This window comes from Festucalex cinctus, chromosome 11, assembly GCF_051991245.1.
Source record: "Festucalex cinctus isolate MCC-2025b chromosome 11, RoL_Fcin_1.0, whole genome shotgun sequence".
Lineage (NCBI taxonomy): Eukaryota > Metazoa > Chordata > Actinopteri > Syngnathiformes > Syngnathidae > Festucalex > Festucalex cinctus.
In genome coordinates, this window is record NC_135421.1 from 8121641 (window position 1) to 8384515 (window position 262875).

At 39.1% G+C, this 262875-nt stretch overlaps 2 protein-coding genes across 2 annotated transcripts; one reads left to right on the top strand and one right to left on the bottom strand.

The window, feature by feature from the left end:
* The first annotated feature begins 71679 nt into the window (after positions 1 to 71679).
* Positions 71680 to 227301, top strand: LOC144030520 (contactin-associated protein-like 5). The gene is made up of 24 exons (XM_077536901.1): positions 71680 to 72026; positions 110767 to 110877; positions 114209 to 114402; positions 135424 to 135571; positions 143638 to 143841; positions 151505 to 151689; positions 152609 to 152752; positions 163434 to 163707; positions 163871 to 164014; positions 166605 to 166758; positions 178055 to 178161; positions 181273 to 181392; positions 183071 to 183271; positions 189476 to 189632; positions 190150 to 190277; positions 191690 to 191860; positions 193798 to 194016; positions 196900 to 197139; positions 205447 to 205665; positions 209439 to 209572; positions 210494 to 210581; positions 213357 to 213557; positions 218709 to 218783; positions 226293 to 227301. Exons 1-24 carry the CDS (start codon positions 71951 to 71953, stop codon positions 226484 to 226486), a joined length of 3888 nt encoding a protein of 1295 aa, XP_077393027.1. The 5' UTR covers positions 71680 to 71950; the 3' UTR covers positions 226487 to 227301.
* A 22679-nt stretch (positions 227302 to 249980) lies between these two features.
* Positions 249981 to 260447, bottom strand: ndufa10 (NADH:ubiquinone oxidoreductase subunit A10). The gene is made up of 10 exons (XM_077537331.1): positions 260277 to 260447; positions 259571 to 259739; positions 258525 to 258740; positions 258366 to 258452; positions 258166 to 258287; positions 251116 to 251195; positions 250919 to 250973; positions 250727 to 250812; positions 250251 to 250359; positions 249981 to 250173 (listed from the first exon to the last, which is right to left on the bottom strand). Exons 1-10 carry the CDS (start codon positions 260349 to 260351, stop codon positions 250105 to 250107), a joined length of 1068 nt encoding a protein of 355 aa, XP_077393457.1. The 5' UTR covers positions 260352 to 260447; the 3' UTR covers positions 249981 to 250104.
* Positions 260448 to 262875: the final 2428 nt, after the last annotated feature.

Consider the following 262875-nt stretch of genomic DNA (forward strand, 5'->3'; position numbering starts at 1 on the left):
ACCCTCCTCTTTGTCGGACATAAGTCTGGCGAGCCTCCCTTGTTCGGGCCTGGAGGTGCATCGTCTGAAATTGCTCCCTTCTGAAATCGTGACAACTCCATTTTGCTGTTTGGGTGGAAAGGTCCCCAGATAGGGAACCGGGTGCCCTATCTGCAGCGCCCCCCGATGGTGGCCGGCGGTACTGCAACCCTGGTAACCCAGGCTATTGAAATGAATGGTGTGGGACTTTGAAAAAATTAAGCCCCTCTCCATGAGCCTTATTCACCAGTCGGACAGAATCCTCATACCTCCAAAATCATCACTTTTCAGGAGACCCCAAAAGCGGCATGTTTGTTCAACAGTGAGCATTGCGTCTTCAAGAGAGCAAACAATTTTTAACACTTTAAATTGGTCAATAATGTGTAAAAATAAATAAACAAAACCCAAACATATTTTTTTTCTGAAGAAAGGTTCTTAAGAATTTAAAATGCAATCTGCAGTAATAGGAAATAAAAACTGAAATATCACTTTGACATTTATAACCAAAATAATGATACACATTTGCTGAGATTTTTTTTTTTTAAATTTGATTTTAGAAAAGGTTTTTCAACAAATGGATTATAATGATGAAGACGGAAGAATCACAGAAAATCCAGTGACTGACACGACGTGAGAATGGAGAATTCAGGCGCAGGTGAACAGTTGGCCTCAAAAGACTGCAGTTTATTTACAGGAAACAGAAAACACCTCTTACAGAGGGACAAAACGCTGAACATAAAGAGCTCCAAACTGGAGAGGAGAAAAAGGGCACCCAAAAAAGGGACAACAAAACTAGGGAGGAAAAAGAGGGGCAAGGCAAGGCAAGGCAAGGCAAGGCAAGGCAAGGCAAGGCAAGGCAAGGCAAGGCAAGGCAAGGCAAGGCAAGGACTGTGATACAAGGGTTGTGAGCACGCTTCCATGCACGGGTTGTGACACTTCGGCAAACTGCAGGTGGTGGATGATGGCTTTTATTGACTGAGTAATTGGTGGCAGGTGGAAGCAATCATGGGCATGGACCAGTAATGAGCTGAGCAGAAGGAAGGGCAAGTGACCTGAGGTGAGAGGGTGGTTAGTAACTTCAACATAAAACAGGAAGGGACTTGACAAAATAAAAGTGAACACTGGCCCACCTTTGGCGGCGTGACAGTGACCAATTATTTATTGTTCATTCATTTTTTATTTTATTTTATTTTATTTTTTTTTATCATGAGGGCCTCAAGTAATGAATTTAGCATTTGGTTGCAAGAAAATGGAACAATCAAAGTGGGCCTGAATAATGTGTTAATTCACAGTCGTTACGCTTTTACTAACTGAAAGCCATCAAGGGAAAAAAAAACATGCTTCACATTTATTATTTCTTGTAACTGTAAATAAAATTATAAAACAGACTCCCCCCCAATCAAGGCTATTACAATGTTGTCATGCTCAGTCGGCCATTGTGCCTTACCGTTGTTTTGCATGCGTACGCAGGAGGCTCCCGAGGGAGTTTTTTCAGAGGAGTTTAATTAAAGCAAGAGACTTATCGCTGGCTGGGTGAAATGTTTTACGCGTATCAGTATCTGCAAATTACAGTGCTCTAAACACCTTCAGAATAATTAGAATTGTTCCTTAAAAAAGCTAGTGTCGGTTAAACCACATCGCAGCCATGTGAAACCTCGTTCCAATTAGAGGCAACTCATTAAGTATTCTCACGCATCACAGCAAAAAGAATCTCCTTTGTTAGCGGCTGAACACAGATGTTTACTTTCAGTCATACCAAAATTTAAATATTGTTCGACAGATGTCACAGCTGAATCACTAATAAGGTGTTTATTGAGGCGCAACAATTTTACTGTGTACTTTGAAGAGAAAGGCTAAAAGGTGTTACTGCAAGATTTGGTTTCAATCTGTTAATCACAATAATTATGAGCTTTTAGGACGGCACCGTGTCACACTGGTTAGCACGTCTTCCTCACACTTCTGAGGTGCAGGGTTTGATTTTGGCTCCGGCCTTCCTACATTCCTGGAGTTTTCATTCATGGAGTTTGCATGTTCTCCCCGTGCCTGCACAGGTTTATGCCAGGTACTCCAGTTTCCTCCCACATTCCAAAAAAGTTTTATGGTAGGCAGATTGAACACTCCAAATTGTCAGTAGGTCTGATTGTGGGTGTGAATGGTTGTTAGTCTGTGTGCCCTGTGATTGGTTGGTGACCAGTTCAGGGTCTACCCCGCCCATTGACAGCTGGGTTAGGCTCGAGCATGACCCTCGTGAGGATAAGCGGGTCGGAAAATGGATGGATGACTTTTTATGTCATCACATTTTTAATTTCATTTTATTGAGTACCGTATTTTCTGCACTATAAGGCGCACCTCCTTATAAGGCGCACCTTCAATGAATGACATATTTTGAAACTTTTTCCATATATAAGGCGCTACAGTAGAGGCTGGTGTTACGTTATGCGTCCATTAGATGGTGCTGTGCTAAAGGGAATATCAACAAAACAGTCAGATAGGTCAGTCAAACTTTATTAATAGATTACCGTACAAACCAGCTTTCTGACAACTCCATTCACTCCCAAAATGAATAAACAGCTGTTTTATTATTTTCTCTGAGGTAAAGTATTAGTATTAGCTAGCCATCCAAGATGGCGGGATCTTCTGCGCATGCGCGTCACCGATAGCGTCTTGACAGCGAGACTGTTGTGGCTCAATATTGATCCATATATAAGGCGCACTGATTATAAGGTGCATGGTCAGCTTTTGAAAAAATTGAAGGCTCTTAGGTGCGCCTTATAGTGCGGAAAATACAGTAATTATATTAATAATAAATAACATAATAATAAATAATATATAATAAAAGTGGTTGCATCATCAATTTGCTAAATATAAATGAACAAATTGTGAGTGTGTGTGTGTGTGTGGGTGTGTGTGTGTGTGGGTGTGTGGGGGTGTGTGTGTGTGGGTGTGTGTGTGTGGGTGTGTGTGTGTGTGTGTGTGTTGTGGGGGGGCTGTATTACTGAATTATTGCTCCCATACACAAGGACGTTATTATCAATATTTGGATTGGGCTGCCCACCATTAACAGCTGCAACAATCATTAGTTAAAATTGTTACATTTTTAAAATTCCACCTCACATTTTAAGAGTAAATCGCTTCCAATGCAAAGTAAAATCTAACAACTGAAGTACAGTAGATGGGCTAAGAACCATGATTTGACTGTTTGCACTGTTATGTTTGGAGCGATGCTATTTCACGAAGCCTCAGGCCGGCTGGCCAGCTACATCTGAAGCTTAGACTTAGACTTGACTATATTGATCCCTTTGGGATGGCTCCCTCTGGGAAATTTACATGTCCAGCAGCAATAAGAACAGAGAATAAAATAGAAAATAATTCAATCAATCAATAAATAAGCTACTGAGGTCCAAGAGGAAGCTCAGAAGGGATACAGCGTTTGGTCTCTCGTTTTTAGTATGAGACAAGTCCCCTCACTGTCCACTTTTAAAACTCATCTTAAAATCGATTTTTATTCTATAGCTTTTAACACGGCATGGGACTCAGCTCTTTTTGTGCTTATTTATTTGTTTTACTCTATTTCATGCTTCATGTTGTTTTTATTTCAATATCAAACGATTGTTTTATGTTCACGGTACAGCACTTTGTATTATTCATCTGCTGTTCTTTTTAAAGTGCTTTTTAATAAATAAAGTTGAGTTAAGTTAGGCCCTACATATTGTGGTATAGCGCATTTCAAACTATTGCAAACTGAAAAACTAATCAACTTTTCTGCCAACCTTGGACTCATAATTCAAATTCTAACGAGGCAACATGCTTCTTTTATCATCTGATTCTCACACCACCGGTTCAAGTGGCTAATCAATCCTCTTTTCCTCCTATACACTACACAACTTAAAAGGGTCAACCCAGGCATGTCTAGCACATTTTTGTATGTGAGGAAGCAGCTTTAAATGAATCCCAGCACCCCCCGAAGTTGTCGAGGTTTTACGATTTAATTTACTGTCTGTCACTTTTTTTCAACCAGCTGGAGAAGTGTTAACCATATAGTGCATGGTATAAATGCAATATAAACAAAAGTCTACACACAATTTTCTGTAAAATAAAATTGTTTGATCCATCCGATCCCTCCCACCTATTCTCCCCGAGGTGGGCTAAATATCATAACAAATGTTATCATTAATTGTGGATGGTTGTTCGTCTATGTGTGCCCTGCTGGCAACGAGTTCAGGGTGTACCCCGCCTACTGCTCGAAGCCAGCTGGGATGGGCTGCAGCACCCCCGCGAACCTTGTGAGGAATAAGCAGCTCTGAAAATGGATGGATGTTATTATTATTACCAGGGCTCGGTTCTACTACTTTTAACCATAAGCCACTTTTTATTTTGTTAGGTTGACCTTGGAGTTGGGTGACATTTTTTTTCCGAGCTATGAAAAGGAACAGGTGGTCGTCAGGGAGAAAGTCACTTTTGAATTGCAATGAAACACACTGTTGGCATGCTAATATGCCAATGGGAAAGCCAAGGTGCTACTAACTAGTAAACTTGTCATGTGCTGAAGGTTGGATCCCAAAGCGCAGACACAAATAAGGTTTTAACTATTTATTCACATCGAGAGGCGTAGAACAAACTTGACTAGACGAGAAACAAATAGAGTTGCAAAGAGGGACAGAAAGCAATAATCCGGCAAAAAAACACAATTCTCCGACTGCTACTACAGACAGTGAATCGATCTGATTGGTTGTGGCTAGGTAAAGGATTAAAGATTGACATCACATATGTCCAGACAGCGAACGTGTCAGCTGCGTGATGTCACTCCCGCGGCTATTTGAAAGCACGCATGGATTTTTTTTTTCTTCACTCACTCATTCACACACGTAAGCTTCTGTGAGTGAGTGAGTGAGTGACAGCTGGCAGCTGACACGTTCGCCCGGCCCAGTTTGCGACCCCCCCCCGCTTTGCGATTGGTTGGAGGGTTGTAAATACTGTCTACAGAAACGTCCCGCTGTTTACAAAACAAACACAAAATGGTAAAATACAGCAGGCTGGGGGGGTGCGGGTTTAGGACAAACTCACCAACAGAAATGAAGACTATGGAAGCCCAAAAGTGTCAAAATTCAATAAATAAAAAAGGCCTTTTTGAAATAACTATTCTTTTGATAAATAACAGGCAATTATGTAATATGGCCATTAAATTATAGAATGAGGTGTTAGTATTACTATGAAAAGGTTTATGCTATTCTTTAATATGTAACAAATATTTTATTTTGGTTAAATATTTCATAATGATTATTTTAACAACGTCATACTTTTTAAAAAATAATGACATTTAATTTATTTTCAAGGTTTTATAAGATAAGAAAACGTTGTTTTACAAAGTCAGTTTTTATTTCATAATGTCCTTTTCCACAATGGTCATCTTTTACATAATGGCGTTTTACAGCCGAATGTCTTGGTCTGTCAATCAAATGACATGAGGCGGAGCAGGTTACGTGATTGGCTGAGTCCCTTATACAGAAATGAGCAGCAGCACTTGCAGTATCGATTCACGCGTGTAGAGTTTAGCGCCTGATGAGGAACCACGGCGGTCACAGGCTTGCTAAAGCATGGATATGGAAGATAAGTCACCTTCAGAAGTACTCCAAGAAGTAGCATATCGTTTAGAATCGGATCATAACGTAAAAGCCTTGTTAAACTTCTGCGTCAGGCTATGGGGTAGGCGTCACGGCGATCTTGACTCACACAGGTGGTCCCACCCACTGACTTTGATTGACAGGCCAAATCATTCGGCTGTAAAACGCCATTATGTAAAAGAAGACCATTGTGGAAAAGGACATTATGAAATAAAAACTCACTTTGTAAAACAACGTTTTATTATCTTATAAAACCTTGAAAATAAATTAAATGTCATTATTTTTAAAAAGTATGACGTTGTTAAAATAATCATTATGAAATATTTAATCAAAATAAAATATTTGTTACATATTAAAGAATAGCATAACACTTTTCATAATAATACTAACACCTCATTTTAAAATTTGTCTGTTATTTATCAAAAGGATAGTTATTTCAAAAATGCCTTTTTATTTATTGAATTTTGACACTTTTGGGCTTCCATAGCAGACAAGCCCTGATCTGTAAATTGAGAAGTAGTTTGATTGTTTAAATCCTGTATTGAAAAAGTGCCTTTTTCCAGAGTGAAACTGGCAGACAGCGCCTTTAAAAAACATCTTTCGCTAAAGACGGCAGCAATTGAATAGAGTTAAAACCATCCAAGACTAAAAAAGAAACTGAAAAGTATCATTACTTTTCCTTTTAAGTTTTAATAAACCAAATGCCAACAATCTTCCCACATCAATTCAATGATTCCATCTGATGCAATCAGCAGCTGTTTAATATTTAATAGTTATAATTGTGTAATGTTTGAATCTACTAAGCCGCTTATTAATATGGAAAATGAGACATATTGTGCTGTGGTTCTTTTATTTAATTGCTGCCAAATGTATTAGACCAGCCTTCAATGCAAGGTTAAATGCCTCAGCTGCCCTAAATTAACATTAGTCATGACCAAAATAGGTTTATCGTTTCCACAGTAGTTAATACACCACAATCTAAATATCTAACTGAAATTATGTTTTAAACACTTTCATATGTTTTTTATTCGGCGTTTTTCCACCAACAAGCCCAGGAACTATGAGTTCTAGGTAAAGAGAGTTCTTGGTTGTAAAAGTTCAACAGGGAATTTAGAATTGTGTTTCCACAGCGTCTTAGAGTTCACGGTAATTAATTCAAATGAGTTTGATTGAGCCCAGCCGATCAAAAAACGCCCCCAAATTTGACCAATCAGCCGTGGTCATTGCAGCCCACCCACTCAAAGTTCCAGCCTGTCGCAGCAAGACCCTGCTGCTGAGATAGTACTTGGATGCCCCCTGGGGAATTGAATTACCCTGGTAATTGTTGTTGGTGGAAAAACGTGCAAACTGAATTTTACCAAGGTAAACTGCAAAGTTCTCCAAAAGTTCTGGCGGTGGAAAAATGCCTACTTTTTTCTTTTTTTTTTTAATTATTATTTTTATTTTTATTTTTATTTTTATTTTTATTTTTTATTTTTATTTTTATTTTTATTTTTATTTTTATTTTTATTTTTATTTTTATCATTATCATTTTAAACTTCCTTATGTTAAATTTTTTAAAGTTTGTTGAATAATGTTTTAAGATTGTTAGTTTGTAACCTATTTTTATTTATTTTTCTTCCTCTGAATGTTAACTACTGTTTCTTGATGCTTATGTGTTGTCTTTCCTCGTGTAAAGCACATTGAGTTGCCTTGTGTATGAAATGTGCTATACAAATAAACTTGCCTTGCCTTGCCTTGCCTATTGTTATCCATAAATGACCTCATTAAAGCATAATATTTTATAATGAGTGGTTAAATGCGATGCCTGATTAATTTCAGACTACTCAGAAAACCTCTGTGAACTAGCTTGAATTTAAAAAGCAAAATTCCGTTTGAAATTCCTCATTCGTGTTCAAAACCTAAAAGGCTTGTTGGAATGGAAAAGCTCTATTAAAGCCCATTGTGATGCTAGATGCCTTCCACCCCCATTATATTATGTAATTTTATTTTATCTCCTGGCCCATGGAAACAATGTTCATATAATTGGACTACACTAATACAAAAACTGATAACACAGATTGTACTGAGTGTGAATAAAAAGTATGGGCACATTCCCAATTATATGATTCTGGAAAGAGTCAACGAGTGCTTTCAATAATCAAGCAGTGTCTTTGTGTGGGAGGTAGGTCTTATTAGGAGATGCGATTGGGTAATCATGCGGATGCACGCACAATTTCATGTGGTTTGAAACCCCTGCTGTCGCTGGCTGAGTCCCCTGCGACACTGCATCAAGGATTTAATATTCTGTTGGCATAATAGCAAGAGAATATTTTTGTATTCACACAGAGATTGCCTCTCTTTTTAAATATATGTAAGATGTACTGGCCCTTGAGAGTGAAAAGACTGATTGACTGCTGCCGTTTCAGCTGGATAGCTTCAATCATTGTAAATGGATTTTCTTAATGCCCAAGTAGCTACTTCATAGATTTGGCTTCCGAGGAGGCGCAGCAAACCCATTTAGCCGAAATGTTGCTGACTGCCAAGACACCTCCATGCATTAACAGGCAATTTCCATCACACCCCACCCATGAGCTGGCAATCTTTGACATATTATTTCAGAGCCGTGTTGATGCAGCTCAATTACCGTCACTGTAAGCGTATGCTTATTTTTCGTGAATTTCAATGCGCCACCTTTCTCTTGAGGTGATTCTCGCAAAGAGAAGGCTAACTGTACATTAGCGTCACATGTTGCTCTTTGATTTCATCCAACTCACTAGTGGAGGAAGGGTAACACAGGAAAACATTTCATCGGTAAGAATTCCGTTATGTGTTTTCACTTATAAAGTATACTTCTGAGTGCAATTAACTCATTCACTCCCAGCCATTTTCACAGAAGCAGTCCCGTTCGCTCCCGGCTGTTTTACTGGGTTTTGACTGATTTTGCAAGGCCCACAGAATATTGTGTTCTATTGCTATAAAAGCATGGAACCTGTCAAAAGAAAGATTAAAGTCTCTTCTTTCATCAGGAAAAAAAAGTATGTTTCTATCTGTTTCCGTTTTGCAGCAATTAGCATTAGAAGACAGCTAGGTTTCATCAGTTTTCACAAATCTATTTAAAATTACAAGTAATTTAGCTTTTTTTCTTGATGGCCCTGGTTGATCTCCTTTGCTCTGCTGCCACCTACTGGCCGTTTGTGTAAGAACTACCATTTCTGCAACCGTTTTTTGCAGTTGAGAGGCTGCATCAAAGCCTTCTGTATGCTCTAGAGCATAAAAACAAAAAACGTATAAATACGTCTTTTGGGACACTTAGAACATTTAAAAAAATGTATTTATACATTATTGGGAGCAAATGAGTTAAACGGCCTTCATCATGTTGTCAGAACCATGACCAGTGAAATGAAAGCAAAGCCTATCTGGACAAAACTTGCTGTGAAACGTAACGCTCTGTTCATGATTCACGATACTGAGAATCAGTTCTGATGGACAACCGTTTTGTTGATGATTGACGAATGATGATTAATCAATCACGGACAGTTCATCCGTACTGATGGAATGCCCATCTCAGTCTGTTAGTCCTGAAATAGTGATAAAGTGATGACAGATGCGTAGTTAGAATAAAATGACGGACTGACGATTATAGTTCAGTCTGGCTTGAAAAAAATGACAGACTGACGATGATGGAAGAGTGCCCAAAGCGCTGATGAATGAGAGGCCAGCAAAATTCTGTAAATCGTCCATTTCTGATAGATACTCTGAATGGTTCTTCCTTTTATGTATTTGTAGCTGGTAAGATGTTCGTGCTCCCCCCCCCCCCCCCCCCCCCCCCTTGACGAGAACGAAGATGACATTTTCATCCATGGCCGTGATTAATCAAAACAGACCTGCAGAATGCTGCATCGTCCAATCAGCTCGAAGTATTGTACAGAATATCCTGCCTTTACCGAGCAAATCACCGTGGAGCAGTCCCAGACTGATATTTGTGGAGAACTCCCTTGAGTGAATCACAATATCAATCTGGCTATTGCCAGGTTAGGTGCGGGGGTGGGTCCGCACCTAATGACGTCACAAAGCACCCCCTCATTTTCTCAGCTTGGAAGGGGTTGGTGCTTGAAGAGCAGAATGACCTAGAATTTCTCATAGAGGGGCTAATGGAGGAAAACACCACTTTGGGTGATATTTTTGGTGAGGAATTAGCATTTAATCATGACTAAAAGCACCAAAAAGTTGCTTTTTCATGTTACTGTCACTTTAAAGGTGGCATGGCTTAATGAGTGACATCAGGGATACAGCCGGTTTATGCCTACTGTAGCTCCTAATAAGTGCTTTTCAAAAAGCAAAGAAAGAAAAGGACACTGTTGTGTAGTCAGTTGGTGCGTTTCCATTACCCTTTTTCGCAAAAATAAAAGTGATATTGTACCATTTCAATAAAGTACAATTTCGAATTGTCGGTGTTTCTATTGAAGAGAGTTTCGCTTCTGAGGCGCAATTCTCGGAATGTCCCGTCTCGCGAGACCTCGCTGTTCTGTAGGAGGTGCTCATGATGTTTACGGAAGACTGACGTCTGGTATAGTTATATTACTTTAAAAACACTCACCCCTCATCGTCATCGGCGGTTTCGGGCATTTAGTGTTGGTGTTGTTGTGTGTGTCCCTCGGCAGTCGGTAAGCAGTTCTGACACGAAAGCGAGTGGTTCAGCAAGCCGTGGTTTCGCAGCTGGAGGAGCTGTCAAGCCAGGTCCATGAACTGGTGAGCCACATGCAGCCTCTCGCCCCTGAACCTCGTCAGGCGCCGTCTCTCGCTCCTGAACCTCGCCTGCTGCGGCCTCTCGCCCCTGAACCTTGTCTGTTGCGGCCTCTCGCCCCTGAACCTCGTCTGCTGCCGCCTCTCGCCCCTGAACCTTGTCTGCTGCCGCCTCTCGCCCCTGAACCTTGTCTGCTGCCGCCTCTCGCCCCTGAACCTTGTCTGCTGCCGCCTCTTGCCCCTGAACCTCGCCAGCGCCTTAAAGACCCTGAGACTCACCAGGCGCCGCCCAAAGACCCCGAGCCTCGCCGGGCGCAGCTCGAAGACCCTGAGCCACGCCAAGTCTCTGCATCACGTCACGCCAAGTCTCTGCAGCACGTCACGCCAAGTCACTGCATCACGCCGTCCAAGCCAAAGTCGTCCAAGCCAAAGTCGTCCAAGCCAAAGCCGTCCTCGCCAAAGCCGTCCTCGCCAAAGCCGTCCTCGCCAAGGCCGTCCTCGCCAAGGCCGTCCTCGCCAAGGCCGTCCACACCAAGGCCGTCCACACCAAGGCCGTCCTCGCCAAGGCCGTCCACGCCAAGGCCGTCCACGCCAAGGCCGTCCTCGCCAAGGCCGTCCACGCCTGCCAAGCCTGCCACGCCAAGTCTGCCATGCCCGCCAAGCCAGCCACGCCTCGTCAAGTCTGCCAAGCCTGCCACGCCAAGTCTGCCACGCCTCGCCAAGTCTGCCAGGTCTCCCAAGTCAAAACTGTCCACGAGATTCCCTTGGTACCTTCCGAACCTGGTCCTGCGTTAAAGGTCTTCTGAACGGTCCCGACGGGACTCTAGTCTGGCGTCATGGACGCCCTCCCGAACTGCCTTTTTGTCGGGGACGGATGGGTGGGTCGTGTTCCCACCTCCGTGCCCCCTTCCTCCCGCCCTTGTTCTTGGACTCTTTGTTGAAAGGCCGTCAGGAGCCGGCCATTGAGGGGGGGGGTTCTGTCACGCCGCCACCGGCGTGACGGCCCATGCTTTTATTTTTCATAGTCATGTTTCCTGTTTTATTTTGATATTTTGATTCCCTTCTCACCCCAGGTCACTTGCCCTTCCTGCCGCTCCCTAATTACCGGTTCCCTCCCATGATTATCACCACCTGTCACCAATCAATCCAGACAATAAAAGCCACCTGCATTCTCCCCTCCGTTGCCGAAGTGTCACAGTCAGTGCATGGAAGCGTCCCACAGTCCTCGAGTCCTTGTTCCCGGTGCCTTGTTGTTTTGCCTTGTTTTTGTGCCTTTTCCTCCCCAGCGGAGCGCCCTTAGTTACCCCTTGTGCCTTGAACCTTTTTTCCTCCCTAGCGGAGCGCTTTTTGTTGTCCCCTGTCCCTTTTGCCTGTTTTTTCCTCCCCAGTGGAGCGTTTTTAGTTCTCCACTTTTTGATTCCCCTTTCTCCTCTCAACAGCTGTTGGCCGGAAATAAACCTGTTGCCTTTGTGGCCTACCTTTATCCTGCGTCTGAGTCCTACCTTTCCTCGTCGTGTCAGATACATTCTTATAGCATTTTAGGGTGTTATAGAGTGAGCACAAAAAGTACAAATTGGTGTTTTTCAGCAAAAAACTGATGCTAGGTTCCACAGAAAAAATACATTTGTGAATCCGAACGGCAAATTGGCAAGAGTTCACAGTAATCCGTTCATCAATCTTGACCTCTGTCAATCTGTCCATTCATTGTTCCACTCATTGATCCATTTGTTTGTTCATTGATGTGTCCACTCATCCACCATTCTACCCTGCATCCAATACGTGAGTCTGTCTGTCCATCAATGCAACCATTAAGCCAAGCCATGCTTTGATTGACAATCTGTCCATTTGTTCAGTCACACTTTCATCCTTGCATCAACTCATGTATGTTCCATTCTTCTGCCCATTGTTTCGTCCAGCCAACTGGCCAGCCATGCAGCATGACTGACTAAAAGATAGTCCAAGTTGTAACCCCATCTGCCACCCAAAGTTAGATTTGGTATATTAGCTTTATGCATGAGGACAAGTGGTTTAGAAATGTTTTGGATGGATGCATCCATTGATCCACCTGCACACCCACAAATTCATCCTACGCCACCAATCCAACAGTCATTGCTCCATCTAATCCTTACTTTTACTTTTTGTCTTTCCATCAGTCCACTTGTCTTTCAGTCCAACAATTTGACCTTTTGTCCACGTCCATTCTTCCATTTGTCATGAATCACTTCTTATCCTATGAAGGAGATTGTATATGAATTGTAAAATGAAATAGGGGGTGGAGAGGGATGGGAATAATGAGTCTTGAGTTATCGTGAAGAGTCTGTCTTCTTTTATGATGTACGCTTTGTCTATTTTGCATTCAAAACACTTAAATTGCAGCTTCAGAAGCTCCTAAGTGAAAATAATGCTTTTGTGAGGTGAGTAAATCTTCTTTATTGGGCACAAAAACATTTGCTGCAGACCACCCGCCACCTACTGTGATTTATTGTTGTGTATTGCAACCGGTACATTTTCCTTCTGATGATCTCTTTTATTTTTCGCATAATTAGTTTCATTGTTCAGAAAACAATCATGAAAGCCAACTGCATCACATTTTTTTCCCCCAGACAAAGGTCAAAGGCTAAGCAGGACACTGGAACATGAATGGAAAAAAGACTTGGATTCTCAAGCCGTTTTACTACATTCAATCTTGCCTTTTACCTTTCCAAACAATCATCTGACTTTGTTAGCGTCGTCCCCTTTATTGATTGAAATGTTATCGAGTGTCTTCCTTTCCCGCTCTCGGCAGATTGGTGACAAACTTGCTGCGCACATGAATTCATCGGCCCATCTTCTCCATCCATTAAGAATGTTGCCGGCATGTGTTTGCACAATATGTTTGAGCCCGAAACAACAAACCTGGTGCGACTCTCAGGAAGCACTCACACGCAGCCATTTCTCAAATGCAATTTCCTCTTAATAGCGTCAGCCTTTCTGATATCTGGGGAGAAGCAAACATCATTTTAGGGCAGCTCAGTTACACTTGATTAATTGTTATGGGAAGGGGTAGTGATATGACAATCTCCCAGTGCGGGAACAGGCGAGGTTTATTTTTAGAGCAGGCAGCTGCCAGGAGTCACATTTTACAGAGACTCTGCGACTAGGTGGCAGATGTTGCCAATGATATATTTTAATCCAGCACACCTCCAGAGTTGCACAAGCCTGTTGAGGAAGGGTCAGCGGATACAGTTGGTCCTCATTAATGCACAATTAGAAGTATTGCATTATAATGACAGTGTCCAGATAATTAGCTTCCAATATGGCAAGTGCCAATAAGAAGCAAGAGTTATCCTATTATGCAAATAAACCTGCAAGGTTGAAAGTCTTTAGCGGCCAACCTTTGCAAGTTGGCCTAAAATCCTGCATTAAATGAGTCCTGGGACAGAATTTTAGGTCGCAGTGAGCGCAAAAATTAGTACCTCAGCTGAGTATTATTTGTCTTGGCCCTTTTGACAGATGTTAAGTGTAGATTAAATAAAAGAGTGAATACATCACTGGATTACAAAAAAAACAAAAAAAAAACAGATTACATCACTGGACAGACACTGATGAGATAAAATAACTACAGTATCGTGTCTTACAAACAAAATGTAGATATGCCTCAGCACGATGTACAGGCACGATTTTCAGACAGGTCATTCACTTTAGATTGGTATCATCAGGCATTGTGTAGTCATCAAAACGAAGGAAACTAAACTTAAATTAACGCATCTGTTCCCACACAAGGACAAAATCCAGTGAAGCAATACAACTGTCTTTTTACAAACACAAGGGAAACTACAAAAACAATAGGGAGGCGCCATAACTAGAGCTGCGAGCAGCTATAAAGGGCCTTTGCAGCCCTGGCCACATTGGCGTACGGGCAAGTCGAGATACTGGCACATTTGGATACTAGTATTGTACACTGGAACTGTATATATATATATATATATATATATATATATATATATATATATATATATATATATATATATATATATATATATATATAAATCTATAATATATAGATTTTTTTTTTTTTTTGACAGGCCTGGTGTGTGTACAAAGTTTAATGAGTTTTCGCACATATTTATACCCTCAGATGTCCAAAAAATGTGATTTTGATTTTTTTTTTTTAGTCCTCAACTTACGAACGGGAGTTCCAAGACGTTGTTTGTCAGTTGAATTTGTTATATTATTATTATAATTATATTAAATTTTGTTTAATTAAAAATTAAATTCTATGAAATTATTTTTTTTAAATAAAATAAAAACAAATCATTTTTTAATGAAACAAATTTTATTATATACAGCATATACTTTCTATACAGTCCATAAATTATATTAAAAATACATTGAATTACATCATCCATCCACCATTATCTGAAACACTTTTCCCCACAGTAAATTTTACTTTTAAACAGTACAATGCAACAAAAACAAAATAAACACGCTTACTTTACATAGATGGTGAAGGAGTTTATTGAGTTGAGTTCATGTGAGGCTGCTGTAGTGGAAGGCATTGTTGGGTCTAGCGGTCTCAGGAAAATACGTATTCCGACTGTTCATGAAGTGCATATGAATGTGATTGGCGCTTATGATGAGTCAAGATGGCGACCGCCTAGTCAGATCAAGTGATTGCGAAGCTGAAGAGATATTGTATGTTTTTGCTACTACACCGAGTAGACGACTGAGAGCTACTTCACATGAATCCTCCAGGAGAGCCTCTGAAATGTACTCACAGTGCGGCGTCAATATTCGGTGCAAGAGTGCGTGGGCCGTAACTCCTGTGTGTCCCGTGCATCACAGGACAGAGAGGTAGTTGAAATGTGCAAATGCTGCGGTGGGGTTGCGGCAGAGAGGGGAACTATAGTACAGCACTGTACTGTAATGTGTGATGTGGTACACACTTAAAAATATTAACTTGCGAGCAAAATATGGCATTTATGGACATTTATTTATCAGTCAGCCCTTGTTCGTATCTGCGAATGTTTGTAACTATAGGACTAGGTTTTTGGATCATGGGATGTCGCCAATCTTTGCCAACATTGGGCCTATAAATGTTAAATGGTACTTCATTTATATCAGGGGTGGCGAGATCCAGTCCTCGAGGGCCGCAGTCCTGCTGGTTTTGGATATTTCCCTTCTTCAACACAGCTGATTCATGATCAGCTCATCAGCAAGCTCTGCAGAAACCTGATAACGAGCCTGTTAATTGGAATCAGCTGCACTTCGAGTAGGGAAATCTGCAAAACCTGCAGGACACCGGCCCTCGAGGACCGCAGTTTGCCACCCCTGATTTATATAGTGCATTCCCATCTTAAAGGCCCTCAAAGGGCTTTACATTTTGACTACCCTGTCAACTAGAGCTGGGTATTGCCGCCAACCTCACGATACGATACGTATCGCGATACAGGCGTCACAATACGACATGTATCGGCATACATATGTATCCCAATACTTGATCTTCAAGGCAACACGTATCCCGATATATTACATTAATTTTATTGCATTTCATAATCAGTCATATGTATACCTAAAGGATATGTTTGTTATGCTGACTGACAAAAATATTTTTGTTAGCAGTTCTTCTGGTTTACCACCAAGCGGCATGCCTGGTGTAAATGTGTACGCACTGTAGAACAAGGAGCAGCTTTCACAGACACACAAGGAAAATTTATTAATAGGCATGAGCAAAAATATCAAAGTATTAAAATTACAGCTCTAAAATGTGCTTATTTGAAATATTTGGGGAAATAAAAACAGAATTTTTTTCATGTAACACATTCTATTTCGTTTTTAAACAAAATATACGAAAATTGGTCCATTAAGACACGTGTCATGTTAAGTTTATAAGTAAATAAATGTTGATATTCTTCCTCTACTTTCATTTTTCTTAGCAACACACCGTGTCCAATCACTGATGAGCTATTTTTGCATTAAATGAAGGCAATTAACTTCAAAGATGCTGCTGGTTTTTATTTTTAGGCACAATGCAAACTGCAAAGGCAAACGTTAACTGCCTATTTAAATTTAACGAGCAATATCAATTCTGACGCCTGCGTATCGATACATTATTGTAATGAGGCCCGCAACGATATATTGCCGTATCGATTTTTTGAGCACACCGCTACTGTCAACTACAGATGACACAGCATCAGGAGCAACTGGGTTTCCGTATCTTGCTCAAGCATACTTGGACGTGGTCACAATGGCATGGGATCGAACCCACAACCTCTGGGTTGGGAGAAGACCACCATACCACTGAGCCACGCCTCCCCATGTAAAACCTTTTGAAACGCTTTTGTGAGTAAGGGCAATACAAATAAGATTTACTATAGAGATCAAATCCCAAGTTGCTTTGTCTCTGCATGAGCATATCTTAAAAACAAAATGACATCCCCGCATTTTTATGCCTTGAAAAACAACTTTCTTTACTTGGCACAGTGTATTGCAAAGGCAGCAGCATTTGATGAAATAAAAAAGCTTTAGATAGCTTAATATTCAATATATTTAGCCATAACACCCAAATGTTTGAAGATTAGATGAAGTCATTTGGAGGAGTTCCATAAATGTGGCCTCTTTAAAAGGTGGGAAATGAAACAAAATTTGAAAGGAAATTAAAAATAGAGAACTTCCCGTTGGATTTAGGATGACTCCAAGAGAATTTTTTGTAAGTTTTGGACTGCTATATATGCCTCCCTATTTTTGTAGACCTTGGTGAAGCATAGATAGTAAATTTTTCAGGGTACAGACATACAATATTTCATTGTTACAGACCAACTGCAAATGGTACTTACAGCAATTTTTTACCTTATAAGACCCTCAAAGCACTTTACACTTTGCCTACTCATTCACCTACTGAATCAAGAGCAACTGGGGGTTCAGTATCTTGCTCAAGGATATTTCGACATGGTCACAATGGCCTGTAATCAAACCCACAACCTCAGGGTTGCGAGACAACCACTGTAACAGTCTGAGCCGCACTGCCCCGACATCACTGTTAAGAATGCCTTTTGTATTTGTAGTTCTCCTGTTCATCATCCGTTTCCTAATAAATTGCTTTGAAAGCCATTTTCAACCAGAGTAGCCGAAATAGATTAAATACACACATTAAAAAAATTATAATTTTGAATGGCTCTTCACGTCTATTAAAATGGGTCGTGACAAGAGGAAAATGCAGGTCCCCTTTGTGACAACAGTTAAGACGTAATGATCTACAGTGTAGCAATGAATTATGGACCCTCTCTCACATGGACACATCACCATTGCGATAAAACCGCCCCTCAAGGGCATACATTCATGGTGACAGATGAAAGCTCGTAGTGATTAGGCGTGTGTTGTTTCGAGGCCTTCGGAGCAGCCAGCAGGTCGTCAAGACGAGAACTGCCTTTCGCCTGGTGCCAGCCACATGCAGCCCGTCGGCCATCAGGCCCGTCTTTTTATGAGGGCTCCTCCTTTTCCTCTCCTTTTATTCCTCCTCAGGCTCATGAAGGAGGAGTACATTCACGCTGCACTCACTATTGTTGGCTCATTCTAATGGAGAGGCTTATACTCGTTAGCTCCCAGGCTTGACACATTATTTTTCACAGGAAAAACATCTAGTTTAAGCAATGTCTGACACAAGATGGCTAAATTCAAAAATCAAATAAACGTTATGAAGTTTCTTGTCAGTGCTGTCCTCTGTGCATCTTTAAACTCCATGGTCGGTTTCATCCCACCAACACCACCACAGGGTTTATTTAATTCCTAATATTGAATTAATCAGTTATCAATATTAGTCACTATGAATAAAATCCAAGTGATCCAATCGTTGCAAAATATGCTCTGCCTGTCTGAATTATGTTTTTATATTTCATTTTAAACTGCTGGCAAGTATGCTTCTCAGACGCCGGATTGCATCTAAATGAAAATCAACTGTAATTCAATGCAACAACCTGTATGTTGTGATTTAATGTGTGAGTTTTAGTGCATTCAAATTTCCACATTCAGTCATGCATCATTTTGCTCCTACGCTCCACTGCAAAGTTTGTGTTTTTTGTTTAGTCACTATACACCTGCAATTACAAAAAGGTAACTCAGTAACTTGACATTTTGCTCTCTTTTGAAATAGTGAGTCAACAGCTCCATTGATGTCTTTTTGCTGTGGTCAAGAAATAGATTTACTCTTATATGAAAAGGCTACACCACAGAGTGCAGGAGTGGGTTGCGGAGGGGGGTGTGGTATGTAGGGCGGGTGGCAGTCACGGCACCAGTATTGTATTTTTCTCTCCTAGAGGGTTGACTAATACAGATGGGGCTGAGAAGACATATATTTTAGAATATCAAATAAAATGCTGGAGGGGCTAAACTGGGGCTACACAGATTTTTGATGGGGCTTTAGCACCCTCTCACCCTGATGTAGTGCCATCCCTGGTGAGCTGTAGAGGAACTCATTTGGGAACATACTACTACTTGATTCAACTTGTTCATTGATGGTCGACGTTGTGTGATTATGAGATAATAGTAGTGGCATATAGAGGTGGATTAGGTCAGATGGATCCTCACTTAAATCCCAGGTACGAAATACATGGCCTGCCAAAGCATAGGAACATACACGGTAAATACTATAATTATGTAAGAGCGGCATAGAATAAAATAATGTCTGATAAATGGAGTTGTAAAAGAGCATGACATAACCACCAGGGATGTAACGATATCCAAACATCACGATACGATATTATCACGATATGAAGATACACGATTCGATAATTATCACGATATTGTGGGGGGTTGTCAATATTTAAAAAAAGTCACTATGTAAAAAAATGACCTCATACTAAAAAAAAGTACAATGTTGTGCTTTTGTTATAATGTTTTATTATTATGTTATTATGTTATTATTATGTTATTATTATGTTACCAGAGGGTGCTAGAACTGCACGTGGTAGTCAAACTGACTTTCTTCACAAATGTGTGGCATTTAAATATCGTGAACATGACAACGACGATATTGTGGCAGTTTTAATATCACGATATCCCGCTTATCGGTACATCGATAATAACCACACTCATCAAAGTGCTCCGAGAGGATTCCAATACAAACGTAATTGTATGTAATGTACTGTTGCCATGCACTGTGCAACGTTCTTAAAACATGATCATGGATGCGAAGAACATCATTGTATACAACAGCTTTAAATAATTTAACTTAAACGGTTTCAGAACATCATCTAAATTGCCTGACCAGAGAATTGCCTTTTGATGTATAAAGTGCTCACATCAATCTCTCTATATCCTCATCATCTGATCAGCAGACACATCACCAAGATACTCAGCGACACAACTGAGAATGCATTTCATAGTGTGCCTAAAGGTTTTTGCCATCATTACCATACATACAGTTTTCGTAATATTTTACTGAATAGCACACTCATGGCCATATTTAATTCATTCACATTCAACAAGGCACTGCAGACATTTGCTCAATGGAGAAAAGACGACATGATCGCAAGTCATTGCATTCTATTTGAAAACGAGAGTAAAAAGTACATTAAAAACAAGGAAATTGCATTTTAGTGTTACAGTATTTTCACATTGACTTCTTTTTGCAAAGCACTGAATGTTTATGTTTGTTTTTGTTTTTTTATTTATTTATTTTTATTTTATTTTTGTATTTATTCCCTTTCCCAATGGCAAAATATTATATCCTGACACAAATGTGTTTTTGCAGTGTTGAAAAAGAATCTGAATCCACTCATTCAACTCAGCATTGCATTTGTGCGATTGAAAAAAGTCGTTAAAGCCTCAAATGAGACGTGGATGCATATTGTGACTTTTAGCTGCCACAATAAAGGCCAACACACATCCTTCATTAGCCTCTCTGCATGTATTGGCCCATCCATCTATGAAGTCTGTGGTAATGCAGCCATACATAAAGTATAAAAAGCATTCCATGATAAAATTATGTTTCATTTTTTTAGGCCGCGGGGTGGGGTGAAATGCCATCTTTGCATTTTGTAGCCTCATTGTCTATTTGTCTGTAAAGCACATTTTGCATTGTGTGGACTTTATTACTAGAGATAAGGCATTTATATTTTCACTAAAGCTCAAGTGCAAAGAGAATGACTAATTCTTTGTGGCTGCACAATAAACGCCCTCTGACCAAACCGACAAGGACTTCATAATAACAACACTCAGCAGCTTTTTGTTTTTGCCACCAGGCTTAAAACAAAACTAACAAACCAAAAAAGCATCTACTTGTTGAAGTGAACTTCCCAGTATACACACGAGCAAGTTTTAATTCAATTGTTTGGGGTTTCATTTGAGAAAAATAACTTAAATTGTTGGTTATTATTCTTGTGCTGCTTAAAATATTGTGTTTTGGTGGAAAAATATTGTTATCAATGCCAAAATACAGTCGTTTTCTTTATCAATATAGGATTTTTCATTTTGAACGATACAGTTTCATGACTAAATATAGTATATCTTATTTTTATACAAATTATGTGGCTTAACAAAGCATTGCTATAGCAACAAGCAGGTATTGCTTGTCCATGCAAAAATACGACTGATATATAGACAATGTGTGTCTGTGGCCAAATGTACGATATCATTTTTTTTTTTTTTTTTTTTTTTTTTAATCTCCTCATGGCACATTTTGTTCTGTCTTTCTTTTCTGCTGGCATATAGGATTTTCCTGCTGGCTTTAAGTCACTGGCGATGTAGTGGTTCAATCGCCTGACTTCATGCAAGCAGCATGGTTTCTGTACCCACGCAGTGACGGTGTGAGTTGTTGTCTGTTTCTACACTGTATGTGCCCCGTGATTGACAGTCAGCCAGTCGTGGGTGCAGTCTGCCTTTTGCCCGAAGTCAAGTATGATAAGTGGTATAGAAAATGGATGGATGGATGCAGGGGTTTTTTTTCATGCAAAAATGTTGACTTTTCATTCCATGATAAAAGTAGGTTTTAAAAGCCAGATGGTGTGTTTTATGAAACATTCCCATAAGTTCCTGTTATCACATAAATTGTAATCTACTGAGTCACCACATAAAAATGTACAGCAATGCAAGTTTTCAGTTAGTTATTTAGTTAGCAAGGGTGTCATTATTCAATATTTTTAGATGGGGTAGATGCCACGGACTTCCGACTTCCACACATCATCAGTGTTTCCGGCCAATGCCGCGTTCCAACACTCGCACCCCTCGCCCCCTGCTGTGCGTGCAGGGCGTCTCAGCTCTCTGAACTGAAATGCTTTGGACAACTGAGACAGACACTACACAATCGCACTCGTCGACGGGAACGCTCACATGAGCAAAGTCAAAGTACTGGGACGCTGCACGCACGGAACCGGAATCAAAGCTGATGTGTGAAAACTCGGAAGTCCCGCCTCCTCCGTGGCATATACTAGGGATGTCACGATAAGGGCAATATCGTGATATCGCAATATTAAAACTGCCACAATATCATCATCGTCATGTTCACAATATTTATAAGGACCACATTTGTTAAAAAAGTCAGGTTTATTTCCATTTGTGCAGTTCTAGCACCCTCTAGTGGCTAGTTTATTGGTGCAATTTAATTTTAATTAGGGATGTTTTGGCCTTCTATGTTTAAAATCTATGCTAATTGTCAGATGAAGGGGAACCTAATTTGCTTGTGAAGTGATCAATGTGTGCTTGCATTAGCAAGTAAGAGCCTCACTGTTGTTATTAAAGATTGTAGGTGGTTTATATGCATTGCTGTTATGTACAAACGCACAATATTGTGCTTTTTTTTTGTATGAGCTCTTTTTTTTTTTTTTTTAACAATATTGTGATCTTTTTTTTTTTTTTTTGCATGTCCGCCTCCCAGTTCTGAGGACTCCGGTTTGAGTCCAGGCTCCGGCCTTCCTGGGTGGAGTTTGCATGTTCTCCCCGTGCCCGCGTGGGTCTTCTCCGGGTACTCCGGTCTCCTCCCACATTCCAATGACATGCATGGCAGGTTAATTGGGCGCTCCGAATTGTCCGTAGGTGTGCTTGTGAGTGTGGATGGTTGTTCGTCTCTGTGTGCCCTGCGATTGGCTGGCAACCAGTCCAGGGTGTCCCCCGCCTACTGCCCAGAGCCAGCTGAGATAGGCGCCAGCACCCCCCGTGACCCTTGTGAGGAATAAGCGGTCAAGAAAATGGATGGATGGATGATCTTTTTTAAATATCGCCAACGCCCCCACAATATCGTGATAATATTGTATTGTGATGTTTGGATAACGTTACATCCCTAGCATATACCTCATCATTCTATCGATTGAATAATCGGATACATTTTGTTCTGCATTAACATGTACTGCGAAACCATTTTCCTAAATTGTTATTGTTTATTATTAAAAACAATGTACCAACCTTGTACTCGCCAACCTTTTAACATGGTTTGCCAAAGTAAAAGCAAATGATTGCAAATGTCTTATTTTGATGAAACACAAAAGATAATCACACTGTTTGTATAAAGAACAATAATTAGAAAATAATTGCTAATAATTACTAAGCTACACAATGTCTAAGCTTTTACTCGTTTCTTAAAATAATTTTGAATTAATTTGATAATCAATTACTAATAAATTAATTAATTTTGACACCTCAATTAGTTACTTTAAAAAACAAAAATGAGAAAAGAGAGAGAACATACAAATTCCACACATGAATGCCAGACAAAATCTGAACTTGAATATGCTAAGCAGAAATGCAAACCACTCACCATTGAGCTGCCCTAGTTTAGTTAGTCATTTGAAGTTAATTGGTGCGCTCTTACAAGCATGAAAATTCATTTTGGTTGTTGCTGTTTATAATTATCTGTTAATGATCTACAAAGTTTGCAAGTATGCTACATAGAGCAAGGTTGCTGATTTTACATTCTGTCATGAAAAATTTAAACAATGTAATTGAATTTGAAAAAATGAAAATTTGTTGCTTGCTCTCCCTGCTTGCTCCTGATTTGTTTGTGTGTGCTTTTATATTCAGTTCACCAATAATGTGATTGAACCAATAACTGTGATACGTTTATAATGGTGGCGTTCTATCTCTAGTTGTAAGCCCCTCCCTTTCATGTACATTGGCTCTATTGAGTCCCTTCTATTCTGCTGTTTTTAGGCCGAGAAAAGAGAGGACTCCAATGCAATTCCATGTCAGCCAGAGGCCGCAGCTTTTTTCTTTTTTTATTATTATTATTATTTCAGCATAGAAAAGAATTTTAAATTAAACTCTTAATACACTCGAATCCAGCAGAGCCCGGCAGAATATGTGATGTGTCACTGTCTTTTCTTTTCTCGTGTTGCCGCGGCCGACGTCTCAAAGGGTGTTTCATCAAGAGCGAGCATGAATAATGTATTCATTCTGTACAATTGACACTGCTGATTGGAGTGAAGGCATGAAACACTTTTTGCATTCTTCCCGGTCACTGAAGGTCAAAGCGCATTAAAGCCAAGCGTGTTGTTTCGTCATCTGGCTGATGAGCTCGGCAAAGTCAAATGAACTCAAAGATTATGTCGCTTTTCACGGCAAACAAAAGCATTTTTTGTGCGCTCGTCTTCCTGCTGCAAATTGCTTTCCCGATAATAATGAAATATGAACGCCAGCCCCAAACATCAATAAGGCGATGGAAAGTGGTGAATTTGAGTTGACTTATCGGGACTGATAATTGCTCACTTTGAGTTTTATTGCTCTCGGACCCAATTCATTTGTAATTGTCACAATATTTGCTAGCCCAATGCAAAAGTTCTTATTTGGTACAAAGTGAGAATAAGAATGAGGACAGAAAGAGTGGATCCACTTGGCATATAATGTGTTTCCATGGAAACTAGTCATCCAATTATCTGCAAATTTCCATGATACTTTCTGTATTGTATACATGACTTGCTCCTTTTGCCTTTGTTAGGTATTTTTGTCTTTGTACTGTGCACAAGTGTAAGTGGATCCATAATCAAGTAAACAATAGGAATACATGCAGTTCATAGCGAAAAATTGGTTTAAAAATAACGCTCTCCAAGTTCAACATATAATTTCAACAACTTATTTTCACTATTTCTTTTGCCTGATGACGGATGATACTGTCAGTCACCTTTCTCGACACGGTGTGGTTTGGCACTCACACAGAGACATACGAGTGGAATGGCTTAAAAAAAAAAAAAATTAAAGGTATAGTTTACTACTTTTACGGCTCAACTTGTAAACATTAAATAAGTCTTGATTGGTTGTTACCTGAGCCCTCAATTGGTGGTGTCATTTTCAGTCGACATACAAGTGGCAAAATGCCTTTTTAACTCATTCACTTCCAGCCATTTTCACAGAAGCAATCCCGTTCGCTCCCGGCTGTTTTACTGGATTTTGACTGATTTTGCAAGGCCCACAGATTATTGTGTTCTATTGCTATAAAAGCATGGAACCTATCAAAAGAAAGATTAAAGTCTCTTCTTTCATCAGTAAAAAAAAAAAGTATGTTTCTGTCTGTTTCCGTTTTGCAGCAATTAGCATTAGAAGAGAGCTAAGTTTAATCAGTTTTCACAAATCTATTTAAAATTGTAAGTAATTGAGCTTTTTTTCGAGATGGCCTTGGTTGATCTCCTTTGCTCTGCTGTCACCTGCTGGCCGTTTGTGTAATAACTACCATTTCTGCAACCGTTCTTTCCTGTTGAGAGGCTGCATCAAAGATTATACTCTTGCATTAAAAAACAAAACAAAAAAAAACGTATAAATACATCTTTGGGACACTTAGAACATTAAAAAAAAAAGCAAATTGGGAGCAAATGAGTTAAAGAGATACTTGACTTATTTAGTCCATTATAGCAATAGAAAAGTTCACATTTTGTCTATAATTAATTTGATACTTTCATTATTTTTCACGTACAATTAGTACCTTAAAAAACACATTTTGCAATTTGGTGTTGACTGAAAATGACATTATAAGGTAACCAATCACAGCTCACCTGTTTTCTAGGTCTGGTCATGTGAAATTCAGAAGCTGAGCTGTGATTGGTTACCTGAGCCCTTGCGATGTCATTTTCAGTCGACAGCAAGTTGCAAAATGTGTTTTTAAAGGTATTTAATTGTACATGAAATATAAAGAAAATATCACATTTATTATAGGCAAAATATTAATGTTTGACTGCCAAAAATGGCTAAATAGTAAATAAGTAAAGTATGCCTTTAAAGATGTTAATTGTACATGAAAATATTGATGTTATAAAATTCATAATAGGCAAAATTAATTTTTACTGCTGAAAACTGTAAAATTGTATCCCTTTAAATCACAGGTCTCAAACTCCAGTCCTCGAGAACCGCAGTCCTGCATGTTTTAGAGGTTTCTCTCCTCAAACACAGCTGAATCATATAATGAGGATCATTAACAGGTTCCTGCAGAGCTTGCTGATGAATCAGGTGTGTTTGAGGAGAGAAACCTCTAAAACATGCAGGACTACGGCCCTCGAGGACTGGAGTTTGAGACAAGTCAAGTCAAGTTTATTTATATAGCCCTTAATCACACAAAAGTCTCAAAGGGCTTCACATGCCCACAGTTGACAAATAGCAATGGCATCCCCTTATCAAACCACAAAAGGGAAAGGAAAAGCTAAAAAAATAAAAAAAATAAAAAAATAAAATAAAGAAAAACATCAGAGGAAAAAAAAAAAAAAGAAACCTTGAGAAGGGGCCGCAGATGTGGTAATCCCCCTTTCCAGGATGACCAGGCTAAAATGGATGCCGAATGGGCAACAATTTACATGATATATGATACTAAACATTAGTACTAGAATAGTGTAAAAGTCCATTGAGGAAGTTGAAGCACTGCAAGTCAGGGTCATGACTTGAGTCATGCAGGAGGAAATGTTTGGGTCTTGTCTCATGTCTGTGGTCACTCTTGGGGTTGAGTTTGAGTTCATGACCTGTTAATCTAGTTTCAACTAGTTTTAGGCTGTGTGATGGTATATGATGTTTGGAACTCTCTGTAAGAACTATGTTATGTCAGGAATCTTTAATCGCGTTACTGAAGAATCTTTTGTGCTATATGATGTTTGTTGATGTCAGGAACTATCTGTAATTACTTAGTTAACAGCCAATCAGATAATTCCATGTCAGTACTGGTACTCACATGTCTAGCCACAACCAATGAGATTGATTGACTGTCTATATAAGGGTCTGAGAAATGTGTGTGGTCGCCGGATTATTGCTCGCTGTTCTCTGTGCTTCTCCGCAGCCCAAGGGGGCTTGGCGTGTCGTGATCCTCGATGCATTGTTGTTGTTTTTAGTTTAGTCAAGTTATGTGAATAAATAGTTAAAACCTTATTTGTGTCTGCGCTTTGGGAGCCAACCAGTCAGCACACAACAGCAAGAAGACGTCGTCAGGGAAGTGGGTCATCATCCAAATCCAGCCCAGACGATCGGGGCAGTTATCTGTGCTTTAAATGGTTCGGTTTGACTGTTTCAGTTCGGTTCGCACGAGCCTTGTCGGTTCATACTCACATGCAACTCATTAATATATTTATTAATGAGGTGCAAAGGATGAATATATTACTATTACACCACAAGAGTTTTTTTTTGTTTTTTGTTTTTTTAAGTTACAACTTAGTTGAAGTTTTTGTTTCTTTAGTTTTGGTTTTAAAGACAAATTCAGAATGTACCCCAGTATATTTTGAGTATATAAACAAACATAAATAACTTAAAAATAATTACTTCAATAAACATAAATAGCAATTTTAAAAACAAAATGGAGGGAAACTGTCCACAATCAGTAAATATAAACTTTGATACAGAATACAATACAAAATATAAAACACACACCCAAACCAACACAAGCATTGGACCACAAACAATTGCAAAGAACTTTTACACTCCTCAAGACTCTGTCCAAATGTAGGAAAGTACGACTTGCCCCACAGCTGTGAGTGTCCAATTATTTTTATTTTTTGGCTTCCCACACAGCTTGCACTCAACATAGTGAGTCTCATTTCTCAGCCGCTTCTTTTGTGGCTCACCTCATCCCTCTCGCTCTTGGTCCTCAAAAGTTGCTCTCTGTAGCCTCCATTCACGGAAATGAGTGAGGAGATCCAGTGCTCCTGGGTCTGCTTGGTGAGGAAGCACACTCTGTGGTGAGAAGACTAAAGGTTGTCCTTTAGGATTTTTGTGCTGATGGTGTCTGTTGAGTGGATGACCAACCCTGGAATTGCAGTGAGGGTGCCTGGTGGGTGGCAAATCAGCCCTGGGAAGGTGTTTGGGGTCCCTGAAGGCTGGTGGAGAACTAGGGCTGGGATGATTTCGGAGGCTTTGGACCTTGGAGGAGGACCAGGTCTGGGGTGGTGCTGGGGTTCCGTGAGGGCTGAAGGAGGACAAGGTCTTGGGAGGGTGCTGGTGGTCCCTGATGGGTGGAAGATGACCAGGTCTGGGAAGGTGCTTGGGGTCACTGCAGGCTGGACAAGAACCAGGTCTGGGATGGTACTAGGGGTCCCTGAGGACTTGACTGGAGGAGGACAAGGTCTGGGAGGGTGCTGTTGGTCCTTGAGGACTGGAGGAAGATCAGGTCTGAGAGTGTGCAGGCGCTCCCTTAGAGCTCGAGGAGGACCAGGCCTGGTAGGGTCCAAGGGGTCCCCGAGGGCTGGAGGAGGACCAGGTCTGGGAGGGTGCTAGGTATCCCTGAGGGCTGGGGGAGGTCCAGGTATGGGATGGTTTTGGGGGTCCCTGAGGACTGGAGGAGGTCCAGGTCAGGGAGGGTGCTGGGATCACTGAGGACTGGAAGAGGACCAGGTGTGGGAGGGTGCTGCAGCTCCTTTTCTCACAGAACAGGGGACTTTTTTTTTGTGGTGACCCGTGTTTTGATTTGATACAATGGGGTATATGCCACGGAAGAGACGGGACGTGATTTTGCACATCAATTTGGTTCCGGTCTGGGTTGCGAACGCGCAACCGAGGGGTACAAAGTTGGAAGCACAAGTATTTTGACGCAACCCACACGTCGCAAACCAAACCGGAACCAAACTGATGTGCAAAAACAGTCCCGCCTCTTCCGTGGCATATACCCCATATATGTGTATTTTGAGGATGGGTCTGAAACCCGGCTTCACTTCATCCTGAGCCCCACTCCTGAGACAATTGCAGCTATTTTGCAGCATAAATTTTGTTGTGTTGGAGTTGTTAATATTGGTTAATATTATAGTAGTGCTGAGGTACGTTATTTATTTATTTATTTATTTTTTACCGAGCCTGAGTCATTTTTATTCACATATTTTTTAAAGATATTTTATTGTTATATTTTTGACAATTGCAAGATAATTGCTTTTAAAAATTTGGCTCCAATATCACAATATCAGCGGCAAAAAAACAAAACAAAAAAAAAACAATAATTTATCGTGATTGTCTTTCGGAAAATATATCGTTCTGAAAAATGCGTTGTGACAGACCTAGTAAAGTCTAATATGCCACTTTAGTAAGGGAATTGTATTTTCTCATATTCGCAAGCTTTTGGTCTTGTTAACACCCACTCATCCACTCTCTGATCTCAAGTTTGACTTTCTCTGCCAGATTGAGGCTTGGCAGCTCATTCGAACAGCCCTGCAAATTAATGGACTATTTTACAGCTGTCTATCGTCCACCGAAATATCATACACACTTTTTTTTTATATGAATTGTCTGGCTTTTTTTACTCTTTTAACCTCAATTTGATTGTACTTGGTGATGTCAAAATTGAAATGGATGGCACCCAAAATCCACTCACCAGAGTCTTTAAATCCTGTCTCAACATTTTTGTCAGACAATGTCAGACCCCAAGCTGATATCATTTAACTTCATAATCCTCTATGCAACCAAATCTGACTATTATACCGACCTCATTAGATGCAGGGATGGAACGACCAAAACTGTGTTATCTGCTATCAACACCAAATTCAGCTAGCCTTTGTTGTGTGCTGAGAGGTTTGGAACCCAAAGGCGCAGACACAAATAAGATTTTATCTATTTATTCACATCAACGGGCACTCAGAGGCGTTGTACACAGGAACAGGTGGACAATAACCCGACAAAGAACACTCACTCCTCAGACAGCTTATATAGAGAATCTCTCAATCTCATCATAGAGCGTGGCAAGATATCGTATGACATGAAGTTCTCCTATTGGCTGTCGACCCATACATCACACAGTACCAAAGATTCCCGACACCACATACATCATCTAAAGGATTAAGGATGGACATCACACAGCCTAAAACTAGTTGAAACTAGATAATGGTTATATCACGGTTACATCAGTACATCAGGTCCATCATCACCAATTTATTCTGCAGTTTTCTCACCAATGTCCTTGTTTCATCAACTCTTAAAACAGCTGCAATAACCGATTCCATCACCCTTGACAACTTCTGCCCAATCGGCAATGAATTCATGTTCTAAAGCTTTGGAAAAAATGGTTGCCGAGCTTTTTCACCAACAATCTCTCTTGAAGAAACCCCATTCTGGATTCTACTCCACAGTCCTGCTGAAAATCAAAAATGATGTGTAGAGGGAAGTGGATTCTGGATTCTTAACGATTCTCGTCCTACTTGACCTCTGCATAGGTCTGAACACTATCTATAACCAAGGATGTGGCACAAAGGTATTCTTGTGCACTATAAGTATTAAAAGCAATATACTAATATAATTAGTATGGGAGTACAGAACAATGACAGCTATTAAGATCCTTGAGCACTTAGTCCAGTGGTTGGTTATCGTGATCAACAACAGTTCTATTAGTACTGTATGTAGAGAGTCAAAGCAGCAATCATGAATAATATGGTAAAACTTGACTATGTTACCAAGACTCACAGGATTTTTCACAAAAGCTGAGCCAAATGGCTGTTTATTGTGAGACAAACAACTTCATTCCTGACAATTAGTACAGTAATCCGAATGTGCATCAGAGTGCAAAACTACTTCAAACAGCTAGTTTATTTATTGAATTTCTTTTTAATCCTATTCCTTGGTAGGTGAATGTGGTGGTGCAATCTTGCAAGAAAAACAAAGGAAATTTTTCTTCTCCCCTTTTTGACATTCTTTAGTGGGCAAAACTGACAAAAGATAAATATTGTATTTTACCCATTTTTTTCTCATATTGCCAGTAGGTAGGAATGAAGTTGCTAAACAAAGGGGTGGGGGATCTCAATTTGCTCTTTTTCTCTGTTCATAAGCATACAAGCCTGATGGCGCAAAACCTGATAAAAAAAAACTTTTTTTTTTTTTTTCATAAATAATATATTTTCCCATCTTCTTCTATTGTTTAGGGGCGAGCAAGGAGGTGCAAAACTGTGAAAAAGACAAATTACTTGTATTGAATATATTTTTTTTCTCCTATTGTTCAGTAGTCAGGTGTTTGCAAATCATTGTCAATTTAAACCTCACATCTGTAAAATTAACTAGAAATGAAAGAAAGCATGAAGTAGCATGAAGAAAAATTGGCATGACTTTAATTCCCATTTAAATACTGCTAAATTCATAGCATTAAATGATTGGCCAAGCAATTGTCAGGTTGCCAGTTTTTGAACAATATTATTATTTAAAAAAAAAATACTTTGAGGTCACTATACTGATGGACTGTCTGCTTTCCCTGTTTTTCCTGATTAATGACGAATGATGAGAACCTTTAATTTAAAAAATGACGGACTAAGCACTGATGCAAGTGTTTTTTCTTCTGTTGGTGTAATCATCAGTCCGTCATTGATGGACGCCCGTTCTGCAGGTGAATAATGAAGGACGGACTGACAGGTTGACGGACAGTACTGATGAAATGCCCACCTCTGTCTGTTGGTCCGAAAATAGTGGTGACGAAGTAATGACAGAAGCCTTGGTTTAAAAAAAACAAAACAAAACAAAAAACAGACTGACAATTACAGTTTGGTTTGGCTTAAAAAACTGACAGACTGTCGATGAAGGGTGCCCTGGGCGCTGACGAATGATGGAGCAGCAACATTTTGTAAAATGCCCACCTCTGCTAGTGATGACGCCTGTGCTTTAACGATATACAACTGTATATCTCTTTTTATTACCCTCTAATAATTTATACCGTTATATTTTAAATTTATTCACTGTTACTGATGATTATTTTCCTCCACTTAGTATTATAATTACACCAAGTGGGGAGGGTCACCAGTCTGGTCACCGCTCGCCTCGGATTGAATAGAGAGAGACACGCTGCTAAAAGCGATGGGCTGCCTGAGCTACGAGCAATGAAGCCAGGGCCGCAAGGTTTATTTGAAGTGCGGATGATCAATGTGCCCTGCAATTCATATTATTTCTCGGAGTCAGCGTCGTTCCTCATCGACCCACGAGCCGAGTGATCCACTGCTCGGAGTTTAGTTGGGTCAGGCTGGCTGTTGTTGCCACCTGTTCCAGAGTGTAGAATTTGCCTGGTGTGGGATTCTCAGTGTTGTCTCAGTGTATTCTCTGGTCAGTCTTGTCATTTCATTTTTTTTTTTTTTTGTAATTCACTTTATTTACAGCTCAGCAAACATAGCTAACATGCCATCCATATATCTACTTCTACAGCCAGTAACCACATCATATTTCTTATTTCTTCACCTCTTATCTACATACTGTAATTCTTTTACATGATGCCCAAGTGTTCAGACTGAGACACGACAGTTGGATAAAACAACTTTCAAAATAAGGTGACAAACTTATGTTTCCTCAAACTTGTCAACTGTTCATTCATTAGTATGTACATGTCCATCCATCCATTTTCTTGACCGCTTATTCCTCATAAGGGTCGCGGGGGGTGATGGAGCCTATCCCAGCTGGCTATGGGCAGCAGGCGGGAAATGGTTGCCAGCCAATCGCAGAGTATGTACATGTACACATATTAAATGATAGAAATACTTGATTGTTACTTGAAACACTGTTATTCAATTTATTACTGTACGTGATTCTTTGCACTTTATCGCATTCCTTGGAAACTGGTTGCATAACCAGATCATTTGAATGGTAGTCTTTGTATTTGAATAGTGAATGTTTGTGTTTTTCATCTTAATTTAATGTGTTTTCTGTAGAAAATGGGCTTAATAATTAAAATGAGAAACATGAGAAAATGTCACCGATTTCAATGTCATGCAATTTTAAAGAAAACATACTATAATGAAATATACTAGCCTATTTTGAGATTGAGAATCTTCTCCAAAACATTGCAAATAATTTCAGACAGAAGAAACCGGATCAGCTCCTCAAAGTAGACACCATTAAGATTTTAAAATCTTAGATATACACAAGATTTCTGGATGTTTTTCCACCCTCTTTTTGTTTTACATATTTAATTGACTTTTTTTGTGTGTTTTGTGTTTCGGAGTGATTCTGTGTTTGTTTCAAATTATATTAGTTTAGTAGAAAAAAATTAAAAGTTATTAAAAGGCACGATGGCTGACTGGGTAGCACTTTCGCCTCCCAGTACTCAGGACGCAAGATCGAGTCCAGGCTTCAGCCTTCCTGGGTGGAGTTTGCATGTTCTCCCCGTGCCTGCGTGGGTCTTCTCCGGTCTCCTCTCACATTCTAAAGCCATGCATGACAGGGTGCTCTGAATTGTTCCTACATATTCTCGTGTGTGGGAAGGCTGCTCATCTCTATGTTCCGTGTGATTGGCTGGCAACCAGTTCAGGGTGTACCCCGCCAGCTGAGATAGGCTCCAGCACCCCCCAGACCCTTGTGAGGAACAAGCGGTTCAGAAAATGGGTGGATGGATGGATGGAGACATTGCCTTCCTGTTCATCCATGGCTACATGGTGAGCAAATAGTTTCAGCATTATTAAAGGGATCGTTCGGATTTTTTTAACATGAATCTCAATTTCATCCTCACCATCAGTGTGTGTGATCATCACTGACTTACCCCAGACAGCGTTCTGTGACACGAGTTCTGGTCCAGTGTTGGACGAGAGGAAAATAGTCCAGCAAGCTGGCTGGGGTCACGGAAATAATTTTTTTTTTTTCTAAAAACAATTTGTGTTCAAAAGAGTGATACATTCGCATCACAATACTCCTTTTCTGAAAAAAGTCAGACGCCATTACTGCCAGCCACTACTTTTCTGTTCGTTCGTATCACTGCGCGGCGCATCGCATGCAGCTGATAGACGCGCACTAATCTAGAAGTTGTCTTTTCGAAGGCGGAAGGATCAGCTGGCTGCAGTGCGTCAATTACCCCTCTACAGGGAGATTCATGTCAAAAAATCCAAATGATCCCTTTAAGTACATGCCCTCCAAAGTCTTAAAATCAGCATGTGGTTTTAAGGACTGTCACTACCAAACACCTAATTTTTGCAATTAAATGAACGTTTTTTATTTTAATGTTTAATGTTATGTTTTCTATATCTGTACATATGTTCAAAACTGTGTCTGGTACATATAGAAAGGTTTCGGTTGTGACACAATGGTTTCAGTAGGGACAATATGATGTTCATTTTTAAATAAAGTAAGTCTTGTATAATATAATGCATATATATTAGATACATATGTCATGCATATTCTTTCTGATTTTAATTACCGTATTTTCCGCACTATAAGGTGCACCGCATTATAAGACGCACCTTCAATGAATTACATATTGTAAAACTTTTTCTATATATAAGGCGCTACAGTAGAGGCTGGGGTTACGTTATGCATCCATTAGATGGTGCTGCGCTAAAGGGAATGTCAACAAAACAGTCAGATAGGTCAGTCAAACTGTATTAATAGATTACAAACCAGCTTTCTGACAACCATTCACTCCCAAAATGAATAAACAGCTGTTTTATTATTTACTCTGATGTAAAGTATTAGTATTAGCTAGTGATCCAAGATGGCGGGATCTTCTGCGCATGCACGTCACCGATCATGCAGGTTCATGGATAGCGTCTTGACAGCGAGACCTGTTGCGGCTCAAAATTGATCCATATATAAGGCGCACTGGATTATAAGGCGCATGGTCAGCTGTTGAAAAAATTTAAGGCTCTTAGGTGTGCCTTCTAGTGCGGAAAATATGGTATATTCTATTTCATATTTACCTGAATTTAAAGAGAGAAACAATAAAACTGATGGAGCCTCTGAAATGAAGAGGTTGAAGCAATGGTAGTTATTTCGAAAACGGCCAGTAGGTGACAGCAGAATATAAGAGATCAGCCAGGGCCATGCAACAAGCTCTTTTTGACAGTTTTTTCACCAGGAATGTAAATAATGCTTCAGTGAAAATGCCTGCCAGTGAATGAGTTAAAAAGAAGATGCAGAAAATGTTTTCTGACACAATGCTAAATTTGCATAAGAAACTTTTGCTAGAAGGTGCCTCATCTGTAGTTGTCCTATTCACTTTTCTGCAGGGTAAATAAAATCTTTTAGGATTGTTTCCCCAAACATTGAGACACGTCTGCAAAGTGTACAACAATGCTAAAATAAAAACAAAGAGGCTAAAACATTGGCATTATTATCTCAGAGAGCATGAGCAAAGTTTCAGAAGAACTATGCTGACACTGAGGCTGAAGCTTCATGTACAGAGAATGCCCCTCATGGAGGAATGTCACTCCCACACAGAGCTATAGAGACAGTGCCTATATGGTGGTACCAATGGCTCGCAAAGAAATAAGACTATGAAAAAGGAGTGAATGGTCAACCAGAGAAGTGCACCGTTAAATAAAACAGAAATAGAGGTATGAGGGCCACCTAGATGACCTTTTGAAAGAGTTTGAAACAGACATGAAAGCCAAAGTTTATTAAGCACTTCTTCAAAGAGTCTTAGTCAAACTTAAATTGTTAAATGTATATTACAAAAAAATGTTTGTCATTCTAATTAAAATTTCATGGAAGATGAAAGCACTGTTATTAAAATAAATAAATACTCCCCATGATAGACTGATGTCCTGTCCAGCATGGACCCTGCTTCTGCCCTAAGTTGGCTGTGATCAGCTCCACCCGCGCTCTCTCACCCCTAACCCTGAGTACAGAATGATTTTGATGCCAAAACCATATATATTACTTTATATAAATATTCTGTACAGTGGGAAACAGAAAAAAATATGAGTCAGCTAATAGAAATCTTTTTAGTGTACTGTAATGCTGTGTTTTGGTAGTGACACATTTTAGGACAGGCAAGTTATTTGGGAAAAGCTAGAAAATATCATTTGGAAATTGACTGTACTTTTACTATATATGTGCCCTTTAGATATAATGCAACATGAATATAGTCAATGTTTTTCACACATTTGGAACGATTTGGTAGAATGGTCCATATACGTATAGTCTTAGAGCCGTTTTGAGAACATAATCGAAGGACAGATTACTTTTTCTTTTTTCTTTTTTTTTAACGATTGCTTAAGCACGATTTTGAAAACAGAACTCGGATTTTGAAAACAGTTGCAGAACATCTCACATTGTGTGCAAAATGAATGAATCACTCTTGCATAAAAAAAAAAAAAAAAAAAAAATAGAAACACATTTACAGAGTGATTATTGATCATGAACTATGTTGGAAGCCACAGCTAGAACACAGTCAATGTAAAATCAGTGACTGTTCTTTATACAGTAAATTATTTCCTAAATATGACATCATATATTGTACTGAAGTTTGGGGAAATGTATATCAAACATATATAATGTATATCAAACATATATAAACCCAATTATTGAATTGCAGGAAAAGAGTGATTTGAATAATAAATAAGGTTGGCTACAGAGAATCAACTAATCAATTATTTATAGGATTTATAGGATAGGGTATTTTCAATTTTATAGATATATTGTGTATTTATTAAAGTAGTGAACAATAGCCTACCTGATAGTATTCAGAATTTCTTTGAACTAAGAGAAGGGAACTATAATTTAAGGAGTTTATTTATGTTTCAAACATGTAAAGTGAGTACCAACATAATATACAGATGATTTCAGCTTTGGGTATAAATTTGTGGACTGGACTTGATTATATGTTGGAGCTGTGTACTTTTCTGTTGAGTTTTAAGAAAAAAATAAAAAAATAAAAAAAATAACTCAATTTGCTTGCTTTATAGTGCCATTGATAAAATATAAAACATTTAGAATTATAATGTGATTGTAGTATTTATTTATTTTGCACTGTTGTAATTCTAAGTGATTCATGGGGTAGGCAATAATAAGCATGGTGCTTCAGCCTATTCCTTTTTTTTTGTTGATTAATTGATTTTTTTTCAAACAGATGTTTGTTTTCTTTTCTGAGTTATGCATGGAACCAAAATAACCATCCATTCAATTAGCTTAGCCATCAGAGCTGGATCTTTGAAAGGAGCCCTAATTTTCAATTTGTCGTTTGAATTATATTTTTCCAAATGTTTACACACAATTATGAAAAGAGAGCTCCTTTTTTTTTTTAAATCTCACAATTATCCAAAAACCCACACTTAATTTGCATAACTCCTAGATTGTCTGAAAAATGAGTGCTGTTTTGTTTTCAGCTCACTAACAAATAATCAGACACTTGTAGGCCATCTGGCATACAGGGCAGATGCCCGGTGGGCACGCTGATTGTTTTCTAGTTCACTCGCATTGACGCGCTGCCCGCCAACCGCAAGGGGCGCACTTCAACGTGACGTCACACTAGAAGGGTCTATAGACAGCAAACTGAATCAATTAGACTTAGACTTAGACTAAGACTTGACTATTGATCCCTTTGGGATGGCTCCCTTTGGGAAATTTACATGTCCAGCAGCAATGAGAACAGATAATAAAATAGAAAATAACTCAATCAATCAATAAATAAGGTTATTACACCAGAGATTGAATTAATAATGATAATAAAAATAAAATAAAAAATAAAAATTCAATCAATCAATAAATAAGGTTATTACACCAGAGATTGAATTAATAATAATAATAAAAATAAAATAAAAAAATAAAAATTCAATCAATCAATAAATAAGGTTAAGTGCCATATTTATGAAGTGAAGTGCACGCTACACCCTCTTCCCCCCCAGTGAGGAGTTGTAGAGTACAATGGCACGGTGAATAAAAGAGTTCTTTAGTCCAGTGGCAAAGCCACATGGTAGCCAGCAGAGCTAGATACTTCCGTCTCCCGTCACTTCCTGTCATTGACGACGCCCACCTTTCGGCACAATGATGCGAAGCTCGAATAAATACATGGACTGAGCACCCACTGAAGCCTGTTTATGTCCATCGATTGGCATGAGTACAGACGGTCTCTCTCATTCCAGGTATTTTTGCGAGAGTTCGTTCGTGTAATAAATCATTTGTCGAATATGGTAAAAGCTTGGCGTCGTCAATGATGAGAAGCGACAGGAGATGGGAGTGCCCAACTCTGGCAGCCAGGGGTGGTCAGGAGTGAGGCCGGGCAGGCGGGCCTAAGTCAAAATGCCAGGACTATTTTAGGAAATGGCATGTGCTAGACTTTTCTGACACGCATTTTTATACAAGAGATAATTTAGATGACAAAAAGTTAATGACAATCCCACGACATTCTTCATTCTTTGAAGTAGGGGTGGGCGATATGACGATATTAGATCGTTAAGGACTTTAATGTGTTGACGCTCTCATAAAGCTGAAAGATCGTCAAGATCGTCTGTAGGGCGCATTCTATGGACCCCTTCGTGGCCTACGTCACGATGACGTCACGGTTTTTACCGGAGGCAAAAACAACTTACCGCTGCAGGCAGCGGAAGTGCAGCTAGATGTAAACAACGCTAGTTTTCTGTCGAAAATGTCGTCTTGTTGTGTTTTTGGTTGCCAGTACCGTAAAAGCACTAACAACAACTTGAACTTCTATCGCATCCCAGCCTCTGCCAGTCAAGTAATCGCAGATGGCTGTGGTTAAACGCGATTAGGCGAAAGGACTGGACTGAGGCTATCATCAACAATGTTCGTCTTTGCAGCGCACACTTCATATCAGGTAAGATTAAACTATCAGATTCAGCCTGGACAATGATATGGGGTAGACTTAGTTGTGATTGAAATTACTTAAGTTAGTCATTATTTATGGGACTATTTTTACATGCTTGGACTTACAAAAAGTCAGTGTTTACATGCTACATGCGCGAATGCTAACCGCTAGCTAACCAAACGTTACCTGTATGTTTCAGTTTTGTTGAGGCGAAAGCCCGTTCAATGGTTCCGATAACGTCTTGTAAAATTTTTGTAGGAGAGGTACATGCCTCGTATATCCTCGTCTTCTGTCCCTGTCGTTGACTTGGCAGCACTTGCGACCGCACGACACAAAAGTCCTCGCTCAAGTTGTTATATTCTAAATTTTCAACATGTCCATTCAAGACATAGTTGTAGACATGTAATGATTTATAGGCCTTCAGTTTATCTTTAGTATAAACACTCAGTTTTTCTATAAGGTAGATTTAAATGTCCGGCCATTGCACGGTGGGTAGTCCCGTTAAATCATCTATCCAGTGCGTGAGTGCGTAGGGGTCAGTAAATATCGTCCCATCAGTCAGAGTTAACTTTTTAAAGTAACATTCACGGTCGTGGGGAGTCAGTTTACTCACATATTAACTCGATTGGCCGTTTTCCGCGTCCTTTCCGACGTGAACTTTCTGTGAAAATATGACCAGTATTAGAACCACACACCACTGATGTGTTTTTGCCTCCAGCTAAGCCCCGCCCTTTAAATTGCATCACTTTGTTTACAAACTTTGAAGGGGTCTTTCCAGTTCAACTTTATGCGGGCTCAAGCTTGGTTTATGCTTGACGCATCCATGGGGTCCTTTTTTTTCCCTCCAAACTCACTCACTCACTCACTCACTCACTCACTCACTCACTCACACAAAACTTACACGGTCTCCCAGGCAGGGGAACCCATGCCAACTGGCACCGAAGGCAAGTGATGGTTCCACTCCTCCACCTGGAGCCCGATGCATCCGTGAGGTCCACATGACTCCACAATGCGAAATGACACAATTTCAGCATCCCCGTCCCTCCGCGACACGTCCACATTGCCCACACGCGCACCTATGAGAATTTGCAAACTACGCGGACGTGCAAACGCTCTCATTTTTTCTACTTCCCAATTCTGTATTTTATTTACTGTGCTAACTCATCTCAAACTGTTTTTATCGATAGTTTATTGAAGGGTAAAAAACATTTTCAAATACTATTGGGGTGTTAAGCGCTGTTCATACATTGTTGGCACTCTTTACTGCCGCCTGTAGTCTGGGAGAATATCGACCACAATATTGACGTGTACCCGACCAACTAATCACAGCATTGCACTATTTCAATTGAAACCTGTTCAGAAAGCTTAGTTGGCTTAAGATGTCTGTTTTTTTTTTTCTTTTAGGGTTTTATGTAAATTTTAAACATGTTTTAAATTTTTCAAAAATGTTCAGAAATGTGAAGATTAATCTAAAAAATATATGTACAAAAAAGAATCGTGATAAAATCGAGATCATGATTTTATTTTTAAAGAATCGCGATATGAAATTTTTTACCATATCGCCCACCCTTACTTTGAAGTATGTAGAGAAATTACTCAAATACAAAACACTGCACTACAGTGATGCTCCAGACTGTAATGAGAAGGAAATAACCTCACAATCTGTATCTGTGTCTAAGGTGTTAAAATGGATGTCGAGTTTTGCTATTTACGGTAGCGTGTGCAATGTTTTGCAAAAAGTGTGAAGCTAAGTCTGTGCTTATTGCTATACAACTCAGGTGTTTTGGTCCTTGACTGTAAAGATCTGTTAATTGTGTGAACATTTTAATTTTCGTGTGTAAACGACTAAAGAAAAAAAAGAGTCACATCTTCTATCACCTCTTGTTAAAAGTAGCCTGCACAGTAATAGACAACCGAAGCAGAATATGCTGATCCCTGATATTTTTTTTCTTCTTCTCTCTTTCCCTCCTAGCTCACCCTTGCTGCAGGTGCCTATTCTAGTTATGTGATTACTTCAGTCTTCATGCATTTTTCCGCTGGCTGTGACTCTGTAGATTACCATCCATTTTCTTGCATGATCTTACTGTACTGGATGGCTTTTTGGTCATTTTTCACACAGTCTTGTTCGCAGTGTCTGTCACAATAGCACCACTTCTGATTGGCCATGAGCGCACTCAGTGTGTGTGTGTTCATTCTAACCACTCAGCATCCAGTAGCCTACCTCAGTCACTTATATAAGAGACACTACAAATCCACCAGGACCTGACTCTGAGGTGCAGTGGCCATCTGCCTCCATCAGGAAACTCTCGTGTTCAGCCAGGAAGCGACCTTCACGAATGACGATGTGTGAAGCTCTCCTGCACTTGAAGCCGGTGGTGGCTGCTGGATGACAGCCAGAGAAGTCCCGTCAGCCTCCAGCGGATCCATCATGGCCGATGGGCGGGTTAGTCTGTCACGTCCCCCATGGAGGCATGTCTGCCCGCCTCAGAGGGAGGGGTCAGTTGCTTCTCTAACCCCTGCACACCTCATGGGAGGAAATGACAGAGAATATGGTGGAAAACCTGCACACTCTACATGCTTCATTGTGGATGACATTTCACTCAAATGGTGGCTTCTGCTCTTTCTAAGAGTTTTTGTTCATTGTGTGCCATCCACGTAGCCCTCCTGTTGTGCTGGTTTCTTAACAATGGTTATGGGTCAATGTGACCCGATTTAATGTTTAATCATCAAAAATATCGCAAGTGCAATTCAATGTTTTTAATTAAAAAGAAAAGTAAACAAAGGGAAAGCTGACAAAGTTGAACGTAACACTTTTTTCACCCTTGATTTTCCAAACGGGTCAAATTGACCAGCAACATAGCACAAGGGTTTAGAAATAAAGATCTCACCTCATCTCACATGTTTTTTTGTTGTTGTTGTTGTTTTTTTAAACATTCATAACTGTCAATTCAGTTAAGCTCTATTTAATGAAATTAAAGTAAAACTTTGTGTGTTCATACTTTGTGTCGGTGCAGTTATAAGCCATCAAATACAGGGAGTGAACATGTGACATGTTGCCCCACCAATGGGTAAGTTGTCACACTCTATAGGGCAGGGCTTCTCAATTATTTTCTGTCATGCCCCCACTAGGAAGAAGAAAATAGAACCCCCTCCCCCAACACACACACCCCATACGCTTTGTCAAATTTCCTCGTCTTAGCTTTTAGGCGACTTTCGTTTGTCTCTTTATCTCCGTCTCTCTTCGCCTGTCTTCTCATCCCTGTTAAATATTTTTTCATTTCATGGTGTCACTTGAGGGTCTGCTACACTTAGTGCGTACACTTCAGACTCATACTCTGTGCTGTGTGCAAAGCACGCATGCTCAGTGCAAACAAAACCCCTACACCACCGAGCGAATGCTCCCTGCGCACACTCTGCCAATGAGAGTGCCACTGCCCCCTAATGTAGTGGAGGTGAAATTGCACTTTATTCTAAGACAGTAAAATAAATAAATAAAAATAAAAAAGCATGTTCCCCGAGGTCAAATGCGCCCCCCCTTGACGAAGCCTCGCGCCCCCCTGGGGGGCCCCGCCCCACTATTTGAGAAGCGCTGATATAGGATAAGATGTCACGTTGGATTTTGCAACTAATAGAACAAGGACAAAATTCTCCTTGTTCTCCTATTTTGTTGTGTTTGTTTGCTTTTACAGCCATAGAAATAATTTATCATTGATCTTGACAATTTACTATAGTCATTGAGCAAACTTTAACATAAATATGAAATAAATTAAGGTCCTTGGGAACTGCTGGCATGTAGGTCATAGCGCTCAGTCTCAAATGTCTGTTTTGCTTCCCTTAAACCGGAAATTTGAGATTAAATTTAATTTAAAAAACAAAAAAATTAAAGCAGTTCAGTTAATGGATGGATGGTTCATTATGAAACTTAAACCAGTCCTGACATGTGGGCATCCTGTAGTTCCAACAACTGGAAAATAAATTTTTATCAATAAAAAAAAACCTATCAAACTAAATTCCTCATTCTTCAGACTCATCATCTGAAGAACAATTCTGGCATACCTAAACAGAATTGCCAGAGGTGCATTTTTCATTTGCCCATTCTTTACATATGTGACAACAAACCCCAAAATAACTGAGACGAGTTGCCCCAACCAACCTAAAACTTGCTCTAGTTCAAAGTTAGCTTAAAACCAACCAGTGACTGAGGAATGACAAGATGCCTGAATCTCTCCTCTAACAAGTCTACATGATTTGCTTCTAGAATTTGTCTACGTACGACGCCTGTTTCAAAATATATGAAGGTGAAAAAATGTACTTTGAGTTGTGCAAAACCGATAACTGGCATTCATCTCACCTCACAATGTGCTATTCTCTTCTCAGAAAGCACACAACCCCTTGACCACTTATACGAAGAAAACTAGTATTCCACTTTTTCGTTGTACCCTCTGGTGGAGAAGAAAAATTGCAATGTGACAACTTACCCGTGATACAACTAGCCCTCCCTACAATACTTAATTAAAAAAAAACACTTACTCTACGCTGTCTCATCACATACACAACTTCACATGTGTACAGTAACCCTCACACAACTACACCACATATATAACAGTCGTGCCACAAAAAGATTATCTTAGACAGCCCATATCCTCAGCACACATTTTTCAAACTTCTCCCATCTGGCAGACGCTGCAGGAGTGTCACAGCCAGAACTAGAAGACTCAAAACAACAAGTGGCATCAAAATGTGTCAACCACATTGTGTAATATGTTTCTTTATTTAATCCTGTTCACTTGAATTTTTTCAATGTGCAATATTTATGCAACCTGCCTGCATCTTTACACATTATATACATAATGTTCTTTTTGCACTAAATATAAACTATTACCACTGCCGAACTCGAATAGTCATTTTGTGTGTGCGTTTTGTTTTCAGACGGCATTGTGCTTTGACTCTTTTTGTATTTTTGTGTAAGTGGAGGGAGATTAGCAAAGTAAGAATTTCATTGCTCAGTGCTACAATTGTGTTTTTACTGTGCATGTGGAAAATAAAAATTGAATCTTGAACAAAAAAAATGCTTTGTTACGTGAGACAGTCTAATGGATTAATGTCATTTCAATCCATTTTAATGGGGAACATTGATTTGATATAAAATTAAATTAAGCTGTGAACTGAGTCACAGAACAAATTCAAGTTGCAAGATATCACTGAATTACTCATATTGAACTGAGAAGTTGTAACCTTTGCTTGTTCGGTTATTATAATCACACTTTTCCTCTTACACCAGGGGTGTCCAAACTTTTTCATTTGAGGGCCACATACAGAAAATCAGAAGGACGCAAGGGCCACATAATGTTATGAAGAGAAATTGTGTTTAGTCCTAAAAATTGTACAAACAATTTATTTGTGATTTTGTATATTAATAAAAATGCTACAGTATATAAACCAATTTATTTGTAATATGGCAGTAGGGTTATTATAGTTTTGGAATTTTTCATTTTAGTTAGTTTTTAATAGTTTTCAGGGTGGTTCTGTTAGTTTTTATTAGTTTAGTTATTTAAAAAATGCTTAGTGTTAGTTTAGTGTGTTAGTTGCAGTATTAGTATTAGTTTTGTTTTTTTAAATGTGTATTACTTGTGCACAATATTTAAAAAATACCATGAGAGCAACGTCATCTGAAGGTGCTTTTCTATTGGCTGATGCTAGATGACGTCACTCCTGTGTGACATACTTTTAAACGTCAAACGGTTTATATCAAAATATATCTACTAAAAATCACATTTAAAATCATCCCCAAAGGCTCATGCATTAAATTAATTACCAAGTACTACAACGAAGGACATGTATAGTTAGTTTTAGTTAGTTTTGTAAACATAAAATGTAGTTTGTTAGTTTTCATTTTTTTAAAAAGGATTTTCGTTTTTATTTTATTTTGGTAACAATATTGTTTTTTGAATATTAGTTTTTTCATTAGTTTTAGTTAACTAAAATAACCTTTAATGGCACCAGTTTTTTGATACCCTCCCTTCTTACTTTGACCATCTCCAAACAATTTTGTTTTGTTTATTTTATTTGAACTGAGTCAAATGCCATTTTTAGCACATGTCGTGGGCCACTGAAAAATGGATGGTGGGCCGCAAATGGCCCCCGGACCGTAGTTTAGACACCCCTGCTCTACACCATCACGAGATGGTGAAAAAGTCCATTTTGGAGTTCATCCTATTGAGACCTAATTTTCAATAAAACACTGGTCAAAAATTCTAATACTTTGTGGCTTTAATTCAAATCAACTAGGACCCTCTGCATTTGAAACAAATGACTCTAACCACCATTAGAGGAAATATGTAAAAGAAGGTATGCAAAATACAATCTATGATTAAAAGTTAAGCATAATTTAACTGTGAAATCAGCACAAATATCGCCCATCTCAGAGTTTTTTTGTTGTTTTTTTTAAGTCATTTGCAGGGACACAAGCCTGCAGTTAAAAGAGCATTAATCATAACCATCGCTTCAAGTACAATCAGCCTCAACCAAAGCGTCAGCGCACGACTATATGATACAATTACATATTTAATTTCATTTCAGCTCCAAATGAGGTCCGCACAACAGATTGCATGAAAACCACAGTTTGATTCGATCCTCGTCAATATTAAAGCTAATTAGCATTGCATGTGTTCCCGACGCCCCCTGCCCTGCGCGCACAAACACAAAGAAAGAGAACATGGAGATCTCATAATAATGGAGTCTGATTTAAGATCACAGAACTCCTTGAAAAGTCCGACATGGCTCGACTGGTGTGAGCAACAAGGGTGGTGGGAGCAGGCTTGAAGTTGCCAAAAGCCCTGCAGGTTGTGTTGCCATTCACAGGGATATGCTCCGCTAGTCCCTGGTGCTAAATCAGCTTCTGCCCAATTACAGTGATTTCTAAAAGGGGAAACGTCTTAGTTACGTTACTGCAATATGCGTTAAAGAAATTATGTCGTGGTATGTTGAGCCCTGTGTGAAACTTGATAGATGAAATATTTATATTTACTTGTATGGAGAAGAAACAACATGGGAGTCTTCTTCAAAGCTTTGGGGATAACATCAGTGAATAAATCTATACATATATTATATGTTGAGTGATTATCTCATGCATGCAATGTCACATACTGCTGTACATGAGTGCCATAGTTGTGTCAAAAGCATGTCAAACGCTTATGAAGGAAGTATGCAATATGCATATTTTCTTTTTAACAGCCCTTGTTTAAGGCTGCTCCTTTTTCAAAGAAAATAACAGAACACACGAAATCCTTCTTTGATGCTCACTGAACTGAGCTCTCATGAGTGAAACCGGTGCCATCTGATGTCATGCCTGATGCTTTTTTTGAATTAGACTTTTTGAGAAGTTCATGGCTTGTCAGGCACTGGCATTTGAATCAGTTTTACAAATTTATGAGTCAATTAAATTAACAGGCTGACATTAAAAACTTGTAATCTTCTGACGTGATGCTCGAAGCAGATCTTTAAACTGTGGCGTTGGTCTTCCTTTATCGATTAGATTCCGTTTTGATAAATAGTTTGTTAGATCATTCATATTTGGCTGTATTTTTGGAACAAAATATTAAAATTCAAGGACTCCTGCTGGTAGTGCACCAACTGCACCAACAAGTTTGTATCGACTTTCTGAATCAAGTCTACACTTGCACAGCAAGACTGAATATTCCACTGCATGAAGTAGGACAGGGAAGCATTTTGATGCATTTTAAGTAGATGACCACACAAAAATAATGGCTTGAAATCAAAGAAACAATTCATTCATTATATTTTTCGGTTTTTATCCTATAAGTTTTTGGAGTTCCTGGTAAACTCAGGGCCCCAGGAAATTGGCTGTGTTTGCTAATAGTGAGTTCTCCTTTGTGAGGCAGAGTACTGACTGCCTCACCTCATGTTGTGTCTGCTGTTTTTATTTATCACATTTTAAATTGTAAAACACTTAGATGTTGACTTTTGATATGCAACAATAAATAACACTCTCAATCATGCAGTAATGTTTTTTTTTTTTAGGCGGGTTTAAATGGCAATGATTGAAATTAAATGCCTGCAGCCAATTTGAAAAAGCTGGGACCGAGTCATGTTTATCACTGTGTACTGTGTTACATCACATTATCTTGTTAATATTTTATTAAACAAGAAATAAACAGAACTGAGACATTAATTGTTGAAGTTTTGTAGGTGGAATTGTTGCATGATGCACAACTTCAGTTGCTGAACAGTCCACAGGATCCATTGCCCAGTTTTTACGCTTCGTAATGTGCAACACATTTTCATTAAGAGACAGGTGTGGAATGCTGGCAGGCCAATCTAATACTTGCACTCTTTTATGATAAAGCCACGCTGTTGTAATACATCCAGAATGTGGCTTGGCATTGTCTTGTTGAAATAAGCAGGGATAAAAAAAAAAAAGTTACTTGGATGGCAGCTGTTGCTCCAAAATCGGCATATACATTTCAGCATTAATGGTACCTTCACAAATATAAAAAAAAAAAAAAATTGATAATCATCTTTTCCCTCTTTGACCTGCCATATGTATTGCCCTTGTTTTACAAAAACAATTCAATTGGTGGTCTCGTCAGACCACAGCACACTTTCCAGTAGTTGCAAATCACTGTATTCTGTATTCATTTGTATTTACATTTTATACAACATCCTATCTTAATTGGAATAGCTGGCTTGTACCAATAAGGAGACCCATTAATGGTTGACGGCAACTATACTGTAATATGCAGGTGACAAAATAATTATTCAGACAAAGCCTTTAGGTGGGAGATGCATAATATTTGTGGTCAGGCATAGCATTTTCCAACATATACCAAGTCAAGCTGGGATTCCAATCTCATTCCTGTCATGTAGTCAAACAACACATGCAGGGGTCCTTTCAGATGTTTGTTCACAGTTCTGGAAGTGAAACGTAGCAACGCAACGATGCAGCCAACATACAGAAAGGTGTCTGTAGACGCGAGGCAGGACTTCTTTTTGGTGTTACATGACCACTGGGCTTTCTTGTAATTGGAACAAAGCTCAATCAAATTGGAATTGGCCAAACACAAGTGTTGGCCCAATGTCGTAATTCTCACATTAGTTAAGCTTTTTCCTGGCACTCTTACTCATCTCCTTCTCTTGGCGTCCACTTTGCTTGGCTGCCTGGGGAAAGTGAGCGAGGAGAAGTTGAAGTGAATTATAATATCTTTTAGCGAGACAGAGGCAACGCGCACTAGGAGCAAACCTGGCAACCCGGACAAAGCAGACTGCAGCCGCCCTGCCAAGTGCGAGGACACAGCACAGAGTTGCGTCTTTTAAGGTTTAAAGGACAATAGCCAATGAGCTTGCCAAAGTCGACTGAAGATTTTCTCCCGGAAAGACAAATTCCATTTCTACTTGGAGGGAGGGTGAGACATTGCCATAGAAACAAAGTGTTGGCTGCAAGGAATAGAGTGGCATAATTCACATCTAAAAAAAAGACTTCATTGACAATTAACGCTGCCACAGGAAGTCAACAAAAAGAGAGAAAAAGAAGCTCATGTGGTGCTAATATATTCAGAACAATCTAAACAGACCCAGAGAGGTGACATTTGTGTGGACTGACAACCAGATAGAACTTTTGCTTTGGAACGAAAGCCCAGATTACAGCCAAGTAAAGAACACGTGACACAGTGATGGTGATTGTTTTGGTGAGGTTAGCACACACTGCCGCGAGAACTGGGACTATCACATCATCATCATCATCATCATCATCATCATCATCATCATCTCAGAAAAGCTTTTCACATGTATTCAATCTGGGACCCACTTTCACGATACAATTCATTTCCATGTGGACTGTGTCTTCTAATCAGTCCAGTACTAGGACTTTAAACCTTTTTGAAACTTACAGTAGTGAATTTCGTGACCAAGTGCTACTTGCAATATTGCTGGGGCTAGCTAGCAACCTATTGTGAGTGGTTATGTACAGGGGCTCCCCTTGTTGAACAGATGTTTAGTGAGGGTACACCTGGAGTTTGGTTGGTTTGTGTACCCTAGATGGTTGTTTTCACTGATGATGTGCTGCTAATCTGAAGAGGCTGGAGGGGCTAGCAGCTGGAGGGGCTAACAGCTGGAGGGGCTAGCAGCTCGGGAGCTAGCGGCGATTCTGTAAAAACAGTCACAATCCAAGATTGGGAAAATTTAGGTCTGTTATGCTTTAAAGTAAGTCAACTAGAAACATTGTCACAGTGGGAGGTAAACGGTAAATTATCATCAATATACAGTATGAATAAAAGTAAAGTATACAATAGTATATAAATAAAATTGCCTAGTTTAGTTCATGGGTCACCAACCTTTTTGAAGCTGAGAGCTACTTCTTGATCACTGATTAATGTGAAGGGCTACCAGTTTGATATGCAATTCTGAAGAAAAAAAGAAACGTGTTCACATGACCTTTATCAATGGTATTATTAGGGCCTGATCTACTGTGTTTAATCGGTCGATATAAGATCTTTTAAAATTGTCAAAAACCATTAAATAGATCAGTTAAAATGTTTGATTATTTTTATTTATCTATCTCATTTGGGGAAAATTGGACAACCCGAAACCCCCCCCCCCCCCCCCCCCGATGTTGTTCTCTGTTAAACAAATACGAAAGGACAAAGTATTGTAAAACTGTCATGTTCTCCCTGTTCTTCATAACTTTATTGCTGCAAGCAAGCCTTAAGAGAGCAAAAAAATAATAATTAAAAAATTATTGGTTCCATTTTTCTTAATTAAGCATCCAATTAATTGGTTGTCAGAATTTTATCTGCCAAATATAAGAATTGGCATCAAGTTAAACAACAACAACAACAAAAAACTGTCAGTCGGGCTATAGTTATATTACAGTATTTAGCAATTAATTCTCAAAATATTTAGGATAAATAAATATGTATATATTTATATATATAACATTTTATTTCTATAAATATGCTAATACTCACATTTTCAAATGATCACTATCACAACATTCCTGGGAAATCACAATTGTCCCATGATCGGTAACACATTTTTAAAAATAACTTAAAGGCGGGTTCAAGGATATTTTTGTGGCTGTGTCTTCCGGGTGGATCATCTTAACGATTGCTTCTCGGTCCTGTCAATCAACCTGCGTAACGATGTCATGCGTGCTCGTTCCTAGCTGCGTATGCGCACTTCGAGTGTTTGTAGCATGTCGCTAGCTTCGTGTAGTGAGCTTCGGATTCGGCCATTCATCGTTATAACTTCACCGAGCTGACCGCATACTTTGAAAATAGCTGAGAGCCGCAAGATGACATCCGTATGAAGCGAGGCCGGCTGCAGAGACTGATGAAGATGATGATGATAATGAAGATGAGCTCGGATGTTAGCGACATTTGAGAGGTGTTTCCCCCGGAGGAGCAGGAGAGCTGCTAGGATGGTTTCCCACATGCACAGTTTTTTAAATATGACAAACAGATATTTGGCTTCCACTTTTCAAGAACATCACTGAATCCACCTTTAAAATATAAAAAATAAATTTGAAATGGGGTGGAATGAATTAATGGCACTTCAATTATTTTCAAAATGGAAACAAATTTTACATAGTACCTACATTGAGTTTTATTCAATACTTGTTGTTTAGTGTCATCATATATGTTCCTGTAATTATAGACTAAAATGTCAAAACCACTCCAAAAAAAAAAAAAAAGCCATTTTGATCCCACATATTCAGCACTCATTCAAAATTTCAAGCTAAATTATATGCGGGGCAAAAACGTGCCAAAAATTACATAAATAATACATACAAAATTACCAAAATATGTATATGTTTCATGAATGATTTAAAGGGATTGTTCGGATTTTTTGACATGAATCTCAATTTCATCCTCACCTCCAGTGTGTGTGATCATCACTGACTTATCCCTGACAGCGTTCTGTGACACGAGTTCTGGTTCGGTGTTGGACGAGAGGAAAATAGTCCAGCAAGCTGGCTGGGGTCAATAAATATGGGGTTTTTCTTCTGATACATTTGCATCATTAAACTACTTTTCTGAAAAAATTCAGACGCCATTACCGCCAGGCACTACGTTTCTGTTCGTTCGTATCAGCCGCCCTGTAGACAGTTAATCGACGCGCTGCAACCAGCTGATCCTTCCGCCTTCGAAAAGACAAACGACTTGTAGATTAGTGCGCGTCTATCAGCTGTCTACAGGGCGCCGCGCAGTGATACGAACGAACAGAAAAGTAGTGCCTGGTGGTAATGCCGTCTGACTTTTTTCAGAAAAGGAGTTTAATGATGCAAATGTATCACTCTTTTGAACACAAATTGTTTTTAGAAGAAAAACGCCTTATTTCAGTGACCCCAGCCAGCTTGCTGGACTATTTTCCTCTCGACCAACACCGTACCAGAACTCGTGTCACAGAACGCTGTCAGGGGTAAGCAGTGTTGCCACAGTTACCATGAAAAAGTAACTTAGTTACTTTACTGATTCCTTGGTTTTAAAAGTAACTAAATTGCGTTACTGATTACTTGATTTTAAAAGTAACTACGTTAGATTAAAAGTGACTTTTTTAGTTACTTTCAGCAGCTGCCGATAAAACCATCTCAACATAAAAATAATGCGGTAGAAACGGAGTTCCAAATACTTTATTGAAAGTGCATTTTTAACATGAAAATAAAGTTTTTTTTAATGAAAAACAAAATAGGCAGTCTCTCTTGACTTCTTGTAACGTAAATACTTTTTCTAAAACAAAAAATAAAAATCTATCCAAAATGAAAATCCCCTTAATTCCTCTATTGTTTGTTCCGCTATTCCAGTGTGTACACTTGAGTCGACTCGTGCATGCTGAACGTGACTTGTCTGACGTTATTCTGTCCTCAATGTGTGTCCAACACAAATTGACAGATAGCGAACAGTCAAAGTGGAAAAATGAAGAGGCTGGAGTAAAGTTTTCGTTTTTACTGTTGTCTTCAATCTTTCTACTTTATCTTCTGTAAAACTGAAACAATATGAACATACAATACAATGTTATGTCACTCAAATATACATGCACAAACAATAATGATAATACAAATAGCTGTGCATAAACTGCAACATAACTGGTATTAGTTATGCAAACAAACAATCAAATGCCTTTTATAAATGAAAGTAACATCAAAGGAAAAGGAAACTCACAAGCGATGCTTTTCTGCGGCACAAAGCAACATAGGAAGTCGTGAGAAATGTCGCCAGTATGCAAGCTAGCGAGTGATTTGCACACGGCCCACTATTAACTAAAGATGTCATGTGATCACCTACCGGAACGCGGCTGAAATCAACTGAAAAACAATTACGCGAAAACGCCTGTAGAGGGCGCCAAAGCAACACAAACTAGGCAGGTCCAACAGGTCATGACAGACGTCACTCCCCCTGGCGAGAGGGCGGAGACGACCTCATCCCATAATGCTTCACGGACCAGTTGAGGATGGAAATAATTTTTTTTTTTACCACTTTTATGGTCCATAATGTACACTTTTTTTGTTGCGTTGTGTGCCTGTTGGTTAATAAAACTAGTAGTAAAAGTATCATCACTTTTGTTTTGAATGTGCAAACCATTCACGACCAGACCATGGCTGAATTCAGTGTGGTGATCTATGACTTCCGCCTCATCGTCGTAGACAGTAACTAATGTGTAAGACTACTAGTTACTTTGAAAAGAAAATTACTAGTTACTTTGAAAAGCAAATTTTTTTGGAGTAAAGTAACGCGTTACCGGCAACACTGGGGGTACCTAACGCAACGGCAACACTGGGGTTACCTTACCGGCAACACTGGAGGAACCTAACGCAACCGCGAACCTAACGCAACGGCAACACTGGGGGGCAACACTGGGGGTACCGGCAACACTGGGGGTAAGTGATGATCGCACACACTGGAGGTGAGGATGAAATTGAGATTCATGTCAAAAAAGCCGAACTATCTCTTTAACTCATTCACTCCCAGCCATTTTCACAGAAGCAATCCGTTCGCTCCCGGCTGTTTTACTGGATTTTGACTGATTTTGCAAGGCCCACAAAATATTGTGTTCTATTGCTATAAAAACATGGAATCTATCAAAAGAAAGAAAAAGTCTCTTCTTTCATCAGAAAAAAAAAAGTATGTTTCTATCTGATTCCGTTTTGCAGAAATTAGCATTAGAAGAGAGCTAAGTTTCATCAGTTTTCACAAATCTAAAATTTAAAATTGTAAGTAATTGAGCTTTTTTTCTACATGGCCCTGGTTGATCTCCTTTGCTCTGCTGCCACCTGCTGGCCGTTTGTGTAATAACTACCATTTCTGCTACCGTCCTTTGCAGTTGAGAGGCTGCATCAAAGCCTTCTGCAGGGCCGGCCCAGGCTACAGGCGAGCTAGGCGGTCGCCTAGGGCGCCATCTTGTGGAGTGGGCGCCAAATTGCAGAAAGGAAAAAAAATAAAATTTAAAAAACACAAACACAAAAAGCCCCCCCCCCCCCCCCTCTCGTGTTTTCTAGCATAAAATGTTATATAGCAAATATATTTTATTGAGTTCCTTTTTTTTTTTTTTTTTTACTTCTATTTCAAATAAATGACTGTGAGTTCACGACCTGCTGTCCTGGCGCCCTGAACCTGACCCCGCTCCTGCCGCTTACAATGAATGAAAGGTAGGGGGAGGGGTCATATATCATCAGAGTTTAGTGGCAGCACTTTAGAAAGATAGATAGATGGTTGGCACACTTGTGTTGTTTATACATTGACATCGACAACAATGAAAAGGTCCAAGCCTTCAAGTGCTGCATTAAGAAAGCGGCGGAAGGAGGAGGAGGAAAAACGGGCCCAGGGTAGAGGTATGTATGTCAGTCAATCATCATTGTTTATGAAATAAACACGAAAATAGCGTTAGCTTCTTAGCTTGCTTGTAACTTGTTTACTGCACCATTACATCCATGCTAGTAGCTACTTTGCACACAAGAGTGGGGCAACGCTTGCTGAGTTTAAACTAAAACAGCCAGTAAGTCCAGATACCTGCAAATTGATTTGCACAAGTCATTGTTTCACATAACCACATTAATTTATTAATTTATTGAAAATAAGAATTATGTGCTGGTTTAATGTAAACATCGATATAGTAAATGCATTTTTTTTTTTTAAACCAGATGCGCTGAGAAAATATTTGCAGCCACAACAAGCACCTGCAGAAGCTGTGGTAAACAATCCTTCAGTGTCATCTTCACCAAAGGCTACTGAATGTAAGTGCATGGATGGTGCATTTAATACAAACAGCCATAATTTCTGACATTGTATTCTATCATAATGCAAATGGATTTGTTTTACCTGCTTTAGCACCAAAATAATTTGAAGTGATGTATTTTGTTTAATGTACAGCTGAAGCAACAGCCAGTCAAGCACCAATCAGCAGTACTTTGAGTGACACAAAGCTCGATCTTCTAGATCCAGGTGACTATTTCAGTTATATCAGCTATTGCTGCATCATGTACAGTGCTCAGCATATATGAGTATACCACCTTTGAAAAATGTAAAGATTTTGTTCAATATCTCCCCGCGACCCTTGTGAGGAATAAGCGGTCAAGAAAATGGATGGATGGATGGATGGATGGATGGTCAATATCTCGATAAACATAAGAACAATTTCCAAAATATTGACAAAATGTTTTCTGTAGAATACGCACTTGACTCACAACATGAAAGTAAGGTTGTAATAGGATGCATAGATTACAAAATCTTCAATTTAATCAAATTAACTAATGCAAAAAAAAAAAAAAAAAAAAAAAAAAAGCAACCCACAACAAAAACGACTACATCTAGTATTTTCTATGAGCTCCATGACTGTTATGGGTAGCAACATGTCTGCTAGGCCTGGAATTAACAAGCCTTTTTCTCGGGGTCTACTTATTTGTGCAATATGTACTCTAATAAATAAAAAAAATAAAAATAAAAACTCTTAGCAGAGATGCAGTCATTTCTTACCTGGCCAAAATCCAATATGTCAAGCATGGAACTTTTAGTTTTTCTAGAGGAGAAAAAACTTAGAGAAATCTATCCCAACATGTGGGTAGCACTCAGAGTGGCCGCTACCATACCAGTGACTGTAGCGTCAGCTGAGAGATGCTTTTCCAAGCTTAAACTAATAAAAAACTATTTAAGGTCTACCATGTCACAAGAACGGCTAACTAGACTGGCACTTATCAGCATCAATCAAGAAGTATCCAGGCAGCTATCCTTTGACGCACCAATTGATGCCTTTGCTGCAAGGAGGTCCCGGCGTGCACTATTTTAAGTATTTGCCGTTATGTTCCTAAGTTATTTAGTGAAGTTTTTTTGCACACTATTCACATTATCTGTGAATCACCTTATTGCCAAAGTTTTACGATATATCAAAGTTTGTATATTGATACATTTACTATTTTTTGTATCTTACACAATTATTAATGTACATAGTGAAAACATTTTGAGGTTTTAAATACTGTCATTTTGCAAAAATTGCAATAAAAAGTTGCATTGCATTGTACTTCTGTTATTTTTATTATTTTTATTTGTTTGTGGAATTTGGTATTTATTGTGTGGTGTGCTATTAAATATAATATATCTATAATTTTTTTTTGTGTGTTTTTTTTTTATGGGATTGGGGGGGTCTACCATGTACATTTTCGCCTAGGGTACCAAATCATGTAGGCCCTGGCCTTCTGTATGCTCTAGCATAAAAAAAAAACAAAAACAAAAACAAAAAACGTATACATACGTCTTTGGGACACTTAGAACATTAAAAAAAAGTATTTACACGTTATTGGGAGCAAATGAGTTCAATATTTCTGAATTTATCTAAGTGCAGTACTTAACTTGCTTTGTGAAATGGACCCCAGGTGGGAAGGTACTCATGGAATTTTCTCACAACGTTCCATAAAGAGCAATAAAATTAAACACAAGCAGTTCAATAAAATATATATATATATATATATATATATATATATATATATATATATATATATATATATATATATATATATATATATATATATATATATATATATGATAGCAATACTGAAATAATTAAATTGATGCTTTATAGAAACAAACTAGTTAAGTGAAAAGCATGAGTCCGTCAACCGTGAAATGTTGGAAACTGCATTTTTTTACTTCAGAAAGGGAGGTAACTGCAACCAGAGAAGAAGAGGTAACTCTAGCCTGTTTCTTGGGCTCCAGGTGGAGGAGTGGAACTGTCACTTGCCTTTGGTGCCGGTTGGCATGGGTTCGCTCCCCCGCCTGGGAGACCCATGTGGCTTACATGAAGTGAGCCTGTGTATGTATGAATGAGTGATTTAAAAAAAAATCTAAATAAATAAAAAAAAAAAAAAAAAAAAAGGTAACTTAAACTCTCGGTCAGTTGCCGTAGAACGTAACCTGGTCAGTAGCTGGTTTATCACAATGGACCTCGAGGTTCTCTCTGTCTCTGTCCCCTTTCAGCCACACACAACATTTGATTTCCTCATTCAGCCAGTCAGCTGGCGAGTTATGGCGGAACATAGTTCTGCCCGCTGTAGCAAAAACAAACAAACAAAAAAAAAAAACAACAGTCAATAGGCCTATATTAAGCCTTTTCACAAACATGTCATGTCCTTTTGATCCATTTATGAAGGTGCACTCTAAAAAGAGTATTGTCGAACCAAATTATGATTACAAGTTGAATTGTTGACCAATTTAATAAAATTGCTTCAGTTGGTAACACATGATTGAATGAAATTAATTTAAGTGAATACATTAAATTTGGATTAATTCTGGATGAACAAATTAAATTGTTGACCGATTGAATTAAATTAATCCAAAGTGAATATATTAAGTTGAATTACTTTTTGATTAATTTCTGATTAATTTAATTCAAGTGAATATAAAGTTTATAATGAGCTAATAAGTAATTAATATTCACTTTGGATTAATTTAGTTCAATGTTACCAATCGAAGCAATTTTATTAAGTGGGTCAACAATTCAATTTGTAATCTTATATTGTTTCAACAATACCCTTTTTAGTGTGCAGGCAGCATTACTGTGCAGGGATTAAATATTCATCGTAAGATGGTTATCAGGCCGCGCATAGATGTTCTGGCATTTCCAGACAGTTATCTTTTTGAACGGTGCCGTTTCACATTACAGTCCATCATTTACATACACAACTTAATCCGTCCTAGTTATATTTGCAACATTACCAGCCGTATTCATGCACTCACATCGCAGCATACTGTATATTGTGTGTTGCAGTCCATTTTTTTTTTTCTGATACCCATTTGAATAATGTTTTTATATTTCATCTTACGTTTTTTATATTTCGTTGGCAGAGTGTGTGCGGGGAGCATTCGCTCGGTGGTGTAGGGGTTTTGTTTGCACTGAGCATGCACGCATTGCACACAGCAAAAAAAATCAGCACAAATTATTTTATATATTTTTCTTTTGCAGGTTAGAGGTTTGTTTTTTTGTTTGTTTTTTCAATATTGTGCTCCTGAGTTAATGTTGGTGATCAGTTAGAATGCATTATTATTTATTGTTTTTATGTAATTTTATTTTTCCGTATCATATGGTCAGTCAAAAAATGTTTATAGTTTAATTAAGGATTTAATTTTATTTTTGAATTTGAGATGCACTTTAAATTTTTTCTGTTACAGTTAATGAAGCTATTCTTTGTTGTAAGTTGGTCCATCTTTCTTTCTTTTTTTATTCTCTTATACGTTACTACAGATACAGTGTTATGCAGAGGTGTGCTTATAACAATTTTATAGAAATGATACTATTTACTATTGACTGAAAATAATTGAGAAGCACTGCTCTATAGCAAGCTGCTGCGGTGTTGCACTTTTTTTTTTTTCTCTCTAAAGACCTGTTCAAATTCGCCATACGATCGCATTAAGATTTCCAGTTGAGAGGGGTTTAAAAACAAACAAAAGAAAAAACAAAACAAAAACAGAGGGCGGCGCCATTGATCCATTGATGCGGTCTTTTTAGTGTGGTGGTAACTCCAAGTGAAACTACTTTAGGTTAATCAAACTGACGAAAATCAGCTGTCCTGGAACCAAAAACGCAGTTTCCTATCTCGGGTATGTCAACTCGCTGTTCAGGGTTAGTCTCATGGTTTGTGAAATGGAGCCCTGGTGTTAACAGACATGTGGAACATTATTACCATCCCCATTGTAGCAAATGTTACTTGAACTTATTCGAGGTGAAGGGTGTCACACAGTTACTCCCGACTAGTCCTGAGTGAACAGTAACTTACCTTAAGGTGCAATAAAATGATTCAAAACAAGTAAGCAGGATGTGTATACAACTAATATGAGACAACAAGCAACAGCAAACATTAATGACAACACACGTAATTAGCTACAACTGCTGTGTTTACACATGCCATTTGGCATCACCTTTCCCACGATCCACCCTCCAGTATGCCTAGCAGCATTTTGTAGAATAGTGTTTATTGATCATGTTAGTTGTGGTTTATCATTCCCCTTTGGTAGTAGTAGTCATCGTATGTTTTACCTACCTATAACATGTTATGCTGTTGTTGTTTTTTTTCATTTTTACCCTGTGGCAGTGACGGCAACAGCACATCAGCATGTTCTCTCGGATCATGTTCACAAGCTGAGATGATGTGTCACCGGGCCTCTGTCCAAGAACAGAAGCAGACTAGTGGGGGGACACAAGCTCCCAATGCAAAACACTAGAAAACCACATCAGGTAGCGCATTAAAAAAAAAGAATAAAACAGAAAAGCAGCGGGGGGGGGGAAAGCAATGCCGCCCAATGCGGCTACAGTTTTCGCGCATGCCAAAATCCTCAACTGGGTGTGAGTTGCTAGCGAATGAAATTGCTGAGTGGTTTCATGTTTCAAAGAGGACAATACTGACCTTTTTCACAGCTAAACCCATGACTTTTCTTAAAATATCTGTTGGCTAGTGAACGAATCGAGTCTTTTGAACGGCTCTTCAAAGTGAACGATGAGAACCGAGTCTTTATTGAGAGCCGTTCATCCCTCCAACACCGCCCACTACCCAAACACCCCGCCCGCACCACCAACCGCGCGCGCCGGCCGTTCGCTTTTGGAGGGAGCGTCAACTTTGCACATTAGCGTCAATCAAAGAATTAACTTGTAATTGAGTCGTTAAACTCTGAAACAAACAACAAAAAGAGAGAGAGGACACCGCTCACTGCGCATGCCTGCTTTAGCGCCATCGCAGACGTTAAAACGTCACGGAGAGAGGAATGAAGAGGAGAGGAGGCCTACAACATCAGTGCGGGAGAAAAACTGGGCAGGGGGAGAGGAGTAGCTACCGAAGGACTCACGACCTAGTAGAAGTGAGTGGCTAAAAGGTAGATTTGATAGATGTGACAGCCAGACAGTAGACACTCTACTGTCTAGTTGTCACTAGACTAGACAGTCAAAACATCGCTGGTGCATTGTTCACATGCACGTGCTGGTCAATGTATGTAAAGTGTTGTACACTACACATTTATATTTTCTTATGTTCTAAGAGAATAAAACTTCATTGAATGTAATTTTTTGAAAATGTGGGGAAAAAAAGAAAAACAAAACATAAAAGAGCCAGTCTTTTGAACGGCTCTTTTATGTGCACGGCTCCCAAATGAACGGCTCTCCTGAAAGAGCCAAAAGTCCCAGGACTACTACTCACATGGGCTGGATCAGCGCTCGTCCTGTCCAGTGCCCACCCACTGAGTTCAATGAAAGAGAGTTAGAGATACAATTATTTGATGATAGGGAACAGCAGTGACAAAATCATCATGACATAATTACATATTTACCTCAGATAAATAGTGTAAGTAAATATATATTGAAATAACTGAACAAATATTGGAATCATTGAATGGAACATTTTATTACAATTTTGGGTACGCCATAAATATCACACTTTTTATTTTTGTGTGTCTGTGTTCAATCCAGACACTGCATTACAAACACATTCACTAATAAAAGATCAGTTTTAAAAGAATGACTAAAAAAAAAAAAGAATATGAATATCGATTTAATGAAAATGTCGACTGCATTCACAAATCATATTTCACCAAGCAAAGACCAATCTAAACAACATGAAAATGACGGTAAAAACTTGCCAACAAACAAGCATGTTTTCAACTGCTGAAAACGTGTTTTTCTTTTATTTCACAGCCAACCGTGTTGTGTATCAATTATTAAAACAGTACATGCCGACGAAGCAACCACAAAGATGATGTGTTCTTATGCTGCAGACAGACACACAAAGACACCCCTACGTACACACACGTACACACACTGATTGATTTGATTCCAGCCATACCCGTGATACAGCACTAGGTAACTAAAAAATACATGAGCACCACAGTAAACATGTTATGAAATTAATACATTTACTGTACTGTACCTATTAAAAACGATGTTCGATACCACTTTTTTCAGACCAATACCAGTATGAATAGTCAGATATTCTTGTTTTGAGCTCTGCAAAAGTTTTTTCAAAGATAGATAAATAAGTTTTAACATATCAGTGTTATAATATTTTGAATTTTCATTTTAAATGTGCAGGTTTTTTGTGCATGGTTTTCATCCAATACATTGGTTACTGTGGTCATCTAATGATCCATGACATCCATGGTATCAATCTATCTATGACATTTGTGGTATCTATTGCACCACAATGTTATCTCTTACTTAACAGTATCTATAAATCAGTATCAATTAGTGGTGCAAAAGATCATAAAAGTCACCTTTCGGATCGGATCACGGATTTAAGTCGCAGATCGGATCATTTTTCGAATCAGCAAAAAACAAAAAAAGAGAAATAGTAGGCTACTTAATCCTCATTTATTTTGTAAAATGTTTTTCTCATTAAATAACAAAAAATCAATTCAATATGTTGTATATAGCCATTTAGGATTTAGGAACACAACTTTAAGTGCAATATGAATTTATTTATTTATTTATTTATTTATATTTACAAAAAATAATAATAAGGATGATGAAAAGACCTTAAAGTAATTTAAGGCACATACCCTTCCTTTAAACATGGAGAGTGAATTACAAAGCAGCCGTGGTCCAGAATATTGAAAAAGAATTAAAGTAAGCCTGATTACCAGCTGCCAAATTCATTTACAAATAAGAGTGGGACTCTCGTTGGTAATGCTAACAGCTAGCTGCTAGCCACTTACGTCTGAGACTTCTGCCATATCACACAATGACGGCGTAATTAATTAGCGGTCTCTTAGCATCCAAAATTAGCGATTGAATATGAGTTCGGGATAGCGTTGTTTTGTTGGTCACAACTACAATGTCAATCAAAACTACGATAAAGGAATCTTAAACGTCTAAAAGGGAAGTCAAGCTAGCCATCATGCAACCACGTGGGTCAACTTCAATGTAAAAGTCTTCTAAAGCTAGTTGATTTGCCGTCAATGTATTATTTGGTAAACTTTATTTTGGAGTTATGCTTAGCATAGTATTTTTCAGCCTCCTTGACATGTCTAAATGGTGTCAACTCTGAGTGTGCACTTCGTTTTTTGTTGTTTTTCCCCACCAACCAATCCACGGATCGTGCGTGATCCGAACCGTGGGACCTGATCCGAACCGACCACGGATCACTGATGATTCGTTGCACCACTACAATCAATATGTACATTTTTTTGGGGGGGTGGCACTATCAGCAATCCTGCCTAGATTGCCAAGTTGCTTAGGAACGCCACTGACTGCCAGCTGTAAACATGGCAAAATCTTTCAAGCTAGGTACAGTATCTGAAATTCAAAGTTTCAAGTTGGTCTATGTTTTTGGTTGGAACTTCTTCCTAGGTAAACGCCCCGCTCCCAGCCTTTGTCTGGCTTATCCAAGGACAAATCTCACAGCATCATTGCCAGAGTTAGCAGGAGTGGATAGATAAGATGGTGCACCCATGTCTGCTGCGGCTGCTTTGCCTCGCAATAATTATGCTTAGGGTTAGGTACCTTTCACATTTGAACCGGTACTGTTCCAATACTCGGTATCTGGGAAAAGATATCGGTGCTCAACGGTACCAGATTTTGGTATTTTTGCACTCTCTCTCTCTCTCTCTCTCTCTCTCTCTCTCTCTCTCTCTCTCTCTCTCTCTCTCTCTCTCTCTCTCTCTCTCTCTCTCTCTCTCTCTCTCTTTACTTTTTTATTTGTTAAACGTTGTTTATTAATTTATTATTTTTTTATTTGGGTGGTAGTAAATGTTCATCATTGTTTATTTAATAGTAACAACTTGTTAAAAATCTATTTAACAATTAACTTTCAATATATAAAACTTGACAAATAAAAAATAAAATAAAATTTAATTCAAGTGAGCCAGAGAGGAATAGTATTTTTTTCTCTTGCTTTACAAATTTTACAATTACTGAAGTTATCATTCCTGCCATTTTTGCCGAAAACGCCTAAAAAAAGGTGCATCAAAAGTAAATTTGTAGCTGTTCTTGAACCATTTGGAGTCTCAGCATAGTTTTGGTCTCTTTTTGAAGCTAACACTTTGAATTTTTCTCCCAAATAGTCTGAATCTGTTTAAGTGCTACTGGCACTGAGTAATGGAAATTTGAATAAAAAAATAATAATAATCTAATTATTTTTCACAAAATCTGCCTTGAAAATGAATTTAGAATAGTGACTAGGACAATAATATGACAGAAAATGAGCATTGTACACTATATTTTCCAAAACAGGGGTTTATCCGAACAAAAAAGTGTGTCATTTGGGTGACCCTTGAAAGCTCAGGTCAAGTCTGATAAAAATTCATTTTGACACTATTCTATTCTAGCCATAGTCGAGAGACTATATCCACATTTAGACATCACTTTGACATGATATCAAAGCAAGCGCATCTAGCTTTTTAAAATAAATAAATAAATACATAAAAAAAACAAGACCTCAACCTATTCAGAATCTCATTGGCTGTTCAATATGTCAATCACCATGACATCGCTGTGACTGGTTCCTGCATCGTAAGAGAGACTAGGGGATTGGATCACATAAGGTGTCAGTCACTCCTCAGTGATTCCTTTGTGTCTTTTTCCTTCTAGTTTGATTGCAGAGCGGTAGCCATGAATGCTAACTCAAAAGAGCATAAGAATGGGTGGATCGTGTGCGTATTTGGCAGGTTGCAGCAACATAAAACATGGCTTTATGACATTGGAGGGTATGTGCGTAAGGTGTTTGACTTCAAAAAACGAGTTACCCTGGCAACCAGCACGACGATGTTTTGAGGATCTGATTGGCTTTTCAACACGTCCATCGCCGAGAGGCATTGCTGTTACTGGCTCGTGACCACGGAGGTTTGGGAAAAACTTTTGACGCTCAAAGACGGCCATTGGGCTGTGTGGATCTTGTAACCGATAAAACATTCTATTGGACTTGACTTGAGTTGACAAACAAGGTATCATTTAGAAACCAAAGGCTCATGTGTTTGTTACCGAGTGTGGCGAGGCGAATTTGTGCAGGCAATGTGGAGCTGCAAGTCAACCTGGCTCGATGATTGTGCGCATTTTGGAACTTGGACGTACCTTGCAGCAGCCAATGATGTAGCTTTATGGTTTAAAGGGCCAATGGGGAAGAAAAATCAGCACCATCACTGGTGTGCAAGCCGGCCTGTCCAAGGCCTGTATTGACATGTCCCTGGTGAGAAATGACCTAGCAGCATCCAGCGTTGCCACGACCAGACTGAGGAGGGACATGGCTACAAAGCTGCTCGATCTGGAGAGAAAAGCACGACGTGGAACAGCGGTGAACAGGGATCAAGACGAAGACGGATCTGACTGAAGGGTGGCTGGATGCGGGCTGCCATTTATCCGCAACTATCCAATGCTATTGGACTGAATCAATCAACATGGAACTCAATCAACATGTGATCAATAAATACTACTTGTGAAGATGAACTGATCTAAATATCAAAAATTAATATTATTGGACTTAATCAAACAGCATGAAACTCAATCAACATTGATCAAGTAACACCACCGGGGAGATGAACTGATGGAAACAATCAACAACTTAAAATCATCTACAGCTGACATTTAATGAACTAATTGTTTGATAATCTGCGTACTAGTGTATTATGGGGACGGGAATTAATAAGCTTCGGCTTTATCCCGTTAGCCCTTTTTCGTATTGGGTACTCTACACGCTGTTAACTGTCAAGTCAAGTCATCTTTCAGCTACTATTACAAAAAACAACGTGTGAACCAAAGTTCTTTGCACTGAATTGTTAACTTCGTTTCTTGTGCAGTTGTTTTTCAAGATCACAGAGCCTGCCGCGCAATGAGCTCGAAGTTTGAACCCATGTTAGACTCAAATATATCCATCCATCCATTTTCTTGACCGCTTATTCCTCACAAGGGTCGCGGGGGGTGCTGGCGCCCATCTCAGCTGGCTCTGGGCAGTAGGCGGGGGACACCCTGGACTGGTTGCCAGCCAATCGCAGGGCACACAGAGACGAACAACCATCCACACTCACACGCACACCTAGGGACAATTCGGAGCGCCCAATTAACCTGCCATGCATGTCTTTGGAATGTGGGAGGAGACCGGAGTACCCGGAGAAGACCCACGCGGGCACGGGGAGAACATGCAAACTCCACCCAGGAGGGTCCGAGCCTGGACTCGAACCGGAGACCTCAGAACTGGGAAGCGGACGTGCTAACCACTCGACTACCGTGCCGCCCGACTCAAATATATATATATATATATATTTATTTATTTATATATATATATATATATATATATATATATATATATATATATATATATATATATATATATATATATATATATATATATATATATATACACACACACACAAAATCAAAAAAAAAAAAAAAAGTGTTGTAAGAGGATGTACATGACAGAGCATAATTGGGTTCAAATCAATCATTTGAATGTACCCGACATGTGATGCTGTCTACATTTTGGCCACAATCTTTTGCTATTTTAAATATGGTCACCAATAGCATATCCAAATTACAATGTCTATATTATACCTTAACGATGGTGAAGTCGTGTGCCTTCGAGCATGATTCTATTCGGAAGGGGGGGGAGACGTGCGCGGGCTCCTCATACAGTGAGGACGCCGCCGACACCTCCCTCTCAGGTGTGCACTGCTTGCAAGGAACCGGGGACATTGCCAGCCTGCACCCGGCGCGGAGGCTGTCATACTTCTGATAATTTATTTCTTTGGCTTGGTACCGGAAAAATCTCGCTCGTTTCCAAAACTCGGAAATGTATTTTAGCGTGTGAAGTCCTGCGCGAGTCAGCTGGTATAATGTTGAGTTCAAGTGCGCCATGGAAACTCATCAACTCTTCCACTCCCTCACAGTCACAACTTTGAAAGACGCTTCAGAACCGAAACATGGCACCGTTTGATTTTACATGAGTTGTTGCTCGGAAGTACCGAGCCAAATCGGTCCATACCACAAAAAGTACCCTCTTCGGTACTCATGCTTAATTATGCCAAACTATGACTAAAGACTTCAAAAACAGTGGAATCTGCTACAACAGCTCACCAGACCATCAGTAAACCAACAGTATCTATGCCGTCAATTTGCGTTGTCACTGCATGTATCCCGGGTTCAGTAAACACCAAAGAGCTAACCACTGTACCCAGCAGCTTACGAAGCAGCAGAGTATCTGACCAGCACAGGCCCCAGAGAGTCGGCCCAATCAATATAACTTCCGCACTTGTGCACCTGTGCAGTCAAATGTTAAATCGTTTTACACCGGACTGCACCACGACAGTAATTTTTCATCGTTATCGGAATAGTTGACGTACGCACAGGAAGTTTTCTGGTTGGGAGAAAGACCCAAGTGCAGATTTGAGAGAGCACAGAAGTTTATGATGCGAAGATATTTGTTGCTTGTGGAAGATATGGCTGAAGGGAAAGCCACCCGGATGAAAAGGTTTGGGGAAATCCAAGTTCTGGGTCCAGGCCATGGAATGGTTTCCAAAAAGGAAGGCATGTTGGGAAGAGAAGTCAGGCATCTCAGAACAGAAGTTAGGTGAAAATGTGAATTTCCCAAGTGGATGGTTGCAAAAAGCGTTGTTGATGTGGCAATATGGTGGAGTCCAAGACCAGCAGCTGCAAAAGGATAATGTGCAGCTTCTGGTTGAATCCAACCCAAGTGTGTCCAAATCTGCAGTCACACAAAAACACACAGGCATGCACACCCACACACAGGGGGATCTTGGCGCAGACAGCAGACCTAACTGTACATACTGCATTGTGTATGTCCGTGCTTAGCTGAAAGTTGTTGACGGAATATTTAGGGTACTTTAATGTTTGCATTGTTTGTGCAATCAGTTGGCTTCAGAAGATGCCATGCTTTTGCTTACTTGCCACTATTGCCTTTTCCAGCGTTTGATCGTTTACTTTTCATTTGCGTCCATGTTCTAGCTCTTCTTCCTCTTTCTTTCCTCATGTTCTTTCTGTGGTACCTGTGTTTGTTTTCATAAATTACATTAGGATTGTGTTCCTTTGTCAATTAATTGTTTTGTCCTTCTATAGTGGCTCCACCCTTCTCGTTCAGTTGGCTTTTAACTGTTTATTTTTCTTGTTCAACACCAGGGACTCATTTGCAGCGCTGGAGTTTCATGGCTCAGACCAGCACAATTTAATTCACACCGGTTTAATAAAAATGTAGAATTTTACCCTGGGCGGCACAGTGGACGAGTGGTTAACACGTCCGCCTCCCAATTCTGAGGACTCGGGTTCGAGTCCATGGCTCCGGCCTTCCTGGGTGGAGTTTGCATGTTCTCCCCGTGCCTGCGTGGGTCTTATTCTGGGTACTCCGGTCTGCTCCCACATTCCAAAAATATGCATGGCAGGTTAATTGGGTGCTCCAAATTGTCCCTTTGTGTGAGTGTGTGTGTGGAGGCGTGTTCATCTCTGTGTGCCCTCTGACTGGCTGGCAACCAGTCCAGGGTGTACCCCGCCTACTACCCAAAGCCAGCTGAGATCGGCTCCAGCACCCCCCGCGACCCTTGTGAGGAATAAGCGGTCAAGAAAATGGATGGAAATGGAATTTTACCCTTATTAGTGTATACAAAATAGCTTACCATTCACTCCGAAATTGATTATGTTGTATTCATATTGCGTTTAATCAAAAATCAAAATTACAATGGAATATACTGACAAGATCACAATCAGTGCTTTATATACTTTGTCGTTTTCTTTATGTAGTTTTTGTGTCATCGGCACTTCACATTCCCAACATGCTTTGTTGTAGTTACAACACTTGTGACTGTGTTTATTGTGTTATTTTGTACAGACAGTGTGTAATATAGTGTTGTTCGAATCTTGGTGAGACATTTGGATGCCTTTATTTGGTAGTTTTATATGGATATGCATTATGACGCTTTAATGCTACTGAGCCAGAAATGACAATGATGTGTTCCAAAAGCTATCTTCTGGAGTTGCTGAATAAAATACACCTCACGTCTAAAAATCAAGGGACTTGAAGTCACTCCAAGTGACAAGACGGGTATGCAATCGGCTCTTGGCTCTGATAGGGATCTGAGAGTGAGTGCCCATGCAGACCTCTTTGGGAGCTGTAGCAGCAACCTAGCTTGGTGCTAACTTCTAACTGGCCTTCACTTTTCGAAGCAGGGAAGCAGTAGTAGTTCTTCACAGAACAAATGGCTCATCCACTCGAACTTTTTGCTCTTAATAAGCATTGTGTACATCGCTGCAGTGATTTACAATGCATTTCTAGGGGGTCATTTAAACATGCCTCTCCATGAGCGGGCACCTTAAAGTGGTGGTGGGGTTTGTGTGTCCCAATGATAGGAGCTATGTTGTCTGGGGCTTTATGCCCCTGGTAGGGTCACCCATGGCAAACAGGTCCTTGGTGAGGGACCAGACTAAGTACGGCTCATATAATTATCCGCTTATGATGAACACAATAAATGGAAACACATTTCCCTTGCCCAGGCGCGGGTCACCGGGGCCCCCCTCTAGAGCCAGGCCTGGAGGTGGGGCTCGTTGGTGAGCGCCTGGTGGCCGGGCCTGCACCCATGGGGCCCGGCCGGGCATAATCAAAAGAGGCAACGTCGGTCCCCCTTCCCAGAAGGGGCCAAAGGGGTCGGGTGCAGAGTGGGCTGGGCGGCAGCCAAAGGCAGGTACCTTCGACAGACCGATCCCCGGCTACAGAAGCTGGCACTTGGGACATGGAATGTCCCCTCTCTGGCGGGGAAGGAGCCCGATCTGGGGTGTGAGGCCGAGAAGTTTCGACTAGATATAGTCTGACTCGCCTCCACACACAACTTGGGCTCTGGTACCAGTCCCCTCGAGAGGGGTTGGACTCTCTTCCACTCTGGAGTTACCCACGGTGAGAGGCACAGAGCAGGTGTGGGCATACTTATGGCACCAGTGGATTGGGGTTCACCCCGGTTGACGAGAAGGTAGCCTCCCTCTGCCTTCAAGTGGGGTGACGGGCCTGCCGGTTGTTTGTGCATATGTACCGAGCAACAGTTCAGAGTGATTGGGACGTGTTTGGGAAAGTGAGTACACATTAAGAGGAACAGATATTTTTTCCAAACCTAAATACAGAACAAAACAAAAAGAACGATGGATTTCAACTAGGGGTGGGACAATACGGGTAAACCACGATTCGATACTGTGATGATATTTGACTCAAGATATCGATAATATCACGATACACGATATCTACAATTTTTGATATATCGTTAAAAAATTTTTAGCAATATATCACGATATGTGACTGAAAAAGCAAAACAAATGCCCATACAAAGGAAAATGTCTAATTATGCATTTATTTAATGCCAAAACTTGTACAATGTACAAAGTTCTGCATTGTGCCTCACTGCCTCTGAGCCTTGTAACTGTAAACATTGTAAAGTGAGACAAATTAAAGTACATAAACATTTATAACATAACACTGCACAACTGGACACATGAGATCGATATCTACTGTCAGTGTATCGATAATTTATTGCAACAGAGAGCGCAACAATATATTACGATATCGATTTTTTTTCCCCACCCCTAATTTCAACTCAAGGTGTCAGTTTGTGAAACAATCTGGGTCATATAACTAAATCATCTCAGTCCGTTCATATTTTTTATTTTTTTTAAATTAAAAACTCAATCATTGGAAAAATATAGCACTATATATAGCAAAAGGCAATGCTCTTGCATCATTTTGTTTGTTACCGAAACAGCAACTTGACTGCTTAATGTCATTTATTTTGTGTAGATTATTATTATTATTATTATTAGTAGTAGTAGTAGTAGTAGTAGTAGTAGTAGTAGTAGTAGTATCATTATTATTATTATTATTATTATTATTATTGTTATTATTATTTTAATTTTTATTTTATTTTATTTTCAGGGGCAGATACCACAAGTTTCACTTCTTTCTGTCCAGTGTCTTTTTTTTTTTTTTAAAGAATGAAATAACATTTTTTTAATTGAAGTGAAAAATAAAAATGAACGTAGTAAGTTAAAAGAGGAAATGTTGTTATTCACGTAATTACGTTGTTCGTGCATCGTGGTCCGAATGGGATATTCCAACCGAGTACAATTGACCATGTAAACGAGAGTAACTCGGTCCGCCACGCATGTAAATGTGTTACCTTGCTTATTTCACAAACCGAAATTCTGACCTTAACCCGGATATTGACTGCATGTAAATGTGGTCTATGACTCCTGGCTGGCTGGCTGGAAAACTAGGGCTGCGTATCGATTGTAATTTCGTCTTGATTCGATTTCGATTCACAAGAGTTCAGTTTGATTCGATTTAGATTTTGCCTGATTCGAGTGACTTCGATTAAATCCGATAATAATGATGGAACATCAATTTGTCTTTTCAAGAACATGATAAAAACTCCACAAATATTAAATTTCAAAGTCAATTTTGCCGGGGCAGTAACTGGTTAAATGATTTACCATAGTTTATTAATGAAAGTAACACATTATAACCACTTAAGTGTGACACATTGACAACAGCAAGGATGAAATGAAAATATTTTTATAATCCAAATTCAATAATTGTGAATATAAATTAAAAGAGAATCTGAATTGTCTTAAAGGGCAATAAGTCAGGTCTTTCATAATTGTAAAAAATACTTTTAAATTCATGTGAACAGTAAATTTCAAGAAAACAGTGTAAAAAAAAAATAACCTTTGAAATTCAATTTTAATATTAATTTATGAAAAAGAGAGATTAAAAGAATCAATTCATGGTTTCATGAATCAATATCAGGCTTGCAAAGAAAAAATGAATCCATATCAATTATTCAATTTGCTTCGGGATCCCCCCGGAGGAGCTGGACAAAGTGGCGAGGGTGAGGAAAGTCTGTGCTGCCTTGCTTAAGCTGCTGCCCCCTGCAACACAACAAGCGGATAAGTGGAAGAGATTAACTTAAAAATTAGATCATTATTATTATATCATCACATGTCATCATAATATATATAATATATATTATTTTTCGTACTTCACTGTGTCATTTTAGATCGTTCCAAATTTGTTGTACTGGGGAGTAAAAACTATTTTAATTTTCTCTGTTCGTCTTTTTCATTTTGTCTTAAAAATTGACTTAATATGTATGTTGAAGTACTCATTATTTGCCATAGCTTTCAGTACAGATGCTTTAAAACAGACAAATTAAAAACAATGTGAAGTGATAATATGGTCACGTTTTGTTTTTTTTGGTTGCCGGTCCGCGAAGAGCGTGACTGTGGTACAAAAAAGATTGGGGATCACTGTATTAAATTATTGCCACTATGTCTATATTCTCTGCAAATAGTATTTCACTACTGGTGGTTATCCAGGCAAATTAAGCATGTGACAAATAAAAACGTGAAACCTAATCTTGCCACCGAGTTTGGTTTGAACTGTTAGGGGAGCAGCCGTCCCGCCACCATGCTCAGTGGCTTAATGCAGCAAGCTCACGAGAACAGAGGCAATAAAGGCTTCATTTATTAATATAAAAACAGGATAAACAATGCTGCTGGAACCTTGGAACAAATTCAGTTTTTCCTTTTCTATTTGTCTGTCTGTCCACTCACCTGTAAATCTATTTTGTCTGTCTATCATTCATATTAGCTGTGTTGCTTCAGTATTAAATGTCAAAACATTCAGTATGATTCTAATGTTTTTGTTATCTGATTTCACGCTTGTGTATATGCTGTCTAAACTATGAATCCATGAACCCATTGATGCTATTTAGTAGGGTTTGGCGAGTGCCAATACCAGGTATCAGTAACGGGCCAATACTCAGCCTTATTTCAAGGTTTCAGTACTAGAGACAGCGGCTGATACCAGTATCGCCCACCCTCTTGTGGCCATTGACCAATTAGAAACTAGAAATTGGAAGAATAGAAAATTGCCATTCATTTTATCACGATTGAGGTGTGGTGGTAGACCCAAATGCAGGGCAAGGAGGTAGAGGTGAGGCCAAAAAGAGATTTAATTGAACAAAACAAGGAGGTAAACGAGGTACTAGTCAGAAACAACAAACAAACTCAGGAAAGGCAAACAAGGCAAACTTGGGAGGAACTATGGGGCAAAAATCCGGCAGCATGTCAGGAGGAAATAACAATGAATCGACAACGGACAGCAGGGAGACAAGAAACTAAATACACACACCTTAATTGACACAATTAGACACAGCTGGGCAAGACACAAGAGCAGAGGATGCTGATTGGTTGACACATGAGGAAGGGCGGGCAAACAGGTGGACAAGACAAGTCTTGACAAGACAAGGGGGGCACACAAGGACAACAACGCAAAACACAGATCATGACTGAACTTAAAGAAACATGGGGATAATGGCAAAATCCAAACTAAACCTGAACCATAACAATAGTAAAACAAAACAAAAAAACTAACCAAAACCCAACCCAAACCATGACAAATTTCATGCAATATACAGGAAAAATGCTATATTGGGACAAGCATATATACTCTCTTTCTTTAAAATGATTTGTTTTTGTTTTGTTTTTTTCTGGGGAAATTTTATAAATCAGAAGTACGAGTGGTAGTGGTATTTGGTATCGGTGATTACTCAAAAGTTGAGTACTTGCACTGGTATCGGTCTGAAAAAAGTGGTAGCAAACATACATGTGGTATGAGTAATCAATCACATATCACGTTATTATCTGTAGGCTATTTGTGGCTGTATTGTATTGCTGTATTTGATATCAATGATAGTGATTATATAGGAATATTATACAGTATATCTATAAATGTTATTGTAAGTAGATGATTGATCTGATATTTGTGGTGGTATTATGCTAACTATCTACAGTATCCATCTATTAAATTGAGGGTCTAACAAAAAAGATAAGTATGTGCTGCAGGCAGGCGTTGCCCCCTCCTCCTGGTGGGTGGGTGTTTTTTTATGGTGGGAGGAGGCAGGATGAGGATGGAGGTGGGAGAAGAGAGGGATGCAGGGATGCTGCTGACTGAGTGAGTGAGTGAGTGAGTGAGTGAGTGAGTGAGTGAGAGCGGATGTTGGCTGCCTCACATCGCCGCCGTTGTTGTGGAGGAAGAGGAGGAGGAGGGCGCAGCCTGCCGTCGTCGTGGGAGCGGTTTGCTCTCCAACGTAACACTCCTTCTTTCCGCGGACAGAGGAAGATGAGGAGCCTGTCTGCTCCTCCTCGCCAATCGCTCGCCAACTCGCAGAGGATAAAATAACATTTCAAAAAAAGGCGAGCGAAGACAACAGAAGAACAAGGAAAGATGACCGGGCTGGCGCACATGCTTGCCTTCTGCGTGACTTTCTGCGCCTTACGCGGAGCGTCTGCTGCCAACAACTGTGAGTAATTGACTGCCTTTGAGGAGAGGGAGGGAAGAGTTCACCTGTGAGTTATAGCTCATTGCCAAGTCAAAAAAAAAGGGGGGGGGGGGGGGGATCTTTGATGTGGGATATAGTGTCACTGTGGTGATGTGATGTGGTGGTGCAGCAGCAGGAGTGCAACTTTAGAAAGCCTCAAAAACGGAGCACATGAATAAGTTATTTTAATCTTGCTGGGCGAGCTGGTGATGAAGCTGATGATGATGATGATGATGATGACGATGATAAGGAAACAGGTGGAAGTCAAAATACGGCTTGTGCAATGCATGCATGTTGCTGTGCAATACATGTGTCAAGGTGGCCTGCGTGTGTGTGCGCGTGTGGAAGGGTGGGGTGGGGGGTGGGGGGGTCATTAAGGCTGCATGCGAGAGTCAATGTGTGCAGGCTCATGTTGAGGAACTGCTGAGTGGCCACAAACGCTGCAGAAGGTTACTGTTATTGGTCGGCCTAATGATGCTCCCGCGGCAATGCCCCATTGTTTCCCGCTTTTATTTATCCCGCCTGCATGACTATGTCCTTTTTTTCTTCTTCCCCGAAACTAAGCTCAATTTCATTTGGTCGCCACTTTTTTTCTCATTTCAGCCATTTACTATAGATCCTGGTGAAAATAATGAATCCCACCGAGCCAGGTGAACATTTCCTTGCCATTAATACAAACAGTCCTCAGATGCATCATCCGAAACTGTGCCAAATTTGCTTCTTCTTTTTTTTAATCAAGCATAACCTTGGTGTGAGAAATTGGATCAATAAATACACGGCACAGTAAAGTACAGGCCCTAAAACACACTATAAAAATGAACTCGCTCTTCCATACAATGGCTGCAAAAACCAATATAAGCTTTATTACTTCTGTCAAAAATTTTCTGTTCATAGTGAGCGCGTGTAGCTGTCAGACTTGCAGCAAAAATAAATATATAAAATAACAAAAATCATCATGCAATGTTAGTTTAAGTGTCTGACATTTTTCTTGTACAGGGAAATCTTTAATTGTTTTTTTTTTTATATATATGAAAATACATTTCTCTTGGTCAAACATTAACTCAAAACCTTTGTTAACATACTGACACAATCAGTTAAGCGACGAGTGCAAAAATGACTTAATTGATGTTATTAACAAATTACAAATTACAAATTCTTAATTGTGGAAAAAATAAATTAACCGTTAAAGGTGAAAACAACAAATGAGTTTATGCATTTTGATAATGAATGGTGTTGATTCTTTTGGTGCGAACAGTATGCTGAAATCTTACCGAATTTGAATGTGAATCTGTTAACTTTCTAATGTAATCCGGTGGTGTCATTTTCTGATGTAACTTTAAATTATGTTTACTAACTTAAATAGTAAATACACTGAGATGATATAGCACTTTCTTTAATAATGAAAATAGTTATTTATGATTATAAGAAAGTGGGCGCAGTATATAAATTTTACTTTTTCCTACTCCTTGTAAAATATTTATACAGCAATTCAACTTGAAAAAAAAAATACATATATATATATATATATATATATATATATATATATATATATATATATATATATATATATATATATATATATATATATATAGTGTCATTTTCACATATGTTCAAAATAAAGAATTCATTCCTTCACACCGTAATGCCACTTTTTAGCGTCCCATTGTAGCTTCACCTTCTCGAGCTGTAGCACCACTTTACGTACATATTATTCTTCAATAAGCCTCTTTAAAAAAACAAAAAAACAATAACAAACAAAGACAGACAAACCACCGTCAGACAACTGCTGTAATGTTTGCTTGATCTGACATAATGTAAATGAGGCAGTTTTGTGTGACTTTATTAGCCAATTTTTCTGTAAAGTCTTGGCTGAATAATTAAGTACGACTACTAGATGTTCTGTATAGTACTTGTTGGAAGCCAAGGACAAGTTGTCTGAAATTTATATGTCATACATATTACTGTCAGTAGGGGCACTGTTGTTGAGGGAAAACCACTGAAACTACAGTGGACCTTTTGTTATGATTCAAGTCCACATGCAAATAAATGCATAATTCACATGAAACCAATAAGGCAACTAAAGCAAATTCCTCTGACGTGAGATTTCAGGTGACCAATTTCTGACATAGGATGTAATCCATCATCCATATACACACACAGCGCAGGCATGTCAGACCATCCATCCATTTTCTATTCTGATTATCCTTTTTCGTGTCATGGGTGAGCTGGAGCCTATTTAAGTTGTCTTTAGGCGAGGCACCCTGGACTGGTCGCATTTGGCAATAGGCAAACAACCCCCAGGCAGAGCCCAGCACACCCGCGATCTAATGAGGATAAGCGGTGTAGATACTGGTGGATGAATATTAAAAAGAATTAAGGTTTTTCAGCAAACAAATATCATTTCACGATGATGCAAACGTGTGGGTGTTTAAATGTAAGTCGGAAGAGTGCAATCACAAGTCAGCACAGTTATATAAGTGTCGTCTTTCATCAAAGGCTGCATCTTTGACCATGAAAAGTTAGCTTAGTGATAGTTACATGAAATTGTACAACCTTGTGCCAATCACTACGTTAAAACAGTGAGTAGAGTCAATCGGACTGAAAATGGACTTTAACAATATAAGCCCTACATTTTTGTGCCAACCTTAAGGCTAACGGAAGTCTTTTGTTATTTCCAAAACTGCATTTGCGCCGTTGTGGGAGTGAACACATCCGACATGCTTCCTGGCCAATTGAGGCGGCTGCTCTCATTCCTCTTACATTCAGTGCAGGAGAGGCGCATGGTCTATATGGCGGAAACACAAATTGACTCGCCGAGTGCATGCAGGAGATCAATGCGCACAAAGTACGTTTATCAGGAGCTGCAAGAAAATCTTCACTTGATGTTAAATTGGCCAGGGCGATCACAGATCACCACTGTCAAGTAGGCATTGGAGGTCACTTTCCATATCGATCGTTCATGTTAGGATGTTTGAACTCAGTTGCTTAGACAGCAGCCTCTCCCAGGTTACGTAAAGTCTCTCTTACAGTGGAGATTACTGTATATGTACTGCATGTTGTAAACTACATCCCTACATCCTGTAGAATAGAAGACAATGCAGACTTAATGACATGAACAATTATCATTACAGTATTAATAAGTTCTGCCCAGCCAGCCCCATTTCTTGTCATTGTTTTCTGCATTTTTACATAACACCATCCATCCATCCATCCATCCATCCATCCATCCATCCATCCATCCATCCATCCATCCGCCCAATTAACCTTAACCTGCCATGCATGCCTTTGGAATGTGGGAGGAGACCGAAGCACCCGGAGAAGATCTTTACAGGCTTTACATGGCTTGGGTGGCGACCAGTTCAGGGTGTACCCCGCCTACTGCCCTTAGGCAGCTGAGATAGGCTCCAGCACCCCCCGTGACCCTTGTGAGGAGTAAGCGGTTCAGAAAATAGATGGATGGACTTTCACATGCACCATTTTGTTCTATTATTTTCACCAACATGTATGTATGAATTGCAACATTGTGATGAAACAGACCCTTTGCAAACAAAAAAAATCTTTGCGGGATAAAATATGCAGTTATGTGAAGATGCCTTCTACTGTATTAGTCACATTTAACATCATGGTCACTGCGTAATTATATGTGTGCATCAATGTTTATATTACAGGAAGGCTACGTGACTTACTAGTTCGACCCAGTCTGCCTTCACCAGACAAGACTGGAACAATCTGATGATTTGCACTTGTTTGTTTGCTGAAAACAATCCCTTGTTTCCCACAATTCCCTGGTGTCATTAGTTTCCCTACCTGGAAGCATCCTGTTGGGGGGAACAATGGCCCTCCAGACAACACATGGCATGGCCACATGTTGCATTTATAGAGGATATTTTAATTTAAATTCTGCAAAGATATGATGGATGGCTTGCCAATTTTCCTGAGGTCACTTTCTCTGAGGAGAATCACGCTTCACACCATTCCTAACAAGCTCTGCGTTTGTGAAAAATACCAACATAACACCCACGATGTAATCTAATTTGAAATTGTAATCTTGTTCATTGGCAGCTTCTTGCATGCTACCCGGGGCAGAGATTCTCGAACTGTAGTGCACGAGTGCCCTCCAGGGGGATGTGCGAGATTAAAAGAGTAATGGTAGTGTGGTATAATAATTATTATGTATTATTTCTCTTTTTTTTGCTACTTTTTTTTTCTCATTTCAGCCGTTTACATACAGGCAGGAAGTTATGTTGTGCAGTAACAGATTTACGTTACGGATTTAATTGCACACTTATGTTAGCAAATTTAATTTATGACTTCACATGACGACTTTGCATTCCCAAGTTCTTATAAAACATTGCTTTACAACCGTACATAACTTTGGTTTATGAAGTTACATCGACGTGACTTTACAAAGTTGCAAAATTGTGATCTTTGACGCATTCATCCAGTATAGGTTACCTCATATAGTGCAGACAGAGAGTGACTTTTCCAGTGGGATGTCTGTAATTGTACTTATACTAACTTTGTGGCGAATGGCGAAAATCACGTGTTTAATTGAAGCCCACCGGTATGCACTGTGGGCAAAAAAATACATTTTGAACCTGGCAAAAAAATAAAATAAAAAAAATCTTTAAAAAAAAAAAAAAATAAAAAAATACAAAAACATCAAACACATGGGATGACTTGCCCCGCTAAAAAAAAAATAAAAATAAAAAAATGGAAAATCGGTGAAGAAAATAGGTGACTACTGCAAGTATACAGAGGTCCACTGTAATCCATCTAGCCATCCACCCATTTGCTTTTCATTATGCAGGGGCATCATCTTATGCATGGAAGTTTAGACTTCCCTCATCCGTACCACTCTGTCCAGGTCTTCCGCGGAAATACCAATTCCAGTTACACACATATGGAATTTTTGGCAGACCCCACAAATAAAGATAAAAAAAATCAGGCATTTAACAGTTTGGGTCGTTTTGTTTGTGGTGTGTTCTGATAATCCCAACGCAGCACTCCACACACAAAAAGATTCAGTTCCACCACCGGACTCAAATCCAGTCTTCATGATCACCCGTGAATTTACAAATGCATAGACGGGATGGCATATACTGATGGCATATACCAATGCTTGCCAAGTGTTCAGAGATCAGAGATGAGAAAGTTGTAAGGTGACAACTCAAGAAAAAAGCTTGTGTCGAAAAATACTTACCGCCGTCTGGGGCACCCATGTTTATACAAAAAAGGAGAATGGGTATTCCACCTATCGCCTGAAGACGGCTGGAAGAGGCTCCAGCATGCCCATGACTCTAGTGGGGATAAGTGGTTTAGAAAATTGATGAAAGGACATTGGGTAGGACATACATTGTTGCTTCCTTGTTCGTCAGTCAGAAAGCTCCTTTGAGTGGCTACATTCGATTCATATCAAAGTCAATGGAATCAAATAGTTCAAGAGGAGTCTGCTTTCTCCACACACATGAAGATTGTTGGTCGCAAACATTGAACATGTGAAATATTTAAGATTGCTGGTCCAACTCGTATTGGATACTGAAAAAAATTCTTGGACGTTTGACGTCCTTGGTCAGGATGAAGCAAAGACAGGACAAAAATGACCTTGATTGTCTTTATGTATCTACCAGGCCTAAGGCAGTCCCAAGCCAGCCAGGAAACATATTTCGCCAGCATGTCTTGGGTCTTCTCTGGTGCCTCCTCCCACTGGAACGTGCCAGATACATCTCCCTGGAGGCATCCTAATCAGATGCTTGAGCTACTCATATGGCTGAGCTCCTTCTTTACCTTGACAGACTCATGCACAGTTCGCATCACCCACGCTTCATTCTTCCCTCACTCTTGAAAAATAAATAAATAGTTGAGCTCTTCAACTTCGGGTAGGATTTCATTCCCGATCTCGAGAGGGCACTCTACCATTCTCCAGCTGAGCACAATGGCCTCAGATTTGGAGATGGATTTACCACTTTACTCAACTGTGGACCCCTTTCCAGCAAGTAATGAAGATCGCAGCTTGATGAAATCAACCGAACCACATCATTTGTAAAAAGCAATACCAAGGCCTCCAAATTCAATCAACTCCATGTCTCAGCTGCACAAATAAATTCCTTCCATAAAGTTCAAGAACAAAAACCATCACATAAGACAGCTTTTGTGAAGTCCAACCCTCACTGGGAACAAATCCATCTTATTTCCAGAAATGCGTACTAAACTCTGACACCAATTGGAACTGGGACAAAATAGTCAGTATCAGCAGGTCCAGTACCCCATAATATCGGTGCACAGCCCACAGGAAGGACATTTTAAAACCTTCCCCAAGTTCACAAAGCATATCTAGGCTGGTTGAGCAAACACCATGCACCCTTCAGGACCATGTTGATGATGTAGAGCAGGTCCATTCTGAAGGCCAGAACAAAAACCATAACACTGCTGCTGAATCTGAGATTGTACTTCCTGATGGACCCTCCACTCCAATATCCCGGAAGAGACCTTATCTGAGATGTTCAGAATTGTGTTACCTCTTCTTCTTGAAAAGCGAGTCTACCATCTTGGTCTGCCAATCCGGAGGCACTGCCCCCAGTGTCCACACATGTTGCAGAGGCATGTCAACCAAGGAAGTACCACAACACCCGGAGCCTTTAGCTTTAAATCTGGGTGAATCTCATCTACACCTGAGTCCTGCAACAGAGCAGGCATGTGATTTTAACTACCTTGACAACCTCAACCCCATAGATATGAGAGAGCACCCCAACACCCAAATTCCACACAGAAGGTGTGTTGGCAGAATTGAGAAGGCCATCTACCAACCAACTCACAATGTCTCAAGTCAAGGTTTGTGTTGATAGTGCACTGCTTCCTCTCCTAATATTATGGTGGACCAGCATTTCCTAGAAACTGTACAGATCTTATTCACTGAACTTACCATGCCCAAATTTTTGCCTCAGTAACAACCAAATTCTTTCTTGACTTGCTGGTATCCATCAGCTCCCTGCATGGTATCACAGGCTTGACAAAATCCCTCATCACCGGTGTACCTACAGGTTCTAAGGCCCCACACAAAAGACACCAACCACTTTACGACCACAGCTCGGTTTGGCCGTTTCATCAGTGGAGGCACAGAACATGGCCCATTGAGACAGAGATCAAAGTTATGTCAGAGGTGGGACTGAAAGTCCTGACAGGGTATCCTGTTAGACGTTCCCAGCAGACCCACATAACAAGTGCCATTCCCCACGTTGCCATTAAGATCCCCTAGTAGAACAAAGTTGTTAGAAAGAGCTCTCTCCAGCACCCCCTCCATTCACGATGGATGGATGGATGGATGGATGGAAGGATGGATGGATGGATGGATGGATGGATGGGCTGTTTTTTTATATGTGAATCTGTTAGAGAAGCAAGACTGAAGGATTGGTATGAGAGCAACGAGGGCATCGCTATCTATGCTACGACACAGGAGGGCACGGAAAAACTAAAAACAAAAACCACCCCGTCTGGGACTTAATTAGTCTGGGACTTAATTCCTTGGAAATTCTTTTGTACTCCTCTCCTGACTGATACCTCTGAAAAATGAAATCCCGAACAGCTGAAATTTCTTTCAGGTTAGCTTCCATCCATCCATCCATTTTCTTGACCGCTTATCTTCACAAGGGCCGCGGGGGGTGCTGGCACCTATCTCAGCTGGCTCTGGGCAGTAGGCGGGGGACACCCTGGACTGGTTGCCAGCCAATCGCAGGGTACACAGAGACGAACAACCATCCACGCTCACAAGCACACCTAGGGACAATTCGGAGCGCCCAATTAACCTGCCATGCATGTTTTTGGAATGTGGGAGGAGACCGGAGTACCAGGAGAAGACCCACGCGGGCACGGGGAGAACATGCAAACTCCACCCAGGAAGGCCGGAGCCTGGACTCGAACCGGAGTCCTCAGAACTGGGAGGCGGACGTGCTATCAGGTTAACTTAAGAGGCACTTTAAATGGTAGTAGGTGTGTTCTCATTTCCATTTAAAATGATTTTGAATGTGGCTGGTTCATTCTGAACATGGAAACATCACCACTTATAAGAGGCACACTTGTGCCACCATATTATCATAGTTCTTCGATTTTACTTCCCCTCTGTAAAGGACTACACAAGTTTAAGGTCACATTAATGGTGTAAAAAAGTTTTGAAAGGATTTACCTTGGTCACCTCTTTTATATCACAGCCCTTTCAATTGAACAGACGTGCGCAGCCTTTTTATATTCACTGTCCATGCATCCGCCCACTATTTGACAAGTGTAATTCAGCAGCTTGGTGCTACATTGCCGAGTTTACTTGCGACTCTATGGGGGTTGTGCACTTCATAGTTCACATGTGCTTTTTTAGACTCTTGGCTATTCACAATGGTGATGTAAACCATACTCAGCATTGCCACCAATATGTATGGGTATGTAGGGTTGAGGTGATCCTAAAAAAATGGCTACTTTCTGTAAGGCGAAAAAAAGTGTTTTGTAATTCTTGAACCCTGTGATGTTTTGACAAAAACATGTCATAGAAATGTGCTTTAATTCAACTTGGAGCTTGTTCAAATTGTGAGGGGGAAAAAAAAGGCAAATTATGGCTTCTTAAATTCATCTGGTGGACATTTTACATGCTTTCATGTCTGTATGTGTGTCTCTAAAAAGAGATAATTACACTTATTACAATTATTCCTCCTGAAAGGAAAATGAGGAGGCTCCGGGGAGAGGTGAAAAAATGTGAAATTCAGCTTTAGGAGCTAAAAGCAAACAAAAAATAAGGTTGCTTTGGGCTTTTTTGCGACCTTTCTTGTCACTGGTAAATCCCCAAGGTCCATCTATGAATACTCCCAATGTGGCATCACATGTTACGTGATATGACATCAGTGATATGTTGGCCCATCGCTGATGTGTGGACAGGAACATGACTCCTGCTAAGGAGAGCGAATTTGGCATGGAAGTGACCGCTACTCGCTCATTCATGACAGCCGGCTGCTTCTCAAATGTGAGTCGTGATGGCGTCTGACACGTCTCGGCCGTGATGAATCGCCACAATGCTCCAAAGAGCTGCCCTCGGAGTTGCTGGGCGCAAAACAAAACAGGAAGGAGCGGTGAGGGGCGGGAGGTGGTTTGGAGGATTGAACATGCGTCACGTCCTCTTTATGCCATTTCTCCAATTTTGGTAGGCTTTACAAAAATGCAGTGGGAAGAGAGCAGCAGTGCATACATCAGCGTCTGACAGAGCAGCAGATCATTAACACCCTATTGGACTGACCTTTACTGTAATTGACGAGGAGCCAGAGAGTTATTAGACTATGTAGTCAATCAATAATTTCTCCCGTTACTGTCCACTGAAGTGGAAATTGATTTCTGCTAGTGGGGCGGAACGTCGTGAAGACATGATGTTTTAAGTTAACACTTTGAGCAAACACTTTAGTCTTAGTCTGCAATACAAATTCTGCTGGATTGTTTTCCAGATATTGGGAAAAGTATCTTTATACTGCAAATATTGTTACAATTAGGGATTGTTTGGAGTATGGAATAAAGGGTTGAGACAAACAAATCATCACTCGAGAAATGATTGAGACCACCACAATGTGAGGTTTTAGTCCAAAGCTCGAAATTATTATTATTATTATTTGATGAGCATATTTGCTAATCAATGGCGTCATTTGAGGAGCAATGTTGTAATATTGAGGAGCAGTTTTCTTGCAGGTTAAGCCCAGTAACCTTGAACAAAATATGACAATATCACAGGAGTTGTGGGGATGTAGCTATTGAATATTTTAGCATTTGAGTATCCTACTGAAAATTCTTTCAAATAATCAAATATTTGGATAAATGGTCAATGGACTGAGTTTAGAGCGCTTTCTACACTATAGTGCTCAAAGCGCTTTGCAATGTGTCACATAAAATATATTTTTACTTGATTAAGGAGCAATTATAAATATAAAAAAGAAAATAAAACATTTTACTTAATAATTAACGACCAGTTGGTTACCTTAAAAAAAATTAAAATCTACAGTTGCTATTTTTTAAATTCACATTGTTCATAGCAGCAAACTAGTATTTCCTTATGTAAAAACGTTTTCTTTGGAGTAATTTTAAACACAAATATACATTTCAGTTTAAACTTAGCATCTCTTATATCCAAAACATCCTCCATTTTAAAAAAAAGGAATTAACAGCCTTACATTACATCAGTAGTGAGCATCTTAGCAAGTGACATTTTAAAGTAGGTTAAACTGCTTCTTACATCTTTCTGCAAAATATCGCACAATGATATTCTACAGCAATATTTAACAAAGAAATTTAAATGATGTCCAGGCTTCATAGCATGTTTTCATTGATTTTTGTGAGTATTTATTCATGGCACATAAATATCTCGCCTTACTCAATGTTTATTGACAGATATCAACACCTTTTAAGCTGGAGTATTGCTCTCACATTCAGAACGAAAGGCAGCCCTTAACACAGACAGTAGAGCAGTCTATTGCATGGCTCATCAAGTTTTAATTGGCGGCTCCAGTGACAACTTAGAACCATATGAAAACACAGTCAACATTTTTTTTATATTCTAAATATATAATAAATGAACATTCCACGACAAACATTCAAATATCCACGTTAAAAGTCTCCTTTCATCTCAATTAGTGTTGTTTTCAAAAAGGGGGTAACTGACAAACATGGCATGCTCCCATCCGCACTGCAGCTTCTTGTTGAGGTTGATACATTGTCATTCTTGTACATTATGAAGCGGCTCCCCCTTTGACTTTGCTCTGTTCATGTTGCTTGTGTAAAAAATTGTGAGGATCACAAATACAGCTGTTAGTGTCGTTACATTCGGAGTGACAACATGCAGCTGTGATCTTTTGACGGATAGTTTGAGAAATTTTTGAGTGTGTAAACTGAATATTGAATGAATATCAGACATACAACCAACGTTTACTTGCTTTGCCAGTGTGTTTAAGCTTTACTTATCTTTCGAATGGTTATTGGTGGAAAAAACGCATCCTCTACTTTGTGGAAATTCACCTAAAAAGTGAGGGAACCATATATACCATAAACTCTCATCCTTTTGGAACCCAACTTAAAACCAGTGTGTGGACTTGCTGCTAGCTAGCGCTAAGTTAACACAGGTCTTTGCTCCAGCATGCAAGTGGCCGTACTCCACCCGTATGCCGTTGTGACAGCGTGAGGCCAGCAATAAAGTAATGAAGACAAAGGTGTTGGGAAACTGGCTGGTCTTCATTGACTGTTTAACAGTTAAATGTAATACTCGATAGCTGGCTAAATATTACCATAAACACCCCAAAACTTCTGTGTGTTGTGCACAAATCTAGCAGGGGCTTCACACGACACATGCGTGAGACGTGTGTCCATTCAACATTTCCCTGTGACAATAAACAGAACAATACGATGACACATTGTGACTTCCTGGCGTTCATTTTTAACAGTCAATTCGCTATTCAATTCATGTCACAACTTATTTGTGCACAGCCTTAATAATCACAATGAAAAGCAGAGGCAATTGTCTATCCAAAATAGTATCTTTATCTTATTTCAGTCATAAAGGCCCTCTCAGGGAAACCACAAATTTAACGTGACCCATGCTAAGAAGAAGAAAAAAAAATTCTCTTTGTAGTGCTAAGTTACATTGGAACTATACATGAGTTTTGACAACTTTTACGAACAAGAAAATATACTAAAGCAATTTCTTCTTGTCAGAGATATCACCATATAGTTTTTTTAAATGAACATTTATTTGATTAATTTATTGATTAAATAGAGGATATAAATCCTCATTTCTGTCCAAAATTGTAAACGTGGAGACCTAACGTTCAAGTTCCGTCTGTGGTCTTACTGTTTCTCTGTTACTTCAGAACAGTTCTTTTGTTTTCAACTCCAACTTCACTTGAAATGAGCTGCAGTTATCAGACTTTAAATTGGTTATTCTTCACATACAGACACAAAAGCAAAAACCCATGTTTGCTAAGCTCGTTTGAACTTGGTTGCTAATCAAATCATCATTCAGTATCTCAAATGAATTAAGGTGAGCAGCCTTATCACATGCTTCCTTGCATACAAGATGATCTTACATGTGGAGAAAAGGATTGGTCTAACAGCAGTCCGACGTGGTTGCTCTACAATGTCGGCTATTTCAATTTTTTAATGCACTCTTAATCATTTGTTAAATTATAGTTATGATGTGAAATTTAACCAAAATAGACATGTGTTTCTTTTCCTTTTTTTTAAAGAAAAATAATGTTGGTTTTCGTGTCTGTTTAGATCTAATATAAATCTCAGACAGGTTAGATAATTATTTTCCCATGTGAGCCTAATTAAAGCAAAATCACTTGAGCTAATTAGGTAAAATGGGGGAAAAGAATAATCTTTGTGTTGATAAATAGTGTGGAAAAATACAATGCCTTTCAAAAGGAAGAAAAACCCTGGACATTTCAAAGAAAATCATCCAACTGTTAAATAATTTATGGGTGGCTCAGAGCAATCGTTCTGGAAAAAAATGCACTAACAAAATTTTGTGTTAGGAAAATGCATGGTAGTGAAAGAGCAGCTGTTTAAAGCCACAGTTGAGTAGCAAGTCTCTATTTGAAGCTGCCGGTGTCTTTAGAGAACCTCTCATTGCAGAATCCTGCAAAGGCAGGCAGTCATGCGTCAAGCTGTTTCGGACACCCTGAACCAATGTCATAATGAAAAACATATGCATGACTCCCCCCCCCCCCAAAAAAAAGTTTTAAACACTGATGAATGCAATGCTAATTTGGATGGTACAGTGAGATTTAGTTCTAGATGGTTAGTGGATGACCACTGACCACTAAGTCCTAACAAGTTACTGATGAGGTGATACATTGGGCTGTAATTGTCATGTGATGGAGGTTGGGTCCCAAAGCGCAGACACAACTAAGGTTTTAACTATTTATTCACATCGAGAGGCGTAGAACAAACTTGACTAGACGAGAAACAAAGAGAGTTGCACAGAGGGACAGAAAGCAATAATCCGGCAAACACACACAATTCTCAGACTGCTACTACAGACAGTGAATCGATCTGATTGGTTGTGGCTAAGTAAAGGATTAAAGATTGACATCACGAAGCTCTTGACATCACATAGCATACAACCAGTTGAAACATCACATAACGTTCTTCCAGTTGAAACCAGATGATGGTTACATCAGTTCAAAACAGACACTTGTTACATCAGTACATAACAGACACTTGACCTCTCAGTCATGAACCCAACTTAACAGGTCATGAACTCAAACTTAACCCAGGCGTGATCCCAGACATGACAGTAATAATTAGAAGTAAAATAGTAGGGTGATAAATTACACTTGATATTTGACCATTTACTGCCATTATATAAAAAAGAAGAGCCAACAAGAGCGAACATTGTTTTATATTATACATACATATTCTTACCCGGAAGACACCTACCGCTATCTGCAGTTGAGGATTAACTATAAACCCATCCCCATCCATTATTTGTGGAAATATGACAGATTAAATGCATTTTTAATCTTACTTTCCAGAAGTGAAGATGTAGCAGTGATGACACATGGACAAAGTAGCAAACATCTGTGCCTTTTCCTCTTCTGCATAACAATAAAACCGTTAGGACAGAAGGCGTAATCGAATGTGAACAAGATTAATTCAAGTCATACAAATTTCGGAGACTGCCCGAGGATCTTATTGATTACGTACCTCGAAAGGTTAAATGCGACTTTTACAAGGCCGGTTACGGCAGATCTACTGCCATCCATAATTCAAATTTAATTTAATGCATCCCTGATTTAATTTTCACTGGGTGCATCCCTAATTTAATATCCACACCAAAGTCATTGTTGTGAAAATCTCATGCTGCCGCGTCATTTACACATGATTAGACTTTTTGTGGGCTCCCTCTTTTGATCGCACATTATCATTCGCTGCACAAATTAGCAAGTTATTTTTACTTGAAAAGAAACTTTCAGGTCAAGATTATGGTTATAGCTTCGGCACGCCAGAAATGTGTGACATATTTACACACTCCAAGTGCTGTTTTTCATAATTGCATTAATTTTTGATGAGTGTGATTTGTTTGGAAGAATAATTGGTCCAACAATCAGCCCACACGAGGAGGATGTGACAACTAGAAGCAACATCAATTGTTAAAAAATGAATAGATATTTGCATATTGAGTTTACTTGTCGTGTTTAATGAGGAGAAGACGGCAGGTTACATCTGAGCTATTTTCCCCCAACAATGTATTGATTTTACACTTCTATCTGTAAGTGTTTGAATACATGCTACTGCCCCTTTGTGAACATATACACATACCCAATACAAGAGCTGACGTTTTATATTTTGGGATTAAACATACAAACGTTACAAACTTTATATCAATTGAAGGCAAAAGAAACTAATGTGCTGTATAGCATTGTATTATAAATGACTGGAGGAGCCTGTATGTACTGTATCTCAAAGAAGTTCAATCACTTTCAAATCAATGGAAACTGTTGCCAGGTAACTTAAATGAACCCGCTGTGCATGCATTTTGCTCATCTACTAAGGGTGAGAAAACTGATAATCATACAGAAACTTGTGATCTGATATCACTGCAAAGTTTTGCAGACGAGAACAACAGTATCAAATACGATTATGGAATAATCAATATATTGAATGACTACAATCAAAATGTGTTTGATGCATGAAGATGCACCACAGTATTGATATTAAATGATGCTTAATCAGTATTTTTACTGAAAACAATAAGTCACATTGACAGTCAGTTAATCAACTCAACTCAACTTTATTTATAAAGCGCTTTAAGAACAGGCGTTGCTGTATACAAAGTGCTGTACATAAACATCAGTTTTGCAGTAAACAAGAACAAAGCAAACATTTTGCGAGTGTGAATACAGGTTTTTTTGTTTGTTTGTTTGTTTGTTTGTTTTTTTACAAGTAGATACATTTTACATCAGTAAATAAATAAGAAGTAGTGAATAAAGAGATAAATAAAATAAATACATAAATAAGTAGACTAAACATCAAACTCATCCACACCACAAAACACCAAGAACAAGTCTCATGGTGCGCCGAAAGCCAAAGAATACAGATGCGTTTTAAGACGTCTTTTAAAAGAGGATAACGAGGGGGATTACCTAATATTTATTGGAAGGTCGTTCCAAAGGGAGGGACCGGCAACAGCAAAGGCTCGATCTCCTCTAAGCCTCCGCTTAACCCTCGGTACCTCCAATTGTGTCTGGTCTGCTGACCTGAGGCACCGGGCAGGTGTGTAGGGGTGCAAGAGCTCGGCGAGATAAGGTGGGACAAGACCATTGAGAGATTTGAAAACAAATAGAAGAATCTTAAAATGGATTCTAAATTTCATGGGCAGCCAGTGAAGAGAGGCCAGGATAGGGGTTATGTGTTCCCTCTTACGGGCACCAGTAAGGAGACGAGCAGCAGCATTTTGGACAAGCTGGAGACGCTGTAGGGAGGACTGGCTAATCCCAAAATAAAGCGCATCACAATAGAGTATCTTTAAAGAATATAGTATACCGGTATGCATTCGAATATGGATGTTGGTATTTTGTGAAATTGACTTTGCCCCATCCCTATCGTTGACTGAGACTGAGACTGACTGAGAATTCCTCTGGTTGGAATCCCATTAGTCAGTCCAGGGACTATTCAATTATTTATTTATTTATTTATTTATTTATTTAGACTTTGTTACGATCGTGAAAACAGAATATTGAACCCAGAAAAGCAGAGCCAACGCAAGTGGATATTTTGCTTAACCCAGATAGCATGTACAACATGAGTAATAAAAAACACAAAGAATGAAAAACTAGATCAGCAAAAGGTTGATGAGGATAACTAAGGACAGGGAGTAAAAAAGGGAACAAAAGGTTGATGGGTGAATCATGAGAAGAGCTAGACGCCGACAAGGGCAAAAAAGAGAAACCTACTACAAAAAAAAATGAAAAAAGAGGAAACTAAGCAAAATAATGATAATGAAATCACTCAATGAATAAATGAGTACAAAATAGTGCAAGAGGAGATAATCCTACACAGTACAATAATAATGACAAGAAAACAAACAGAAATGGATTCTAAACTACACAAGTTTAGAAACAGACCAGATGAACCAAAAAGGAGATAGATACTGACTTGCAAGGATAAATAGCGAAAATAGAAAGAGAAATACCAGAAATACTTATGTGAGGTGCCGAGACTCAAGAATTACACCAATATGGCAGAGGGATAAAACATGCAATCTAAAAAACTGGAAAATGTAAAAGAGAACCTAACTAATGCTAATGATGATGGTGTGCAGGTGTGCCCTGGTATGGAGGACCAAAACTGCCAAAATTCGAAATAAATGACTAAATAAATAAATACATGTCTAAAAGTGAAAATAAAAATGAATATAAAAAATATATTTCCAAAATTATATCTAAAAAAATAAATGTAAATGGAAATAAATCAGTTTTTATTTTCACTTTTCGTCATTTATTTATTTATTTATTTATTTATACATTTATTTAATTATTTAGTCATTTATTTATCTATTTATTTAGTCATTTATTTATCTATTTATTTAGTCACTATCTATTTATTTAGTCATTTATTTATTTATTTCGTAATTTATTTATTTATTTATTTATTTTGAATTTTGGCAGTTTTGGGCCATACAGCCAAGTGGAAATGTTATTCAAATGAGGGGGCGGTCCTAAGCGTGTCTTGGGTTGGACTCCCCGTTGTAAACTGCCTGTCATTGGCCGAGTGAGCAGCTCGGCGAACAAGGAAGTCTCGCCGGCTTACAATGGAGAGCTCCAGCAATGGACGATGATCTTGTCCACTGTCTGCTCTCACTTGTCTAACAACTCAAGTCGCAAGTTGAGGTGGCAGTTTTGGTCCTCCATACACTGGAGGCTCCGCCCAATGTCTTGAAATTTAACGGAAACAGTTCATCACACAGGATCATGACATACTACGTACATTTAAGCACAGTGTTAGCGGTCAAACTGTGGAAAATGGGTATGTTCACACTGCAGGGCACAATTCGTATTTTGCATAATCAAATATTTTTATGGAGATGTTCACATTGCAAGAACAAATGTGAATTGTGAACGTGTGAACGCAATGCGTCCATGAAGTGATACTCATGTGCAAAACAAGCACAATGTAAAGTGGCTGTCAGGTTCGGTGTGGTGGTGGACCCAGGTGCAGGAGGCCAAGGTGCTCAAAAAAGAAGTAATTTAATTAAACCCAAACTAACTCCAAAACATGAGGGAAACATGGCAAACAAAGTGGCAGCAAGGCGTGACGAAAACAACAGCAACAACGAACCAACAAGAACTGAATGGAAAACAGGTGACTAAATACACACAGACTAATTGACAATGACTAGACAAAGCTGGGCAAGACACAAGTGGCAAGGGAAGCTGATTGGTAGATACACTGGGAAGGGAAGACACACGCAGGTGGACAAGGTTAACAATAACGAGACTACAGAAACAAACATGACAAACTCAAAAACCCAACAAAAGTAGCAAAAACCAAACCCCAAACCATAACAGTGGCGCAGTTTTTACAAGAGTGTCAGACTCAATTGTTACGCATTTGTGGTTTATTTTAAGGAACCATCACCCATATTTTTATCATTTGTAAAGGTCTTCTTATCTCCACTGACTCGTTTTCTGTTTTTCACACCTAGGTGTATTCAACTTTTAAATACATTTGCATTAAATCTTTATGAACTATAATTGCCAGAAACATTTATTTTGCTACATTTTTTTTTTTAACTTTTATGTACAATAATTTTTTAAGTTTGTAGCACAGTGTTTGTTATGTTCTGGGGTTGGATCCCAAAATGCAGACACAAATAAGAGTTTTGACACTTTATTCGCATAACATCAAGAGGCGTGGAACTAACTTGACTTGACCAGAAACAACCGGAAGGCATCATTGATCCAGAGGCATAGAACAAGGCGAGCAGATGAGCAGGTGGCCACCTGGACAGATGAATAAATCGGCACCAAGACCCTTCTCTGTCAGACTTATATAGACAGTGAATGGCTCTGATTGGCTGTGGCCAGACATGTGGCAAACAGGACTGACATGGAATTATTTGATTGGCTGTTGACCAGATAAAGTGATTAAATATTCCTGACATCACATAGCTTCTGACTTCACATAGCTTCTTACCAGTTGAAACTAGTTGCTGTTACATGCTGATTGCATCAGATCCTTAAACAAAGCACAGTCATGACCCAAACATAATCCTTGCATGACCTAAACATAACCCTTGCCCCAAACAGAACACAGTCATGACAGTGTTAAAGTTGAAAGCAAGCATATTGTTACAATGACTTACATTTTTAGAGTAAAGCTGAACACCGACGCCTATCTACAACTATATTTTTAATGTTATGTGTAAAAAGTTTGCGAACCACTGTGACACCAACTTATCGTGTTAACGCAGATGCCAGTGTACCTAATGAATTGACCTGTGCATCTTTTCCTCATTAGCAGCTTCATTAAAATGTGCGTACCTTGAGATAATATGCCTCAACGAGTGCTACATCTGCTTTTATTGCTGCTAATCGTCAGCCTGGCATCCCTCAGAGGACACCCCCTTTCCTCGCTGCAATTTGTCAAAAATATCACAAGATGTGCGGAACATCCTGGAACTCTTTTGGCAGACGCACTCAGTCGCTTATAAGCTGTTTGGTACTTCAGTCAAATATCCCACAGGCCTCCCTGAACGCGCCATCCTGTCAGAAGAGGGATCGGCTGTGGGAGAAATGAATCGCGACAGTTGAACGGGCGCCGTTTCTCAAATACGTTGTATCGACGTGGGAGTGCTTCCTTGAATTCTGCCGCTAATTGTCAGCCAATACCTCAGCTGGCTCGCTCGAGCAGAGGTCACCCGACAACGAAGCCTGATAGTTCACGCAAAGTATCAAGTAGGCCTTTATCGATAGCGCGCGAGGGTCCGGGGGCTGCCGCGTTATGTGATACTGTTGCCGTGCCCTTTGATATTATCGACGCTGCGGTCGGGCGCCTACTGAGCGCGCGCAGGGCAATGCTTGCTTGTTGTAGTTTAGATGAGGCTGGCACGACGTTCTTGGCGTTATCTTGATTAGCACAAGTGAGGTCAGATAATCAGAGTTGTTCACAGAGCAGAATTTTTAAAATAATGCGGATCCTGCGGGGGTATACATTAGAATTGTTTGGCTGTTGTAGAGGTCTGCACCCCACTGTGTCATTCAAGATTACTTTGTACACTTCTTTAAGGAGCAGCTTGAAGGTGTTCAGATAGTTGTTGGTAATGGATTAAGTGACACAAAGGTCTGATGTGGACTGAATGCAGACAAAAGGTTGAGAAAAACATGGTCCATTTAATCTAGTTGCTACACAAAAGGCCGCTCAGCAAGGCGAGTTTAAACTAAGAAGCCAAAGAAAAGAACCCAAAGAAACATGACGGGAAGTACAGGTACACAACAAAAACAGGACAGCTTTAGAGCTTTAAAAGCTTTTCATTTTCTCCTTGATACCTTAATTTCACTCCTACTCCCAAATTTTTGCTAATATAAATAAATGAATATATTTATCAATTTTGTTTGGTCCAAAAGGAACTTCTAATAAAAGTGTTTCAAAGAATTGTATTTATTTATGTTTTTTATGTTTTCACATTTTCTTTTCATTTCCAAAATATAATCATTTCAATTATTACCCAAATAATAGTGATTATTTTTTTCATAATCAAGTAGCCCTAGATAATAATATCCATCCAGCCATTATCCTAACCGCTTACTCCTCACAAGGGTCGCGGGGGTGCTGGAGCCTATCCCAGCCGGCTTCGGGCAGTACACCCGGAACTGGTTGCCAGCCAATTACAGTAATAATAATAATAATAATAATTAATATTATTATTATTATTATTATTATTGTTATTATTATTGTTATTATTATTATTGCCAGTGTTTGGAATTTAAACGGCTTTAGGTAACTCTGTTCTTTTTTCATAAACGGACTAACCTAAGTAATTATTCTCCCCATATTTGAAACAATGTGAAATGCGTTGCGTTACAATTTATTTATTAGTTTCAAGTAAGCTTACAAGACTTGCAGTCGTGTGTCAACATTTCCGGAAAACAAGCTCTGAAAATGTCATTTTGTGCACAGTTAGAGGCACTGTTGTTAACCCTAACCCTAACCCTTGTGGACCTTTCCAGGCTTAGCAATAGGCGCTTTTCCACCGCATGAACTTTTTGGAGACTTTTCAGTTTACCTTTGTAAAATTCAGTTTGCGTGTTTTTCCACCAACAGCAATTTCCAGGGTAATTAAATTCCCATGGGACCATCCAAGTACTATGTCAGGAGCAGGGTCTTGCTGAGCCAGGCAGGAACTTTTAGGGGGCGGGCTGTACTGGCCAAGGCTGTTTGGTTGGTCATAATTGGGGTGGGGGGGTGGTTGTTACACCAGCTGGAGCTGGGCTCATGAAACTCAGAGTTCATCAAACTAATTTGAATTAATTACCAAGAACTAAAAGACGCCGTGAAAACACAAATTCTAAATTCCCTGCTGAACTTTTACAATCAAGAACTTCCTTTACCCAGAACTCAAAGATTCTGGGCTTGTTGGTTGAAAAGCAGCTATTCTAGCAGAGGCCACATCCCTCGCCTGCAAGTTGGAACTAATTTGCGTTTGACAACTTTTGACAAGAGTGACATTAATCAAAATAACAGTAGAGATTTGCCGAAAAACGCCCCCCATGAGGATCGATTTGTTGACAATTCTAATCCACCATTAACATTGCGACTCCACAAGCACCATATGACAACCATAAAGAAAAGATACGTAAGTCATAGCAACACACTCATCTAGTGTAATTAATAGCGCCAACAATTGTATTTATGGTATTTCACGAGTGCCAAACACGTGAAAAATGTTGAAAGAAATATGCAGTCACGGCAAATTACACTCATAGAGGCGATGGAGTCAAGGTCTGTTGGGGGCACCGAATGAATTATAGTGAGAAACCGTGTGCAGTTATATAACATTTGTATGTGAATGATGTAAGTCTACAGTTGGGCAGTTTTTCTGATGCAACTCAATCATTAAACATTTCTTTAAATGTGTAGAAATTGAACATAATAACATAATAAATTGAACAACATCACCATACCCTCTTAATTTGAAAGTGTACAAAAGTATGTTTTTCAGAGAGATCAAGTGGAAGCTGATAATTTTGAGGAGGGAATGGAGTAGTAGTTTTGGTAATGATTTTCGCCATGATAGTATTAAGCACTGCATATTTCATAGCATTGGCGATTTCTTTTTTATTTTAGTGATTATTTTAGCCCACAACAATGATAAAAAATGCCCGCGAAATCCTGGAGGGACTAGCTAGCTCTGTCTACAAATTACTTGTAGATGACATGTGTGCCCCAAAGTACACATGTATACAGTACTTATTTTATTATTTTTATTTTTATTCTGATTGCTGTAATAATTGACAGTGGTAGAACATACATCACCACTCCAAATGTAATTTAATTTATTATTATTATTATTATTATTATTATTATTTGATATGTCATTATCGAGTGAGGCATTTGTGTGACATAAATATTCACAAAAATAAATGAAAACACCCTATATAGCCTGTACATAATTAATAATAATAATAATAATAATAATAATAATAATAATAATAATAACAATATAAAAATGTATAATCCAAGTATTTGATATATTTTTTTTAAAGGCGCTGTCTGCCAGTTTCACTCTGGAAAAGGCACTTTTTAAATACAGGATTTAAACAATCAAACTACTTCTCAATTTACAGATCAGGGCTTGTCTTCATTTCTGTTGGTGAGTTTGTCCTTACAGAAGCTTACGTGTGTGAATCAGTGAGCGAAGAAAAAAAAAATCCGTGCGTGCTTTCAAATTGCCGCGGGAGTGACGTCACGCGGTTGACACGTTCGCCCGGCCCCGTTTGCGACACGCCACCCCCCTGCTCTGCGATTGGTTGGAGGGTTGTAAATAGTGTCTTCCCACAGAAACGTCCCGCTGTTTACAAAACAAACACAAAATGGTAAAATACAGCAGGCTGGGGGGGGTGCGGGTTTAGGACAAACTCACCAACAGAAATGAAGACAAGCCCTGATCTGTAAATTGAGAAGTAGTTTGATTGTTTAAATCCTGTGTTTAAAAAGTGCCTTTTCCAGAGTGAAACTGGCAGACAGTGCCTTTAAGTAGTGAAAATAGTTACTTTTCCTGGTAACAAGTTACTTTTATTATGACATAATTCAATTACTAATGCAGTTACTTTTTTAAGCAAGTAATGAGTAACTATAACTAATTACTTTTTAAAAGTAACATTTCCAAAACACATTATTATGATGATGATGATTATTGTTATTATTATTATTATTATTATTATTATGTATTCATATTCTATGAAGGGGTGAATGAAGCAAGACAAAGGAGATGAAACACCAGAAGTCACAGGATAACTAACAATGCAAAAAAAAAGAAAAGTCAATGGCCATTACACTTTACTCCTGCATAAATTGAGTGACATTTTTTAGCAGCAGCAATCTGCCACACAGTAAAGTAAGCTGTCACTAATTCATTCAGGTTTACAATATGCACACATGTTGCTCAGTGTATATGCAGGAAAAGGAGACTTTAAGGGGCGGTAATTATGAGAAACGATCATTTTCATAGGCTTTAGAGAAAAGTATGCCCGATAAAACCTTGACTGAAACCATTATGAGAACATGCAAAACGTCTGCAATTCAAGCGGTGTTTGTTTCACTCACATTGCACTGCTGTATGTCTCCTGGGTTGTGTAATTTGATGCAAAAAGAAGTGGGGGAGAAAAAGGGAAAAGGAAAAAGCATATCTTTGGGTCACTTGGAGGTTATTGTTATTTTCTTGGTTCAATAAAGGACTGTGGTGAAAAATGCCTTGAAGCTAAGTTTATGGGCGCACCTGTGCATTTAAGACACAGAATTGATCCGCAGGATTAGTCCGCTCCTCGCTCGTAGCCTGTCTCTATTTTTAGTTTTCTTCTCTTTTTTTTCTTCCTTTTTTTCATATACAGTGAAAGTACCTTTCCGGAGACTCAATATCTATGTGGAAACGGACGCTTCCTTCAATCTGGTGAAGAGGCATGCTTATCTTATTGTTAGCTTTAAATATTCATTCTATGTGGGCAAGAAGAAGCGTGCACTCGGGGCAACGCGGTGGCGAGAGCGCTCAAGATGAATATCCACGCTCTGTGACTGACTGCTCACAAACACTTCATGGCCGCCACAATTAAGGGAAATGAGTGGGTCGACGCTTAAAATGCAAAGCCTACATAAAGCCCGAGAGTGTTGCTGCTTTGCTTTGCTTTGCTTTGCTGTGCACACAGCCGCTGTCACGTTAAAACAACAAAATAGTTGAATGCAAACACAGAGAGTGAACAACTACTTGCCGACACAAGATTCATGGCTGTAAGGTTAAGGGTTAGGGTTTAAAATAAACAAACGAGAGAAAAAAAAAAAACAATTGTGTGGAATTGGAATTGAATGTTGATGAATTATGTCTTGAAGGAAGGTACTGTTGACTTGTTTCAACTACACTGTACTCCAAAGTATCATGTGTATGGGAATTTATAGTGGGAGTTTATGGGAGTTTTTGCATGCTGTTACAACCGTCGATTTAGATCACTAAAATCAACCTCAGACAGGTTTGATTATTACTGTACAATCCTGTGAATAACATTTTTTGTGCAAAAACAAAAAAAAAAAAGATCCCAAATAGAGTGGTATTATACAGTGGGCTAAATAAGAAATTGGACTTTTTCACATAGATGTTTACCAGAACCTAGAGGTTTGATTAATAAATAAATAAACAAATAAATAAATAAATGATTCATAGCATATTTCATACTAGGAGTGTGACGATAAATCGATATTGCGATAAATCGTGATACTTTGTCTCCCGATTATCGATACGTCTACGCCAGTATCGCGATATTTGTAGTTAATAACTAGCCACTCTAATGGCTCCATTGTTCATGACTTATTGAGCAATTACTTGGTGGGCCACTAGGGGGAGCGCCTCATAAGACTGGCGGGGAAATGGACGCAAGTCTTCAGGTGAAGAAGACTCATGGGCGTAATTTTTTTAAATTATATTATTTATTTATATTTTATTATTATTTTATTTTTTATTCATTTATATTGTATATAATAGATATTCATGTTATATTATGTATTTATATTATATATATAATAATTTTTTAATTGTTGATATTAATTTATTGTAGTTATTTTATTTTTATTAATTATGTATTTATATTAATTTATTTATTCATATTATTACTATTATTATTATTATTATTAGTAGTAGTAGTAGTAGTAGTAGTAATAGTAGTAGTTGTTTTAGCATAGATTATCGTGGATTTATTACCTGAGCAATATATTGATAATCGTGGTATCATCATATCGTGAGATAATCGTTATCGTGAGCCTTGTATTGCATATTGTATCGTTAGGTAGCCAGAGGTTCCCACCCCTATTTCATACACAATGTAACTCATGTTTCATACTGCTACAAAATAGCTACCTAAAATTAGTAAAGAGATTTTCGAAAGAATAGTTTAAAAATACTGTCAAGACCTTAATCATAGGTATGAGAAAATAATAATTTTAAACTTGGATTTAAAAAAAAATAAATAAAAAAATAAAATAAAAACATTTTATGAATTCCTATTATTCAGTCTGATGGTAAAGGATACCAGCAAACCAGTTGATTATACACAAAGAAAAACATGTTTTAAAGTCTTTTTTTTCGGGGGGTTGGGTGATATACATGGCTGCGTATTATACATGGAATTTTAGGATTACTTTTCCAGACGATAATTGAAATAAAGCTACTTTAGTAGGCTGTTCTGCGTTATCAAGCAAGTCACAAATTTGATATACATTGGGGAAAAGGTTCTTGATTCTGTTGAAAAGAGTGCAGGAATCCCCATGCTGTGTGACATGATTGAAATTACTGGTCATTTCTAGAAAACCATAATGTTAAATGTGATTCATAGAAGAACCTGGATATGAATGGTGCTCTAGTCGGTGGCTGAGCATCAGATTGCTGGACGCTGAGTAATGTTTTGGACTAGAATAATGAAGAGGCCTGAAGGTGACCTCTGCAAAACAGGTGGGGTTTTAACTGGTGCTTCCCTGTCATAGAACCAGAACTCGAAGCTTCAGTAGTAAAATAATTCTCATTCAAGACAATTCACCACTGCGATACAAGATACAATTTCTGCTTTGGCTATGAAAGAAGAAAAATTTATGGCGTGGCCTCAATCATCCCTTGACCTCAATCCGATTGAGAATCGGTGGTCCATCCTTAAAAGAAAGATAAATAACGATACAGCAATTCTCTGGGAGGCAATTCTTCCATCCTCAAATGAGATACAGGGAAAACTATCCATGGACTTGCAAGTAGAATAGATGAGAGCTGCTAAGGTGATATCGAAGAGATGCAATGTTTTTATGGTTCAAATAGCCTTGTTTTTATTTTAATCTCAAGGTACTGGCAGAAATACTAGAGATGTTTTTATTTTTTTTCTGAGTTCTTTGCAATCTATCTGTTGTGCAATTGGAACACTATATTTGAAGTTTGCACACAAAAATATTGTCATTAGGGGTATTTTGTTTTGAACAATCTATACTATAGTAGAAGTAAAAATAAGTGTAAAATACCTCACTATTCACATTGACTGCTTAGAAAAGTAAGCACAGAATGTGACTGTCATAATCAGTGCTGGAACTGACCAATAGGCGTCACATACATTAAAATGATAGTTATACATATAAGACATCATCAAACTGTTTGCACCCCACATTGGATGAATGAATAATTCATGAGCAAGGAAAGAGGGAATGCTGCTATTTGTTCTCTCATCTGTGATTTTGCAACCAGAATAGTTTGGTGCTGCAATGCAGGAATGTGAGAAATAACAATTTCAAACAACTTCAAACAGAAGGCATAAAAGAGTCTCCGCCGATCTGACGATTGTTCTTTTCTTTTTGTCTGCCACACCTTCGACTTTGAGCATTTTTTAGTGTTGAATGGTGCAATGATTCACACAATTAACACAATGGCAGTGGCAGCAGGTGGAGTTTTTTTTTTTTTTTTTTTTTTTTTTTTAATAATTGAGTGTTTAAAATAATTAGACAAACCACAGCGCTATTTTAGTGCAAACAAGATGGCAAAATTTGACAAAGGAGAGACAAAAGTCTTCCAACTGAGTTTTGAGCAGACACCATTGTCCTCACAGCCTTTAAACTTAGCCATTGAGCTCGACATCCATTTGAAGCAGCAACCTCAAAAGAAGGTTTTGGGGCTTGTGAGCAAGCGTTCAACCTGAAAATGTGCAACTTAATCATGTTCATTCCAAGTCTTTACTCTTCCTGTCACCTCATGATGAGCTATCAACAGTGTTTCATATCCGTCACATTTATTCTTAGCCAATCAAGGTCACATGTTGACGTTAGAGAAAGGAGGCACGCAAAACAAAACTAAACATTTTCCTTGCTAAATGCATTTAGCCAAGCCTTGTTGGTAAACAAGCTCCTGGAAAATGACCTTGGGTTGATTCAACTTAACCTTTGCAGCACTAAACCTGTAAAATCAAAGCAAACAAATAGTATCTAATAGTGATGTAACAATATCCAAACATCACGATACGATATCACAATATGAAGGTCACGATGCGATAATTATCACTATAATGTGGGGGCGTTGGTGATATTTAAAAAAGATCACAATATCATAAAAAAAAGAGAGCTCATACTAAAAAAAAGCACAATATTGTGCTTTTGTACATAACAGCAATGCATATAAACCACCTATAATTTATAATAACAATATTGAGGCACTTACTTGCTAATGCAAGCACGCATTGATCGCTTCACAAACAAATTAGGTTCCCCCTCATCTGACAATTAGCATAGATTTTAAACATAAAAGGCTAAAACATCCCCAATGAAAATGAAATTGCACTAATAAACTAGCCACTAGATGGTGCTAGAACTGCACAAATGGAAATCAACCTGACTTTTTTTAACATATGTGTTCCTTTTAAATATTGTGAACATGACGACGACGATATTGTGGCAGTTTTAATATCACGATATCACGATATTGCCCTTATAGTGACAAACCTAGTATCCAATTCACACAGATGAGGAAATGTGTTACTAACCAATATGCCAAGCACAATACTAATATTTTGTGCATAATATGTATATATTTGGTGGAGAAATTTCCCACCTCTATGGTAATGAGTGTCATTGATCAACAATGTCTAATTCATTTAACACCAGTGGCTAATTGCCGCACGCAGTTTGTGTGACTCAAATAACGTCTATCAAAATCTAGTCTAAAGGTGGCTATCTGTGGAAGCGCGCTCATGGCCGCAGTAGCACGGATAAGGCATCATTATGCCAGGCAGATCTGCCACTCCCTACACACCGTGCGTCGAATTCCATTTTGTGCTGCGGCCTGTGACATCCGACCGATGTGCGTGTACGCGCCGACATGTACAAGACGACGTCCTAAATTAGTCAGCTGTCAAACTTTGTGAGCATGAATGTCATTAGTGCAATATCCTTTTTGAATAGGACGTTAAAATGGAGCAAATTGCAGGCACGGACCCTATAAAGCCTGAACTATGAAATATGAGATAAAATTCTGATTCTTTGCAAACATGAGTATTTATTGGTCCTTTTGAACAAACTTTTTTTTTTTTTCGAAAACCAACATAAGACTTTAGACTTGTATCATATTTGATACATCTGGTCACAATGCTTGAAATTCGTATATTTATAACTGTCAAAAATATAATAATAAACAGACAAATCAAACATATTAGCATTTTCAAAAATCAGACATTTCACACTATTAATAAGTATAAGTGCCTCTCCCTTCTCAATTGGGGCGATCTTGCAAGGTTGCTGGAAAAGCCATCAGCTGGGTGATACTGCCCTCTAATGGATTATCCATGCAATGCATGTGTCTGATCATATACATCAGGGTTTTAATGAGGAAAAAAATATTTTACTCATGAAATAGACGGCTCAAAATGTCATATTTAATATGATACATTTGACATTATGGGGATAAATATTATTAAAATTAATGGTTCAAGGCAGCACGGTGATGAGTGGTCTGCCTCCCAGTACTGAGGATTCAGGTTCGAGTCCCGGCTCCGGCCTTCCTGGGTGGAGTTGGCATGTTCTCCCCGTGCCCCCCTGGGTCTTCTCTGGGTACTCCGGTCTCCTCCCACATTCCAAAGACGTGCATGGCAGGTTAATTGGGCGCCCCGAATTGTCCCTAGGTGTGCTTGTGCGTGTGGATGGTTGCTCGTCTCTGTGTGCCCTGCCATTGGCTGGCAACCAGTCCAGGGTGTACCCCGTCTACTGCCCAAAGCCGGCTGAGATAGGCTCCAGCACCCCCCGTGACCCTTGTGAGGAATAAGTGGTCAGGAAAATGGATGGATGGATGGATGGATGGATGGATGGAATTAATGGTTCATTCTTGGTGACGGATGTCAAGAAATGCAAAGCAACTTACGACTTACCGATGTGTGACTATGCAGTTGGTAGGGATTTCACGATAAGGTCAATATCGTGATATTGTGATATTAAAACTGCCACAATATCGTCGTCGTCATGTTCACAATATTTAAAGGAAACATCTGTTAAAAAGTCAGGTTGATTTCCATTTGTGCAGATCTAGGACCCTCTAGTGGCTAGTTTATTAGTGCAATTACATTTTTTAGTAGGGTTGTTTTGGCCTATGTTCAAAATCTATGCTAATTGTCAGATGAAGGGGAACCTAATTTGCTTGTGAAGCGATCAATGTGTGCTTGCATTAGCAAGTAAGTGCCTCAATATTGTTATTTGATATTGTAGGTGGTTTATATGTATAGATGTTATGTACAAAAGCACAATATTGTGCTTTTTTTAGTATGAGCTCTTTTTTTTTTTCTACAATATTGTGACTTTGTTTAAATATCGCCAACCACCCCACAATATCGTGATAATTATCGTACCGTGGCCTTCATATCGTGATATTGTATCGTGATGTTTGGATATCGTTACATCCCTAGCAGTTGGTTCATCGACTCTTGCGATGAAAGATGTATGAAATTAGCGTATCATGATAATAGTGATCAAAAATATATATATATTTTTTTGCAAACGCTGACACGTACAATCGAAATGGAAGGCAGTCTCAAAATGCTCACTTCATTGATCTATGCTCTCTCTAGACAACTTCACCCACTCGTGGAGGTGTTATTGCAGTTTCTTTAAAACATACTTTGTACTTTTGGTACTATACTTTGTAGTGTTCACACCCACAATGCCGAAAAGTCCTCATTTTAACTCAAACTTTAACTCAAATCCACCAACCAACCACTACTCCATCCATCTGGAGTATCAAGGTTTGCACAGCACTCATCAGTGAATATTCTCATGCTGTATGCCTCTGCATCATGGTGTGGCCCCCATCCTCCCTTGACCTCAAACCTGTTGAGAACCTTTGGAACATCCTCAAGCAAGAGATCAAAGAGTTTACATCAAAACAGCTGCTCTGGGGGGCTATTCAGTCAAGACATTCAAAAAATTCAAACTCACAAGTTAGCTGGATGCAAGAATTGTGAATCTGCTATCAAGTGATCCTGTGTTAAAATGTTACTTGACACCTGAAGATGTTTTTGATTGAAAGACTTTTTGATTTGAGTAAACACTGCTGCAAAATTCAAGAAATAAATATTTTCAGTTCTTTAAACCTATAAAAATGTTTTTGAAAGTCTGCTGTGTGTAATATTTTGAAACAGTAAATGTATTATCTAAAAGAATAATCAGTGCAGTCTTATAAAAACCGAATACCTATTTGAAATATTTTGTATTTTCATTCTCTATTATTTGTTGTAGCCCAAAAAGAAAAAACTTCTCTCAGAGATTCTAAATTCTATGTTCTGTTTTAATGAAGCCCATGTGTATGCTTTCTTTTGGCCAGCTCTTGAATGCATTAATCAAGCTAATGTAGAAATATTTTTTCCAACATAACTGCAGATGTGAACGCATCGCAAGTCTTTTACTTGCAACGTAACTCATTTAAAGAGAATTTTGTCATTAGGCGTTTGGAGTTGTGCTTGCGTTGTAGGTTTCATTTGTTTACCAGATTTGAAGAAAATATGGGGGTCAGCCTCAGAGGATTTTCCGTTATCCCCGAGGCTGAAGAGCAGCTTTGCAGGCAAATCGCCTTCATGAGCCATATTTGGCAGATGACCCTGTCTGCAGATTGGAAGGGTGCAGCTGAAAAGGTCTTTGATCCACACAAATGCATCCACTCAGTGATTTCACAATATTCTACAGCAGTGGTGTCCAAACTACGGCCCGGGGGCCATTTGCGGCCTGTCATCCATTTTTCAGTGGCAAGCAACATATGCTAAAAATGGCATTTGACTCAGTTCAAATAAAATAAACAAAACAAAAATGTTTGGAGATGGTCAAAGTAAGAAGGGAGGGTATCGAAAAACAGGTGCCATTAAAGGTTATTTTAGTTAACTAAAACTAATGAAAAAAATATAATTCAAAAAACAATAGTTACCAAAATAAAATAAAAAAGGAAATGCCTTTTAAAAAATGAAAACTAACTGAAACTACATTTTATGAACTAAAACTAACTATAATTAACGCAAACATGTCCTTCGTTTTAGTCTTTGGTAATTAATTGAATGCATGAGCCTTTGGGGATGATTTTAAACGTGATTTTTCGTAGATTTATTTTGATATAAACTGAAATAATGACGTTTGAATGTATGTCACACAGAAGTGACGTCATCTAGCAGCAGCCAATAGAAAAGCAGCATCAGATAATGGCGCACCCATGCTGTTTTTTTAATATTGTGCACAAGTAAAATGAAAAATTTCAAAACTTTAATAACCCTACTGCTATATTACAAATAAATTGTTTTTTTGTTTTTTTTAGTATTTTTCTAAATATGCAAAAGCACAAATAAATTATTTGTACAATTTTTAGGACTAAACACTATTTCTCTTCATAACATTATGTGGCCCCTGCGTCCTTCTGTTTTTCTGTATTTGGCCCTCAAATGAAAATGTTTGGACACCCATGTTGTACAGTAATACCTTGACGTTTGAGCATATTCCATTTCTTGAAGTTGGGTGACCTTTAGTTCGGATGTGTTTTAAAAGATTTCCCATTAAGATCAATTATATTTGGAATTTGTTCTCAACTCTAAACTGTCTCTACCATAGCGTTGTCCTGACTGTCCCACTTGCACTTTTCATGCTTGCTTGCATCAGCTGGATCACACTTTAAAAAAACAAACAAAAAAAACAAACAAACAAAAACAAAACATTCTGCTAAGTTAGATTTTTATGCTGATTAATACTAAAATTGGCATGCTGATTCCAAAATTGCTGTCATTTTTTTTTTTTTTAGATAAACAAATCTCCACCAATTCGTTTTCGTAAGACTGTAGTAAAACGCGCTTACACCAACTGGACTGATCTACAGCTATGTGGCAACTTGTTTGTGTTGTGACAAGGTGTGTGCATCTCCCCATAGGTCAGTACTATCAATATCTGTCAACAGAAAGCTAGCATAGTGGGAATTAAGAGGATTAGTGCTGGATTTTCTCTTAAACTTGTAACCATAGGCATAACGCTGTACGTTCTATTTCGGTTTATGCTGTTTTGTTTTGTTTTTTTAAGTTTTCAAAGCCTTTAACAATTCCATCTTTGTGTTTTATTTACATAAACATACAGTTAATTCATATTTTTTTAAGAAAGTGGGGACCCTATACCTCACAAACTCCAAAAAGGGAGTGAAAGGAGAGAGTTTACTGCCTTGGTCTGATCAGATTGATCATATTGCTTCAAAGATGGGACATCGCAATTTCAAGTCCCATTTTTGATTATGCATGATGTTGTTTGATCACTTATTTGTCACATTTGTAGTACAAGTATTGCCTTGTTATTTGGTTAAGTGTTCCTGATCTTGTAAAAACTCCAAACAATAGAGCGGTCCAATTAATCCTCAACTCTTCACTCGGTGATATTGTAATCAATATGCACAAAACAATTATCATGGATAACAGTAGAAGATAAATTAAATTAGTGTCTATTGATGTTGATGTTATGTGAAAAATGTAATATCGAATGGTACACTCAATTTCTTTTTTCATGAACAAATAGAATTTTTAGGGTTTTGTTCAAATCAATAAAATACAAATTAATCAGTTCTATATTAGATGGTTGGATGTAATGTTGTATTTACTAATATGTGTCTCTGTAATTGTATCCTTTTGTGATGTTGTTTTCCCCCCATATTTTTTCCTTATTTTTTTGGTATGGTTGCTTGCTTGAGTCTACTTAAAGTATCTGTTGATTATTGTTTGGTTTGGATTGTGTTTTCATATTTTATTACATAGAATAATTTTAACCTTTGTGTGCCGTTGTTGTGTTAATTTTAAAGACCCCAGAAAAACTAGTGACCACTTTGTGGAAGCTAATGGGATCCTAATATAGAATAAAAAAGGTTTTCAGATCTAACTACACTCTAATTGTGTTCTCTAGTGTTATATGTCAGTCCCAGTTGAAGTTAAAGTTAACGAAAGACAATTATCCATCCATCCATTTTCTGTACTGCAGCTGAAATGCTCGAACCAAACTACAATTTCTTCTTATGAAAGTCTGCTATTTTAAAGCTGCTCAATGCAGAAAATTGAACTTCAAATCGCTACTGCTACGTCACATGTGGCAGAAAAATGAAACTGCACACTCCCTTCTTCATGTACACAATGCGCACATGACGTCACATACACAGACACAGGGCGGGAAATTCAAACCTAAATCCAGTCTAAAAACGATTGGCCAGAGGCTTCCAGGAGTAGTAGCCATTATGAACTGCAAAGGTGTTAATCAGCTAATTAGAAGAGGTTTGAGTCATAAATGGTCAAATAAAAAGGCTATTGTAAATTGTTTTTTAGAATATTCCTTCATAAGACAGCTTTAATGTTAACATATAATGTTAAACGCCATGTAAGGGTTACTTTGATGCACACAGAGCAGCATTAACAAAAACAACCAGAACAGCAATACTCACAACTATATCTTCTGTCTGTAGGACAAACAAATATGAAAATGTCCTCTTCCTTTTGTGCTTTCTTAAGCTGCATCATGATCTCTCCCAATAGAGTTAATTGCTGTGTGGATTTGGTGCGGCACAGTGTAATACTAAAAAGTAGGCACACTATTCTAAACTCTGACTTCTTGGTACCCTGTTAAAAAAAACAACAACAAAACATCAATTGTTGAGGGCACAAATGATATACTGTGATATGATGGGCAGCACATGGGAGCTAGCAAGCTATCGAGGAGGAACTACATTCCAAAGCAGTCTACAGTTTTACTCAGACTACTACAGCTAAGCCTTTTATGCAGTCTGAAATACTATAATGGAGTATGCTGACATCTTTCATGATATGATGATGTCACATATGAGAATGTTTCAAAAAAAATGTTTTTTGGGGGGGAATTTAAGATACCACTATATCATTGCAAGTAGGAACTGCTATAGTCATTAAGTGCATGGAACAAAGAGAAGTCATCAAGTTGTGTACTCCACTTTTTAAGTTTAGTCACTGACTTTCAGTTAGTTAAACAATACATCTTAAAGTGCTAATACGAGTCCACCAATCACTAAACGGTTTAGGCCCAGGAGATCTCACTAGTATGTGTAAAGAATATAAACAAAGAAAGATCTATTGACTAGGCTGGCTAAGAGAGCCCCAAGTGCAAACTAAACACGTTCAAGCAGCATTTATTAGACCTGATACAGCACACGACTTGAGAATCAACTGCCAATGAATGCTGCAATTCAGGCTACTTGCAAGTCTGGAGCCTATAAGGGGATGATTTCAAAGCCTTCCAAGCGTAAACAACAAAACATGGCTGCCGACTGTGATAAGCTAAGCTACTATTTGTTTTGTTAGTGACCTTTTTTTTGGAATTGATCATTTTTTGAGGTTTTCATTGCCGGCATTGTACACGTTTGTTTTAATCAATCACAGCCACAAATAAAAATGTAGTCTTCGTTCTTGTCGAAGGCAGTGGGCGGGGAGAACAACGAACATCTTACCAGCTAGAAATGCACGAAGCGCCCCTCGTTGTTCAACATTCATCAAGGAAACCGTGAGTAATTCTGCAAGAGCAGAATTAATTGCAGCGTCCATTCGTCCATGTTAGGTTTGTTTTACCCGGGACTCACCGGTTGCGGCAGCGGTGCATTCCGGCGACGCAACCAATTAGATTCCATTCATTCGAATGGTGCGAATTACACCGCTTGCATGTGCGTTGCGTATCGACTGCGTGCCGCAACCCTTCCGCAAGGATAGGTTTTCTATTTTTGCCGGTTGCCGCATCGGTCGGCCTCCGGCAAATGGCAAGGTAGCACAAAACACATCGAGCTGGACAGGAAGACCGACGCAGTTTCAAAATAAATTTCCAGTTACCCTTCAAATTAATTAAGTAATTAATTAATTGCTCATTATTTCGCAAGCATGTCAGCAAAACGTGATGTGGGAGTAGCCGGGCCTGGCGTAACGTGCGAGGTGCTCATTCACGGTTTAGACACCAGCGAACATGGACGAGGAGAGATTTATATTGGAGGTGGAAAGTCACAAAATAATAAAAGTCCACCTCTTTCTGCTTGTCTGTTGAGCACAAACTTTCTGTGTGTTTGTCGTTGTTTTGATTGCCGCATGATCGTGCGGTCACGCGAGACATTGGGGGGGTGCAAATTTTGGGATGCGGCTGTGTGTTGCAGTAGTAGTGATGCTAATATGTTTTATATGTCTATTATTATGGGCGGCATGGTGGATTACTAGTTAGCACGTCCGCCTCCCAGTTCTGAGGTCTCCGGTTCGAGTCCAGGCTCGGACCTTCCTGGGTGGAGTTTGCATGTTCTCCCCGTGCCTGCGTGGGTCTTCTCCGGGTACTCCGGTCTCCTCCCACATTCCAAAGACGTGCATGGCAGGTTAATTGGGCGCTCCGAATTGTCCCTAGGTGCTTGTGAGTGTGGATGGTTGTTCGTCTCTGTGTACCCTGCGATTGGCTGGCAACCAGTTCAGGGTGTCCCCCGCCTACTGTCCATAGCCAGCTGAGATAGGCGCCAGCACCCCCCCCCCCCACCCCCCCCCCCCCCACCCCCGCGACCCTTGTGAGGAATAAGCGGTCAAGAAAATGGATGGATGGATGTCTATTATTACCTTTTTGACAGTTATAAATGTACAAATTGAAAGCATAATTGTGACTGGCTGTATTAAACATGGTACAAATTAAAAGTCAGATGTGGAAGTTGATTTTCAAAAAAATGTTTGTTCAAAGGACCAATAAATACTACATTTACAAATAATCAGAATTTTCTCTCAAATTTCATGGTTCAGGCTTTATAGGGTTCATGTATCACTATGAACATGTGTGACTTACATTTATGAAATCCGATTTTTAGCAGCAATCCAATTTCAGTTTTCTGGAATGCAAGACAAGCTTTGGTGAATCAAAACATGTAGATTATTGTCCTTTCATGATGGAACTTTATTCCTACTTGACTAAAAGTTTATTCAGACTTTATAACAAAAGACTTTATTGAATTTTCCCCCATTCTATTCTATTTTTAAATTATTTTATGTGCTGTGTACTTCAGTTAATTAAGTAGTTATTTTAAATATTCAATTTTACTTTTCTTATTTTGTTCTTTTATTTAATTTGTGTAAAGCACACTGAGTTGCCTTTGAAATTGAAATGTGTTATGCAAATAATCTTGCCTATGGCATTTAATGCCCGTACCATATGTGGACAAAAGTATTGGAACTCATCCAGGTTGTAGAAAGTGAAAAATATGCAGTCGTTCTCCTTTTTGATCTGGTCCTGTCAAGGATGAAGAAGCAATCAAGTTTGGTTTATGTGGACCAAAAACATTTCCTTGAGGAACTCCACTCTAAATTACCTGATTGTTATTTTGGATGCATGTTGGAGCTTTGTCGAGTAAAATTATCTACTTGAAGTTGTACACAATTTGATCACCATTCAAGTGTGTTTTTGCTACACTCTATCCCTCACTCCTATATTTCCAATGGCTGACGTACAAAAACATTCATTTACCATCCGATACTATATAAATAAAGACAGCACACAACAGTTAACATTAATGTTTCAATATAGGAAGGAACCAACCTCAAGAAATATATATATAAAAAAAAAAAAATGCAGGAACTCATAAAAAAAAATGATTACAACAAGGCTATAAAAGAGGGTGAACAATGTGCTGTAATTCTTGATCCTTGGGTTATTTTAATCAAAGCATGTCACACAGAGCAGCAGCTCATTTTCCTGGACTGCCGCAGCTTTCAAGAGGGCTGTAAAAACAGGGCAAAAAAAAGTTTGCATTACACAGGACTGACCTCCCAATACCATCTGTTTTGGAAACTGTAAAGCTGTAAAAAGAGGCTGAACGATGTAAGGCGATTCTTAATCCTTGGGATATTTTAATTCAGGCACGACACACAGATAAGTCATTTGCATGAGACAGGACTGCCCCCCCCCCCCCCCAAAAAAAAAGGGGGGGGGTGATATTAAACACCAGCTGTATCAATCTTAGGTTAGCTTAGCATTTAGCATGGCTTCTCAGTCATTTCTCATCAATACATAATAAGTAGCGGTAGGTATTTGGTTTTTCTTCTACTTTCTTTTTACAGTTGTCTGTCACGAGCCTTGTGATGCATATTTTTGAAAAAAAACAAAAAAAGGTTCATTTTAACGTTGCAAGAGCACCATGATCTTGAAATTTGGAATTGCATTTGAAAACAAAAGAGCTATTTGAAATTAAAATTAAAATTCATTATTTATTTTCCAAACAAAGAAAGAGCCACAGCAGAAAGATAAAAGAGCCACATGCGGCTCTGCCGCCACGGTTTGCAAATCGCTGTTCTAGATCCTCGGGTTAGTTTGACTAAAGCACTACACAAATATTTTACAAAGACAACTGGGAACTGTTTTAACTTGACATACTCTGTCCCTTTTTAAGGGACAAGCCATAGCAGCACAAACATGCAACCCAGCCAAGTCTTTACGGTGAAGAGTTGTGCTTGAAAACAAACGGAAAGCGAGATAAGACGAGTGAGGCTCATCCAGCAGGGGGATCAAAAGTGGGACCCAGGATACTTTTGACAGATTACCGGCCCAGTGCTTGCATAATAACCCCGGCTGTGCTGTGTCAAGATGCCACGCCAGCGCTCTCATTTCTCCCCCCTCTCCAATGAACATCTGCGAGTGCGGTTGCCGCCCCGCCAACAATTTGAGTCTCGGGATAAGACTGCTTGATCCACTTTAGTCACACTTGGAAATCGGGATTAGCGGAGAAATCTCTCGGCGAGCGAGCGCAATCAAACCGGGTCAGTCGGAATGCGGCGGGACGCTCCGAAAATTCAAGGGAGCGCGCGCCGTCGACATTGTTCATCAGATGGACGGCCTGTTGCTGGGAGGGAAATAAATAAATAAAATGAACTTGACCAAGACTAATACGGCTTTTTGTAGCCTGGAGGCAAAGGCCTCTCAGGCGCACGGTGATGGAGCGATGATTGTAATCAAACTGGCGCCAGTTTTCATTACGCTCTGCCATTCTGGGCCCGAATGCAACAACTCAGTTAATCCGAGCTGGGAAGTGGCTGCTGTTGTTCGACTGGCTGCGATCATTGAGGCGGGGTGGGGGATGGAGGAACCATCAGGAGTGCGGAAGGGAGGAAAGTAAAAGGAGGTGGGATTGACAGGTTTGGATGGCGAGAGTGAACCAGCGTTGCAACATGGGACGCCGATGTGCACACTCACACACACACGTACTCCGAGGGAGCGTTTTGTGTCTCGTTTGAAGGGTCACTGCATGGGTTAATAGACTGTTTGAAGCATCTGAGAGCTGGATAAGTGAGGCAGCCTTGTTATTTTCTCTAATCCTCGCTTTCAAAGCTGCAACGCCGACAGGTAAAGACACACTTTGCACCGACGTGTTCCAACGCTCACCACTTCCTGCATTTTCTACCCTCAAACTGCAAAGTGCACGAATCCCAGAAGTCAGGGCAGTCCTGCTCAACACGGAAGACTGATGCATGGATGCAAAAATCAATAAGAGTGGGAGCTGCAAATTTGAACACGGTTTATTGCGGAATGCTGGTTTAGAAACTCCAAGCAATAATTCTCTATATGAACTCATGTAAATAATTGCCTTTCTAAAACCTTGTATTTTACGAGCGTTTTAAAGCAACAAGTCAAGGTATAACTGAGATGTTGACTAAAACCAAAATAAAGATGGTCGCCTATAAAAATGAGGGCATCATTGTCATCATCATGAGCATGAAGAAATCTCAGTGTGGTGCAGTGTATGTATGTAAATGTGCCAGTAAAAAAAAAAAAATTCAAAGGTTTATTCTAATACAGCCAAATTAGGATGGCTTTTTTTGCATCTCATTAATTCCATCCCAGCTCATTTGCATTGTTTACATGCGACTAAAAATAAAAGTCACTGTTGTCACTCTCTCGTTGTTGTTCCCGGCAGATAATTGCAACGGCCCTTTGGTGTCCGCACTGCCGCGCTCGTCCTTTCAGAGCTCGTCGCAGTCGTCAGTCAGCTACGCCGCCCACCACGCCAAGTTGCACAGGAGAGACGGTGAGTGTCTGTGCTGCCACCAGCTGTTACTTCAAGCTGTTGATGTTTAAAAAAAAAAACATTTTATCAGCTGTTTAAACATTAAATTGTCACTTTATCTCCCACCCTCCTCCCTCCACGGTGAAAATGTTTTCTTGAAATCATGTGCTGACTTGAACCTTGCTCCATCTACAAGATCATGCCATCCATTACATTATAGTTAGTTAGTTAGTTAGTTAGTTAGTATTTTAAAATATTTTATTATATTTATTTCTATTGTAGTTTATTCTTAATACGTTGGTGTTTGTGGGCAGTACAGTGTCATAGTGGTTTGTACATCTTGAGCAGTTCCTGATTCAAATTTTGACTCAGGCCTTCCTCTTATTCTTCCTGTGGTTGCAGACGTTTCTAGTCCTCACACGTTCCAAAAACTAAGGATGCACGATAATGCTATTATCAACCGATACCGATAAACCAATAATTTACTGGTGCCGATGTCGATAACCGGAAATAAGCCGAAAATTGTTTGCAAAATTAACTTGAATACAAATATACTTTCGAGCCCTACTATGTCTAACAAATACATTGAAACATTGTATAAACTTTGCACAATGTTTCAATGTATGTAAAGCACCATGAAGCTGAATTTTATTGATATGAGACACAACCACAACAGATGGACCAATGTGGCATGTCTATAATTATTGCTGGATTTCTCTATAATCTGGTTTATCTGTTTGATGTCAATATCAATCAATATCGGCCACTGATATTATCGTGCACCTCTACCAAAAACATGCATGCTTGGTACACACTGAAGGGTCTACAAGGTGTAAATGGTGAGTGGTTGTTTTTCTTCTATAAAACTATGAATGACTAGGAACTAGTCAAAACTGTACTCTGCCACAAGCCAAGTTAGCTGGGATAGACTTCTGCTCCTGAGTATTAAAACAAATGGATTGAAATACAGTACCTTGTGAAAGCATTAGCCCCCTTGAACTTGTTGACTTTTGGCCACAATTTAGGCTTAAACAGAAAGATATAAAATTAAATTTCTTTGCAAAGAATCAACATCAAGTGGGGCACTAAACTTTTCCACTTTTTTTTTTTAAACAAATAACTGAAAATTAGGGCACGCAAAATTATTCACCCCATTTTCTCTCAGTGCAACTGACTCCAGATGATGAATGTTGATCTAAAGAGTCCACTGAATATCTGCTCTGTGATGGTCTCGGTCTCAGAGGTCTGTTAAACGAATATGGGGAGCAAACAGCATCATGAAGACCAAGGAAGACTCCAGGCAGTTCAAGATAAAGTTATGGAGAAGTTTAAAGCAGGATGACGATATAAAAATATTTCACACGCTTTAAACATCTCGCGGTGCACTGTTCAATCAATCATATTGAAATGGTGAGAGTATCAGACCGTCTCTCTAAATTTTCTGCCCAAAGAGGCTATGATCACTCTGGATGAACTATAGAGATCCATAGCTAGGTCTAGGTCTAGATCTGTCCATAGGATTGTCATTATAGACACAAGCACAAATTGGGCCTTTATGGAAGAGTGGCAATAAATTCATTTCTCAAAGAAAACCATTAAAAAAAAAAAAAGAAGTCACATTTTAAGTTTGTCACAAGCCACCTGGGAGACACAACAAACACGTGGAAGAAGGTGCTCTGGTCAGATGAAACAAAAATCGAACTGTTTGGGCTAAATGCAAAACGCTATGTTTGGTGTTGAAGTAACACTACACATCACCCAAACAGCACCCCCTGGTGGTGGCAGCACTATAGTCTGGGGCCCGGCCCAGCGAGACTAATGGGAAGTTTTCTGGTTGGCCGCTAGGGGGCGCGGTTTATTTCGGCCCGTAAGTTTGTTTCAAAAGCAATTACATTTTTGATCATATACAACATGACTATTGACGTTGGTTGGATTGGTAAGTAATTTTAGATTGATATGTTAATACATTATACAAAAATATAAACACAACACGTTTGTTATTGCTCCAATTTTTTACGAGATGAATTCAAAGATTTAAAACTTCTTCTACATACAAAATATCACCATTTCTCTCAAATATTGTTCACAAACCAGTCTAAATCTGTGATAGTGAGCACTTCTCCTTTGCCGAGATTAATTCATCCATATCCAGATGCTGATTAGGCACTGAATGTTTTTTTTTTTTTTTTTTTTTTGAGTTAGTACTGACTGATTTTTTTTCCCCACTTGTTTGGTCCGGACAAAAAGTGGAATTTTTTTTTTTTTTTTATGGTTTAGTGCGGTTCATTTTCACACTGTGCTTTTTGCAAGTTGACTAGATTGCGTAATCACGATCTATGCCCCCATTGGACAAAAATGACGAGGGTTTGAACGCATACAGAAACCCGGAAATAGAGTAAAACATGAAATTCCGACGCGCTCCATTACTGTTCTGCATATATGCCGTTATTAGATGCAAGATATTTGCGAGCGTCAAGAGCAGCTCATTCAACAGAGGTTCGTAACGCCATTTCTAATTTTGGAACAGCATCGTCGATTGTATGCATTAATCTGAAGGAGCCGTTGCGCTCCGCGTGCCAAGCCCCCGACCACAGCATGCTGACAGCAGCGTGGCTAAACGGAATACGAAGGATTATGAATGAATCTAGCTCAATATTCACTACCGGGATATATCCCCCCCGCGATGCTTGGCTACTGTGGCTTGTTAAGCCCAAAAAGGCGCATATGTCCTGCAGTTGGAGCGGATCAGCCATCGTTTGCATTCAGACTGCCAAGCGAATCACACTGAGCGCCTTGGAAAGCGGACCAAGACCACCTCAAAAAGTGGGTCTCGGTCCACTTGTTTGGTCCGCATCAGGATTCGTTTGTGTGTATTCAGATCTGCGCAAAGGTCCGGATCAGCATTGGAAACGACTCTGGTCCGTTTAAAGCGGACCAAAGAGTGCAGGTCTGACTACACAGATTTTTAATTGTATAAAACAGGTCAAAAAGTTCAAGAGGAGCTAGTACTTTTTCAAGGCACGATATAAAGCCTTTGAAGTGGCTAGTGTATAAGGTTCTTCAATATATAATATCATTTTGAATGATACAAAAAGTATTCTGAATTTCCTTGTCATTTCCAAATAATCCTGACTGTGTAAGGACATCTGACCCGAGATGTTTGAGATACCTGAGTTCAACGTTTGCCATGTCCTTTTTAACGGCTCACTGATTTGTTATCAAACCATTCAAAAGTTCCATCCGATTTCCCACACGTGCGAAGTAACATAACTGCAACATGATGCTAGCAGTGACTCAGCTTAAAACCACAAGAGTTGACCAAATCAATGTTCCCATCGATTTTTACCGTCAGGGGCCGGCGGCTGGTCTCCGATGGCGAGCGACAAGGAGCCGTGGCTCCAGCTGGACCTCAGGGAGCAGATGGAGGTGACAGCGGTGGCCACGCAGGGATGCTACGACAGCTGGGATTGGGTCAGCACTTACGTGCTCCTCTACAGTGACACGGGACGAGCGTGGCGGCGCTATCGCCATGACGATGGCACCGAGGTCAGTGATGGGAACATTATCTCAAGTATCGTTATCGGTTCTCATAAAGTATCGATAAACTAGCTTCAAATATCAATATTAGCTCTGTTTGATGCCACACTTGCATATATCAAATCTATGATATCTTCATTTCACATCTTTGGTATCTAGTTACATCTTGTCATGGATGACAGTGAATTTCCCACAGCTCAACCAGGACAAAAGAGAGGTTTTAGTTGTTGGTTTTGAAGGCAAATAAAAGAAACTGAAAGATTTTCAATGATCACAATTTTGTCAAAGAAAGAAAGGAGTTTAATTTTATTCCACATGTCAGGAATGGGGCGGCACCGTGTATGAGTGGTTAGCACATCCGCCTCCCAGTTCTGAGGGCTCGGGTTCGAGTCCAGGCTCCGGCCTTCCTGGGTGGAGTTTGCATGTTCTCCCTGTGCCCGCGTGGGTCTTCTTCAGGCACTCCAGTCTCTTCCCACAATCCAAAGACATGCTTGGCAGGTTAATTGGGCGCTCTGAATTGTCCCTAGGTGTGCTTGTGTGTAGGATGGTTGTTCGTCTCTGTGAGCCCTGTGATTGGCTGGCAACCAGTCCAGGGTGTCCCCTGCATACTGCCCAAAGCCAGCTAAGATAGGCTCCAGCACCCCCCACGACCCTTGTGAGGAATAAGCGGTCAAGAAGATGGATGTCAAGAATGTAAATAAGATACTGTATGTATTGACCATCCTTAAAGGGATCGTTCGGCTTTTTTAACATGAATCTCAATTTGATCCTCACCTCCCGTGTGTGCGATCAGCACTGACTTACCCCTGACAGCGTTCGGTGACACCAGTTCTGGTTCGGCGTTGGACGAGAGGAAAATAGTCCAGCAAGCTGGCTGGGGTGTCGGAAATAAAGCGTTTTTCTTCTAAAAACTATTTGTTTTCAAAAGTGTGATACATTTCCATCACAATACTCCTTTCCTGAAAAAAGTCAGACGCCATTACCGCCAGCCACTGCTTTTCTGTTCGTTCGTATCATTGCGCGGCGCCCTGTAGACAGCGAATTGACGCACTGCTGCCAGCTGATCCTTCCGCCTGAAGTTGTTTGCCTTTTCGAAGGCGGAAGTATCAGCTAGCTGGCTGCAGTGCGTCGGTTAGTGCTCTACAGGGCGCCGCACAGTGATACGAACGAACAGAAAAGTAGTGGCTGGCGGTAATGGCGTCTGACTTTATTCAGGAAAGAGTATTGTGATGGAAATGTATCACGCGTTTGAAAACAAATAGTTTTTAGAAGAAAAAAGCTTTATTTCCGAGATCCCAGCCAGCTTGCTGGACTATTTTCCTCTCGTCCAACGCCGGACCAGAACTGGTGTCACCGAACGCTGTCAGGGGTAATAGTGCTGATCGCACACACTGGAGGTGAGGATCAAATTGAGATTCATGTTAAAAAATCCGAACGATCCCTTTAAGAATTTAGTTAGACTCCGCCCATTTCTCTCTCAGGCTAACAAGGAGGTGCTGTTGCACACTTTTATCTACAGTACAGTCTTTTCGACTATTCCAATGTCCATTTTTTTCTAGTCTGCCAGAAAAACATCTCAATACAAGAAATATTTCACAATTCAGCTGCTCGTGTGCTGATAAAGACCAGAAGGTGTGAGCACATTACACTGCTTTTAAGATCACTTGCAATGGCTCCCTGTGTGTTTCAGTATCGACTTTAAGGTTCCTTTACTAGTTTTTAAAATTCTTAAAGGCCTTAGGCCATCATATCTACAGTCAGTGTCTAACATGCTTTTATAATATGAACCCTCGTGGGTCCTGCGGTCCTCTGGCACCAGCCTTTTAATTGTTATAGAGCTAGAACAAAAACCTCGCATCTGGAACAACCTGCCAGAGGGCATCAGGAACACACAGACTGCTGACGCTTTTAAAGGGAGGCTCAAAAATCACCTGTTTGCTTTAGCTTTTAAGTGCTTTTAAGCTTTTAATCTACCACCATAAAAAATACTTATTTGTTTATTTGCTCTGAACTATATTATTTACTTAGACATTTATGCATCTACTCATTTATTTCTTAATTTGTAGATCTATTTTTTTATCGTATTATATTTTATTTCCTATTATACCCCAGTTTTATCCTGTTTTATTGTCTTTTAGTCTTTCTAAGTTAAACTTTACTCTCAGTGTCTCCTCCTGGGAGCCTCATGGGAGGTGTGTTCAGGCAGGGAACTGGGGCCTCTGTACAATGTGGAGTCTGGTCCACCCTGATGGTGGTAGTCTCTGTGGCAGCATCTCTCGGTGTGTGGATGGCTCCCGCAGGTTGTCATTTCTCACTTTGATCCTTAGAGCCTTGGCATGTCTCTACACTATTTGTCAATATGTGTTCTGTGTGTGTACATGTGGGGGGTTGTATGGGTTTGTATGTGGGGATGATTTTTTTTTTTTTTTTTTTTTTTTTGCTATTTTAATTGTTTGTGTTTATCTCTGTTAAGCATTTTGTGTTTCATTTTTAACATGAGAAGTGTTATATAATACATATTGATTTAATTCCATTTAGTTTTATATGTACTCTATCTGCAGCTGTCTATCAATGTTTCTATCTTTCTTATATCATATATGTTACAGTATTTTTATCACTTACACATTAAATATTCATACTAGCACTATACAGTGTCACACATCATGTATGGTCAGCCCCGATTCATCATTTCGCTTTCCCCCCTTTTTTAAATCAACATGAAAACATTTGCACACAATTTCTGTAGTGCTGCAGTTTGAATTATTTGAAACACATTTTGAATGGTTATTAATGGAATATAATTATATATGGTTATTAATGTAACTTTTTATCATGAAAAAAAATCATTTAAATGTGACTGTATTTTTTGTGAAACAAAATCAATCATTCTTTGCAGGTTTTGATGAAAAAATAAAAATGATGTTACGATAGCTAGCCTACAAAATGACAAAATAGCTAACCACAAATATAAAATAAAAGCACACATGCTTCTCATGAAACACATTTCTAAGAAAAGATTTAAGCCATTAGATTTATTCTGTAGTATTTTGAAGCGGCACACTTGTCTAAATGTTACTTTATGCTAACAACGCTGTGTAGCACAGCTAATTGCAGGTTCCAGCTGTGAGAGGTGTTAAAATCAATCAATCCAAGTCAGTTCCACAAAAAATACTGGCAACATAGAAAAATCAAAACAAAACCTGATCTGTCTGACAAAGGAGAGAGGGCTTGGCTAATTTCGCTATGGCGCCATTGGGCAATTACACACTCTGCTAATTGGATTGACAGGTAGAAAAAAAGCCACTGGAGAACAATTTACCAGCTTGTTAACAGCTTTTGACATAACTGGGACGAATACAATGAAGACTGGATGACATATGCCAACATTGGGGCTATTTTCTTCACCGTGAACTGAGGCCATTTACACGCTTCAGAATGGCACGACGAAACGTGCGAAAAAGACAGGAGAAGATGCGTGAACTGACTGAATACATAGACAGATAACCACATATCCAGTTGCATCATGAGACAACAATTAGCCCTTTCAATCAACTGGGTTCATTGATTTGAAGGGTTTTTACCACTTTAATACAACTTATCAGGTTTTAGCAGTGACAATGTTTCCATGCTGTCAATACATGCTTGCCAACTTCGGGTTGTGAGACATGGAGACGTTTCTTTTCATCTGCATATCGGCCCAATGTTTTTCTGAGCGGAGGGTGGTGGGGCAATGACATTGCCAGTGGCTTCACTTCTCGCAACGGTGATTAAGCATCATTGTTAGTCCATTCATAGATATATCTATGACCAGACACCGCAAATACAATTACAGTACTTACTGTACTCAAACGACTAAGATTCTTTGTGGTCATGTGAACAAGCCGATGTATTTATAATCAAAAATGTTGGGTTATTGGGATTGTGTGTTTAAAAACAGCAGATCGGATGGTGGGAGTCGGATCGCTGCCATTAAAGTGGACATTTCTGACATGTATACCAATGGAACAATCGACCAATATCCAACATAACATGAGCAGCATTTAAGTATCAGTCACAGTAACTGTGCTGATTCATAACTGCCACAATGGCCATGTTTTCCTTCACAAATATTCAGTCTCTCAACTTGGTTCAAACTTGGCACCAGTGAATGGTAGTGTTACTCCCAGCTCTATTGTTGAAGCCAAACACCGCACAGTAATTGACCAGTTCTTGACTTTGGCTGTCAATCAAATTTCTCTTTTAAAATGCCCTGTCAGTCGCGGAACAGAACTCCAGCCTCCAATATGACAATGTTTTACGTCACGTAAAAAGTATCTCTATGTTACATCACAGCACAATTATACACACTCACCACAATGCAATAAGTACAGCAACCTTCCTCCATTGCTCCACTATGAGAGGTGATAGCGGGTTAGGATGGCCGTAACCATGCAACACGTCAGGCTTCTTTTGCCGTCAGCGCCACTAATGATATGAGATGTGACAATGTGGCCAAGAAACTGTGACTGCTCGTGCCGATTTCGCAGCGTGTCGCTCATCGGGCCACAAAGAGCTTCGCCGGCTACAGATATTCATGAATTGGACACATACGCTTCTTTCCGTCACATTATCACTTTGTGGAGAAAGACTGAATAGTGGTTTAGCGGATTATGTGTTTTTGTGTGCATTTGAGAGCTCTCTGATAAAATCACTTTCGAGAACAAAATATGACTTGAATGAACTTGTGAATTTGTGTATCATTTGTTTTTCCATATTCAATTGGTAATCAAAAAATGCCAATGTAACTGATACTTTATTGTTTTTAATAAAACACAAAACATTTTTTTTTTTTTCATGTATAACTATAGACTGCTGCAATTGGCTGGCAACCAGTTCAGGGTGTACCCCGCCTACTGATCAAATCCAGCTGAGATAGGCTCCAGCACCCCCCGTGACCCTTGTGAGGAATAAGAAGGTCAAGAAAATGGATGGATGAACTTTAGACTGATCAATAAATTAAAATATTTCTCTAAATGCGGATCACAACAAATCATGATCAACTTGTGACAAATTAAAATGCCAAACAATGAACAAAAAATAAACAAATAAAATATATTGATTAACCAATTAGAGAAGATAAATTACTTAACACATCAAATCATGATAAATGGAAATAAGCAATCATAAATATGTAAGATATAAAAATATATGCAATAATTTGTAATATATTTGTTGAAAGTATACAAGTAGTTTTATACTATAAACAGCCATAAAACTTGAAGAGACAAATTGAATATAGACATCAAAATATTTATATTTCATCATCAAACACTCTTCACAGCAGTATGTGCTGCTTATCAGAAGCAAACACTGTTAGCTAACACTAATCTGTGCCTGTAATAAGGGGTCAATGCAGCTGTACTCTTTGCTTTGATGTAGGGTGAATTTAGAAATTCAACCTGACAACCCTAACTCTACTCTGAGCGTGTGAGTGTTCCAAGAGGCCCTTACTTTGAATACCGAACCTTCCATGCTCGTCCTGATGCTCTGATGTTCTGTGTCCCGAGTCACAGCGGCCAAAGTGCACTCCGGCATTCTGAATAACCAAGCAGCGCATTTTAAAACACTTTTGAGTTTCCGAGTGTAGCAGGGAGTACCCGGAGTATTTCCCAACGCACCTGTAGTGTTCCAGACAGCTTAGTCTGCAGTGACATGCGGTGCATTTCAGACGTGGGCCTTCAGTGGATTCTTAAATGGGTCCTCAACAACCAGTTCACTGCCTTGTGCCATTTGGGTACACAGAGTTAGACAACACACTTCCTAACGAGATGTATGACCCAAAAAAATGCCATTTTAAATATGGACAAAATACCTGCTGCCAGCCCAGGAATAGCAAAATTCACATATAATTGAGGTCAATTGAAATACATTTGGAAAATTGGTAGGCGAGGGGCTCCAATGTGCAATGTCCACAAAAATGGTAACTTTTCCCTCCCACAAAAACAACTCAAAAATGATAAACAAATCTGTAAACAGGTGAATCAGTGGGGCCCAACCGCAAGTATGTGGTCATTCACTGTAGCAAATTAGGACACATATTGATCGTTTCCCCCACCATTTTTTTCTGAGCAAAAATGATTGTTGTTGTTGTTGTTGTCCGTAGTAGTAGTAGTAGTAGTAGTAGTAGTAGTAGTAGTAGTAGTAGTAGTAGTAATCAGTGTTGCCACAGTTACCTTGAAAAAGTAACTTAGTTACTTTACTGATTACTTGGTTTTAAAAGTAACTAAATTGCGTTACTGATTACTTGATTTTAAAAGTAACTAAATTGGATTAAAAGTTACTTTTTTAGTTACTTTCAGCAGCTGCCGATAACACCATCTCAACATAAAAATAATGCGGTAGAAACGGAGTTCCAAATACTTTATTGAAAGAGCATTTTTAACATGAAAATAAAGTTGGTTTTTTTATGAAAAACAAAATAGGCAGTCTCTCTTGACTTCTTGTAAATACTTCTTATAAAACAAAAAATAAAAATCTATCCAGGTGGAAAATGAAAATCCCCTTAATTCCTCTGTTTGTTCCGCTATTCCAGTGTGTACACTTGAGTCGACTCGTGCATGCTGAAAACTAGGGGTGGGAATCTCTGAAATGAGGCCGATTCGATATGTCTCTCGATACACAGGTTGCGATTCGATTGAAAAACGATTATCTTTCAGAACAGAACGGTTTGATACGGTTCGATTAAGTTTGGGAACGATACAATTTTCGATTCGATACGATTCATTTCAATATTCACAACTTATAGTGACATTTGTTGCTTGTAAACATTAATCTTAAAACACCACAAATTTTTACAGTATCTACAAATGTGAACAACAACAAATATGTCTTCTATATTTTTATATTTTTAATCAATTATTTAAATATACTGCAACAAAGGGCTGGGCGATATGACTGAAAAATGTATCAGTTTAAATATTTATTAGTAGTTATTGACAGTTGTAATTGTTTTTTTTGGTGTGTTTTTTTTCTCTTCAAAATAGGGATCAGGAAAACAAAAGGTTGATAATTTAATGTTAAATATAAATATTTAACCTTTAGACAGACACCAACACAATTAAACAGAATATGTGCACATTGTGAAGTATTTCAGAAACATAAATTTAAAACATGAAATAATCCTACCGTCCAGCCAAAAGAAATATGAAGCCACCTTATGGAACAATATCAAACACATTTTAACCACTTAATATATGCACAAATATTTCCAAAAGTTCATTTCCCTTCAACAATTTTTGTTTTTAACAATTTTTGTTTTTCTTTTGCCATGACATTCATTTTTGGTTAATGTATGACATCTTTTTTGTTTTTTTTTAATCTGAGACACGATGACCACAGAATCACTACTGTTTATATTTTGTTTTTTGGGGCTGTCGTTCATTTTGAGTTTGATGACGTAATCGCGGGCACGTCTCAGTACTCCTAAATGCTGCTCATGCTAGTTGTAGACATTGACAGGGAGCCACAAACTGAGAAATGGGGATACTTGCAGTGTGCTTTTAGCATAGCTGGCGTGTTGGCTATGGGACATACCTGTGTCGTTTGAATCCATGCATTGGATCGTCACGGTAGTTATTCTTTTTGGCTCGCGCGCAGTACCAACGCCGGCCCGGGACATACAAGTGCACCGAGAGGACTCGATAGCCATGGGAAATACCGAGATGTACGGCACCGGCTTCTGCTAACTGTCTCCACCGTTGCATGTTGTCACTCGTTGTGCGCGCGCGCGCCGTGTCGCGAGCACGGCGTTGAGGGTAGGCTCCCCCCCAAGGTGCGTAACGTCGTTGCATTATGTTTACAACATCCGGGGAATGAAGCTTCTCTGAGCGTTACTTTGCTAGCTCTCTGTAAACACGGAAGTAGCTTGAATAGTGATGCTACTGAAATGTAAACAAAACAAGTAGAGCACGGCGCAGAACTCTTGCTATATTGTTATGAAAACCTTAAAGCCTCACTCGCAACCGATTCACAGCCACGCGATATCCGGTCCACTACTGAAAACTTGACTTGTCTGACGTCACTTCCCCTGGCGAGAGGGCGGAGACGACCTCATCCCATAATGCTTCACGGACCAGGATGGAAATAAATTATTATTTTTTTTACCACTTTTATGGTCCATAATGTACACTTTTTTTGTTGCGTTGTGTGCCTGTTGGTTAATAAAACTAGTAGTAAAAGTATCATCACTTTTGTTTTGAATGTGCAAACCATTCACGACCAGACCATGGCTGAATTCAGTGTGGTGATCAATGACCTCCGCCTCATCTTCATAGTTAGCGGCAGTTGTTTGTGACTGTTACAACAGTGAGATAGTTTGCCTTCTTCATGAAAATGTGGAGTAACACATTGAATCTCTGGACAGTAACTTTAATCAGACTACTTTGTAGAATACAGTAATTTTAATCAGACTACTTTGTAGAATAAAGTAGCGCGTTAGACTAATAGTTACTTATAGTTACTTTGGAAAGCAAATTTTTTGAGTAACGTACCGGCAACACTGGTAGTAATTGAGGCAGTCAGAGTGTTATTTGAAGGAATATCACTCCCAATAAGCTGGTAATTTTCCACTAGCCTGTCAATGGGATTTTACATTGACTGCTAGCATCAGCACTATGATGTTTCTAAAACAAAGTTTGTATTGCATTTAAATATACAAAGTGTTTAATTGTTTTTTATTGTTTGTTTAGTTTCATAGTCAACTCCAACTGGGGTGCCATTAAACAGCTGAAATCAAAATCACATACACGTCACACGCTTGCCGCGCAAGCAACATGGCACATTCAGGGCGCTTTTCACAATGTAGGAAATTCCCAATTTGACCTCTGTGCCCAATTAACTGTAACTGTACCATACCATGAAGAATGCTAGTGTTTTTTTGTTTTTTTTTTGACAGTTATTATCAATTCAGATTGATCATATATAGTATGTAATGGATCCAATACAACTGTAAAAGCACCTTACTATTTAGCACAATATACACAGTACAGGTACAGTATAGTTTTAGCTACATGTTTAAAAAATTAGGGATATTATGCAGCGTTTGTAGTTGCTTCGGAACCCGGGCCTAGTGTGTGTGTGTGTGAATCTCATTGAATATGCGTTTGAAGTGCGTGAAAAATGAATGACAGGTCATCGTTTGCGATCTGCAATCCGGTCAACACCCACGTTGACTTGCGTAGCGCTTCTCAGAGACCTTTTTGGCCAACGCCAACTCGTGTCTGTCCGTCTGGCATTTTAAGCAAGGCGCTCAAAGGTAAAGAGGCTGCCAGTCAGAAAGTGAACGGCGGGGCACTAATGAGAGCGCCCGAGCTTATCACTTATTCCGCGCTAATGCTGAGCCAAATTATCTCTGTGGAAAATTAGCTCCATAAAAAGGCTAAAGGTCGGGCCTTCTGCCTGCGTCCCCGCCACACTTTAAAAAATGAAAAGAAGGACATGGAAAATTTGCTATTTCACTGCTTGATTGATTGGTTAAGTTTGTCCTGAGGGGAGCACCAGAGAGGAAAAGGCAGGGGTCTTATTATGATCCGTCCTCCTGAGTGCATAAACGTGCTGTAAGTTGATGAATAATCTATTTTACTTCACATAAAAAAAAATGAATCATGTTTTAGGTGACACATTCAGGGCAGATTTTACAGGGGGTGTATTAGTTTATGAAAAAATACATTATTAGGCCAAAAGTATGAAGAAGAGCGACTTAATCAATGAATTAATCAATCGTAGGTTGGACCAGATTTATGCATTCCTATTTGGTCCTCTCGATACAACATCTAATTTGAGTAAGGCTGTTTTTTGTTCCCAATACACAAAGCAAGGTACATAAAGGCATGATTTAATGAATTGAGAGCAAGCACTTCAAAAACCTTTGCGAAACATCTGCAAAACTACTTCAACAGTCATTCTTTCATTCAAAATAAGTATTTTCTACTTTCAGACGGTTCTGTGAGCCTTTTGTCCTTTAGTGTAGGTCACATACTCTACATAAGTCACAATCAGTCAGGCACAATCGATCCTCAATCATGAGCTTTTCAATGTTACACACTATTATGTTATTATTGTATGTAGCTTTTCCGTACAACATTCTAAATGTGAATTCAAAAAGTCTGAATGCTGTCTTTCTTAGCAATTTGTAAAAAGGCTTTATATAAAAAAGACTCAAGCAGTAACCTTGTTTTTATGTAAGACACACAGAGGGAAGAGCATGTTTTCATAAATAGCAAAACATTTAAAAGCAGCAATTCCATTTGGGGGCAAAAAAAAAAACCAAGACAAAACATAAAAGCAATTAAAGAGAATAAGCATGATGTCGGGCAGGTAGGCTGAATGTTTCCCTCCTCCTCTGTGTCTTCTTATTATTGGAGTAATTATTAAGCCTGTCTTTTCCACTCTTCTCCCTGATGGGAAATGTGAAAAACCTAATGAACCACTCTGTTAGAATAACTGCAATGCAGGCACCAAACTATTGCGCTTAACAACAATGAGTCATTAGCATTTTACTGCAACATAAGCACACCCAGGACGAATCCGTCCTGGCGTACGATGTCTGTTTTTTTTTTTTGTTTTTTTTTTTTTCTTCTTTTCTTTTTTTTCCATTTTGGGCCATTTTCTGTCAGCACTAGATGGTGCTGCGACTAATGATAGACATGGCACAGAGATGTCCGTGAGGCAAACTATTCATAAAAATCCTTTCTGGTCAAGATCAGATATTGTGGAGGTTTCATGACAAATCATCCAACTTTGCCAATCTCCGCCCACTCTCTATGGTAAAAACTCACAATTTTCGCCCATCAGTCAAGCATACACTGTTTCGATGATCAGAACAAAACTTGGCAAAGACTTAAAGGTTGCTCATTTTATATGTCTGGTTTAATTAAAGAAAAAGTGCTCTATTTTTGTTACAGGGCCAAGTCTGGCATGAGGCATGGTCCAAATCTGCGCAGGGGTGGGCTAGACTTTGTTTTGGTATTTTCACAGGCACAATTTGCATGTTGACTTAATTTACCACCAATGCAAGTGTATCCTCTCATTCCGCACAGTCCTTGACATGGTGGAAGAACAAACTGATTTACTGGGGTCCAGATCCACGAAGCGTACAAAGTTTGGAACTGCAAGCAGACCTCCACGGGTGGCTGGTGAAGTTGGCCAGGGAGATCACAGATCTGTGAAGTGGGCACTTGGACACTGCCTTTCACTGCAATCAGGAATGTCTGTGTTGGGGTGGATTAAAAAAAAATGTCCCTGTCATGAGTGGAGAATTTGCCCTCACGTATAAAATGGTAGAGTCAATCCACCCAGAGCAGGTGGACTGCCAAGCGTTATTTCTTTTGGATATAGAAATTACAAGTATAATGACAAAATGTGGAATGAAAAATTCATTCAAGTTAAGGGAAAGTTGTATTACAATATTGAACATTGGATTTTACAGATATATTCGTAGATTTCTGTAAATTTTGTAAGCTTGTTCTTAAACACAGTAGTTCATGTTGGCATGATTTAACTAAGCTTATGGTTGCTGACAGTTTGGCATTAAAAAGGAGTATGTGGAATAAATATGCTTTGAAGTTAAAACCTTTGGAATATATTTGTTTTTGAAATTTTTGGTTTTGAAATCAAGTCATTTTGTAGATAACGTATGGATGTGTTTGTAAAAATGAATGAATGAATATGAAGTAAGTTGACTAATAAAAACGAATATGCCTCCATCGATGCTTTCTCAAAACGCGCTTAGGCCTGTATTTTAAAAGATAAGACGGCGGGGGAGGTTACGGACGCGTTTGAATCCGTCTTAAGAGAGGGCGGAACTCCTACAAAAGTACAAATGGATAAGGGGAAATAATTTTATAAAAAAAAATTGGGAAATTAATGAAGACTAATAACATTACCCATTTTGCTACACCTCGCGATAAGAAAGCACAGAGAGTGGAGAGGTTTAATTGAATTTTAAGAACTAGAGATATTTTACAGGGGGAAAAAAAATTTAAAAAAAATTCTCGTCATAAGGTCTTTTACAAGACCTTATATATTTTACAGGGGAAAAAAATACACTTTTTTTCCCCTTCATAAGGTCTTGTAAAAGACTATAATGCAAGTTTTCACAGCAGTTTCAAAATGAGGCTAATAGACGTAAATTCCAACACGGCCCAACAAGTTTTCTATAATTTAGATGGGAAAATAGATTTAGACGGAAGCAAGGTTAAAATGAATTTTAAAATCGGAGATGTGGTGAGGATTTCTAAATTGAGAGGAGTGATTGATAAGAAATATGAACAGAGCAGAGTTATTCACAATATCTGAATGCATCCCTCTAGTGCCTCCTGTCTACAAGCTACGATGGGGACGTCATAGAAGGTTCATTTTATGAGGAGGAATTACAAAAGGTGAACGTATCAAAAGATCGTATATTCCACGTTAGGGGGGGTCAGAGAAAATAATTCATTCAATGAAAAGGTTGGCCCTCGAAATTCGATAACTGGGTACACGCTTCTCAGGTGGTAGACGTTTACAATAGAGTTTCGAATACAACTTGTATCAGACATCATCATGGACCCCTTAGGATCTGGAGGATTCTACGTTACGCTGCCTTCTAACACGAGCATGGACGTGTTTATAGATAATACAATCACACAGTTTAGAGTAAATATGGCGCAACATATTGATTTAGAGGAGAGATGGGAGGTCGCCCTGACTGAGATTTCGTACCCGCATACTTGGATAAATGTCCCCGAAAACCAAACTACTTTTCATATAATGGACATGTTAACCTTCAATGATGCAAAGAATTTCTAACCCATGCCTTGGACATCAAATCTGGTGATTATGCTGATTTTAAAAAAAAATAAGCTAGGAGGTACTGGCTGCTATTAAAAAAAATATATTGTGACTGTCCTGGGTAAAATATATGCATTTTTCCAAGATACATGTTAAAATGGGCAATTTGATTCGAAGGCGCATAGCTATTTGAAACCTACACTAGCCTCCGTGCATGCAGCCTTTTTTTGTTGCAGCGAAGTGTTAAAAAAAAAAAAAAAAAAAGCCTGAAGGGGGCCAAAGATTTTTCCACAGGGTTGGGGTGCATAAACAGGCGTAACCCCGCAGTGACTTCATTATTTCTATTTGTGCGTGTGTCATTGTGGGACAGCTTCCATCCTCATTAACAGCTCCCTCTCTCTCTCCGGGGATGAGCTCTCATGTGTCCCGTTTTCCAGTTTTTATTTATTTGGACAAATTCTTCCGGGAGCGAACCCCGTCTGCTGGCCGTGATTGACGCCAGGCTGTGTTCCAACACGTCACTGGCCACTTAAAAGAGCCTGAGGGAGGCTGAGAGCTGGGATTTCACGACCTTGCCGAGAGTCAAATCACTGCGCGCACGCATTTCCCTCGAGGATTTCTATACAGTAGCTAACACTAAACCACCATTAGAGGGAAAACTTCAAATAAGGTTTTGAAATATACTGTGGGGTTCGAATGCACTGCTGGAGGGGAATAAGCCACGGTGGAGTATCTAAGGTCAAACACGATCCATTTCATTTTTGTGGTTTATTTCCCATTGGAATTCATAAAGAATAGAAATAATCAATTTCAAGGTCAAACTGTTGTCTTTATTAACTGTAGAAGCAATGGACACAAATATCACATAAATGTAAAATGTCAACCATTTTAATAGTAATAAGTAAAAGCAACAGAAACAATAAATCAGCCTGTCGTAACTTTAGTGACCAATGATGTGTAATGCGTCACATCGGTACGACGATGTGACCTAAATGAGAAAAAGAAGGGAGTACAAAATCAAATTCAGGAAGAGGAAAAAATAACATTACTCATAACACAAGTCGTAATTGGGTTATCAGCAGCGCTACGGGGGTGTCGTCGTCTGGTTTCACATGTTCTTTGTGTTCTTAATAGCAAACCATGGAAAAGACACCCACACGCAAGACCGCTCGCAGGAACAGATGGTGGTATCACTGTGAAATGACAAATACAACACATTCAAGTGAATCGTTAACATTGGGTAAATGAGGATTGAATGTGTTCAACTTTGTTGAGAAAAGATGAAGAAGGAAATAGTTACAATCATCTTCTGGGAAGGTTTTCCACACGCATACTGTATGTGCTTGTTGAATTCATGCATTACCAAACTTTTTCTCCCCATTGAACTCTTCTTCAACTGCCTTTTATCATTCTCATTGTTCCACACCTGCACCAGAGATACAATAAACAGTTCAATATGGACCCAACACACTCTGGCTCCCCTCGGAACAAAAAAAAGGTTATGAGGTTGTTTATTGCCTTGCTGTCGTCCGACATATGACTTTGGACCCTGAGGACGGATGCTAACTGCTGCAACAATGATTTTTCCACTCTAGCGTGTGCTTTTTCTTCAGCAGTTTTCAGCATGGCTTGGGTCATAGATTGGTTGGCCAGTGGTGAGAATTCCTCCTGATTTTCCAGGGGGCTGGGACCCAGATTGTTTCTACAACAGCTTCCTTTCTACAACTTAGTTAGACTCCAGATTGTTTGTTTAGTAGCAAGATGGGAACTAGTAGTGATCGACCAATATGGCTTTTTACAGGGCGGATGCCGATTATTAGTCATCAAGGAGGCCGATAACCGATATTTCAAGCCGATATTCATTTGCAATAAAAGAGAAAATAATCGCGTAAAAAAAAAAAAAAAAAAAAAAAACTTTTCTTGTAATTTTAAACATATTAAGAATGATAGTTTTGTTGAATGAAAAATTAACAGAAATTGTAGGGAACTTCCAGGGTCAGTAGTTTTCTATTGTAAATAAAGTTTTCTAAAATGTCAACATAATTTCTAAATTTATTTTATTTTTATTATTATTATTATTATTATTATTATTATTTTTATAAATTAAAAAGTGTTGGGACTTCACTGTTTGCAGCAAATAAATAAATAAATAAATAGTTTTCTAAAAAATTTCTACTGTAAATAGTTTTCCAAAATTTCAAACGTAATTTCACATTTTTTTTAATTATTGTTTTTTTTTTTTTTTTTTTTTATAAATTATATAATTAATTATAAATTTTATAAATTAAAAAGTGTTGGGACTTCCCAGTGGCAGCAGTGACAAATGTATACAAAATTAAATATATCTAATTTGGGGTTTTCGTCAGGGTTCAAAAGATCTTCGCAGACAGTGAAAATTTGTCTGAATATGTTTGAAATGTCTTTGCAACAAGTAAAAAGTGTCTATAAATATCTTACAAATCCTGATGAAAGCACAAAATTTGCTATGTTCGCAAGTATTCGCTGCTCGGTGAGATTCCAGCTTCGGCCTTCAGATACGTAAAAAGGCCGATGCCGATATTTGTCAACATGTCAAATATCAGCACCGATAATCTGCCCGGCCGATAATCGGTCTATCCCTAGTAACTCGTTCTGAGTGTGAGGTAGTGTTGTAGTCTAGGCCACACTAAGCGAGACCAAGACATTCGAGACTTGAGAGTATCAAGAAACAAGACAAACAGAAGAAAACAAAAAACAGAAGAAAATGACCAAAAACAAACAAACAAACAAAAACAAAACATAACAAAATGTTGCAACGATGTTTGTTATTCTGTTACCTTGCCTTTGACAATGCACAACTTGGCTGTAATATTAAGTTGTCATTAGCTCTGAACATTAGCACACAGACATAAAAAAGCAATCAAGGGAAGAAAATAACTTATTTTCGCTCCGGGACTTAGAATGGGGTGTTCTGATTTAACTTTACCAGTGTAGTTAATTTAACGGTTACTTTACCTGTCTTTATACTTTCCTCTCAATGCTCAATGTGCAGATAAAAGTTGAATGTTTTGCAAATGGTTTCTGTAAGTAAGTTTTAGCTAAGATTTAACTCCTTATAGTTTTAGAAACAAACTTAATTACTGATAAATTTTCCAAAAATTTTTCAAATTTTTGTTGGGGCACTGTACTGTATCTCCGGTCATCTTCATTCACTATCTGTGTGCAGGGGGTGTGACACTCCAGGCCACACTGGGGAGGCATTCTGCCTCTCTCACTGGTCACAGTAGTGAATAGTACTTCATTTATATAGCGCGTTTCCACCTTACAAGGCCCTCAAAGCGCTTTACATTTGACTACTCTTTCACCGACTGATGACGCAGCATCAGGAGCAGCTGGGGATTCCAGTATCTATCAGTAATTATCCATCCATCCATTTTCTGAACCGCTTGCTCCTCACAAGGGTCACAGGGGGTGCCGGAGCCTATCCCAGCTGGCTATGGGCAGTAGGCAGGGTACACCCTTGACTGGTTGCCAGCCAATCGCAGTCAGTAATTATTTTTATTTATTAGTTATTATTATTATATTATTATTCTTACACTGCGATTGGTTGGCAACCAGTCCAGGGTGTCCCCCGCCTACTGCCCAGAGCCAGCTGAGATAGGCGCCAGCAGCCCCCGCGACCCTTGTGAGGAATAAGCGGTCAAGAAAATGGATGGATGGATATTATTCTTACAATGACAGTCAAAAAGTGGTGTCCCGGGCTTTTTAAATTGGATCCTAGTTTATCGTTGCTCCCATCAGACCATGATAGAGATGCAATGCAACATCACTTTCCTTCTACGTGACCAAAATCTTCCATCAGATCAGGGTGGAATTTTGTCTGCTTTAATTTTTAATGTGTACACTAGGGGTGTGAATTGCCTAGTACCCGGCGATTCAATCTGTATTACGATTCATAGTTCACGATTCGATTCGATACCGATTAATCCCGATATATTTTTTTACTCAAATTTAGAAAATACCATTCAGTAAACTTGTACATGTACATGTATTTGTATGAACATTTATTATTTATTGATCTGAAACTTCTGTGAGCCACTGTATTTAACAAACAGGTCGTAACCTTTTTCATGTTAGAACAACATTGAAATAAAGTATTAAGGATTAATGTTCCATTAATATAACATTCTTCCATGCTTAAGGTGTGAGAGTTAGACGTTTTGTTGAATATTTTTCCATAAAAAATGGATGTTAAAAAATCAAATCTGCTGCTTATTGAATAGATTCGAGAATTGTATGCTGTAGTATCGTGATATATTGCCAAATCGATTGGTTTTTTTTAACACCCCTAGTGTACACTATATGAATTGTTTGTCTTTAATATTAAATGTAGGTGGTAACGGATATAGGATTAATGATGTACTAATTAAACCACACAATGTACACAGATGATCAAGTCAGCTGAATCTACTGATTTTGATAAAAAATACGCTAAAACAAAGTAAAATCGTGATTGTCAGAAGTAAAGACAGAAAAATCAACACTTCTGACTTCCATTTGGATGGCAATGCACTCAGTGTATGCAATGACAAGCATTTATATATGCAGTGTCTGAAATTGTACGCTCAGCAGTGAATACGTGTTTAGTATGTGCTCTGTATCCGTCAAGATCCCATTCTTTAGATCATATTTCACGTCTTTTTATACTTGCCCACCTGTGGTACCATTTTAAGCAAGAAAGCATTAGAAGACTCCCAGTGGCTTAAAATGACAGCCTGAGGCTGATGAGGTTGCCGCTAAAAGCCTCGAGAATCTCTAATGCCAGTCAGATGTTTGTTGTCGACATACTTACCTGCTCCACTGCTCTTCGTAATCTGATGTTTAGATTTATGTGTGGGACATTTTTGGGGGGTTGGTTAATCCTGTGTGCAGTTCTGTCACATTGTATTTCATACAGTGGAACAACTCGGGTGTTTGATGTACGTTGCATGGATTATTTTTAGTTTTTTTTTTTTTTCGTATTTGGTCTCACGACCTAAGCAGAATTATGACGTGAATGTGCTAACCAGTCATCCAGAATTATCCCATTATTATTAGTAGGGATGGGCAAGTACCGATACCAAGTATCGGTATCGGGCCTTTTTTCAAGTACTCGAGTACTCGTGACACAGACGAGTACAAGAGACCGATGGCAGAGGGGGGAGACGTTAAGTGAGTCCTCCTTGCCTGTAACTGGCGCTAGCTTGCAGCAGTTTTTCACCAAAACTTCACCGGTTTGGAAATACTTCAAAATTGTGAATCTTAAACCAAAAGAGCATTTTTGTGTTTTATTTTGAGCGTTAAGACTATTGAAGAGTAACTGTGCTGTTTTTTTGTTTTTTTTTTGGTCAAAATTAGAGGAAATATATTTGTTTATAAACATCTTTTAGTGACTTTTTTTTATTTGTCAAAATGTACTACTGGTATCGGCAGTTGGTATCGGTATCGGTGAGTACTGAGGGTCTGGGTATCGGTATCGGTGGTATCGAACATCACTAATTATTAGTATTATTGTCACCATCATCATCCGCATCATTATTATTATTATTATTATTATTATTATTATTACAGCACCATACCATACTACCTTATCAAAATGCTGTACAATACATATTGTGTATTTTGCTGTCATTTGAAAGCTTTACTGTACTGAACCAGGCTTTACTGTTGGGGTTGATATGCTCTCACCTGCTTCCAAGCAGACATATTATACGTTGGCTTATTCTCTGTCATAAATGTAATGGTGGCAGGGCTGGAGGAAAAAAGATAAGCGCTATGAAAGTGTTTATGTTTTGACAGAGGATGAAATGAGCAGCCAGGCTTTCGGAGCCGTTTGCCAAATTAAACGAGAGGATAGCGGTACAAATCAACACATTAGGTCTCCGTTTTTTTTGTTTTTTTGTTTTTTAAAAAGACTCATTCCTCTTTGGCAAAAGTGTCAGTCTCGCCCTTAACGGCTGCACGCGGGCCCTCGATTATCTTGCGAGGAGCAGCCGCCGTATTTAATGATGCCGCGGCTCTGCAGCGTCCCGCAGGCGGTGTGCGTCTACCAGACAGCAAACCACGCCAACATTTCTGTCCATGTCTTGACTGTGAACTTGTTACAAATGACACAAGTAAAGATCTATCCTTTGCGGCTCTTTGCTTTGCAGCATGATTCCTTTTTGATTGAATATGTCACCTGGCTAGAATCAGTTAGAAGCGTCATTAGTCTTTGGAGAGACTCCATTGTCTCTCTTCCTCAGCCGCTCTGTGTTTGCCAGTCTACAGTATATCCCTTTGGCTTTGTTGGGAGCAGAAAATGAAAAAGACAAATGATGCTTCACAAATGCACTCCGACGTGTTTTGTTACTGGATGTGAGAATGCTTTTTTTTTATTTTTTTTTTTACGGTGGACACATATGAAAGGATATTTCCCGACCACGTGATGATTCTTATCTTTCAATTGTAAATAGAATAGTGGTGTGTAGTTCAAAGGCAGGAGGAAAGATGTCTTACTCCGGTTATAGGTGTTGATATTCTGGCTCTATTTTACATATTCATCCTCTGCTACCTCATCTTAGGCTGCAGCACATGATGTGCTTCAAGTGACACATTAATTAAAGGTGAACATAACATTAACTATAGTGCAAATATGCTACAGGAGTATTGACCATAAATACATGGAATATTAGAGGTGTATAAAACATTAAATATGCTGTAAAATATAACATTAGAAGTGAATAGAACATTAAATATTTAAGTACAATACTTTTGACTACTATTTTGGAAATATTTTATATTAGAGTTGGGTAGAACATTAAATATAATGTATGGTGCATTGGTGCTTTATAAGATGATTAAATGTGCAGCACTAGTTCTGTATAGAACAGGCTTCCTCACTACTGGTCCTCGAAAGCCGGAGTTCTGCGGGTTTTAGATGTTTCCGTCCTCCAACACAGCTGATTCTAAAGATCAGGATTAGGCTTCTGCAGAGCTTACTGAAGAGCCGATTATATGAATCAACTGTGTTGGAGGACGGATATATCTAAAACCTGCAGGACTTTCTTGAGGACCAGGAGTGAGTAAGACTGGTATAGAACATTAAATGCATAGATATTTAACATGAGATGTTTATTGAATAATTAATATTATGTAGGCTAACTGATACATTAGAAATTTATTGATCACTGATTAGGACGTAATTGTGGTATATTGGTGGTGTCTAGCATTCTAGAAATGCTGAAAATATGGTACATTACAGGTTTATGAATCATTACCAGTAAGTGTTATCGGTATATAAATAAGGATGTAACGTTATCCCAACATCACAATACAATATTATCATGATATGAAGGTCACAATACGATAATTATCACGATATTGTGGGGGTGTTGGCGATATTTAAAAAAGATCACGCTTTTGTACATAAAGCAATGCATATATTACTTGTTTATGCACACATTGATCGCTTCACAACCAAATTAGGTTCTCCTTCATCTGACAATTAGTGTAGATTGTAAACATAGAAGGCCAAAACATCCCTAATGAAAATTAAATTGCACTAATAAACTAGCCACTAGAGGGTGCTAGAACTACACAAATGGAAATCAACCTGGCTTTTTAACAGATGTGTGCCTTTTAAATATTGTGAACCTGACGATGACTATATTGTGGCAGTTTTAATATCACAATATCATGATATTGCCCTTATCGTGACATCCCTATATATAAATATAGTACATTAGGGCCGGGGTCCCCAACCACTTGCGTTGCGGACCGGGGCTATTTGAGTGATAGATGGGGGCTAATCAAACAGTGAACTATATATGTCCCGATCGGGAATGTACATCGACATCCCCCCCCCCCCCCCCCCCCCCCCCCCAAAATATCAGTACTACCCTGAACTAGCGGAAAAAAAGGTTGGGGGCCAGAGGAATAACATCCATAAACCTTTGGGGTTTGTCAAGGTGACAAAAGCTGTACTCGGTATTGGTTTCACAGTACAGCGTGACTCATTTTCAAGAGACCAGGCTATCAAAATAGTAAGTTCCAGGTGGCTTAAAACAAACGCGGTGTATTGGTGTTGGGATGATGGGTTAGTTATTAATAGACATAATGGGAACCGTTTTAAATTGTGAAACACATTCGTACATGCTCCTTTAACTGGGAAAACAGTTGCCAGTCTTCATATTGATGAGTTTGTATTGTCTCTGTCTGTCACAGACATTTGTGGGGAATATCAATTCGGAGGGTGTCGTCCAGAACAAGCTCTCCCACTCCGTAAGAGCCCGTTTCCTTCGATTCGTCCCTCTCGACTGGAATCCAAGTGGCTGGATGGGCCTCAGAGTGGAAGTCTACGGTTGTTCCTATAGTAAGTACCATATACCGTTAATCTGTTTGCATACCTTGCCCTCTTCTATATTTAGGGCCCAAACACAGACAGATACTTTTGGAATGTTAATTCTCCAAGTTGGACATAATAGTCGATGAACTGATAAAGAATTATTGTAAATAAAAAACCTGATTTTATTCACAAGATATGCCATGTATTTATTTTTGTTTACACTGCCGTAATACTCATTTATGCCACTTCAGAGCAAAAACAAAAATGGAATCCTGTCACTTGAATCATGCAGTGACACAGAGACTGCCTACATGGAAGTCAAGCAGGAAGTTATTGACTTGAATCGAAGATGTTTTGTTTTATATTGGCCATCGAAACAACATGGCAAACATTTTTTTTGTAGTAAGCAGCCAACATTCCAAATGCTTTTCGACGTGAGTAGACTTGAGTAAATTCTCCAGTGTGGGTTTATTGTTTATTGTTTAAAATGGGATCCCCATTAGTTTTCAGTCACTGTGGTGAAAAATATTCTTCCTGGTTCCCTCACAAAACTATAAATAAAATATCATTCTTTACAAAATCAAAATCACCATAATCAACATAATTAACTTAAACATTCAGACAAACAAAGAGCATAAAATAAAATAAACAGAAACAAACACAAAAGGAACCTACAGCTAACAGCCTTGAATCACACTGTACTACCAATTTTCACATTTCACATATCACTTAGTTCATTTTAATGCGGGTGTCACGGGGGGCAAGCACCCACCCACCCCAGTGAGTTAGTTACTGTGCAACCTCAGCCCTTTCAGTGTAACCTTAGATTTTTTTCATCTATGTGATTTGCAGCCAATCAAAGTGGCTACTCCCATTCCCTTTAAAATCGCCACACAGTCCTGACATGGCATAGTAGGAAGTCAAAGTGTGAAAAGTGTGTTTATAAGGAACTGTAAGCAGGCCTTCATGAGCAGTTGAAGTAAAGTGTGATCACTGAGGTGAAGTCATTGAGGTGAAGTGGGCACTTGGATAATGCCTTCCAACCCAATATGTTTAGAATTGTATTTTATTTTTAAATAATAGTAATAATAATAATAATAATAATAACAATAGTAACAACAACACTGTGTTCAATGAATGGATTTGTGTCATTTTCACACGTATTCTAACATAATTCATTCTGCAATGATTCTGAGAACGCAATGCACACTGTTTATGTCTATGAATGAAATACAATGACATCGGCCACACACGCATCTCAATCAAAATCATCAAAATCGTGTTACACTACATGTGCTAATAATTAGACGTGATTCCAGCAGGCGTAAAATTGCGTCTACGTTTAAGCTATCAAATTGTTACGTGCGCCAGGGGCGTATAAAAGAGGGCACGGATGAAGATCAAGATGCGCCAGTTTTCATGCTGAAGTGAACATGCACTGTCTATGAAAATAGTAGAGCCATAAGAGAAATGCTTTCAGATCACAGACCACAGGCACACAATGCCGCTTAAAATAAAAGGCCTAGTTGGTTCGGCTGGCGTTTGAGAACCGCAATTGAAACATGCAGAAACGACTGAAAGGACACCTTCGCATAATAGAATCATGCCCACACTCACTGCCTACAACTCTTGTAAAGCAAAGCCATGTATTTAATTTACCTTATAATGTGTGTGCGTGTGAGACAGAGAGAGCGCTCGTGTTCACATTTTCTACTGCTGTCAGGCCAGCCTGTACTCGGAAGATGAAGTCAAGCCAGCCTCCACTTAGATTGTCAATATCTGTTTACCGCAGTCATTTTCTAGCCATGCAAGTGCATGTTTTGGTACAAGAGATGGATTAGTGTATTAGTTGTTGACAGAAAACGAATATTATCAGCATTTATTGAGTGGCAAAATGTGCCTATGCCCCTCGGTGAGATGTTCTCTGATGAAACCAACCGGCGCTGAAACCCACTGCTAAACCTGCAATCTTCATATGCTAATGTTTGACTTTTAATTCTGGATTTTAAAACTCTCATCTTATCTTTGCTCGGGGTCACAAGATAGCAAGGGAATGGGAGCTAAAATCATGTAGAGAGTTCTTTCACTCTGCATTGCGTCAAGCGGGACATGGTATTGACATACCTGACACGCTTTTAAAGAGAAGGCGTCTGGTCTGTGACAGGAGATTGATAATCTCCTAAAGGGAGGGCAATGTGCATGTTAACGTGATGCCGCTGTGCTAGGCAGCTGATTTTTTTTAGGCAGCTGATTTTTTTTTATTTTCCCCATGAATATGTGCAAACATCCTTAGTTCAAACTTCAAATTAGAGTTTTCTTTCTTTTATTTATATATATATATATATATATATATATATATATATATATATATATATATATATATATATATATATATATATATATATATATATATATATATATATATATATATATATATGAGAAGAACTAAGAAGCTCCAAATATAATTTCGGTCCAAAAATAGATATGTATGCATATTGTATAACAAGATGCACTCACTGCTACCGTAGTAGGTAAGCTATCAAATGAGATATGGCCACAAGCTGGATCTAATGAAGATATACATTCTCAAATTGATTTATTATGATAGTGTATAAGGACCACGTAGTGCAAAAAAACATGATTTAAACATGATTTCAACGAGACTTGTTGCCTTTCATGCTGCCATAGACATCGTACCAAAGGATTCTCATGACTGACTCATCGAGACATGACTCATCATGCTGTCATCTCATTCTTTCTATGATGACTTTAATTCTCATCACCATGACTTTAAATCTGATGACTTTAAATTTCACCCTGAAGGCTTTAAATCAGGGGTGTCCAAATCTTTTTATTTGAGGACCACATACAGAAACTCAGAAGGACGCAAGGGCCACATAATGTTATGAAGAGAAATTGTGTTTAGTCCTAAAATGTGTACAAATAATTTGATTGTGCTTTTGCATATTTAGAAAAATGCTACAGTTTATTATTTTTTTACAGTTTTTATTCGCTTTCAGGGTGGTTCTGTTAGTTTTTATTAGTTTAGTTCTTTAAAAAAAAAAATGCTTAGTTTTAGCGTAGTTTGTTAGTTTCAGTATTATTATTATTATTTTTATTATTTTATTTTATTTTTTAATGTGTATTACTTGTGCGCAATATTCAAAAAATTTTATTAGTTTTTATTAGTTTAGTTCTTTAAAAAATGCTTAGTTTTAGTTTAGTTTGTTAGTTTCAGTATTAGTATTATTGTTTTTTTTTTTAAATGTGTATTACTTGTGCGCAATATTTTAAAAACACCATGGACACCATGGTCTGCTGCTAGATGACATCACTTCTGTGTGATATACTTTCAAACATCATTATTCCGGTTTATATAAAAATAAATCTACTAAAAATTACATTTAAAATAATCCCCAAAGGCTCATGCATTAAATTAATTACCAAAGACTAAAACGAAGGACATGTTTGCGATAATTATAGTTACTTTTAGTTAGTATTGAAAACATAAAATGTAGTTTCAGTTAGTTTTCGTTTTTTAAAAAGCATTTTCGTTTTTATTTTATTTCGGTAACATTGTTTTTTGAATTTTAGTTTTAATTTTTTCATTAGTTTTAGTGAACTAAAATAACCTTTAATGGCACCTGTTTTTTGATACCCTCCCTTCTTACTTTGACCATCTCCGAACATTTTTGTTTTGTTTATTTTATTTGAACTGAGTCAAATGCCATTTTTAGCATATGCCGCGGGCCACTGAAAAATGGACGGTGGGCCGCAAATGGCCCCCGGGTCGTAGTTTGGACACCACTGCTTTAAATCTTATCACACGACTATAAATCTCGCCACAACGACTTTAAAACTCGTCACGATGACTAAATATTGTGAAGTTGAAGGGTTTCAGATTTCAGGTGAATTAAAGAGCACACGCATGCATGCGCAAGAGAGAGAGAGAGAGAGAGAGAGAGAGAGAGAGAGAGAGAGAGAGAGAGAGAGAGAGAGAGAGAGAGAGAGAGAGAGAGAGAGAGAGAGAGGATAATGACATGTTTACTTGGTAAGGCTGCCGAATGAATAATACTGAACTCTCGAAGAAAAAACAAGAAAAATATATATTGTTGTGATGACTTTAAATCTCATGATGACTTTATATCTTGTCTTGACAACTTTAAATCTCACCCTGAAGGTTTTAAATTTCATCAGTACAACTTTAAATCTCATTACAACGAATTTAAAACTCGTCACAACTCAACGACGCTAAATATTGTCCGACTTTAAATCTCACCATGATGACTTTAAATATCACTAGACTAAGTGCAATTTCTGAAGATATTGCGTGGGAATGCTGAAAGCTGAATGCTAAAGTTTGAATGCATGTGGAAAGTTTATGAAGTAAACTGAGAGACAAAATATGAAATTATGACCTCCTGGTTACTGGATAATGCACTTTACAAACTGTGCCATCGAGCAGTGTAAGAAACCTGGTTATGATGATAAGTTATATGTATGGAAGTGGGCGTGGAAAGTGATACTTGGAAAAAGTTCAACGTCTGTCCCATTGAAAATGAATGGAGAAAAATTTATATTGATATAAGTTGATATTGATATAAGTTAAATTGTGTAAATACTGTAAGTAATGTGGAATCAGACAATATATACCCCGGAAGGGGTGAATTTTTTAAGCTAGTTGAAATTTGAACAGTGTAAATTTGAAGTTATTATGTGTGAGTACACGGCAAAAAAGTGTGGAGAATAAAAATCACAATAACATATTCTCCTGACAATTTAAAATCTCATTGACGACTTTAACTCGAGTCCTAACGACTTTAAATCTTGTCACGATGACTTTAAATCTTGTCGTAATGACTTTAAATCTCATCACAACGACTATAATATTGGTGGGATGACAAAATCTCGTCATGATGACTAAATCTCGGTTTGCTCTTATATATTTTTTTTCTTGCTAGGTGACTTAATATGCCATATAGGTTCTTAATTTAAGAACAGATTTATAATTGTGGTTGCAGTATGTAGTGGTGTCATTTTTGGATCTGGTTCTAATATTTTGGTTCCTTTATTTAGGTACAAAGAACAGCTCTAACTAGGATGCAGCATAGCTGTAAACCCCAAACAATGATGTTAAATTAGTATCTCAAACAGCACATTAGAATCCCAGTGAAGGCATTTTTGGCTGTTATAAATGCAGGTGTACTTCATGAAGTATCCCATGAGTTTGCATGATAACAGTTTTCCACAGTTGTTAAAAAAAAAAAAAAAAAACTTCCAAGGGATTCAGTTGAAAATGAGGCAATTAAAAGCAGTGAGCGTGGCGGACAATGTCACAATGAGCAGTTTTATGGCGTCCGGCTGCCTCACACACACACTTCAGCGTCGGTGTTAGACAAACATAAACGCTGTCTCGCCATTGCCGCCGCTGTCGTATTCTTCAGATGATCAGCTTCAGCCTTCAAAGGAAAATGAAACCGGCCACTTTAGCGGAGCTCATCTGCAGTCACATTGTCATGCGCGGCTCGCGTTGCCATGTTGGAGCGTGGCGTCTCTCACAAGAAGGATTATGTAGATCGAGGTGACGGCCAAAATGCTGCCTCGCCGCCAATCGATTGTACACTCTATGAACGATGAGGCGCGCAAATGATGAGGGAGGATGAGGTGTTCTCAGCCACTACGGCATCAGGGAAGACATTTGTAAATTGGAATGTCATTTTTATTGTGAGCGTAACACTTTACTTTTCTCGTCAAGATCACAGTTATTGTTATTATTATTGAATACACCGCAGTTCAGATCAACTGCAAAGGCGGTTCTCAAACAAAGACCAACAGCACAACAGGGGTTGGCATCAGAGAGTCGTGATGGGCGATAACACGTAACATGTTATTGCCTATAAAGGGGACCAAAAAAGACCCCTTAATTGCCTGTATACAAATAGTCGGGTCTCTGGAGTGCCTGAAAACACATCAAGTGCGATATTAAACAATCAAGTAAATCTGTTGTTATTGACCTAGTTCTGAAACGGTTTCAATGAATGAACGGTAATTACTTCCACAAGGAAAAATACAATCTATGTTATCTTGGCAGAGCGTGTATTCTTTGCAGCTTGGAGTCACTTTTTATTTTTATTTATTTATTTATTTTTTAAAAATTTATATACCAGGGCTCTGCATACATACAGCCACCTCTAGCACCGCCCCTAGTCATCATGGTAACCAAATCTGCACTCGTCATTGGCCCAGCAGTCTGTGAAATGGTGTCACAAACATGTTAGAAAGACACAAATTTACATCACGTACAACTGTAGAATCGTTGATAAGGATTTTGGGTTTCAGTAAAATTGTGATCTTCATTATAGCTTGTAAATGTATTTACTCAAACACTTTGAAGTTGGCCACAAAATATTTTAGAAATACTTTCAAATACAGTCAACCCCTGTCACGGTTCAGCATCCTCGGAATCACATGCTTACAGATTTTTTTTTTCACTTTTTTTTTTTTTAATATTTAAAAATATGTACCGGTATCTAATATTTTTTTTAGGGGGGGATGATCACACCCTCCTCTATTTTTCATGAAAAATGTATATTGACTGTCTTTTTGAAAACTGCTTTTTTTTTAAATATAATAATAATAATAATAATAATAATAATAATAATAATAATAATAATAATAATAATAATAATTTCATAATATATCTCTCAATTTACTTCATAAGCATTCCACATGCATTCAAATCTGATCATTCAGCTATTAGCATTCAGCTTTCAGCATTCCCACGAAATTTCTCCAGAAAGTCTAGTTATTATGAAGTAATTCAATTACTAACTATAAAATAATTGATAACTATAACTAATTACTTTTATAAAGTAACGTTCCCAACACTACTAGCATTAAGCCAGCTCCCAATCTTTTTTGGTGATCAATTCAGGTGTTGACTACCCATAATCATGCTGTAGCTTCTGTCCGACGCAACTCTAAACACAGGACAAATTGTCGTGAATTTAAGTGTGTATTGCAGTATTAATAATTGGTCCATGCGCCTGTGCAGTCATGTCAGCCTTTTGCCCTGGCGATCAATCCAGGATGTAGTCTGCCCACAGTCATCTGGGACAGACTCCAGTTTCCCTGCAACACTAAACAAGATAAACCGTAGAAACTTGATGTCTGCATCAAGAAATTGATGTTTTGGTCGCGCCCCAACTATATAAGCGCAGCACCTGTGCAGTCATGCGGTCCTCCTTTTCACTTGATTCATCGTAATTGTTGTAATTAGGACTCCCCGGGTAGCAGGATTAACTTTATTCTAGCCCGTTACTTTGATTAGTCTGTTTCGGTTTGTGAAGAAACAGCTTGTTAAAAAATATTATGTTTGTAGCGTTTTTTTGTGTGTGTTTTTATTCTCCCTCCTCTGCGGAGAGAGCCGACTGTGGAGAGCCACAGGCGCAGTCGCTTGCATAGCATTACTTCGTATTTATGGAGCACACCGTAGCGCTCCAGGCTACACAAAGTGCTTCACAGATCACAAAACAAACAGGAGTGGTATAAAACAAACAAGAGGCCTGCAGAGTTAAAGCACACGGTTGAGGAACAAGTTGCCCCCTCTGAAGAGTGTTTTTTCGCTATGTGTGTCATGTTAGTTTCCGAGCCATTGTGCCCCTTCAGGAGATAAGCGGCAGGTCCTGCAACCGCATGCCCCCCGCCTCAGGGGAGACATGAACATTAACACAGATAATGACCGATTCTTTTGCCCCACAGCCACTGCATATTGGAACCATTTTTCACATGCCGCACTGTAGTAGACCATGTGGGCATTCTGACACCAAAATAGCCTTTTTGTCTGGGAGAAAAGTTTTGTTTTGGTCTGCCACAAATACTAAAAAAAAAAAAAAAGCCATAAAAAGGGGCCACATTAAATTCTCGTGGAATGCTGCAGATTGCTAATGAGCTTTACATAGATCGAGCAAATTTCAAAATGAGATCATAAAGATTATTTTGACTGCAGGCGCACTCCACATCTCATCTCATTGCCATGTTTTTTCCGCACTGTCACACTGATACAAGCATTGCTCTGTTTTCCTCCATTCCAGAGTCCTACGTGGCAGACTTTGATGGCAGAAGCTCCTTGCTGTATCGATTTAACCAAAAGTCCATGTCCACCGTGAAAGATGTCATCTCGCTGCTGTTTAAGACTCAGCAGGCCAATGGGGTTTTGCTGCACGGCGAGGGCCAGAGAGGCGACTACATCACTCTGGAGCTCCACCGGGGGAAGCTGGACTTCTACCTCAACTTAGGTGATGTATATTTTGTACTATTAACACTTTAAACTAAGAGGTTATAGAGCCACATGCTGTATAGAGACGCATTCTGTCACTTATTAGCATTGTGGCATTTTTTTGTGTTTTGTTTTATAAAACACTAGAAGAAAAGAGTATTTGGACAGACAAAATCAATTTACAAAAACAAGGAAAGCATCCAGAATCATGAAGAACTTTGAGGCTTCTCTGAGAAGTCAAATTAATGAAGCATAACTGTCAATCACAACAGTCCACAAATGTGTGTTTGCGAGTGTAGGTCAATAACTGTAATTTGAAGACTGAATTAGGAATAATCATGCACTTCACCATTTTCCCCCATTTTTTTTTCTGTGGAACAGCATGTTAAAATTCATGGATTACAAAAATTCAATTTCAGTTGAAGAGCTTATTTAAAATAGTGTATCGTTAAGCCTTACAGAAACATTCCAATCAAATCCAGTGAGTAATTTCACTATTTATTTATTTTTGGCCCCAAAAATGTGGAGGTGTAGAAATGAAACATTTTCACAATGTTTAGGCAAGGCAAGTTTATTTGTATAGCACATTTCATACACAAGGCAACTCAATGTGTTTTACACAAGGAAAGGCAACACATAAGCATCAAGAAACAGTAGTTAACATTCAGAGGAAGAAAAATAAATGAAAATAGGTTACAAAATTTACTAAAAAGAACATACAATAACAATCTTAAAAGATTATTCAACAAACTTTAAAACATTTAACATAAGGAAGTTTAAAATAATAAAAAAACACTTAATTGAAGCTGTTTAAAAGTCCCTAATCAAAGGAATAAGAAAAGAGCAAAGTTTTTAACCTGGATTTAAAAGCATTTACACTCGGGGCTGACTTCACTTCTGTTGGTAGCCTATTCCATCTGTGTGCAGCATAATAGCTAAATGCAGCTTCACCATGTTTGCTTCGAACTCTGGATTCCACTAGTTGGCCCGAGTCTGTAGATCTCAGAGCCCTGCTGGGTTTGTACTCAATCATCATTTCTTGGATATATTCAGGACCCAAATCATTTAGTGATTTATAGACGAGTAGCAGAACTTTCAAATCGATTCTACAGCTGACTGGGAGCCAGTGTAAATCCTTAAGTACTGGAGTAATATGTTCTGATCTCTTTGTTTTGGTCAGAACTCGAGCTGCAGCGTTCTGAATGAGCTGCAATTGTCTCATGTTCTTTTGAGAGAGTCCAGTCAGAAGACCGTTACAGTAATCGAGTCTGCTGGAGATAAAAGCATGGATAAGCTTCTCTTGGTCTGCTTGAAGCATGCAGTCCTTCAGTCTGGATATGTTTTTCAGCTGGTAAAAGGCTGTTTTAGTGATGAATTTAATATGATTGCTGAAGGTCAGATCTGAGTCTATTAGTACCCCAAGATTTCAAACTTGGTCTTTAGTTTCTAAAGACAGTGACTCAAGCAGTTTTATAACTGCAATCCTCTTTTCTTTATTGCCGAAAACAATGAGGTCAGTTTTGTTTTCGTTTAGCTGAAGGAAATTTTGGTTCATCCAGTTGTTAATTTGCTCTAGAGAATGACACAATACGTTAATAGAACTGCTGTCATTTGGGGACATTGATAAATACAGTTGTGTCATCTGCATAACTATGATAGTCAACATTGGCGTTCTGAAGCATTTGACCCAAAGGTAACATATACAGACTGAACAACAGGGGTCCAAGGACTGACCCTTGAGGAACCCCACATGTCATGGCCTTTCGATCAGATTCAAAATTTCCAATAGTCACAAAGTAACTCCTTTCCTCCAAATAGGACCTGAACCATTTAAGGACTGTTCCATTTAACCCCACCCAAGTTTCCAGCCTGTCTAACAGTATATTATGATCAATCGTGTCAAATGCTGCACTGAGGTCCAACAAGACGAGCACTGATACCTTCCCTGCATCAGTGCTCAATCTTTTTCGTTCAGTACTTTAATCAGAGCTGTTTCTGTACTGTGATGAGGGCGGAAACCTGACTGGAATTTATCCAAAAGTCCGTTTAAGCTCAAGAAATTGCTGAGTTGATTAAAAACCACTTTTTAAACTATTTAGACTGTTTAGACCAGCGATGTACAAACTACGGCCCGGGGGCCATTTGCGGACCGCCGTCCATTTTTCAGTGGCCCGCGACATATGCTAAAAATGGCATTTGACTCAGTTCAAATAAATAAACAAAACAAAAATGTTTGGAGATGGTCAAAGTAAGAAGGGAGGGTTTCGAAAAACAGGTGCCATTAAAGGTTATTTTAGTTAACTAAAACTAATGAAAAAACTAAAATAAAAAAAAATATTGTTACCGAAATAAAATAAAAACAAAAATGCTTTTTAAAAAACAAAAACTGACTGAAACTACATTTTATGTTTACAAAACTAACTAAAACGAACTATAATTACAGCAAACATGTCCTTCGTTTTAGTCTTTGGTAATTAATTTAATGCATGACCCTTTGGGGATGATTTTAAATGTGATTTTTAGTAGATTTATTTTGATATAAACCGGAATAATGACGTTTGAAAGTATGTCACAGTGACGTGACGTCATCTAGCAGCAGCCAATAGAAAAGCACCTTCAGATGACATCGCTTCCATGGTGTTTTTTTTTTTAATATTGCGCACAAGTAATAGACATTCAAAAAAACTAATACTAATACTGAAACTAACAAACAAAATTAAAACTAAGCATTTTTTAAAGAACTAAACTAATAAAACCACCCACAGATCCACCCTGAAAATGAATAAAAACTAACTAAAATAAAAAATTCAAAAACTATAATAACCCTACTGCCATATTACAAATAAATTGGTTTATATACTGGAGCATTTTTCTAAATATGCAAAAGCACAATTGCACAATTTTTAGGACGAAACACAATTTCTCTTCATAAGATTATGTGGCCCTTGCGTCCTTCTGATTTTCTGTATGTGGCCCTCAAATGAAAAAGTTTGGACACCCCTGGTTTAGACCTTTACCAGTACATACCTAGGGTTTGAAAAAAATAAATAGATTCACAGATTTCATTTACAATGTATCTTAATATGCCGCACATACTGTAATTAAAAGTGCATTTAACAGCAGTTACAGAGTTGATGAGTTTAAAATAAACAGGTGTGTGTTATTCATGGGATTTTATAGTAATTACCGTGCATTTGGTTCTTGCCAATGCTGTTGACTTGGGCACAGCTTTACATTGTCTGCTGGTTCAATTTGTTAAGGAGTGTATATATTTTTCTGCCTTTTTTTTTTTTTTTTTTTTAATATAAAGCCCAAAGAAAAAGTGGCATTTTTTATTTTAGGGATGGGAATTGCAGGGTAACTCTCCATTTAATATTATCTTGAAGTTTTACCAGTGGGGACAGAACTATCCTATCTCATCTGGAAGGATTTGCGCTTTTTTACCGTACGGTTTAGGTAGAGTCCTGCTGCGGCAAACAATATTGCAACTAGATGTTGGAGTGATGAAAGTGTGCTTCCTATCTACGCTCAAGCTGCCCTTGAGCAAGGCACCGACCCCTCGCCCTATCTTAAGAGATGCATATCTCCCCTTGCATGCCTGCAGGTCTCTGATTTGGGTCTCTGGGTGGTGTGTATCACAAAATATATAGCAGAGTATAAATTGAATTTCCCATTGAGGGATTTTAATCAGTAGAATAAATTGTAATATATAGACATATTTTCCAAATGAATCGATAAATACTGCAGTTGGCTGGAAAGCGGTTTCGCCCCAAGTCAACTGGGATCGGTTCCAACTCACACAAGCAGTGTCAAAATTGGATGGATGAATAATCGAGAATGGTTTTACAGTTCATTGAAAAGACAATTTGTCAAGTTAACATTTTTTAGGACAGAGAGGAAAAACACACAACATGACATTGATAGATGGAATTACCGTAAAATAAATATGTATATACGATGTTTTCCTTCACCTCGATATATCACTCACCATTGATATATCAACTTTTTGATATTTTGTCACACTTCCAACTGTATATAGTGTGACCTCTTCTTACACTACTACACGTTTATTTTTAGTCAGGAAGCAGACTGTGTCATCTCTCCAACATCTCGGTGCCATTGTGCTTAATTGTTCCAAAGCCCAAGTGCTTACAGATGAGCTCACCCACCCACTTGAGGAATGGATCTCTAAAACAATAATAATAATAATAATAATAATAATAATAATAATGCCATTTGAGTTTGAATTGAATAATTTATTTTTATTTTATCATAGTATCTATTTCTGTTTTATGAATTAATGTTGAGTTGTTTATCACGAAGGTGAATGTAAAGAAAGAATGGTGTGATTTTGTCTGCCTTTATGGCCATTCTCATTTACAACAGGCTTACAGAAAATAATGTTGCGTGCACACTGCACAAGCCTAGATGCAACGAATATGTTAATGTTGGCATGCAAAAGACGCACAGATTTTTCAAAGTGAATCTGCAAGTTGTTTTTTTTTTTTTTACATGACAATAATGTGGCATGGCATGTGTGTAAAATACTGCACAGGGAGTCCTAATTTCATCATTTTGACTTTACAGCGCCAGTGCCCCATCCGTAGCACCTTCTTTTTTGTTACTTTCCCAAAATAATCACGCCATTTTAGTAATTTTAAGTTGTGTTGTTGTTACCTCCAATAACGGACGTCCTCAAGCAGGTCTGCTCACCATGAGCGTGTCACATTTCCATGTTTAAGTTTCCATTAGCTCCGCTTTGCCATCCGTCAGCAATGAATGTCTGTGCGGAAACACGAAATATTGATTCCGGCTTTTCCGGGTCGCACAAGTATCTTTTGTTTTTTTGTTTTCGTTTTTAATTACTGTACAAAGTATTTTGATGTAAATATCAACTTGAACAGTGAAATCCGACTTAAGTAGAAATTTGGGTTACATCGCCAGCGTAGGCACAGAACTCAGCTGTAACTTGAGGACTCCCTGTATATACATAGTAACTAGAGCCGAGCACATCTTTGCAGGCCTGCACATGGGACAGAGTAAAACTCAACATAAGCGTTGAAAAAACAACAACAACAACAACCTTATGTCGTTTAAAACTGCAATCACCAATTGTATGTGGACAGCTCTACTTGTGACCACATCACCCCTAAAAATGTCATCACGATTTCTCCAGTATTTGTATTTTTCACAGTACGGCAAGTGAGAAGGGACATATTACAATGCGGTTGGCAGAGGCATTTGAAGCCAATACATTAAAGAAACAATGGGAGCCACAAACCTTTTGGATATCTAAAATGAAGAATTTCATCTCTGCTCCAGACAACTGTTGAACTGGGTAGCCAGGGATAGTGCTATGCCGAGGATAGGTGGTGCTATAGCCCCGTCAAAAGATTTGTGTAGCCTTACTTAAGCCTATCCAGCATTTTATTGATATTCTAAAATATATTTTAAAATTACTTTATCAGCTCCTATTAATTGGTCGAGCCCCCCTTTAGCCGCAGGAGGAAGTCGTACCTGCTAGTAGATATGTCAGCCTTATTGGACGTGGCCATCGTATTAGCGCCCCCCCCCCCCAAAAAAGGCAAATAATATTTGAAAAATTGAGTTTGAATGACTTAAAACAATGAAAATCAAAGGTTCAGTATTAACCCAATGTGTTCTGGCTTGATGATACATCTCCAAAGAGGCATCTATACAAATCGCTTCACTTCACCACATCCAATACAGCTGCGGTGTCAATGTACTCAACATGACATCTTTGCAGGGCCGGATTGACCATCTGGCAGACAGGGCAGATGCCCGTTGGGCCCAGACACGGTGCTCCGCATACGCTGATCACGCACTGCGCGTAGGGCACCAACTGCCTAAGGGGGCACCAAAAAACAAATCAAGCCCGTAAAAATAATCATATTAGTAATTATAATATTGGTGTCTAATATTTAAAATAAAAGCTTGTAAACATGTTAATAAATACAAAAAATAACGTAGCATTATTTACTGGACGAGCGGTATCGCTGGTCTACGTTGGTGCCCCCCCTCCCCTAGTAGTTTGTTCCTATTAGGGAAAGGGGGAGGGCTGCGGGGTGCACTTTTGCTCCAACGAAGCAAACTACTAGGGAAAGGGGGAGGGGGGTGGCGTGCAATTTATGCTTCAATCGCAAATTTGGCAGAAGTTTATTCTTGGATATCTGGATATGTCATCAAAAAGGCATCAAGAATTGGGGGCAGAAAAGAGGAAAAGAAAAAACGAGATGATGCTCGCGCGTCACTTGCAAGTATGACAATGACAATTTGTTTATTTTGTAGCAGCTACGTTTACATGACCACGGTTAGCAAAAACAAACAAACAAAACAAAAACACTCCAAACCGCCGCAGTGGAATGGTTGTGACCAGCACGTTCATTATACGGTATGTTAAATGTAATATGACGAGACAATATTGTTTCATATGGAACGGCCAAGAGCGGCATGTACTGGTGAAAGTGTAATTTGAAAATAATAATAATAATCATCTTAAGGCTAAGTAGATTTCCTCATTTCATATTCATAGTTTTAACATTATGTCCAGAATTTTTACATAGTGCCCTATCAGTCCACAAAACATTTATGCTTAGGGCACCAAAATAGCTAGCGCCGTCCCTGGTTGGGCCTGCCTCTTTTGGGGCTGTTGCAGTGCTTTTTAATTGTTATTTTCTTACATTTTACCCCTAGAGAATAGGGATGTAACGATAAGGGCAATATCGTGATATCTTGATATTAAAACTGCCACAATATCGTCGTCGTCATGTTCACAATATTTAAAAGGAACACATCTGTTAAAAAAAATGTCACGTTAATTTCTAGTTGTGCATTTCTAGCACCCTCTAGTGGCTAGTTTATTAGTGCAATTTAACTTTCATTAGGGATGTTTTGGCCTTCTATATTTAAGATCTATGCTAATTTGCTTGTGAAGCAATATTGTGATCTTTTTTAATTAAATACCCCCCCCCCCACACACACACACACACAATAACGTGATAATTATCGTATCGTGACCTTCATATCGTGATAATATTGTATCGTGATGTTTGGATATCGTTACATCCCTACTAGATAGAGACTTGCGCACAATTTAGAGGTACCAGTCTGTTAATCCAGTCTGAATATAGATAGCAAACTGAAATAACATCAATAAACATCTGTGGCAAAACTACGTTAGACGGGAGTCAGGCTGCCAGGGCCGATTTTTTTGTGCCAGTCCAGCCCTGTAGCGGTTGTTGCAAAGGACACAATTCAAGAATATCATCAAATATATAGATCAAAGTATGTACTGTGCAATGCATTTCCAGATTCAAGCTACTGTACTCTTTCCAAACAGTATTGTGTAACATGGAGTGAGCACACAATTCTGTTAAAACAAAAGAAATAAAATCAAGGCCAAAAAAAACAACTGTACAAAAGTGTAGCACTGCAGGGAACTCTCTGTGAAAACAAAAATGAATTGTAACCCTAATTAATGCTAACACTAATGTCTTAGTATTTACTGCTGTGATAAAGGTCATGAAAACAACAAATATCTTTTTTACACAATCTAATGGGCAACATAGAGTTCATGGGTTGGTGTCGTGGACGCGACTGACCTCACTTGCACACTTTCAAATCACCTAACAGCACACCCCCACCCCCTGCTGTTTTTCCAGACGACAGCCGTCCGAGGTTGAGCGCCCCCCGCATTGCCGTCACGGTGGGCAGCCTTTTGGACGACCAGCATTGGCACGCTGTGCACGTGGAGCGCTTCAACAAGCACGTCAACCTCACTGTGGACGCCCACACGCACCACTTCCAAACCCAAGGGGAGGCCTACTCGCTGGAGGTGGACTACGAGGTTAGCAAAATTAGCAACAAGTGCTCCGAATCGGTTTGTAAAATGGAGTGCACTTGATGCATTTATCCCGTAAGCAGAGAATTGGTAACACCACGCATGTGAGAAGTGGTTGAAGGCTTCCCTCTCTAGCACCGCAGAGAAGAAAAAAAAAAAAAAGCCGAAGATTTAATAGTGGAGGAAATGTATAAAGTATGGATTGAACACCTCCATGGTCCTTCTGCATTATGCATGCGGCCGAGTGCATATTCAGGATCCCTTTAAAGCCTCCTCCTTTTAAAAGTAGTCAGCCGGACATAATGCTTTCAACTCATGCAGCTAGCATTAATTAGCGGGCCAAAGCTGATAAAATCTCAACTGTTAAAAAGACGTTTCAACCGTGCACGCCGCTCAAGAACTGGCGGGCATAAGTAATGGCTCAATTCCTGAAAATCTTACCTTTTAATGACCGCATACTCCATCCCATTAATAATCAGACGCTGGAACAGGCTCGGCCTTCCCGGAAAACGTTCGCCAAACGGCTGGGGGATTTGTTTTGCAGGGAGTCGCATCATCTAAGTGAGCTTGGCTTGCGTTCCATACGTTCAGTGATATGAGATGGGATGAGCTCTCCTCTCAGTTCAAGTCCTTTCATGGAAACTTACTTTTAATAACTAGAATAAAAGCAGCTTAAAATGGAGAGTGTGGCATGTTTTTAAACATGCATGGGATCAGTCTGAGCATCCTCCGCCTCTTCCGTTGAACCCTGGCATGTCAGTGGTCGAGTTACTAGCACCGCTTTAACCACTCAGAAAGCCCAACCTTAAGTTTGCATGTTCTCGTCATGCATGTGTTTTCACCGGTTTGCCCCACAAACCAAAAATCTTACTACTCCTCACGCATAAACTTAAATTCAGCATATTTACCCATATTTTTGTCCTAGCTGAGCTTTGGTGGAATCCCACTTCCTGGGAAGCCTGGGACGTTCCTCAGGAAGAACTTTCATGGATGCATGGAGAACCTTTACTACAATGGCATCAATATCATAGACCTGGCCAAACGACGAAAGCCGCAGATACACAGTGTGGTAAGTTTGTCTGTTGTGCTTTTTGATTCATCAAAATATGCTGCTGGCTACTATTTAACTCTAAAGAATGAATCTCATCCTTTTTAACTTGAAAAAGCAACCCTGCATTTAGGGCCAATCACAGTACTAGAATTAGAAGATATCGGGAGTAGGCTACCCCAGATTTCGATCCTCAGACTATTCTTGTTATTTTTGCAGATTCTCTCTGGTTGAGAAAGAATACTACACATTACTCCTACAATACTGTATTGCAATATTAAAGGTGCATTGCAGAGTTTAAAATGTTCAAGATTTTTCGAAATTGTGCATGGTCCACCACTGCCCAGAGTACAAAGAGCCCTGATTTTTTAAATGCAACTGTGCCTATAAGCTTGTATCTTCCCTTTGGTGTGAAGTCTTCGCTTGTGGTGGTGGGTGACGTCATGTTCGTCCCTGTGGGCATTTAGTAGACCTGGGACGATCCACTTCTGTCACAATACAAACCAGATCCCGATACCTTGGTGGAGATCAATAAGTATTGTGATACCTTTGTTCGTTTGTTTGTTTTGTTTTATTTTTGGCCATTTGTGTGTGGGGTGTGTGTGTGTGTGGGGGGTTACTTGAATATTCAAGTTAAAAAAGGGATCACCCTGCCAGGATGGCCGATTTTTTAATCATAAACTCATTGTTTGTCTTTTAATCAGGAAAGTGATAGCAATCATTTTCAATTTCATCCATCTGTTTTGGAAATTCAGGGGAAAAAAACAAATGTGAATTGCATGACACGTTCGTCACAGTGATCATCGACACTTGGAAGTTGTAACGCACCTGTCTTGTTCTGAGCGTCGCTTCCCCATCAGCCACTCCGCTGTTGGGTACCTCCCCCCGCAGCTGGGGTTGTCGTAGTTCGCTTCGACCTCCATTCCTCCAAGCGTAGAATGAGTGCTGGCCCGCGTGGGCCGCCTCGCGGATGCCGGTGGAGCACGGTATATTACCACCTGCACAGCCCGCAGCCCAAGTCGCGGCCCCCGGGCTCGGCCGACGGGGCCACCTTGAAACCTGTCATGGTTTGAGTTGATTTTGTTATGGCATAGGTTTAATTTTGGGTTTAGTTTGATTTTGTCATCATGTTTCTTTAAGTTCAATCTTGATCTGTTTTGTTTTGTTTTGTTTTTCTGAGTCTCCCCTAGTCTTGTTAAGGCTTGTCATGTCCACCTGTGTTTGCCCGCCCTTTCTCATGTGTCAACCAATCAGCACCCTCTGCCACTTGTGTCTTGCCCAGCTGTGTCTCATTGTCAATCAGTGTGTATGTGTTTTTAGTCTCTGTTATTCTGTCAGTCTGCGTCGGTTCATTGTTGTTGTTTTCGTGCCGTCTTGCTGCCAGTTTGTTTGCCATGTTTCCCCAGTGTCATGTTTTGGTTAAGTTTTGGAGTTTTTCTTTTTTAGTTTTGGTTTAATTAAATTATGCTTCTTTTTTGAGCACCTCTGCTTCGTTCGCCTCCTGCGCTTGGGTCCTCCACACCTAATAGTCGTGACAAAACCTGAACGAGGTGGCGAATGAATGTTGAATTTAAGCACATTACAAAGAGGAGAGGAAAAGAAACTAACCAGTAGTGGGAGGGGCAAGGGAAGATGGAAAGCGCCATTTGTCTTTGGTTTTTCTTGGTCCAAGGGGAAAATATTAGCTAATAGCTAGTAGGCTACGCTCTTGTTCATCTTTTTTTTGTTTTGTTTTGTTGTCTCTAAACTTTGGTGGTGCAATGCTGCTCCCCCTATGATATTAGCAAATTCAAATATAGCTAGCTACTTGTAATGCAGCCACACTGCCAGCAGATGTGCTGCATTGCAATGTATGGTATCAATTAAGTATCGTGATACCACTTAATGGATCGATACTGTGGATCGTGTGAACAAGTATCATGATATATTGCCAAACGATATTTTGTCCCAGACATTTAGTGTTAGAGTATGACACAGTTGGGATGCAAACTGGGGGGAAAAAACAAAACAAAACAAGGGACCGGCTTTGAGCACAGCCCAAACTCCGGCTCAGACTACAAAATAACTGAAAAAGAAAGAAGAGTTTAGGTGAACGTATTTGCACACTCACAATGCACGAGCTAGATACTGCAGTTACACATTAGGCCAGAGGTGGCAGTGTCTGCAGATAGGAAATACATGGCGGGCCAATCAAGTGATCTGTAACTCCTCCCACTAAAAATCTTATTCCGAGAGAGAGCAGAGTGGAGTTGTGAGTGGATCAAATGGTTTGAGGCAGGATTGTTCAGACTACACTATAGCAATTTAAAATGTTCACACTTCAAACCTATCCTTTATTTTCTAAAATCTCTGTTTCATTTTCAGGCACTTTAGTATGCCTTGTACAAAAGCATGGAACGTTTTGTCATTTTATTTGGAATAGTTTTATTATCCCTTCTAGTTTTGTGTGGAAAAATCAACAAATATTGCTGGAATTGAAATGTTTTTGCACCAGAACTCTAGAACTTGTTAAAATTGAGGCGCCATTGTTGTAGCCTTAGGTTGCTAGTTGCTAAAAAAAAAAAAGAAAAAAAAAAAGATGATTATTGACAGAATAGTTGTCCAAATTAAATTTTCAAAACCTTTCATCAGAACGTGTACATGTACTGTATCTGCAAAAACATCTTCTCAGTTCTTACTCCTCCCCATTATTCAACCTTGACTTTTTTTTAATTAATTCATTAAATGATTTTTATTTGATGGTTGGCTTTCAGAGATGAAAGATTTATGAACAAAGCACTTACTTGTTTGTTGCCTGAGGTACTTGAAAACACATTTGTTTATCGATCCACCCAGATGCTTTCACATAAACTCATTATCAAAACATAGATTTGTGATGTCACGGTGAAAGTTTTGCATTTCGAGAATTCTGTGAAGAAAATTGATAGGAGGAATCTGTAAAGCGGCCATCATTTCCAACGCGATGAAGAGATGTGGAGGGTCCGATAATCAGACAGTAACCCCTGCAAACCTTCGCACAGCATCTCGCCTGAGCCAACCCTCGCCCTTTAAAGTGTGATTGGGGCATTAAAAGTCCTTTACTGACAACAAAAGCAGGGAGGCGGAGAGAGAGCAGCTGCCATGATGGGAGCTGTAATGGAATTTCAATGGGACAATCTCCCTGAGGTTGATGGAGGGGAATCTCATTGCGAGTCAAGGAGCTGTGATTGCTCTGCACTGCCCTGCGGGCGCCGATAAGGCCTCGGCCCACTCCACTGCCGCCGGTCGCCCATCCCGGACATGATGCCTGTACTGTGCAGGATTGAACCCCAGTTTAAATTTAACTCATTTGGCTCCGTGGACGATAAATGAAGTCGTTTTTGTCAGTTCTGGAGGGATTTTAGAGTCACTTCGGTCAGGTTTTTCATGTAATTGTCTGGGGTTTTACTGATGTCATTCAGATGACTTTTGTTGGAAGCACTAGTCAGAATATAACCTTGATGCCATTTGTCAAGGAAGTGCATTTTTATAACCTTATGTTGGTTTTTAACACCAAATATTGTTGATAAAATGGGGATAAACTGCCAACAAGCGGCTCTTCACCCGCCACAAAATAAATGAATAAATTAGAGGCGTTAAAATTGTGCATTCATTTTGAGTTAATTTAAAGTTCCTTTAATGCCACTAATTTTTTTAACACCTGATTATTGATTATTGATTATCTGTAAAGCCTGTACTGGGAGAATCTCAGTTGCAACGTAGCAGACACGTCCATGTCAAAATTTAGCAGTAAGAAAGTTATATTTGTGCATATAGTTGTATATTACAATTTTTAAAATGTGCAGAATTTTACAAGTTACTTCATTTTAAAGATTAGATAGCGCTTAATATTAAAAGAAAAATGCACTGAGCTGTCACCGTCTTACAAATGTAATTATGCCATCTAGTGTCAGAAAATGACCTCAACACAAATAAATATCACCTTTTTAATATTAACTCAATTTTATGAATTATTATGAAGTTATTATATCAATGACTAACAGATGCAGCCATATTTCTATTAGTTTAACATTTTTTTCCACTTTTATGTTAAGAGTATGAAATCTTACGGGAAAAAATGTTTGTTGTACATTTTACAGTACATTTAGAACAGGTATCAAATTTGTGATTAATTGTGAGTTAACTATTGAAGTCATGAGATTTTAATCGCCTGAGGCCACTAGCATAAATACAGTAAATGAAAAATCTAAAAAATAAAATAAATAAAAAATATATATATAATGAAAAAATATTAATAGGGTGTCGAACCGATGCTCTTTGTCACCAATTATGTTCATAACCTTAATGGACAGCATGTCTAGGCACAGCCGAGGTGTTAAGGGGGTCGAGTTTGGTGATCTCAGTAATGCAGATGATGTGATTCTGTTGGCTTCAAGATACGATCTCCAACTGTGCGCGAGTGTGAGGCGGTTGGGATGAGAATTAGTAGCCTACCTCCAAATCTGAGGTCATAGTTTTAATTCAGAAAAGTTTGGAGGGCCCTTTCCAGATTGGGGATGAGCTCCTGCAACCAAGTCGAGGAGTTTGAGTATCTTGGGATTTTTTTTTTTTTTTTTTTTTACCATGAGTGAGGGAAGAAGGAGTGGCCGATTGGTGCAGCATCTTTTGTGCTGTGCTCTGTATCAATCTAAAAGGTGAAGCTCTCAATTTGCCAGTAGATCTTTGTTCTCACCTGAGGTGTTGGCCGTGACCGGAAGAACAACATCACCGATACAAGCTGCTTAAATGAGTTTCCACTGTTTCTGCCTGAGACACAGAGTGAGAAGTTTGTGTGGCCTACATGATGATATTTTTTGCCCCCCTATTTGACTTCAAAGTTTTTATGTTCGTACGGCCCCCACTTTTTTTTAGCCGTGTTGTTACCATAGGTCAGGCTCATGACAGCTTTCAGCGAAATGTAATTCTGAAGTGACAGCATGTAGAACAGCAGAAGAAAAACATACCCTGTCACACAATCATGACTTTTTCCAAACCTGCAGTGAGGCGAAAGGTTGGCGACAACAGACAGTTTCAAGAAAAACAGGAGGCAGAATGTTTATTTGTTGAGCACAAGGGCACCCGACATATCTTGAAAGCACAGACAAAGTTGCGGAGCTCAAGAAATCAGACATCATTACTCAACTAGACATGCTGAAGAGTATGCAAAGTAACCTGGAGATGAGAGAGGGGACCAGGTCACCAATCTTATTTACGTTCTGAAGAACCATTAATGTTCTGAACTTTGTGCGAGATAGAGAAGATTGGATTAATTGTTCTATTTTTTGGAACACTTGAACCTTGAACCCCCCTTTTTTTTTTTTTTTTTTTTTTTTTAACAGAATGCTTGATGCAGCCCAGACACACCCTGAAAAGCTGCACAAAGATGCTTGGGAGAGGGAAATCTGGGCTAAACAATTGCCCTTGCAACCCAAGAGGGAGAGGATGGATGGATGGATGGATGGATGGATGGATGGATGGATGGATGGATGGATGGATGGGTGGATGTCAAACTCAATCCCACAAGGGGGCCTAAACTCAAAAGTCCACCTTAGGTCGCGGGCAAAACAAAACATTTATTGAACATACTAAAACTATAAATATGAAACAGCAAACAGTGAAGCGGTTGGGATGAAGATCAGCACCTCCAAATCCGAGACCATGGTCCTCAGTCGGAAAAGGGTGGCGTGTCCTCTCCGGGTCGGGGATGAGATCCTGCCCCAAGTGGAGGAGTTCAAGTATCTTGGTGTCTTGTTCACGAGTGAGGGCAGGATGGAGCGAGAGATCGACAGGCGGATCGGTGCAGCGTCTGCAGTGATGCGGACTCTGTATCGGTCCGTCGTGCTGAAGAAGGAGCTGAGCCAAAAGGCAAAACTCTCGATTTACCAGTGGATCTACGTTCCAACCCTCACCTGTGGTCACGAACTGTGGGTCGTAACTGAAAGAACAAGATCCCGGATACAAACGGCCGAAATGAGTTTCCTCCACAGGGTATCCAGGCTCTCCCTTAGAGATAAGGTGAGAAGCTCGGTCATCCGGGAGGGACTCAGAGTCGACCCGCTGCTCTTCCGCGTTGAGAGGAGCCAGCTGAGGTGGCTCGGGCATCTGGTTCGGATGCCTCCTGGACGCCTCCCTGGGGAGGTGTTCCGGGCATGTCCCACCGGCGGGAGGCCCCGGGGACGACCCAGCACACGCTGGAGAGACTATGTCTCTCGGCTGGCTTGGGAACGCCTTGGGATCCCGCCGGAGGAGCTGGTTGAAGTGGCTGGGGAGAGGGAAGTCTGGGTTTCCCTCCTAAAGCTGCTGCCCCCGCGACCCGACCTCGGATAAGCGGAAGAAGATGGATGGATGGATGGATGGATGGATGGATGAAACAGCATACTAAACATTATTCAAAAGAATTGCCCTGTATACAATTACCTCACAATTATACAAATTCAAAATATGAACATGTTGCAGAAAAAAAGTAAATGCAGAGGAAATGAAAATAGTGCTTTTCAATCAAAGGTTAAATAATTATAAATCAAAACGTTTCTGTGCTCTTCTGCCATTCTATCAGCACTGGACATTTGGCATCTTTACTTTGATTCTCAAGCTGGACTGCAGGTGTTCATTAATGAGGCAACTCCTATGTGATGTTTTATTAATATTCATGACAAAAACAGCTGCTAACAGATAATATGCACCATTGGTAAATGTTTAGATGCTACATCACCAACAAGTCTTAGTGCGAGAGACCAGAATGAGAAGTGCGGGAGCTGGTGTTGGTCGCAAATTGGTGTATGGGAGTTAAAGGATAATAAAAAGTTGAGATGTCACCACAATGCATGCTGCTGTTCCTGGTTTGCTTGCGGAAGAAACAAACCTAAAATGTGCCACAAAATATACCTGTACTGCATTATAGAATGTGTTGTCTGTGTGCCATTGTCTTCACATCGCACAATTTAGAAATATATTTTTGGTTTGTTAATGGACACCCAGCATGCATTGCTGTAGTTGTAATTATCACCTTCTGGCTGTTATCAGTGCCTGTTGATAATTAAAAAGTATGTGTTACAGAAAACTGCAAATTGAAGATCCTGACTTTATTTGTTTAAGCATGCTGGGTGGTCTTATTCCAAACTATTTATTGCATTTTTACGCGGGCATTATTGCCCACAAACCGGAAGTTTGACATGTTATGAATCCTATTTTGACAAAGATGTGTGGGAACTGTTTAAATTTGGGATTCCAAAAGTATAACATGGCTCATTAAGAATTATATTATTGTTGAGGATCATTTGAACTCTGTTGCTAGTGAAAAACAGCAGCACCTACAGAGATACCTAAATGTTCCTCTCAGATTAAGTATTTTATATTACTCCAAAAATGCGTTATACAAATCCCTCCCCAAATTGACACATCCATATTTTCCTTTCCAAAAAAAACAGAAGTGTAATTTTCTCTCTTCAATGACGCTATTGTTCATACACGGTCATTAAAGTGTGTTGTGATGAGTCCATTAACCACAACAGCACCAGGCAAAGGAAAAGTCTCTCAGATGAATTAAAGTGTGGAGACTTACCTCGTGCTGCAAACGACTTCCTTGCACAGTATTACAGACGATCTAACATTATGTGGAGACGGCTTCGTTAATGACAATTACCGTTTCAGCACACTGACGTTGTTGGTCCACAGTGTTGTGTGTGTCTATGTTTATGCTCCGGGGAACTACGCAACTTTTATGTCTCTCCCAGTTGACTCGTTTCTCTGCACAATATCAAAAAATGTGTTGTGTTTTACAAATAAAGGCTTTTCCCTACTAGACGCCTCACCCAATGTGCAGTTAAAGAAAGGCAATTCCCCAGCCATGATTTAATGATAACTAGAATATCATGCTCAACAAAAAAATCACGGTGCGTCATATTTGTGGTTTGTTTGTCAATTTGTTTATTAATTAGTAGACAACTTTCTGGTTCATTAACACCGAGCGCTGTTATGATTCAGATAGGAGGTTGGCTGCACCCTCCAATGCCATTGTGATGATAAACACAAATTCTTCCATCTGCATCTTTATCCAAAGCCTCACCAAAATATAAATATTATAACGTGTTGTGGAAATTGTTTTCTTATTTTTGGGTACAGTGTTCCCTCGTTTTCCGCTGGGGTTAGGTTCCAAAAAATACCCGCAATAAATGAAATCCGCGAAGTAGTTAGCTTTATGTTTTACAACTCTTATAAATGTTTTAAGGCTCTAAAATCCCCCACTGCACAATTTATACACTTTTCTCATTGAGGCATTTACATGTTCTCACATTTCTCTCTTGTTCAAACATTGACAATGTTCAAACCTTCATAAATTTTATAAAATGGGTATATTACTGTAAAAAAATATGCAAAATTGCACTTTAAAAAAATCCGCGATACAGCGAGACCGCGAAAAGTCAACCGCGTTATAGCGAGGGAAGACTGTAATCCGAACTAAAAGTGCCCAACTATGATATAATTTCAGAGTTCAAAGCAAACATGGTGCATCGGCATTAGCTGTTGTGCTGTAGGCAAATGGATAAGCTACCAACAGAACTGAAGTTAGTCCTAAGTATAAATGCTTTTAAATCCAGATTTAAAACTATGCTTTTCCGCCATACCCATGATTAGGTTTTTTTGAGCAGTTCTATAATCATTTTTTTCAAAATCATGTTATTATGCTGTGTGTTCATCTATGAAAGTTAGTAAACTGTTTTTATTTAAACTGCTTTTTTTTATTTCTTTGTTCTACTATATCAACACAGCCGTTTATTTAAACATAGCTAATGGTTGCAGAAGACTCAACCTTTGCTGTTTTCAGACTCTTAAGTTTATTTGTTTTGTTTATGTTCTGTTCTGTTAGCCCCATAAGGTTTTCAGTTTCACGTCGGTCAAGGCCCCTCCTCACGCTGACATTATTTGTTAGATATTTTTCCACCCCACCTTGGAGGATATTGATTTTTATCTCCAATTAGCACCTCCTGGGAATGGCGGAGGTGTTGTAGATGTGAGAGGCTGGCCTGGACAGACCCTCTTCTCAAACCAGCTGGAGGTGTGAAAGCTTTAAAAAGATGGTGTTACAAAGACGAGATCAGAGTTGAATTAGCAATACCAATTAACTCAGCCTGAGCGAAAAGATTAGAGAACAAGAGCTGTGTCAAATGTCTGCCTTTAGAAAGATAATAAGGCTAAGTCTTGATGGACAATTAAAACGAATTGTTCATAGACTTCTTTAATTTGATTTTACTGTATTATCTAACACTGCAGAACCTTGGGAAATGAGTTAGTAGGTGTAGATCGGACCCTTTCATCTATGTTTGGTAGCTATTAAACAATATGTATTGGCACATTTCCTGGAGGGAAAAACACCACTTTAAGAAGCTAACTAAAATTGAAATTAACAGTTTTTGCCTTGTTTTATTAAAAACAAACAGACATTTCAAGCTAATTTCTAAACTTTAATTATATTGCGGACTAAAACATAAAGGAGCATTGTGGAGTTTAAAAATGTTAAAGTTAAAGATTTTTCCACATCATACATGCTCTACCCAATGCCCAGATGAGTTCAAAGAGCCATGACTCTTTAACTGTAACTGTCAGCTTGTATCTTCCCTTGGCTGCAGTTGCTTTCTGCAAATAGAGGGCAGTCACGAGTAAAAAACTGACATGTTCCACAATGCACTTTTAACTAAAAAAAATGTTATATACAATGATTTTACATGACTTTTTAATCGGTTTCCATGATGTTCATTTCTGTTTCAGGTTAAATAGTAACATCCTTTTTGGGTACATTATTTTGAAACAAGTCGGTGGCTCATTTTACGAAGAAAAAAAAATGCAAATGTTACATTTTCTTGAACAAATCATGTTAACTTTCTTTTTGTGTTGACCTTGCCCAACATTTATTTAATTTGAATGTTCAACAAATCAAACCGTATATATCAGCTACAGCAGAAGGGAACTAAAAAAAATGTAATTATTAAAATGATGTATATAATCTGAATGGTCTGTCATTTTGTAAAGAGATTTGTTCCGATACGATATGGATGATGAGCCTGACTGACTGGCTGCTGCTTCTATCCCTATTCACATAGCAGTGAACAGAATGAAAATAGGAATATTCCACACACACAAAAAAAAGCCTTAGATTTATGATATTTTAAAGGTGTCATGATTTTGCATCAACTTCATGCGATGAAATGACTGGAATTGAATTATTTCAATCCGGGTGAGAGTGTATCCAACTGAATTCACAAAAGGGAATAATAATATTCGACCAAATGTCTTAGATTTATGATGTTTTAAAGGTGTCATGATTTTGCATCAAAGGCGTACAACTCTCTGCTGATGCACTCCAACGGTTGGAGTTTAATTATTTGGTGAGTGAGAGAAATCCAACTGACTTCCCAAATGGGAATAAGACTATTCCACAAAAAGTCTCAGATTTATGATGTTTTAAATATGTCAGGCGTTGTATCAAAGCCTTACGAGCTGATTCATTGAAACAGTTGGAGTTTAATTATTTTGGTCTGGGTGAGAGAAAGGTTTCACGGGCGGTTCTTTAGCCATATGTTCCGTGCCCGAGCATGTCAACTTGATTTCCATACAAATAGAATTCAATCTCACATGAGACACGCTGTCCTAAAAAGAGGTGTAAATTGGAGCCTGTGTCACACTGTAGGGCAACGTGACCTTCTCGTGCTCGCAGCCCCAGCTGGCGGCTTGTACCTTCCTGAGCGCCAACAGCAGCTTCCTGACACTTCCGTCAGCAGCGGCGGGGGCGTCTGCCACCGGGGGCTTCTCCGCCCGCTTCCACTTCCGCACGTGGAACGCCGAGGGGCTGTTGCTGTCTGCGCCACTTGGCCCAAGGCCCCAGAGAGCACAGCTACACATCCACAACGGCCGGCTGCAGCTGACCCTGCACGCCTCCGGGCGCAAGTCGGAGGTCTCTCCAGGTGAGCTGAAAGGTGACACGCAAACAGAATTTAATCAGCTTGTAAAAGAGTGCCGTGAAAACAACATCAATTGCCGTATACTCGTTCCCGCCTTGAGCGGCGCGGAGAGCGGAAAGACAGAACAAATAACTCTTTGGCTGCCATCTCATTGGTTCTCTTGCAGATTACACAGTCAATGATGGATTGTGGCATTCCGTGAGTCTGGAGACGAGCAATTTCCTCATCCGTCTGACGGTGGATAGCGAGCCTTCGTCTGAGATCGAACTGTCGGCGGCGCTGGAATCGAGAGGCAACTTTTACTTTGGAGGTTGGTGTGTATGAGTCTCTTCAAAATGTGTGTAAACAATAGGCTACAAGGTTATGGTGACTACATTTTCAAAATTTAAAAAATGGGACACTACAATTTAAAAATTAAATATACAATCATGTCACCAAATTTAATCCTCAATCATCGTCAACAGGTTAGAGGGTGGGGGGGTATCATGATATCGTGATGGCGTGATATTAAAACTGCCACAATATCGTCGTCGTCATGTTCATATATTTAAATGCAACACATATGTTAAAAAAGTCAGGTTGATTTCCATTTGTGCAATTCTAGCGCCTTCTCGTGGCTATTTTATTAGTGCAATTTAATTTTCATAAGGGATGTTTTGGCCCATCTATATTTAAAATCTACACTAATTGTCAGATGAACCATAATATGCCTGTGAAGCAAGTCAATTTGTGGAGGAACTCAATGTGTGCATGCATTCACAACATAACGTAATAATAATAATAATAATAATAATAACAATAATAATAACAACATAACATTGTCGTTATGTACATAAGCACAATATTGTGCTTTCTTTTAGTATGAGCTCATTTTTCTACAATATTGTGACTTTTTTTAAATATCACCAACCTCCCCATAATATCGTGATAATGATCGTATCGTGAGCTTCATATCGTGATATCGTATCATGACGTTTGGCTATCGTTACATCCCTAGTTGACAGTTCACCAGTGCTAAACAAGTCAATGTGACTCACCATCATCCAACTTTTTTTCGCGACGGCTATTGGAAGCTGGCTGTGCCGTTTACCTTGCGCCGGCCAGTCAGCCATGTATTGTAATATTAGAAATATAGCCTACCGCAAGAAAGTGCAACTTGTGTTGTCTGACCGAGGAGTGGCGACCGTAGTGTATCATATTTTTAGATACGAAAGCAGGAAGTGTTTATGTAATGTTACTATGCTACCGTTTAGATGCGGATGTGAATGACAACATAAACGTGAATTTGGAAATAAATAGGAAGAAATTTAACAATGAAATTCTCTTTTAATGGGTTTATGGTATGAATCGCTATGACAACTGTGTGACTGATATACACATGACAAAAAAAAAAAAAAATGACGCCGGGTTGTGACCTGCCAAGTATTGGGACAAAACAATGAGGTTGGCGACCAGGGCTGGACTGGCCATCTGGCATACAGGGCAGATGCCCGGTGGGCCGGCCTCTTTGGGGGCCGATTATTTCATGGTTATTTTCCTACATTTACCACAGCAGACTGGCCCACAATTTAAAAGGGCCAATCCATTAATCCATTTCGAATATAGATAGAAAAGTGAAACATCATCAATAAACATCAGTGGCAAAACTACATATTAGGCAAGAGTGGCTGGGCCGGGCCGGTGGGCCGAAGTCAAAATGCCAGGGCTGATTTTTTTGTGCCAGTCCAGCCCTGTTGGCGATCTGTCGATCTCCTGCTCCATCCTGCCTTCACTCGTGAACAAGACCCCAAGGTACTTGAACTCCTCCACTTGAGGCAGGATTTCATCCCCGACCCGGAGAGGGCACGCCACCCTTTTCCGACTGAGGACCATGGTCTCGGATTTGAGGTGCTGATCCTCATCCCAACCGCTTCACACTTGGCTGCAAACCGAGACCGCTGGACCCGTCCGCCTAGGCGGGCAATGGGAGGCCGTGCCCGCCCTAGAGGCCTTGCTAAACATCTATTCTTCCTACCAGTCACGTAAACTTGTGCCTTCTGTCTCGAGTGAAGAGCAGCAAGCCAGCCTAACTACATACCTCCTTTCAAGTTTGGCTTTGATTGACAGCTAATGCTAGTCAATGACAATCGGGATCGGGAAGGGTGGGGAAGAGGCACGCTCTGGAGATGCATATCAGACAAATCTATCATATAGACTGGTTGAGCAAACTCCCATACACCGTCGAGGATCCTGACGAGGGTCTAGAGCTGGTCCACTGTTCCACGCCGGGACGGAAACCACAGAGCTCCTCTTGAATCCGAGATTCGATCTCCAGACGGACCCTCTTCTCCAGCAGCCCTGAATAAAACTTACCAGGGAGGCTGAGAAGTGTGATCCCTCTTTTGTTGGAACACACCCTCCGAGGAAACCATCTTGATCACACAAAAATAGTGCCATGAATATGCATTTACAAAGCATTGTCACCTACTGATCTAATGGTTTTATAATGAAAAGAGTGTTTGCACCATTAATCCCAGGTACGGAAAAATGAATTGTCCAGTCCCTCAATGATCATCTTAATTAAAGTGTTTCAATTTCCACCACATCTATTTTCTAATCAACTTACCTGTTAAAATGTAAATTATAGCTTCCCTTCCAAGCAATTTACCTTGTATAATATATTATTTTCATCTGACGTGTAATACATTCAAACTAACATGGTAGAGGCAAATACCATTCAAGCCAATTACCGTGTTCCTCAATCACTTTGTCAAATGGCGTGGAGTTTTTTTTGTTTTTGTTTTTTTTTTACTTCTAGTAAGACTACATCTTCTGCCACCCAGAAGTACATGTGACCTCCTGGTCACATGATGAAAATGAAACTAAAACTGAAAAACATACATGGTGTCATTAACTTCCAGGCTGTCCAGCTGCTGACTGTCCGTCGCCGGCCTTCCAGGGCTGCATGCAGCTCATCTCCATCAACAGCCAGCCGGTGAACCTCAGCCTCGTGCAGCAAGGCATGCTGGGAAACTTTAACCAGCTTCACTTTGACACGTGCGCCATCACTGACAGGTAGACGCTAGTTTTGTGTTGTTGTTGTTGTTGTTTTTTTTCTTTTTTTTTTAAATAATGGCCTACACTCTCATTTGTGCCAAGTATATTGTTCACTTAACTTATGTCCACTGAGCAAATTAACACCTCATCACCTTCTTTTCCACACTGGAAAGTGAAAACAGGTCTTTAGTGTAATTACTGATTGTTCACACATGGCTAAGCCCATTTCCACTCGGATCAAAACAGCTGCACCGACTGAGGCACCTATACTGTCCTTCAGATGAACAACATGTTACCACATGTTGCAGATAAATCTAATGCACAGTATTACGGATCATCTGACTTTATGTAAAGGCGGCCTTTTAAACGATAATTACCAGAGCATTAGACTCTGATGTGTGGTTTTGCGACAATGTTATGTGCATCCGTGTTCATATCCTGGGGAGTACTGTTTCTATGCTTACAACCCATTAATTTTGTTTTTTTAACTCTGGTTATACTGTATAGATATTCCAAGTCAGAGTCTTATCTGTTGAATATAATGAAAACGGGAGTGTTTTTCTCTGTGGATGAGCTCATTTGATGTTTGTGCCTATCTTTCCTTCATTTTATGGCTTTCTTCAGGCCTGTAATTGTCTAAAATATTGTTACTGCTAGGGGTTATGATGCTAAATGTTGCTTTGGCATGCACCTGACAACCTGTGAATATCAGTGGCTTGCTGTACATTTGGTACTTGATCCTTCTGTGAGGATTTTCCTGACTTAATCCATCTGCACTATCACGTCGCAATTATAAAAAAAACATCAATACCATACAGAAACGCAATATAGCTGCATGCAACCATGTCCCACACGTTATCAAGAGCAGTTCAGAATCAACATTTTTTTCTAATACTATAACATTAATAAAAATAAATAAATAAAATACATCATAGTCAACAGGAATACTGATTATTGTGTGCAGATGGCTGCAGAGGTATTCTTTAAGTTAAAGTTAGACAGCCACTTTTGCAATGACCAACCAATCGGAGTACAGAAAAATGGCCCTGTGAGGATGAATTTGAAATGTCATTGGTTAAAGCAACCGTCCCGTGGTGAATACAGTTTAAATTACATCAGTCAGCACTACAGTTTCTAAGAGGGCCTGGCCTGATAAGACTGCCATGACAGCACATGCTGTAGAAGCCGAAATCGGATTAGACCAAAAATCTAACATCCACATACAAGTTCTGGAAAGCAGTGCAACCAAGAGAAACGCTCGGAATAGACTGTTGGGAATAATGATGACAGTTGTATGGAAGAAATCATCGCTTTTTGGCGGAATCCTCACATCTCCAGGACCACTTTTCAGGAAATCAAAAAGCGACGTTTCTTGAGTTTCCCAACACCACATTACAAACTATTGTGCACCAACATCAACACAACACCCCCCCAAAATCATGTTCAGCCGGTAATTTAATTCAATGGAAACGTGCACATTTAATTTCACTGTCATTGATTAGACGGTATAGACATATGTGTCACTGCTGCTAGCAGTGCCCATCAAACACGAAGCGGTGTCGGCATCATGGGGGCATGCTGCACCCACCCTACTGGCCCCAATCACTGACTGCAGTGCAGCCTTTTCGTGCCAAACATCTTTTTTTTTCTTTTTTTTAAATCCATGAGTAAATCTTTAAGTCACTAAAAGTAAAAAGATAAAAGTAATAAGAAATACATATACCAGTAGTCACATCAATTCTTGTTAAAATACTCTAATGTATACTAGGGATGTAACGATATCCAAACATCACAATACGATATTATCACGATATGAAGGTTGCGATACGATAATTATCACGATGTTTCGGGGAGGTTGGCGACACAAATAAGGTCACAATATTGTAAAAAAAAAAAGAAAGAAAAAGAAAAAAAAAGAAAAAAGAAAAAGCTCATTCAAAAAATAACAATACTGTGTTTTTGTACATTACAGCAATTAAAAATATAAATGTTATATTGTACAAAACATATATATAAATATATATATATTGTGGCACTTACTTGCTAATGCAAGCACACATTAAGTTCCTCCACATATTGACTCTGTTCACAAGCATATTACGTTCCCATTCATCTGACCATGAGAGAGGATTTTAAAACATAGAAGGGTCAAAAGATGCCTTGTGAAAATTAAACTGCACTAGAAAACTAGCCACCAGAGGGTGCTAGAACTGCACAAATAGAAATCAACCCGACCTTTTTTTTTTTTTTACAGATGTGCTGCTTTTAATAACGTGACATGACGGCAACGATATATTGTGGCAGTTTTAATATCGCGATATCACGATATTGCCATTATCGTTACATCCCTAATGTATAGGACACCATGTATACGACAACTTGGCTTAAAATTTGGTGCTTCCACTGCAATGTCCACTTTTTATATATATAATATAATTAATATTTATATTAAGTGCTTTCAGACCACAAGCTCACAGCTCTCTACAAAATAAAAGTGCATGGTTTGGTACAAAGAGCCAGCTGAATTGTATCTTTCTCGATATGCGTACTGTGACTTTCAATCTTGAGGGGACAAAATGCTGCAAGGCTACTGGAGATTGAGGAATAATGCGGAGTTTGTCCAATAGAATTGCCTTTTTTTTTTCTTTTTTTTTTTTGCTTCCAAGATATTCTCAAACTTTATATTGTTATTATTATTAACATGTAAAAATAACAGACCAAGTAAGGACTGACCAGTATGATTAAATTGATCAAACTTGGACAGTGAAGAAATATTAGAATTACGGTTGTACTGTAAATGTGGGTCAGTGCTTGTCATAGTGGTGAGTACAGACAAATGCTCATGGTGTGAAAATAACTGTGGATTTAAACAAATGGCAAACACGATGCAAGATGGCAGCAAAAGTGTACAGAGTGCAGTGTGGAAGTCGACTGGCGAAACACTCCCCGATGGCGGCGGCAAACGCACTGACAGGAACATCCAATTAAGTGGCAACAAAAAAGTGGGTGACAGTCTTCCCTGGCAGAGGTCTATGCTAACGAGCTTGCTACTCGCCGCCCGGCGTGCGGTGCGCCATCCCTCATTAGCTCGCTCAGCTGCAGGGCTGCTGAAACAGGTGCGACGATCAGACCACCTTTGCGAAGGTCCGGATGTGGCTGGAAATATTCGTAAAGCTGCTGTTTTTTTCTCCTCGTTAACTCCCCGGGGAATGCCGCCGCTTTCTAGCTTCTTCCCTTTGGACACGGTGACTACCGATAGATATAAATGTACACATACTTTTTTTTTTTTTTTTTTTTTTTACATCCTTTTTTTCTCTCGGCAGTACCTTTTGATTTACTGAGAAATTTGAATACAAGGTTTCAAGATAATGACCCCATTAAAACTGAATAATGTTATTGTTTTATATATAGTTGGGTTCAGAATGATTTCAGTGTGCTTGGATGAACAGAAAATAATTTATTAATCGCCAAGAAAGACACAAGAAAAGGTATTTACGCAAGGATTGCTGACATTTTAACAGCCATTGCACACCATATGGATCAAAACTATAATTACTCTGGATGAGGAGGTGTGTTGATTTTCACATTCTAACTTAATGTCAAGTGCTAACTTTTACCAGTATTACACTTAATCAACTGTTTAATCCGGATATGACATTTTATTCTATTGTTAGCACCACTGTTTCATTCGTTACTTCAATTTTACTTGAAAAGATTTCTTGAGGCCGGCTGGAATCTTCATAGAATATTTGAGTACATTAATGTGTCTTCTTAACTGTACATCTTAACCTAGCGCTTCAAAAAGATAATGGCTTTAAATCCAATTGATTTGTAGCTTTTACTTCCATACACGTAATTGCATTGGGAATACTGCGCTTGATAGTCCAAATCAAAACATCGAGAAAGATCAGACGATCAACAAACTTGTAATTGAAGCCACAGTCCACTGTGAAGACAGTAAAGGTCGTGCAAACATGGTGGGATGGTATTGTAATATTTCTCATGTTGGTCGTGTTTGAAAGTACCATATAAATAAAGATGACTGAACTGACTATTTATGGCACACTCAGGTTCAGTTTGAATACATTGGAATACTTGACAAGGTTACCTTATGCTGAAGAGGAAAAATTCCCCCTGAAACGGGTCTTCCAACGAGATTGTGACACAGATTCACAATTTTGTAATTCATCCACCTTAATTATTAAAAAGTATTGTTATCAGCTAACGTTGCTCTCGCAAGATGAATTCTCGCGGTATTTGTGAGTTCACAAACTCTAGAGAATACATCTTGTACCGCTCCCGCTGATAACTGCTGTGTGGTTCGGACCAATCACAGAGCGACATTGTGTTTGGGGGCGGGATATGCAACTTTGACGAAACCAGGAAGCCAGCGCTGACGCCCGAGCAAACAAACAAATCTAACATGGACGAATGGACGCTACAATTAATTCTGTTCTCGCAGAATTACTCACCGTTTCCTTGTTGAATGTTGAACAGCGAGAGGCGCTTCGTGGATTTCTAGCTAGTAAGATGTTCGTGCTTTTCCCCGATTCGACAAGAACGAACAGGAAATTTTCACCCGTGGCCATGATTGGTTAAAACAAATGTGTAGAATGTCACATTGTCCAATCAGCTTTAATTATTGTACAAAATGTCCCGCCTTTTCCCGTCCATATTAGTGCGGAGCGGTACCAGATACATCTGGCCATTGCCAGGTTAGTTATCAGCGATACTGTACCCAATAATTCAAATTCAATACAGAACTTGAGATGACACAATAAATGCGGTTTCTGAGGTCAATACAAAAAAAAATTAAGCAAAATAAAAATTAGTTTAATGATTTCAGGAAAACAAAAATCCAGCATTCAACGTTTTTTCAGAAAATCAGTTTGTAAAGAAATGCATGGGAAAGTATTATGACAGCCTTTTTCTTAATTTTCTTATAATAAATGTCATATTGTGGTATTTTTTTTTTCCTCGTGATGATTTGGATTAGAGTGTGCAGTGTTCCCAGTGAAGGTATGGAGCTCAGGTTTTTCACCTCACCGGTAACTGACTTTTTTTTTTTAATCAGTCTGCTATTATTTCAAACACCGCTGTAGGTGGGAGATGCATGTAATATTTTAGCCGACTAGGCTGCCGCCCTCCACAACAATAAATGTGTACTTTTTAACGATTGAAAAGTGAGGGGAATAATCAGATTTAATAACGGCAAGCGTACACTTTATGGCTTTTAAGGCTGTTGCAATGTTTATGGGCCATTATGCAGCAAGAAAGCGAGGGCCAAAAGCAGCACTTAACATAGATAACTATTATGTAGTCCTCCATTAAGGCGTATTTTTAGCTACAGTTGAGGCCACCTGTGGTGTCGGACTGCACTGCAGGTGTTCCTAATATTTTGGTAACCTTATTCAGTTGCACAAGAGGGTCAAAACATTAGAAACAACTATCAGCGGGATGTGTTGCAGTTCTACCAAGCTATAATGGAGGTAATGTGTCTTCCAGGAGATAAAACACATAGCATTAATCAAGCCTGGCTGCTAATGTAATGCTAATATTTCCGCTGCGGATAAGATATCCTTTGTTAATCATGTATGGGAATTTAATGAAAAACAATGTGGCTCCTCTGGGGATTGAAGCCAGGATCTTTTGTGTGTATAGCAGATGGGACTACTGCTACTCTATGGATCCTACACACATACTGTGTAATACCCATCTTTGGAAAATATTATGAGCAGTGACTGGTGTGGAGTTTGCAGGTTCTCCCCGACCATACCAAGTACTCCGATTTCCTCTCAGATTCCAAAAATTTGAATGGTAGGTTAATTGAAGGCTCTAAATTGACCTTTAGGTGTGAACGTGAATTGCCGTTTGACACATAAAACTCGCCATTTGTTTCCCTATAGCCCTCACGACCGACTTGAGAGCAGTCCGCGGTCTACCAGTTGCGATAACAATATGGTGCATTCCCTCTCCTATTTGTCCCACAATGAAATCCTGACATTTTCATGCATTTACGAAAAAGAAAACAGACACCCAGACAGGGTGTTAAAAATAAAATAAAAAATGTGGGCGTGTCCTGGCAAAAGCACTTTTGGTTACTCTGTGACTTAACAGCGACAGTGAAAGACAGATGAATGAGTGAACGGGCATCATTTTTCTTTTTCAACTGAGGCCTAATTCCATTTCATTTCATCAGCTACGCTTCCTGATATGAATAACAGCAATTGGGCCTCATTCACTGCCAGCCATTATAGAAAATTTCAAAATTTTCAATACAGACACGTTATTATGTTCAATAATTATATATAAACCAAATCTACCAAATGACAGAATAGACTTCCTCCATTCTGCCTTGCCCCATTCTTTTACAATTGACAGTAGAAAAATGTAGGTTGCACTAATGCAGTATAAATTGTACTGTATATAAAATGCGCCCTTGATGTCATCTACTGGTGGTTGTACATCAGTAGTTTCCAAGTTTGACATTTACAGTGGCGCATCATCAGAAAAAATATAATTAACAAGTATACTTGTCAAAGGCAGTAAATGAGTTTTAATTAGCATCAAGGTGTTAGCTTTGGGCTAACGTTGGACCCGTTCGCTACTACTACGAGCTTCACTGCTAATGAATGAGCAGTAACACTAGGGTGGTCATTTCCGCAAGGTCATGTTTGTGTAACTAAATTGTAAAATGTATCAATAAAAAGTCAAACTTGTTTTTGACAGTTTATTTCGTTTACAGTACCATGTTTTTAAATCACTAAGCAGTGACATGCTTCTGTAAAAGTTCAACGTCCCACAAAACTTATTTTGAAAAGCAAATAACAAGGAAAAAATGTCTTAAATGACGCACCTGCTGCTCGCCTCTTGCTTTTATGCTTCTCCGTCTCTGTGTGACGTTCTATGGCTGCTTTGCCCTGACTTCTCACGTCCATCACATCGGCAAAGCGTACAGAAATTGTTAAACGAGTCTCAACTGCTTTTAGCCAGGAAATTGTGCTCTTTCGTCCACTCAATATTAAAAGATGTCCGGCGTTTTGGCATTTTTGCTAGCGCTGCCTCTTTTTTTTTCACCCTTTTTTTTCTTGATTGCGCTGCTTGGAGCTTTGTTTACCTTGATTGAACCAATGATATACGAGATTTTTAACTGAAGCCACTCCCGGCCACAAACGTAGGGTGGGTCTGATGTAGGGTCACATAAATTCAAGTGCGGCTCATTTTCTTTACAAAGGAGGACATACTGAAAATTAGGACTGTCCTGCCTAAATCCAGACATCTGGCTGCCCTAAGTAACGTCACTGGAGCGCCCGGGCGTAACGCTGCCTGATATGAATAACAAAGATCAGGGTTAGCTTCAAGACTTTAGCTTTAAGCTAACGTTGGACTCGTCACTCATCCACTGCGAACTTTGATGGTCATGAATAAGCAGTGACACAGATTACATTATTGGACATCAGGCGTAATGAGGCTGTGATTTGAATATCAAAATACAGACAGTCCATAACACTTGGCAGCTTTGAAGATGGTAAAGCTCACTTCTCACTTGTGTCACTACATTTCAATTTGAGCTAGCTGTCAGTATAACACCATCGGACTCTGTAACTTATAAGGTCAGTGAAATTACGAGTCATGTTTTGCATGAGTTTTCTACATTAAACACTACTGTGTCCTTGGCTTTTGTGGACTGTGAGTATCATGACTCGGTTCATGCAGGGGTAAAGTTTGGGTCTTGACTCATGACTGGGTCACGCCAGGGTTAAGTTTGGGTCATGACCGAGAGGTCAAGTGTCTGTGTTGTTCTGATGTAACAAGGGTCTGTTTTGAATTGATGTAACCGGCATCTTGATTCAACTGGTTTTAGGCTATATGATGCCATGTGATGTCAGGAACGATGTGATGGCAAGAATCCTTAATCTCTTTACTGGGTAAACAGCCAATCAGATAATTCCAGGTCAGTACTGTTACCCACATGTCTAGCCACAACCAATGAGATCGATTTACGGCCTATTTAAGCCAAACTGAGAAGTGTGTGTTTGTCGGATTATTACCTTCTCTTCCCCGGTGCATCTCCGCAGCCCAAGGGGGCTTGGCGTCTCGATGCATTCTCGTTGTTTTTTGTTTTGTCGAGTTGTGTGAATAAAGAGTTAAAATCTTATTTGTGTCTGGGCTTTGGAATCCAACCTCCAGCACATGACAGTGAGACTACTTCAATTAAACAATAACATTGTAATTGTTACTCTTCCCCTTGCCATTACCTAATCATGGTGTGTGCCAATATCCTAGAAGCTAGAAGGCCATGAGGTAATGTTGTTCTCCCTTCCCGTGGGCTTACCACCTGTGGAAGGGCCCAAGGAGGTCATGTGCATAGAAGACCGGGTGGCGGGCGAAGGCATGGGGACATTGGCGGTCCGGCTCTAGGGATGTGGGATGTCACCTCTCTGGCTGGGAAGAAGAATGAGGTGGTGTATGAGGTCGAGAAGTTCTGACTAGATACAGTCGCAGCTTGGTACTAGTCCTCTTGAGAGAGGTTGAACTGTATGTCACATTAGACTTGTCCTCAATGTGAGGCACCAAGCTGGTATCAACATACTCATTGCCCCCAGCGCCGTGTCTGTAGGATGGGATTCACCCAAGTGGACAACTATATAGCCTTCCTTGTGCTGTTCACCAAGGCATTGACAGTGAGATTTAGAAGGATGTGAATGGGATTTGTGTTGTCTGTGAGATTTGTCGTGTTTTTTCTATTATTAAAACAGGCGGTCAGAGGGAGTGATGTCATTCTGGTATGTTTTACTCAGTCCACTATACAGATGTTGTTGGCTTCATTGTGACTAACAATGCATGCTGGGTATTTCAGGGAACAGCAGACTCAATCCATCTGTGTCTCCCAAGACAACGACAGGAATAGCTCGTAATTAAGCCACAATTGGATAGCTGTGTCGTTTCTGACGCCTCACTCGGTGGGAAAGTGTTTGAAATTACAGATGTACGCTTTAAAAACGAGAGATGATGTCAATCAAGGGGATGTATGACTTACTCAGTGTGGTGAAATCCAATAAGCGGCTGTTGTAGTGGTGTCAAGGTGAGGGGAATTATTTTAACAAGTCTCAGCCTTTTACCAAAACTGGACAAGGACACTGTGTGAATTATTGTGCTTTTTTTTTTTTTTTGGCTGTGCTCCAAAGGGGAGAATAAAGAATGATAGTCAAAAGGGATCCTGCGGATATGGTGCCAGAGCCAGTGTGAGTAAACAAACAGTGAAGTTTATGCTCTGGAGAACAAAGGAACTGAACAATATTTATTACTTACTGGTAATTATTATGATAACAATAATAAGAATTCCAAAAGAAATGTGTAAATGAACCTGTGACATTAAAAAAAAAAAAAAAAAAAAAAAAAAAAATACTCAGAAACTGCTTTGGTCTGTTGAACTTTTGTTTTTTCTCATATACGTTGATGTGCTGAATTTTATTAAGATACTTTGAATGGTTACATGCTAACAGTTTGTATGTTGGCATTCCGCAAGTGGTATTTTATGTCATGCCCATTAGTCAGTAGAGGAGCACTAACACTGATAACAATCAAAAGTCAGAAGTTGAATAATTGTGGGAATGCTGAAGCATTCCCACATATGTTATTGTGATTTTTATTCTCCACATTTTTTTGCTACCTAACAACTCCCACATAATACTTCCAATTTATATTGTTCAAATTTCAACTAGCTTAAAAAATTCATGCCTCTCGGGGTATATATCGTCTGATTCCACATTACTTACAGTATTTGCACAATTTAACATTTAATATAAACTTTTCCCCATTTATTTTCAATGGGACAGACATTGAACATTTTCTAAGTATCACTTTCCACGCCCACTTCCATATATATTGCTTATCATCATTACCAGGTGTCAGTTACTGCTTGGTGGCACAGTTGGTAAAGAGCATTGTCCAGTAACCAGGAGGTTATAATTTCACAATTTATCGCTCAATGTGCTTTCAGCATTCCAACACAATTTCTCCAGAAATTGCACTTAGTCTAGTATAAAATGATGTGGCTTAAAGGCATATTCTGGGTTGTATGACAATGGATAATATGTTTAAATCATGTGAACAAGACACATTTTTTTACATATAAAATTATTTGAAATCGTCTCACAAAATCATAAAAATCCCACCAAATTTTAACATTTTATAGACGTTGTTTACCGGTACCTGAATTTTATAGAAAAAGGAATACTTACACTCCAACATATCTATTGTTAGAAATTTATGTAACTGAATACATAGATTTAGTACATTTACAATTGTGCTCATAAGTTTACCTACCCCACGGCCAAGGGTACATAAACCTTCAAGCACAACTATATAATTGTATCAACATAACACAAATGAGAACACATTTTTATTCATCACCAAGAAACATACTGTACTTGTAGTTCCAATGCAAGAAAATGAAATTACTTAAGAATTGCTGACATTTTAACAGCCATTGCGCACCATATGGCTCAAAACTATAATTAGTTCGTATGAGGAGGTGTGTTGAGCTTCTTATTCTACCTTAATGTCAAGTGCTAACTTTTACCTGTATCATACTTGATCAACTGCCTAATCTGGATGTGACATTTTATTCTATTGAATGAAGCAATAAGTATTCTTAAAGCATAAAACATGAAGTGCAATAATAATTAAATGCAATCTGTTCTATTATAGATGTTTTTTGGTCATATAGGAAATAATGGCAATAATCTGTCTCGGGTCAAACTGTTGCCTTCACATTTTTTACCACCGCATGCCATGTTTGAAGTCACATTCATTAAGTTATATTCTTAATGGTTATACATGTGTATTTAATTTAATCATGCACTGTAACATAAAGATAAATTAAAAACAAAATAACATAAATATAAGGCATCTTTAGAAGATGCCTGACAGACATAGTAATTAAAAGTAATGGATAGCAAATTAATATGTTAAAGCTAGTTGTTATGCATTCTGCTTTTATGTTTGCTTCTGCTTGGCAAATATAATAAACTATTATGCAAGACTACAAATACATTAACCACCATTAATCATAAAATGTATACACACTTTCTTAACATTGATGATCAACATGGAATCTGGCAATGAGTCTTGTTGCAGATGTGTTTGGCTCTTTTTTTTTTTTTTTAACATTATTATTTGTCACAAGTTAACCACTATTAATAATAAACATAAATGTAAAATCTGAATGGTCAAAGAAGTATAGTTTATATTAAAAACAGCATATTACCAACATTTTCCAACGTGTTGCTGTGGTGTTGTTGTGTGGCAGGTGCGTTCCCAACAAGTGCGAGCACGGTGGCCTTTGCTCGCAGACGTGGAGCACCTTTTCTTGTGACTGCTCCGGAACAGGCTACTCGGGGGCGACCTGTCACGACTGTGAGTTGCTTTCATTTTTGTTACCTTCCTAGCTGCCTGCTCAGACCTACATTCCCCTTTGCCGCTTTATTTTTGCTGTTTGGGTTTGATATCAAAAGATCAACACTCCAGCATTTACGTCCAGGTCTTTACATCTCGATCAGTGACATTATTTGGAACAAAACAGCATCTTTCTAAGTGAGGAAAATGAATGGAACCAAAGTAGGATTTCCCAACCAGGCCAGAAAGAGAGACAGAAAAACAAAAACAAATATTTTCATACTTTCATATATAGTGTATGAATGTACTTTTGCTCCCAGAATCTATGTCATTCCATCAACAGCGAGACGTGGTAACAAGTCCGGGTTGTACTTGGTGAGATGACTAATCTCACGTTCCGGGTTTGTTGTGCAGGTAATAAATAGCATTTTTTTTTTTAGACTTCCCTACACTTTTGACATATTTGTTGTTGTTGTTTTTTAATATTTATATATTGACATCCTGTATCATCACCTTGACATTTGCCATGCAGATGCCTGTATCTCTTGCACCAGAATACTGATTCACTTATTTTTATGCTGGCAAACACAAACCTTTTTTTTTTTTTTTTAACGTGTGATGGAACATGACAGACGGGAGCATCCCTTGAATTAAAAATAGGCAGAAATGAGTATGTATTAAAAGCACGGCCGCCGTGGATGACAGGTGAGAATAAGTAAAGCGTCTTTCTGAGAGGCATATATAGTTTACATTTTTCAAATCCTGATACTTCCACTCTTATCTGCGGCTCACTTAAGAAGCGTACACTCCAGTGACCCCTAAAAGCAAAACTTTTCCCACTCGTGGCTGCTAGGGAAAGTCAGGAACGTTGCTAAATTAATGCACGCCACTTGGGGGCAAAATAATTTCGTTTGAAAAATCCAAAACATGTATTACCAAAGCCTTGAAATGATTGCACTTTGTGGCCACATCATTAGAAACACCTGCACACTTAGTTGGGGTGTATAATATTTGCAGAGGGTTTTTTTTCAAGCCCCTAAAAATCAAAAATATTTGAAAGAGCTCATAGTGCCGTTCTATGACCACAATAATTAATAGGAATGTAACGATATCCAAACATCAAGATACGATATTATCATGATATGAAGGCCACGATACGATAATTATCACGATATTGTGGGGAGGATGGCGACACAAAAAAAAGTTACAGTATTGTTAAAAAAAAAAAAAGACCTCATACTAAAAAGAACAACAACAATATTGTACTTTTGTACAATACAGCAATGAAAAATATAAAAAATATTAGGAATATTATATATGAAAATATATAAATATATGTATTGCGGCACTTACTCCACATATTGACTCGGTTCACATCATATTACATTCCCCGCTATATAAATAAAGATGACTTGACTTGACTTCATCTGACCATTAGTGTGGATTTGAAACATAGAAGGGCCAAAACATGCCTTGTGAAAATTAGACTGCACTAAAAAAAACAAAAACAAAGAAAAACTAGCCGCTAGAGGGTGCTAAAACTAGACAAACGGAAATCAACCTGACTTTTTTTTTTTTTTTTTTTAACAGTTGTGCTGCTTTTAATATCGTGACATGTTCGACGACAATATATTGTGGGAGATTTAATATCGCGATATCACGATATTGCCGGTATCGTTACATCCCTAATAATTAATACAGTGAAACCAACAAAGTGAAAGAATCCATTTCATGACTCGATTAGACAACTGTAAACTTATGCGAACCACAGTAAAATAAAACTACATTACTAAAAGCTCAGCCTTACACAGAAAAGACTTGAAATGGAGAATAATGGATTTTCATGCTATCCGTTTAGCTACATGCTATGTATATCTTCTTGGTAAAAGAAATTGTGTATGAAATATTTATTTAATGAATTAGCACTTCTGTGGTGACATCTCAACAAAGAAAAAAGCATCACATGTTCTGATGCTGTAAACTCTATTGGATGTCAGGCTACAAGTATTGCATCCGTATAGTATAAGATTCTACTTTAGAGCAATTTTGTGTTTGTTCTTACTGAAGCTTGCAGTTTGTCAGTTACTTAAAAAAAAAGCAGCATTATTTTGTGAAACTGCCCATCATCTCCCAGCTTGGAGTAGAAAAGAAAACAACTCCTGGATCAACATCAAATATCACCTCGTCTTCCCTGGCTTAATGCCAGGAGCTTTCATCTTAATCCGCTCAGAACTTTTTGGATACATCTTGTTCAAACAACAAACAAAAAGCTCCTTGCCAAATAAATGTAAATGTAAAATGTTTTATTGATGCTGAAGCTTCCCAGCAGAATATGCAGCCATCACAAGTGAACGTCAACATTAGCTTCTATTAGCCTGTACACGTCCTTTTTTGTATTAGTGTAGTCGTTCTCCATGAGAATGTTTGCTTCTTTAAGTGCATTTAAGTGGCAGCAAAATTACGTATACCTGCATATAGGTCAGGCAGCTATGTCAAAATATTAGAAGCAGCCCCTCAGAATGACGCGATTACACAACACCACAGCAATCTACAATAGCAATAACACAATACTGGCCTAGTCATTTTTGTCCTATTTCTAACAAATTACCAAAACATTGGATGCATTTGCCAAAAGTAATTGTAGAAACTCCAAAACTATTTGTCATTGACTTTTTGAATCATTGAGTTTTTTTCCCCCTTCGCTTCTACCTGATTTTTCCTTTTTCCATCTAAGAAACTTGGGGCGCCAACTAGTGAACCGCGAGGCTTTCCTTTCTGTCTCTCTTGTGTTGGTCATTTTTCATGTTTCATATACGGGTTGTGACCATGAAGACAAATTCCTTGCGTGTTTTAAGAAATCTGATTCTGATTCTCATAATGATCTTTGCAAATTGTGGCTTGTAAGTAAATGCACTGTAGACAGTAGTTGTTTCTCCATTGCTATACTTCAATTCCAAGTACTGCCCTCTTTAAACCTTCTGCACAAAGACAGAGGTCAGCCACAAAATAGCTGCGGAAGATATAGATCAGGAAACGGTCGATGCAATCACATCAGGGTCATAAAGTCCTTGTATTATTTTTCATTTTGATTTAATGGGACTATTAGAGTTTAAAATAGTTCCACCTTTTCAGCCATCTACGAGTCCTCCTGCGAAGCTTACAAGCTGACCGGCGGCTCCTCTGGATTCTATTCCATCGACCCAGATGGCAGCGGACCCCTAGGGGCCACGCAGGTGTACTGTAACATGACAGGTGAGCCCTCCCGTGACGAGGACAACATGATTCCAGATTTTAAAGTGTTCAGTGTTTTGTTTTGTTTTGTTTTGTTTTGTTTTGTCTTGTCTTGTCTTGTCTTGTCTTGTCTTGTCTTGTCTTGTCTTGTCTTGTCTTGTCTTGTCTTGTCGGTGGAGGTTGGTATTAAACCAAGTGCAGAATTTGGACAAATTGTATATGACGATACTTAAGAAACAGTTGAATAGATACAACACTGTTTCTTACGTATATTGCCAGGTAACAAAATGGACCTCTTTAGAAAATAATGTACATGAATGTCATGAAACTACTATGTTGAAAACTGAAACTTAATGTATCTATCAATATTTGTATTGATCTGCCTAACACGCAAATGCTTGTTTTTGAGACTGGCCAGAAAATATCTCAACTTTGCAAAGTTTGATGCACAGCAGGAGACAAGATGCCACTGTCTCTTCTCTCTTTTTTTTTTTCTTTTTTTTTGTCTTAGCTTTACTTCTATGACGATCCCTCGACTTGACCTCAATTACAAAATACATCCCGGATGCAAATAGCTCTCAGCATGACGACCTGATATGCATAATCATGACGTGAGTGAGTGGGGATTTTCTCTCAGGAAGAGTAAACACGCACACACCATGTACTGCAAGCGCAGTTAAGATGGACTCCTTGTCTAATTTTACTGTACAAACAAAGGATTAGCTAGATGGAAATATTGTTTGTTTGCTATTTTCTTTCTTAGTTTTCATAAGGAGGATTGCAGGGAGGGCGGGGGTGTACTGACAGGTGCAGAGGGGAATTAATTAGGTTTTGCAGTGATGGTAAATGTCAGCGAATGCACAGATGGGCCTCGTCTGTGATGCTGAGATATGTCTGCATTACAAGCCAGCATCATCCTCCAGGCTGGAGTACAAGCAATTTATGGTGACATTCACTAAGTATATCCAGGATGATTTACAGATTTGTATTTATTATTAGACAACACGGAGAAAAAGACAATTCAGTCCTGTCGAAGAATGAGTAACGGACAACAACATGTTTTACTGTTGCACTTTTTCTATTTCTGACTTATTTATGACGACGTGCACCTTGATTCGAAAAGATACGCAAAGTTTAACGCACAAGCACGTGTGTATATAATTTTGCAGTCAATCAGTTATTGATTTTTATATCTGCCACGAAGTTTTAATGAACAGTGTTTGGAATATCCAAAAAAGACTGATCAAGAGAGTGTGAAAATGCTATGTTACACATTATACAAAGCCATAAACCATCCTGTGAGATTGGGCTTGGGTGAGAACCATTCACCAAAAGACAATGTAATATACACCACAGCTGTCAGTTCACTCGACACCTCTCTCTGCTGGCAGTCGTTACAAGATTCATGACCAATTAATTTATGAGTGGACTGCAGAATTAGATGGTGCAACTGAGCCGAGTAATTACATTTGAAGCGTAGCGTTATAAAACACACAGCTGCACTGTGCGCAGATTTAAAAAACACTGGATGGGAAGGTTAATTATTTAATAGAAGTGACTTGGTGAGTCAGACCTGCAGCAGTAATTTAATTGTTGTACAACACAAACCTGATTGAAAATGTATATTTTTATTTGTAGGGAAATGTGTGGAAGTTTTTTGAAATAGGTATGTGGTCTCACATGAAATTGTTTCTTGTAGAAGAGAAAGTTTGGACGGTGTTGACCCACAACAGCACCGCTCCGGTCCGTGTCCAGACCTCATCACTGCAGAGACCTCACATCATGGTGCTCGACTACGGCGCCTCACCGGAACAACTGCACACAATCGTGTCGAGATCAGAGCACTGCCAACAAGAGGTGGCTTACAACTGCAAGCGGTCCCGTCTCTTTAACACAAAAGGTGAAGTTTGTTTTGTTAATCTGATTACGTTGTACCATTTCTATCTTGATACCCTTACGCCCAATTCATACTGACTGTGGAAAGGATGCAGTCCTGCACGGCTTCCGCAAGGACTGCAATTCACACCGCGTGCATTGCGTGTCCGGGAATCTGCACCTGCAAGACCACAATATCTCGGGGGTTCACGCTGGAAAGTTGAGTTCACGCGATAACAACCGCGTATAGAGTCCTATTTTGTAAACGATAGCCACGCTTGCCTGTTGTCACATCGATATGCTTTTTGGACATTATTTCTGGGACTTCTACCATGGCTGTCCTACCATGGGTAAGTACGTTTTGTGTTTAAATAGTATTACTTTGTCGTGTTTAATTCATTCTGATCTCATTTTTTGTCTTAAATGTCCGTTACATGTCATGCTATGTAGCTAACTAGCTTCCGTCCCAAAAAAACGAGTTCGGAAACGGTTTTATTTTGAAATATACCGGATTTACCTTGATGCGAGACGCGCGATTTCCTGTCCGGCTCGTGTAATTTCTTCAGCTTCATGAAATTCCGCATGCGGCGTCCGGAAAAAAATAGAACGCTTGCGGAAACCTTCATCATCGCCGCAGTCGTGACGCACCGCACCGCAGCTGGTATGAATTGACATGTAGACTTGAATGCGTTCTAACCTTGCAGCTTCCCTATGGCCACCGTACGGAAAACACACCACGTCCATTCCGCAGCCAGTGTGAATTGGGCTTTAGTCACTATAGTTTAATATGGAATCCGGCAGCCCTTAAATTCATGCAGATGACTTTGTATAACACAAATACTAAGCATTTAACTTCCTGTAACACATTCAATTACGTTCTGTAATCCCATCGGGAAGCACTTTAGTTCCTGTATTGCAAACAGAAAGAACCTGATTAACTATAATCCAACCAGGGAGCACCTTACTCAGTCTGACCCAATTAGGAGACACTTGACTTCTGAAACTCAGTGAGGAGGCACTTGAATTCTGTAACCCAGCCAGGAAGAACCTGACTTCCTGTAACCTCATAGTGAAGCAACCTACTTCTTTTAACACCACCAGGCAGTACATTACTTCTTTTATCCCAATCAAGAAGCATGTTTCTTTCTGTAATCCAATCAGGAAAACACTTTTATTCGTGTAACACAGTCAGGAAGCACTTCAGCTCCTGAATCACAAACAGAAAGAAACTGACATCCGGTAATCGAATCGAGAAGCACCTTACTCAGTCAAACCCAATCAGGAGGCACTTGACTTTATGTAACCAATCAGGAAGAACCCGACTTCCTGTAACCCGATAATAAGCAACCCACGGTCCTCTTGTGACACTCATTTTTATTTAGGAAGGTTCCTTATCTATACTATCTGAGCGAGATGACACAAAAGCAAAGATGTTTTATCAAAGGTGCCTGGATCCGTCCTGGATCAGCCAAGGATACTCCTGACCAACCTTTACAAAAGGAAATATTATTACCCACAATTCGTTCTGGCAGCAATATTTAAAGGAACAGGGCACCGACGTAGTCCGACTGCGCAAAGACATTCGAGCTTCAGGCACAAGACTTAAAATATTTAAAAAATATTGTAATTTTTAAAAAAGCACAGAAGCACTCACATTCCTGTAATCAAATCAGGTAGCACTCACTTATTAAGCATTCTTATGACAATATATCTTTAGCTATACTTAATATATATATAAACTATACTATAGACTTTGATCTCTGTAATACAACCAGGTACTGGTTTCCACTCAAAAGTCCAATCAAGCAACACTACTTCATAGTCAAAACTCAATCACTTAACAGTTTAATTCCTTTGTATACCAGTCCGGAAGCATCTTAAGTTTAGTCAGGAACCATTATAACCACTCTTGTAACCAAAGCAGGAGACACTTCACTCTCCTGCCAAGGAATTCTGAGCAATGAAGCAGTTGTATTATTTTTAATCTAATCCAATCAAATAGCTCTTTCACTCGGCCAGTCAGGAAGTGGTTTGCTCGGGAATAGCATAAATCAAGCCTGCATTTCATTGAAATCAAAACGTATTCTTCCTAGGTTTGATTGGCACAAGCTGTGACCCATACAGCTTGATGCAGAGTAGACGGCAGAGAAAGTTCTAGCTCCAAAAACACGGCTTTGCTTCAAAATCTCCCGTGGAGCGATTCCAAAACGTGTCTTTGTGTCTTGCTTGATTGAAACTTGAAGACACAAAGAACATTTCTGTGCCAGGTAAACACTCTCTCTCCGACAGCATCAAGCGACTTTATGGACGTTTATCGCGTTAATTTACAGGAAAGACAATCAACAACAGCTGTTGCAACCAGCCTGCCGGGTTTACAGATGCCTTCCTGTGCCAAGAACATCTGAGCTCGCATCCAGGCAAACTCTGCTTGCTGACTCGAGGAGGCTGGATTACGTGACCTCCTTCTGCCAGCTTTCCCTTCAGCCTCTGCTGTTCACTTAAGATGCAGATGTTGTTCAGACATTTAACATCCACGTTGCTATGCTCAACCGTGGACGATTCGAGTAGCAGGTGTTCCTCGCCTCGTCTCGTCTGTAATGACTGACGTTCGTCAGTGGGGGCCATGCGGTCGTCATTAAGACAACAGCGAAGAAGTAATTACCTTCTAGAATACCGCCAACATCCTGCTGCTATATTTAGAGTTATTGTGCGAGTGCTGAGAGTCAAGCATTCACCCTAATGATTTTGTTTGTCGCAAACAGATTTTTCTTCTGCTTATTGTGCAAATCCCGAATTGCCGTTGTGCATACGAAAATATCTTATGTTGGGCTTGATAGCAGCTCAGTTTCTTAATACATTAAACAAAAATTAAAGAGCTCTGGTTATTTACAGGAAACACTTCAGATGTGTATCAGAAATTAAGGTGAGAAAAGCAAAGTTGCGATGTCATTGCTCAGGGTGTTTACTGAGCGTCCAAACAAAAGGCTATGATGTCATCATCTATGGCTAGAGGACATATGTGGGTGCTAGTTGAGGATGGCATCCCATATATATATATATATATATATATATATATATATATATATATATATATATATATATATATATATATATATATATATATATATATATATATATATATATGGGTGGTATAAGGTGACATAATTAAAAAAGAAAAAAAAATACATTTTTGTAAAAAATATATACATAAAATAAAAAATTAATTGAATTGCTGATTTATAGCACATTTGACACTCTACGTAACTGTGCTTCTTATACTGTAATTAAAAGTTCATCATTTATAAGTGGTTGCAAACAGAGTTAAAGAGATTTAAAAACAAACTAAAGAAATTAAAAAAAAAAATCACTTACTAAAATTACTAAAAGATCCAACAGTGCAAGAACAAGATTTTCCAAAAGACAAGTTTAAAAAATAATTAGCTTGAAAGATCTTAATCATAGGTATGGGAAAAGAGCATGCACTAGGTTTTAACTTGGATTTAAAAACATTTACACTTTATTTGGGATGTTTTGAAGCTTTATTAATTTATATAAAATTAATACTTGAACTCAGATAATAACGGATACCAGCAAATCCCGAGACTATATTAAAGAAAAATAAATGATTTTGGGTGGCGTATTATACACGGGTGCGTGTTAATCTCGGGATTTTACGGTATATGAAACATATGGTGCCTTGGGGGCAAGTATTATGTGTACATGTTGTTGTTTTTTTTTGTTAAGAAAATCCAAAATTGAGCGGATAAAAGCAATTTCTCAGACTAAGTAAGTAAGCAGCTGATTTAATGGCGGTCGATGTCGTGCTATTTAGAGAAATACAATCTGAGGATTATTTGTCGTGCTCAATTTGTTTAATCCTATTGGCATTTCGTCTGGATCCCGCTGAAAGAATTAGCAGTTTCTCATTTCCTATCACCTGCATCGATTTTTACAACCTGATCGAAAAGCATTTCGGTTCCATTTGTCTTACTTTTTTTTTTTTTTTTTTTTTGCTAGAGGTGAGCATTTTATTTAGTAAGCAGAAAAGCGGGCTCTCCAGTCACCACCAAAAGGTTGACATTTTAGCTGCATATCCAACAAGTATGAAACTGATTAGTTTGCAGTTTGTATTTTCAGGATTTTCCAAGCGACAACCACCCAGATTGTGTCGTGATAAACACCACAAGGCTCTGCTAGTGAAGCAGCACTTGCTCAACAAAATCAAGCTTCTCATTCATTAATTTGCCATCCCGCCAAGGTTATCGCGACATCTCGTACAGGAAGTATTGATTGTCGCCTTTTCCTATTTTCGGGGGGCTGATTAGTATTTTTAAAATAATCAGCAAAGTAATCAAGACAATCAAGGATGGCAGCTGATGCTCAAGACAATAAAGAATGTTTTATTTCCAACCTTGGTAGCACAAACATTAGCTTGCATGCTAATGTTGCTCTCGCCCACACTGCTTTTCTGTTGTCTGCTCTTTTGCCATCGCTTACAAAGGAACTTTTTCTCATTTTGGTCTTAATAAGGCATTAGACTGTTAGTCATAGGTCATTGCATCCTATTCAGACGTGATTTCAGAGAGAATTGCCGGTGTCTGCGTCCCGCTGTGTGACTTAGACTAATATGACTTTTGTGGCCATCCATAAATGCGCTGCCTAATGCGGCTCTAATGCATGCTGGATGGGCAGAGAGCACTGCAGCATGTGACACTTGATTATGTTTAGTGACAAGAGGCTTAATGGGCTTTTCCCTGCATACCGGCTTCATTTGCAATGCAGGCTTACGTGTGTGAGCGATGATTGAGGCCGCCGTACTTAACCCCGCAGAGGAGGCGATGAAAGGTCTTTTTTTTTTATGACGTGGCCCTTGCTTCAGTTACATTCGCAGGGGGCTTGTTAAGTATCGCTAGCTGTTGTGGTGGCTTCGACACAAGCATTCTTTAAGCACAATCTTTATGTTTGAGGAGTCGTGATCACTTTAGATTTCAAGGCCCAAAATGCTAAGATGAAGCAGATTTTATTCTCAAAGCCTTGTAGCTGCATTTAAGTATCAATATTTTACGAGCAAATGAAGCTAGTGAAGGACTTTAAACTTTAAAAGAGTTCCAGATCTCATCGCTTCTGTCCAAATGCATTGGTATAAACCCTCTGTGCATGCATGCTGAGTACTGTGTAGATGTTAAAAGCATCTTCTGTATTTGCTTCTCTAAATTTAAACCATGTGAAAAAGAAAAGAAAATTGAGATGGACAAAACAAAAAGAAAATACAGCTGAAGGTCAACGTAATTCAGTATTCTCTTCGAGCATCCTCTCGGGTTTTTGAGGCGACAAAAATAAGGGTCAAAAAGGTGAAAAACAAAAAAAATTCAGATCAAGTGTAACAATATGCCAGATGGTGTCTGCATTCCAACTCTGGTGATGCTGATCTTTGGCCCGTTGCCCAAACTCATAAGGTCGAAAGCGCCGTTTTGTCCTTGCGTAAGTAACAACTGTGTCGTGCTTGGGGATGTCTGCTGAGAATCAGTTACACAACCTGGGTGCAACTTAACAATAGATGTCCTTCATCTCTTCAGTTTAGACATACAGTTGGTCGAAACCAGCCTGGTACCTAATATACTCAGAACAGCATTTTACAAAATCTGTCATTTTTTTAAAGCCGAACCAAACTGTAATTGTCAATCTGTCAGTCCATCATTTTATTTTAACTACACATCCGCCATCACTCTGACACTACTATTTTAGGACCGACAGTCCGTCACTCACCATTTCTCAGCAAAACAGGCTTCCATCAGCGATGGATTGACGATTAGTGTAAGATAACCATGTTTGGTCTTGCTCGATTTTGCCAGAGTTCTCGATGATTATTCTTGACTGTCTGGTCAGTCTCTTTTGATGGTAGTCCGGTATCTTGGTATGGCAAGAGGCAGGCCTACACAATGTATGTCCAGTTTTAAAGGCTATGGTATGACAAGGACAAATTGTCAATGTAGATTATTGAAAGACTATAGAGTTCTCACTCTGTTATAAAATGTATTTTGCCCTACAACTAGATGACAGCTGTTCGGTACATGTCTATAGATTATACCCTTGTCAGGTGGTTTGTTGTAGGATCCACACCAAGAATGAATTGTTGGCATATATCCATGTACAGATAGGCACCCTGATATGAATGTAAAATTTTGCTGAAGTACGACACAATCCCTGACTGACTGGTACGTGATTGCAGATGGCAGTCCAATGTCATGGTGGCTGGATCGACGCGGCGAGAGGCGGAGCTATTGGGGAGGCTTTCTGCCGGGAATCCAGCAGTGCTCCTGCAGCTTGGAGGAGAACTGTGTGGACATGAACTACTTCTGCAATTGTGACGCCGACGCAGACATATGGTATGTTAACAAGAACTCCGTGACTCGCGGTGATCTCCAGATTTGTTTTCATTCACCTTCATTTAGTGATGTTTTTCTGAAAATACTAAAACAATGTCATTAAATGATTAGGATATGCATGCTAACCTAATGGGATAATTCAACTTTAAAGTTGAACTCTGTCCACTGTAGAAGATAGAGATAATATTGAAAAGTATTTGAAATATTGCAAGAAACAGCTAAACCTTCATTTGAATTTTGCTGTATTAAACGCTTGAAGTGTCTTTGCATTTTGTGCGTTAATCCACTCCAAACTCCAAATCCAGCCTGGATTCAGCTCTGTTTGCATATTTCCAAAGGCGCTTGTCTCCCTCGTGATGAATTGCTTTAATGTCTTTACTCTGCCTTCTGCGCTAATGCAGAAGAATGGGAGCCTTTATCTCGATTCCCGTCGAGGCGTCCCGGGCCCTGAGGGACACCCCCCGCCCCCCTCTGTTTGTGTTTGCTTATTCACTCATTTGTTCGATGTCTGTCACAGGGCCAACGACACAGGCGTCCTCTCCTACAAAGACCACCTACCAGTGAGCCAGATAGTGATCGGAGATATCGGCAGGGCCGGCTCGCAGGCCGTCTACCGCATCGGCTCTCTGCGTTGTTATGGAGACAGTAGGTGATCACTCATATACTGGATGAAAGTCTTAACCACAGGCAGGAAAATTACTTAGGGAAACTTGACTTGGTCACTCACAAGTAAGAGTCTGTAGAATTGGCTAACTCATTTGTGCGTGTTTCTATCTTGGCTGACTGCCTATTCTGTTATAGTCAACTCCTAGTAGTACTGTTCAGTTTGTTGATAATCATACAAGAAATTATGTATTTTGAGGATGAAGTCAAAATACTGAGAGAAAAGACTTGGATTATTTATTTATTTGTAATATTTCAACTACAGACAGATTTATTTCTGATCAAATTAAAAAATTTTGGAATCATTAGTGCTTTTTCATGAAAAAATACAACTGCATTTTTGTATTACAACTTTTTGTTGAAAAAATGTCATCCTATTATGTCTTAAAATGTATGGAATATGTGACTTTACAGTATTTTCATGTTTCTAAATACAGTTACAACTTAATTTTTATAATATTGGAACTAATTTTTTTAAACAAATACAGTTTAATTCCTGTAATACAGGCTTTAAGTACAGTTTAAAAAACAACAAAAAAAAATTCCAAAATAAAAATACATCATTTTAATGTACATAATATATATAACAAACTTTATTTTGGAAAATATGACTTCATTATTGTAACAATACAACATTGTGTGGAAAATAAGATTAATACTAAGACTGTAATGACTTCATACTAAAAACAGCAAAGAAAATATGAGTTTATTTTTATTATTGTGATTTCTTTTTTTTCCCTCTGAAATACAACTTCATTTATAATAATACTGTACTAGTTTTTCCATCCATCCATTTTCTTAACCGCCTTTCCTCACTAGGGTAACAGGGGATGCTGGAGCCTATCCCAGCTGGCTTTGGGCAGTAGGCGAGGTACACTCTGAACTGGTTGACAGCCAATTGCAGTAGTTTTTCCATTAAAAAAAAAAAAACTTATAAAACAGGAATGATCAACTAGTGACCACACCCAGTGGCCCCCAGAACAACATGTCAAGTCGTCATCTTTATTTATATAGGGTTTTCAAACAGCCCAAAAAAGTCTTCAAAAATCATAGATAAACATTCAGTATGCATTTCCATGAGTAACTGGTGGTAAATGGACAAAAAATCCTGGAAAAAAATGGGGAGGGTGACACATTGAAAAAATGTCAGGTGCCGAACTGCAAAAATTTATTGACAATCATTTTAAGTTGCAATATCACCATTGACCTATAGATGGCAGACATGGCTTACAGCTATTCTTGTACTGCCCTAAAGTACAACATGAGTAAGCCTACTAATGTATATACTTCTCAGCTGTTAGGTCTTCACAGTGAGTGCTCAAGCACTCACCTTTCTCCATCCATACTTGATTACATGTACTATATGGATTTATTTCTGTCTGTTTCTCCTGCAGGGACCATGTGGAATGCAGCCACCTTCTACCAAGAGTCGTCGTACCTCTATTTCCCCACCTCACCAACCGAGCCTGCCTCAGACATCTCCTTCTACTTCAAAACGAGTACTCCCTCAGGAGTTTTTGTGGAGAGCCTGGGCCTCAAAGACTTTGTCAGAGTGGAGCTCAGCTGTGAGTCAACAGTCATGCGCCATAACAAGGCACAAAAGCACAACAGCATTCTTGTATTATGTTATACTGGAGCAAACTATATAAATGTTTTGTCAATAAGGGCTTCTTGCACAACTAATTAAATCATATTTGTGGTAATGCAATTTTGGCACACATACTTTAAACTCCAGATTTTTTTTTAGCTGCTTTTTCTAAATTTGAAATTAAGTGTAATTGGTATTATTAAATTGAATATGCAGTTAGGATTATTAATGTTACTTTATTTTTTTTCATGTAATTAGTTTTTTGCTTTATTTAATAGTTACATTTAATATTCAATATGTATTTTTGATTTATACATTTATTTTGATATTTATTTACCACTAATTCATTCATTATTCATTCAGGCATCTGTTTAATCATTCTATTTTACTCAGCCAGGCATGACTCAGTTTACACATTTTGTAACACACATATACAAACAGTATACGTTCAATATAAATACAGTGTATACTGTACAGGACTGTCTCAGAAAATTAGAATATTGTGTCCATTATTTTCTGTAATGGAATTAAATAAGCAAAAATGCCATACATTCTGGATTTATTACAAATCAACTGAAATATTGCAAGCCTTTTATTATTTTAATATTGCTGATTATGGCTTACAGTTTAAGAAAACTCAAATTGCCTAATTTCTAAATATTAGAATATTTCCTCACACCAAGTTAAAAAAAAAAAAAAAAAAAAAAAAGCCATCATCAGCAATATTGAAATAATAAAAGGCTTGCAATATTTCAGTTGATTTGTAATGAATCCAGAATGTATGGTATTTTTGCTTATTTAATTGCATTACAGAAAATAATGGATTTTATCACAATATTCTAATTTTCAGACAGTCCTGTATATATTTGGATAGTGAATACTGAAAATCTGTCATAATTATAATTCAGACCTATTTAAAACCTCTCATATGCAAACAGGGGCTGCCCTTCCTCCCCGCACATAAAAACATATTCTTTTAAATCCGTAAATATGTGAATCCATGGATATCAAACTACAAGTATGCGGAGAGATCCACTGTACAGTGTTCCCTCGTTTTGCGCTGGGGTTAGGTTCCAAAAAATAACCGCAATAAATTAAATCCGCGAAGTAGCTAGGTTTATGTTTTACGTTTACTATAAATGTTTTAAGGCTCTAAAACCCCTCACCACACAGTTCATACACTTTTCTCATCGAGGCATTTACTTTTTATCACATTTCTCTCTTGTTTAAACATTCTCAATGTTCAAACCTTCATTAATTTTATATAATTACTGTAAAAAAAAAAATACATGCCGAATTGCACTAAAAATCCGCAATACGAGACTGCAAAAAGTGAACCGCATTATAGTGAGGGAACATTGTATAACAAAAGACACAAGTACAAAAAACACAATTAAAAATATGATATATTCTATCCTACTTTTCTACTATTTAGTTTTTACCATGAAAACACAAGTACTGTGCAAGGCAACATTACTGTACATACAATATGTGTGTATAAATTTATAATATACCTCATATCTATGGGGGGGAAATGTTGAAAGTGCTTGAATTTGACCTCGATAAAGGCATACAAAGCCAGCGAGCGCATACGAATATTAGAAGCCTCCTTTGAGGGTAATGCAATCTGCTATGAAAATGTATGTAAATAATGAAAGAATGCACTCGGGGCTCTGTGAAGCTTGTTCTTGTCTGCCAGCATGACGAGTGCACAGTGCATTTCTATTCAAAAGCAGTTGCAGCCCTTGGATTGTTTGTTGTAGTAGAGATGCTGGTGTTATTTACTGTTGATTACAGGGGAGTTTTGTCGACAAACCTGAGCGGGGGGGGATTGTGCCGTTGTTCGTGTTGAGGGGAGAATACTCATCCGAGTCTTGTTCATCCTATTACATTTGTGTCTTTGTGGCCAATCAGCTCCGTCCATGGTGTCGTTTTCCTTTGATGTCGGAAACGGCGCGGTGGTCCTGTCGGTCAAGTCGCACATGCCGCTGAATGACCGGCAGTGGCACTACGTCAGGGCGGTGCACAATGTCAAGGAGGCCTCGCTGCAGGTAGACCAGCTTCCTGTCCGCTTCCTGTCGGCTCCTGTGGACCGTCAGCTGCCCTTAAAGCTAAGCAGCCAGCTTTTTGTAGGTAAGCTCACCTTCTTTAACAGACAAGCCAAGTCTGAAATATTCCAGTAGACATATCATTCTGTTTATACTTTTGCACTTGATTGTTCAGCGAAGTTGTCCTCGTGAGGGCTGTGTGGATGTTGATGTGTCCACTACATGCTCCACATATACAGATGCGCACACTAAATTGACAAGTGCAATTTGGCGGCTTGGTAATGAAGCACTTAATCCGCTAGTGAGACTCATGGGGAGAATCAACGAGCAGCAACTTGGCGCAACCGTGGTTGTGTTTGCAGGGGCGGATATCTCTTGCTCTGATTGCAGCTTCGAGGAAGTCTGAGTCAGAGTCTCCAAAAGTTGTTATATTTGTTGCTAGTCACTTTTTTGAAAAGGGTCACTAGAATCCCTCATCTTGAACACATCACCTTGGGTCTCCCGTTGAAACACAACAAGAGGAAAATTGGTGTATGTAAAATATACACAGTCCTAAAAAGTTCTGAAGGGAACTTTCACCGGTTCTTTTATTTTTAATGCTCACTATGCTAATAATAACAACCACAAGACTGCATATTTTCAGTTGAACTATTTACTGGATGCCAGAAAGATCGATAGCATTTTCTGTTGGATGCGGAAGAAGGTCTAATCTGTTCAAAATGGTTCCTAATCTTATACTGTTTTGCACAACCGCCCCAACTGCTTAGCCCATGTGACAGTGCAGTGTGTGACTTGATGGTCTTATTTGGTTTGAACTGTTAAGTGTGCAAGGTTGCAGATAGCTAGGGAGATGCCGAACCAGGAAAAAGGTCACAGCAACACAATGGCCTAGCTCAAGTCACCTATCTAATCATATATACCAAAGAGGCCTAATCTAACAGTTTTATACCAAGGGCTCCTCAAGTGGTCATCGCTAAGTTGCGGCCTACTTTTCAAACTACATAATTTGCAATCAGATTTTTTTTTCCAATAAAGGTATGCATTTCAGAGCATATTAAGGAGTAAAATAAAAATAAATGAAGAATAAAAATTAATTTTAATTTTGCCACAAAGAGACATCATTAAAAAAAACCCAATATAACTTGATTTTGTTTTTCTTTAAAAAACAAAGTCGCCCTGCGATTGGCTGCCAACCAGTTCAGGGTATACCCCGCCTACTGCCCATAGCCGGCTGAGATAGGCTCCAGCACCCCCCGCGACCCTGAGGAATAAGCGGTCGAGAAAATGGATGGATGAAACAATAAAGTCCAAATTTAATTTTAATTTTGCTAATTTTACTACTACAACGGCGTATTCGGGCCACATATAAATATATTTTTTTTTAGACGGTGGGGGCAATAATCAGAGAAAAAAAACTTGCAAATTTGCCACTTTATAAAGTGACAAATTTGCAGGGGGAAAAATCCTCAGAAATTTGTGAGTTCATAAAGTGGCAAATCTGCGACTTTATAAAGTGGTAGATTTGCCAGGGCAAAAAAAAAAAAAATTGAAAACTTACGAGAAATACACGCAGCTTACTTCTCGACTGTTTGTTCCAATACTTTTCGGTCGGGTTTAAAATAAGGAGATAGTAATTGCTTTAGCAGAGGTTAACCATACACAGCCCCTGGCCAGCGACAGAGACAGAGAGACAGACAGAGACAGAGAGAGCATTGCGAAGGTCCACACCCTGGAGATCGAGCATTTAAGTTAATTTGTTAAAATGTATATTTGCTTGTACATTTATGTTTCCACAATTATTATTTACACATTCATATATTTTGGTATTTTTTGTACAAGTATCTAAGTTCTGCAATTGGCTGGCAACCAGTTCAGGGTGTGCCCCGCCTCCTGCCCAGAGCCAGCTGAGATAGGCTCCAGCACCCCCCACGACCCTTGTGAGGAGCAAGCGGTTCAGAAAATGGATGGATGGAAGTATCTAAGTTGATGTGTCTAATCTGCTGCTCTTCGTCATTCACTTGCATTTACCTAAAGTATGCTTGCTTCTGATTGGTTAGTGTTAGTCAGCTGATATGGGACCAGGAAGTGTTGTCGCTGTAGCTGCAGTGTATATGATGATTTAAGTTTGAATTTAAGAATGAATCCCTCTCCGTTCTACCTTTTCATTTTATAAACAGTGTCCCATTAACCACCAATGAATCCGCACAATTAGACTATAGCTATACTATGTGTATTTCTCGTTAGTTTCTGAGGTTTTTTTCTTGAAAATCTGCCAAAATAAAGTCGCAAATTTGCGACTTTATTAAATGGCAAATTTGCGAGTTGTTTCTCAGAATATTGTCCCCGTCCTCCAAAAAATATATATTTATATGTGGCCCTAATACACCGTCGTAAACTACAAAGAAACTATTCGTTTAAAAAATAAATATAACATGATTTTGTTTTTCTTTAAAAAAAAAAAAAAAAAAGATATTTTTATTATACTGCAACCTGTTTGGTGGGGTGGGAGGGTTTTTCTGTTGATGTAAAATGATGACTTTAAAAATTTAAATACAACTTTTTTCCTTTTACAAATAGACCTACAATTATTATTTTTTTAATTATTTGAAAACTATAAAAATTAAAAACTGCCCACACTTCATATGAGACATTGGAGTTTATTGGCCTTTCTATACTCAATGTGGAAAGGCCAAATTGTTTTCCACTAGATGCTGACATGACCTTCCTTTGGCTCTTTTCACTGTATCTTGGTCAAAACTGTAGAGTTTCTGTTTTCCATGGTAAGAAGCAGATTAATTTGGAATGATCCTATCCGAGACGTGAGAAAGATAATGAGATATCATGACAAATAAATTCCTAAATTGATCCATTCTCCTGCAGTTAATTATGAATCCACAACAACCATAAAATGAAGTAAATCATGTAGATAATTCATCACGACATGCGGCTAAATCGCTTGTCATTGCAGGCGGAACGACGTCGCTGCAGCGGGGCTTCTTGGGCTGCATGAGGAGCCTGATGGTGAATGGGCGGAGCTTGGACCTGGAGGAGCGGGCCAAGGTGACGCCGGGCGTGAGCGCAGGCTGCCCCGGGTACTGCAGTGGCTCCAGCAGTCTGTGCCACAACAGGGGTCGGTGCATCGAGAAAAGCAACGGCTATGCATGTGACTGCTCCCAGTCGGCCTATGCCGGGACTTCATGTAACCAAGGTAACGCTCCATTCACTGCATTCATGGTTAGGGAGCTCGATGTTGCAGTGTTCCATATCGACTGGTACAATACAAAAAGTATATTTCAGCATCTGGTAGCAATGTTCTTTAAAACATCCCCCATGTTCTCTCTTGATTATTATTGGTGTCAAATGAAAAACACAATTTTTATTATTTATTTATTTATTTTTTATGGAGATGGACGATATCTAAATGAAAACATGTTTTGGCAGCTCCTCTAACATTGTTGATATTTTTTCTGACAATACCATATTGATGTGCCGGCACTGATATTGATATTGTTGATAGGGATGTAACGATAACCAAATATCACGATACGATATTATCATGATATGAAGCTCACGTTACGATAATTATCACGATATTGTGGGGAGGTTGGCTATTTAAAAGGTCACAATATTGTAAAAAAAAAAAAAAAAAAAATACTAAAGAAAGCACAATATTGTGCTTTTGTACAAATAAACCATCTCCAATCTCTAATATCACTTAATATTGAGGCAGTTGCTCGCTAATGCAAGCCCACATTGAGTTCCTCCACATAATTACTCACTTCACAAGCATATTACAATCCCCTTCATCTTACAATTAGTGACGATTTTAAACATAGAAGGGCCAAAACATCCCTAATGAAAATTAAACTGCACTAAAAAAAAATAGCCACCAGAGGGTGCTATAACTGCACAAATGGAAATCAACCTGACTTTTTTTTTTAACAGATGTGTTGCTTTTAAATATCGTGAAGATGACGATGACGATATTGTGGCAGTTTTAATATCACAATATCGCGATATTGCCGTTATCATTACATCCCTAATTGTTGATGTCAGATGAAAACCAAACATGGGCATCTAAATCTTGACAAATAAGAAAAAATAATAATAATTGGAATTGAATATGTGATCTTTATTTGACAGTGATGATATCCAAACTCCTGAAGAAAAGTACTGCTTTTTCTTTGATATTGTTGCTGTTGGGTGAAGAACAAGTATGTGGATCGATAATCTCCACCATGTTCTGTCAACTGCAAAGCACCCACCTAGCTATTTTCTATACCGCTGGTCCTCATTAGGGTCGCCAGTGGGCTCAACTACACCCGCTGACTTTGAGCGAGAAGCAGGGTACACCCTAGACATGTTGTGGCTGCCAAGTGTTGTGTTTGGCCATATTTTGTTATGGGCAATTCCCATCTGTTGCACTCTACCACAGAGGTCGAAAATGTTCTGAAGATAACAAGACGACATGTGCAGTAGATAAACTTAGTTTGCAAGTGAATCTGTAAGTTCTGCGGCTTGTGAATGGATGAATTAAGGTATGGCCTTTACCAACCAATCATGATAACGTTTAGTGATCACATCTTCTTGTGTCAAAACTAGTGTTTCACTTCACTTGCAGCTGGCTGCTAGCTAGCATGGTGGACAAACAGAAGAACTTCCCTAATCATCGCTTCCATGGTGGGGAATAAGCAACCCTTTCTGACAAGTATCCTTAACACGAAAATGACGACGAAAGTTAATTTATTGGGGAATACATGCTAGACTAAGTCATGCTAAATCAGCGCTAAGCTATCGTAAAATGCCATCACGAAACACTGGATAAAATGATTGATATCACAGTGTGGCAATGCAGGGAATGAGATGAGGAGATGAAGGCAATATGTCTCTTAAAAACTGACAATTAGTTTTGAGAGCAAGGAAGTAGCAAATAGTTTTGTATTTTTTTTTTTTAAACAAATGCTAAATTTAGCAATTAATGAAATTTATTACTGATACACAAACAAAAAGTAGTCTCTTATTTCATTAAACTATATTGTGCCTTGTCAAGAGTGCATATTGTCCATGAACATGTGCAACACTAATCAAAGTTTATAGAGTACGGTGACCAAAAAAATATTTAAATAAATGCATGTTTTACATAAAAAATTAAATAAGACAAATCATTTGGAGAAATGTGGATAAGCATTTTTATTGGACAGCAACAAGCATTTTCTTTATTTTCCTTACTTGTTTACAACTTTTCATCTAATTTTAGATGGCAAAATAATGAGCAAAAATTAGTTTTCTTGTTTTGTATGCTTTATTTGTAAGAAGACAAGGATACTGACTTTTTAGTTAACTAGATTTAATAATGTATCATTGGTGCTTTTCTTCCACTAGTGCACAGTGTCTCCATTTTGGCATTTTCATAATGTGTGTGTTTTTGTTGTTGTTTTTTTAACCTCCCAAATACTATGATAATATTATAACGTAACACTTGTGTTGGAGAGGTTATGTTCTAAGCTTCTGTGTTATGTTTAGCAATGTTGTTTCTACTTCCTCTGCTAGCTTCTCAAGCAGTGTGCTTGCTAGCTAGTCACTCTGGATGATATCTGAAAGGCATGGACTCCCACTACAACCTTATTGCCAAAAGTGTTTCATGTCTGATTAATGTAATGTATCCAATCCTTTAACCCCAAATTAGGGATACATATTAGGGATAAATGCCCTTCTTTAATAAAACAGCCAATCAGATCACAACTAGGAATGTTAATCGTCTTACTAGACACAAAGTAGTGACGAGCGAAAAGTGTAAACATGTACCCCCACTTATTACTGAAATGTTTTCAGTGAAGTCCAGCTGTCACCTTGACGACACGTTACACGTCATATTTGTGTCCTCTCTTGCCACCGTCCTCTGCAAGGATTAAGGCAAGCTTCTTATTTCTCCGGAAGGCCGAGTCCAATCATTTGTCCCCCTTTTTCCCTGCAGTGTGGAGATTCTCTCGGCCATGTTCTTTTTTTTTCTTTTTTTTTTAACAGCCCTGTTGGGCTCCATTTATTTTATCTACCGCGACCCGCTTCTTTTATCTTGACGATTCGGTCGGTAGGTTCGCCTAAACGACTTACTGTTTCGGATCATTGGCTTTTTTAGTCCCTCCATCCCTTGCAGGAGCAGACTCTTGAGAGAGGCACATGTTTGCTTTCTTGTGGCCACATTGTTACCAAGGACCATTTCTGCTATAAACACCCTGATGGCACTCTATCAGATTTAGACTACAGAGTGCTGCAAGGCAGGCAGAAGCTCAGAAAATAATTGTTCCTTCAGGTGGAACCGCATTACTGTCTGTCCCACAACTATAACATGAAAATCAACAACAAATCTAATCCCTAGTAAGAGTGACCTGTCGCCTATCCCAACTGACTTCCAGCAAGTGGTTGTGTCCACCCTCGACTGGTCACCAGCCAATCGCAGGGAAGTACGTTCAATCCCTGTCTATTGCGGGGACATGTTTTAAACTTCCCATGCCACGCCTATTTTATTTTGTCCTTTGTTTACATTTTCATAGCCAACATGTCCACTACCTATGGAGGACCAAAATTGCCAAAATTCAAAATAAATAAATGACTAAATAAATAAATAAATGACTACAAGTGAAAATAAAAATGAATATAAAAAATATAATTTGAAAATTATATCCAAAAAATAAATATAAATGGAAATAAATCTGTTTTTATTTTTACTTTTAGTCATTTATTTATTTAATCATTTATTTATTTAGTGATTTATTTATTTATTTAGTCATTGATTTATTTAGTCATTTATTTATCTATTTATTTAAACTGCCAAAATTCAAAATAAATAAATGACTAAATAAATAATTAAATAAATGACTAAATAAATCAATGACTAAATAAATAAAGGATTATTGACTACTAATCTGTATAACGTTCATTATATCTTTCATCACAATTTACAAATGTATGGCGGATAGCTGGCTACGTAGTGCAAGAAGCTAACATTAACAGCACATCTTCATTCAAGCACAGGTACTCCTCGTCAAAGAACACAAACTAAGACCAGTCCAGACCAGTCATAAAAGAGACAATAAAGTCATTTCATTCTGTCAATCATAGTTTTTATTCTCACCACCATTGTCCTTTCAGAATAATGTTGCATTAAAAGCCAAAGAGGGACGCAGAGTTAACCCTTTGATATTGGCTTAAATTAGGTCTTGGCACCACTGTGCGATTTTTATTTTATTTTTTTCTTCTTTCTTTCTTAATTATTACAGGATCAGTACCCTCAAAGGCCACATTTTAGGACCATGCCTGTACATTTTGGCTTGGAAAATGTACAGCTACGTTAAGATCCATAATTACAGTTGATTCTATCTTGAGTTGTACCCTCATTTCAAACAGTGTAAGATGTTGAAATGCATGAAATCTCATCCTGAACGAATGAATGTCTTAGTCCTTTCACCCATCCTGGAGAGAAAATATGGCGCCCAAGCCAAAGATGTCTGTATGTAGAGAAAAAGAAGCCATGCGGTGTGATGGGAGGATGATATAAATCAAGCGTGACTTCACAGCGTGACGACAGTTGCTCGATTCTCATTTGCAGCCGCTGTCGTTGACGGCAAACAAATTGTTTTTTGGGGGGTCGCGTTGGGAACAAAAGAACGTTCTATGCTCCCGGCGAGAACGTTTTACGATGAGGCCACACTTACATTTTATGTGGAACATGAGACAGAGTGCTTTAATGGTGTCGTTAATGATGCTTCTTCTTTTCACACCTAATGAAGTTGAGTTGAAGTTCAATAAACATGTGAACTCTATAGACCCTTCCAGCTGACGTCACTGCTTAGTTCCCACAGCACCTCCTGGGGGGGGGCAAACATCCCATAACAAATGAATGTAGCAAGCTTGATTTTCGGCGAGTGTTTTCGTTCAAAGGTGCGAAATATGTCAAGTGTCGCAAAAAACTTCCCGAGTAGGACACTACGTCACTACGAATCATTGAAACCAGTCGTTTGGAACCGCTAGCTACAAAAAAATTGAGTTTGTTGGAGGCAAAGTGGAAGTGGAAGCCTAAGGTATGTTGTTTTTGGTTGAAACTGTATGTTGATCACTACTTTCATGGTGTAAATTGTTATTCATTAAATCGTTTCTGTCCGTTTGTGTCGTCTTGCAGTACATCGAAATCTTAAGCTATCTTAGCTTGCTAGCTGCTAACAAACAGACTGCACATTGTTTACTACACATTCCTCAGCAGAAATCAAGCCCGAGTTAAAGTGTTAATTGTAATAAACGTGTTAAATCGTTAACTTTTTGTTCAAAATGACTTTAATACTTGTGCAAAAAAATAAAAAATAAAAAATATGATTGTTGTGAAAAAGAGACTACCTGATACAAAATGATCTGAACATATCCTCGTACTTTTTGTGGGTGCAAAGCAGTTGCGTCGTAGTTTTGCTCGCAGTCGCGCGAGCCATCGTGCTTGTCTTTCACTCCTCACTGTCTTCCGTCTAGTTTAGAATCACTGCCGGCAGCCGAAAGAATGATCTCATCTCTTATTAGAGCATCCATCGACAGCGCACAAGTTCACCATAGCATTGGTAGCTGATTTATCAACTGTTTGACCGATTTTCTACCTCACACTGATTTTTTTCTAATTCACACGCATTGACGCCCTGACCATCACCGCTAGGGGCGCACTTCAACGTGACGTCACACTGGAAGGCTCTATAGGCGTTCAAACAAAATATATGGAAATTCAAGGATTTATTATTCAGCATAATGAAGGCAGAAGCCTTTCCATAGTTCAATTAGGTTTGAGGGTTTTTTTGTTTTTTGTTTTTTTTTTTTTGTTTCTGTGAAAACATGTTCATTTAGTTCTTCAAGTTGTCACAAAAGACATGTAATCATTAGTTGATTAGACTTTGTAAATAATCATTTTTAAGAAAAACATTTTTGTAGATATCATGTTAGGGTTTGGATTTTGTCACCTGTATTTGGTTTGGTTCGGGTTTGGGTTTTGTTGCTTTTGTTGGGGTTCTAGTTTTGAATTTGTCATGTTTCTGTTTCTGCTTTCCGGTTTGTCTCCCCTAGTCTCGTTATTGTTAACCTTGTCCACCCTTCCCAGTGTGTATCTACCAATCAGCTTCCCCTGCCACTTGTGTCTTGCCCAGCTGTGTCTAGTCATTGTCAATTAGTTATGTGTATTTAGTCACCTGTTTTCCGTTCAGTTCTTGTTGGTTCATTGTTGTTGTTTTCCTCCCTGAGTTACTGTCGTTCTCCTGTCCTGTACTCTGCCCTAGTTTCCCTTGATCGTCTGCCTGGAGTTCATTTGTATTTTGATCAGTTCATTTTTTGCCTCCTGCTAGTTTTTATCCATGAAAATAAAATCCCCTTTTTGTTCTTAACACCTGTAAGCCTGCTTCACTTCCCTGCTTCCTGCACTTGGGTCCTCGGCCACACTTCTACCTGCACCCAACATATCAGTTGTTCTGCACACTTCACAAGGTTTTCCAAAAACTTTACAAGGTTTGACAAAAACACATATATTGCACTAATTTCATTGTCTTTAGTGTTTGAAAACACGACATTACTCTACTTTCTTCAGAGAAAATGAACAAAAAAATCTCATCTGTGATATTAACAAAAAAAAAATGTTGAGTATAATGGAGACGATAGTCTATTTCCAAAAACATGTATGTCAAGTTTAAGTTAAAAATAATTAAAATAAATTGTCTTCACAGTTTCTTCTTTAAAAATTAATAAAAACATATCTTATGCATCATCTTTAGCACTCAGAGTCTGTGTCCTAGTGGCCGCAGGGACGTGGAATGTCACTTGTTCAAGGAAAGAGCCGTAGCTGGTTTGGAAGTTTGAGAGCTTCCGACAAGATACAATCACAAAATCCACAAAACTGGACAACAAAGTTATATTAATGATTATTTATTATTACCAGACCACCAGAGGTGTGCCAAAATCCGTTGTTTCATAGGCCAGACACCATTGAAATCGGCGAGGTCTTTATGATGTGACGCCTCGTAAAAATACACGGACTGAGAAAGACCATTTTTACTTACCCCGATGGACGGACGTAAACCTGCTTCAGTCTTTGCTCAGTCTGTGTATTTTTATGAAGCTTTGCGTCATAAATAACTCACTAAGTTTAGTTTTATCATTGTTATTAATGTTAGCTGGATAACTTGACATCCTGCTTCTCATACTGGGAGCGCTGGAATGTTGTTTCATCGATTTCCACAAAGTGAACATACTATCGTATTGTTTGCATCTTTCACGTAGCATTTTGTGTTACCTCAGAGAAAAACAACCATTCTGTTACAGACAGTACAGAAAAAAAAAGCACGTAATCAGTTTGCAGGTACATTAATTAAAAATGGGGGTTATTTAGCGGGATTACGATTCCACGCTGAGAGAGATACGCCATTGTTGTTTACCTCAGACTTAGCTGAGACCTGTATGCTTTAGCATCCTTATTGTGAAGTTTGCTTTTCTGCATATTTTAATATTATGAATGTATCCTTCCACTACATATTGTAGAACCTTTTGGCTCGATCTGAAAGAAATCACGCTTGTATTGCTCCAAAAACACTCACTGACATGTTCTGCAACTTTCATTTCAATTGTAAGCGTCCGAGAAAGATGTCGGACCTGGAAGAGTAAACTTTGAAGCTTTTGCGTAAGGTCAATTGGATGTACAGTCTGTATACGTATGTGTCCAATATATCGCTTTCAAATGTGGGACAGCACATGCAGGAAACTGCTTGTGGGACAGCCCAGCACCAATTTTCACAGTGCGCTAAAATGACCTCGACACATAAGCATGAAAATGAGTTGAAAGTAGTTTCGTCACAGGTGATATGGCATGACTGGCTGTGACAGGGAACTAAGTCAGCCCATAGATATCAAGTAGAAACTCTCAAATTGCATTGCTGAATAGATGATATGGCCCAATAATTTGTTTTGGCATTTCAAAAATATTTGCAAGAGCAGAGTTCTCCCTGCCGCCTCTCACTTTGCCTGCGTTATGCTGGTACTTCTTCAGATGTGCTTTTTAAATCAGCCAACGTAATTCAGATCAGTTTTATAAATCTCTTTGCGCATAATGAATGTATCTTTCCATATACTCCTCGCACAACCCACAAAATATATTGTGCGGCAATTTAGTACGTTTGGAATACACAATCCTGGCTGTGCACAGTGATTAGACCAGCTTCTATATCTGTTTGCATGCACAATCAAGTTTGCACCCGTTTTCGCACACTTGAACATTTTGTAAATCAGACCCTTCAACATTAAATCTATTCTTAAATGGAACTTGAATTTCTATGAAAACATTTTCCTATTTAAAATATATAATAGTCAAATGATCTACTGGTTAAAGGTGAGAGCAGTGAGGTACTTTTATGAGCATTTTATTTTCATTTTTATGTCTATTCTTGGCATGGTGTACATGTTTTTTACCAGTCACTCATAAATTGTGTTTGTGGTGTTTTTGCAGAGGTGTCAGTGTCCTTCGACAAAGAGTCATCGCTGACCTACACACTTCAGGAGCCTTTCTCTGTGATGCTGAACAAAAGCTTGCAGGCGGAGAGCAGCAGCAGCAGTCGGGCCAGAGAGGATTTTTCATTCAGCTTTATCACCTCGCAGAGCCCCGCCATGCTTTTGTCCGTCAGCACCCTCAGCCGCCAGTACATTGCAGTAATCGTGGCCAGGAACGGTACGTGCACAGATTGGCTCACATGGAATGTAATGAATTTTATTGTCTGTGTTGGGAAAATTTTGGATTTTTTTTTTTTTTTTTTTTTTGTGGTCATCTATACTATATTTAAATATAATTCTGTAGTAGGCTTTACACGATCACAATTGAAATGGCCCGACCCATGAATAGTAACAACCCACATACAGTATAACAGACGCCAATTGAAATACGTGGAAAAAAAATAGTACCGTATTTTCCGCACTAGAAGGCACACCTTCAATGAATGACATATTTTAAAACATTTTCCATATATAAGGCGCACCTTCAATGAATGACATATTTTTTTAAAAAAATTCCATATATAAGGCGCTACAGTAGAGGCTGGGGTTACGTTATGCATCCATTAGATGGTGCTGCGCTAAACGGAATGTCAACAAAAAAGTCAGGTCAGTCAAACTTTATTAATAGATTACAAACCAGCTTTCTGACAACTCCATTCACTCCCAAAATGAATAAACAGCTGTTTTATTATTTTTATTATTTTATTAGAGCTAGCCATCCAAGATGGCGGGATCTTCTGCGCATGCGCGTCACCGATAGCGTCTTGACAGCGAGACCTATTGCGGCTCAATATTGATCCATATATAATGCGTACTGGATTATAAGGCGCATGGTCAGCTTTTAAAAAAATTGAAAAGCTTTTAGGTGCGCTTTATAGTGCGGAAAATATGGTAAGTGAACCCGTAAAAAAAGAAAATGCTGATAAACATTAAATATAACATGTAATGTCTTATTTTGCAGAGCCGATCAATGACGTCACTGATTAATTCGGCAAATTAAGACACTAGAGTCGATCACCGATTTTGCCGAAAATGCCAAATATCGGCTGATTCCGATCCAGCTGACCAGATCGGTGTACAGTCTCCTCTGTATTTATGTTGAAAAATTTAATTGTCTTGAGTAATTACAAAAACACTTATGTTGGGTTAATTGAGCACGAAATTGTTTTCACCGGTAGTTTTTTTTTTTTTTTGTAAGACAAGCATTTCTTGAATGTTTACAAGACATTCACAAAAGACTAATTTATCCTCAAAATGACCAAAACAAGTACATAAATTGGTATTTTGAATTGTTTTTAATGTTACAACAAATATCTACCTTACTTACATGACATAATTCTGAAATTGTCTTGATAATAGGTCCATTAGATACTGAAATTGTCAATGTTCACAAAACCTTATGTTAGGTTTGTTGAAGATGTCTTCAGTGATTTTGAAAACACATACGCTGAGTTTTCTAAAGACTAAATTATAATTAAAACTTAAAAACGTACTTGTCTTCAATCGTTATAAAAACATGGGAGGTTCATTGTAGACAAAATTGTCTTCATTATTTAAAAAAAAATCTAGCCTACTGCACAGTGCAGTATGTTTTCATAAGCAATGACATTTTAGACTTCAGAGAAACTAACATAGATTTTCAAAAACATTTATGGCTCTTGTCTTAAAAAAAATTACAATGCTAAAATAACCTAAATTATAGGGCTGGGTTTGATAAATGTAATAATTGATTTTGAATCAATTTTCCTTTTTCGAGCCTGTTATTGCTTCATAGAACCATGAATTGATTATTTTAATGTCTTTTTCCCATAAATAGAATGTTAAAGGCCAAGTTATTTTATTTTACCGTTTTTTTTAAATGCGCTGTTAACATGAATTTAAAAGTATTTTTTTACATTTATGAAAGACCTGACTTACTGTACTGACAATTCTGAATCACACAACTAGTATTTAATTGCACCACCTCTGGCTTTTATGACAGCTTGCAGTCTTTGAGGCATGGACTTGATGAGTGACAAACAGTATTCTTCATCAATCTGGTGCCAACTCTTTGATTGCAGTTGCCAGATCATCTTTGCAGGTCGGAGCCTTGCTGTGGACCATTTTTTTTTCAATTTCCAACACAGGTTTTCAATTGGGTTGAGATTTGGGCTATTTGCAGACCATGACATTGACTGGCTGCGTCTTTCTCCAAGGAATGCTTTCACAGTTTTTGCTCTGTGGCATCTTGGAAAATGATTTCATCATCCCTAAACATTTTTTCAATTGAGGAGATAAGAAAGCTGTCCAAAATGTCAATGTAAACTTGTGCATTGATTGAAGATTTAACCACAGCCATCTCCGCAGTGCCTTTGCCTGACATGCAGCCCCATATCATCAAGGACTGTGGGAATTTGGATGTTGTCTTTAGGCAGTCCGCTTTGTAAATCTCACTGGAACGGCACCAAACAAAAGTTCCAGCGTCATCACCTTGTCCAATGCAGATTGGTGACTCATCACTGAAGATAACCTTCATTCAGTCATCCATAGTCCATGATTGTCTCTCCTTAGCCTATTGCAGTCTTGCTCTTTTTTGTTTAAGCGTCAATGATGGTTTCCTTTTAGCTTTCCTGTATGTAAATCCCATTTCCTTGAAGGGATTTTGCAGAATTCTGTCACATACATTGCTTCCAGCTTCCTCACATTTCTTCTTCATTTGTCTTGTTGTGCATTTTCTGTTTTCAAGACATATGGCCTTTAGCTGTTTGTCTTGACGCTTAGATGTCTTCCTTGGTCTACCAGTACGCTTGAATTTAACAACCTTCCCATACTGTTTGTAATTGGTCCAGATTTTCGATACAGCTGACTGTGAACAGCCCACACCTTTGGCAGCCATTTTGGCAGTTACCTTCTTCAAGAAGTTTGATAATCCTGTCTTTGGTCTCAAGAGACATCTCCCTTGTTGGAGCCATGATTCTTGCCTACCCACTTGGTCCAGCAGCCCTCCAAGGTGTTTTTAACTGCTGACTAACGAGCAGATGCAATTTGAGGCAGGTGCCCAATTAAGGAAAGGAAATTGACTGGGTGTGTCCTTATTTTCTGCTCAAAATGGAGTGATTCCATAATTGTTTCCTCAGAATGGAATGATTCCATATTTATTTCCCTGCACTTGCTTTATAAAATTAACATTTACTGACCAGCACAATGTTTTTCTTCATTTCTTTTAGTGTTGTTGAAAGCCAAGATGTTGCACTTTGGCATGACCTTACGACTGTTTCATGCTTTTTATCTGAGTTTGATCTACAGAATAAAACGTCTGAGTGAGTGCTCGTCCAAGACTGCTGATTCCATACTTTTTGCTAGGGGTTGTATAACACTGGTGGGGTTCAGTAATTCCAACAAGGTTAGGAGCCACATTTTAGTCCTCAACACTTTAACTTAATGTGTTTCGATGAAGACTGAACTGTCTTCGATTTTTACGAAACATTAGTTTCTTTAAAGCCTCTAAATTGTCTTTATTGTTTACGAAAAACATGTTCAGGTTTGTGGAAGGCTAAGCTGTCTTCATTGTTCAAGGAAATACAAAATGTTATGATCTTTCAAGAATAAAATGTCTTCGATGCCGGTGAAATTTTGTGTTTTGGGGTCTTTGAAGACTAAATTGTCGTCAACGTTCACGTTTGGTTCTTTGAAGACTAACTTGACTTCATTTTGTAGAAAAAAAACATGCTTGGTTCCTTGAAAACTGGTCTTCATTGTTTAAAAAGCACAGTAGGTTCTCTGAAGACTGACTTGACCAATGTTTACAAAACACCTACGTCCGTCTGCACAGCACTGCAGCTTTCTTATTTGCTCACATCACTTGTTTTTCACACTTGTTAGTTCCATCAGACAAAAGCGAATGTGACATAAATAAAGACAAAAGGGGCCACCACGCGGTTCACATTTGTGCTGCGCGTGCCTTGCGTCCAGGGAGCCTGCAGATCTGGTACCACCTGCAGACGGACAGGAAGCCAGACGTCTTCTGCCCCGCCGCCACTAACCTGGCAGATGGACGACTCCACCGAGTACGAATCCACAGAGTGGAGGAGAAAATCTACGTACAGGTGAAGGCAGACGCGCGTGGGTGGACCCGTGTTCAAATGTCGTGCTTTTCTTCCAGCAGCAATGTGGTGTCTGTCAGAATGCATTAGCATTGATTAATTACTTTATTATGCAAATTGAGACTTTTTCAAAAAGGCCTCGTGGCCTGGTATTAATGAGGCTGGCCGGGTTGTGGAAAAAAAAACTCCCCCGGGAAGAACTTTTCAAGTGTTTAAAAAGTGCTGTGGGGCATCTGCAGCCAAACACTTTGAAAAGACTTAATGACAAATAGAGGATGTAATGTGTCCTGCTGACTAAGGGCAGCAGCATGGACGGCCAGTTTAGTTTACAACTTTGAAGAGTAGCCAAACATCATGGAGCTGTTACAGCTTCAAAAGGTGCCAAGGATAACATGAGTTATTTCCACGGTGGTCGTCGTAAACATGGTGTGGCTCCAAACGCCAAGTCAGCACCTCAGGTCAGACGCTAATGCTGTAAGATAGCTAAGCGTTCACTACTTTATTGTCATCCATAAGCCAGCTATTATAGTAGGACAGGATGCTTTGAGACAAGCATTCAATTTTCTTTTTATAATCCTTCTACTTCCACTTTTAAAGGACGTATTTGGGTCAGGTAGGTCATTTTTATCAAAGATTTATTCTTTGTTTGCAAAAACACACTAGGTTGATCAAAAGAATAGATTTAAAGTTGTTTTCAATTTTGGTGAAAAGATGTAGATTAGATTCATTGAACACGAATTTGTCTTTGTTTACTAAAACAATTGTTCATTGCACCGTACTTGAAAGCTTCCGCTTCTTCATTATTATCCATCAGTCACCAAAGCATACCGTACACACTAAAATCAAAGAATTCATCATCTCAGTATTCACAAGTAGCTTTATATTTCCACTTGTTATAAATTGCTTTGCTTTCTCTTCAAACAGGTGGACCAGGACATCCACAGAAAATATACTCTATCCTTTGATGGAGAACTAGTCTTGATCAGAACTTTGACGTTGGGTAAAGTCATCAGTAAGTCCTCCATTTTCTTCAAGGTGTTAACCAAAAGCTACTATGGTACTTTTGTCTGAGCCAAACATGTAAAACAGGGCTCGAGACGGCAACCAATTTGCTCTCGCATGCGGTCAACTTTTCAGTGTGCGCAGGTAAAAATTTCATCCGTTTTAAAGGGGAAGTCAACCCCCCCCAAAATTCTTGACAATATGTTCTATGCAGCCCCACTAGTCTAAATATGATATTCTGGTTAATATTCTCTTAGTGGAATATGAGTTAAGCAGCAAATTCCAGCAGTTTTTAAGAGTTAAGGAGGAAGTCAACGTTAAACATTTCTTGACAATAATATGCTCTATGTGACCTCATTAGTCTAAACATAACATTCTGATTAATATTACATTTGTGGAATATGAGTTGCGCAGCAAAATCCAGCCATTTTTATCCATCTCAGGGGGCAGCCAGTTTGCCACTTGCTGTCAATTGAAGATGACCACAGTTGCTCAGGGCTCAGGCAACAACCAATCACAGCTCACCTGTTTTCTGAAGATGACCTGTGATTGGTTGTTACCTGAGACCTGAGCAATTGTAATGTAATTTTCACTCGACAGCAAGTGGCAAAATGGCCGCCTTCTATGGAAGCCCAAAAGTGTTAAAATTCAATAAATAAAAAGGCCTTTTTGAAATAACTATCCTTTTGATAAATAACAGACAATTATGTAATATGGACATTAAATTTTAAAATGAGGTGTTAGTATTATTATGAAAAGTGTTATGCTATTCTTTAATATGTAACAAATATTTTATTTTGATTAAATATTTCATAATGATTATTTTAACAACGTCATACTTTTTAAAAATAATGACATTTAATTTATTTTCAAGGTTTTATAAGATAATAAAACGTTGTTTTACAAAGTCAGTTTTTTATTTCATAATGTCCTTTTCCAAAATGGTCTTCTTTTACATAATGGCGTTTTCCAGCCGAATGACTTGGTCTGTCAATCAAAGTCAGTGGGTGGGACCACCTGTGTGAGTCAAGATCGCCGTGACGCCTACCCCGTAGCCTGACGCAGAAGTTTAACAAGGCTTTTACGTTATGATCCGATTCTAAACGATTTGCTACTTCTTGGAGTACTTCTGAAGGTGACTTATCTTCCGTATCCATGCTTTAGCAAGCCTGTGACCGCCGTGGTTCCTCATCAGGCGCTAAACTCTACACGCGTGAATCGATACTGCAAGTGCTGCTGCTCATGTCTGTATAAGGGACTCAGCCAATCACGTAACCTGCTCCGCCTCATGTCATTTGATTGACAGACCAAGACATTCGGCTGTAAAACGCCATTATGTAAAAGAAGACCATTGTGGAAAAGGACATTATGAAATAAAAACTGACTTTGTAAAACAACGTTTTCTTATCTTATAAAACCTTGAAAATAAATTAAATGTCATTATTTTTTAAAAAGTATGACGTTGTTAAAATAATCATTATGAAATATTTAACCAAAATAAAATATTTGTTACATATTAAAGAATAGCATAACACTTTTCATAATAATACTAGCACCTCATTTTAAAATTTAATGGCCAAATTACATTATTGCTGTTATTTAACAAAAGCATAGTTATTTTAAAAAGGCCTTTTTATTTATTGAATTTTGAGACTTTTGGGCTTCCATAGCTTTCTGATATTGAAAAAAACTTCTGGAATTTGCTGCTTAACTCATATTCCATAAATGTAACATTAATCAGAATGTCATGTTTAGACAATGTTGACTTCCTCTTTAATAGTCCCGCTGCAGTCACATTGATTAAAACATGGTTGAAAGTTGCCATTTTTTTCACTACTTCAGCCAGGCTCCTCCCCTCCCCTCTCCTCTTCCTTGCAATGTGAGAGCGTCATCTCCATATCTATGTGTGCGTTCAGAAATATACTCCGAGCACACCCTGCTCCACTCCGATTGTTCGGAAATGCTGACCGTTTTCAAATGTGCCATTCAGTTATTCAGAGTGCCACAGAAAAGGAGTGCCGGCGTGCATTCTGGATGCTCCGCTCCACATCAGGCAGTACAAATGGGAAACGGTTCAAGCTGAGCTGCTGATTGGTTTATAACATAGGATGCGTTTGGACCAGATAGTGGAACTTTTTTCTTTTTTTTTTTCCCAAAATTTCTAATCTTTAAATGGAAAACAGATGTTGCTGTTTCCTAACAGAATCAGAACGTGTTAGTGAAAACGTGTCATCTCTAAAACTGCGTGACATCTGTCTGAAAAGTAAATGTGTTTGTGGATCAGCACACACCCACCTTCAATCATTCAAAAGCAGAATTGAACATTTACAAATGATAAGTCATGATAAATGCACACATTTGAAAAATTTGTATGTGGCTGTATTTGTGAATCTGACGGAGCTGATATTTGTGTGAATAATTTTGAATTATTGTGTGAATTATGGAATTACTATTAAATTAAAAATGTTTTGAAATAAAATTTAATTTTGAATTTCAAAATTTTAAGTTAATTTTGAATTATTGTGTGAATTATTGTTGAATTATTATTGTTCCAATTGTTGAATTATTGTATTGTGTTATTGAATTACTGCGATTGGCTGGCAACCAGTTCAGGGTGTCCCCTGCCTACTGCCCAAAGCCAGCTGAGATAGGCTCCAGCACCCCCTGCGAACCTTGTGAGGAATAAGCGGTCAAGAAAATGGATGGAAGGATGTTATTGAATTATTATTCATTTTAAAACATTTTGAAATAAAAGCGAGTGTATAAACTATCTGTATCTGCACAGGGTTGGACGCATTCCACGAGGAGGTAGCTGAGGCCGCTTCGAAGGGTTTTGTGGGCTGCCTCTCGTTGGTGCAGTTCAACAACGTGGCACTGCTAAAGGCAGCGCTCACCAACCCCGGAAGCTCATTGGTCACTGTCCGAGGCCCATTGGTCCAATCCAATTGTGGTGCGCTGGCAGACTCTTCCTCGCGATCTTTGCAAGGTGTGCTGAACACAGGCTGATGTTAAAATTAATGTGTTTGTAACAGTGCTTGTGATCTCAACATGGGCTCAAAGTGGTATCAAAGTTATCGTCAAGTTATTCAATTTTTTTACCATAGTCAGTTTTTGTTGACCTTGTTATTGAATTCGTTTGAATATCACTGTTATCCGATGGAAAAAAAAAATCATGTATCTTTAAATTGCTGTTATTTATTTATTTATTTATTTATTTATTTATTTATTTATTTATTTTAATGATCCATCCACATGTTGTTAGTGGGTAATAGCAGAATATTTACTCATCAGATTTAATTTAATTAAATTACAAAAGGTGTAAGTTGTTTGGGTTAAGTGAGCTGCTATTTTTCAGTCTTCATTCTATTTTAAAAGGTCGTTTATTTTGTCTTTGTTTTTTTCTGCTGGACGATTTAATTAGATTCAATAAAAATAAATTGTGGAGACAGGATTTTAATTGGATTTTCACAATTAAACCTGTACACTTTAATGACTGAGTTTTCAGAACATGACATGGTTGCTTTTCATTAGCCAGTGAAAAGTAGGAGGCATTTCATAATTTATGATAGTCATTTGTCTATTTATTACATTCTACATTAATTTTTATTGTTATTCTATTTTATACAGTAAATATATATATTTTCTTCTGACATGCAGTAAGTGATGAGAGAGTGCATTCTTAAAATTTTCCACATATTATGTGACAGCCCTATTCCAAAACGAATTCCTCATATTCTACACACGTCATAATGACAATGTGAAAAAGGATTTGAAAAAAAAAAAGAAGAAATTACATACATACACATAACCTTCACCATGAATCTCAAAATTGACGTCTGGTGTCTCCTGTTTTGACTGTTAACTCTTTGACCGCCAAAAAACGTTCAATAATGATTAGTAAAATCACGATGTATGCCGCCATAAACGTTAAATGATGTCAACTACGTTTTTTGTTTTCTTTGTTCTTTTATCAGCGGGCAGTTCACCGTCTAAGTGCGGCGCACACTGCCTGATCAATGAGTTGTGGAATCAAAAACATGCACTATCTATGGCCAGCAGATGGCAGCATTGTATCTCTTTTCAATGGGCTCAATGTGTACGAAATTACAATGAAACATGACGAAATCTGATTAAATCTGATGTAATAGAACGTTTTCAAGGATGGCGTAAATGATCAAAGCCTTTGTCATAGTTTTTTTGATAACGTGGCAGTAAAAGAGTTAAATTCAGTTGATTGGACATGATGCAGAGAAGTGCACACCTTTACGATCACACAGTTGACACACCAACCAAAAATGAAATCCAAGGAATTGTCTGTCAACCTCCAAGACAATTATCACAAAATTTGGCGAAGAATTCATAAAAATGGCTGCTGCTTTGAAGGTCCCCCTGAGCAGAGCAGCCTCCATTATCTCTGAATCACCTGTCAATAATGCTAGGTTAAGACCAAACATGAAATTCGGGATGGGGGCATGGCTCAGTGGTAGAGTGGTTGTCTCACATCTGTGAGGTTGTGGGTTTGATCCTCCCCCTTGGTGACCATGTCGAAGTTTCTTTGAGCAACACACTGAAACCCAATTTGCTCCTAATGTACCTGCATACCATTGGTATGTGAATGGGTGCATGTGAGTCATCGTAAAGCGCTTTGGGCACCATATGGTGTAGTTAAAGCGCTACGTAAAAAGCAGTCCATTTACCATTTACTGGATTGCTTTGAGCGTAGTAGAAAATGTGCTCCTCTTTCTCCAACAACAGGGAAAAAAATGTTTGAACATCACTTCTCAATCGAATAACTGGTGGTTGTGTGGACTGCTAAGTGCTATCCTGGTTGGCAGTTCAACAGCTGTCAACAATCTTCCTCGCTCCCAATTTCCCAAGCCTGCTTATTTCTGGCTTGTTCCAGGCCGGCTTTGCAAGCTGGTTGCATTGTGTACCTCCCGATCCCCAGACCGCAGTGATATTGTCCCACATTGTTTTTATTTCACCTCACTGTGTGTGTCTGTTTATAGCAACTATATTTGCGATGCCTATTGACCGTCGGCACCAAACCTTAATTTTGAAGTAAGAGAACATTCCAGAAGGGCAACCATATTTCCAGCAGTCCACCAATCAGGCCTAAAAAGTGGCGTGGCTAGACTGAAGCCTCTCCTTAGTAAAGGACTCGTTTACCTGCCTGGAGTTTGCCTAAAGGCACCTGAAGTACTCTTGGACAATGACAGACAAAATTCTCTGGTGTGGTCTGAGGAGTCAAAGATGAAATTTTTTGATGCGAATACCAGATGTTATGTTAGGAGGAAATCAGGCATCACTCATCACCTGGCAGCATCATGTTGTGAGAATGCTTTTCAGTGGAAACCAGTCAGGATTAAGGAAAAGCTGAATGCAGCAATGTACATAGACACCCGGATTTCACGAAAACCTGTTCTTGAGCGCTCTTGACCTGGCGAAGACAGTTCATCTTTTAGCACAAAGCCAATATAATCAAAAGAGTGACTTCAAGACAACTCTGAATGTCCTTGAGTGACCCAGCCAGAGCCCAGACTTACACTAAATCCGACCACACATCTCTAGAGAGATCTGAAAGTGGCTGTGCACCGACGCTCCACATCCAACCAGATGGAGCTTGACAAGTGCTACAAAGGAAAGAGCAAAACTCCCCAAAGATCGGTTTGCCAAGCCTGTGGCATCAAAGAAAGAAAATTCTAAAGGACTTGAGCCTGCAATTGTTGCCAAAGGAGTATCAACAAAATTTTGAGCAAAAGCTGTACATAAGTAGGCTACATGCTCCAATCAATAAATCAATCAATCAATCAATCAGTCAATCAATCAATTCAATTTATTTCACCCTTTAAAGTAAAAGAAATGAAAGCGGACAGAAAGAAGTAAAACTTATGTCTGCCCTTAATCAACACACGAAAAAAAATAATCAACACAAAATGAATGACAGCAAGCGGTCCAGACGCTTTTAGTGTAACAATACTATAAAATAATTGAAAAATAATTCAACACATGTCCTTGTGCTATATATATTTTTGCAGTAAATATGCTTTTATACATTTTTTAAAAATACAAATAGACTGAGAAGATTTTGTTTTTCAATCCAAATTGTTCCACAGACTGACCCCTTGAGTTGAAATACATCGTTCTTTTAGTTTTGTTCTGTATTTAGGTTTGGAAAAAATGTCTATTCCTCTTAATTTATACTCACTTTTCCTTTTTATAAATCTGGTTTGTATATTAACTGGTAAAATTTCCTGATGGGTTTTATACATTTTTTAAGGTGGTTAAACGCCATCAATTCATTGAATTTTAAAGTATTTAGTTGTATAAATAACGGATTAGTGTGGTCTCTGTATCCACAACCAAAAATGACACGGATAGCACGTTTCTGTATAAGAAAAATGAGTTCAGTGTAGGTTTTACCAGCACACCCCCCACACTTCAATGCTTATTATTTTCTCAATTTATCGGCCAAAATAAAAAAAAAAAAAAAAAAAAAAGAAAAATCATATAGTAATTATGAGGTGTTGTATTCAGAACTTCCACATTGGAATATGACAATATATATATATATATATATAAAAAAAAAAAAAAAAAAAAAAAAAAAAAACATATATATATATATATATATATATATATATATGTTTTTTTTTTTGTTTTTTTTTTTTTTTACTAATCGCACAAACTGTAATAAAATAATAGCGATTACTCTCGATTAATCACATCTTCCTACAATCCTCAGACCTTTTTATGTCCAGGTTTAGTTGTGCTCAGAAGTAGTACTAAGGGTAGATTTAGAAGGGCATTGTAAAGTACACAAATTAATTGAGACTTCTCCAACAAGTGTCAAGTAAAACTGAAAGTAAAACAACCCATAAGTCTGTTTTTGTCCATCTTTGCACCAGTGGCTAAGTTTGGGTGAAGTTTATAGGCTGTAACAGGAAGTAAAATAATAATAATAATAATTTGTGTTTGTTTGTTTTTTAGTACTGTAAAGAATTTAAATTAATCTCCAATCCTAGTTTATTTATTTTCTTGAGAATTTTCATAGGATAAAAAAAAAAAAACAAACAAACAAACAAAAAACCAGATCAGACTCTTGCTCCACCCATCACTAAGATTTGAAATCAGAGATAAAAAGAATTGTGACCTGGAGGATCGTTGGGTTACGAATGGAAAAAGGGTTGGGTGTGGTCTGGCTGTGATTGACAGCACCAACTCGCTAAGAAGGCGTTTGCGGAGTGCATGAGACTGACCGGTGGGTAGCAGAGTGATTACAGCATACAAGTGACGTAACAAATGGCTTCTCGTGTAATAAGACGACAAGCAGCCAGGGCACCAGGTGGAGGAGTGGAACCGTCACTTGTCTTTGGTGCCGGTTGGCGGTGGTTCGCTCCTCCGCCTGGGAGACCCGTGTGGCTTACGTGATGTGAGCTTGTGTGTAAATGAGTGATTTTAAAAAAAACGACAAGCAGCCAATTTGTGTTGTTTAACCTTAAGATGGCGCCAAATTCGTGTTTTTTTGTTTTGTCCCCCCCCCCCCAAATTCAAGCTTTCAACAAACATACTAAAATGTAAAAATAATGACCAGGACATGTATACAACTTTAGTAGAAACCAGTTTATCAGGACAAAAAGAAAAAAAATGATTTAGTAGTGAGTACACATTTTAAGGAACAATTCAGCATTGAGCATTTGTTCTTGTTTTTTTTTTTTACAGAAGTGATTGCACTGTAATGTTTTTTTAATGGATGCTTCTCTAATCTTATTTGAATAAAGACTGTCTATTAGTGTCGTTGCATTGAGTGTACACACCAGTCCATGCAGAGAAGCTCCTACTAAAGGAGATAAATGCATGTTGGAAATGACACTCAGGAGGTAGACAGTGTTAAAATGCACTCTGGTGTTCAAGTAGCTGCATGGAGAGTCAGCTTCTAGCATCAGCTAGCAGGAGAAGGCTAATTTCATTCATGTCATGTTGATTTATGAACACGAGGCTGTGTTTACACCTGGCTGAGATGCAATCGCAGCGTGAGTGAGCCTCGGTGCGCTGACGTACTTTTCCCCCTCATAAAACATACAAATATCACATCGCCGTATTTTACAATAATAAGGAAATATGTTTGGTGTTTTTACAGATCAAACTGTGACAACGAATAATGGAAAGAAGAAGCACGAAAGAGATACGCAGAATGATGTGGCTGTCATAGCGGGTATGTCTTCACTCTTCACTCAAAAAGTATTTTTTTTTTGTATTAATAATAATAATAATAATAATAATGAACAATTGGATAATGTTTCAGCCAGAGATGGCTTTGAAGGCCGTCAGTGCGCGCCACTACGTAACAGATGGTGGCTGGCTTATGATGGCTAAATCTTTTTAAATTTCTTGATTTGCAGTCTCCTTAGTCACCACTCTGTTTAAATGTTAGCTCCTCCCAGCAGAGATCCCATCGACAAGTCACCCAGACCACTTGCAAATAGTGCATATTAGTAGTGATTAGTGCTTATTATAATCAGAGATGGGCACCCGTTTTGCTGATGAACATCGAGAAACTGTTTAAGCAGTGTCAGAAGTGGGGTTTTGTCCATCAGTGTAATCGTCACTAATTGGTTTAAGTTCCGATGGACCAATCAGTCCGTCACTGACGGACAGACGGATGTCCGTTTTGTTGACGAATGACGGACTGCCCACCTGTGTCTGTCGGTCGTAAAAAAAAAAAAACAGTGGTGACAAAAGTGAGGACAGAAACGTGGTTAAAATAAAATGATGGATTGATGACTACAGTTTGGTTCGGCTTGAAAATTTGACTGACTGATGATGACAGAAAGTTGCTCAGGGCACTGACGAATGACAAAGGACAGTATAAACATCAAACATGTTTTCTTGATATGGCATTTGACAAAATTACATCCTAGCTATTACATCCATCTTCCATCATGTAGTAACCATGAACCACTGTAATCAAGTAATTTCAGTATTAAATATTGCCCAAAATAAAATGTGTAAAATATGTGTATTTTTTTTTATAGTTTTCCATACTTCTCTCTGCCTATGCTTGATCCTTGCCCCTTGATGCACGTTTAAAAGAATTGAGATGCCACCTAATATGGTGGGATTGCGGAACTCGTCATGTACACTTGTCAATTTACTTTTCAACGGGGATGGGTGGGGGAGCATCTGATTCTGCTCCACTGTAAATTTCAAACTTGGAAACAATTTTACTGATAAATACCTACCAGTAGATGGCAACATTATAGATATGGGAGAAAAGGCTGCATTTTGTGCAACCTACCTTTTTTCTACTGTTGATTATTATTAAAAAAAAAAAAAATGGGGAAAAGGCAGATAGGAGAAATTCTATTCTGTTATTTGGTAGATTCGGTGTATATAATCATTGAACACAATATCATGTGGGCATTGAAAGTTTTAAAATATTCTAAAATGACTTGCAGTGAATGAGTTAAGTTCAGCCCCACTCTCCAGCATGACTACACAATTTACGATGCATCCAACTCAGATTAGGACAGATGGTAGAATTCAACATAACAAATTATGCAGTGAGATTACAAGCACCAGCAACATTTTTGCTCTTACTACTGCCTTTTTTCCAACTGTAGTAAGTTTAGTTTTTCTATCACCACTATTACTTGCAGTTTTCAGTTTCTTTTCCAACCATGCTTTACTTGTTTGTGATGCAAAGACGAAAGAACAAATGATGTTTATGAGTCACGACAAAAAGCACAACTGAGCCTTCCACATCACTGCCAACACCCTTCGTGAACCATAATAGTGTGTAAACCAAAACAATATCTAAGTCATTTCGGTCGAGTATACACTGTATTGATTAAAATGTCTAGATTACTGCATTTAGTATTTTTCGTCATTTGTTGTGAGATTGTTAGTACTTTACGACAACATCGTGTCATCTGCATTTTCTTGATGAGTGTCTCTGCAAATGCCAGCAGAGAAATCTTTCTTGTTTGAGTGGGTTGAAGAAATTCAGCAGGATCAATTCATAACTGAGGCTTCTATAACACAAATATGGATTTTTGCACCAGTGAATAGATGAGGTGCCACAGTGTTTCGGGTGCTTGGGCCCACCTCAAAATACTTAATAAAGCAGTTTAATATTGAACACAAAATGGTTTCTCTGCATATTTCTATCAATACATCATGTCTCCAACATTGGGACTAGTTGACTCATTTTATGTGTAGAGCCAAAACAAAATGTATCAAAAATTCTGTTTGCGTCTACAATTGTTTCAATCACTCACTTAAAAAAAAGGTTTTGTGTAAAATGAAATTAATTTAAATGATGTTGACGGCCCACCGGTGGCAAAAATTTCATAGTGATATCTTTAAAAAAAAAAACAAAAAAAAAAAAAGTGGAGATACAGTGGGGTAAAATATTTGATCGCCTGCTGAATTTGTAAGTTTATGCACTTAAAAGTCAACTAACGGTCTTTAAATTTTAGTTGTTGATTGGTTAAAGTAATAAAAAAAAAATAAATCAGTCTAAAAGTTTGAAAATTTATGGAATCATTTCGAAGTTCACTGGCTAACTTTAGGGCCTGCACATGTGCCTTTTTGAACATGGCGACCTTTCGGGAACTATAAGATTTCAGTCCATTACATGTTGCATGTTGCCAACTGGTACCAATTGTCTTCAAATCATAAAAAAAAAGTTCCTGCAATGTACTTTAGAGATGTTACCATCACTTTTGCATGGAGCTCCAAACCGAGGCCAATTGATGGTCAGTTTGCATGTCTCCATCCATCCATCCATCCATCCATCCATCCATCCATCCATCCTCTACCGCTTATCCGAGGTCGGGTCGCGGGGGCTGCAGCTTTAGGAGGGGAAAACCCAGACTTCCCGCAGTTTGCATGTCTGCCACATGGAAATGGAGCCGATCTATCTACAGAAAATTGTTCCAAGAAATGTTGTGTCCATACAATTAAAAAATGGTCTAAAATTTACCTGAAACTATAAATACACTTTGTATGTACTGGAAAGATTTCTTACATTTGTAAACACCAAAAACAAAACTAAAAAAATATATATAAATACATTAAGTAGAGTTCTGTTGTATTTATCTTATATATATGTATTTATCTGCAATGTGTACAATACATTTGCATTTACCGGTAATTTAGTTCTTAAAGATTGCTTGCTTAAAAACTTTTATTAAAGCACTTTTGTTTTTATCTATGTTCAATATATTTCAATGGAATCATTACTTAAGTACACTTTTTTTCTCCACTTCCTATATTTAACTGTTCATAATGTTGCAGTGGCTTACTATAATTAAACTTTTGTGGAATAAAACCTCGACACCGTTTTTGATGAATGCTTGTGTCTGCTACATAAATTTGATTGAATTAATTAAGGACCAAGCAGTGACTGCTGTGAGGTTCCTACTGTTTTTAGTTATTATGATGGTACATGGCGAGCATATATTTTTAGAGTTAGCACTTGGTGTAAAATGTGCGAGAAGCACTGGTTTAAACTGCAAATATATCTCAAAATGTGATCCCAAACTCTTTAATTGCATTTCAAATGTTTCAAAACCTCTTCAAATATTGTTGTGTCCTCTAAAATAGTGCTTCTCAACCCTGGTCCATGGGGACCCCTATCCAGCCTGTTTTCCTTGTCTCCATCGGCTAACACGGGTGATTCAAATGATCAGCTAATCAACAAGCTCTGGAGAAGCCTGATAATGATCCTCACCTGTGTTGGCTGAGGTAGACATGGAAAACAGGCTGGATAGATGTCCCCGAGGACCAGGGTTGAGAACCACTGTAAGATACAGCTTACAGCTCAGCACACTAAAGCTCGGAATTATTTTTGTTTGAGGAGCAGTTTTCCTAATCAACGATTTCATTTGAGGAGCAAATTACTATTGTTGAGGAGCATTTTTCCAGGTTAATCCCAGAGACTTGAAGTGAGGGTTTTATTAAACAATAAAACGACACTAATTTGTTTAAATATTCTGAACAATCAGTGATTTCTCTAACAGTTGGAAGCTCTGCGTTTTGCCTATATAAATAAAGATGACTTGATTTGACATAAACTGCCCATTCAGTTTTGCATTTTAATGTATTTGTTTGAGGTACAAAATTGAATTTTGAAACCTTATTTCAAGGCTTGCACACAGATACACAATGATCAATACTTGCACATGCACATCACCGATGATGATGATGGTGATGATGATGATGACGATGATTTTGAAAATGAATCGCCATAGCAGTGTATTCCATTGTAAAACAATGAATAGTTAATTAAATTTTATTTTGATTTATTTCAGGTAACTACTTAAAGTTGAACACGAGCAACAATTCATACTGTATAGTTTCATGATATGAACAAGAAAAAAAATAGAGAAAAGAGAAAAGAAAAAAATATATGATTTTGTCTGAATGGGAGCTGGGAGAAGAAAATTTATTTAATCCCATCCCCATCTCTAATCTATAAAACACGAATACAATATACAGTACTTCCCACAAATTACAGTATTGCTAACTTAACAATTTTAGACAATTTTATCATAATATATGGGTAGAGTAGACAAAAATTGTACTCAAGTAAGAGTAGCGTTACTTCTAAATAGTATTACTTAAGTAAAACGTAGTCATCAAAAAAATCACTCAGGTACAAGGAAAAAGGATTCGCTGAAAAGAATACTCAAGTACTGGGTAACTGCTTGAACATGACGTCTGAATTATTTTTAAAAACAATATCATCAGACAGACAAAAACATAAAAATATATGCAAATTCTGGCATCTTCAAATCATAAAATAATTTTTTTTAAAAACACTTTTGAGCTCAAACAACAGTGCAAGCAGACACATTAGCCCAAGCATGCGCAATCCATTCACGAATTGTGGCCTCACTTGTTCGGCGCTGCCTCCCAGTCTATCACGCCCATAGGTGGCAGTTTCTTAAAGCGAAAGCACCATGATGTAATCACTTGACTCTTTCGGGTTCTCATCACGCCTGCCAGTCTTCCACCAGGGCCACATTTCCTGCATATAAGCAACGTGTCCGTGGCAATGCTCCCACACGGTCAGTCAAGCGGAGCGCTTATGTGAAAATAAATCTAATCTAATGTAAATCTAATGTATGAATGGGGCGGCAGGTAACGATGCTAGTGTAGCCCAATTTAGTGGCGTAAGGGAGTAGTGTTTCTTTTTTACACATCTACTCAGGTTAAAGTAAAAACTACGTAAGTATTGTGTAGTAAAAGTACTCTTGGAAGTACTTTTTTTTTCTAAATAGTTGTGGGAATGCTTCAGCATTCCCACAACTATATATGTTATTGTGATTTTTATTCTCCACACTTTTTTGCCGCCTAACAAATCTCACATAATACTTCCAATTTACTTTGTTCAAATTTCAACTAGCTTAAAAAATTCACGCCTCCCGGGGTATATATTGTCTGATTCCACATTACTTACAGTATTTGCACAATTTAACATTTAATATCAACTTTTCCCCATCCATTTCAATGGGACAGTCATTGAACTTTTTCTAAGTATCACTTTCCACGCCCACTTCCATATCTATAACTTATCATCATTACCAGGTGTCTGATACTGCTCGGTGGCACAGTTGGTAAAGCGCATTGTCCAGTAACCAGCAGGCTATAATTTCATAATTTATCTCTCAATGTGCTTTCAGCATTCCCATGCAATTTCTCCAGAAATTGCACTTAGTATATTAACTCAAGCAAACGTAACCTGTTACTAGCCACCTCAGTATATAACCAATATCAAACAATATAATATAAAGTATTTTATTACATACCATTAAGAATTGTTGAGTACCAATAATGGTGATGTTACCATAGGAAACATAGATTACATTCTTACAGTTCATACCAACAATGGTAATATATTATACAGAACTCTCTCAGAAAATTAGAATATTGTGTTAAAGTCCTTTATTTTCTGTAATCCAATTTAAAAAAAATGTCATATTCTGGATTCATTACATAACTGAAATATTGCAAGTCTTTTATTATTTTAATATTGCTGATTATGGCTTACATCTTAAACAAAACTCAAATATCCTATCTCAAAATATTAGAATATATTAGGTTATTCAACTAATCACTTGAATCGTCTAATTAACAACACCTGCAAGTGTTTCCAAGTGAATCCAGAATGTATGACATTTTTGTTTTTTTAATTGCATTACACAAAATAAAGGACTTTAGCACAATATTCCAATTTTCCGAGACAGTACTGTATATTCCAAGAATATAGTAGAAAGAACAAGACAAACATACATATCAACTATAGTAATAGACAGTAGTAACAGCAAGGACACACTTGCACCAAGTATTTATAAATTGAAGGCCCACTCTCTGAATATTGTGACCAAGCTATATTTGTATATAATATTTTAAATATGGAAATATTTTAGGATTTCATATGATGGGGCTTATCCTGATGGGAAACGCTGCTTAACATAACAGTTAACTAGAACAACTAGTACTTAGTTGTTTACTAATCGAAGCCGCGGGATCCACACGGTGACAACACGAGCATGGCGGTTGAAGATAGATTTATGGATTCCATTTAGTTTTGATGGTGGAAGTTTAAAGTTGAGGGAAAGTTTTGTTTTTCAACTTGTGAGGAGTTACAGGCGACGCTAACCGTTCATTATCATGCAACGTGCAGGAGGCCCACTGTATTTGTAATAGTAGTCTTTCTGCATCCAGTTAAATAAGAATGTAATTCTTCTGCATGATTAGCATAATTCAAAATGACACCCATTAATTTTCTTTATTGGATTGCACTATAAGCAATTAAATACTTCTTTGGAAACTACGAATATGACATGACAATCTAAAAATTCATAAATAATGTGCTGTGGTAGAAAACATACCCCCCAAAAAAACATTTTCAAAAGTTGTATAGAAGCAGCCTTGAGATGTTTTATTGCATTTGCATTTACACAGCTAAAATTGTTAAAAAGAAAGAAAAAAGAAAGTGAGATGGACACAGAATAGAGCCTGGGGATATGTAGATATTGTGTTGATTAGAAAACAGATCACAGTGTGATGCAGTCAGTGCAAACAACAATAATAAACATTATTGAATGAAATGAATACCTGCCTGTATTTTTGTCTTTGTAATCTGCAGCCAGGGCGGCACTGCAAATGAGAATCCTAACCTGGATAAATATGTAAAATATGTATATTAAAAAACTGTGAATGCACCTCTCGTATTAGCTATCACTATCAGTGTATTTAATGTAGTACCCAATGTTTAATTTCAACCTGAAAGTCTTGCATGAGTTGCTTTGGGGAAAAAAACAGAGTGTGTAATAATAGCATTACATGCATCAGAGTGGTACGCACGTTGTGTGAAATGAGCTGATCCGTGACGACCTCTCAAGCGACGCAATAATCAATAATCATCCGAGCAGCTCCAAATCATTTTCATCATCGTCAGTGGCGGCAACATTTGCTCGCTCTCCCGTTACATCCCCGCCGCCGCCATTTCCCCCCCACCTCACATCCTGGCCTTTTGTACAGCTTATCAGCGTGCCATCCTAATTGACTTTCCACACTAGCGTTGGCTGAGGCGACAGTCATTTCACGCAAGCTTTTATTTATGAGATTGTTAGCAAAAGATGCCTCGCAAACGCTGATTTAATGATCTTTTTTTTTTTATACTAATGGATTCTCCCCCGCTGTTTCTTAGGAGTGGTCACGGCGGCGGCCTTCATCGGCGCGTGTGCTCTAGCCGCCGCCACCCGCCTCCTCTACCAGCGGCGGCAGGCCCGGCGTGACGACGTCGTCAAGCGGGAGGGCGCCCCCGCTGTGTACATGGACTACAGGACTGAGACACGCCCCCACGGCCCGGTGCGGGAGAACATGAAGGAATATTACATCTGATCAAAGCACCAAAGTCCGGAGCGTCCCTCGCTACAAACACCTTGACGCTCGCCTCGGAAATCGCTCAGACACATCCCCGGATTAAAAAAAAATAAATTAAAACTAAAGCCCACAAGCTGGAAAGAAGACCACCTCGAACGTGTTCCAGCATGCGTCGGCGTCTTTATTTGATGTGGGTGGAACTGCAATTGCAGTTCCTCTCTTGTACACAGCAGAAGATGAATGTTAGCCTTGAGGGGACAACGCTGGTGCAAAAAAAAAAAAAAAAGGCGCATTATAAGCTTTCCGACGTGGCGGATATTCCCGCATTTCCATGGGAACTCCCGAGGGAATGCGCACGTGGCCGCCGTCGGAGAAGGAATAAGGTCAGCGCTGACCTAAAGTGTACGAGTGCCTCATTTAAATACCAACCTTTTAGAAAAGGAACATTTTGAGTTTTTCTGCCCCGGTGACACTCGCCCTGTTTGGACATTATAACGAGCAGAGGACGGCAATTAAATCCGGGAGGCTCAGCTCTTTTGTTGACCTTGTGCACGGATCCAAACCCCTTCATGCTTGGGAGTGTTTCTGGGTTTCATGTCGGCTCCCTCGGTATTCCTGAACGCACCCTTCGGGCTGCGTACATTTAGTTGTAGGCTGGCAACTCCTGAAAGTGTGTTCCACCTTTGATAGCTGTGCTCCTTCTTCTCCTTGTGTATTCTTATTTTTCCAGTATAAGAAAAAGATGTATATTGTATCAGGAGGGCAACAGCGAGGCAGATCATTTAGCAGAGTAAAATGACAGTATGTGAATAAAAATGAAAAATGACTTGTGACACGTGAGCGTTTGTGAGTGTGCTCGTCGGGACAGACCAGGATGGCGTCGTACTGTATGGGATGGTGCCTTGACATTTCAGGATCTGGAGCTGATAGGGATACACTAATGGGATGAAACGTGGCAGCAGATGGTGAAACAAAGGCGTCGGCATCTGGTCGGGCCTCAGACCAAGCCTCAACATCTGACAAGGCCGAAATATTTGACCAGGTCTTGACATCTGATTAGTCATAAAACATCTGAACAACCCTCAACATCTGACCAAGGCTGATCTTATAAGACCTTGGTAATGGACCAGGTCTTAACACCTAACAAGACCTTGAAATCAGACTAGGTCTAAAACATTCGACCGTGGCTCAAAATCAAAACCAACTTCAACATTTAAATAGCTTTTAACATTTGTCCAAACCTAAACATCGAAATAGCTTTCCAAACTAAAACAAATGTGACCAGGCAGTGGACTTTAAAAGGTTGCTGACAACCAGTGTCGGGAACGTTACTTTATAGAAGTAGTTATAGTTACTGATTGTTACTCAAAAAAGTAACTGAGTTAGTACAGGGAGTCCTCGAGTTGCGTCGGAGTTCTGTTCCTACGCTAGCGATGTAACCCGAATTTCAACTTAATTTGAATATTTACAACAAAATAAGTTACATAAAGAATCTAAAATACATGAAAATAAAAAAATACGACTGACCTTAGTCCAAATCTTTGCCGACGTATTTTTATGATGTCGAGCTTCGTTTCCATGGTAACTGCTTTCCTTTTGTCAGGACCAACATTGATAGAAGACGTAGCGTTCTTCTTCTTTGGGGCCATGATGTGGAGAAAAAAAAGAGGGTGAAAAAGCCAAAGATACTCCCACAAGTGCACAAGCGCTAGCACTAGCTAAGGGCTAAATAGCAGACAAGGGGAAAACACTGCTATATGGCGGACGAGGAGCCAAAATGGCGGACGGGGGCCAAAATGGCGGACCGGGCGTAACCGTCGTGAAGTAAAACGCCTTAGGTCTACTGTGCCTTAACTTGAGGACTCCCTGTAATTTAATTACTTCATAAGGAACTTGTTACTAGGCAAAGTAACTATTTTCACGACTTAAAAAAAAAAAATGTTTTACATCAAATAATTTGGATTTTTTTATTTTATATTATTCTTATTATTATTATTATTATTATTATTATTATTATTATATTTTTAGAGCTGTCAAACGATTAATCAGATTAATCACATCTTTGAATTTTCACTTAATTAAAAAGGCTTTTTATCAACATTTTTTGTCCACCAAATGTGTTAATTCTTTCTACATTTAATGTTACGAGGACACCTTCAACATTTTTTGATCCACTTCACGCTCTCATCCTCCTTTTTCTAACCAATTACTTGCATAATAAAATGAAAAAAAAATGACCCCAATATTTTGACATGAATAAATATTCTGAATGTCCTACGCAAACATCTGTTAAATGTTTTACTTTAATGTATGTAGTTATATTTATTGCTCAACCCAACATCTGCTACTTTGAAGTTAACCATCTGCTATCAATTTAAAGGATCATCTACAGTCAAAATTAATAGTGTGATTCATCTGTGTTAATACATGATTAATGCAATATTTTCTGTGATTAATCAATGAGTCAACGCTTTAATTTTGACGGCACTATTTATTTTTTTTTATACAAAGAATTCAGATTAAGTCCAGGCTATAAAGGGTGTTTTCATTGATTTTTGTGAATATTTATGTCAGTCACACTCCATACGATGATCTACCACTGCCAATCACTACAGCAATCAGAAAAAATAAATAAATACTGGATATGTGGTCATTTGGGGCCCATATGTCACCCTAATACATGTCATTTGTACACAGTCCGCGGGAGTGACGTCACACAGCCGACACGACACGTTCGCCCGGCCCCGGTTGCGACACGCCACCCCCCGCTCTGCAATTGGCTGGAGGGGTGTAAACACTGTCTTTCCACAGAAACGTCCCGCTGCTTACAAAACAAACACAAAATGGCAAAATACAGGCTGGGTGGGTGGGGGTTTAGGACAAAATCACCACCAGAAATGAAGACAAGCCCTGATTGAGAAGTAGTCTGTTTGTTTAAATCCTGTATTTAAAAAATGCCTTTTCCAGAGTCAAACCGGCAGACTGCGCCTTTAAATACAATTGTTGGCGCTATTAATTACACGACTAGGCGAGTTTTTCACAACGTGTTACTATGACTTATCTTTCCTTTAGAGTTGTCATGGTGCTTGTAGAGTTGCGAAGTCCCGTAATGGTTCTTGGTGGAACCGAATTGTCAGTAAAACCCCATGGCAGCCATTTTTCGGGACATCTCTAACAATGTTATTTTGACAATGTCAGTCTTGTCAAGCGAACGTCGAATCATTTCCAGGCTTGGGACGTCACGTGACTCTTGCTAATAACGCTAACATGTTCATTGTGTGAAACCAACTGCGCATTCCAGCTGTCAAGACAACTTTATAGTGACGAGATGCGACAACAACTAACTGTGCGCAAAAGACATTTTCATGAATGGACTTGGAGCAATCCTTCCGTAACAGTGCACACGACTGTGCAACGTACTGTAAGCTTATTTCGAGCCTTGAAACACAATTCACGTACAAAAACGATATCGGCATTTCAAATATGAGGAAAATAGTTAGATTATTCCATTTATGAAAAAAGGACGGAGTTACCAACGCCATTATTTCAATTGCCATTATTCCCAACATTGCTGACAGCTGACGAAATCTCGACATTGAGACTCTGAACCTAACGTCAAATTTCAGCCAGCAACATGAGCAAGGCTATTGCTAGGCTTGACACATGCACGACCTTTGGCCACGATCTTGTCGTGGCAAGTCGTGCCATTTTGGGGCACGAACTGGCAGGTTCCCGCACTGTTCACGCCGATTTCACGAATGCGTGACCATTCGTGTCCACATTGACACGAACTGGCACGACGAGTTCACGCATAGTTCGCGCATAGTTTGCGCATAGTTTATGCTTTCCCGCATTTGCACGACGAGTTCGCGCAATTCGAACGGTGTCGTGCCCACTTGGGCACGCCATATAAAAAGGGGGCCTCCCCAACCCCTATTTGTGGCACTTCGTGACAGTCGTGGCATGGCGCGCACTGGCGCTCATCCTTCCCGCATCGTCCCGACGAGTTCACAAACAGTTTGCGCATAGTTCACGACCCAGTTGCGAAATTTTGTCATGACAAAAATTTTGAACATTTCAACATTTTTTGCCCCGACATGGCACGCAGTCACGACGGGTTTACGCACACTTCACGCCACTTTATGACTAGTTTGTACACTGGCACGACTCGATTCGTGCCAATGGGAAAAATTCCATGGAAAAGACAGGACTGGTTTTGCACATCAGTTTGTTTCCGGTTCGGTTTTCGACGTGTGGGCTGCATCAAAAATACTTGTGCTTCCGACTTTGTGCCCCTCGGTTGCGCGTTCGCAACCCGGACCGGAATCAAACTGATGTGCAAAATCACGTCCCACCTCTTCTGTGGCATATACCCCATTCATGCCACAAAATCAGTGTCAGCCTTGCATAAGTGTGAATGACTGAACCATATGGATCATCTTGTGCCCCCGAACTTGTTGATGTTTACATCAACCATATCACCAGAGCTTAAAAAAATAAATTGTCTTCATCTATAGTCTCTTGATAGTCTAAACGAGTAAGGAGAAAAGTTTAGTTCATGGTTCAATTGTCCAGTCACTGACGGTTCAGTGGTTTAATTCACCTGACTTTTGAGAAGCGCATGGGTCAAGTTCTTACTTGACAGTGTGAATGTGAGTGTCAGTGTTTGTCTATCTCATGTGCCCTATGATTGAGTGGCAAGACCATTCCTGGGTGAAGTCCGCCTTCAGCTTAAGGTCAACTGTACTAGTCTCTAGCTGCCTGTAACCTTGAATAGGCTAAGCGTTACAGAAAATGAGATGATCCAAATGAGTGAATAACATCATCTTTGTGCCTTATGAATTCAAATATATCATAATATGGGCGTTTCACTGGTTGGATCCCATAAATTTGACCATATCCACTTAAAACACAGTTTCCTCAGTCACCTAAAGAACTCCCCCTCAGTGACTTTGATGGATTACCCTATAATGCCAATTAGGTAATTGATTCCAGTTACCAGCAAACGCGCAGAAAAATCATTACGGTTCAGTGGGTATAATGCGGCATGTTTATCAGAGTAAATTTATTTGCCCGGGAAATGAGCTCCCTCTGTCACTTTAATGGTAAATATACCTCTGACGCGCGCAATTACGATGGGGGACGAGAGAAAAGTTGCCATGGAAACGTATCATATTGAGGAAAATGGGATTTACATACGATCAATGTGGTTGTTTAATTGATTAGCTTGACAAGCGAGAAAAAAATCAAGGCAGAGAAGGCTATGGTGCCAGATTCACAATTCAATGTCTTTTTACATTATGTTCCAAACTATCATGCATGTGATTTGTAACCCTTCAGGCAGAACTACAGATAAACAGAACAGATTTTGTGGGTCAAATTTAAGAATTTGAAATATGTACATATTATGAATGGACATTAAAAAATGCTGTATAATAATGTAGCAGCTTGTGGAAATCTGGTCATTTAGGGTGAAAATATGTCAGTTTAAAGATCAGGAACTTAAATGGCTGGAAATGGAGAAAATTACAATCAAAGCTGGTGAAATGTATTTTCCTGAAATAAATGAAATTAACTCATTCATTTGCCATAACATGACATTGAAATGCAATTTTCACCCCGATAACCCAATAATTTAATCGTTTTTTTTGTTTGTTTGTTTTTTTAATAATTTGATTTTAAATAGGGCGGCACGGTAGTCGAGTGGTTTGCACGTCCGCTTCCCAGTTCTGAGGTCTCCGGTTCGAGTCCAGGCTCGGACCTTCCTGGGTGGAGTTTGCATGTTCTCCCCGTGCCCGCGTGGATCTTCTCCGGGTACTCCGGTCTCCTCCCACATTCCAAAGACATGCATGACAGGTTAATTGGGCGCTCCGAATTGTCCCTAGGTGTGAGTGTGGATGGTTGTTCGTCTCTGTGTGCCCTGCGATTGGCTGGCAACCAGTCCAGGGTGTCCCCCGCCTACTGCCCAGAGCCAGCTGAGATAGGCGCCAGCAGCCCCCGCGACCCTTGTGAGGAATAAGCGGTCAAGAAAATGAATGAATGAATGAATGATTTTAAAAAAAAATTCACGCATTTTCTTAAATTGTAATACGCCAAGTAATTCTGACCAATCAGAAGCAGCCTTTTGGCATTAGCCTACCAACAAAGATGTTTTCCTTATGCCACAACAGACATTAACTCATTTGTGTTACGGTGGGGGTGTGATGGACGGACCCAGAGGCGGAATAAACAGGCAGGGAGAAGTGGAATGACAGCAACTAGAATGACTTTATTGACTGTGGTGGGGAAGGACTGGACGAGACTGAAGTGGAGAAGACTGGGCTGGACGTGTACCCAGATCATGGCGAGGACTTGGCGTTGCGTGATGCAGAGACTTGGCGTGATGCAGAAGACTTGGCGTGATGCAGAAGACTTGGCGTGATGCAGAAGACTTGGCGTGATGCAGAAGACTTGGCGTGATGCAGAAGACTTGGCGTGATGCGGATGACTTGGCGTGATGCGGATGACTTGGCGTGATGCGGATGACTTGGCGTGATGCGGATGACTTGGCGTGATGCGGATGACTTGGCGTGACGTGGATGACGGCGAAGACTAAGTAGACTAGGAAGACTTTGACGACTTGGCGTGGCTGACTTTGACGACTTGGCGTGGCTGACTTTGACGACTTGGCGTGGCTGACGTTGAAGACTTGGCGTGGCTGACGTTGAAGACTTGGCGTGGCTGACGTTGAAGACTTGGCGTGGCTGACGTTGAAGACTTGGCGTGGCTGACGTTGAAGACTTGGCGTGGCTGACGTTGAAGACTTGGCGTGGCTGACGTTGAAGACTTGGCGTGGCTGACGTTGAAGACTTGGCGTGGCTGACGTTGAAGACTTGGCGTGGCTGACGTTGAAGACTTGGCGTGGCTGACGTTGAAGACTTGGCGTGGAAGACTTTGTAGACTTGGCGTGGAAGACTTTGTAGACTTGGCGTGGAAGACTTTGTAGACTCGGCGTGGAAGACTTTGTAGACTCGGCGTGGAAGACTTTGTAGACTCGGCGTGGAAGACTTAGTAGACTCGGCGTGGAAGACTTAGTAGACTCGGCGTGGAAGACTTAGTAGACTTGGCGTGGAAGACTTGGTGGACTTTGGCGATAAAGACTGGGTAGACTTGGCCCTAAAGACACCACTGTGACTAAACATGTAGACAAGCACCCAGCAGACATTCCAACAGCAAACATTCAGCAAACAATGCTCCCACACCCGCGTGAGACAAACACCACTCCCTTATACCAACACTAATGACAATAACCGGACACACCTGGGAGACACAGCAGGGAGGGGGAACCAATCAGCACTACACATCAGGAAGGGAAGACACAAGCAGGTGGACAAGGTTAACATAACGAGACTGGGGAAGAAGACCGGAACACCAACAACCAACACTCACCAAAATAAAACAAAAACCCAACCCAAAAACCGAAACATGACAGTACCCCTCCACCAAGGGACGGCTCCCAGACGTCCCAAACACAAAACAAGCCAAAAAAGGGGAGGGCGGGGACGGGAACGGGAGCAAAACACAGCCCTCAACCAGGGTAGGAATAGGAGGACACAAGGGGGCGAAAAACGGCCTCACACAATGCCATAAACTCCGCATCCGGGGGTGGCCCAGGAGGAGGCAAAATCATCGGCCCAGAGGGCTGAAACTGGGGTGGCTCCGCCAAGGGCCGGTCCCCGTGGTGGGCCCGTCTTCTGCGCCGCCTGGCGCTAGGTCCCGGATCGGCCACCATGACCGCACTGCTTGGGGCGGACACCAGGCCCGGAGACTTTGATCGGGGCAGAGACGAGGAAGCTGGGGATTTGACCTGGGGCAGAGACGAGGAAACTTGAGACTTTGGCTGGGGCTGTGACGAGGAAGCTGGGGATTTGACCTGGGGCAGAGACGAGGAAGCTGGGGATTTGACCTGGGGCAGAGACGAGGAAGCTGGGGATTTGACCTGGGGCAGAGACGAGGAAGCTGGGGATTTGACCTGGGGCAGAGACGAGGAAACTTGAGACTTTGGCTGGGGCAGAGACGAGGAAACTGGGGACTTTGGCTGGGGCAGAGACGAGGAAACTTGAGACTTGACTTGGGGCAGAGATGAGGAAGCGGGAGAAGGCGGCAACTCTGCCGTGACGAGGGGACCTGAGATGCCAATTGGCCGCGACGAGGGGACCTGAGACGCCAGGGGCTTAGGCTGCACAGGCGCTGCGGCCAGGGGCTGCGGAGGCAGCGGCACCGGCGTTGCGACCAGGGGCTGCGGAGGCAGCGGCACCGGCGTTGCGGCCAGGGGCTGCTGAGGCAGCGGCACAGGCGTTGCGGCCAGGGGCTGCTGAGGCAGCGGCACAGGCGTTGCGGCCAGGGGCTGCGGAGGCAGCGGCACAGGCGTTGCGGCCAGGGGCTGCGGAGGCAGCGGCACAGGCGTTGCGGCCAGGGGCTGCGGAGGCAGCGGCACAGGCGTTGCGGCCAGGGGCTGCGGAGGCAGCGGCACAGGCGTTGCGGCCAGGGGCTGCGGGGGCAGCGGCACAGGCGTTGCGGCCAGGGGCTGCGGCGGCAGCGGCACAGGCGAAGCGGCCAGGGGCTGCGGCGGCAGCGGCACAGGCGTTGCATCCGGGACCGACAGCGACGAAGTGGCCAGGGGCTGAAGCGGCAGCAGCGGCACAGGCAAAGAGGCCAGGGGCTGAAGCGGCACAGGCGTGGTATTCTTGGGCCGCCGAGGTGCCAGGACGAGGGCCTGGAGCCGGCGGGGCGCCGGAACGGGGTCCTGAGGCCGGCAGGGCGCCGGAACGGGGTCCTGAGGCCGGCGTGGAGCCGGAACGGGAACTTGAATCCGGCGCGGAGCCGGAACGGGGTCCTGAGGCCGGCGCGGAGCCGGAACGGGGTCCTGAGGCCGGCGCGGAGCCGGAACGGGGTCCTGAGGCCGGCGCGGAGCCGGAACGGGAACTTGAATCCGGCGCGGAGCCGGAACGGGGTCCTGAGGCCGGCGCGGAGCCGGAACGGGAACTTGAATCCGGCGCGGAGCCGGAACGGGGTCCTGAGGCCGGCGCGGAGCCGGAACGGGGTCCTGAGGCCGGCGCGGAGCCGGAACGGGAACTTGAATCCGGCGCGGAGCCGGAACGGGGTCCTGAGTCCGGCGGGGAGCCGGAACGAGGTCCTGAGTCCGGCGGGGAGCCGGAACGAAGTCCTGAGTCCGGCGGGGAGCCGGAACGGGGACGAGAGGCCGGCGCGGAGCCGGAACGGGGACGAGACGCTTCCGCTGGGTCCAGGTTGGTGGGAGCATTCTGTTACGGTGGGGGTGTGATGGACGGACCCAGAGGCGGAATAAACAGGCAGGGAGAAGTGGAATGACAGCAACTAGAATGACTTTATTGACTGTGGTGGGGAAGGACTGGACGAGACTGAAGTGGAGAAGACTGGGCTGGACGTGTACCCAGATCATGGCGAGGACTTGGCGTTGCGTGATGCAGAGACTTGGCGTGATGCAGAGACTTGGCGTGAGGCAGAGACTTGGCGTGAGGCAGAGACTTGGCGTGAGGCAGAGACTTGGCGTGAGGCAGAGACTTGGCGTGAGGCAGAGACTTGGCGTGAGGCAGAGACTTGGCGTGAGGCAGAAGACTTGGCGTGCTGCAGAAGACTTGGCGTGCTGCAGAAGACTTGGCGTGATGCAGAAGACTTGGCGTGATGCAGAAGACTTGGCGTGATGCAGAAGACTTGGCGTGATGCGGAAGACTTGGCGTGATGCGGAAGACTTGGCGTGATGCGGAAGACTTGGCGTGATGCGGATGACTTGGCGTGACGTGGATGACTTGACGTGACTTGGCGTGATGCAGAAGACTTGGCGTGATGCAGAAGACTTGGCGTGATGCAGAAGACTTGGCGTGATGCAGAAGACTTGGCGTGATGCAGAAGACTTGGCGTGATGCAGAAGACTTGGCGTGATGCAGAAGACTTGGCGTGATGCAGAAGACTTGGCGTGATGCAGAAGACTTAGCGTGATGCGGATGACTTGGCGTGACGTGGATGACGGCGAAGACTAAGTAGACTAGGAAGACTTTGACGACTTGGCGTGGCTGACTTTGACGACTTGGCGTGGCTGACTTTGACGACTTGGCGTGGCTGACTTTGACGACTTGGCGTGGCTGACGTTGAAGACTTGGCGTGGCTGACGTTGAAGACTTGGCGTGGCTGACGTTGAAGACTTGGCGTGGCTGACGTTGAAGACTTGGCGTGGCTGACGTTGAAGACTTGGCGTGGCTGACGTTGAAGACTTGGCGTGGCTGACGTTGAAGACTTGGCGTGGAAGACTTTGTAGACTTGGCGTGGAAGACTTTGTAGACTTGGCGTGGAAGACTTAGTAGACTCGGCGTGGAAGACTTAGTAGACTTGGCGTGGAAGACTTGGTGGACTTTGGCGATAAAGACTGGGTAGACTTGGCCCTAAAGACACCACTGTGACTAAACATGTAGACAAGCACCCAGCAGACATTCCAACAGCAAACATTCAGCAAACAATGCTCCCACACCCGCGTGAGACAAACACCACTCCCTTATACCAACACTAATGACAATAACCGGACACACCTGGGAGACACAGCAGGGAGGGGGAACCAATCAGCACTACACATCAGGAAGGGAAGACACAAGCAGGTGGACAAGGTTAACATAACGAGACTGGGGAAGAAGACCGGAACACCAACAACCAACACTCACCAAAATAAAACAAAAACCCAACCCAAAAACCGAAACATGACAATTTGCTCCAAAAAACATATTAATATGTTCTATTTTCAATGTATGAAATGTCCCAAAACATATTTATACATTTTTTATGGTTTTTGTTTGTTTGTTTGTTTTTTATGCTAGAGCATACAGAAGGCTTTGATGCAGCCTCTGAACTGCTGAGAACGGGTGAAAATTTGTAGTAATTAATAATAAAAACCGCCAGCAGGTGACAGAAGAGTATAAGAGTTCAACCAGATTTGTGAATAATGATGAAACTTAGCTATATTCTAGTGCTAATTGCTGCAAAATGGAAACGGATCGAAATGTACCCCCCCCCCCCCCCAACCCCCCCATGTTTTTTTATAGCAATATAACATAATATTCTGTGGGCCTTGCAAAATTAGTCAAAATCCAGTAAAACCGGGAGCCAAGGGGGTTGCTTCAGTGAAAATGTCTGGGAGTAAATGAGTTAAAGTCTCTTGTTGGGTCATATGTGTCGTGACATAGATTAAAATGATATTAGAGCTGCATAGAACCTCAAACTTCCTGTTGATCCCAGACATGATGTGATTTGATCTTCACTCACTTTTCTGGTGTTTCCGGTGTTTAAATTACAAATCTGAAAATCGATCATTTTCACTTAGTTTATGCTTGTGGGCCTGCAACTCAAAACAAGGCTGTGCGACTTCCAATTGGTTTCGTGCTGGAGGTGACATTTAAGTTACATTTTGAGCATTTGTTTTTCTGGGTACTTTGTCGTATGTGTTTTTTCCCTCGTCTGATTAGGTCACTGATTGGCATCTCAGAGTTGTGCATTCACATCACAAACCAGTGCAGTGCCTTGCAAAAGGAATGAAAACACTGGGCCTTTCAAGAAAAGCATCCCACTGTTCAACAATTTGTGTCTGACAAAAACAGAAAAAGGGTTTCTGATGGAGGGATATTAAGGAAAGAAAGAAAAAGACACGACTTGGCAGGAAGCTGTTATTAGAAGCTGCTGGAGTCTCAAGAATCACTTAATGCAGGATTCCCCCAAAGGCTTGCAGTCATGCATAAAGTTGTACTTCGGCCACCCTTAACAGTCTCACAAGGAGAAACTATTCCAATGGCCTCAGAAATGCATGAAGACTCATTTTCAAACAGTTACAGTATATTCCCTGATGAATGCAACTGTTCATGGTTCAGATTGATGCAGTTCCTTCTCCTTTCCTGTTGTGGCCACTACTTTAAATTGAATGGGACACGATTTGTACACATTTGAATATGTTGTATAAATATAATATCCATGTTCCAATTAATGGTTCCTAGAATCAATAAATATACATATTAATAACCGAAAATTTCATTCCCAGCTGGGCTCTTGGACTGGATATGACTTCATTAAGGTTGATTCATTTCAATTTTGTGATTCATTTGGATTATGCTGTCGCGTTGCTGGTTTCGAAGCAACAGGAGGAGGCGACGTGAGCCTGTTTCAGTTCCCCAGAGATTTGTTTTGACACGAAAAAAAAAAACAAGAGACATGGAATGGCACCTGCTACCGATGGAAAGCCTTTCAAAAAGAGAAAGAAGCAGGTAACAACTAAGATATGTTAACACACACGCGCGAAGACTACTTATAGCTGGTAACCTTTCAGTCTTGTAACTTTAACAGTGACAGTGACAGAAAGACAAAAGGAATGGGATAGCATTTTGCTTGTTCGACTGGGGCTTTACTCCATCCCATTTGAGCAGCAAACAATTTGCTACGTCACTTGTGTTGGCAGAATAAAAAGTTACGTCACTGTAGTTCACACTCGAGGAGCAGGTGTGTGGTTTTCCTGAAAGATTCTATTAGATATTCATGGGTTGGGGTTAGCCTAGAAAGTATGATTGCAGAGTTTGATAATGAATACAGTACAGCTCCTGAACACTGACTTTGAAATGTGACTTTGAAACATGTCGTATTGTACTTGAGTCCATGAAGGTCCAAACCATCGGAGACCAGCGAGAGGCCCGAAGAGGAGTCAACCTTGAATTGGGGATTGACACGATAGCTTCAGGCTATCTCAGCAGGATGATCCCTTGTGTCCAGCAGGCTTGGCGAGGAAGCGTTGCGGCGGCGGCTGCTGTGTGAACGGGAGCGTCAGCTTGCGCGCCAGATGGTCTTGTTATCGGCGTAATGGCCATTTTTCATGTGCTCCTTTGACTGGAATTCCTTCATTTAGCCTCCTGCGCGCTAGAGGCGACGCAACGCGGACTTCCATCTCCATCTGCGGTCATGAGGGATGCGACGGCTAATTCCTCGTAATGGTCTCCAGTAAATTGGCAGGAAGTCGACTGCACCTCTGTAGGATGACGATTATGACTGGTAACAACCGTGCAGCTGGTACTCGTTAAAAAACACTCTCATACAGCCCGTCCGCCATTATGCGAACACACAACAAACCAAAGAAAGAAGCACGAGGTGGATAAAATCCTCTCGGCGGTTTTGATGCCATCTGTTTTGACTCGGGGGCCGCCCCCACTCGAGCTCCTGAGAGAAGCGACGCTGTTTTTAGCTTTTAGACAACTCACAGGAGCACACACAAACACACAAGTCCTCCCCTCATGACACCTCTGAGTTAATGAGCTGTGGCGTGCACGATGCACTTTCAAGCCACTTCCTGTAAGAGAGGAGAGAGCTAAAATAGCGGAAGAGCCGACGTCAAGACAGGCCCCCATGCACGGCAGGTGGAAGATCAAAATGAGAACGAAGCCCCGCTCACGCTCCGGAAGGGTTGTGGGAGACTGTACGCCTTACAATGACTAGTCTTTACTTTTCACGCGCTTGTCTGGAAATGTTGGCGCTGATGAAAAGATTCCGATGCGGTGCATGTGAATCAAACAACTCCCACGCGACGGCTCGTCTATCAATCCGTTTGTCCAAATATGGAAGCTTGAGCTTCCTCCTGATTTTAGTGTTACAGGAGAGATGTGCGGCATCTTATTCCATCATTAAGGATGACTTGTGCTTTCAATAACCTTTTATTTTGGGCCTAATTTATTGTTTTTCGAAACACGCCTCATTAGTTTCTGCTGGTCTCGTCAGCCCTTTTCTCACCGTGTGTCAGCCAGTCCGCTCCCGGCATATTGTTGTGAATTGTAGGAGAGAAAAACAAAATTTTCTTTTCTGGGTTCAAAAAGGAGCCTCGGGAATACAATTAATGAAATCGGGTTGGAATACAAGTCCTTTCACATATGCGGCTTATCAAAACCTGCTTTTTCTATGCCCCTTTTCTACGTGAAGGATACCGACATGGAATAGCGGCGGACTGTATTTAACTATTCAAGGTTGTGTTGAAGGGAATACAGCGGGTCCTAATCTATGCTAATGCATGGGTGAAGTTATGATTACTGTAAATATCGGTGTGAAAAACACTTCTGAACCAAAACTTCAAATGAAAATCTGGAAGAAAAAAAAGAGAAAGGGCCTCTCCAGAAAGTCAAATCTAACCTTTACACCACCTTTCCTTAACCTTTGTGGGAAATGTCATCGGGTCAAGACGAGATGAAAAGGTTCTTCCTCTTAAACAGAAGAATGGACAGCACTGGTTAAAATAAATTCCAGCGCACTTTTCCTTAACAAGCGTCATCGCACGATGGCGAGTATTGTTGACGCAAGTCGGTGGTGTGAACTGACTATTTTTAGAAGGACTTCAAAAACATCTTCTCGTAGAGTCAGTAAACATCGTCAGCAGCCTGTTGCTTTAAATATTCCTGCTGTAAAAACTATTTTTAGAACAAGAAGACTAAAAGACTTGTTTTAATATTACTGATTATGGCTTATTGTTTTTTTACTTGGTCTGAGGAAATGTTCTAACATTTTGAAATATGTTTAAGTTTTCTTAAGCTGTAAGCCATAATCAGCAATATGTCATGTATTGGTTTTGTGGGGGTGGGATTTTGTTTTCTTTTGGTTATTTGTCATGTATTCCTTGTCTCTTCCCATGTCTCGTTATGTCTAACCACGTCCACCTGAGTGTGTCTTCCCTTCCCAGTGTGTTGACCAATCAGCTCCCCAAGCCTCTTGTATCTTGCCCAGGTGTTTGTTGTTTTCTCGTTACCATGTGTATTTAGTTACCCTGCTTTGTTTCACTTCTTGTTGAGTCATTGTTGCTGTTGCTGTCATCCCATGTTGTCCATGCCATGCCTTGTTGCCCTCGTGTTTTTGTCGCTATAGTTTGTTTTTGACCTTGTTAATTTTATTTTGCCATAGTGCATTGTTTACCTTTTTTCTGAATTAAATCCCCTTTTTACTTGCATCCCTGCCTTGCCCTGTTTTTGTTGCCCCCTGCATTTGGGTCCTGCCTCCGACCCCCAAACCCCCCCCCCCACCCCACCCCCACCCCCACCATCATGACACAATACTAAAATAATAAAAGGCTTGCAATATTTCAGTTGTTTTGCAATGAGTCCAGAATGTATGGCATTTTTGCTTATTTAATGGCATTACAGAAAATAATGGACTTTATCACAATATTCTAATTTTCTGAGACAGTCCTGTACTGACAATATCCTTAGTGTTCATTTTTGTCAGTCACACAAGCTTTCGAGGTTCATTTTAAAAAAATTTTGATGTTGCCGTACGTCCGTAAAGAAGGTCAAATCAACACAATACTTAGTGAACTCCATTTTTTTATCTTGCACTCAATACCACATCCATCCATCCATCCATTTTCTTGACCGCTTATTCCTCACAAGGGTCGCGGGGGGTGCTGGAGCCTATCTCAGCCGGCTTTGGCCAGTAGGCAGGGTACACCCTGGACTGGTCGCCAGCCAATCGCAGGGCACACAGAGACGAACAAACACACACACACACACACACACACACACACCCCCACACACTCACACACACATCCTTGTACATATATCTTTGTGAGGACATCCATTGACATAATGCATTTCCTAGAGCCTTACCCTAACCGCAACCATCAAAAATGATTGCCTAAACCTAACCCTTACCCTAACCCCAACCATAACCCAATTCAAACCTAAACTCTAAAACCAAGTCTTGACCTTCAAAAAGAGGTCTTGCAAAGTGAGGACCGGCCAAAATGTCCTCACTTCACAAAAATGTCCTCATTCTGTTGGATAAAGACGTATTTTGGTCCTCACTATGTATTATGTACAAGAACACCCCCCCCCCCCCCACCCACCCCCCACCCCCCACACACACACACACACACACACACACACACACACACAAGCACACCTAGGCACAATTCGGGGCGCCCAATTAACCTGCCATGCATGTCTTTGGAATTTGGGAGGAGACCGGAGTACCCAGAGAAGACCCATACAGACACGGGTAGAACATGCAAACTCCACCCAGGAAGGCCGGAGCCTGGACTCGAACCGGAGTCCTCAGAACTGGGAGGCGGACGTGCTAACCACTCGACCACCGTGCTGCCCTCAATACCACATATACTTGATTTAAAAAAAAAAATTAAAAAAAAAAAATCAGTGTCAAAAAAAACAAAAAAAAAACTCTCTTAAAACAAATAAAAACTGGACTGAATTATAATAAAATATATTTAAAAATAAAATAATGAATAAAAGTAAAATAAAATAACATAATATAATAATAATCAATAAATAAGTAATACTATTATATACAAATAAATAAATGAATAAATAAAATAAATAAAACAAACTAATGAAAAATCAAAGACTATGATAACATTGGTACCATCTGCTTGTGATGTTGCGGGAACTTGTCTGCTGAGGTGGGCATTCTGTCATGACTGACGTTCTGTCCATCAGGCCATCACTGATAGATGCCTGTTTTGCTGATTAATGATGAGAAACTTAAAAAAAATAAAAAATAAAAAAAATAAAAAAGACCTATTACGCACTACAGAAGTGGGTTTTCATCTGTCAATGTAATCATCAGTAACCAGGTCAAGTACCGACAGACCTCTCTGGAGATGATTGACGGACTGACGGAACGCCCACCTCTGCTTGTTGGTCCTAAAATAGTTGTGACAAAGTGATGACGGAAGTGTGATTAAAATAAAATAACAGACGATTACAGAAGCTGCACAGCCAAGACTCATGCTATGAAATGAAGACAAAAGACTGGTGAAGATAAATGTATACAATTTCATGGAGGTAAATGCAGCAAAGTGCTTTGAAAGCCCTCAGTGCACACCAGTGGAAGTTATAAGTATGATGAACATAAAATGCACTACAACTGAGTTGTGAACTTAATTTGCCCTTCTCTAAACTTCTAAATGCAGATGCCCAACTCTTCCGTATTTCAATACTTTCTGCACAAGTTGCTGTTCTCTAAAAAGGAACAGAAGAACATTCATCAGAAGTTTGATCGATGAATCCACCAATACATTTCCCAGTTCAATAGGAATTGATGTTTTAAATGCTTTTCACCATGCTGTTCACGTTTTGATCAAAACAATACAAGACAATTGGTCAGCAGTGCCTTGCCATTGTGACACTTTAAAACTCTCAGACGGAAGCAGTCGCATCATTAGAGTGTAATCAGCAGATTGTAACAAAGATACAGAGAGACTGAAAAAGTATAAAAGTGGACGTCCTTGAAAAAGTATTGGTCGATTCATGGATCAAACAGTTGCTGGAAATGTTGCCGTTCAGCTCCTTGTTAAAGAATAGCAAGTAGTGCAAAAAAGTACCAAAAATAACGAACAGACTTGAGAATTTCAAAGTTTGGAAAAGGTCAAATGAAGTACCTGTAAAAGTTATAGTACATTGAAGGTTCATCATGAAATTTCACCCAAAATAACTTTTTTTTTTTTTTTTGTGAGAGTTGTACACAAGTGCATTTTTCTTCTTGTTAGCATTTTGTTTGATCATTCCTCTTTACTGCACTTTTTGAGTTAATGGAGATTATTGTTCCATTTTTACTCACCTGATGCTGAAGCTGGAAACCACCTGGATTGCCTCCAAAGTTTCCTTTTGTTATTCATATTTCCTTAACCAGTTGTTGCTACTAGCTTTTATTGATCAGACACTTTTTAATGGGCTTTTGTGTCATTTGTAGCTGCTGCACAGGTTCCCCCCTGGAATCAATTAGATCTTATTTTATTGAAGCTACGCTGTACCCAGACAGCAGCTTGTAGTCATTGTCGAGTATTTGAACAAAACAACAATCTGGAGCAAAAATGCAGACTTTACACACCGAACATTAACAGTGTATTCCAATGTTGATGCTACACGAAGCACAGCTGTTAAGAGGACGTAAATAACTGAATGGTTAGTTTTCTACGAGGGAATCTACAAAATGTGGTATGTGTAATGGCCATCTGTTATAATCATACATTTAGATTGGGGAGGGTTTTTTTTGTGAAAAAGGGAAAATTTCTGCAGATATTTAATTGTATGTTTTCATGGAACAACACTGCAGCTATGACACTGTCACGAGGGCCGCGGGAATGCTGAACAACTGTCAACGGGCAGGAGGCGGGGTACACCCTGAACTGGTCGCCAACCAATCGCCGGGCACACACAAACAAACAACCATGGGCATCCACATCACACCTTTTTGGAGTGGACAATCAAATCTGCCTACCCTTTTGGAATGTGGGAGGAGAAATACCAGTGCTCCACCATGCCACACATGCTTCACACTAGGGATGTAACGATAATGGCAATATCGTGATATTAAAACTGCCACAATATCGTCGTCGTCATGCTCACGATATTTAAAAGCTACACATCTGTTAAAAAAAAAGTCAGGTAGATTTCCATTTGTGCAGTTCTAGCACCCTCTGGTGGCTAGTTTTTAGTGCAGTGTAATTTTCATTAGGGATGTTTTGGCCCTTCTATGTTTAAAATACACTAATTGTCAGATGAAGGGGATTGTAATATGCTTGTGAAGTGAGTCAATATGTGGAGGAACTCAATGTGTGCTTGCATTAGGTGAGTAAGTGCCTCAATATTAAATGTTATTAGAGATTGGAGGTTGTTTATATGTATTGCTGTTATGTACAAAAGCACAATATTGTGCTTTTTTGAGTATGAGCTCTTTTTTTTTACACAATATTGTGACCTTTTTTAAATATCGGCAACCTCCCCACAATATCGTGATAATTATTGTATCATGAGCTTCATATCGTGATAATATCGTATTGTGATATTTGGATATCATTACATCCCTACTTCACACCGTCTGAAACAAATAAGTTTACTTTATATCGGTATCTTCAGACCACCGGGCAAGGTTCCAGTAAATGGTGTCCAAACTATAACCCGGGGGCTATTTGTGGCCCACCATCCATTTTTAAGTGGCTGATGACATACACTAAATTTTGTTTTATATACTGTAGAGACTTTCTAAATATGTAAATGAACTGTTCACAATTAACAACATTTATCTTCATCAAGACTGTGATGAATGACGATACTTAATTTTTACAAGCAAAAATGTGTTATGTGTCAAGGCCCAAATTGTGAAAATATCACATGAATGATTGCCAAGTAACTGCTTTAAAAAAAGGTCAGTTTACAACAGATTGCTCCTGTTTTTGTTCTGAATGTACAAATGGGATTTGGCTGCTGTTCAGTGGAGGACCTGATATATTCTGGTGGGTTACAGGGTCTCAACCACCACAAAATCTTGTCAAATCCTAAACAATTTTCCAGTTCGGGGAGCAGTTCATCCAAAACAACATTGGAATGTATACACATTATGCAATTGCTTGATTGACTGATTTTGCTGTGCTTGAAAAATTCACATTAAAAAAAAAATTCAAAACGGCCCTTGCATCCTTGGCTTTTTCTAATGTGGCCCTCGGCTGAAAAAGATCGGACACCCTTTAGTCTTCTTGTCTTCAGCAAACTGTTTGTGGGCTTTCCCGTGCATTGTTTTGAGAATAGGCTTGCTTCTAGGATAACAGCCATGCAGACCAATTTGATGGAGAGTGCAGCGAATGGTCTAAACCAGGGGTGTCAAACATAAGGCCCGGGGGCCGGATCAGGCCCACAATGGGGTTTTATCCGGCCCGCGAGATAGTTTTGTAAAGTAAAAAAAAAAAAAAAAAAAAAAGTAATGTCGGCCCAATTAATCAGCCGGCCACAATCAAAGCTTATAAATTCAGAATTACACAAGTAAGTCTCAGTTGAGCAATGCAACTTGTACATGGAATTGCTCTGAATGTCGTTATTTTAAACACAATTTAAAGTTAGTTTGTTTAAAAAATAAAAAACATGAATCAAACACAAACATGCTGAATAAGACACACATTCAACTACACGTATGATAAGGATTAACGTCCTTATAACTTCATTAACGGCACCCAGCACACAATGCATTCAGTGAACAATATACAAGTTTATGCAAAATCGGGAGATATAACACGCCTGGAAGTTGGAACTCATACGGGCAAAGTGTTGCCGCGTCCATTTGCATTCTTGTTATTTTTTTGGGATAATATTTGCACAGATGCGCCCCGCAATTTAGGGCTGGCCCACAAATAGCGAAAATCTGCATGTAATTGACGGCAATGTTTTAAAAATTATGTACAATTTTACCGATCCGGCCCAGTTGCGAATATATTTTCCTCCATGTGGCCCCTGAGCTAATATGAGTTTGACACCCCTGGTCTAAACACTGACAAGCTGACCCCTCAACCTCTGCACAATACTGGTAGCACTCATATGTCTATTTTCTATTATTTTTATTTTTTTTATTTCTACTGTGACTATGGGGAACCAGGTTGAGAAAGTAAAAAAAAAACCTGAAACAGTCTTTAGCCACTGGTGCTTCTATTAAACAGGTGGCGACATTTGCTTATTGAGATTTCTTGTAAGAATCAATGTTCTTTACTAAAGACAGAGAATTTGGAGCAATTATAATCTTTTTCTTAAAACATGTAGGACAAACTGATGTACTGATTTTTGTGGCGCGCTTCACTCCTCCACAGATGCTTTCAGGCTAGCCAGAGAGCAACATTACCACCTACTGGTGGCAACGTGAAGTACGGCATGATGCAATGCAGTGAAGACAACACATCATCAGTTATCTTTGTCAGCATCAGCAGCAGCCCTAAATAGGCCGCTTGCGTTCACCTGTTCTCGCTTGTCCCGACCCGGCCCAGAAAAGGTTGTGGCAGCGGCATCCGCGGCTCAGACTGATTAACTGAGCGCCGGCATTGCTAATCCGCCTTCAGATTAATCTCAGCGCCGAGCAAGACACCGTGGGCGACAATTTGTAGCGTTAAATTAGTTTTTAGACTTTTTTTTTTTCCAATGAAAAAGTCAACTTTTGGCCGAAAGGCCTTTTTTTAGACTTTTAATAATAGCTAGGACAAGTGACTAAAACACTTTGCCAGCTGTTATTCAATGCCACTAATCTGGGTTCTTCAATTATGTTTCTGTATTGTAGTAGATGCCCTGTAGAAGCAGTGTGCAAAACCTACAGCCTGCGGGGAATGTGTGATGTCATATAGTTTTGAAGGGGGTGCTCATAAGCCGTTACAAAAAGCCACAAAACAATGAACGCACAAATGCTCAAGAACTACTTCAAAAAGTCGGGGATATTGAGCTATTGGGTGAAATTTCATGACGAACCTATAATGTGCTGTAAAAGCGAAATTAATTTCACCTTGCCTCAACTTTTGAATGCACATGTACAACCATTCAGCGTTTCAGTAAGCCTCCTTTTTGCACAACTTTCTGCTCTCTATCAAAGAGCTGCTGAATTTACCAGTTTGGTTACTTAAAAACTTAAAATTAAATTAAATTTAGTCTCTCTTTTTTTTTTTTTTTTTTTTTACATTTGTTTGATTTCATTACAAAGTCATGTGGATGAAGCACACGTGTTCAAATAATCAATCAATTTCTTACCTTCCAACCTCTATAGCACAAATGGACAAGACTAAAAGAGCTGTCAAAAGATTTTAAGGTTATAAAAACCACCAGCAAACTGCTTCCTGAGATGTCAACAATTGGTTCCATTAAAAACGAGATCAGCCTGCAGAATTAAGGCTGGAATGGATTACAGAACCATCAGTGAAATCTTGGTGAAAAAGTGACAGCTATTGGTTTCTTTATTTAAAATTGGATGACGCACAATATAACCATTAGTGAGGATGATTGTCAGAAAATGTAAGGGAGCACCCTCAAAGACAACACTGTTGTAAGAGGCTGAATTCTTGCAGCACCTCCACTGCTCAAGAAGGTGCATAAAAGTGGTCTTAAGTTTGCCAGTGAACATTAAAAGACTGTGAAAGCATGAGGGAATAGTGCTACGGACACAAAGAACCAAAGTCGAGCTCTTTGGCTGTATTTGGAGGATGAAAAAATGTGACTATAACCCGAAGAAAACCATCCCTATTGTCATTCATGGAGGTGAAAATAATGCGTTTGGGAGCTGTTTTTCTGCAAGGGTGAGATCACATCACAGCATTGAGTGACCAATGAACAGACCCATTGACTGTCAAATCTTGGATTAAAGTCTCCTTCTCTTCAGCAAGAAAGCTTAAGATTCTTCCTGATGGGTCTTGTATGCTGACGATGAGCCAAAAGATACAGTAATGACCTAATAAAGTAGTGGATTAAAGTAAGACGCTACTCAAAGTCATTTGATTAGAGAGGGTATAAAACATTAATAGGGCAAACATCAATGGCATCTGACTTCCTGAAAATGCAATTGCGGCGATTTCTAAGTATCAAAATAATTGTATGGACAATGAATGAATACTGCAATCGGCTGGCAACCAGTCCAAGGTGTCCCCCGCCTACTGCCCAAAGCCAGCTGAAATAGGCTCCAGCACCCCCTGCGACCCTTGTGAGGAATAAGCGGTCAAGAAAATGGATGGATGGATGGGTGGATGAATAACAAACCTTGGCATGCACAGCTCTATCTTGACCAGTTTCAAGTCATCACTGTGATGTGGCACAAGCTGTATTTTATGGACAGAAGCTGGCTCTTCACATGCAATGGCTTACGACATCCAGAATAATGCATATTGAATATTTTTGGACTAGGAAGTGGGCATGCATACACATGTATCTACATAGACCAGGAAACAAGTACAATAAAACAATTCATTTTCAGTGGTGTTTCCTTAAGAGGCTACAGAATGGCCTATAGTCTTCAGGCCTTTGCGGATGGAGCTGAAGCTTTTGAATTTCAAAGCAGCAGCCAAGACACTTGGAAGGATTTCGAAGTGTTTCTGCAAAGAGAAGGAGGACAAAATCCCTCCTAGGCTTTTGTGCAAACCTGCTGCTGACCAGTTCCAAGAAATATCTCATTCCTGTAAATCACTAAATAACCAGTTTTATATTTCTGCAGCTGGCCTTTGTAAAACTCGTCGGGCACTGCAGGAAAAAAATCTACATACTATGTATATCTATGTATATCATACATGGATTGTAGATATGCATATTTAGACTTTCATTTGGATATTTGACATTACATTATTTTAAACTGCATATTATATTTTTAATTGCAATCATAGTGGTCAAAAACAATTTGATTTCCTTTGTAAGCACCACTGAACGAGGCTGTCATAGTCTCGCCTAGGGCGCCACATTGGATAGCGCCAGCTCTGCAACAAAAGATAACAATCAATAGCAGCAACTATAATTTTACGACCTCATTCATTTACACGAGTGGGTAAAAAAAAAAAAAAAAAAAAACTATGTAAGATGTACAGCCACAATAACAAAGTTTAAATGATTACTTCTGAAAATGAGCATATATTGATCTCAATAGTGGTGTCCCTAATGAAGTGACCAGCGTGCATAAGTACGCAGCATCACACTTTGAATGTGTCTGAGAACATTTATTTATTTTTTAATACATACATAACGGTATGTACAAGTGGAGACAATATGCTAACATTTCACGCTGCGAGCTGATTGGTCGCTGGCAAGTGCAGAAGGCGTTTTTCCTCACTTGAACCAAATCATTTTGTCGCCGACGTCTTCGTTATAACCCTTAGCATATTTCTTCCCAGGAAGCTTAAAAAAAATAAATAAATAAATTAACAGGGTGGTATTTGACAAACAACAGCTGAAAACACATCCTGTCTTCATACCCATTTGTAGGCGTAGTATTTTTGATGGTAGTCATGTGCCCCGATGGTGGTCTCGGGAAGAAATCTGGGTATAGTGGTCAACGTTGCCACCCTGAGTTTGTCTTCAACACTAAAAACAGCAAAGGTGCTTAAATCCAGAACACCTCTTATTGTTTTTCATAGACAGTGAACCCCTGCCAATTCACGATACAGCGTTCAGAACATACCTCCTTCCAAATTTTTCTGTCCAACCTAATATGCACTGCAAAAGTCACTTCTTTCCACTTCCTGTTACATCATAACGTCCTGGCCAAATGCTCTGCTCCTTCAAAGGAGTCATAGTGTTGGAGTGCCTACTGTTTGCCATCATCTGACAGCTAACAGTAGTGCAATGGACGAAACCAATTACTTCCTCATTTTTGCTATTTGCATTAGCCCCACGCTCAGCGAATAATAAGGGTTCACTGTATTTGCATTTCAGTGACAAGAATTCTCACAGGACTCTCATGTGATGGTAGGAGATGTCATCCTGTTCCAGCCATGGGCCTTTCTCAAACTTCAAATATTCAATGTCCTCTGCCACCTGATGGAATTTAAAAAATAAAAAATAAATAAATAATAATAATAATAATAATAATAATAATTAAATGTACCACAGAAAAAAAAAATTGTATATGTGTTACTTTTACCTTCTCATAGTCTTGGGCTTGGTTTGCGTCATAAACCAGCAACTCAGACTGTTCACTAAAATACAAAAACCCAAAACTTGTAGTTGGTCAAAAATTTGGCTGGCTATCTTAGTCTGTATAGATACTAACAATGAACAACATGTGAGTTTTTGTTTGTTTTACATAGCAAAGAGCTAAAAAGACATGCATTTACCCACCCGATTTCTGGCAAGAAGGACTTCTTGTAACTGTCCTCGATGCTCTTCAGATACGCCAACGGCACATTCTGAAGATACGGCTTAGAGAATACAAGCAAAGAGATACCATGTCAAGTCGATACATTCAAAAAATCACATTTATATTCCCCTCAGACAGGAACATAGCAGAATTGGTCATTGGCATGATGAATCCATTTCGGTGAGTAAGCAACAGAGCAGGCTAAGCTAACCTATGTGTGACAAGTTGCACAAAGCAATCAAGTTGCATCCAACAGAGAAAACTAAAACCAGAGCCCGCGTTCAAAAACTCCTGTACTTGAGTGAAAACAAGGAACTAGCCCTGAAGTGCAGGTATCGTCAGTCGGCGAGTAGCAAACAAAGCTCGGCCGCGCGTTTGCACTTAAAAATGGCAGGAATCTGTTTCTTTATATTGTTAGATAATGGAAAATATAGTACACATCTACGATGATGTAAAAGTGTTTGCTCCCTTCCTGAATTCTGATTTTTCTACATGGTTTACATGATTTACATGTTTCCAGTCAGCAAATTTAAATATTAGTCAAATAAAACAAGTAAACACAAAATGTACTGTAGTTTTTTTAAATGAAGGCTTTTATTATTAAGGGATAAAAAAAAAATCCAAACCCACATGGCCTTTTGGGAAAAAGTGATTGCTTGCTAACTCTAATAATACCGGTAATTGGTTGGGCCACTCATCAGCAACAACGGAAATCAAGCATTTTCTGTAACTGGCAATTATTCTTCCACATCTCTATAGAGATATTTTGGACCACTCTTCTTGAAGAATTGCTTTAATTCGGCAACACTGGAGGTTATCCAGCATGAAGGGCCTCTTAAAGGTTAAGCAGCAGCATTTCAATCAGTCACTCCAAAACCTAGTTTTTTTTTGTTTTTTTTTGTTTTTTTGGCTATTCAAATGTTGACTTGCAGATGTGTTTTCGGTCGCTGTTGTGATGCAAAACCCAAAAGCACTTCAGCTTGAGGTCTCAAACTGATGATCATAAATTCTCCCTCGGGATTTTATGGTAAAAACTCCATACAATTCATTGGTTCCATCATTAGAAAATCTGAAAAATGTGATTAGCCACAGTAAATTCATTATTTAGAAAGGATGCAAGTATTTGTTTTTCCACACAGTTTTGCTTGATTATCTTATTAAACATTTAAGTGGGGGAGGGATTAGAAGGGGCCAAATAATTTTTCATGGCACTGTATTCATTGACCAAAATCTAATTTAATTTTTACATTGTTTGTGTGAAATATTACTCAATTACTATATTTAATAATAAGTAATTTAATTAATAAGATTGTTTTAATAGACTCACCACTTATAAACATCACTTTAAAGAAAATCACTGCTGTGTCAATCACTGAACACAACATTGCATATTTGACCAAGCCTTCGTCTGCCTTGAACGCTAATCGTATTGTAGAAGCCTTCTGCACATCAAATAAGGTCATAATCAGTGCTGTGGTGGAGTCTTACGACATGCTGCAGTAAGTCTTCAGACTTTATATCATCTGATAAACCGTTTACGTGCCTCAATAGGTGATGCGGTTTTGGTTAACGACAGAGTTCAAATGGGTTCAGCATTTATAGCAAGTGAGTGAACAACTGCTTCTATGAGATTCTCTCATATTTTTGACCGCATTGGATTTCTGCCATAGCAAACAATACACACTGTTATTGTCAAACAAATGTCTATTTAATTGCTAAAGACTCAATGCAGCTGTGTAGCTGGGGGCTGTGTACGCTACTCTGCTACAAAGCATGAAGTAATTGCTTCAAATGTAACCAGTTGGAAACAAGAACGCTTATCACAAAATTCAAACTCGTTCGACTTGAAGGGAAGTCTTTGAAATATGTCACGCCAGTCAGCAATGCTACCGCCTGATTGCCAGGTTTTACTGTCAGCCAGGATGATGATGATGATGATGATGATGATGACGATGGTATCATAATAATAATAATAATCATCATCATCATCATAATAATAATAATGCATCAGATTTATATAGCGCTTTTATGGACACTCAAAGATGTTTAACAATGAACGCATAATTCGTGCATATTGACACTAATGGCAGTAAACTATACGCAGCCACAGCTGGCCTGGGGGCAGACTGGTTAATTGAATAGCCGAGGCTTTAAAGGCAGGGTCTGTCGTTTTTACTCAGGAAAATGCATTTTTTAAATACAGGATGTACACACTAACTCTTTCTCAGTCTACACATCTGGGCTTATGTTAATGTTTGGTGGTGATTTTTTTTCCTATACAGCCTGTATTTTGCCATTTTGTGTTTGTTTTGTAAACAGCGGGACGTTTCTCTGGACAGACAGTGTTTATACCCCTCCAGCCAATCGCAGAGCGGGGAGTGGCGTGTCGGAGACTGGGCCGTTCGAATTTGTTGGCTTCGTGACGTCACTCCCGCGGCAACTTGACAGCACACACTGATTTTTTTTTCTTTCCACTCACTCACTCATACATGTAAGCTTGTGTGAGTGAGTGAGTGAGTGAGTGAGTGAGTGAGTGAAAAAAAAATAATCCATGCGTGCTGTCAATTTGCCGTGGGAGTGACGTCACTCAGCCGACAAATGCGCGACCCCCCCCCCCCCCCCACCCCCACCCCCCGCTCTGCGGTTGGCTGGAGGGGTATAAACACTGTCTGTCCAGAGAAACGTCCCGCTGTTTACAAAACAAACACAAAATGGCAAAATACAGGCTGGCTTGGGGGTAGGAAAAAATCACCACCAAATATTAACATAAGCCCAGATGTGTAGACTGAGAAAGAGTAAAAGTGTGTACATCCTGTATTTAAAAAGTGTTTTTTCCTTGAATGAAAACGAAAGACCCTGCCTTTAAAATGTTTTATTTTGAAAAGTAACCGGATTCTGTCTGTTTACGACGGACTCTTGAGGCATGTCAAGGTGCTAATTATCTCTGTCGTGTAGCGCTGATGCTAATCGACAAGTTAGCAAGTTTCCTTTCCTTTTTTTTCCTTTTATTATTTTTTTGAACATATAAACAGATGAACAGCAGAGATAAAACAGAAAACAACAACAATCAAAAGAGAAGAAAATCCCAATAAAATAATCATTCAATCAATCATAACTTACATGTTCAAAAGGGAGTAGGAAGAAGTTAAAAACTTATCTAGTCCTACCCCTTTTACTCAATATATTTAAACTTATTTCATTATTAATACAATTTTAATTTACTAATTATTAAAAAAAAAAAAAAAAATAATAATAATAATAATAATAATAAATGATATATATAATCCAAGTTATACATATATATATACATATATACATACATACACACATATATATATATATACATATACATATATACATACATACATATACACACATATACACAAGTGCACTTAACATATTCACATTTACCAAAAACATATATACATAAATTTACTAAACATATACCATAATACCTATCTAGATCATTTACACATACTCACATGTACATTTTTCATATTCTGGTCTGACATAGATAATTTTTTTGAACTTTACTTTTAAACATTTTTTTAAACTCCAGCATTGAGTCACAATTTTTCAGAGCAATTTCCAAATGATTCCACAGATCAACACCTTTTACAGATACACACCTTTGCTTAATATTTGTTCTTGTTTTGGGTTTTTTGTACACACTTGTACCCCTTATATCATAAGGACTGTGTCTAATTTCAAATAACTTCTGAGTACTGTGGCAGAGTAAATTGTTATAAACTTTATACATTATTTGTGCTATTTTAAAATCCACCAAGTCATAAAATTTCATTGCATTTAATTTAATAAATAGTGGATGTGTTGGTTCTGTATATTTTGATCCATTAATAATTCTTATAGCTTTCTTTTGCAATTTGAAAACGGTGTTAGTATTTGTTTTATATGCCATTCCCCATAATTCCACACAATAGGTCAAATATGGTAATAATAGTGAACTTAACTATATAATATATATAATGATTTCATGTTTAAAACATCCTTACTTTTATAGAGTATCCCTATGATTTTTGACATTTTCCTTTTAACAGTTTCTATGTGTGGCTTCCAACATAATTTATCATCGATAATAATTCCAAGGAATTTATTTTCATTCACCCTTTCTATTTCAATTGAATTCACCATAATTTTAACTTGATGAGTGATTTGTCTAGTGCCAAAAACTATGAACTTGGTTTTATTTAAATTCAATGATAATTTATTTACATCAAACCATTTTTTTATTATATTCAATTCATACTCCACAGTAGTCAGAAGCTGCTTCAGGTTTTCTCCTGAACAATAGAAAGTTGTATCATCAGCAAATAAGACACTTTTCAATATTTTTGAGACATAGCAAATATCATTTATGTACAGTATAAATAATTTAGGGCCAAGCACAGACCCTTGGGGAACTCCATGAGTGATCTTCATGTGTTCTGATTGTACATTATTAAACTGCACATACTGATATCTATTTTCCAAATAACTTTTCATCCACTTATAAGCTAAACCTCTTATTCCATATTTATTTAATTTATTCATTAATATAGAATGATCTATAGTATCAAAAGCTTTTTTTAAATCCATAAAAATCCCAACAGTAAATTTTTTATTATCTATTTCGGTAGATACTGCTTCTACAAGCTCCATGACTGCCATTGAGGTGGTCCGTTTTTCTCTAAACCCATATTGGGTTTCACTTAAGAGCTTATGTTTCTCAATAAAATTATCCAATCTATATGAAAATAATTTTTCTAGAATTTTTGAGAACTGTGGCAACAATGATATTGGTCTGTAGTTATTAAACATGTGTCTTTCTCCACTTTTATGAACAGGAATGACTTTGGCTATCTTCATTTTTGATGGAAATATACCAGTTTTAAATGATAAATTACAAATATATGTAAAAGGTTGTACAATATATTTCATAATACTTTTAACTAATGTCATATCAATGTTAAGACAGTCAGTAGACTTTTTATTTTTTAATGTTTTCACAACATTTAATACTTCTATATCATTAACATCATTAAGAAACATTGTGGATGAATTATTTACAATGTTCTTATCTATTTCACGTTTGTTTCTTGGCTCTGGGATTTTGTTTGCCAAGTTACTGCCCACGTTAACTAGATATTCATTAAAATTATTAGCTATGTCAGAAATTTCATCAATTACCATATCGTTATCTTTTATAAAATATTGTGGAAAATTTGTTTTTTTAGAACTTTTTTTAATTACATGATTTAGTGTTTTCCATATTTCTTGTGTATTGCTTTTATTCTGTTCTAATAATTCATGGTAATAATCTTTCTTTCTTATTCGAATAATATTTGCTAATTTATTTTTATAGATCTTGTACTTTGTTTCAGCTTCCACAGTTCTCAATTTAATAAATCTTTTATATAAATTATTTGTCTTTTTGCATGCATTCTGTATTCCCTTCGTCATCCATGTCTTATTTGGACCTTTATACTTTCTTGTAATTTTAATTGATGGACAATGTTTATTATATAAAGAAATAATGGTTGACTGAAATTCACTATATGCAATATCAGGATCGTTATTTGAATAAACCTCAGACCAGTTGTGTTTCTCTAAATCCAACTTAAAGGCAGCCATGGAGCGTGTTGTTCTTACTCTAGTTTCAAATGTGTAAGTAGTCGGCTTCATTTTTTTATCAAAATAATCATAAAAAATTGCAAAGATCGGGAGGTGATCACTTATATCGTTAATAAGGAGTCCACTTTCTATTTTAAGGTCAATTTTATTTGTGAATATATTATCAATTAGTGTAGCTGTATCGATTGTTATTCTACTAGGTTTTATAATAACAGGAAATAAACTATTACTATACATCATATTTATAAAATCAGTTGTCTTCTGATGTCCATTAGGATTTAATAAATCAATGTTAAAATCACCACACAATATTCGCAATTTTTTATCATTTGTATAACTAAGGATATCTGTTAACTTATCGTTAAATGTATCAAGACATGATCCTGGTGTCCTATATATACAACTTATAATTACGTTTGACATATTTTTTATGTGAACTTCAATAGTTACACATTCCATTACATTATCCACAGTAGTAGTTAGATGTTCAATTTTACTACATTTGAAAACCTTATCAACATATATTGCAACTCCTCCTCCCCTTCTGTTTTCCCTATTCATTGTAAACAATTCATATCCTTCCATTTCTATATCGCTTATTTTCTCATTATCAAGCCATGTCTCTGATATGGCTATAATTTGGAATTTATTTATTTTACTCAAGCATTTTTTTAATTTCTGTAAAGTTTTTATATAGACTTCTACTATTAAAATGTATGATTGAGAATGCACGAAAATCCTTACTTACATTTACATTGAATTGCTCATCAGTGTGGTACTCGCAGGCAAGGTCATAGTTGTTACTACATAAAAATGTATCTGGATCAATGCCATTTTCTGGATCAGATGTCTTATGTTCCGTATAATCAAATATTTGTAATTTTTTTGTGTTTGGGTATAGATTTTCCATTCTAGTATTTGTCAACTTTTCGTCATCAAGTGTACTGTGTCTTCCTTCATTTTATTGATGAGTTGTGTTGGTGCAAGTGTCTGTTAGCTCTGTGGCAAGCAGCTCTGAATCCAGCATTATGGTGAGTGAGTGAGTTACTCATGGACTTCTGTGGTGCCTTGTTGGCGCATTTAAGGAGGGCGCTGCTCATATAGTTACATAAAAATGGGGCTTAGTTCACATTATTGTTGTACAAAATATCCCAGTTTTTGTGTTGTTCATAATATTCATAAGCATTACCATAGTGACATCACCATATATATTAAAGCGTTGTTCTTACCCTTGTTATGGTGTTTGTACTGCTAGTACAGGTACATAAAAATACGTAGGATTTGTTGTTGTAGCATTTTGATTAATCAGCCGCAGATTCCGCTCGCAATTTCCTGCTTTCCACATCATCATTCGGGTGATAGTACTACTTCAGATTATGAAACAGGTTTGTGAATTTTACCTTGTCACTTTGTTTCAGCTTCTTCTGTACCTCCTCGGCGGGCAGATCCACATAGATGACGAGGTGCGGAGGCAGGAACTCGCAGATGCTGATGTTTTTGATCTCGTTGTAGTTCTGCACACCTGCGAGTGGCAAGGCAGTGCTGATGATGTGCATGTTTACATTTAAAAGTGCGACATCTTGGACAAAGCGGCACTAACACTCTTTCCTGATGTAGCCCTGTTTAAACATGGCGTCCAGGAACACCATATCACTGAAGGGCGAACGCTCCAGGATAACACCTTGACCTTTGACACACAGGATCAGAATCTCAAAAAGTAAAGGGGCAAAACAGAGGTTGCGATGGGTCTTCGTGGTACCTGTGGTGAGCAGGTGTTCGATGGCGTCTGAGTACTGCATCAGACGCATGGCGTACATCCACAATTGCAGCCTGTAGCTGTTCCCGTCAGCGGCTTTCGGGTCCATGTAGAACTTCTCCAAGCTGCACATCCCATTGAAGTCGATTGGGAGGGGCTGCTCCTCCCCTGACATCTTGTCCAAGTAGAAGGTGTCGGGTTCGGGCATGTAGAGCATCCCTGAAGAAACACGGCAATTTTAACTTTATGTTAACCTAGTGATGAAAGTGGTAAATTTCTGCATTCTTCCATGCTGTGATTACGACAATGCCATGAAAGAAATTGTCTAAATTTGTAGACAAACTAAGTTTGTTCCCACTTTGACCATTATACCATCACAAGTACAATATAAAATAAATTCATTTTGATTATCTCCAGATATGGAGTTGGTCCTCCATATATCCGATCGCATCTACTGTACATCAAATACCTCAGCAAAGCATTTAGAAGAGTAAAAAGAAGAGCGTTGCCAAATTGTGTCAATTGCCTTAATTTCTTTCTTTGAATAAATGTATGCCAACATGATACCCTTTTATATAGCTGTTAGTCTAGTACAGCAGTGATTCAAACAAGTGAACCAAAATCTTTTAGTATCTTTTACCTGATGCTGATCAGGTGAAAATGACATCAGTTGGTTCCAAATTCCAATTCATGTATTCTTTTTGTCTGATTCATGATCAGGATCATTGTCAGGCTTCTGTAAAGCTGGCTGATTAGCTGAGTATTATTATTACTATTAGTGACATGGAAAACAGGCTGGATAGGGGTTCTTGAAGACCGGACTTGGGCACCACTGGTATAAACCTATTCAGTAATTATTCATTTATTAAATTATCATGAACTAAAAATATTTTTACCCTTAATTTTATATCATTATATACCATTACTGTGAAGGGTTGCAATTGATATTGCAGACCAGTTATTATGTAATTTACGTAATTTATGTAAGTCTTACTTCCACTCACGGACCCTTACTGCGCTTTACATAACCATGTACACAGGCAACTTACCTAGTTTATTGGCCAGATTCTGTGCCACCGCTCCTTTGCCTGACGCCAAGTTGCCATCCACTGAAATAATCTTGCTGTACTCTTTCAAGCGAGGTGTGGTCCTTTCGCCCAGTGCATACGCCCACCATCCATACTCCAACCTCCTCGACGCTGTCATGTGTATGGACACCTTGGATGACAAAACAAGCAATGCAGATACTGGCTTCAAGTGAGGGGGGAAAGTGATCATTTTTGAAAATAATATTTTCAACTTGCCGCACCTAATGGTTCCAATTTGCGGTAATTTTCACAAAAACAAACAAACGGGGGAAAACTATTACTAATACTATGCATTTTAAAATACTGTTATTATTAAAATAAAGCTACCATTATTGTGAATTCAAAAGCACATGGGACGCAAAATGTAATGCATGTGCTTTTGAATTCACAATAATTTACATTGTAAACAAAGTACAGTAGGTTAAGATTAAATTCACGTTGACTGGTCTTCATCAAAACGACACATTTAGCGACAGATCTACGAGAGCCGTTACAAAAGGTATTCAAAGGCTATAAGAAGCATTTTAATGATGTTATGTTAGATTGTCCACTTTAATCTCCCTAAAATTGTGGATTAGCCTGTTGTGCGGCTAGCCTGCAAGTTTAGCATGTCCTTGTAGAAGCGGATCACCAAACAGACCGGCATTCGTGGATTTTGTGTCCGTACCTTCTGAATAACATTCGCTGTTTTGACAGCGGTTGCCACCGATGGGAAGACCAACCGGATCGCCCTCAGGGCCATGATCAACTGTCCTCCAGAACCCCTCCGACCTGACCTAAACACACACAGCTAACTGGTCACTGAATTAAACGTCACACGACGGGGGCCTTACACAAGTGTTGTCTCAGTCGATATACGTAACGGGGTGGCTAATCATTGCCTGATTTATATTGCTGTGTTTAACGTTTATTTGACGAACAATTTCTTAAAATATATTCATTACCAATCATTTGTAAATGAACCGAATGTAATTATGTAGCATAGAGATTTTTAGCGTTCTAAAATGATTTCTGAAATGATGAGGAGCGTGCCTCTTCCTTTTCACCTACAGGGGGTAGTATATATTTATTTATCTCTAAGGCAGACCAACCAGGATGCTTCTCGAACGATCCACAAAAAAAGGAGGATCATCTATTTTTATTTCAAAGCGCGGTTTTGAGACAATATGTAATAAATATTTGTGGGTCATGTAAACAACATTATTTTTGTTTTTGTTGTTTTGCAACAGACACAGACAGTAACTCAAAAACCATAATGGTTGTCTACAGCCTCATCTCCAAAAGTTTATACGCATATTTAAAACAAAAATCTAATAGATAAAAAATAATAATAATAATAATACAGTCAGCTTGAGTTAAATTGTGAAGGGGGAGGGGTGGTGCAATTCATTGCTCATGGTGACTAGCACGCCAGCTCTCTTGTAATGTTTTGCAATGTTCTTTCCTCTTAATAAAATACAAAGCAGTTTTTCCTGATATATTATTATTATTATTATTATTATTATTATTATTATTATTAAATGCACTGTGCAAATGAAAATATCATCGTATCTACTCGTCTATTGCAAGGTATCAGTCATATCCTTTCCTAAAAACGTGGTTGTTGAAAGAAGAAAGAAGAAAAAAGGTGAGTGATAAAGTCAGTCAGCCACTTTGTGTTCCGGTTTTCCTAATCTTTCCTTGTACTTGTGCCCCTGCAGCGAGCAGCTGTCAGTGTTCATACTTGGAGCCTTTACATAAGAGCTACTCCAGGTGTATGTGTGTGCGTGTGAGAAAGAGTCATTCACTGGCTCACTCCATTCTTAAAACAACTGTCACCTCATGTTTCATGGGTGGGCCGCTGGATTTGAGCAACTACACTCTACTTTGTGCACACAAGTCAACTTCACTTCTTTTGTTGATCCATTGAGTTTTAAACTACAGTGACTGTCCAACGTAAAATCCAATAAGGCATGCAAAGAAATGAACTTCAACTTATGATAATAAAATGTTGAAACTAACAAGGTATTCTGGTGTGAAATGTGCTGCAGAACGTTTGGTCACAGTCGAGGTCACACAGGTCATGGCTCCTCCAAAAAGGATAATGACCCAAACACACAGCTACACATACCCAAGAAAGGCTAAATACAAACGATCAGACTTTTTGATGAGGCCTGATCTAAATAGAAGTAGATCTAAACCTGAAACAATGGCAGTCCGGAAAAGAACCCCTTAAAGACAGACGAGACACAGGCGCTTGTGGGAGCTTACATGACTATTGCATTAAAATATGTAATTTCTATTTTGTGTTTAGTCTAAAATGTGCTCATCTTTTTTCTTCTTTTTTTTGCCCTTCACATCATGTTGCTGTAAATTTCTCCAGAGCGGGACCTCTTACTGAGGCGGGTTCCTGTTTTGCAATAAGTATTGCCAAGAGGGAAAAAAAAAAAAAAAAAGCCACAAAAGCCAATGAAATATGTAAAACACACTCAAAGTTTGTTGTTTTCTTTCAGCCCTTTTGCTTAACTGAATTTGAATACTCAATTGCACAACTTGGAGGTGTTGTTCTGGCCCATTCTTTGAGATGAGCCCGATGCTCCCAAAAAAAAATGTACATTTAAATCACATCAGCTAATTGGGTTCATGAAGGTGTTTGTTTGCCAATGTGTTTGTTTGCCTTGTTTGTTTTACAAATATGGTAAACCAAATCATTAAGGTGGAAGTTTTTTTATTACTGAAAACATTTCCGTACTTAACAACACAAACTCACATGAGGGAACCACAAAGATTAGTAGTACGAATAAAACAACAATGGTGGACTATTAAATGTCAATTCCACCAAAACCAAATGTCCTGTAGTTGGATGTCTTTTTTTTTTTTTTTTTTTTTGACTCAGGTGTGCCAGCAGCATTGTTTAAACTTCATAATCAAATATCGTCTAACTCTATTGTTCTTTATTTTGTGAGTTATAATTAGAATAATTACAGTAAGTTTTCTGCTTTTTATTATTACATTTATCATGTAAAACACACGTACACATACACACCCCCACACACACACACGAACGACTCAGCTATAGGTATATTTCGATATGAGATCTAATTAAAAATGGCAGCTGGAGTGCATGTTATGTTCACGTAATTGCTATAACCACACAACACATTTTAGAAGCTATTCAGTACTCACTACTTCTACATGTCTAAATGCTGCACATGAGATCACAAGTTGTGTGATTTCTCTTCTGTGAATCATTCGAGTGAGTGACTCAGTGCAGGTCTCATTTCATT

Excerpts from the sequence above, each read along its gene's own strand:
- LOC144030520 (XM_077536901.1), top strand. The coding sequence starts at position 71,951 with ATGACCGGGCTGGCGCACATGCTTGCCTTCTGCGTGACTTTCTGCGCC. Across the intron at positions 72,027-110,766 it reads AGCGTCTGCTGCCAACAACT|ATAATTGCAACGGCCCTTTG; the intron begins GTGAGTAATTGA and ends TGTTCCCGGCAG. Across the intron at positions 191,861-193,797 it reads TGTCAGAGTGGAGCTCAGCT|CTCCGTCCATGGTGTCGTTT; the intron begins GTGAGTCAACAG and ends GTGGCCAATCAG.
- ndufa10 (XM_077537331.1), bottom strand. The coding sequence starts at position 260,351 with ATGGCCCTGAGGGCGATCCGGTTGGTCTTCCCATCGGTGGCAACCGCT. Across the intron at positions 250,813-250,918 it reads AAGCCCAAGACTATGAGAAG|GTGGCAGAGGACATTGAATA; the intron begins GTAAAAGTAACA and ends AAATTCCATCAG. Across the intron at positions 250,174-250,250 it reads AATACTACGCCTACAAATGG|CTTCCTGGGAAGAAATATGC; the intron begins GTATGAAGACAG and ends ATTTTTTTTAAG.